The 288358-nt window shown below is 48.1% G+C and overlaps 3 protein-coding genes and 2 long non-coding RNA genes across 13 annotated transcripts; 4 read left to right on the plus strand and 1 right to left on the minus strand.

The window, feature by feature from the left end:
- Positions 1 to 44069: 44069 nt before the first annotated feature.
- On the plus strand, positions 44070 to 44771 carry LOC126539697 (uncharacterized). The gene has a single exon (XM_050186550.2). The coding sequence runs from the start codon at positions 44070 to 44072 to the stop codon at positions 44769 to 44771; it is 702 nt and encodes a 233-aa protein (XP_050042507.1).
- A 37195-nt stretch (positions 44772 to 81966) lies between these two features.
- LOC126539846 (uncharacterized) lies at positions 81967 to 142145 on the minus strand. 9 transcript variants are annotated; one of them, XM_072286647.1, is made up of 6 exons: positions 119300 to 120126; positions 117669 to 117824; positions 115218 to 115337; positions 110805 to 110855; positions 82588 to 82610; positions 81967 to 82215 (listed from the first exon to the last, which is right to left on the minus strand). In XM_072286647.1, the coding sequence occupies exons 1-6, from the start codon at positions 119506 to 119508 to the stop codon at positions 82172 to 82174; spliced, it is 603 nt and encodes a 200-aa protein (XP_072142748.1). In that variant the 5' UTR covers positions 119509 to 120126; the 3' UTR covers positions 81967 to 82171. The 9 variants fall into 9 exon arrangements, 2 of the variants coding, with proteins under 2 accessions (XP_072142748.1, XP_054931623.2); XR_011892948.1 differs by lacking the exons at positions 81967 to 82215; positions 82588 to 82610; positions 117669 to 117824 and adding exons at positions 86212 to 88251; positions 100774 to 100930; positions 104230 to 105190 and having other exon boundaries at positions 115218 to 115354; positions 119300 to 119337; XR_011892945.1 differs by lacking the exons at positions 81967 to 82215; positions 82588 to 82610; positions 117669 to 117824 and adding exons at positions 99430 to 100930; positions 104230 to 105190 and having other exon boundaries at positions 115218 to 115354; positions 119300 to 119337.
- Positions 101680 to 111036, plus strand: LOC126520237 (uncharacterized). Its single transcript, XR_011892949.1, has 3 exons — positions 101680 to 102809; positions 109425 to 109536; positions 110919 to 111036. It is a non-coding gene; the product is annotated as an uncharacterized lncRNA (long non-coding RNA).
- Positions 135836 to 139432, plus strand: LOC129387019 (uncharacterized). The gene is made up of 3 exons (XR_008614346.2): positions 135836 to 136299; positions 136940 to 137002; positions 139034 to 139432. It is a non-coding gene; the product is annotated as an uncharacterized lncRNA (long non-coding RNA).
- Positions 142146 to 142703: 558 nt separating the features above from the next.
- Positions 142704 to 210603, plus strand: Lamp1 (lysosome-associated membrane glycoprotein 1). The gene is made up of 5 exons (XM_050186666.3): positions 142704 to 142941; positions 177313 to 177560; positions 194960 to 195173; positions 199752 to 199934; positions 209915 to 210603. Exons 1-5 carry the CDS (start codon positions 142896 to 142898, stop codon positions 210055 to 210057), a joined length of 834 nt encoding a protein of 277 aa, XP_050042623.2. The 5' UTR covers positions 142704 to 142895; the 3' UTR covers positions 210058 to 210603.
- Positions 210604 to 288358: the final 77755 nt, after the last annotated feature.

The following is a 288358-nucleotide window of genomic DNA, read 5'->3' on the forward strand; positions in this document are numbered from 1 at the left end:
ACCAGTGGTATTGCAGGTAATGAGCGTTAGCTAGTCAACATTTAGTTTTTTTTAAGGCGAAAGCCTTTAGATCTCTGTTTCAAGGTCGTGTTGTAAACTGGACGTATCACATGACCCAAGGAAGGCCAGAGATGACCCAAAGCATGTCCACCCATGTATAAGAGAATGATTACCCAAGTTAATTAATGAATCATTAGTGATTGACATAAGGTGGATTAGGGAGGATTGAGGTTGATTAGAGGGTATTAAAGAAGATTAGGGTGGATTAGAATGGATTAAGAGGGATTAAGATGCACGAATAAAGATTTAGGTGGGGGAGGAGGATTAAGGCAGATTATGGTGGATTAAGTGAATTTTGATAATGGTATTAAGACCGATTGGGGTGGTCAGGGTGCATGAACGAGGATTAGGGGGGATTAAGGAATATTAATGTGGATTAAGGTGAATTGGAATTGATACCGAAGGATTAAGACCGATTATGGTGAATTAGGGACTGTGGAGCTGGATTAGGTCTGATAGAGGTGGATTAGGGTGTATTAGGGTAGATTGAGACTATTAAGATGGATTAAGGTGCATGAGTAGGGATTAAGGTGGATGAATGAGGATTAAGGCAGATTATGATGGATTAGGGTTGATAAAGGAGGATTAAGACCGTATAGGGTAGGCTAAGGTGCATTAGGGGCGGTGTAGGTTGATTAGGTTGTATTAAGGTGGATGAAGGGGTATTAAGCTTGATTAGGGTTGACTAAGGTGAATTAGGGTTCATTGAGTATTAAGACCGGTTAGTCTACTATAATCTTCTTAATGCACATTAATCCACCGAATCCACATTCATCGACCTTAACACTCCTTTCACTTTAATCCACCATAATCCACGAAAGTCCTCCTTAATGCACCCTAATCCACCTTCATCGACCTTAATCTACTCTAACTTTCCTTAATGCACTTTAATCCTCATTATTCAACCCCAATGCTTCCTCATTCACTTTAATCCACTCTAATCCACTATAATCGTCCTTAATCCAACTTAGTCAACCCTAATCCTCCTTTATTCACTTTAATTCACCTTACCCGACCATAATCCCCCTTAATGACCCTTAATCCTTCTTAATCCACCTGTATCCTTCTTCGTGCGCTTTAATCCACCCTAATCCACTACAATCGTCCTTAATGCACCTCAACGCTTCTTCATCCACCCTAATCCACCTTCATCGACCTTAATCCAACCTAGTCCTCCTTTATGCACCTTAATCCACTTTCCATCACCCTAATGCACCTCCGTCGACTTTAATCCACCTCAATTCTTCTTAATACACCCGAATTCATCTTAATCCAATCACTAATCAATAATTACTTTGCTAATCATTAATCATCTCTTATACGCGGCTGCACATGCTTTGGCTCACTTCCCGCCTTCCTTCGGTCACGTGATATTTTCTATAGCTCACAACGGGACCCTGAAACAGAGGTCTAAGGCTTTCGCTTAATAAGCCACGCACGAAGGGATGTGTCACAAGCAATGCTAGATCAGATGCACGAAGTAAAGCAACTTATCATGTGGCAGAAAAATTGTCTGGAGTATAGAACTCGCCTCAAAGCTTCCTTTACATCGGTATACCCCGTTCATACGGCTTTTAGAAAAAACTAACCTCCTCATAAACGTTGCCTCCAGCATTATCGATGCTGTTATTGGCATTTTTCAAAATTTTCAACCCCACTGGGGCGCGCGACTGGCCCAAAATAACACGCCTCCATAGAATCCTGCGGCCAGTCCGCGGGAGCCCAGGAGGAAAAGCGAGCCGTGCTCAGTCGGTGGGTGAGGAGAATCGAGGAGGAAAGCGCCGTGAGGAGGAGAGTGTCGCTACTTTCAAATTATCAAGGGGTTTTACGTCGGCCGCGCTGCCATGCGGTGATGTGCGCATGCGCGCATGTGTTGCAAGCGACCACCGCAAAGATCGCAAGCTACCACCTCAAGTGGAAAGGAGGAAAAGGGGAAAGGTAAGGGCAGCAGGTTTTCGGCGCACGCGGCAGGCATCTTTTTAAAGCAGGCGTTGCTCTAGTGAATGCGGTGTTGCCTTAGAAACGTGCCGTAGAAAGTTATAATGCGGTGTATATCGGTAATTACGAGTATGTAAATTACAGAAGTCGCAGTTAAACGCGTAGCGAAGTACGTTTCCGCTACATTTCTTCTGCGCTTGGCGCGCACGCAGAGCCCTCTTGCGGCAAACACAGAAGACCCCATCCTCGCAATGTACGGCGCTGCCGCGACAGGTGGCGCGCCACTCGCCCGCGCGACTCGGCTCCTCTTTCTGCTCACAGCGCGATTCCTAGATGAAGCGTCTGATGCGGGACACCTCTGACGTGTCGCTGCGCTGTACAGCGTCTGGTGGGAAAACGTCCCCTACGATGTGTGCCGTGCTGCTGGCGAGGAGTCATGCGACTGCGTGGTGCTCCCAAAAGAGATAGAGGGCGGTCCCATGGAGGGGTCAGCCCCATGATCGCGTCCGCCTTCATGGCGCGTTGCGGCCCGGCTGTCCGTGCCGATCACGACGTTTGGCTCGCGTAAATCGTTTCTCCCTCCGAGACACCGAGTTATTTGGTTCGTTCCGCTTGCTCAGGCGCACGTTTCGTCTTTGTGTGACTCAAGAGCACGCGGAGCGAATGAGTGGGCGGTGCGAACGGGGTGCAATAACGCTATCGCGTTCCACACTTGAAGGCGAAGCTTAAGAGTACTCCAATTTTTCAAACTCCTGCGACTGCGTGGACCCACCACCGATCCTGGCATCTCGCGACGCTGCTGTCGCACTTTGCTCGGTCAGCACGGTGCGGACGGGGCGGCGAAGCGCTGTCCGGTGTTTATTACACGCGTGTTTTGTCGCAGTCTCGGTGCTTCTTGCGACACTCTTGTGCGTTTTCAATGCCGTGTGCAATTTGACGAGTTTACGGCCCATGTCAACCAATTTTATTTGGTGACGTGGATGCATATTCATGCTCCGTTCCTGCAGCGAGAACCTGCCTTGAATGCGCAAGTATGCTCGCAAGCGAGCAAAGCTCACGTAGGTTTTAACATTGCACCTGTGAATGTGGTGCTCTGATGAAAGGCGCTAGCTTCACTCTCTTTCAACCCGAAATGAAGTTCTGATGGTTTGTATGTACAGGGTGTCTCAGCTAACTTTAGCCAGAGTTTTAAAATATGCGAATGCCAAGTAGCGGAACAAACCCAATGTAATATTCTTTGCCGTATCTTGGAGATGCTCAAATATTTTTTTCATTCCGTCTAGTTAGGTAATTAGTCTTAATTATTTAATAAATTTCTGAAATCTATAATTGTATGAAAAGTGTCAATGGTAAAATTGTAGCGCGACATGAAAAACTCCCGACACATCTTTCTGTTCCTCAATACGTGCTACATAAAAGTGTTTTTCCGAGCGTGAAAGAATCCCGCCGCTCGAGGCACTTTGCGTGTATTCCCGGGCTGCTTTCACGCTCGCAAAACACTTTTATGTAGCACGTACTGAGGAACAGAAAGCTGTGTCGGGAGTTTTTCATGTCGCTCTACAACTTTCTCATTGACACTTTTAATCTAATTATATTTGCGAAGTTCAATAAATAATTAGGACTAATTATATAATTCGGCGTAGTATCTCCAAGCGACGGCAAATAACATTACCTTGGTTCTACCCGGCTACGTGGCATTCACATATTTTTAATCTCTGGCTAAAGTTAGCTGGGACACCTTGTGTATCGAGAGAAGGTGCCTTCGATTTATTCCTACTATTTTAAAGGTGCACGGATCGGCCTGTTGACCACTACAACAACGATGAGTAGCACCCATTAGTACTAATTAATTATCCGATTGACCCGCGGACAGTTACAACGGCTGATTATACAACTTTAGTACTAATAAGCTAATTGTTTTTTACATTATCAAATAATGAAAATTCGAGGGGCACTGCGTTGACGAAATATCTGATTTGTATATCTTATGTTCCAATAAAGAAAGAGTTATACCTACGTGGATGAATGTGAACGCATTGCCACCAACAAAGGTTGAGGGTTCGACTCTCACCAACAATCGTGGGTTCGAGTACCTTAAGTTACTCAATATTAATTAACTTCATCTTAATTAGCACAAAGCTAAGTGGGTTCGACTCCTACCAATGGTCGTGGGTTCGAGTGTCATAATAAACTCTATCGTAATTAAATATGCGCCTTAATTCGCTCTCACTAAATAACTTCACCTTAATGAACACCAAAGGCACTGTGTTGGACTCCCACTAAAGGTCGCGGGCTCGAGTGCCTTAACTATATCTTAGAAATTGGTACTAATTAACATGGCCCTAATTAACACCTGCGGTCACGGGTTCGACTTCCACCAATGGTCGTGGATTCGAGTGCCTTAACTCTATTTTAGTTAACTTTCGCTTAATTCGCATAATTCACTCTGCCTTAATCCACTCTACCTTAACTGGCGGACTGCCTCGATTGGCTCACTCGGACACCCTTGACTTTTTGGACCATTGTGTCGTCGCGCTAACGCCGCTCTGTTGAGTCATACAATGCATTCGCATTAATAATTAATTAGTACTAATCAGCAACAGCTGATTACAACTACTAATCAGCTACTTACATTCACCTATCAGCAAGAGCTGATTAGTACAGCGCAGTGGACGGCCGGGCTGCTGCGGCCTTGGACTAATGACTCCACAGCGCATTCCGGGGGAACGCAGCAGCATTTTCACAGCTACGTAAAGTTCTATCAATCTGCTAAACGCATGACTATAAATACATTAAATAACGCATTGGTTAAAACACTTGCTGCGTTCGTAAGTTGCGCAGTCGGAGGACCCACGCACCTTCGCCAACGCAGAGCTGCACCCGAGTGCAGCTCTGCATTACCTTGCATTGCCTACCTTGCACTACCTTGCGCCGCAGCTACCTGCGGCGCTCCCGCCCTCTGGTGGCAAACCAAGGCTCAGGGGCGCCCGCGATATAAGGCTATGGTGGCTAGAAGGGGGAGCTGACACCAGCGCCGGCATATCCGCCGAGAAAGTGCGATCCACTCGTTCATATGCTCTGCCGCAAAGGCCGCGGTGGCGCTGCGGTCAGCTTGGCGATGCAGTCACGCGGTTGCGCGCGTGTGCCATAGAGTTTCCTACAAAATTCTTGTAGGAAACTCTATGGCCTGTGCAGCGTCCCGCGGTGTCTGGCCGGCGCGACAGCGTTCCTGTTTCTTCGCGGCTTACAAAGTGTTCTCTCGTTTATGGCAATATGTGTTTCGCTGCTGACATGGTAATGTGAGTGCCGGACTTCGCAGAACAGATGAATTCCAACGCAAAAAACGCGACACAGCGTCACTGCTTCGCCCTTGGCTGCACGTCCGGCTATGTGTCGTCGAGGCAGCAGGGTCAGCGTGTGTCTCCCTTTTCTGTGCCGAAGGACCCTGCACGCTTCGAAGCTTGGCGACAAGCCGTCCGCCGTGCCGACAAATCTTTGGACGCGAAGTCGGCGCTATGTGAGCGTCATTTTGACGAGCAGTTTATTGAGCGTTGTTTCATGCACGTGATAAACGGTGAAATTGTGCAGATTCCGCGAGAGCGGCCGGTGCTGAAAACCGACGCGGTTCCAACCGTATTCCCCAATGTTCCCGCATATATCTCGAAGAAAGTGCCGAAGAAAAGGACATCAAGAACTTCAACCTGCGGTTTGCCTTCGAAGATCCGGCGCCAGGAATCAAGCGTGTCTGTTTGTGCAGAACCAACGTACTCGTGTAGTGCAGACAACGATTTTAACCAAGTGCCAGAAATTACTGATGTTCGCAAGTGGGATCTTCCCAGCGCTTACTGGGCTAGACACCTGATTGCTGGAGCCGGCAACGTCACGGTGTTTAGCGTGTGCGCTCTAGGAGGTGAAAACATATATTTTGAAAATATGTGCTGATGACATCAAATGAGAAGACAGTTCAGGGGCGCTATAACGTAAAACTATTCCAAAGTTTTCTATTCCAATTCTGCTATCAGCCCTCCACGATTGGTGAGAAACTTTTTTTCGACCACGCCCACTTCACCTCTCTGTCACGCGACGTCCCGAAAACCGCGATACCTCCCCATCTGATATGATGTGTATACACTGATTATGCATGACTTGAGAGAAAAAAGAAAAACAGTTATTTCTGATTCGACCCCTTTTCGCCATCAGCCCTCGGCTATTGGTAAAAAGTTTTCGGGCTGCACCCACTTCACCTGCCTGTAACGCGACGTCACAAAACCGCCCAAACTCACCACGTCGAAGTAACGTGTACGCGATCAAGATGCATTAATATGCCGAACAAAACTGAATTTTCTTCGGAATAGCCGCAGGCTGCCCCGTTCCGAATGGAATAAAAGATAGCTGCCGCCGATCGCTGAGACGCTGGCTACTCGCACCTGCCGGAGAGCATGGGTGTATTTGCGTATTATAAAACTTCTTGCGTGGCCGTGTAACGTTTCCGAGCCCTTTCGGCACGTTTACCACCTCATTTTGCCAACTCTTCTTTGCTGAGGGTCAGTTTTTGCGTCATACTTAAGCTTCCGTTGCATGCCGCCGTGATTTTCGACCAGCCACCACAAGCTAAGTAAGGGAAAGCCGACCAATCGCAGACGCCGGCACCACCCTCTTCATCCGGTTATCGATTTTCAGTGCACTGGCTCTGCCCCAGTGAATCCCTCTCCACTTGAGCGTTCTCCTCGACTCTTGTCAGCCAATTAGATACGACAAGCCGCTCAGTGTAGGCAATGTTATTCGTTTTTCAAGCAAACAAAAGGGACCTCCTATGAACGAGGAAAGCGTTTGATTGGCCTGTTCAGATAACCCTGCGGGTGACCGCGCGGTGCTTGCGTCGATGGTTACGCAAATTTGACGTCAGAAGATTGGAATAGAAACATATTGGAATAGTTTTACGTTATAGGGCCCCAGGTGACGGTTTTCGTGCAAGCCACAAAAGTCAACACTGTTTATATTAGTGACATGGAAATGGCAGAAGAGTTACTTCGCAACGTGGACTCCTTGATCCCATGCAGAGGATTTGGTAAACCTGGCGAATTTGAAGCAAACGTCAAGCGCAAAGACAAGACCTGTGGTAGCAGAACTTTCAGGTCATCCTACCGCGGAGTTGCTCAGACGCCAGAAAAAGCCTGTACACAGTGCAAGGACCTCAGGAGACTGCTGCTTAATCAGGCATCCTACAGAAGAAGAAAAGTAAAAACCGGGGTCCAGTCTCTTTCGTATAGGTTGAAGCTGTGAACAGCACAAGCGAAAAGGCGCAGGCTAAGTGTCCTTCGAGTCAAATTACGCATTGAGCAGTTGAAGCAAAAGAATACGCAACTTGATTCTGCGGTCTTTGAGTGAGCGCTCCATGACATGCGACCATGGCCTTGTCGTTTTGTTTTGCCTTTTACCGAAATGTGGCACCAGATTATTACTCTGGTGCCACCAGAATGTGGCGCCAGAGTAAGCTGACGCTTGATATTACTGAAACTTAAGGAGTGGAAGACACCGGCCAAAGAACAGCCAACCTTTTTTCTCTCATTTAATACCCCTTTTAATTTCCTTTTTACATATTCCTTTATGCCCTGAGGCAATAAACAACGTTATTAAAAAAATGCAATCGCACGGACCCGAAACATATTTCCATCCTAATTCTTTTGGTCTGTGTCTCCTACTGTCGTCATGCACTATCTTGACCACACGGGACTCATTCGGACCCTTCAATTCCTGAAACTGAAAGGATTCGCGAATAACGCTTAAGATACGCCGATGTGTTACGCAGCAGATGTATTGCAGAGGCAACCACTCGATTTTAATGGTATTGTTTGTGGGGTTTCACGTGCCAAAATGACTCAGGCTATGAGAGATGCCGTAGTGGAGGCATGAAGGACTCTGGAAATTTCGACCACCTGGGGTCCTTTGACGTGTACTAACATCGCAGAGCAAACGAGCGCCTTGTTTTTCGCCTCCATCGAAAAGCGGCCGCCGCGGCCGGGATGCCATCCCTCAGCCTTGGGCACAACAATGGGACGCCCTAACCACTGCCCCACCACGGCTTAAAATTGCATTCTGTCAGCCGTAGTCACGTTCAACTAGCGTTTAATGAGCTAAACCATTGCTTGCAACAACATCGCTGAAAGGCCGACGCGTTGCGTGCACGGCAGGCATGCGTCTTTGCGTACGCTCAAAGCCAGCGGCGCGTACCATGCATCGCATTACGGCCGAGAGCGCCGCCCACGCCCGCTTGGAATGGAGGAGCGGCTTCCATCCGCCGTTGGCGTCACTTCTCCCGAACCCACAACCTTCACGAAATGCGAAGGTTGTGGGTTCGGTTCCCACCTGCGGCAAGTTGTTTTTTCATTCACTTTAATTTCCATTAATTTATCGTTTCCTTATTTCATTTATTAACCACAAGTAATTTCCCCTATGTTGTCCTTGGTGTCAGTGTTTGTTGGCTTCTTATGATATTGCCGCAGAGAGCTCTCCACATGCCAGTTACGAGCACTCTCGCGAGGTGCCTTTCCAAGCGCCTCATCGCTAAAACCCATTATTCGTCGCATCGCCGTTAGAAGAACGCCAGCAGCGCCTCGCGCATGGCGATACAGCGCGTGTCTCCCGTGCACGCGCTCACGGCAGCGCCCGAGTCTGCCGTGCAATGAGAAGCCACGGCGTGGCTCTTGGCCTTCGGGGCGCGTGAAAAGTGTGGTCGGCGGAGAGACGTGGTTTACTGTGGAATAGGCTTCTGTTAACTCTTCTTTTAAAGTGTGTGAACGCTTAATATTGACTTTCCGGGCACAAGTTCGCCCACAATAAACCAGTGTGTTTAGTGTGCTTCATTGAAGAGTGCTAGATTTCTGGTGGAGGTGCGGGGTATGATTGGAAGTCCCCAGTTCATAAGAGAACGGAGCCACGACACTCAGCGATTGGAACCCAGGGAACTGACTGCAGTACACCAGCGCACAAGCCGCCGCATCCGAGGAGACCTACCCGAGTTCGGACCGCTTCTTGTTGCTGCTGCAGTGCAGGCAACAGTTACCAGCGACGGTGCAACCATGACCAGCCCAGTGGCATCGCCCCAGATCATCGTGTACCCACCACGCACGTCCGAGTCCTTCCACGGCGATACGTTCGAAGATGTGGAAGACTGGTTAGAGCACTTCGAGCGAGTGGTAGATTTCAACGGCTGGGACGAGACACGGAAGCTTCGCAACGTGTTCTTCGGGTTAGAAGAGTCAGCGAGGACGTGGTACGTCAATCATGAAGCGACGCTATCTTCGTGGGAAGAATTTCGGCAACAGCTGCTTGCCACGTATGCCAGCACCAATCGGCGAGAGAAGGCAGAGCACGCTCTACAAGCCAGAAACCAGCGCACTAACGAGAGTGTCGGCATGTATATCGAGGCCATGTCCCGTCTCTTCACGCGCGCGGATCCAAACATGACCGAAGAGAAGAAATTACGCCATCTGATGCGTGGCGTTAAGCAGGAGCTGTTTGCAGGACTCGTCCGCAACCCACCACACAGTGTTGCTGAGTTTCGCACCAAAGCGACGACCATAGAAAAGGTGCTGCAGCAGCGTGCCCATCACTACAATCGTGATGTCACCAGCGCACCGCCCGATATCCTGTCAGCAGGCCCAGGCAGTAACACCGAAGCACTAAGGGAACAGGTGCGATCAATCGTAAAGGAGGAGCTTCGAAAGCTTCAGTTACCGGAAGCCGTGCCGACAGTTTCAACTCTCGCCGCCATCATTCGAGATGAAGTTCGCCACTCCATTCTGCAGCCAGGACGTGAGGAACCGCCTGTTCATCATGACCAACCACCACCCGTACGTCGCGTGCCAACGTACGCTGATGTGTGATGTCAACCGACCGGGCATAGTTCTCCATTCGTGACCCCCAGCAGCCGCCAGCCGACTCTGCGCAGTGGACCCCTTCTAGCAGAGCTGAGGCCACGAAAAAGTGACGTGTGGCGTGCACCCGACCGGACGCCACTGTGTTTCCACTGCGGGGAAGCTAGACACCTTTACAGAATGTGCCTATATCGCAGAGCAGGTCTTCGCGGCTTTACGATAAATGCGCCTTGTCCCCGTAATGGCGAAAGACCCATCGAAATTCAGGACTACTTGACCAGACAACAGGATCCGGCTGCTAGATACCAACACCAGTCGCGATCATCAACGTGTGCACGCTACGGATCGCCAAGTCCACGGCCATCCTCGATTTCACCAAGGCGTCGTTCACTGAGCCCACGTCCGGAAAACTGAAGCGAGCGACCTGTGGAGGCGAGGCAGCTGACGTTCGAAAAAGCCAAGATCCTCCGTCAAGTTTACCGAGCAGCCGCGACGAACAGAAGCGGATGAATAAGATAAGTGAACAGAGAATTTCTTCAGACTTTCGCATTACAATAGACGGTCATGAATTGAGTACATTAGTTCACACAGGTGCCGATTATTCCGTCGTAAGATATGCACTCACCAAGGAATTGAAAAAAAGTTTGGTGCCGTGGAGTAGACCCCAGATACGTACGGCTAGTGGGCACCTCATTACGCCCCTGGGTAGATGTACAGAGAGAGTCGGAATTCGGGGTTTTTCTTACGTCGCTGATTTTGTCGTGCTACCAGAATGTTCGAAGGATGTAATACTCGGAATGGACTTTCTCCTAACAAATGGTGCCATAATCAACCTGCAGAATTCTAGCGTGTCATTTTCTACGAAGCAGGCTATAGACATACAAGAGTCGGAGGAGCTAGAACACGTTGCCTTGCGAGTTACCGACGATGACATAACCATGCCACCACGATGCAGCATGCTGGTTCGCGTAAGAAACGAAGCATTCGACGACTCGGAAGGTATAGCGGAGGCCAACGTCGAACTACTGTTGAAAAAAGGTATTTGTGTAGCACGAGGAATTGTTCAACTACGCGATGGGTGTGCTGATGTATTGCTGACGAACTTCGGAAGTGAATTTCAGCACGTCGCAAAGAACACGGCCATCGCTTTCCTGCACAGCGCTACTGCGGTCACAGTAGCTTAGCGCCAAGGCCGCCTGCTGTCCACACTATGCATGACGCCGTAACATCAGTTGCGATCAACCAAAGTCTGACGCCAGCCCAAAAAGAAATGATGGAGGACCTTATAAATGAATTCGCAGAATGTTTCTCCACCTCGTCAAAGGTACGGCGCACACCAATTGTTAAACACCGTATAATAACATACGAAGCGACCAGGCCAGTATACCAACATCCGTACCGAGTGTCGCCGGTTGAACGAGAGATCATAAAGAGTCAGGTGCAAGAGATGCTTGAGGACGATGTCATTCAGCCATCAAACAGCCCGGGGGCGTCGCCCGTAGTCCTTGTGAGAAAGAAGGACAATACATTGATATTCTGTGTTGATTACCGGAAATTGAACAGTGTGACCAGGCGGGATGTATACTCCCTTCCCCGCATCGATGACTCGTTGGATCGCCTACGACATGCAAAATTTTTCTCTTCATTAGATCTCAAGAGCGGATATTGGCAAATTGAAGTAGACGAAAGAGACCATGAAAAAACTGCTTTCGTAACCCCAGACGGCCTGTATGAATTCAAAGCGCTTCCATTCGGCCTCTGCTGTGCGCCGGCGACATTCCAGCGCATGATGGACAGTGTGCTCTCGGGTCTTAAATGGCAGTCATGCTTAGTTTACCTAGACGACGTAGTGGTATTTTCCGCAACATTCGACCAGCATTTCCAGAGGCTGCGTTTAGTGCTTCAAGCCATCCGCTCGGCGGGCCTAACCATTAAACCGGAAAAGTGCCAGTTTTGATTCCAAGAACTTCATTTCCTGGATCACATAATTAGCGCGCAAGGTATTGGTCCAGATCCTGATAAGACTGCTGCCGTTGCACGATTTCCAAAGCCTACAAACAAGAAGACGGTACGGCAATTTTTGGGACTATGCGCTTATTACAGGCGATTTGTAGAAAACTTCTCGAAAATTGCCGAACCTCTGACGAAACTTACTAAAGAAGACGTGCCCTTCATGTGGCATACTGAACAAGAGGTTGCGTTCAATGAATTAAAGGAACGATTGCAAGCCCCACCGATCCTCGCCCACTTCGACGAGACAGCGGACACAGAAGTCCACACAGATGCAAGCAATCTCGGTCTCGGCGCGGTTTTAGTTCAGTGGCAAAATGGAGAAGAGAAAGTCATAGCGTATGCTAGCCGCACTCTCTCGAAAGCTGAAACAAATTACTCTGCGACAGAAAAGGAGTGTTTGGCTATCATATGGGCCATCATCAAGTTCCAACCATACCTTTACGGCAGGCGGTTACGTGCAGTCAGCGATCACCATTCTCTTTGCTGGCTGGCAAACCTAAAGGACCCATCTGGACGACTTGCGAGGTGGAGCCTCAGGCTCCAAGAATACGACATTGCTGTCGTGTACAGGTCTGGAAGAAAACATAACAATGCTGACTGCTTATCCCGCTCACCAGTGGAGTCTACTCCTTCAGAAGAAGATTTCCCGTTTTTTACAGCGATGACAGCTTCGGAAATCGCCGAGTGTCAACGGGCTGACACAGAATTGCTCCCACTCATCAAACACCTCGAAGGATATGACGTCCAAGTCCCACGTATGTTTATGAGAGGTTTATCGTCATTTTGCCTCCGAGATAATGCGCTCTGCAAGAGAAACTTTGAACGCAACCAGGAAAAATTCTTACTCGTCGTACCGTCAGCCATGCGACCAGAAATTTTGGAAGCTTGCCATGATGAACCATCGTCGGGTCACTTAGGTGTAAGCCGGACGTTTGCCAGAATTCGTCTCGGATACTTCTGGCCTAAATTGTTAGCGTCGGTGCAGCATTACGTGAAGACATGTCGCGAATGTCAAAGGCGCAAAACACCACCCGTGAAACCGGCCGGCCTTCTTCAACCCATAGACCCACCAAAGACTCCATTTCAACAAGTTGGAATGGATCTTCTTGGCCCGTTCCCAAAATCATCGTCAGGGAAGAGATGGATCGTAGTAGCGACAGACTATTTAACACGATATGCTGAAACTGAGCGAAACTTGAGCGAGGAACGGCAGTTGAAGTTTCAAATTTCTTCGTTTGTAACATAGTACTGCGACATGGTGCACCAATGGTCGTGATTACCGATCGAGGAGCGGCCTTCACAGCTGATTTGATGCAATGTTTGATGAAGATGACTCACACTAGTCACAGAAAAAGCACTGCATACAATCCCCAAACAAATGGCCTGACGGAACGTCTAAACCGAAGCCTGGCCGATATGCTGTCCATGTATGTCGACCTCGAACATAAGACATGGGACGCAATCTTGCCTAACGCCACTTTTGCCTACAATACGGCAGTACAGGAGACAACCCAGGTCACTCCATTTCAACTGGTCTATGGCCGCTCAGTAACAACCACACTGGATGCTATGTTGCCGGTAGATGATGACAACAACAACCAGTACGACGTCGACGACTTCCTACAATGCGCTGAAGAAGCCCGGCAGTTGGCACGGTTCTGTATCCGCCAGCAACAAAGTAGGGACGCAAGCTACTACAACCTGCGCCGCAGAGACGTTCAGTACCACCCGGGCGACAAAGTGTGGGTATGGACACCAGTGCGTCGTCGCGGACTATGTGAAAAACTCCTTCGCCGATACTTTGGACCTTACGAAGTTATTAGCCGAGCAGGTGACCTGAAAAACGAAGTCATCCCTCATGAGCAAGAGCGATCAAAGCGGTACATCCATGCGGAGGTCGTACACGTAGTCCGCATGAAGCCTAACTACGACAGGCAATGAAAACACATCTATAGATAAATTTGTTTCATACGCATCGGGACGATGCGTTTTCGGAGGGGGTCTAATGCCGCAGAGAGCTCTCTACATGCCAGTTACGAGCACTCTCGCGAGGTACCTTTCCAAGCGCCTCATCGCTAAAACCCATTATTCGTCGCATCGCCATTAGAAGAGCGCAAGCAACGCCACGCGTATGGCGATACAGCGCGTCTCCCGTGCACGCGCTGAGAAGCCACGTCCAATGAGAAGCCACGGCGTGGCTCTTGGCCTTCGGGGCGCGTGAAAAGTGCGTTCGGCGGAGAGACGCGGTTTAGTGTGGAATAGGCTTCTGTTAACTCTTCTTTTAAAGTGTGTGAACGCTTAATATTGACTTTCCGGGCACAAGTTCGCCAACAATAAACCAGTGTGTTTAGTGTGCTTCATTGAAGAGTGCTACAATATGACTAATAAGAATCGGGCCCCTCGGTTAACCTCCTTTCTTCTCGTTTATTACATAACAAGGTTCTCGAATCCGGCTACATTGATGCCTTCAGGTAGCAAATGTGGGTTTATTGACCAGTTGCCTTCACCCAAAAAGATCTCGTTTCTCGTTCTCGTGACGCCTGCGGCAAAAAGGACGTTCCACGTCCGCCACCAAGGTCTGTGAGTGGTGACGCTGGCTAACACTCCCAGGGTTCTACTAGGACACATAAATACCCAAGAAAGTGGATGGGGAAACAGCGCCGCGGTAGCTCAATTGGTAGAGCATCGCACGCGAAATGCGAATGTTGAGGGTTCGGTTCCCACCTGCGGCAAGTTGTGCTTTCATCCACTTTAATTTCCATTAATTTATCGTTTCATTATTTCATTTATTAAGTACAAGTAATTTCCCCTATGTTGTCCTTGGTGTCAGTGTTTATTGGCTTCTTATGATATGACTAATAAAAATCGGGCCCCTCGATTAACCCCCTTTCTTCTCGTTTACTACAGCTGAATCAGTACTTGTAAAAAAAAAACGATCTATCGTCGCGACGCGGAAAGCACCCACAACGAAAAAAAGCGCCCAGCGGCTTTTGCAACATAACGCGCCCGTGCGAAGAGAATTACGGAATGCCAACGAGTAATCTGACCACAAACTCCTAACCTCATCAAGTGACACTCCTGCAACAGGTGTGACCGCTGAAAACCGCATACCACCTGAAACAAGATACCACAAGATCATCCTTCAGTTCCATAACTGTCACCTGCACGGCCAACATGGACCACATCCACACCATCCCGCAACTTATAATAAAGAACCAACTTATAAAGTCCAAACACACGACTGCACGCACACAACACCACACTACAAGGGAGACGCCATGCTGCTACGGTTGCCAGATTAAAACTGACTACTGTCACCAAGTCTAGCAAGCCTCTCAATAGCTGGCAACCTGAGAGCGTATCAACATGGCGGCGCTCTTGCGGTTTCCTATTTCAATGCATGGGCCTTATGGGTAGCTTGTCCTCTAGAGTCAGTATTGGGGGCGAGCTCCACCACTGGAAAAGCTGGCGCCACCGTCGGCGTGTCGTGGCATGAGGGATCACGTGGACAGAGCGGCCGTGTCGGCCGCATCGGAAGCGCCGAAGCGAGCTGAAAACGAAAGTTTAAGGTCCCACCTGCGCTGCGGTTCTGATTAAGTGGTGAGGCTTTCCCGCCTTGGGTGTCTGCTTGACAACAATTGAAATCACTATAATAGGTAGTGGCTGCCTTTGGAGGCGTACAGCATGGTAGGCTACTGCTCGGTGCCACAGTGCCGGACGCACGCAGCGGAGCCCGGTGTCAGCCTATTCGCACGTAGCCGCAGAACAAGAAGCTGCGTGAAGCTTGCTTTAGAAGCTTAATTAGAACCGGCAAACAGCCATCGGCTACAGCTCAGGTATGCAGTAAGCACAGACGCGAGGAATATTTCTGCTACGGCGCTGGGACTGTGATGTTCGATGAGTAGCAGAAAACGCGCACTGGTGGCGTTCGCCCGCGCTCCCTGCTCGGCTAATGTCACGATGGTTTGATCTATGAACTTGTTCATGCTAGACACTGGCAAGTTCACTGGAATGGAAGGGCAGTGGTAAGAAGCACACTAAATAAAAGCATGGCATCTGGTCATGTTTGTGTTATGAATTAACGCACTGGATTACGAAAAAGAAGCAGCGCGAGATCGTCCGCTGATTGCATGCAGTGCGGCGCAACTTTTGAAACGTCCAAGAATGTAGAATAAAAAATATTGAATCGTCGCGACGGCACATCGCAGTCGCCGTAGAAGTCCCTTTGTTAAAACGAAATTGTGTTTGAACAGCTCTGATAACTGAAACACTGAAACTCAGCTCTGAAACAGCTCTGAACAGCTCTGTGTTTGAACAGCTCACATAAAGGTGCGAAAACGCTCTCAGTGAAAGCAAAACATCGTGCGCGGACAAGCATACAGACGCGCAGTCAGTCGCCGCAAACCCGTGTGATCGCTGCATGCATTGAGGCTTCGTTCTGTTACGCGTCATTTGGTTATACAGACCGCCCACTATAAGAACATATTTCACGTAGTTTGCGCTCAGCGATTGCCGACCTTTCAGGCAAGAAGCCGGTTCAGGAGACCGCATCACGGGGACGGCCCGCAGTGGCTTTCACTGTACGTATTCGCTAAAGAGATAGCGTCTGTAAACGATTCTGTGCTTTCAGTCTGCCCAAGATTATTATTTCGACAGTAATAAAGTTCCCTCGTTTTGAGAGTACCTACAGAAATGTAAAGGAGGGCTGCCGTGTGGTGTTTTTATTAAGCGCCGTAAGCCGAACCTATGAGGAGCGCGCCGCGTGATCCCTCATATTACGCAATCTATCTGGAGAGACCGCTTCCGACAGATGGCGACTCCGTAAGTTCTCGCCCCCTATGTCAGTACCTCCACGAGACGTTCATTTGAGGGATCGCCAGTCGTTTGTGCGCAGGCGCATGTAAGAGCGGGCGCGAGAGAGAAAATATGGGGGCTTTTGCGCCTTGAATGTATGACCCTGCCTAGGTACTACGGAGGAGGTTTCTTAGCGCGTGTCCCTAGGCGTGCCGTCATTGCGGAGTGGAGTCGAGTTCGTCTGCTGTGCCCAGGTCGCACCAGTCCAGAACCACCTAGACTAGTCTGGGTGGTTCTGACCAGTCACGGCCTACGCTGTGACGCTGGCTGCCGGCGCGGTAAAGTAGGTGAAGCAACGGGCTAAGTCGTGGCGGATCGTAGTTTTCTCGCGCGTTAGGGCTCATTCACACCGGCGACTGACAGTAGTCGCGCGACCAAGTTGGTCGCAAATAGTCGCAAACGGTCGCTTTTCTCGAAAAGCGACCATTTTGGGCCATGCCCTCTCTGCGCGATTTTTCAGTCGTGCGACCGTGGTTGCATTGGCGCACCGGAAGTAATCTTTCATGTGTCTACATCCGGCCTCGCGGCAAATTCCGCGTAGATTCCGAGATTTTTTTAATTTGATATATTGATACTGCAATCGCCACCGGGATTTTAGCAGGGTGGGATACAATACGTGAGAGAAAATACAACATAATGGCAAACAAGATATATGTACCTGCCTAGGTCGCAGTCAAGAAAGAACACAAAAAAACTTAAGCAAAACATTTATCAAATGTGCAAATGAAACAGAGGAACACTCAACGCATATATCATATAGACAGTCAATATAATATAACCAATTATGTTTCAGCCATCAAGAAGGGATGGGAAAGCTGACAAAGAGTCTGCTTGGACGATACAGCTGCTGAGGTTATTCCAGTCTCTGACTGTTCGTGGAAAAAATGAATACTTGAAAGAGTCATTATGAGAACGAAAATGTGTTATTGTTAGTTCATGTCCTTGGCGTGTTGAATAACCGGAAGAAAACGTAATCCATTCGCTAACGTCGACTTTATAGTGCCCCTTAACTAATTCATATAAAAATTTTAGTCGTGATGAGCGGTTTCTATCGGATAACGGGGTAAGGTTAGCGCGAGCTTGTAGTTTAGTGACTGAGCTGCGTCGAAAATTGTTATAAATGAACTGTACGGCTTTTTTTTGGACATTCTCTAGTTTCAGAATATTACCTTTTGTATAGGGGTCTCATATTATAGCAGCATAGTCTACGACTCGGAGGACAATGGATGTGTATGCTAATCTTCTTACAGCAGGGGTTGCCAAAGTGAACGTTCTTCTTCAAAAGAATAACTTTCGATAAGCATTCGCTGTAACGTAGTGAATATGTTTATTCCACCTAAGATTGTTTGAAATCCATAGCCCAAGATATTTGTATTCAGACACTTCAGACAAAAGCACATTGTTAAAATTATACGGAAACGATAAGGGCCTCTTCTTTCGAGTGATCCGCATGAAAACGGTCCTGTCGAAGTTTATACACATCTGCCACCGCTCACACCAAGAAGCAACACGCTAAAAATTATTGTTTAACAATGCCTGATCAGATTGATCATTAACCTCCGTATATAGAACACAGTCGTCCACGTACAATTTTATTTTGACAGCGATGTCTTCTGTCATGTCGTTTATATACATAAGAAAAAGGAGTGGCCCTAGGACCGAACCCTGCGGGACACCTGATTTCACTGGTAACTGGTTAGATTGATGGCCTTTGAATGCAACAAACTGGTGGCGATTGTTCAAATACGCTGAAATCCAATTGACAAGTTCAGAGTTTCTAAGCAGACTATTTAATTTAAATAACAATTTGCTGTGTGATACTTTGTCAAAAGCTTTCGAGAAGTCCGTAAAAATTGCATCAATTTGTTTTACGTTATTAACAGATACGGCAAAATCATGGATGGTAGCAACTACCTGTGTACAAGTTAAGTACCCTTTCTGAAATCCATGCTGGCATTTTCTTAAGATGTTATGTGTATCTAAGAAATCCACGATATGTTTATGTATTATTTGCTCTAATAATTTACAAGTGTTAGACGTTAAAGAGACCGGACGGTAATTCTTTATAGTCCGTTTGGCGCCGTGTTTATGAAGTGGTATTACTCGGGCTGTTCTCCAGTCTTTCAGGAGTTGACCTTCTTCTAAGCAACGTAAAAACACAATGTACAAGTATTTCGAAACCTATTCGGCATACCTTTTTAGGAAAGGCTTGGGTAGATCGTCTGGGCCTGAACTTTTCTTTTCATCAAGTTTTAAGAGCACGTGAAATATACCCTGTTCGCTTATTGATACATCGGAAATAGGGGTCAAAAGTTCTCAAGCATAGGTAAGACACGATCATCAGAAGCAAAAACGGAGTGGAAATGCAAATTAAATAAGTTAGCAATTTTTTCTTCATCATTCATGTGAATACCATCAACTTCAAATACATCGCATTGGTAATGTTTCGGTGGCACCTCCCGCCAAAATCTATCTGGAGATGCTGTCATGAATTTAGGCAATGATTCTTCATAGTAACGCTGTTTCTCAGTAGATAGTTGGATGCAAAGTTTAGATGAAATGGAGAGAAATTTCTGCCGTTGATCTGGTGAAGCACCGTTTGATTTCTTCATTTTATTTTTTAACCTCTTGAGCTGCCTTTTCAATCTCAGCGTCTCCCCAGGAATCCAGGGATTCTTTTTTTCTTTTCTTAACAATACTTGGTACATATATTTCAATGCATTCTTTAACAATAGTCTTAAAGCGTTCCCATAGTTCCTGCACGTCTACAATATTCACTGAATATGAATCTAAGTAAAACGAAAGCGTATCTATAATCGAGACATCATCAGCTCGGGAGAAATTGCGGAATCGGACAGCGCAAGAGCTGTCTTTCCAATTCATATTATTTATTGTTAGTAATACAGCCTCGTGATCCAATATACCGGGAAATACATCGCACTTAGTGTGACTACTTATGGCCCCACTTACAAAAAAGAGGTCCAGGATTGTTTCACAATTACCCTGTATTCTTGTACAGGTATCCACTAACTGTAATAAATTAAAAGAAAAGGCAATGTCCAGCATGGCCTCCCCTACGCTGTCGTTGCACTTTTGACCGACATCTTTTCCCAATCAATGCTTGGCAAATTAAAATCTCCCGAGAGAATAATGCGGTCAGCGGGTTTCACATGCTCGCTCATGTATAGCTTCAAAGAATCCAAAACTTCAACACCAGAATTAGGAGGTCTGTACAGAGCAGCTATAACATCTCGAATATTTTCATGGTAGGCCTTGACAAAAATGCATTCAACATCTAATAAATCAGGCATTTTTAAGAGCCTAATGTTATCCTTGAAACGGATGGCTACACCTCCGCCCCTGCTACCTCTGTCTTTTCTGAATGCGCTATACCCAAGTGGAATGAACTCGCTATCATATATTTCTTCATTTAACCGTGTTTCCGTCAAGACAACGATATCTGGGTTATATGACAAAAGAATTCCCTCTAACTCTGTACGCTCCTACAATGTACGTTAAGTATTCCTAAAGAGCCACGCTTGCGCTTAGTTTGTCAATTTTGAGGACCTGATTTCTTCAGCTTATAAGGGCATCTTTTTTCAACATCCCAACCAAACAAAGTCCCGTTGATGCTCAACTTATCGTAATGCAGCTTTACTTTCATGTTTTTCTGCCTTTCTTCCTTAGAACTCTCCCATAAAAGCCTCCGTGTGTCACGTACTCGCTTAGAAAAGTCTTCAGATAATGACAGTTCCCTACCCTTTAGTTTATGCGATGCACTAAACAGGGCATTCTTTTCTCGGTAGTCAAGAAATTCTAGAATCACTGGACGGGTTTTATTTTCGCTTTTTCTTCCGAGCCTGTGGCACCTTTCGATGCCTGTTACGTTAATGCCTAGTTTTTTTTATTAAAGACTTCATCTTTTACATTTCGTTTTAAGTCTTCTGAAGTTTCAACTCTAGGTTCATGTGCGCCATAAAATTGTTAAGTTATTTCTCCGCTTCTGTTTTCTAGATCATCAACATGTTCACTAATGTTGGCGAGTTGTTCCTCGAGGTTCGTTATTGTTGTTTCGATGCTTTCTACTTTAGATCTAAGTTCAGTGCACTTAAACCACCCAATCGCTGCTCGATGTCATCAGTTCTTTCTGTTAATTTTGATGGGTTCCTTTGCATTTCATTCTCTGTTGCTTGCACGTCCTGTATAGTAGAAAGAATTTTACTATGCCTATGTAACAGTTCTAGCAAGAGATCTTTTTCTGTTGGACCTGGATTTTCTTCTACGTATCCGCAAACCAGAAGATCTCTAATAATGGACTAATTATACTGGACAAAAATAATTAACACGCAGTGGGCAGACCAGCAGCAGCAAAAACCGGTTATCCGATCGATAACCACGACTTGGCATATATCTACTAACCTGTAGCATGAAGCAAAAGGGATTGTTCAGCATGTTGCCGGGATTGCTGCCGCCTCACCCACTGGTGAAGCACAGCTCGTCAGGCGCTTTTATAGCTGTCCGATGGGGCATGTGACTTGATGTCACTGTTGTGGAGGCGATACCCAGACTTGTGACGCATGGAAAACTGTGTCGATTCATGATGCCGCATTCACCGCCTGTCGATGAATGCAGGTCTTGGTCCACGCCCACCAACGTTGTCGAAGCAGCACAGGCGCTAGTCGAAGCTTGGTTTCCGAGAGTGAGCACCGTAACTTGTAGCATAAAACAAAATGGATTGTTCAGCATGTTGCCGGAATTGCTGCCGCCTCGCCCACTCTCGCTGAGAACTCGCTGAGAACGATAATCTCCGGGATTGCGACTTGCGGGTCGCAGAAGAGATTTTGAGATTTTCACATCATAACTATTCCTTTTAACACATTTACCTACAAAATTAAGCACGCTGTTATTATTAAACACCTTGTACATAGATATTCGTATTACTAATATTCTTCCAATGCAAATGCATATAAACTTTTTGACTAATGCTAATAACTGAACACATGGCTTTTTGTGCTGCATGTTCTTTTGGACTCCTGCTTCCCTTAAACTTATACTGTATAATATGTTTGCAAGATCAAAACTGCAGTACATCAATCCGGGATATACCTACAAAAAAAGCAACTCTTATCTTTAGTTGAAGCCATACAAAACCAACCTGTACATTTTATTGTAGCCCCTTATTGCCGTACCGCAAGCATATCAACAATTAAAGCTTGTCTTGATTGGCCAGGCTTGCCAACAAAAAAAAGTTACTCGTTTATTTCACAAACTCTCAATTGAAACGTCTGTTTTTTATTACCTCCACGTTTCTCATTGAGAATGAACCACAACCTCAAGGTACAGGTGCAACTTGCCAAACCAAACTTGACTATTCCTGTCAAAGGCAGCCTCAGAACACACACACACACACACACACACACACACACACACACACACACATATATATATATATATATATATATATATATATATATATCAATGAGCTACAAGGAGGTAATAAAAACATGTTTCAATTCCGAATTTGGGAAATAAACGATTCAGTTTTCTTGTTGCCTAGCCACTCAAGGCAAGCTTTAATTGTTGATATGGTTGCGGTACGGGAATAAGCAGCTACAATAAAATGTACAGGTTGGTTTTGTATGGCTTCAACTAAATATGAGAGTTGTGTTTTTTCTAGGTATATCCCGGATTGATGAAGCGTACTCCAGTTTTGATCTTCCAAACATATTATACAGTATAAGTTTAAGGGAAGCATGAGTCCAAAAGAACTTGCAACACAAAAAGCCATGTGTTCAGTTATTAGCATTAGTCAAAAAGTTTATATGCATTTGCATTGGAAGATTATTAGTAATACGAATATCTATGTACAAGGTGTTTAATAATAACAGCGTGCTTAATTTTGTAGGTAAATGTGTTAAAAGGACTAGTTATGATGTGAAAATCTCTTCATGTTACTTTTACCACCTTACCACCATTTTACCTTTTTATATATATATACCATGGCGCCCATTCCGTAACTGTAATGCTCCATTGGTTATCTGCCCTAAGCTCAATAAGATGGAAAATTGGGCAAGTTGGTGAAGCTTCATGGTAGCTACTACATGACAGATGCCGACAAAAGTAACAGAACGGCACAGGATACAGCACTATCGAATGAAGTTTATCGGAAGAAAACAACCAATATATAACACACATCACGTGACTAACACCCAGCCCCCCAGCATATGCAGATACATATCAAAACAACCTTCACATCACAGAATGCGCATGTTTTGACGGCAACACACGTCACGGCTGATTAATCAACGTAAAAAAAACAATTACTAGGGCACAATGCAACTCAGTAGCTTTACTTAAGATCTAACACGGCAACCTCGCTATCTTGCGGCGAGATGGATGGCTGGCTAACACATAGTGAGCCTTTCTTTCCAATGTGATAAGCCTCCATTAATTCATGTGAGAGCTCTTCACAGTGTGTGAACAGCAGAATAGTACTTTCAAAAACTGGATGACACCCACCGTTGCAACAATGCACAGAAAGGTGTGAATGTGCAAAAACCCTTCAAAGAACTATGGTACTTCCTTAGTCGAATGTTTAAGCACCTTCCAGTCTGACTGATATATATTTTGTAGGCTGCAAGAAAAAGGAATCAAATAAACATTTCGTGTGCAAGAGACAAACTGTATGCTATGTTTCACTTTGCAGTCCTCCCTGTTCTGACACCCCTTGTGAAGAATGTGCTTGTTTATTGCTTCACATATTCCCTTCAGCTTATTTTTGCATGAAAACCCAATCTTGACCTGGAACTTAGAAGCCACCTTTTTCAGCCTGTGTGACAATGAATAGAGGGGATAATGACAACTTTTTTCCGCTCTTGCTCCTTAAGCTTCTTCCACTCTGGTTGCGCTTTAAGTTCTTTAATTAACGTGTTGCAAGATAAAGAAACCACTGAAAATGCATAACCTGCCTCATCAAGCCTTGTCACCAGATTCCTTACACTTTTAAGGACAAGGTGAGGATAGCTCTTGGTTGGGGCATCTCTAATTGCGTGAGTGGTAATACTGTACTTAATTTCTGAATGGTTAGACCTATAATCAAGAAGAGACTTGTTCTCGACTGATATGCCCAGCATACGTGATTCCACATAAAAGTAAGCCTGATATAAGATGTTGCAGCAAAGATTTTTCTGGAACTTCTGAAGTGAAGTTGAAACCTTGCTCTTGTTCTCTAAATATCTTCGGTACTTCGATGACAGCTCTACGAAAGTTATCATTTGCTCATGAAAAACAAATAATCATCCACGTATCTGAAAATTTTAAGAGCAAGCCCATTCAGGTTTTGATTATTTGCTGGTCAACGTAACTTAAAATATTACTGAGGCACTGGTGCAACACCAGAGCCTATGCAGATGCCAGCATTCTGGACACATTTTACCTTCCCACCAGACCAAAATTGACTTTAAATGAAAATCAAGAAGCTCCAGAAAGCTTGCAACCAGAATTTTACACCTTTCAGCAAATTCCGGCTAATCTGTTTGATTGTGTATGCAGTCCTTAACAAACTGCAGGAGATGCACCTGCGACAAAGACTTGTATAGATATTCTGCATCTATACTAAAGCCTGCCCATTTCCCCAGATTATGCTCCTGCAGGAAGTGTACAACACTGAGAGCTGGGAGCAAGGAATTGGTCGTTGATTCTCCGCCTGTCAAGGTGTGTCTGCAGAAATTCTGAGACAACATGAGGCCATGATTTATATTCCGACACAATGCTTCTGAGATGGATTCCCTAAGTTTGCGTGTTTTGCGCTGAAGAAGGCACATAAAAGAAGACCTTTTTCGACCTTAACATCATTTGAGACCGTTGTCAAACCAAACTGATTCAACTTCATGACAGCTCAACATTTTATGTTAGCTAGATTGGCATAAATTTCATTAAAATTTCTGTCAGTGGCTGACACACCCTCCTCCAGAAAAGTGCCTTCCAACATGACAACACAATGCCCTTCTTTGTCTAAGAAACCTCCAAGTTTCTGCCCCATACATTAGGACAGGTAGAATGCAATGATTGTATGTTTGATTGTATACAATATATTGTCACAAGCTGTCAAGAACCACGCCTGCCGCGGAGACAACCAGAAGAAAGAAGAGAACGACGTTGGCCAAGCTGCCGCGAGACCGCTCTTCAACAACCGCGCCTATCAACCAGATTCATCTGGTTCTGTGTTAAACACCTCGTGTGTAACATTTGGTGGAGCTGTGCGGGGTAACTCCCACAACCTACAACGGAACCACCAGCACTAGAGCTACGCCGAAGCCGTCGCCTCGCCGGACTTTCGCCGTCGCGCTCAATCATAGCTACAGAGCAAAATACCTTCACCAGCAGTGCCTCGGCAAGCCCAGTCCCTATCCAGCACTACCGAGAGCCACGCACGTTCTCGGCGAAGGCAGAGGATGATGTGGATGAGTGGCTAACCCATTACGAAAGGGTAAGCCAATACAATAACTGGAATGCTGCCAGTCAGCTTAGGAACGTCGTTTTCTTCTTGGCCGGCACGGCGCTGGTATGGTATGACAACCACGCGGACTTGCTAACTACATGGACACGCTTCGTTGAGGAGATCAAAAAGTGTTTCGGTGACCCGGACGCAAAGAGGAAACGTGCGGAACTCACATTAGCCCAGAGAGCTCAGGTACCCGGCGAGACTTGCACTACCTATATCGAAGAAATTTTGCAGCTGTGCCGAACCGTGAACCCTCACATGACAGAGGAAGATAAAGTGGGACACGTGGTAAAAGGAATAGCGGAAGACGTGTACAACTTCCTCATTGGTAAAGAGAACTTGCACACTGTATCAGAACTGATACGGCACTGCCGTACGTTCGAGGCGCTGAAGACTCGCCGAATTACACCAAAGTTTGAAAGGCTGGCCAATGTAACAACTGTAGCAAGTGTTGACACGAGTCCTCCGCTCCCAGACCTTTCGTCCGCCATCCGCCAGATAGTCCGCGAGGAGCTACAGCGACATGACGAACAGGCACGTTATGCGGCGCCACGTTGCAGCTCCTCCGTTTTCCGAGACACTCTTTGGGAACCCCCTTCGGCTACTTGGAACCACTCGGTGAACGTCGCGGATCTTAACGGCTCCAGAGACGAACCGCATTACATTACGACCGAACCACCACGCAATGATTCGCCCCCTCAACGTTTTGATCCACGCCCACGCAACTTTCGTCTACGAAGACTCGCCGCTACCTACGACTTTCAAGGGGAAGAGCCTCGTTACCCTCAACCGATGTCTTCGGCAGAATACTTCAATCCGCATTCTGAAGTTCGCCCTTCGCCAGTGTGTTACTGCTGCGGCATGCCTGGCCATATAGCTAGGTACTGTAGCCGACGCCGAGCATCGAACTACGGATCGTCAGCGCCGACTATGCGGTCTAGCGGTCGTACACTGCGCACTCAGTGGCCAGGAGACTCCACTTCAGGAAGCCACTTTCGAGAGGACCGATGCAGCGCCCAGGAGACCTACCTTGGAGAAGAAAGAACCCGGAACCGCTACCGCTCCCCTGCCTCCGACCGTACTCTGACGCCACCACCAGCCTTCCGAGCCTCCCGATCACCATACCCTCGGCCGCGATTCACGTCACCATCGCCTCGGCGCCGTTTCGTGTCGCCCCCGCCGGGAAACTAGCCAGCGCGGCCGATGGAGGTGAGGTCGCTGGAAAATGTGTGCTGCCGACTCAACTGCCTCCAACTATTTTCATGCTAAAGAATAAGGTTCATGTACTGATTGATGGGGTCTCTACAATGGCTTTAGTCGACACGGGAGCAACTGTCTCGGTTATGAGTGTGGGGTTTAAAGGCCTTCTGGGACGCAAGGTTATGTTTCGTTGGGACCAGTGCACAAGTTTCCGTGGAGTCAGTGGTGAATCATTATACCCGGTTGGTGTGTGTAACGTGGATGTGTCATTGGGTGGGAAAGTTTTTAATGCAGAGTTTACTGTTCTTCCTCGCTCCTCGCATGACGTGATTCTGGGGATTGACTTTTTGCAATTGTGTGGTGCGAATGTTGACTGCCGGACGGGAGAACTCAGTGTCGACACCAGTGTTTCACCTGTGCTCTTTGAAGGTGAAGCTTGCCCGGAGAGTGTGCTGTGCGTGTCTGAGGATACAGTTGTGCCCGCCTTATCCGCGATGCGTGTTGCCGTCGCCTGTTCATCTCCGGCTCCTATCTCGTTCGACGCTGCAGTGGAACCTGTACATCGGAACTGCCTCAAGAAAAACGTGTTAGTTCCGCACTGCGTAGTCTCAGTGACCAATGGATGCGCGGGGCTGTGGGCGCTAAACTGTTCCACTGAAGCGGCAGTGCTACCTCAAGGCCTAAAGATTGCCACGTTTCAGGAAGACTCGCCCGTATCGGTGGCAGTACTTACAGAGCTCCCCGATGGAGGAGCAACCAGTGTCTCGAGCCCCGGGAGCTCGAAGATACTTTCTGTGATTGACAAGTCACTCAGCGATCACGAGCGTCGAGTTTTGATGGCCCTGCTTACGAAACATACCTCGGTATTCGACTTTGCGCAGCACGATGGCCCGCCATCAATTCCTGCGTCCAGAACTCGTCACCGCATCAACACAGGAGCCGCCCAGCCAATCCCACAAAAACCCTATCGTGTATCTCCGTCAGAACGCAAGATAATCAGTGATCAGGTCCAAGAAATGCTATGCAAAGGCGTCATTCGAGAATCATCTAGTCCTTGGGCAGCACCGGTGATATTGGTGAAGAAGAAAGACGGTACGTGGCGGTTCTGTGTTGATTACCGTCGCCTAAACGCCGTCACTAAGAAAGATGTATATCCGCTCCCACGAATTAACGACGCCATCGACTGTCTCTTTGCGGCATCTTACTTTTCCTCAATCGATTTACGGTCAGGTTACTGGCAAATTCCTATACACAAGGACGACAGAGAAAAGACAGCATTTGTAACACCCGACGGACTATTCGAGTTTAACGTGATGCCTTTCGGGTTGTGTAACGCACCTGCAACGTTCGAAAGGTTCATGGACACGATATTACGCGGCTTAAAATGGGAAGTTTGCATGTGCTACTTAGACGACGTTGTGATCTTCGGGCGAACGTTTAGTGAGCACAACAAACATTTGGATTTGGTCTTGAACTGCTTGGAGAAAGCGGGCCTTGTGCTCAATTAAAAAAAATGCTGTTTTGGGGAACGACAAACTCTTGTGCTAGGCCATCTCGTCGCTAAAGAAGGCATCCGACCAGATCCACAAAAGACTGCGGCCGTAGAAGCATTTAGACTACCCAACTCTGTCAAGCAGTTCAGAAGTTTCTTAGGCTTGTGCCCTATTTTCGCCGATTCATTCCCCGGTTTGCTGACATGGCTCATCCCCTTACACGCCTTCTCCAAAAAGGCGTTCCCTTTGAGTGGACTGCAGATTGCGACTCATCGTTTCGCCAGCTCAAGTTCCTGTTGACATCCCAACCAATTCTTCGGCACTTTGATCCTTCATCACCAACTGAGATTCACACCGATGCCAGCGGCGTAGGCATCGGTGCTGTGCTAGTTCAGCGTGTTGACGACAGTGAGCACGTGATCTCTTACGCTAGCCGGTCCTTGAGCCGCTCCGAGCGCAACTACACAGTTACCGAACAAGAGTGTCTGGCGGTCATCTTCGCCGTGCAACGGTTTCGTTCGTATCTCTATGGGCACCCCTTCACTGTGATAACAGATCATCATTCGCTATGCTGGCTTGTGAATCTGCGGGATCCCTCAGGACGACTAGCGCGCTGGGCCCTCCGTCTACAGGAATACGATTTCGTTATTTGCTACAAAAGTGGCCGGCGACATGCTGACGCTGATTGTCTCTCTCGGATGCCACTTCAAACAACTGAATGTGATGCGGACAATTTTGATGAATACATCGCTTTTGTGTTCCCGGAATTTCCGGATATGGGTACCGTCATATCCGAGCAGCACAAGGACGAGAGCTTACAACCGCTCTTCGCGGCAGCACAGGAGTCACCTGCAGGCAGTCGCTTTCGCCTACGTGATGGTGGCGCGCTGTATAAGAAGAGCTACTCGACCACCGGTGCACGCTACCTTTTAGTTGTCCCCAAGAACCTTCGCTACCAAGTATTACACGCCATGCACGATGACCCAACTTCCGGTCATCTTGGTTCCACGCGTACACTCTACCGGGCTCAAGAACGTTTTTACTGGCCTAAGATGCGGAAAGATATCGAACGGTACGTCGCCAGCTGCTCTCAATGCCAGCGCTACAAGCGTCCGCCAGAAGCGCCACATGGCCTGCTTCAACCAGTTCCCCTTCTAGCGTCCCCTTTGAGCAAGTTGGTATAGATCTTCTGGGCCCTTTCCCGCGATCCTCCAAGGGTAATCGTTGGGTTTTCGTTTGCGTAGATCACCTTACCCGCTATTGTGAGACCACCGCATTGCCATCGGCCACAGCTACAGAAGTTTCTATCTTCTTGCTGGCTAACGTTATACTCCGACATGGACCTCCTCGCATAGTAATCAGCGATCGTGGGCGACAGTTTACCGCGGACGTGGTTGAAGAAACCCTTCGTCTGTGTTCATGTAGATTCCGCCATTCTACGCCCTACCATCCACAAACTAATGGTCTGGTCGAGCGCACAAACAGAACGCTTGCCAACATGCTGTCCCTGTACGTCGATTCAGCGCACAAGAATTGGGACAGTATCTTGCCTTTCATTACCTATGCCTTCAATACCGCGAGACAGGAGACCTCTGGTTACGCACCATTTTTCCTTCTGTATGCTCGTCCGCCACGCTACACCCTCGACACCATATTTCCCTACTTCGCTCATGACAACGAATCAATTGATGAGATCCTATGTCGAGCAGAAGAAGCGCGACGCCTCGCTAGGCTACGCACCCTAGCATCGCAGGACCGGTCCAAGATCCGCTATGACGGGCGTCACCGCCACGTTTCCTTTGATCCTGGTGACCTTGTGTGGCTCTGGACGCCGTTGCAGAAGCGTGGCTTGTGCCAGAAGTTTCTCGCCCAATACGCCGGCCCTTACGTTACTCTGGAGCGCCTCAGCGAAGTAAACTACCGCATTGCGCGTCTCACGAGCAGTGGACGACGCTCGGCCAAGACTAAAGTGACGCACGTCGCGCGTCTGAGGCGTTACAACCCACGAGATGAGTGACTCGCCCGGCGGGCTTCGTCTGCCAGCGGGGAAATGTCACAAGCTGTCATGAACCACGCCTGCCGCGGAGACAACCAGAAGAAAGAAGAGAACGACGTTGGCCAAGCTGCCGCGAGACCGCTCTTCAACAACCGCGCCTATCAACCAGATTCATCTGGTTCTGTGTTAAACACCTCGTGTGTAACATTATATATATATATATATATATATATATATATATATATATATATATATATATATTGGCACAGGTATAAACTATTTACACGATGTATTTACACGATGCGTATATATACAGCAGCACAGAACCCCGAGAGGCTGTTGCCACTTCGTCTTTTCCGTCGACGGCTTTGTCCTCTTTTCCACCGTAACACGACCCCCGGCAGAAAAAGCACCGTCCCGATGCTTCAGATGGGGCCATCGGTAAGGGCATAGTACGAGAGACATGTACGACTTCAGGTGATGTGGAACCGGGTGGCATGACGGCGGTCTCGGGGATGATCTCGTAAGTGAGATTGGTCACTAGACGTAGAACATGGTAAGGGCCTTTGTAGCACGGGAGGAGTTTCTCGGAGAGCCCCACTCGGCGGCAAGGGGACCAAAGTAGCACGAGAGAGCCTGGTGAAAAATATGTATCATGATGGCGGCGATTGTAAGCGTGTCGTTGAGATTCCTGCGATGCCAACAGACGAGTACGGGCAATCTGGCGCGCATGGTCGGCGTGGGCGATGGCGTCGCGGGCATACTCGGTCCTCGGATCCTGTATCAAGGGGAGGGAAGCGTCCAAAATACTGGGTCACGACTGAAGAGTAAGTAAAAGGGGGAATAGCCAGCAGTATCGTGGCGTAATGAATTATATGCGAACGTGACGTAGGGCAGCGCCACATCCCAGTCCTTGCGGTCGGGTGAAACGTATTTTGATAGCATGTCAGTAATAGTCAGATTAAGTCGCTCAGTAAAGCCGTTGGTCCGGGGATGATAGGAGGTGGTCAGTTTGTGCTTGGTAGAACATGATCATAAGATATCAGCGATGATTTGGGAGAGGAAAGTGCGGCCGCAGTCAGTAAGGAGCTGTCGCGGGGCGCCATGTACTAAAATGATATCGCGGAGTAGGAAATCTGCGACATCGGTTGCGCAGCTCGTGGGGAGTGCCCGAGTGATGGCATAGCGCGTCGCGAAATCAGTAGCCACAGCGATCCACCTGTTGCCGGAGCTGGACTCGGGGAAAGGGCCAAATAGATCCAAACCCACGCGAAAGAACGGCTCAGGTGGAATGTCAATCGGCTGTGGTACCCGGCAGGAAGTTTTGCTGGCTTTTTGCGATGTTGACAGGGCTTGCAAGCAGCTAATAGCGCCGTCCGGAGCGTGTGAGACCGGGCCAGTAGAAGCGGCGGCGCACGCGGTCGTAAGTGCGAGCAAAGCCAAGGGGTCCGGCAGTTGGGGCGTCATGAAGCTCCTGAAGCACGGTTGAGCGGAGGTGTTGACGAACGATAAGGAGAAGGGGAGAACCGCCAGGATGAAAACTGCGTCGGGACAATATCCCGTCGTTGAGAACGAACCACCGTAACGATGGATCAATAGGAGCAGATTCCATTCGGTCAATGAGGGTCCTCATAGTATGGTCATGGCGTTGCTCGTTGGCCATGTCCAAAAGCTGGGAAATGGAAAGAACACTTGCGGAAGCGTCCATGTCGGCGTTGGCGGACGTGTGTACAGGGTAACGGGACAAACAGTCGGCGTCATTGTGTAGGCGTCCAGACCTATACACCACCGAATAGGAATACGCTTGTAGCCGCAAAGCCCGTCGTCCAAGCTTCCTGTAGGATCTTTTAAAGACGAAAGCCAACAGAGGGCGTGGTGGTCCGTTACAACAGAAAAGAGCCTGCCGTATAAATAGGGGCGAATTTTCGCCACTGCCCACACAATGGCCAAACATTCGCGCTCGGTAATAGAGTAGTTCCGCTCCGCAGGTGACAAAACACGGCTAGCGTACGCGATGACACGTTCATGGCCGTGTTGAACTTGTGCCAAGACGGCACCGATTCCGTGGCCACTGGCATCGGTGCGCACCTCTGTAGAGGCTGAAGCAGCGAAATGTCCTAGAATCGGCGGGGTGGTGAGCATGGTGGTAAGGCGAGAAAAGGCGGTGGCCTGAGAGGATCCCCATGAAAACGGCATACTTTTCTTCAGGAGATCTGTGAGAGATCGTGCTATCGTGGCAAAATCTTTAACAAAGCGGCGGAAGTAAGCGCAAAGGCCCACGAAACTTCGGACATCTTTTGCGGACCGTGGGACAGGGAACCCTCTCACGGCGCGAATTTTCTCTGGGTCCGGTCGGATGCCAGTCGCATTGACGACATGTCCGAGAACAGTAATCTCACGGTGGCCGAAGTTACATTTCTTGGCGTTGAGCTGTAGACCGGCCTTGCGAAAAACGGCAAGTACAGCTGAAAGGCGCTCAATGTGTGTGCTGAATGAGGGCGAGAACACAATAACATCATCTAGGTAGCAGAGACAAGTCGACCACTTGAATCCTTGCAGTAATGAGTCCATCATACGCTCAAAGGTAGCCGGAGCGTTGCATAGCCCAAAAGGCATAACTTTGAATTTGTAAAGACCATCAGGCGTTATAAAGGCAGTCTTTTCACGATCTAGATCATCGACAGCGATTTGCCAATATCCGGACCGCAGGGCGATGGACGAAAAAATGGGAGGACGCTTAAGCTTCGCCTTCAGAGTGGAACGCTACAGCGTTCCCCTCGACTCACCAAGGGGTGTAAGACATTGCGCTACGGCGCAGCGATCACTTATGAGGTGCCCTGCATCGGACTTTGCATCCACAAATCAGGCGGTGAGCGCCCAGCAACGCAGCGTTCGGCGCGGCAACGAAACGTGCGCCTGAGCAAGCGGAACGAACCAAAGAACTCGGTGTCTAGGAGGGAGAAATTATCTACGCGAGCCAAACGTCGTGATCAGCACGGAAAGCCGGGCCGCGACGCGCCATGAAGGCCAACGCGATCATGGGGCTGACGCCTCGATGGGATCGTCCTCTTGGGAGCACCACACAGACGCATGACTCCTCGGAAGCAGCTCGGCACACATCGCAGGGGACGCTTTCCCACCAGACGCGCTACGGCGCAGCGATCAGGTCAGAGGCGTCCGGCATCGGACGCTGCACCTAGGAATCGCGCTGTGAGCGGAAAGAGGAGCCACGTCGCCAAAACGCGAAGGTGCGAGTGACAAGTGAAGTTGGAAGGGGAGAGAGCGAGAAAACTTATTAAACGCAAGGGTAGTGGGGCATCCTCGCACCCGTCCCCGCACGGCCCGAAGGGGAGAAGCGGTAAAACCCCTTGATAATTTGAAAGTAGCGACACTCTCCTCCTCACGGCGCTTTCCTCCTCGACTCTCCTCGCCCGCCGGTGCGCACGGTGCGCTTTTCCTCCTGGGGTCCCGCGGACGGGCCGCAGGATTCTATGGAGGCGTGTTACTTTGGGCCAGTCGCGCGCCCCAGTGGGGTTGAAAATTTTGAGAAATTCTAATAACAGCATCGATAATGCTGGAGGCAAATGTTTATGAGGAAGTTGGTTTTTCCTTAAAGCCGTAGGAACGGGGTATACTAATATAAAGGGAGCTTTGAGGCGAGTTCTATACTCTAGACAATTTTTCTGCCACATGATAAGTTGCTTAACTTCGTGCGTCTGATCTAGCATTGCTTGTGACACATCCCTTTGTGCGTGGCTTATTAAGCGAAAGCCTTAGACCTCTGTTTCAGGGTCCCGTTGGGCGCTACAGAAAATATCACGTGACTGAAGGAAGGCGGGAAGCGAACCAAAGCATGTGCAGCCGCGTATAATAGATGATTAATCATTAGCAAAGTAATGATTGATTAGGGATTGGATTAAGATGAATTCGGGTGTATTAAGGTGGATTAAATTCGATGAAGGTGCATTAGGGTGAATGAAGGACCATGTTTGATTAAGGTCGATGAATGTGGATAAAGGCGCGTTGAGGTGCATTAAGGACGATTATAGTGGATTAGGGTGGATTAAAGTGCACGAAGAAGGATAGGGGTGGATTAAGAAGGATTAAGGTGCATTTAGGAGGATTATGGTGGGCTAGGGTGAATTAAAGTGACTGAAAGAGGATTAGGGTTGATTAAGGAGGATTAGGGTGGACTAAGGTAGATGAATGTGGATTCGGGTGGAATAAGGTGAATTAAGGACGATTACAGTGGATTAGGGTGGATGAAAGTGAATAAGAAAGCATTAGGGTTGATTAAGGAGGAATAAAGTGCATTAAGGAGGGTTAGAGTAGATTAAGGTCGATGAAGGTAGATTAGGGTGCATTAAGGAGGACTTTCGTGGATTATGGTGGATGAAAGTGAATGAAGGAGGATTAAGGTCGCCGAATGTGGATTCGGTGGATTAATGTGCATTAGGAGGATTACGGTACACTAATCGGTCTTTTTTTATTTTATTTTATTAATACTGTAAGCCTTTACAGGCTCTTACAGGAGTGGGAACAAGGAAAAACAACAACGAAAAGTACAGATTGCCAGCAAAAAAAAGATCCGAAAATGAAAGTAACGAAAGTCCTAAAACAGTACAGACTGTTCCTGTACTAAACAGTACAGGAAAGGGTGCGCTTTATACACTGATTTTGGAATAACTGCAAGCGGCATACACAGTAAAAGCATACACTACAAGAACTGCGGTCAGCATCCACATGAAACATACACTCCGTGCGCAGCCCCCCCCCCCTTTTTTTTCCTTTCTACAACGGCGCAACCTGCTGATCAAAAAAATTTCAATCTTGACAGAAAATGTGATAACAGATTCCGAGGACACAATGTCTTGTGGCAGTTTATTCCATAATTCTATGACTGACGGAAAGAAGGAATACTTGAATGTATTACAGCGGGAGGTATATGGCCTGATACTCTTGTCATGGTTTGTTCTGGCTGAGCGCTGGTATGGTGGTTTTAGGTACTCGTGTTTGCTTATATTAATGCTGTCATGATAAAGAAGGTAGAGAAACTTTAAGGCAGCAACGCGTCGGCGAAGTGTCAATGTTTGAATGTTTGCCCGGTTGCGTAGTGCGGTTATGCTGACGTCCCGTGAATACTGCGAATACACAAACCGGAGAGCTTTATTTTGAATTCCCTCCAGTTGATTAAGAAGGTAGATTTGGTGCGGATTCCAGATAATACTGCCGTATTCAAGGATTGGCCTTACAAGGTGCATTGAGTCTTAATACTCAATGAACCCTAACTCTCCTTAGTCCACCCTAATCCAGCTTAATACTCCCAATCCATCTTAATACAACCTAATCAACCTACATCGCCCCTAATGCACCTTAGCCTACCCTATACGGTCTTAATCCTCCTTTATCAACCCTAATCCATCATAATCCGCCTTATTCCCTATTCATGCACCTTAATCCAACTTAATCCTGCTTAACAGTCCCAATCTACCTGAATACCCCCTAATCCACCTCTATCAAACCTAATGCAGCTCCATGGTCCCTAATCCACCTTAATCTACCCTAATCTGTCTTATTCCTCCTTTACAAACCCTAGTTCATCTTAATCCATTTTAATCGACCTTAGGCTCCTTTTATCCGCCTAAATCCTCCTCCCACACCTAAATCTTTATTCATGCATCTTAATTCTTCTTAATTCATTCTAATACAGCTTAATGCTCTTTAATACCCTCTAATCAACCTCAATCCTCCCTAATCCACCTTATGTCAATCACTAATGATTGAAGCATAACTGCGAGTCGGCCTAGTTGGAACATATTCATATTTATAGTTTTTGTGCGCAAACAAACAGGGACGAAGAATAGGGGCAACACAAGGACGAGCGCTTTCTAACAACTGGTTTTATTTTTGAAGAACTACTTACTTAAATACCCACAGAACTGCGCGATCTAGAGAACAGAGCACGCCTACAGCGCATATGATACCCGCTGATCTGCGCGATCAAGTCAAAAGAGCAACGTCAATATTACATATAACACTTGTGATAAAAAAAGACGTGGACAAAAGCCACCCGGTCATATTAAAAACAGCAAAGTGCATAAAAACAACCACTTACAATAACATGCGTTAAAGATGTGACGATAGAAGCGAATTTTTTTTATCTAACAATGAAACAGAAGGATGACTGATGCATTTTTCTTTTTGTTTTTCAATCCAGTATGCTTCCACGATTTCCCTAGCGGTTTGATTCCTATGCCTGTACAAAATGTCTGTGCTAGTAACACAAGGGGAGCAACCATGTTCTTGGCAATGCATTGCCAAATGAGTACTAGGGCGACCTTTCAGGCTAGACAAGTGCTCCGTTAACCTAGTGTTAATGCATCTCCCAGTCTGCCCTACGTACACATGACCACACGTCATAGGAATCTGGTAAACAACGTGTTCTTCGCGCAAGCAACAAATTGGTTCTTGCGCGGATGTTTAACAGTGCCTTCTTTCCGTACATCATCCTGACTTTCGAAAAGGCGTGCTCTGTTCTCTAGATCGCGCAGTTCTGTGGGTATTTAAGTAAGTAGTTCTTCAAAAATAAAACCAGTTGTTAGAAAGCGCTCGTCCTTGTGTTGCCCCTATTCTTCGTCCCTGTTTGTTTGCGCACAAAAAGTATAAATATTACTAATGATTCATTAATTAACTTGGGTAATCATTCTCTTATACATGGGTGGACATGCTTTGGGTCATCTCTGGCCTTCCTTGGGTCACGTGATACGTCCAGTTTACAACGCGACCTTGAAACAAAGATATAAAGGCTTTCGCCTGAAAAAAAACTAAATGTTGACTAGCTAACGCTCATCACCTGCAATACCACTAATTTTTTCAGGGCGCAAAGCAGAATCTATAATGCTGCACTTCCGACTGAATAACAACAGTTAGCGACGTGCGAGGTGATCGAGCCGCCCCAGAATATTAAGCATACGAGGAGAACCGCAACAAGAACGCTGGTGAGCAAGCCGCAAGAATGAAAAAAAAATGCAGCATTACGGGATGCTTTGCTACGAGCTATAAGAAAGACGCCTCAGCTCGCAAACAATGCTGTTCTTTGTCGGAACAAAGTTCTTTCGGCCAATGTCATGTAGCCACTGCTTCCTGCGCAAGCCGTCATGCTTTCCTTGTGGTATCATAAAAGCGGCATAACCATATTCAGACTTCTTGCGGCAGTTATATGCGCAACAGCCCGGCATAGCGCTAGCACAGAGAGCAGGAAACGCAGCGTACAACGTTCGCTACGCCGAGCTAAAGCGCCGAGCCAGCCGTGCTCAGGAGGAAAATGGTGCGAACGAAAAAGAAAAAACACAAGCAAAACTCAAGATCTGCGCGTTTCCAAGGGCAACGGCAGGGAGACCAATCGTCGTGCAGAATAACGGGGGCAAAACTGGTTGCCGCGGGGGAACGCGCAAGGGGCGAGAAGGAGGCGAGGAGGTCGTGCGGCGGCGGCAGAGTTCAAAGAGTGTCGCTACTTTCAAATTATCAAAGGACTTTAAGAAGCGGTAAAGCCCCTCAATCTCCCAAAGTAGCGCCATTCGCTTCCCTCCTCCTCCGCTCGGCGCGGCCTCGACGGTGGCACCGCCGGTGGTGGGCCTGCCGTAGCAGACGACGGCTAACACGCTACGGGAGGAAATCCACAGAAAAGTTCGGTCGAGCCCTGCGGAGCAGTTTTTTCAATCGAGATCTTTCTTCGTCAGTCGGTAACTGGCCTTTAGAATTTAGTGTTAGAATTGCGGAGGAAATACAGAAAATGACCATTATTCAAGGCGTAATTAAGGCGTAAAGCGCGCGACGTTGAGAGTTCGTGTTGCTGAAACATGACGCAAGCACGCGGTGTACTCAAACACGCGCGAAATTACCAAAGTTTCAGGTGTTGACAGCGTGAAAGTATGTGTACGTGGTTTCGTAGGTTCATTCACGTACCTGCAGGACACTTTTGTTCGGTCGGCGCGTGAGAGATTCCGGCTGTGTGCGGTCAGCAATGCCTGGCAACAGGGCCGTTTTTTCATTGCGGGGTGCTTTGGTAATCGTGACGATATATATATATTTTTTTACAAATACTGCTCCAGGAGGGCACATGTAATGGCTAACGGAGGCCTCTGAAGAGCACGTAACATTACACTAATGCAGGCGTCGCAGGGAGTGTTCGCATACAAAATTGGCTGTCCGCGATCTTATACCCCCTTGGCATGCACAGGCTTCGGCGAGCCCCATCCAGCGCTGGTTCTAGCTTTGGTGTTCCCGTTGCCGCTTTGGTGCCCTGGAAGCGCCGTCAATAATACGAAATAATGACAAGTTGTTACGCTAGTAAATAAAATTTATTGAAGAAATACAATCGCGCCGAGGCACCAACTTCTAAAGCAGCGCTAGCGCGCGAGTATTATGAAACGCCGACGAGGAATTTACCGGCCCACGTACAACTCTACGATCAAAGTGCACGTTAAACATCCCCAGGCGAGCTAGATAAAGTTATCCGGAGCCATCCACTACGACCTCCATCCTAGCTTTAGTCGCTTCGGAACGCTAAAAACATTAATCACCACAAACCAAATCAATACATGCGGGCGTACATTCAAAGCCAAAAGACTGCATCGTAAGTCATAGTGAGCCTTGCAATAGCGTCGAGAATGTGCTAACTTCTGGTGGAGCTCAAACACACCCTGAATAAAGTCGCTTTTATGTCACAGGCCAGCTGCAGATGCGTGCATTTCACCGCAAGACGATACTATATGAAACAAAGAGAGCACATTCGAAAAAAGGAAGTCAAACAACGCGCTAAAAACCACGCAGAGCATGAACACCCACTTTTTCGAAGCGGAAGGCGTGAACTAGGCTCAAAATAAGAGGTTGTGAGTAGCCGTGGCCCTTACTTCACTAAGCCGTGCGTTCTTTGCCATTTCCTCGAAGTCAGCCCGCCCGATCCTGCGAATCCACACTTCTTTTTGCGTTGCGCCCGCCGGACGGCAAAGCAAAAAGCTTTTTGCCCTTGCTGTGTCTGTTGCGGCAACCGAAGGCGCAGCAGCATGGCATCGCAATTAAGTTCTCGGCCCTGCACATCCTATTAAAGGGACCCTGAAACGATTTTGACGATTTTCTACAAACGTACTGAGTCGTTAGAGTAGGTCCTTCTGATCATTAATTGACACATCTAAGTGCTCCGCGTAAAGCGTGTAATTTATTATAAGGTTTTAAAAATGCACATCGCTGCCGATCGGAGCACGCTGCTCGGCGGAATTTTAAGCCACCCCTACCCATATGACGAAAATCACCCATATGACGTCAGTGGGGCGAGCTATCCGATTGGCTGACCAGGGCGCGTGATCAATAATTTTTCCAACATTATGGTAAACATGTGATCTTCGTAATAGTTGGAATGTTAGTTCATTTGTTTTTATAAACAGAAAGTAACATAAAGAGAATGCACAAGAACAATTTTTCAATACAATTAAGCACTTCCGGCACACAGCAAGTGTCGTCTGCTTGTGTTACAACGTACTCCATTTTGACGAGAGCTCCGCCGTCAGAGTCGGTCTCAGTCTTTTCACGAGCACTATGATTCGACTTTGTGGCGTTGTGGACTGCAAACGTAGCGACTGGCAATATGTCAAGCTGCGACATCGTGTCCCTCTGCAAGGCAGCATACGAGCGAACTGGCTGCTGCGCATCGGACTGCCGCTATCCGATCGGCGCCAGGGTTTGCGCGTTTGTGGTCGTCACTTTACACCGGAAAATTACTAACGTAATAGCGTTTCGCGAGTCCGGTATTAGGGCAAATGCAAGCGCAAGGGGACAGGGTCTCGCCGCTTGACTGCGCCGTAACGGGATGAGCCATGGGATGAGCAGAATCGCAAATACGAATGGTCTGCACGGTGCAGCCACCTGGTGGCACAGAGCTCAACCATACACAGTAGCAGTAACGAAGTGTATTCTTCTGTGCTGCTGGTGTGCATTTTTCGCAGGAGTGTAATCATCAACACTTTGTTTTTATAAATGTTTAAAATGTTTTACACTTGGTTAGAGCAATATTAGCGCTTTGTTTGGCTGGTTAAGCGCTGCGCCAACAAGTGGCTGGACCGTGCAGACCGATCAGGCCGCACGTACGTCTACGCTAAAGTTCCTTCATCAGCTTGAGTTTATGCCTCCATTCATTTGCCGAAATGACCAGCTTGCCTGTGGTTACCGGAATACCAGACACGTTCGGCGCTACGACAGAATGCTCGCAACGCACGCTGCTTCGATAGCTCTCGCTTGGGGTCGACGGCCAAGCGGCTAGCGGAGAGGTTTCACGCGGGCGGGGTGGGCTCCAAAACAACCGGAAGCGACGATGTGACGTCGCATCGTGACGCGAAACCAGTGAAGGCGGAGCTTAACCCCGATGGCTCGGCAAACGAGTTGAGGAGGAAAAGCATGACTAGGGAGGAGGGTAACTTCTAATCGCTTGTAGCTCCATTAATACGTAACGCTTCACCTAAATTGTGGTGCGAATCTTCTACTTAAGTTGTACCCTACGCGTCTACACAATTTGTCCGAACCGTTTCAGGGGCCCTTTAAGCCAACGCACTCTGTCAGTGCACCTGCCGTACTTTCGTCGCGCAGGCCCAACAATGGAGGTCGGCGCGCGCTGGAAAGAAAAAATATACAAAAGCGCGGCGCCTGCTCCGCGCTGGAAAGAAAAAAATATACAAAAGCGTGGCGCCCGCTTCCACGTGACACAGATTGGCCAATGGAGGAGCGGAGGAGGCTGGGGCGACAGGAAGCGTGGAGGAGCTCGCGCCAGGGTGAGCGGGGTGTCGCAAAGATCTAAGAATGGCGCTACTTTTGAAAAATTGAGGGGTTTTAAGAAGCGGGCGAGTGGCGCGCCACGTGTCGGGGCAGCGCCGCACATTGCGAGGAGGGAGTCTTCTGTGTTTGCCGCAAGAGGGCTCTGCGTGTGCACAGAGCGCAGAAGAAATGTAGCGGAAATGTACTTCACTACTCGTGTAACTGCAACTTCTGTAAGTTACATGCTCATAAATACACGACCGCACGCCAAGTTTCATCCTAGACGCCAGCGCTCGTTTCTCCGCTGGCGGAACGACTTCATCTCCAAAGGGTGTAGGTTTCCGCCGCCGCTTCCCTTGGCGGTCTCGCTCGCGTTCAGTTCGCGCTGCGCGCGAAACGTCTCTTGTTTGCGACGGCGCCTTTTCGGATGACCAGAAATTATTATTCTGTTGTTAACTGTCACGACAGCAATGTAAACACGAAAGGGTTGATGCCACCAGTTAATTTCTGCCGATTCACAAGAAAATGGTACGAAAAAAGCAAACGACAGACATGGATTACTGCGGTGCGCCGAGCGAGGTAAACAACTGGCAAACGAAGCGAGCTCGTTCATTGATCACTCCTGAGTGTAGGGCGGTTTCTATATGTAACCCACATGAATTTAATTACTCGGTACATAATCCTTTATTCATATAAAACCTAAGTTGTTCGACGAGCGCTTGTCCTGTCTTCTTTCTCGTGTTTCGTTTGTGTGTGCTCTGCCCAAGAATGGAAACCACTTCTGTTGTATGCGCTAGCAGTGGCCGAAGTTCACGCGTGCCGAGAAATTTAATGTGTGCACGATGCATTGAACATGACCGGAGTTCATTCCCGCTTCACCACTGCACCGATCGATCGAGTTACTGGACGATACACGCCCGTGTCTCGGTCGCGCCGGCATTGCTGAAGCAGGAATGATTACTATTGCTTTCAACTTCCGTCTCTTGAGCACTGTTAAAAAATGGCCAAGCTGTCTACATTGGTGCCTCTATTCCATATTGTAGGGGCCGTACTAGTTAAAGTTGTGTGCGCATGTCGTACTTGTGCTATGCAGCGATATATTTTGTTTATTTCCGCACAGTGTCGATGGAAGTCCGTTGTTGCCATCAGAGACAACATGGATTTGTAGCAAACATATTGTGAAAAACTGCAAAAATGACTTTAGCTCGTTTGTGCCGTATGTATGTGCCGCATCCTATGTGCTGACGATTTCTCCGGCGGCACATACGATGTCGTTTCCAATTACCTGCTCAGCGTCACTTACATAATTAAGCAGACGCAGCCCTTTCGCCGCATTGCAGCCATAAAAGTAATTGTCAAGCGTACGGATCTTCTTAAAGGCAAATAGAAGCGTGTGCAGTCTGTTTCACACTTAGGGGAAAACTCGGAACATATCGCATCGCGATGCAGCAAGCAATGGAGTCGTGCGGCGGCAGCACCTCGAGCAGGCGCAGACGCTCGAGGGGCGGAGTTGTGATCTGCGTCGTCTGCTACGGCGGTGCGCGCTGGCCGCATTGCCGGTTAGCGTGCTACTGTCAGGGGCAGTGCACCGACTTTATCGGTACTGCGGGAACTGAGCTGATATTCTTTACTAAACGTTGTGCGTCGCCAAATTCTCAGCCTTCATTGGCGGTAATGGAGTTCCACAAACTTCTTTTGACAGCATGCTTCGTTTGTTCTTTCGAAAGGCCGGGGTAATGAGCGTGTGCACGGATATTTCTTCACTGTGTGTGCTACCGTAATAAGCAGCGACAAGGCGCACCAAGATGTGCGCGCAACGTGCTCAGTCTTTGTTTGACTCGAAAGGAAAACGAAGCACTCAACAATAACTATGGGGGTCGAACACGATGAAACAAACGGATACGATTAAAGGAATGTTTTAGGTTTAGACAATGAGCTGGAAGTGATTTTTCTCGACAATCATTCACTACACCAGACAGACCCTGCCCGCCGGCGGGGAATTGGACACGTCACGCTCGGAACTTCAGTTTGTATCTCGTCATGTCCCCAGTGGCAGCGATGACAGTGCTCATCCTGGAAGGCAGTGAAGTGTAGAATGACTTGATCAGGGACGTGTTCGTTCGCAGCACGTCTCAGTCGCTGACGATGGTGGATCGAAGCCTATCCTCGGGCGACTGATAGAGGGGATGGTGCGCCAGCGATACTTTCAACGAGCCCCAGATATATTAAATGATGTTGGCGCCCGGGGATTGAGGCGGCCACTCCAAGAGAGTGACTGCGCACTCTTCCAGCAGTTCTTGCACAACACAAGCAGTGCGGATCGGTGACCTATCGCGTTAGAATATCGCCTTCTAGAAACGGGCCGTCAATAATGTATGGAATCAGTACGTCGTCTATGACTGCCCTGCAGCGATGAGCTTACTTTCGAGGCGCATCAGTGGGCGTCGCACAACGCTTGGTAAAGAATACTGACCCATTTCACGCAATAACGATGAGATCGGCGCCCTGCAACTGGCAGTAGAACGTTTCCCGACAATGCGGCCAGCGCGACTCCGTAGCAGACGACGCCGTTCAAGGTCCCGCCCCTCGAGCACCTGGGCGAGAAACTGCCGCCGCCTCACTCTAGCGCTCGCCGCATCGCGATGCAATGCGCTCCGAGTTTTCCCCTAAATGTGAAACAGACTGTACATCGCCCTTCGAATGAAATGTCCACGCGTACACACGTAGGCACACACCGCGCGCGGCACGAAACGTCCCCAAGCACGCGCAGTGCAGGAGGCAATCAAGGCGGCGCGAACGAGAGATGGGAGAGGGGTACCACCCGCTAATAGAATTTTGCTTCGCATGCGGCGCTCTCAACGCCGGCGCAGCAGCGCCGCTCTCGGTGCCGTTCTTGTCCATACCGATATACACCGCAGTATAACTTTCTACGGCACGTTTCTAAGGCAACACCGCAATCACTAGAGGCGCTTTTGTACCGCTTTGTAACATCGAATTCGTGGCTGTTACAAAGCGGTACAAAAGCGCCTCTAGTGATTGCGGTGTGATTGCTGTGAGGGGAAGAAGAGGCTTGTTCGAACGGCCACGTTTGCGATGAGCTCCGCTGAAAACAGCGCACCGGCCCTTGGCCGAGGATCACACCCACCGTACATCTACCGATTCCGGTAATTATAAAGTCGTTCTTCCTCGTCTACCGATTGGAAACACGGTTCTCAATTCATATTTTCCTGCATGCTGACCTGGCAGGGCGGCCGTATCGAGCCCCGGACTTTCGCGATGCTCTCCTTTCAGTACTAAATGCAATTGACATACTCAGCGCTGGACAATACCAGATGAACCATTTGTGGTTGGTGACATGTGTTAATAGCATCGCCAAGCAGAAACTTGTCGACAAAGGCGAGTTGTTGGTGAAGGGCCTCAAGTGCCTTGTCATTGACCCGGAATGCAAGAATATCAAGATGAAGCTTCTTTGGCTTCCCCCACACCTCGAACAGAGACGGATTGTTGAAGCGCTAGAGCCATATGGCACAGTGCAGTTCATCACAAGAGAAATGTGGCAGTGTGACGGCATGGAGGCCTGGCAAATGACTAATCGAGACGTAGCGTTCCCATTGAAAGATGGCGTTTCTGCCAGTAATCTGCCACATCTGTTGAGCATATACGGCCACCAGTGCCTTATCTTGGTACCTGGCCGACCACCACTTTGCCTCCGGTGCAACAGAGTTGGGCATATCCGGCGACAATGTCGAACACCACGCTGCAGTAACTGTCACCGCTACGGTTACCCTGCAGATGCATGCGTCGGAACCTACGCTGACAAGCTTCGCGGAAATAGACCAGCTGAGGATGATACCATCACCTATCTCATGGACGTGAGCGAAGTTGTGGATGCAACTGGAGAAACACTCCCTGAGACTCATCGACAAGAACAGAGTAAGCCGTCATCGGCTGACATTAGCCTCAGCCAGAAGCCTGCGCGCGAGGATGAGACTAAGGCGCCTGACGACGAACCAACTGTGTCATGGGCAGAATAGCCACCAGTCCAAGATCGCCCCCCGTCAGTGGAATCTGGATCGATGTGCGCGGCCGCTAAGAAGCGTCCAGCGCCATCAGACAATCCATCGCCCTCGGGAAAAGAGGCTCGCGTTCCCAAGGTGTCAAAGTTGACAAAACCGCTCCGGGGAACGCCTACTCCTGCAGATGTGCCTTGTGTTAACGTACACCAGAAGGTCCATAGTGCATCACCTCATCAAGAAGGGAGTGGTGCACCTCTGGAGCAGTGTTTAGACGCTGCACCTACATAGGTAATCATGGCGGGCGCTCTTCCCTTCTATTTTGGCACTTTAAATATCCGTGGCTTACGAAGTAAGCGACGGCAAGTACAGCTTCTTCATTTGTTACGCAATATAAAATTAGATATTGCTGCTATTCAAGAAACAAAGATTGAATCCGACGAAAACACAGAAGTAGCTCTATCTCCATTCCTATCTGACTATAATGTTTGTGTCAGCCATGCAGTCGGCGTTTCCGCAGGCTGTATGTTATTTGTTAGAAAACATTTACCATGTGATTTGCTACATTTGTTTAGAGATAGGGAAGGGCGCCTAACCTGTTGCGATATGGATATCAGTGGTATGAGCTTTAGATTTGTGTGTGTTTATGCCCCGAACAAGTTACGTGAACGCGAGTGTTTCTTCTTATCTCTAGAACACCATTTCTGTACTGATCGTGCATTGGTCCTCTTTGGAGACTTTAATTGTGTATGTAACGCGCAAGATCGTCCGTCACTGAAGCTGAGACATGATCCAAGTAGTGATGCGTTGCAACGCCTGATATGTGATTATCAGCTTGTGGACATTGGGGAAAATGAAAAGGCAGGATGGCGATACACGCACTTCCAGGGCATCTCGCATGCTAGGCTTGATCGAATTTACGTTTCACTTAGCGCACTACCTCTTATTTATGGTTACACTGTGCACTCTATATTCTTTAGTGACCATTGCCTAGTCTCAGCATCGTTTGGCAGCCGTCGGTATCAAAGTCGGCGTATGCGCTGGGAGCTGTGGAAGTTTAATAACCAATTACTTTCGCGTGAGTGTTTCTTAAATCATGTTACTGAGCTTATAGCTCATGTGTCATGCCGCAAGGACTTGCCACTCTTTGCTGTGTGGGAATTATTCAAACAGGAAGTTAAAATGATAGCTATCGAGGAATCATCAATATTGGCCTTTGAAAAAAAAGAATAATTACAAAGCATTGTATAAACTTCTGAGTGAATTGCATGAGCTTGAATGCCTACATCCGGGTCAATATATTGATGATATTTATGAGGTCAAGGCACAGTTACAAACTTTGAACGCAGAAAAATACAGAGGTGCACTAGTGCGTGCGCGAGAGCAGCGTTTCATGGAAGAACAGCCTTGCAGTAGGGCCCTTGGTGATGAACGCCGACACGCGCTGTCGAAACCAATACTAGATATAGAGTACGGTGGAATCATTGTTAATGAGCCTACTCTAATAACTAAAGCGTTTTTCGAGAATTATCAAAACCTATTTCGAGACCATAAGCCATTGGATACAGATGCTGCCAAAAAATTGTATCGTTGCTGCCCCAGTTAAATCAGGATGATTACAATTATACAAATGAAAACATTGATATTATTGAGGTAACTGCATGCATCGATTCGTTAGGGAAGGGCTAGACGCCCGGCCCCGATGGCCTTACTGCCGAATTTTATCAGTGTTTTCGTTCCCTCTTATCACCATTATTACTTCAGGTGTACCGTGAGGCCTTGGAAGTAAGGTACCTAACCGCCACAATGTACGAAGGACACACCGTCCTCATAGCCAAAAGCGATGATGAGACTAAATTGCAAAAGGTTGACGGATATCGGCCTATCTCCTTATGAAATGTTGAGGAGGAGGAGGAATAAACTTTATTTGTGCACAGCAGATTTGAGACCTAGGCCTCTACCTAAATGACGGCCTCAGCCCTTGGGCCCTGGCGGCATCTTCGGCCTGCTGGATTGCCTTGAGTTGGTCTTCCGGTGCACAGCTGAGCAACGCGGTCTCCCACTGCTCTCTGGTCTTAATTATTTTATTCTGCATGGGTGTACGAGGACAAGCCCAAACCATACGTTGTAGGTCCGCCCTTTCTTCACAGAATCTACATCTATCTGTGTAAAAGTCCGGGTAGTAGCGGTGGTAGGCTACCGGCTTCGGATATGTATCTGTTTGTAAGAGGCGCCATGCCACCGCTTGCCGTGTATTTAACGAGGAGTGTGCCGGGGGAAATGGGCCCTTCCCAATTTATAGTGTTTGGTGATCTCGTTAAAGCTGGTCATCCGGTCTCTCTCCGTTCCCAGTATTTGTTGCGTGTCACCTGCTCGGCCTGTCAGTTCTCGAGCCAGGTTGCGCGCTATTTCGTTCCCGGGAAGGGAGGAGTGTGCAAGTGCCCATATAATGTGAATGTTGCGATCTTCACGAAAGTTGTTTAATATTCTCAGTGCTTCCGGCGAGATTCTTCCTTTTGCATAGTTCTTGACGGCTGTCTTGCAGTCGCTTACTACGATGTTAGCTTCCGTGGAGCCTATTGCCAGTGCTAAGGCAGCTTCCTCCACCACCTCTGCCTTCCATGTTTTTACCGTCCCACTAACTCTGCAGTCACCCTCTAGACTCGTAGCAACTATCGACATACTCTGTCCATTTGCGTACTCCGCCGCGTCCACATAGACCACGTCCCTGGCACACGGAATCTTTTGTGGAGAGCTCTCGCTCGTGCGTTTCTTCGATCTTGGTGAAACTCCGGGTGCATGTTTCTGGGGATTGGGGGTATTGATAGATGTCGCCTTATTTTTCTTGGGATGTCTCTCCGCACTCCGTGCTGTGCTTCGTAGGGTTATTCCGATGTCATCTAAGATGTGTCTCCCCGTCAAACTCTGTGTAAGCCTTTCATACTGCGCTACTCTCTGGGCCTCAATAAGTTCGTCTAATGTGTTGTGCACGCCGAGCGCCAAGAATTTCTCGTTTGACGTGTTTGCCGGAAGTCCCAAGGCTTGCTTATACGCCCTTCTAATAATGCAGTCTATCTTGGCTTTCTCCGCAGCGTAGAGCTTGAGGTAAGGAACCACATATACAATACGACTGATTATGAATGTTTCTATTAATCGGATGAGATTGTGCTCTTTCATGCCATAGTGCCTGTTGGATATCCGCTTTATTAGTCCGATTGTTTGTTGAACACTATTGTCAAGTAGTCTAATGGTTTCTCCGTTATGGCCGTTTTCGGATATGCGGAGTCCCACTATTCTCAGGCTCTCCACTATCGGTATCGTGGTGCCTTCTACTGTGACCACAATGCCCGGCCTTTCCCTATAATGCTTTTTCGACCCCGGCATGTGGGCCTATAGAGCAGAAGTTCTGATTTTTGCGAGGAGCATCTCAGTCCCTTGTCTTTGATTTAGTCTTGTCTGATGTAGTCTGATGATGTAGTCTGATGTAGTCTGATGTAGTCTGATGATGTAGATGTCTGATGATGTAGTCTTTGATGTAGTCTTGTAGCCTTGTCTGTGATGTAGAATGTCATTAAACAGTTGGTAGTTTGGCGCTTCACTGTCTCCCTTTCTTCTGTCCTTTTTCCAGAAATGTATTTTGCGCCACAAAGTATACCTAGGAAATCTTCCACCGTGTTTACTGCTGTTTGGAAGATCTCTTCCACATGCCCATCGCTTCCACCCGCCACCCAAAGGGTGATGTCGTCCGCGTAGAGGCTGTGTCCGGGTCGTTCTATCTTTTCGAGTCTCGCAGGAAGACGGATCATTGCCACGTTGAATAGAAAGGGAGATAGGACTGAACCCTGCGGGGTACCCCTATTACCTAGCTTGAGCGCGTCCGATTTGGATTCTCCAATTGAAATCTTTGCGGTACGATCTGTCAAGAAGTCTTTGATGTACGCGTATGTTTTGCGTCCTACATCCAGCTTTTGGAGATTTTGTAGTATGGCCTTGTGCGTGACGGTGTCAAAGGCCTTAGTTAGATCGAGACCTAGTATTGCCTTAGTGTCTAGACTTTTCTCACCCGCATCTATGATCTGATGTTTTAGTTTGAGCATAATATCCTGCGTCGATAACTTTGGTCGAAATCCAACCATGGTATGTGGGTAAAGTCCTCCATCATCCATGTATCTCGTGAGACGTGTGAGAACCACATGTTCCATGAGTTTACCGACGCAGGATGTCAGTGATATGGGCCTTAAGTTCGTCAGTTGTGGTTTCTTTCCAGGCTTTGGTATAAAAATGATTTGGGCTGATTTCCATTGACTTGGAATGCTGCCTTGCTCCCAGCAGTTATTCATGTAGTCCGTGAGAGCTCGGATGGATACATCGTCGAGGTTCCTGAGTGTTTTGTTGCTTATCCCATCAGGTCCTGGTGCAGATTTCGAATTGAGCCTGGTAAGTTCATATCTGACTTCTGCCTCCGTAATAGGGGTATCAAGATCAGGATTCTCGTTACCTAGGTAATCCGGAAGTAGTTCTCTATCCGCATCTCCAACGTACATCTTTTGGAGCTCTCGAAAGAGCTCTTCTTCTGTACCATTGTAGCTGTGTATAACCTTCTGTAGATTGTGTCTTTGTATGGTTTTTGTACTTCCGGGGTCCAAGAGGCATCGGAGAATGTTCCAGGTCTTGGACATTCCTATCTGCCTTTCCGTCAAGTCGCACGTGGCTTCCCACTTCTGTTGGGTTAACCTATTTGCATATATCTCGATTTCCTTGTTTAATTCTACAATTCTATTCCTTAATTTCCGATTATGTTTTTGCTTTTTCCATCTTTTCAGCATGCTACCTTTCGCTTCCCACATGTGCAATAATCTGCTATCCATCTCCTCTATACCTGCCTCCTCTGGAACAGTTTTGGTAGCTCGTTTAATGTTTTCTTGCAGTTTCTCTGCCCATTTCTCAATGTCCGTTATAGTGTCTTCCGCATCATCTTGTCGGATTTTGCGGAAAGAGTCCCATTCTACTAGTTTCAGTTCTCTCCCCCTCTTTTTCGTTGGGCCTGCTTGTACCGTTGTGACGACGATGTAGTGGTCACTACCTAAGCTTTCCTGCATGTTTGTCCATTGAGAAACTGCTACATTCTTCGTAAATGTGAGATCTGGTGTCGTGTCGTTGGTTACGCTGTTTCCTATTCTGGTTGGTGCCTGAGGGTCAGTTATGAGCGTTAGTCCTTCGTGCTGAGCGTCTGCTCATAGGCTTCGGCCCTTAATTTTCTCTATGCTGTATCCCCAAGCCGCGTGTGGCGCGGTAAAATCGCCGACCACGACGAGTGCCTGCTTGTGCGCTACGCTCAACACTTTGCGGAAGAGTGGGCCGAATTTGGGCTTGTGCCGGGGTGGACTCTATATGTTCAGAATAAATACACTTCCCTCTTCTTTAAGGGAGGGGATAATTTCAATCAGGACGTGGTCTATGCCGCGCACACCGGTATCGTGCTCGACAGCCGAGAAGTTTCTGTGTATCAGCGTCGTGACGGTTGCCTTCTCGCCGGAAGCACCGTACGATTTATACCCCGATAATTTTGCGATCCCCCCGGTTTCCTGCAGGGCGATGACATCTGGCGTCTCTTTACTTGTTGCGAACTGCTGCAGGTTTCCTCGCTTGCGACGATACCCGCGGCAGTTCCATTGCCAAATCGCGTATTGGTTACGCGGCGCCATGTTGATTTATCTGTTCTTCCCCGGTGGCCTTGCTATTTTCTACCGCATTCGGCCTGCTATACGGTTTGCTTTTAACCGGTCCTGCGCCTGCCAGCCTAATATCTTTTGGTGTGCTTTCTAGTGCCGCTACTCTATTCTCTAATCCATCAAATCGTTGTTTAATCTTTACATACACGTTTGTGATTTGTTGCTGTAACCCATCGAACATTCCTTTAAACGTTCCCATAACCTCGCTGATTGCAAAGACACTCTTTTCTTCAGCCGTTTCTTGCGCCCTCCTTTTGTGTGGTGGTGCTTCTCCGTTCGCTTGCGTGGGAACGGGCGTTGGAGCCCGACTACGCGTCGACGTCGTACTGGCGGAGGGCGCGTTGCCTTCTTTTGTTGCTGAAGCTTCGCTTTTCCTGCCCTAAGCTGCTTGATCTCATCTTTAAGCGTTGCGTTCTCTCAGGTAATCTGTTCTAACATGTTTCTAATCTGTGTTATTTCCTGTTCTAGGGCGGACCCTTTAACTTTAGGCGATTGAGTAGCAGTGCCGGAGACCGCGCTTGCCCAGCTTACATGTGCTTTGCTCCCGTCTCCCCCTCGATTAGTTCTCGAACCGGACCTCGACCTTGATCTCGTCCACGATCTGGTCCTGGACCTGGAGCGTTCGCGACCGGCTTCCCCTGGCAGTCTCGGGAAGGAACCGGAGCGATGTCTTCCATAGTTTTCCCTGCTTGTTTCTTCTCTGTCGGTTGAGGGCTGCTTGCTCGCTACAGTCTTATGATTATTGTTGTTGCTCCCTCTGTTTTCTTTGTAGTTGTGGTAGTAGTACTCTTCCTCTTCGGCCTCTTCTTCTTCCCTCCTCCGTCGCTCCCAGCGGCGTCTTCTGACCACGTACGGTATCTTGTATCTTGCTTGGCACTTCTTGTCTCCCGTGAGGTGGTCTTTGCCGCACAGTTGGCACTCCGCGTCGCAGTTGTGATCCTGCTGTGGATTCTTGCACCCACACCCCCGGCAAATCTTGTCTGCAGGGTTAGGGCACACATCAGCCCTGTTCTTCCGCATCCATAGCATATGTCGATGTGTTTTTTATACAAGGAGCATTGGATAAGCATCGCTCCATACCTCACATATCTTGGGACGTGAAAACCTTCAAATAAGATGATCACGTTCTCTGTGTTACCCATTCTCTTGGCGTGCAGGACTCCAGGATTGCGTGGCGTGACCAGACTGGTCACTATGTCCTCCGCACTCTCCTCCTGGGATATTCCTCTGATGAGACTCTTGGATATATTATCAGGAGCTGCTCTGTAAGCACTTGCTTCAAATTCTTGTTCTCCAAGACGTAGCTTATTGATAGCCCCATATTTCCTGGCCCGGTCCTCGGAAGGCGTGCTGAGCACCACTATATTTTGTTTGCTGTTTATGCATATGCTGTCTTCCTCCGCTGTCTCTCGGCCCACCCCGGCAGCGTTGCGCAGACAGTAGTAAATGCGATCCAGCTTGTAGTCTGATACCCTAAGTCCGCCACGTGGACGCACGATAACCCTGTAGTCTTCTTTTGGCAGGTTAGGCAGCCTACTTGCTTTGATTATTTGTCGCACCCTGCGTTCGTTCTTCCATTTGTTTCTATTTTTTGCTTCCCCGACGAAGGTTTTTCCCTGCTGCTCGTGTCCCGCCAATGCGGCCCCACCGCTGCATCGCTTCTTTGTGCCTCTTCTAACTTCGCACCAACCTGATTCTTTACCGAACTCCTCCGCTTGAATTTATTCGCCTTCCACGCTCACGACTTCCATTATGGAGCAGGGCCGGGGTATCTCCGTCGGTAGGCCGAGCTCTCTCAGCCACCACTGCGGCGGAGCCGTTCGAGGTGTCGAGGCGTTCTAGTTAGGTGTAGATCTCCCGCCACGCGTAGCGAGAGGAAGGAACGAGTGACGGCCGAAAAACGGGCCCACCTGGTAGAGAATAGTGTCCTTGGACTCCTTGGCACCTGTTCTTTTGAAGATCAATGGATTTCTCCACAAAATGCGATTTTCCGCCGAGAATCATAAGAAAATGCGGAGCTGACGCGATGTGCATCCGCACTCCACGGCTTCTTCTTCTTCTCTCGTAATGTTGATTATAAATTTTTTGCTAAGGTATTAGCTAACCGTTTGCAAGTTGTAATAAGATCTGTGGTCGCTGATCATCAAACATGTGGCATCAGTGGCGGGTCCATTCAGACGAACATTCATGTTGCGAGATCGGTGCTAGAGTGTGTAGCTGAGGGGTTTGGACAGGTGGCAATGGTACAGCTAGATCTGGCTAAGGCGTTCGACAGGGTAAATCACTCATTCCTGTTTACTGTACTAGAGCATATAAATATCGGGTCCCTGCTCCTTAGAGGTGTAAGGATATGTTATGCTAATGGTTCAAGAGGCTGATAGTGAATGGCTCTCTCTCCGATTCAATTAGGCTTGCATCATCAGTACGACAAGGATGTCCTTTGTCACCGCTTCTGTTCTGCTTGTATTTAGAACCACTTTGTATGAGCATTGTTAAAGAACAAAATTTCCGAGGGTTTAAATTACTGACTAGTGAGGTTCGGGTTCTTGCGTATGCAGACGACGTGGCCTTTTTTGTACAGATAAAGAGAGTGTGAAGACTGCTCTTGCAATTACAGAAGAATTTTGTGCGGCTTCTGGTGCAAGCGTTAACTTTGAAAAAAGTTCAGGTTTTTGGTTTGGATTATGGGCCACAATGCCATCACATTACGCAGGCATTCAATGGAAAGAAGATCTGCGTTATTTAGGTGTGCCTCTCTCACAGTATAGAAATAGCAACGCTCATTGGTCTAGAGAAGTTGGCGAAATTCAACGTAAAGTGAATTCATGGCGAGGGCGGAATTTGTCAATGTTCTTTCGTGCTGAAGTGTGTAACGTTTTCTTAGCTTCCCGTCTGTATGTGCTGCAAGTACTGCACTGCTCACGACTTCGCCTTCAGGCACTGCATCGCATATATGCAGCATTAGACAGTTTTAGTTACACGTACGTAGAGGCTTCACGTACGCAAACGTGAAAAGCCTACGTACCTTACGTGCACGCCATCTGAAACGCTTTTAGCTACACGTACGCGACGCACGCCAAGAGGGACCCGGTAGCTCCATCTATCGGGAAATGTGAACACGGCGGTAGCCAATTCAATCCTGTCGCCGTGTTTCGATGCGAGCCGTCTGCGCGCGCGCGGCCCGCTATCGCTTTTTCGTGATCTCGCGGAACTCCCGCGCGAAGCTGTCTACGTGCGCGAGAAACGCACGCAAAGAATTGAATCTCACGTACGTCCGTGAGACACGCGCGCGCCCGCTACGTTGTACGCATGCGCACTGCTGACACGTAGAAGCTCTACGTACGCAAAGCCTCTACGTACGTGTAACTAAAACTGTCTATTTATTTGGAGTTCCAGTTGTGAATCGATGCGGCGCGAAAATCTGTTCCTCCCTCTTGAACGTGGTGGTCTAGGAATAGTCCACCTCTTCATCAGGCAAATTATTTCACGCCTGTTTTTCTTTCGAGACAATGACCCTCCATTCTTGCGTGAAATGTTGCAACTCCGTTTAGTTCATTATATTCCTAATATAGTAGTGTCATCAAATGCCAAAGATGTCCCACAGGCTCCTTGGGGCTTTCTTAAGGAGGTTGTTGACGCATTTCTTTTCTGGAAAGTTAGGTTCAGCCTGGAGTATGTGTTCACTGCGAGTCGAAGTGCAATTTCTGCGGCACTGGTGAACTCTATTTTCCCAGATCCTTTGTATCGTGCACCTTATTTAAGCCGACCTTACCAGGATATACTTAAGCGCGTCCGAAAAATGTGTGTACCTCCTGGAGTAAAAACATTTTTCTTTAATTTACATTCGGAAACACTCCCTGTTAAAACTTGGTTGAATTCGAGGGGTTGCTTTGTCCCGTGGTCAACAAACTGTCGGCTCTGTCCACGTGCCGAAACCATAGATCACTGCTTCATAGACTGTAGGGACGCTGTATTCTTTTGGGACATTCTCCAAAGGACGCTTAAAAAGGACATTGACATGACTCCATATACAATTAGGTTTCTACCGTTTAAGGTTACGGGTGGTCCTCCCTATGACATGTTCATAGTACTTGGTTTACATAGCCTATGGAGAAGTAGGCTGGGTGACCGCCATGCCGAAAGCCCGCGATCTACAAAGACCTTCTTTCGCGAAAATGCTGCTTATGTAAGAAGTGTCTACGCTGCGCAGGAACCTCCGCCAGACTTGATGCACTTGTTGGATGCATGTGTGTGTTTGCCTGAGTTTTAAGTGTGTAGTTGTGTCCACTTTGTAATACACCTTCAGTTTTCTTTTCCATGTAATAAAGAAAAAAATTTGTGGCTGAGTGGTAGCGTCTCCATCTCACACTCCGGAGACCCTGATTCGATTCCCACCCAGCCCGTCCTGCAAGTTGTTTTTTGTTCATGAAGTGCCTCCCGTGATTTATCGCTTTGGCCAACGCCGCCGACAACACCGGCTCTTCTGCGACACGAGCTCCTTAACGCTGTCGCGTTAGACCGTTTTTTTCTTGGTTTTTTTCCTTCCTTGGACCTCATTTCCAAAAACCTCCTTGGTTTTTTCGTAGGCGCCGCCATATTGTGAGCGCAGTGGCGCCGCCTATGAGCAGCGCCGTACTGGCTTGGGTGAAAGCGGTCTTTTGCATGGCAGGTATACGCTCGGCGGGAGGTTCTGGCGTTTGTTTTCGCGGTCGTGCGGTCTGTTTGGTATGACGTGCGTCTTCTACGTGGTAGACGGTTCTGTGAGAATCGCTGAAGTGGTTAAAGGCGTCATGGCCGGAATTTCTGCTGGCGTTGAGGTGGACGGAACACGCAGCCCGATGTGTGCGCGCATATTTTTGCGTATACAATCAGCTTCCGAGATCAGTTATGTATTTCTGAATGTTCCATTCACTAATGTGACCTTATTGCAGTATTATCCTCTATTTCTAAGCTGCGGTTTAGGACCCATGAAACATACGCGACGATCGTAACAGCGTGGGTACCGTTCTGCTACAGTATAGGAGCTGTGATGTTATACTTTGACAAGCGTTCATACTGTTCGCTGCAGGTTACATTGCGTGACTACTTGGTTCGATGGGTAAGGTTTCCGCCCCTGAATAAAATAGTTTTGGCAAGTAACAGCAGCATACCTTACAGTCTGAATTAAGCTTTTCCGGCAAATGGATTGTTTACGAACTGCGCGAGCGTCCTAAGCAGTGGTAGGTGCTGGATTACATATAATATATGCAACAATATTCCTTTGAGGTGCGTTACAAAAAGGGGAGTCTCAACGGTAACGCCGATGGCTTAAGTCGAAGCCCCTAACGTGGGAATCAGCCTCAAAATTGCTTGTTACTGATGTTTTTCTTCCTGAGGCAGGATTTTTAACCTATTGCTTTTGTGTAGTGTTTCAAAGTGATGATGTGCTTTCTAGTGCAATTTTCCGATTTGTGGACGCGTTCTGAGTGCTGCTAAACTACTGTAAGGAACTAGGCAGCAGTATAAAAGGGGAAAGAGCCTGGCAGGGCTTAGTGAGGGTTGTGCCGTGCTTACTGACTGAGCGGTTGACTTTCGGCGTAGTTCTAACGCTTGCCGGAAACGAGAACAAAAATGTCAACTCTCCCGAAGTCACTTTGCAGTGTCCTGTGTGCACCTGAACGTGAGAACGAGGCCTTCTCTGTGCGCTGCGCTCAAGAAACGCCAAAGGACGCCCGACTTCGGTTATGAGCATCATCGAGCGACATCCCTCCGGACAGCGGATGCAGTCCCCTGACCATCGGGATCTCCTTCCCCCGGCGGGGCGGTCTGTTACGTTTCGCCTACAACGCGCGGTAATGCCGGCGCGGATGCAACGGACGCCGGGGCTTCGTTCAAAGCGGCGGACATTTTGGCCCGTTCGACGCCGCCGCAACGCCTCCCCGCCAAGCGTGTCCAGGCGTGTTTCAGTGCCACGTGTCTTCGTGTGTGCGTGTGTGTGTGTGTGCCCACGCTTGTCAAAGCGCGGCAGCCGGGGAGCGGAGCTCCCCAAGTGAGGTGCCAGGAGGTCTGTCCGTCGGCGGGTTGGCGATGCGTCACTACACTCGGTTCAGCATGTCTCTCGGCTCGACCGTGCGCGCCGTCGTGGGCTCATGCTCCGCCGTCGCGTGGGCTCATCCCGTGACCTTCCTTCTGGCCCGCGACGCCGAGAGTATAAGAGCAGCTGCCCCCGGACGCCAGGAGAGAGGCTCCGATTTGTACTGTTGAGTTACGTGCTCTCCCGTCTCTCCACTTCGGTCGACCTGACCGGCCGCTCTTTTGCTATGTTAGAATAAACAAGTTGTTCTGTTACCAGTCTACTCTTGCTTTGCCGGGACCTTCGGATGCTTCCAGTGCCCCAGGCCGCCAGGCCAACGCTACCCTTGGGGCTTGCGACCCATTCGCAATAACGGGCGCCAGCACCGAGACCCCAACACTACCTATCTCCAGCGCGCCGAAGAAGCCCGACAGCTCGCCCGCCTACGGATCAAGACCCAGCAGCGTACCGACAGCCGACACTACAACCTCCGACGACGCTTCGTCGAGTACCAGCCCGGCGACCGTGTTTGGGTATGGACCCCGATACGCCGGCGAGGACTCAGTGAGAAGCTGCTGCGACGCTATTTCGGACCCTACAAGGTCATCCGACGTATTGGCGCACTAGACTATGAGGTCGTGCCAGACGGCATTTCGCACTCACAGCGGCGCCGCGCACGATCTGAAGTGGTCCACGTGGTGCGCCTTAAACCATTTTACGGACGCTGATGAACTTCCTTAGTTTGTTGTTTTCTTTGCTACGAGTGCTTTTCTTTGTTACTTTCGTTTGTTAGCAGCATCGGGGCGATGCTTTTTAAGAGGGGGGTAATGACACGTGTACTTATCTTTATCGGGCGACCACGTTTCGCCGCTTAACAACTGTAATCGCACAGCGACGGACGCGCCTGCATGTATCCGACGTTTCTGGAAAGTTATCGATGATTCTACCCGGCTGTCTGTTGTCGCCGAACCTTATGTTATCTGATTTCATCGCCTGACGCGAATGGCGTAGAACTTTGTGGAATACGCGCGGGTCCCAGCGATTAGTCTGGAACATTCGACGACTGCTGTATAAAAGCCGACGCGCTTGACCCGCTGGGCAGATTTTCGACGATCGCCGAGCGTGTTCGCCGCTATCGTTGCGCTATAAGTGTAGCCTGTTTTGTGGGCACAGGTTCGCCCAATAAAAGTTAGTTTTCTTGTTCACAGTATTGCTACTGTGTTCTTTCTTCAACGTCACCACCACGTGACATCTGGTGGAGGTGCTTGTGCGTTCATGTACCGAACGCCCCCGCAAAGCCGCGATCCAAGCCCGAAGCCCGAGGACAAAACCGACACCGCCCAAGACCAGCGTGCTAGCCGCAGACTGCAAGGCCTGCCCCCAGAGCACGGACTTCTACCTGAGGCGACAAAGAAGATCGTGGTCAAGACAACCTCAATGGCTGCCCCAGCGTCCCCCGTTATCCTACAACAACCCCGGGACCCACCGACCTTCCATGGAGCAGCGACTGAAGACCCGGAATCTTGGCTGGAGACCTACGAGCGAATCGCGACATTCAACAACTGGGACTCCGACGACAAGCTGCGGCATGTCTACTTCGCCTTAGAAGACGCCGCCAGAACGTGGTTTGAGAACAGGGAGTCGACCTTGACTACGTGGGACCTGTTCCGTAGCGGCTTCCTGTGCACCTTTACAAGTGTCGTGCGCAAGGAAAGGGCCGAAGCTATGCTGGACGCCCGAGTGCAGCTACCAAACGAGAACGTTGCCATCTTTACGGAAGAAATGACCCGTCTGTTCCGCCACGCCGACCCGGATATGGCCGAGGAAAAGAAAGTTCGCCTACTCATGCGTGGTGTGAAGGAGGAACTTTTCGCCGGGATGGTAAGAAGCCCACCGAAGACCGTCGAAGAGTTTCTTCGTGAGGCGACGAACATCGAGAAGACACTCGAAATGCGGAACCGGCAATTCAACCGCCGTACAAGCTCTACCCCCTACGCAGGAATTCAATCACTGGCCACGGACGATCTGCGCGAGACCATCAGGGCCATTGTGCGCGAAGAACTGCGCAAGGTCTTGCCTTCGTCGCAGCCTCAAGTGGCTTCGATCGCCGACATCGTAAAAGAAGAGGTGCACCGATCGCTTGGAGTTCCTGAGGTGCAACCAGAACCACCGCAGCCTCAGCCGCAAGCGATGAGCTACGCCGCCGTCGCCCGCCGTCAAGGTCCCTTTCCACTACCGCGCCAGGGCCCCGTAACGCCGCAATTCCGTCGACCACCACCGCCGCCGCCAGCACGCCCACCCGTCGCCCAGCGCAGCTACCCGAGGAAGACTGACGTTTGGCGCGCTCCTGACCACCGCCCGCTCTGCTACCACTGCGGAGAGGCAGGTCACGTCTACCGAGGATGCCCATATCGAGAGATGGGACTGCGAGGTTTCGCCGTTAACGCGCCGCGTCCACAGCTTGGAGAGCGCCCACGTGACATCGCCGACTACCTCACCGCTACTCAATGGAGCTCTCGACGACCGTCGCGTTCGCCATCACCAGGCCGCTACCTGTCGCCGCAGCGCCGACCATACAGTGGCCCAGCCCGGGGCCGGTCAGCGAGCCCATATCCGGAAAACTAAAAGCAGCAACCGATGGAGGTGCGGTTGCTGTTCGTCGAACTGACGAAGATCCTCCGCCGCCGACGAAAGCGCCGAAGAAACCATCTCGACGACATAATGACGACGCGCCGCCGTCCCGAGGAAGTCAGGAAGCCAAGACTGCACCGACGAAAGACGACTTCACGACGCGACGTACTAGCTTCAATTCAACACGACGCAGCCGTGATCCGACGCCAAGACCCAACTGCAACGCAAGACAAAGAACCACCGACCTCGACGTGCTTCTAGACGGCCACGCAGTCACCGCCTTAATCGACACAGGCGCCGATTACTCAGTCATGAGTGGACACATCGCCGTCCAGATGAAGAAGGTTAAGACTGCATGGGAAGGCCCTCAAATTCGGACCGCTGGAGGACACCTGATTACGCCGACAGGAATGTGCACGGCAAGAATTACCATTCACGACCGGACTTACCCTGTCACCTTCGTTATCCTCCAACAGTGTTCACGAGACGTCATTCTCGGTATGGACTTCCTGGACCAACACGGCGCAATCATCAACCTGAAGTCGAAGTCAATAACGCTGTCGGAAGATAAAGCGATACCGCCGGAGAGCCCTCGTAGTCACCACGCCTTGAATGTGCTCGAAGACCAAGTGAGCATCCCGCCCCGCTCCAGCATTGTTATTTCGGTCGGCACCGAAATACCCGCTGACGTAGAAGGCGTCATCGAAGGCGACCAACGTCTGCTGCTAGACCGTGAAATTTGCGTCGCAAGAGGGATCGCTCGACTGCATGGAGGGAAAACTGAAGTGTTGCTGACAAACTTCAGCCAGGAGTTCAAGCACCTCAACAAGGGCACGACGATCGCGTACATCGAGGAAATTCTGGAAACAAGTTATGCGTTTGTCCTCTCGGATTCCGCCGCATCTACCCCGACGACCATGGTTCCCGAACCAGACTACGACATTAATCCAAGTCTCCCAGTGATTAAGCAACAGCAGCTCAGAAGTCTGCTCCGACGATACAAAAGCTGCTTTTCGACGACATCGAGGATTCGACAAACACCAGTCGCCAAGCATCGCATAATCACCGAGGAGTACGCTCGACCACTCCGCCAAAGCCCTTACCGAGTTTCGCCGCGAGAACGCGAAGCTATAAGAGAACAAGTCGACGAAATGCTGCGCGACGACATCATCCAGCCGTCGAAAAGCCCATGGGCATCCCCTGTTGTCCTGGTGAAGAAAAAGGACGGAACCCTACGTTTCTGCGTCGATTATCGTCGTCTGAACAAGATCACGAAGAAGGACGTATACCCCCTTCCACGGATAGACGACGCATTGGATCGGCTCTGCAACGCTAAGTACTTCTCCTCGATGGACCTCAAGTCTGGCTATTGGCAAATAGAAGTCGACGAAAGAGATCGCGAAAAGACCGCCTTCATCACCCCAGACGGCCTCTACGAGTTCAAGGTTATGCCATTTGGACTGTGCTCGGCGCCTGCAACGTTCCAGCGCGTGATGGACACGGTTTTAGCGGGATTGAAATGGCAGACCTGTCTCGTTTACTTGGATGACGTCGTTGTATTCGCCGGAAATTTCGACGATCACCTTAGGCGGCTTGCCACAGTACTAGAGGCCATCAAGTCATCAGGGCTCACTCTGAAGCCAGAAAAATGCCGCTTCGCTTACGACGAGCTTCTGTTCCTAGGCCACGTCATCAGTAAATCCGGAGTACGCCCCGACCCCCAGAAAACAGCTGCCATCGCAAAGTTCCCGCAGCCCACCGACAAGAAGGCAGTGCGTAGATTCCTTGGCATGTGTGCCTACTACAGGCGCTTTGTCAAGGACTTTTCACGCATCGCCGAGCCGTTGACACGTCTAACTAAATGTGATGTTGAGTTCAAGTGGGAAACGCCGCAGGCCGACGCATTTGAAGAACTCAAACGACGCATGCAGTCGCCGCCGGTACTTGCGCACTTCGACGAGTACGCCGATACAGAAATCCATACTGACGCCAGTAGCCTAGGCCTCGGTGCCGTTCTAGTCCAGAGGAGAAACGGAGTCGAACAGGTGATAGCTTACGCTAGCCGGTCGCTGTCAAAAGCGGAAGGCAACTATTCTACAACCGAAAAGGAATGCCTCGCCATCGTTTGGGCTACAGCTAAATTTCGCCCTTATCTTTATGGCAGGCCATTCAAAGTCGTCAGTGACCATCACGCGTTGTGTTGGCTAGCGAGTATAAAGGATCCTTCAGGACGACTGGCACGGTGGAGCCTCAGACTACAAGAATACGACATCACTGTAACCTACAAGTCAGGACGAAAACACTCCGATGCCGATTGCCTATCACGCGCCCCCATTGACCCGCCGCCGCAAGATGACTAAGATGACGCCTTCCTTGGCATGATAAGCGCGGAAGACTTCGCTGAACAGCAACGGGCAGACCCGGAGCTAAAAGGCCTGGTGGAATATTTGGAAGGGCACACCGACGTTGTCCCCAGGGCATTTAAGCGCGGATTATCTTCCTTCACGCTTCAAAACAATCTCCTCGTGAAGAAGAACTTTTCACCAGTCCGCGCCAACTACCTTCTGGTTGTCCCGTCAGGACTTCGTCCAGAAGTATTGCACGCCCTACATGACGATCCGACCGCTGGACACCTCGGTTTTTCCCGGACACTATCGAGGATACAAGAAAAGTATTATTGGCCGCGCCTGACCGCCGACGTCGCCCGTTATGTCAGAACATGCCGAGACTGTCAGCGACGCAAGACACCGCCGACAAGGCCAGCCGGATTACTACAGCCAATCGAGCCTCCTTGCCGACCATTCCAGCAGATCGGGATGGACTTGCTGGGACCCTTTCCGACGTCAACAACCGGAAATAAGTGGATCGTCGTGGTGACAGACTACCTCACCCGCTTCGCTGAAACTAAAGCACTGCCGAAAGGTAGCGCAGCCGAAGTGGCGAAATTCTTTGTCGAGAACATCCTGTTGCGACATGGTGCTCCAGAAGTCCTCATCACCGACAGAGGAACGGCCTTTACAGCGGAGCTCACTCAAGCCATTCTGAACTACAGTCAGACAAGGCACAGGAGGACAACGGCCTACCATCCGCAGACGAATGGTCTTACGGAGCGGCTGAATAAGACCCTCGCCGACATGCTAGCGATGTACGTCGACGTCGAGCACAAGACGTGGGACGCGGTCCTGCCGTATGTCACCTTCGCCTACAACACGGCGGTGCAAGAAACAACAGAGATCACGCCATTCAAGTTGGTTTACGGCAGGAACCCGAAGACGACGCTCGACGCCATGCTGCCGCACGTCACTGACGAGGAGAATCTTGACGTCGCTACTGTTACGTTTCGCCTACAACGCGCGGTAATGCCGGCGCGGATGCAACGGACGCCGGGGCTTCGTTCAAAGCGGCGGACATTTTGGCCCGTTCGACGCCGCCGCAACGCCTCCCCGCCAAGCGTGTCCAGGCGTGTTTCAGTGCCACGTGTCTTCGTGTGTGCGTGTGTGTGTGTGTGCCCACGCTTGTCAAAGCGCGGCAGCCGGGGAGCGGAGCTCCCCAAGTGAGGTGCCAGGAGGTCTGTCCGTCGGCGGGTTGGCGATGCGTCACTACACTCGGTTCAGCATGTCTCTCGGCTCGACCGTGCGCGCCGTCGTGGGCTCATGCTCCGCCGTCGCGTGGGCTCATCCCGTGACCTTCCTTCTGGCCCGCGACGCCGAGAGTATAAGAGAAGCTGCCCCCGGACGCCAGGAGAGAGGCTCCGATTTGTACTGTTGAGTTACGTGCTCTCCCGTCTCTCCACTTCGGTCGACCTGACCGGCCGCTCTTTTGCTATGTTAGAATAAACAAGTTGTTCTGTTACCAGTCTACTCTTGCTTTGCCGGGACCTTCGGATGCTTCCAGTGCCCCAGGCCGCCAGGCCAACGCTACCCTTGGGGCTTGCGACCCATTCGCAATAACGGGCGCCAGCACCGAGACCCCAACAACTGGTTGCCAGCGGTGAGATCGCGACAACGGAGGCCAGCAGCGAAGAGATGCGGTTGACTGTATGCTGAGCAGCACAACGACCATCCGGGAGCAGTGCAACGAGCCCTGTGTGATGACTGGTTGCCTGCAGCGGAACGACTGCGCGGAATTCTTGGCTGCGAGGTTTGGTGAGTGCGGGACTTTCTTCTTCTGAGTTTTGCCAGGCTTTTGTTAGTGTCAGAAACAGAGCTGGTAATTGTGGTTGTCGTTGCTGCCGGGTTAGTTTGCGGCAAGACAATAGTAGGCAGTAGAGAAAGCAGCATTCAGAGCAGCCATGGATTTGAAGTCGTTGCGCAAACCGAAATTGCTGGAGCTTGCAAGAGAGTTGGGTCTGGATGTCTCAGACAAACTCAGAAAACCAGAACTGCTAAGGGCTATTCTTGAGTTAGAAGCTGAGGATGACGAGCTGTCGGAATGCCTTGAGACCATTGAGGAGAGGGAGACGGCAAAAAGAGATGAGCGTGAACGAAAAGAACAGATAGAACGAGAGCAACAAGAGAAAGAAAGAGAGCGCGACCGTCAACACGCTTTGGAAATGAAGCGTCTCGAGTTAGAGATGGAACGCGCTCGTAATGGAAGTCAGGCACACGGTGCAGGAGAACGAGTATATTTCAAAATGACTGACCTGATGCGGCCGTTTAAGCTTGGAGAGGACATTGGTTTGTTCCTGGTTAACTTTGAGCGAACGTGCGAGAAGCAGGGGTTCTCTCGGGAAACGTGGCCACAGCGCTTGCTCACTTTGCTACCCGGCGAGGCGGCCGACGTAGTCGCTCGCTTGGAGAGAGAGGAGGCAGAGGATTTCGACAAAGTGAAATCGAGTCTGCTAAAAAAGTACCGGCTGTCAGCGGAGGCGTTCCGTCGGAAGTTTCGGGAAAATGAGAAAGGCAAAAGTGAGTCATATACAGAGTTTGCGTACAGGCTTATGTCAAACATGCAGGAGTGGCTCAAAGAAGAGAAAGCGTTTGGTGACCACGAGAAAGTTCTGCAGTGTTTCGGGCTAGAACAGTTTTATAGTCGGTTACCTGAGAACGTGCGGTACTGGGTCTTGGATAGGCCAGACGTTAGTACGGTGGCTAGAGCCGCTGAGCTAGCCGAGGAGTTTGTGACGCGTCGGGCTCGCGGAGCTAAGGACGGTCAAAAGGGTGAATTTGGCTCCAAGTTTGAGAGGCCGAAGTTCACGCCCATGAGAAAGCGGTTCGAGACGAGGCGAGCGCGCGTGTGTTATACGTGCCAGAAGCCGGGTCACTTTTCGGCGCAGTGTCCGACCGAACGTGAGGAGACGGCGGCAGCCGAAGCCGAACGCAGAAAGCGGTTCGAGATGAGGCAAGTGCGCGTGTGTTATACGTGTCAGAAGCCGGGTCACTTTTCGGCGCAGTGTCCAGAAACAAAACCAAAAGTCGTGTTTTTGTCATTATGCAGCACTGACGAGAACATCAAGCTTCTCGAGCCTTACATGCGAGACCTCCTCGTGAACGGGAAAGAGTGCCGAGTGCTTCGCGATACCGCAGCTACGATGGATGTCGTTCACCCCTCTTACGTAGAACCCGATATGTTCACGGGCGAGTGCGCATGGATCAAGCAAGCAGTGGAAGCTCATAGCGTGTGTCTGCCGGTAGCAAAAGTGCTTATTGAAGGACCTTTCGGAGCACTTGAGACGGAGGCCGCAGTGTCATCTATGCTGCCCCCCCAGTACCCGTACTTATTTTCGAACAGGTCCGATCACCTCCTGCGCGAGAAGGGGCTTTTGTTTGGTGAGGCTAGCGTTCAGGCCTTAACCAGATCGAAGGTTCGGGAGCTCGCTGCAAAGGCGGTAGTTGCGGGGTCGACGTTGTTGAACGATGAAAAAGGGTCAGAGGCGCAGCAAGCTGGTATTCAGAGCACGCCCGAACTGAATAAAATTGAGCCTGTAGCGTTAAAGGCACCAGATACTGGAGAGGAAAATCCCGACACGGGAAGGTTAGAAGAGCTGTCTCCAGATTTGCTCATCGCGCCTACGTCAGACGGACTAAACAGGTTGCTAAAAGTCAGCCGGTCGGCTTTGATAGCCGAGCAAAAGAAGGATGGCAGCCTAGAAAACATACGCTGCATTGTCAAGGAAGGTATCGCCAAGAAAAATGCTCGCTTTGTGGAAAGAGGTGGGGTCCTGTACCGGAAGTATCTAGACCGCAGGGGAGTGGAGTTCGATCAGCTGATCGTGCCTCAATGCTATCGTCAGGATCTGTTGCGCTTGTCGCATGGGGGTTCGTGGTCCGGACACCTAGGAGTTAAGAAAACTAAGGACCGTCTCTTGCAAGAGTACTATTGGCCAGGGTGTTTTCAGGACGCAGACCACTTTGTGAAGACATGCGACACCTGTCAGCGGGTGGGCAAGCCAGGGGACAAAACGAGGGCGCCGTTGAAGTTGGTACCTATCATTACGGAGCCTTTTAGACGGCTCGTTATTGATACAGTGGGACCTCTGCCGGTAACAGCCACGGGGTACCGACACATTTTGACTGTGATCTGCCCAGCGACAAAGTTCCCTGAAGCAGTGCCGCTTAAAGAACTCAGCTCAGTTGAGATAGTCAATGCACTACTGTCCATATTTGCGCGAGTTGGTTTTCCTGCAGAAATCCAGTCAGATCAGGGTACAGTGTTTACTAGCGCTTTGACGACAGCCTTTCTCGAAAGGTGCGGGGTAAGGCTGTTACACAGCTCAGTGCACCACCCCCAGTCGAATTCCGTTGAGAAGCTCCACTCCGTCATGAAGCGCGTGTTGAGAGCATTGTGTTTTGAACATCAAACTGACTGGGAGCTGTGTCTGCCTGGAGTGATGTTTGCATTAAGGACCGCGCCGCATGCGGCTACGGGGTTTTCGCCAGCTGAGCTGGTGTACGGTCGCTCGCTGCGATCTCCGCTTCGCATGCTTCGAGAATCATGGGAAGGCAGGGGCGACGACCCAGTCGTGGTAGAGTACGTGCTTAAGCTCCTCGAACGCTTAAGAAGGGCACAGGAGTTGTCAGGTGAAGCAATGGCAAAGGCCCAGCAGAGGGCCAAGGTTTATTATGATCGGACAGCCAGGGCCCGTCGTTTTGAGGTGGGCGATGAGGTCATGATATTGCGCACATCGCTAAAGAACAAACTCGACGTGCAGTGGGAGGGCCCAGCACGGATTGTTCAAAAACTGTCGGACGTTAACTACGTGGTGAGTCTGCCAGGAAAGCGGAAAGCACAGCAAGTTTACCACTGTAATCTGCTCAAACCCTATAAGCAACGGGAAGCAGTGGTGTGCATGATGGTAAACGTGCCCGAAGAGCTTCCGGTCGAGCTTCCGGGACTAGGCTCAGTGACGAACAGGAAAGACACCGATCAAGTCATTAGTGACTTAATAAGTAAAGCATCGCTGTCGCCTGAGCAGAAAACCGAACTACACCAGCTCTTACAAGAGTTTCAAGGTCTGTTCTCTGAGAGGCCTGGTAGGACTTCTGTCCTTACTCATGACATAGAACTTACCTCCCCAGAGCCAGTACGATCCAAGGCGTACCGGGTGTCACCCCGCCAGAGCGATATTATGGAGGCTGAGGTAACGAAAATGCTACAGCTCGGTGTTATTGAAGCGGGTGAGAGTGATTATACCTCCCCTTTGATTTTAGTTGAGGTACCGGGCAAGGAACCTCGTCCTTGCGTCGACTACCGCAGGCTTAATTCCATCACTAAGGATCAAATTTATCCGATCCCTAACATCGAGGAGCGCCTTGAGAGTTTATTTCCACCCTAGATCTTGTCAGGGGTTATTGGCAGGTTCCACTTACAGAAGAGGCTAGTAGGTATGCGGCGTTCATTTCACCAATGGGGACAGTCCGTCCTAAAGTTTTGAGTTTTGGTTTGAAGAACGCGCCATACTGCTTTTCAAGCCTCATGGATAAAGTGTTGCGGGGACAGCAAGAATTCGCTTTACCGTATCTAGACGACGTAGCGATATTCTCCGCATCCTGGCCTGAGCATATGGCGCACTTGCGGGCAGTGCTAACCCGCCTGCGCGATGCGGGCTTGACAGTCAAGGCTCCCAAGTGCCAGTTAGCACAGGCCGAGGTTGTCTACCTCGGACACGTGATTGGTCGGGGTCGTCGCCGCCCCTCTGAACTAAAGGTGGCCGCTGTGCGAGACTTCCCGCAACCGCGCACGAAGACCGATATTCGGTCGTTCTTAGGTGTCGCCGGCTACTATCAGAGGTACATCCCCAGGTACTCTGATATCGCGGCTCCCCTAACGGATGCTCTAAGAAAGACAGAGCCGCAAACAGTCGTCTGGGATGAGACAAAGGAAAGAGCTTTTAGCGCCCTAAAGAGCGCCCTAACAAGCCAGCCTGTGCTACGATCGCCCGACTACACAAAAGGGTTCGTTGTTCAATGTGATGCTAGTGAGCGAGGCATGGGCGTTGTACTGTGCCAACGGGAAAATGGAGAAGTAGAACACCCCGTCCTGTATGCTAGTCGTAAGCTGACGAGTCGTGAGCAGGCGTATAGCGCCACCGAGAAAGAGTGTGCGTGTATCGTGTGGGCCGTTCAGAAATTGTCATGTTACCTAGCTGGCTCGAGGTTTATCATTGAGACGGATCACTGCCCTCTCCAATGGCTGCAGACCATCTCTCCCAAAAATGGCCGCCTCCTGCGCTGGAGCCTCGCTTTGCAACAATATTCCTTTGAGGTGCGTTACAAAAAGGGGAGTCTCAACGGTAACGCCGATGGCTTAAGTCGAAGCCCCTAACGTGGGAATCAGCCTCAAAATTGCTTGTTACTGATGTTTTTCTTCCTGAGGCAGGATTTTTAACCTATTGCTTTTGTGTAGTGTTTCAAAGTGATGATGTGCTTTCTAGTGCAATTTTCCGATTTGTGGACGCGTTCTGAGTGCTGCTAAACTACTGTAAGGAACTAGGCAGCAGTATAAAAGGGGAAAGAGCCTGGCAGGGCTTAGTGAGGGTTGTGCCGTGCTTACTGACTGAGCGGTTGACTTTCGGCGTAGTTCTAACGCTTGCCGGAAACGAGAACAAAAATGTCAACTCTCCCGAAGTCACTTTGCAGTGTCCTGTGTGCACCTGAACGTGAGAACGAGGCCTTCTCTGTGCGCTGCGCTCAAGAAACGCCAAAGGACGCCCGACTTCGGTTATGAGCATCATCGAGCGACATCCCTCCGGACAGCGGATGCAGTCCCCTGACCATCGGGATCTCCTTCCCCCGGCGGGGCGGTCTGTTACGTTTCGCCTACAACGCGCGGTAATGCCGGCGCGGATGCAACGGACGCCGGGGCTTCGTTCAAAGCGGCGGACATTTTGGCCCGTTCGACGCCGCCGCAACGCCTCCCCGCCAAGCGTGTCCAGGCGTGTTTCAGTGCCACGTGTCTTCGTGTGTGCGTGTGTGTGTGTGTGCCCACGCTTGTCAAAGCGCGGCAGCCGGGGAGCGGAGCTCCCCAAGTGAGGTGCCAGGAGGTCTGTCCGTCGGCGGGTTGGCGATGCGTCACTACACTCGGTTCAGCATGTCTCTCGGCTCGACCGTGCGCGCCGTCGTGGGCTCATGCTCCGCCGTCGCGTGGGCTCATCCCGTGACCTTCCTTCTGGCCCGCGACGCCGAGAGTATAAGAGCAGCTGCCCCCGGACGCCAGGAGAGAGGCTCCGATTTGTACTGTTGAGTTACGTGCTCTCCCGTCTCTCCACTTCGGTCGACCTGACCGGCCGCTCTTTTGCTATGTTAGAATAAACAAGTTGTTCTGTTACCAGTCTACTCTTGCTTTGCCGGGACCTTCGGATGCTTCCAGTGCCCCAGGCCGCCAGGCCAACGCTACCCTTGGGGCTTGCGACCCATTCGCAATAACGGGCGCCAGCACCGAGACCCCAACACTACCTATCTCCAGCGCGCCGAAGAAGCCCGACAGCTCGCCCGCCTACGGATCAAGACCCAGCAGCGTACCGACAGCCGACACTACAACCTCCGACGACGCTTCGTCGAGTACCAGCCCGGCGACCGTGTTTGGGTATGGACCCCGATACGCCGGCGAGGACTCAGTGAGAAGCTGCTGCGACGCTATTTCGGACCCTACAAGGTCATCCGACGTATTGGCGCACTAGACTATGAGGTCGTGCCAGACGGCATTTCGCACTCACAGCGGCGCCGCGCACGATCTGAAGTGGTCCACGTGGTGCGCCTTAAACCATTTTACGGACGCTGATGAACTTCCTTAGTTTGTTGTTTTCTTTGCTACGAGTGCTTTTCTTTGTTACTTTCGTTTGTTAGCAGCATCGGGGCGATGCTTTTTAAGAGGGGGGTAATGACACGTGTACTTATCTTTATCGGGCGACCACGTTTCGCCGCTTAACAACTGTAATCGCACAGCGACGGACGCGCCTGCATGTATCCGACGTTTCTGGAAAGTTATCGATGATTCTACCCGGCTGTCTGTTGTCGCCGAACCTTATGTTATCTGATTTCATCGCCTGACGCGAATGGCGTAGAACTTTGTGGAATACGCGCGGGTCCCAGCGATTAGTCTGGAACATTCGACGACTGCTGTATAAAAGCCGACGCGCTTGACCCGCTGGGCAGATTTTCGACGATCGCCGAGCGCGTTCGCCGCTATCGTTGCGCTATAAGTGTAGCCTGTTTTGTGGGCACAGGTTCGCCCAATAAAAGTTAGTTTTCTTGTTCACAGTATTGCTACTGTGTTCTTTCTTCAACGTCACCACCACGTGACAATATCTTTGTTCTATATACCGCATGGTCCAAGCATACTGCATCAGCGGTTATATACTTATAAACGTTGTGCGGCGTGACTATGCGAGGTCCTATTGCGGTGTTAACCCGTTTTCTCTTGCTTTTTCGAGAAAGAGGATGACAACCGAATTTTTTTTTCGGTTGTGTTCATTCCGTTCTCTACGACGCACTCACACGCATTACGGAAATTTTGTCCTCAAAAATAGGCATTGCATTCTTTTTATGTGATCCATGCCATATATTATGGCTGTATGCAGGCCAAAAAGGCAATGCCGAAGCGCACAGCTTAAATATGTATCGTGCTGGTTCACCAAACGCAGTTGAGCAGCACCATCAGCCTCATGCAGGCAGGCTAGCGTAGACATATGGTAATTTTGAGCCTACTAGACTTGAAATGCGCGAGAACGATGCCTGTGCATCACAAATATTTGATAGCGCCTGCCGCTTGGATGTTTCGTGGTTGCCTTAGGTTGTCCGTGCACGAGCATGCGCTCTTATGCTTTATGTTTTACTCCCTACGCCAAGCGATCAGATAGTGAGCAGATTTACCATTTGTGGGATTCTCCTCCATGTTCTTGGCACAAAGGAACGACAACACAGTAGTGCAAACAATCACAAGGGCATTGATTGCACCTTTCATAGATCAATGCCTGCTAGCCCAGTTGCTATCCACAAAACATGCCGATGGGCGCGCGACAAATGTAGAAGTCCGACTCACCGCGACCGGATAGCGAGCGAATATGTTCGCCCCGTGCTGGATCCCAACGCCTGCTCGTTCGCGCGTACTGTCACGCGAACGGTGGCGCATTCCAAGGCGGCCACGCGAGGCGGTTTCGCAGAAGCATGGGTTGGCGCACGTGCGGCACGGCACGTCTGTCCCGCTCGCTGTCCCGAATCCAACCGAGAGCGCTTTGTCTTGCCCGCACCCAAGTAACCCCGCAGCGGCGCGACACTCGCGCTATCTCTCGCACCGCGCTTGTACCACTCCGACCGCCGCGGGCGCCAAGCCACGCGAGCCGTGCGGGAAAACAACATATCAGGGGATGCGTGAGAGTCGCGCATCCCCACACATTTCATGCTGCTAATACAGAGACACCGGTTTTCTTTGTTGAATTAAAACCGATATAAGCAAAATATTTCACAACACATACACACACCGCGACTGATAATGTGCGTACAACGCGGCTGATTATGCACGTCACATTTTTGCGCCCCCAAGAAATATTTCTGCCTACAGTAGTTACTGATGCACCGAAAGGTTTCCCTGACGACCTTATATGAACGAACATGGCGTAAATTTCACAAAGTAAGATCTAAAACATCTCGAAATCGTTCTGCAGCACGCGACAGCAATACTTTCAAGCAGCGCCGCGCCGGATCACCCAAGCCAGAGAGGAGGAAAAGCTCTCCGCGCGCCCTATCCTCCTCGCCCGATGAAACGGTCTATAGACCAGAACACGCTAGCCTCGCACCCAGGCTAATCGAACGCATACTCTCGCACCCGGATTGCCCGGTCGACCAGTGCCATTTTGTTCTGGGCTGCCAAAGCGTGTTCGCCGGCGACCAGCAGACATGGCTAGCGCTAGCTCTAGGACTCCAAAGTGCGGAAATGTGCCCGTTCACGCGAATCCAAAGTACAAGAAGTCATCTGGGCATCGTTGCGTCGTGTTTGGATGCCAAAATAACCAGCGGAAAAGGAGCAGGTTGCTTAGCGCTGTTTGCGAAGAGCACAATACACGTAGGGAATCGTGCCGGTGCGGTGTTTTCAGCCTGCACCGATTTCCATCCGCAACGAAGAATGACAAGCTGCGCCACCGGTGGATAGCTGCAGTGAATAGGAAGAACTACCAACCCAGTGAAAATGCACGAGTGAGTATTCGATCTGTGTATATTTTGGTGCCACGTTCAACTTTGCGCCCTACGAACGTAATATGTGTAACACGCAGGTTTGCTCCGAGCACTTTCTGGACAAGCCCACAGGGCAGAATCCCGCGCCGGTGCTTCGCCTTGGCTATAACAAGAAGGCAAGCCTTTTCGTGTTTTCATTCAGGCAGAGCTCCCGACGGTTAAGCGGAACAGTTGAGTTTGCGGTTAGCGATACTTGTAGCTGCTGCACGGCATGACCATTAAGCGTGAACGACAAGTTGTAAACGATAGTATATTGCCCTGCTGGTGAGCGTTATTGCTAATGAAAGTAAAACGAAGTCTGCTCGTCACGTAGCATGCGTCGACAAAAACGTAAACAACGACTGCTCGTCGCCGAAGGCGTTCTTGCAGCGCGCCTGTCTTTACGAGGTGGTGTTGCAGGTGTCATTCGTAACGAATTCATTTGAGCATCCTGAGCTCTAAACTGCGTGCGGGCTGTTATGCAGGGCAAAGCGCAAAACTTTTCCGTTCATAAGGCGAGGAAAATAAGGTGCTTAATTATTGTTGTATTTTGTAACAAAATTTTGCTCGTTCTCACCAGTTTCTTTTACTGTTTTCTAAGGGAGCGCTAACAATCCGATATGGCCTCGCACAAGCGAAACAGGTCTGATACCAGGTAGCTGCAGTTGGTGGGGCTAATTCTTTGGAATGCAGGTGCGGTTGTTGTCTTGTACCAAAGGCTTCCCTGATGATGCAGCTTTAAGTAGGGATGGTAATATTATGTGCCCTGTCATGGTTTGTGCAACTGTACAAAACCTGCATCCGTCATGCTCGCCCTGTTATATGGGCTTTGACTGCACGTGTAGTTGAACATTATAACTACTGTAGTTCCTCATTTTCCAATGAGTGCAGGTTTAGCATCACATGCTGCTTGTTCGAGTACTGTAGGCTTGTGTTCTTAATGTTGTACTCTTAAGGGGTTGCACGATACAATTGGCCTGGTGCATTTTCTATTTCATTTTGAGAGGACTTTATGTCTTCGCAACAGTGATGACATGGGAAAGAACTACAGCCCTTCTTACTATAACATATATATTGTTTTCAATGTGCAGGTGGTGAAGGGCAGGCGTCTGCTAATCAGGCAGTCAAACGACCTCGCCAGTTGGTTGCCAAACGCGGCCAACCCAGTAGTGACCATGACAAACAAGACCAAACTGAAAGTGCAGAGGACAATGTTCTGCGTGCTTTAATAAAATGTGGCACCAACACAGTGCTGTAAAATCCTTCACAGGTTACGTGCTTACGTGGTTACCCGATCTATTCGCTTCTGCAGTCTGCACATCACTCAGTGTGGCCATTGCGGACTTGCATGAGGTCTTGAAGTTTGATTGAATCGAGACAGCGAAAATGACAGGCTAGAAAAAACCCGAAACACGCCTTCCGCCCAGCTAAAAAGCCCAAGTTTCGCTTTCGCGCCGGGTCGCATCTCCCGGCGTGGCAGCCCAGGCCTGCTACTTCGCGGCGCTTGGGATAGATGGCGCGACCGGCGCTCATCAATATGGCGGCGCGCTTTGAATTCACGGTGTTTTGGTGTATAGGCAATCGAGGGCGTCATCTCATCGATACGAGGTAGCGGGTAGACGTCCTTCTTCGTTATGCGGTTTAGGTGGCGGTAATCGACGCAGAATCTCCATGAACCATCCTTCTTTTTGACCAGCACGACAGGGTATCCCGAGGGACTTGACGATAGCTCAATGATGTCTTTCGTTAGCATCTTGTCAACTTCCGTTTTGACGACGGGACGCTCCGAAGCTGACACTCGGTAGGGTCGCCGATGGATGGGTGGATTATCGCTTGTATGTATGCGATGTTTGACAAGTGACGTTTGGCCTAAGGGTCGGTTGTTCAGGTCGAATATATCCTTGTAGGAAAGCAATAGACTGCAGAGCTGTTCAGTCTCTGCAGGAGTGAGATCCGGGGCGATCATTTTCCTACTGTCGTTGTCAGTACATTTAGCAGACCGGAAAGGCTCACAGGCAGCATCGACGGCGAAGCTCTCAACGCAACTAACTTCGAAAGGAGTGATTGTAGCCAGGGTGATATCTTTCGGCAGAATTTGCTTAGCGAGGCCGAAATTCACCACAGGGAGATACGTGTGATTGTCTGTGACCCTCACTATTGTATGCAGAACGGTAACGTTGTGGGTGACAACGATGGCAGTTATGGGAGCGGAGATGTAATCACCATCGGGAACTGGCGTAGAAGGCGACATTTTGATGTATGTGAAGACCTGTGGTGGAACGTGAACAAAATCAGTCGGTCTTAGGCGAATTTCGTGTGGAGTCGCAGGAACGTCCAGCACATGCAGGTAAAGACGCACAGTACTTGAGGAACACTCGATGAGCGCTGAATGGGTGGAGAGGAAGTCTAGGCGTAGTATGAGGTCATGGGGGCATTGGTCAAGCCAATGCCTCCTTTACTAGATGCCCGCTGCGTTGCTCGCTTTCCCATTGTTGCGGCAGTTCCCTTAGTTCAGCATAAATTCCGCAGGGCGGCGCTCGTTGCCTTTTTTAACTTCCGGCGGAAGCGGCAGCGGTGGCCGAATGTTTCCGCCGGCGCGTTATATGAGCAGGCGTCTGTTAGCGAGCGTTATCGCGGACCTCCGAGACTAAGACAGATGCCATGGTAACCTCAGAGGCTACAGCACGTGATCTAAGTTGCAGGGGTTTGCCATGAGAGGCGCTCGTTGCCTTTTCGCGGCTCAATTTTTCAAAAGTAGCGCCATTCTTAGATCTTTCCGCCACCCCGCTCACCCTGGCGCGGCCTCCTCCACGCCTCCTGTCGCCCCAGCCTCCTCCGCTCCCCCATTGGCCAATCTGTGTCACGTGGAAGCAGGCGCCGCGCTTTTGTACATTTTTTTTCTTTCCAGCTCGCGCCGACCTCCTTTGTTGGGCCTGGGCGACGAAAGTACGGCAGGCGAACTGACGGAGTGCGTTAGGGTAATATAATGTGCAAGGCCGAGAACTTAATTGCGATGCCATGCTACTGCGCCTTCGGTTGCCGCAACAGACACATACAACTTTAGAAAAAAGGGGGCGTTTACTCCTCCGAGGCGGATGCACAGAAACATCCACCAATGGGCGCGCACTCTGGACTGACGTCATGCGCCAGACGGCCGGTGACCCCGCCGTCGAAGAAGATGGCCGCCCGGGCTTCGAACTGGGCGAAGTCGCGTCAGCTGTGCGCGTCAACGCCTGTGTCTATCATGCCGGAAATATTACTGCAAGCTTACGATGCGGCATTTGTGCCGCGTGCGTTTATTCCAAGCCATGATCCGGCGAAGAAACATTGAAGCGAGCATCGCTGACGCTGCACTACGCTTTGCCTGAAAACAGGATCCCATGGCCACCGCTGCAAACACACATCCTGCTTGTTTGTTCCATGTCTGTTTTATTTCGCTCCCGAGTGAAGTTACGGCGAGAAAAGCTTGCCAAAGTCTGGTGCTTACTGTCAGCGGTGGGTGTGTTCGTGTACTGTGTCGCTGCGTTTCTCGTCGGACGGGGTGAAGTGATGGAGCAAAACCATTCTCAGGAGAAATGAGAAAAGCGTGCGCGCATGAAACAAACCTACGAGCGTCCCAACAGAAAATATTTGCAAAAGAAGCGTCCAACGCAAAGATTTGTCGCCGTCAACTTAGCGTGAACGATCGTTTTCAGTAGTGAGATGGCCGAGCATCTAACGGCGGTGTTCGTGGGTTGTGTGGCACTGTCGATTGATTGCTTTCCACCAGTGCTCACCGCGCGCGCAAGCTGTAGAATGCGTGGTGTGGCACAGTCAAGCATAAGTTGTGTTGCCAGCGCTTGATATAGTTTCCCACAACATAGCTTCGCGCTGCTTTTCAATTCTTGTGACATGTTGCAATTAAAAATTCCCAGGACAGTGTTAAGAGAACGGTTAAAGAATAAGAACATACGAGAAGGTCGGCACATACAGCAGCTTGTGAACCCGCTCTTATAATACCCAGGTCTGTTTGTAAATGTATGTTTTCTTGCGTTTGTCATTTTTTTTATTTCCCACATTTCTTTATATTTGAGTTTTTCTTAGTTTTCGCGTTTGTGTACCTGATTATAGATGCCTGCCGCGTTGTCCAGTAAACTCGGTTCCATGCCCTCTCCCTTTTCTCGTCTCCGCGAAATAAAGCCCCTCAAACTCCCAAAGTAGCGCCATTCGCTTCCCTCCTCCTCCGCTCGGCGCGGCCTCGACGGTGGCGCCGCCGGTGGTGGGCCTGCCGTAGCAGACGACGGCTAACACGCTACGGGAGGAAATCCGCAGAAAAGTTCGTTCGGGCCCTGCGGAGCAGTTTTTTCAATCGAGATCTTTCTTCGTCAGTCGGTAACTGGCCTTTAGAATTTCGTGTTGGAATTGCGGAAGAAATAGAGAAAAGGACCATTATTCAAGGCGTAATTAAGGCGTAAAGCGCGCGACGTTGAGAGTTCGTGTTGCTGAAACATGACGCAAGCACGCGGTGTACTCAAACACGCGCGTAATTACCAAAGTTTCAGGTGTTGACAGCGTGAAAGTAAGTGTACGTGGTTTCGTAGGTTCATTCACGTACCTGCAGGGCACTTTTGTTCGGTCGGCGCGTGAGAGATTCCGGCTGTGTGCGGTCAGCAATGCCTGGCAACAGGGCCGTTTTTTCATTGCAGGGTGCTTTGGTAATCGTGACGATATATTCTTTTTTTTTGCAAGTACTGCTCCAGGAGGGCACGTGTAATGGCTAACGGAGGCCTCTGAAGAGCACGTAACATTACACTAATGCAGGCGTCGCAGGAAGTGTTCTCATACAAAATTGGCTGTGCGCGATCGTATACCCCCTTGGCATGCACAGGCTTCGGCAAGCCCCATCCAGCCCTTGTTCTAGCTTTGGTGTTCCCGTTGCCGCTTTGGTGCCCTGGAGGCGCCGTCAGTAATACGAAATAATGACAAGTTGTTACAACTAGTAAATAAAATTTATTGAAGAAATACAATCGCGCCGAGGCGCCAACTTCTAAAGCAGCGCTAGCGCGTGAGTATTATGAAACGCCAACGAGGAATTTACCGGCCCACGTACGACTCTACGATCAAAGTGCACGTTAAACATCCCCAGGCGAGCTAGATAAAGTTATCCGGAGCCATCCACTACGACCTCCATCCTAGCTTTAGTCGCTTCGGACCGGTAAACACGTTAATCACCACAAGCCAAACCAATACATGCGGGCGTATATTCGAAGCTAAAAGACTGCATTGTAAGTCATAGTGAGCCTTGCAAAAGCGTCGAGAATGTGCTAACTTCTGGTGGAGCTCAAAACACACCCTGAATAAAGTAGCTTTTATGTCACAGGCCAGCTGCAGATGCGTGCATTTCACCGCAAGACTAAACTACATAAAACAATGAGAGCACATTCGAAAAAAAGAAAGTCAAATAACGCGCTAAAAACCACGCAGAGCGTGAACACACACTTTTTCGAAGCGGAAGGCGTGAACTAGGCTCAATATAAGAGGTTGTGAGTAGCCGTGGCCCTTACTTCACTAAGCCGTGCGTTCTTTGTCACTTCCTCGAAGTTAGCCCGCCCGATCCTGCGAATCCACACTTCTTTTTGCGTTGCGCCCGCCGGACGGCAAAACAAAAAGGCCCTCGCTGTGTCTGTTGCGGCAACCGAAGGCGCAGAGCATGGCATCGCAATTAAGTTCTCGGCCCTGCACATTATATTACGCTAACGCACTCCGTCAGTCCGCCTGCCGTACTTTCGTCGCGCAGGCCCACCAATGGAGGTCGGCGCGAGCTGGAAAGAAAAAAATATACAAAAGCGGGGCACCTCCTCCGCGCTGGAAAGAAAAAAATATAAACAAAAGCGCCGCGCCTGCTTCCACGTGACACAGATTGGCCAATGGGGGAGCGGAGGAGGCTGGGGCGACAGGAGGCGTGGAGGAGGCCGCGCCAGGGCGAGCGGGGTGGCGGAAAGATCTAAGAATGGCGCTACTTTTGAAAAATTGAGCCCCGAAAAGGCAACGAGCGCCTCTCATGGCAAACCCCTGCAACTTAGCTCACGTGCTGTAGCCTCTGAGATCACCATGGCATCTGTCTTAGTCTCGGAGGTCCGCGATAACGCTCGCTAACAGACGCCTGCTCATATAACGCGCCGGCGGAAACATTCGGCCACCACTGCCGCTTCCGCCGGAAGTTGGATGGATGGATGGATGGATGGATGGATGGATGGATGGATGGATGGATGGATGGATGGATGTTATGAGCGTCCCCTTTGGAACGGGGCGGTGGTTTGCGCCACCAAGCCCTTGCTACTATGCTGCCTAATATCCTACCTAGGTTAACCAATGAAAAAAAAAGACACTATGAACTACCACATCCAAACTTTCTGATCCCCTATTGCGAATTGTGCTTTTGTACGTCTCCGTCTTTTGTCGTTAAAAAGTTAAAAGGCAACGAGTTAAAAAAGGCAACGAGCGCCGCCCCGCGGAATTTATGCTGAACTAAGGGAACTGCCCCAACAATGGGAAAGCGAGCAACACAGCGGGCATCTAGTAAAGGAGGCATTGGCTTGACCAATGCCCCCATGACCTCATACTACGCCTAGACTTCCTCTCCGCCCATTAAGCGCTGATCGAGTGTTCCTCAAGTACTGTGCGTCTTTACCTGCCTCTGCTGGACGTTCCTGCGACTCCACACGAAATTCGCCTAAGACCGACTGATTTTGTTCACGTTCCACCACAGGTCTTCACATACATCAAGATGTCGCCTTCTACGCCAGTTCCCGATGGTGATTACATCTCCGCTCCCATAACTGCCATCGTTGTCACCCACAGCGTTACCGTTCTGCATACAATAGTGAGGGTCACAGACAATCACACGTATCTCCCTGTGGTGAATTTCGGCCTCGCTAAAGGGACACTAAAGGTTACTATTAAGTCAACGTGGACTGTTTAAATACCATCACAGAAACCTCGAAACGCTTGTTTCGTGCCAAGGAGGGACTTATTTTAAGAGAAAATGCGTTCTGAAGCGTCCGCGTACCTCTAGCGCAGTTCAAATCGCCCGCCCTCCGATCGAGGAGTACTGACATCATGGTCTCATAGTGACGTTGCGCCATCGGTGAGTAGAACGGCGTCCGCAGACGGCGCTACGGCTTTTCTGCGCAAAACGCAAACGCGCGGCCAGAAACAGAGCCAAGACAGAGCCGACAGCAGAGCGAAAGCGCGAGTATGGTGGCTAGCGGAAGGAGAAACGAATTACGTCCCACATTACGTCCCACGGCACACGGAGAGTGCGTTTTCGTTAAACTATAGGCTGTGGCGAGCTCGCAGCGTGGTCGGCGTGGTCTGTGAGAAGTGACGAGCCTTTTCGCATTCGCAACAGGGCATAACAAAGTGCGAATCGACGCAAAACTCGGCCTAGAAACGTGCTTCGCCACAACCAGGGCTCAATACAAGCCAAGCTGGCATGACCCAACGAGCACATCGAAATTGGATTTCACCGCTCTTTCTGCGCACGCGCGAGGAGCAGTGGTTGCGAGAGAGAAATGTGGGGACTTTAGGTGCTCAAAATTTCTCGTCGTTTAGGTACTATGGGGAAGAAAACCGTTTGCTCCGTTTGTCCCTAGCCGAGCTTGCAGCACAGAATCGACAGGATGCGTGGCCGGCAAGGCGAAAAAGCCGCGTCCGAGGTGAGTTTGTTGCTATTTTGTTGCGACGGTAGGATATTGAATTTTATAGTCGCAAGGGGATACGTTTGGAAGTGAGGTGTCTTCTCGGATGACTTTAGTGGCAAAGCATTACGTCGTGCCGATGCATTGTTCATTAGTATCGTTGATCAAGGTCAGCATACCACACACTTCAGGGGAATCGCGGGAACGGAAACAGTTTATGAATTAACTGCCGTGCCGATGCATTAGTTCTTAATGTAACTGAGAATACAGCACACTTGGAGGTTCGTGGGAATGGAAATCTTGTACTCTGTATGTGTAAGTACTAAAACTTGCGTCGCCATGCAATCTGAGCCGTATTTCGTTGTGAGAGCTGTACAGCCACACTGGCAAAACACTACCCCTGCGGATGAATACGAAAGAAATGTATGCTAAAGAAAAATGGTCGTCATGAAAGTTCATAGCAGTAGACCTCGGTGAAAGCTGTACAGTAACACTGATGTTGGCTAGTTAATAATCCCGGCTGTTACAATGTCTAGCTCATATAAGGGGCGCTCTATGTGGGCGAAACAAGGGCTCAGGTCGCTACAACCGCATGCGAAATAGCTCTGAATGCCTGCCAGTACACTTGTTCGGCGTCTCCGTGCTTGTACTGCGACAGGAGACGTGACGGCAAGTGGGCACGTATATCACAGTGGCCGCTTTCCACTATTGATATACTTTGCCGCAATACAATCGCATGCTTCTTTGCGCGACTCTGGTGCCCTGCAGCGAAGCTGGCTTTAGGCAAACGGCATTATGCAACGCTCGAGCCATGTTGTCTGTCACTGCGGATAGAAAACGCATACACGTTCAAGCTATTTGAGCTGCATCATTTTGTCGATGTTTAACCCTCTGTACTAAATGAAGAGGATAACGTACGCCTGTGTGGGTGATTTAAAACATTGATAAAAAGCCTGGTAACATGTGCAGTCAGTCAAAAAAAAATGCAATTCAGTGATGACCCTCTGGAGGTGGATCCGCACCTATATAAGCGCAGCCGGCTCATCAGTCACAAAGTAGGAGCTGAAGAGAAATTTTTAATGCTCATTACACGACATTGACAGCGATTCATTTGTGGTCAGCCAGTGACAAACGCATCGCACGATACAGTGAGACTTCGTTTAATCTGCAATTCTTATGTGGCGAACAGGAGAGCAAAAGGTGAAAACAATGTTTTCATACAAGGCAAGTCATCCATGTAGTGGAATTGCATTTATCGTTGGTGTAGTGTTGATGCACTTTCTGAAGTCCAACCTTTAATGCAGCTTAGTTTCCGTTGGTGCAAGTGCTTCTACTGGAAACATCCAAAATATGATTTATCAAATCAGGTTGCCGTCTTGTAATTTTTGAAATTTTCCTCTGGTCTTAAGTCTTTTCTGAATCTGGAAGAGCTGGCTGATTGTACATTTAATCTCGAGATAGTTCACACACTTCCAGCAGCACAGGTTACCACACTTTGTTGAGTGCAGATGAGCACTGCAAATTCAATCATTTTGATGAGGCACCGATCTAATGCCGCTCACGCTTGCCACAACACTTTTTCAACTTGTACTGTACTTGTTTCTTCCACCTTCCATTTACAGCACCAGGGCTAAGGCACAACAGCAAAAACATTTCTAGTGGAAAATGCTTGCTCCTTGGCATCTGATCTCCCCATTCATTTGCTACTTTCTTCAAATTTTTCTTTTTATGTGATGCTCTTGCCTTCACACACTGTCAGACTTCTCCTTCATGCGTTTTCTTAATACTCCTTCTTTCTGCTTCTTGCTCGACATACCGTGCATGCCTTCAGTCATGTCCAATTGATCGATGCAGTCTTGTCCTTTTGTGTCTCTCCTCCAGACCTGCAGCTTTCGACCACTCCCCAGCATTATTTTGCTTCTTTTTGTGATAGTGCCTGGCTATCTGTTGCTGATGCCACACATTCACTTTGCAATGGTTTATTAGACCACATACATAAATTAGTAGCTGTATAAAACCTCGACCCTCCAGCACTTCCACAAAATTCATGCAGAAGTGGAAACACAGATTACACTTCATTCCTCACCACAGCTTACTATGTCTGCATCAAATCTTGATATTACCTACACGTCTGCACTGTCTTTGTGTCTTCCTTTGTAGCTGTAGGTCACTGCATGAGCAGAAAAAGATTTTGTTACTGAAATGTTTATGTGCTTAAGTAGGCAATGTAGTGTACTTGATTTTCACAATGCTTAACTCAATTGGAGGTGTGCCTGCACTATAACATGCACCAACTGAACAGCATATCCAAGCAAGAAAATTGCTAGCCTATCACAGTTAGGTTGAGTCATTTGAATGAAAGTTGGGACAGTTTTTGTATGGGATGGCTGATGGCATTCAGGCTCATCATGTCAACCTCAAAATGGAAGCAAAAACGCAGTACATGAATAAAAGATGAGCAGTTTTATTGGATTGTGGTGCCTTACATTCACCTCACTTCAAGCACAATGATGTCGTTGCGTGTCACCTGTGTCGATATGAAGCCACTGCAGCTGGTGAGCAATGTGCTTGCAGATGGCACTGGCTACATTCCTTTGGAAAGGCATCCTCATGTTACACAATGTAGTGAAGATGAAGGCTTTTAAATTAATGTGTACTTTATTTTTTATTTACCTCGCACCTACTGTTGCCAACACAAATGATGTCTCCTGGTAAGCAGAATGCCTGTGAACATTGCAAGGCACAGTGTCAGACAACCGTTCATAATCTTCAGCATAATACTGTAGAAGGCGGCCTTCTGGTTTGTATACATGAAAGCACCAGGAAAGCAAGCTAGATAGACTAAAGACTAGCTGACTTGACAGCTCTGTACAGCCTGTACTGCTTACAGAAAGCAAGTCACACTGGTCATGGGACCTATAGCAGCGGCATGCAAATAGAGGTTTGTATTGCCTGTAGTACGTATACATAGCCTTTCTTTGAAAAATATGTTTGGTCACTTTTCACTAACTTTACCTAGTCAGGACATGCATTATCACTTAAACTGCTTGGTCTTCAAATAAAACGAGCATTTTCTGCATAGTAACTTTTACTTACATGAAATATGTGGTGGTGTTGACCTGTAGAACTGTACAGAATAAAATACATAAAATCTTGAAGCACTTAAGCAGAATTTATAAACAATGCTAAATTTAGGTGGACTGACAAACTGGACTGTACAACACAGATAATATAGGGCACTTGCAAGACAGTTTCTTGATGGCCTAGTTCCTAGAAGGTATTTAGAACGAAAACAGCGTCAACTGATTGGAAAAGGAAAGGGGACAGACACAGTGTTCATTTATGACTCAAGGTTTTCGTGTGTGTGTGCAGTAATATATACGAGGTGGGTTCAAAAAGAAACCGAACTTTTGAAATAGCATGCCAATCAGCAGAGGGAGCGCGCTGCGGCTACTGAGCGCACGTAGCGGCAGGTTTAGACAACAAACTGCCATTTGCCGCATTTTGCTCTGACCGTTAGTTGGCGAGCTACAGCCGCTGAAGTGAGCACATGAACAAGCTGCTCTTCGGATTGGTGCCAAAGTGACAATGAAGGAATTGGAAGAACAGTGTGTGTGTGTGAAGTTCTGCTACAAACTTGGGAAAACTTTCACAGAGACATTTCAGTTGCTTAGCCAAGCATACGGGGAGGACTATATGAGTCGCACGCAGTGCTATGATTGGTTCAAGCGTTTTGAAGAGGGAAGAATGTTGGTCGGTGACGATCCCAAGCCTGGACAACCTTCCACATCCACAGATGATGACCACATCGAGAGAGTTCGAACTGTGATTCATGGAAATGGTTGTTTGACTGTTCGAGAAGTCGCTGATGAAGTGGGTATCAGCATAGGATCATGTCATGAAATTTTGAGTGACAAACTTGGGATGCGTAGTGTCAGTGCAAAATTTATGCCACGTTTGTTGTCTGGTGCACAGAAGCAGACCCATGTTGAAATCAGCCAGGAAATGCTTGCCGCTGCCAAAGACGATGAAAACTTTCTTAAGAACATCATAAGAGGCGATGAGACATGGGCTTATGCCTACAATGTTGAAACGAAAGTGCAGTCGTCGCAGTGGGTGGCCAAAGGTTCTCCTCATCCAAAAAAAGCACGCATGAGTCGGTCAAAAATGAAGGTGATGTTGGTTGTGTTTTTTGACTGCAAAGACATTGCCCATCAGGAATTTGTGCCACATGGTTAGATGGTAAACAAAGAAGTTTGCCAGGGAACCCTAGCATGTTTGAGAGATTCTGTGTGCAGTAAGAGGCCTGAATTGTGGGAAAATCAGGCTTGAATGTTGCATCATGACAATGCCCTGGCTCACATGTCGCTCCTTGTTCGCAGCTACTTAGCGAAACACCACACTCCTTTTGTGCCCCACCCACCATATTCTCCGGACCTAGACCCTTTCCAAATCGTAGAGGAGATCCAGGACAATGCGAGAACAGACTTGCATGCCATTCCAGAAATTGCATTCCAGGAGGCTTTCCAAAAATGGAAGAAAAGATGGGAAGAGTGCATTGCCAGTAGAGGGGACTACTTTGAAGGGGACAGTACTTAAGATGTTGTACCATATGCAGCAAAGCTGTTATAGCAAAAGTTCGGTTTCTTTTTCAACACGCCTCGTATGCACGGAAAGGATGAGGTTCAAGGCAGGTACAAGAACACACAATGTGAGGTCGAATGTAGAGTTTAATGTCCAAACCACAGCAGTAAGCTGGTAACCTTTAAATGGTAAGCAGAACAGTAATGCTACGGGAACTGTCATGCCCTTCATAATTGTAACAACTGTCGCAATGTTGAAGTGTCTTTTCAATTTCCCATTAATTTCCACTATTCTCATTCTAAATGGGCAAATGCACCTCCATTCGTTTACCATAAGACATATCAAGAGATCAACCCCACTAATGCTAGTTCTTTCTAGGTAGCTGAAGCAAAATAGCATTTCGTTCAGTCAGTATTGATGCAAGTTTTCAAACACACCTATCATGAAATAGCTCAGTTGTCCATCTTGAGCAAGACAGTTATTAGCTGGTATAATGTCAGAATTTGTTTATCATTACTGGTAGACCTGCTGATGATAATGTAAGCAGAATGCTGCTGAGACCAGAAAGTGTGAAAAAGAAAATAATTATTACATTGTTCCAGCCATCATTCCCTAAGGTGTCCACCCTGCCCCATCGTAAGCAATCACTTCACATCCCAGCATGCATATCTTGTGCATTTCTTTATTTCACTCTTTCTCTATTGTGTAGGACTGGCCTTATTAGCTTAAAACACTAGAAATCAATAACAATGACATCAGCATTGCCGCTGAGGAAAGACTGCAGTTAAAGAAAACAGAACAAAATCATACAAGGAAAGTAAGGAACACACACGAGCACCTATTCACAACTGGAAGTTTATTGGTGAAAAAACAGGTACAACCCAAATTGATAAGGGAAAAAAATGTTCACGGAAAAACTGTACATGTGTAACAGAACCTTGTCGGTGCATAAAGAAAAAAAGACTTATTGTTAACCTCATCACCCAAAGGGTCCCTGAAACTATTTTAGTTGTGCGTTACCTACACGTACACAGTATCTCTTCTCGAATGGTTACTCAAAAAAGCTTCATGTCACCATGCTACATAAAGAGCTGCAAGTGGTTAAAAATTACCCTCTTCTAAAGCCTTTCCTCTCCAATGTCACTTTTATTCTATGTGGCCTTGGCTATGTCCTGCCTCATTGGACACGACATTGTACAGTGACAATAGTGTTGGCTACTTGCAGTTTACTTGAACCTAGTGTGTCCCTGTGTCACTTAGAGATGCAGCTTTTTTTTTTGTTATTGTGGTGATGATGGCCTCAAAACGAAGTTTACATAGAGCGCTTATGTTTTGTACAGTGTGCAGTCGCGGTAACTTACTCTCTGCACTCACCTGCAGTACAAGAATATAAGTGCAATAGGTACAGTGCAAGTTTCTGCCACCACATGTACCCCTCTGCTGCTTTGCTTTGGTTGCTGTCGTCACTGTGCTATTGTTAAACATTATTGCATTCTTTTTCGATCTTTGCCTGCACATCTACAGCCTGGCACATCTATAGCAAAGCCCTGCTTTTTTGGAGAAACTCTCTAATTCATACCTTCCCTACCACACACATACAAATGTACTATCGACCCAAAAAGTTAACGAATGAAGGGATCTCACAAAAAGCTGAATATCTCCGCAGCCTCAAAACGAAGCCTGGTATTCCCATTTCCAGCCTCTACTAGTATATGCGAACATTGTGATGTACGGTTTTACTGGCTACTTTTAAAGGCTGCTCGGATATTTAGCGTTTTCTGAGATCCCGTGGTCCGTAAACTTTTTTAGTCGATAGTATGTGTGTAGACAACAGTGGCAGACAATCTGCTATCTCAGGCAAGTCTACCACTGGACTCAAGAAACATCTACATGTCTTACATTAGTGTGTTTACTTTTACAGGTACATCAATTACTATGCCTTCATATCCTACTAAAAATAAGCTTAATGAGGAGGCTTGCTTTGTGTATTCTTAATGATGTCATGTGGGAAGCCAATCCGCTTCATGAAAAAAGATCACTTGTTCATTCTACTAGAGGTGGCTCAAAACCTCGGGAGTGGTGCCTCTGTGACATCTAGCAATGGTGATGTTTAATACCTAATAATTACACAATTGATGCAGAATACCTAAATTTTATTTCATCATTCATCATTAGTACAGAAGGAGGTCCCGAAGTTACAAAAACTGTCAGTGGGACCTATTAGTAGTTTAACAATATAGTAAATAATACATTATGGCAACATAGCAGTGATACACATCAGAATACACGAAGTTAATGAAGCAAGTAATCAAATACAAGGAAGGTGCTTACAAATACAAGCAAATGAAATAGATGCTGCGTATAAATAAATAAAAATGTAGTAATTAGCACGTTATGGAAACATAGGGATGACACATATCAAAGAACACAAGGTTAACGTACGAGATAATTAGAAACAAAAATATGCCTACAATATGCAAAGTACAAGTGAAATATATACTGTGCGACAAAAAACTTCAAGTTTCTAAAAATAAGGAAGGAAAAAATAAAGACAATGGGATATGGAGAATAAAAGCGATACATCAGGCAAATACAGAAGCACTGGAAGTGGTAAAATAAATTTGTATATAATATATGTTCATAGTAATGAGTCTGTAGCCAGTAGTGTCGATAGTAAATATTTCTTCATATCTCTCTTGAATGTTAATGTTGTGCGGCAGGCTTTAATATGGGGTGGTTTAATTTAGTGTTTAATTGCCATAAAAGAGCAGTAAACATTGAAAATTAGTGTTTATTTGAGGAAGGAAAGAATTGTTAGAGGAATATCTCGTATTGTTAGTGTTGGTAAGAGCAGATATATTAAATGCTGAACCCTTGATCATCACCAGTAGGTGCGCTACTGACGCTGCACTTGCACAAAACTCAAAATAATTTCAGAGCCCTGGAAACGAAGCTTTTTTTTCCCTACTCGTCAGGTGTTTCACAATCTGCACTGATGGCGTTCTTCTCGAGTATGGCTGGAGTACATATTTGTGCTGTGCAAATGTTCAAAATGTCAAATGTCAATCAAATAGTTGTTGACCATTTGACTTGTATTCAATTGGAGAACACGCAATCAGAAGTGATCAAATCTTCCTTTCTGTCAATAATTACACATACTGGAATCTTTAGGGAGAAAGTCAGGTGCATGTGGTGACCATTCTCAAAGGGAACTGCAGTTCCTGAGCGGACATATACAGCAGGTACTTTTTTGCTTTGCTTAGTAATTTCTAGTCGCGCAGTAAGGATGCCTCACCTTTAGGCAGCCAACGGATTTGTTTTCTCAATTGAGGCTGTAAAAATTATCATTTGGACAATGTGAACATGTTCCTGATGTCATCTTGGTGCGGCAGATACTATCACCTTTCAGTCACTCTCATTTACAAACTTATCAGTTGGCCAGAAGCCTGGTTTGACTGGCATTACATGTGTCAAACAATCTAAAAAACATCTCTTCTAAAGCTTTCCGCGGTTTCTTTTCCACCTCTCGAGTTTCAAAACCCGCCATAATGCCTTTCGCATTGTGTGCTGCTAATCCCAAGGGCGCGGAATCAAATTCCGACTGCAGCAGCTGCATTTCCACGGGGAAGAAATGCAAGAACACCTGTTTACCATGCATTGAGTGCACATTGAAGAATTCCAGGTGGTCAAAATTAATCCGGAGTCCCCCACTATGGTGTGTCTCATAATCATGTCGTGGTTTTGCACATAAGACCCCAGACTCGCCTCTTGTGTTCCCTGTAAGTAGCATTGGTTACACGCATTTAAGGCCATACTGCTCCACTCAAGGCCCATATGTAGTAGGGGTTTTCATATTCTAATATTTCTGGATAGAATTAAATATGGATATTTCACGAAACTGACCTATTGATTATTGAATAACAAATATGTTCACATTTCAGAGAAGTGTGGAGTATTTTTGAAAAAAAGAAAGAAACTTTACATTGCAAGGGTGGACTTTTAACATTGTTGGTACAACATTTTTTTAGTGCTTAGCGCAGACAAGACAAGACAGACGAGAGAAGAGACACACACAATTGGTACTTTCAACGATTTATTGGAAGTTGGATCACGGGTTTATACATGCAAGCATTTGCTAGCATTCTTGATAAACCTGGCCAGATTGATGTTATATTCCTGTATTGCAGACAGAAAAGCATTTGAGCTTGTCTGACACTCTAAACTAATTGAGAAGCTCGAAATCACAAATCTTCTGCCATACTTAATTGGCTGAATCTCTGCATACTTAACTAAGCACAAACAATTCGTCAGCATAAGCGATTGCCCTTCCCATGAAGTGCCAGTTACTTCCAGTGTTCCTCAAAGCAGCATGCTTGGCCTCTTGTCATTTTTAATATATATTAATGATATAGAAGTAGTCAGTCACCCCTTTTAAATAAAGTTCTTTGCTAATGATTGTTTTTTATTTAATGAAATAAATTTCTGTGAGCTCAAACTTCTGTTATTTCAATCTCAAAATTGGCCTTCGTCGGATAATTCGAACCTCACTGGTCAGATTCGCCCAAATACAGCTGTGTTATGCGCTGAAGCATATGCAACTTACTGTGGTGAAGCATACCAAGAATGGAAAAGGGCCACTCTCACAGGACATAGCACGTGTTCCTTGATTATACAGGCATGCAGTCTCCTGTAACAGTAGGAGCACCTAGCCACCTAATAAGCATACTGGCAGCCATTCAGAGCTGCTTCTTACGTTTCAGTGGTGATTTGAGTCCTTTTTTCACCTTCCATGCATGTCTCGTATATGAGACCATTAATGAAGCCTAGTACATGTTCTTTAAGTAAATGTGCCATGCACAGAGAAGTGGAAAACAATCGTGTTTTGGGAAAGCTAGCAAAAAGGAAGGCAGTAAGTTGAAAAAACTGCGATAAGCCGAGGAGATGTTAAAAGCCAACAAAAGAGGGTGAATATATCAAACTCTGAAGGCCTGCCCATACACCTATTAGGCGTCTTGGTGCTCATACTGTGACTGGAGACTGCACATGTGCATGTACGTAAATTAGGGAACACGTGCTGTCTTGCAACAATGGCACCTTTCCCTGCTTGGTATGGTTCTATGCATAATATGGCTGTATTGCAGTGAAGCTAACATTACGAAAAATAGTAAACTGGGCGAGTTGGTAGCTGTTGATCGTTGCAGGTGTAGCGCTAAACTGAAATGCGACCAAAGTTAATTTTAAAGGCAAATACTGCAAAGTGAAGCAATGGCATGTTTCAATGTTTCTTATGCCTTTTGTTTAATTCGACCAGTCTCAATGGTCCCGTCAGGATCGAATTAACGGGCATGCCTCATAATCAGAACTGGTTTTGGCAAGTAAAACCCCAGAAAGATGATCAAATTAATGGAAGTCGACTGTATATATGGCTCATGAGTAGACCCACACTGTCTAAAACAGGTACAACAAGAAAACACCAAGAAACCTAAATGATCCATTGCAAATGCAGTCAACTTTCATGGCATGCGCAAATAATCTAACTTTCTCACAGACAATGACCCAATGGGCATGTGAACTCCTCTGGACATCCACTGGACTACCGATTCTGGATATCTTGGTCATCAATAGGACGTCCGCAGATCGCCTAAGGGCGTACGGCGGACATCCACAGGACTACCAGGCGCATACAAATTGGCAGTCCGAGGGGTGTCCCGCGGATGTCTAGAACGGATATACGGATGTTCCACGGACGCAAGAATTTGTTTATGTTTTCATTGCTAAACGTCCATCAGACATCCGTACGACGAACCGTGGACCATTAAGGGATGTCTGCAGGATGTTCATTTTTCTTTAAATGGGCTGAATAGCACAGTTAGCGTAAACATTGGCCTTCTGTAGAATCTGTGCTGCAAAGATGATGCAGTACTGACATGTACTAATGAAAATACAACTTGCACCCATGGAACGCAGATTCCAAAGCAAGCTAAGTTTACATAAAATGGAGAGACAATCACTTTCACAGATGTTTTTATTCATTTCTATTACAAAAGCTCGATTTAATATAGAGAGCCGGTAGTAATGCAAATGTTACAATTATTCAAACACAGAACTGGTCACGAGACAAGATACTGCAAACCTATAAGATTCAGAGACAGAATGCATGTGACAGTCCTGCATTATAATAAATGTCAACAACTTATTACCACAAACTAAGACAAAGGCTGCAGGTGACAGCTTTTATAGCAGTACATTAAAATTTCCAGCCCCCAAGTGCTACAAGAGTGAAATGAGATCACATAATATAAGAACGTCTACTAAGCACCACTATCGGTAATACATATTTAGAAACATCAAGGTAGGCAGGACCAGGTGTAGCCCTCAGTGTACTTCAAAAGCATGATACACTTCTTTCATTGCAATACACTTATTCTTCACCTTAACATCAGGGAACATGAAAAAAAAAAGCGCAGAATGCCACATGGAATACGAGACATGAAGAGAGCACAGGCATTGACTGTTTCATTAGCGTGAATGAATCGTGAGGTGAGGCTCGTCGAATCCCCGAAAAAAAGTTGGCAATCAGTACGCTATCACATTTCACTACATTCAGTAATGACTAAGGAACATAAAGGTACTGGCAATCCTCACACCTAAAATATCACACAGCTGAGACCTAAATTATTTGGACCGTGCCTTTTTTTCAAATTCTAGCATTACCTTGGAAACAGCAAATGAACTCAGGCTCATAGAACCTGAATGGCACTGTTGTCCCCACAGAGCTCTCTTGCACAGATGGACAAAACATGGGACACATTCACAGATGTTAGACAGAGCAAGCAATCATAAACTACGAGAAAGCTTTAAAGGGGCACCATCGTACGAATAAAGTAATCATTATATTTTATTCACAGCAGCTACATTTTTTGCGTTACAAAGCTGTAGTGACCACATTTACCTCACTCTGCGGAAAGTCTTCGGGAACCTCTGGGATTCGCAGCTGCTTCACAGAGCTTGGAGAAGAATGCGAGTCACTTTAATCCGAGTCTGTGTATACAAATGATGCTCGGCAGCGTCTTTTTTGAACCATGTCAGGGTCACTGCTCAGGTCCGATGTGAACTGACTTTTATTCAGCTTTTTACGCGCATGATCGTATGTGGCTGAACAAGAAATGACGATGCAATGGTCAAGTTTTGACTCTCATTTTGTTCTAAAAAATCACCATACCAAAACATGGCTCCCACCAATAACCCTTTTACAGAAATGTCAAACTGTTTCCACGTTGATTCCACCGGGTGTGATTTTTTTCACCATTGACGTAAGCTTTTCGGGCTTTGCGTGAGCTGGCCACCAACACTTGTCGTCGGAGATCCAACTTGTAGCAACAACTTCCACTTCTTCAGCTTTGGTGAATTCAACAGTGGCATAACGCATCTGAAGAAAGAACACATGCTTGAACAAGTTCGAAAACTGTGACCAGTAATAAAATCTCAATGTTGTTACCACCATAATATGGCAAAACACCTCCTATTTTGTACTAGGAAAGATACATAATAAATTAACAAACCTGACTGTGAGCTCAAAAATTACCTGCCTGCAACAGCCACGCCAAAACAAAAATAAAAATATTTCTCCCATGGAACGAGTTACCAATTTACGAAGCAAAAGACTGCAAACACTATTCTATGAGAATAGTTTGTTTAATGTGAATAGTGTAAACTTACAGTCACCTGACATTGCAATACAGTGCGCATATCTTAAAATTTTGCTCCAAGTTAGCCTAGGTCTCAAAGCTGCTAATTTTAGGATTTCTTTAGTAATTAGATACCTTGACGGTGGGTAATTAAAGGCTCAATTATACAGCTGTGCTGTATGTTTAGGCATTTACAAGCCAGTAGTCTTGTTTAAGAGATCCCAAAGTATTACTTGTATTAAATGCCACATTTACAATCTCACCAGCTAATATAAAAGTTTTCAATTTTATCATGTGTTACTATAGAAATTAAATATGCATACATTGCTGCCTGACTCACGAAGTGGAAAGCCACCCGCACCGAATGTCCATCGCCCGGAGTAATCGCGGTCACAGAACGTGGAGTCTTCTGAAAGTGTGTCATATTCTGACGACTCGGGTCTCTGAACGATTTCGTTCACGTTAACACAAGGTACGGTTTCCAACCGTTTGCACAAGGACTGCGAAACAACAGATGGACTGGCCGGAGAACACTCCTGCCCGGTGCACAGTGTTGTGCCATTACCACCAGCCCGGATTCCGAATCTGCAAGATGCAAAAGTATCCTTCGAGCGCCCAAATTCTCCCTTGAAAAGTCAAGATGCTGAGCCGTCAGGCAGCGGTGTCCTGCGGGAGAAGCATCGGCGAGCAACTTGTTCGGACGTGTCGCCAAGTGCCAGACAGCCCGGCGCCGTAGACATCCACTAGGTGACCTCCGGCCCTTGCCTGGAGGTCACCGCGCCCGCCACAATTGAACCAGGTGGCCAGCGCGGTCGCTGGTTGGACCTCTCGGACGACCGTCGAGTGCTCGCTTTGTATTGGGCCGTTTGGGTGACAATGGTTTTGGGGGCTTATAAGCGGAGGCGCGCCGCCTGAAAAACCGGATCCGCCGACCCACCGGGAGCCAGTGCCGCTCTCGACTGGAGCGAGATGTGTCACGCGTTTTCGCCGGACGTCGCCGTGCGGGAACAGTCGCGTTTGCTGTGAGCTCTCGGCCCCAGTGCCGATCCCTTCATGTCCTGTATAATGACCTGTATATAGTGTATAAAGTCCCTTTTGTTATTCTCATCGACGCCTGGCTCGGAGTCTTCGCTACCAACGCTCTGTCACGAAACGGGTGACGAGCGCTACGGGACCACAAAGTCGTAATAGTGGTGCAGCGGTGCAAAGTCGTAACAGTGGATGGCAGCTACGGGATTGACCGGCATCAGCTACCTCGGCGCGGTGAGTGCCTGAAGTTTACCTCAAACACCAGACTTTCTCTGACACAGGTTATAGTAGCTTAGGGAAGGATTTGGTGTTGCATTGTGTTAACCTTGTGTGTTTCAAGCCTAGTGAGAGTGTTTTGAAAACCAGGGGTTGCTGAGGGGGTAAACGGGGCAGTGTGTGAAATACTTGCATATGTCTTACTAGTAGTGTTATAGTAGCGTACGGCAGGTATATTCAAAAAGGGTAAACAGCAGGAGGACAGTGTGAACGATGGAGAAGTACAAGGTCAAGGAACTTCTCCAAATTTGTGAGGAGTTGGGCATTGAGTTGGGCTCAACTAAAAGAAAGAATGCGATCCTTGAGGTCATGAGGACTGGGGACGTAACGGCTGAGGAAGCCGCAGAGGCCTGGGCGGATATCAATGAACGTCGGGAAAGGGAGGAAAGGAAAGAAAAGGAACGTCGCGAGGAGGAAAAGAGGGAGAAGGAACGTTGCGAGGGGGAAAGGAGAGAAAAGGAACGTCGCGAGGAGGAAAAGGAGGAAAGGAGAGAGAGGGAACGTCGCGAGCACGAGCTTAAAATGAAAGAGTTGGAGACCCGAAATAGCTCGCCGGCGCCTAGTCTAACTTCTAACGTTCCAAGAATACGCGATCAACTTCCACCCTTTGTCGTCGGAGAGGATATGGCCAAATACCTCGTGAAATTTGAGCACGTGTGCGAACGGAATAGCATTGAGCGATCCCTCTGGGCACAGAATCTGTTAGCCTTGCTTCCTGGGGAGGCATCAGACGTAATAACTTGCTTATCGAAAGAGGCGTTTGAAAGCTACAGTGATGTGAAGGAAGCGCTACTGCGGAAGTACAAATTGTCGCCCGAAGCTTTCCGGCAGAGGTTCCGGTATGCAAAAAAGGGCAAGGAGTCGAATGTTGACTTCGCGTTTCGTTTAAAAGCCGACCTGGTGGAATGGCTGAAGGGCGAAGAGGTTTACGACGACCGCGACAAAATCGTCGAATGCATCGCGTTGGAGCAGTTCTACCGTTGCATTGATGAGGATGTCCGGCTCTGGCTGCAAGATAGGCTAAAGGAGGTTAAGCTAAACAAGGCAGCAGAGTTAGCGGAAGAGTATTACACCCGCCGCAGCTTGCACAGCAAGGCAGTGCGCGTAGAAAAAGCAGATAGGAGAGATGGGTTTTCCGGGAAGCCCGAAAAACGGAAGCCGTTAACCTGTTACAATTGCAAAAAGCAAGGGCACATCGCTGCAAACTGCCCAGAGAAAATTGCTTTTGCAACAAAACAGCGAAACGATACGGCGCGTTATTTTGAAAAACAGAAACCGTTAACCTGCTACAACTGCAGAAAGCAAGGGCACATCGCTGCGAACTGCCCAGAGAAAATTGCTTTTGCAAGCAAACAGCGAAACGATACGACGCGTTCGTTTGAAAAACGGGAACCGTTAACCTGCTACAATTGCAAAAAGCAAGGGCACATCGCTGCGGACTGCCAAGAGAAAATTGCTTTTGCAACAATACAGGAAACTCACAAAACCATACGACTATTGGAGCCGTATATGCAGGAAATTAAGGTAAACGGTAAGAAGTGCCGTGCACTTCGGGACTCTGCAGCAACTATGGACGTTGTCCACCCGTCTTTCGTCTCCTCGAGTGATTTTACGGGAGAGTGTGTTAGGATACGGCAAGTGGCCGAGGAGGAGAGTGTCTGTTTACCGATCGCAACGGTTATCATTGAAGGAGAGTTTGGGAAACTTAACACCGAAGCCGCTGTGTCAGCCGCCCTCCCGGAGCACTTTTCCTACCTCTTCTCAAATAACTCGGAGCAGCTGCTGAAGGATCAGGGCAAATCATTCTTTGCCGACGTGGCGTACATGGCGCCCACGCGATCCAAAGCGCTTCCGCTGTCGAGGGAACTTGACTTTGCGTCGGTGAGCGAAAGGCGGTGCGGCACACGGACTGATCAAGGTAACTTGAGTGGCGAGCAGTCACGGGAGAGGCAGAGCTCGGAGGCTGGCCTAGGCGGGCGGGTCCTGGAAGTGAGTGGGAGTGACGCGTGCAGTGCTAGTCGCGATATAGACGCGACGCCGCAATTAGGCGACGCGGGCTCCACACTCGCTCCGGTTTCCGCCAGCTGGCAGGAGCAGGCGGCAGTTGAAAGAGAAACTCTGATTCGCGAGCAACAGGAAGACTGTTCACTAGCCGATCTGAGGAAGAGCGTCAAACGGGGAGTGAAAAAAAAGAGGGTTTCATTTGGCAAGGAATCTGGCTTATTGTACCGCCGCTACACGGATAAGCAGGGTCGCAAATATAAGCAGCTTCGGATTCCGCGAAAATATCGCCGGGAAAAATGAATGACCTCATTTGCTTCCTCAGTAGTATGTTTTCGGTCAAAGTGATTTCAAGGGGACCATTCTATTTGTCATTATTATTGTTGATTATTAATTATTTCTGATATTTTGGTGTGTTGTTAAGTTGAAAACTGGTTGTTTGAGCCTTGTGTACTAGATCGTACACCTGCCTCTTGTTGCAGCGGGAGCAAAAAGGGGGATAGCAATTCAGTTAGGTTGATTTGGATTATAGCCTTGTCTGGTGTTTGACGGGAGACAGAGGGCACTTGTTCGTGTTGGGTGTTGCCTTTTGCCGGTCGGTTTTGCAAGCTGCAGAACGACCAACCGGGACCAGTGGCGAGAAGCAAGGGCTTAGGAACGACCCGAGCGGAGCTGGTCGAGGTGCCTTGGCGACAACGCGGTGAGCAGAGCTCCTGTCCTGGCAAGCCGGACCTGGGCACGTGAAGTTACCTGGCGTCCCGACACTGGACGTGAACTTGGACGAGCCTGACGAACGTGCGCGCCTGGCATCCGAGCCACGTGGAGGCAGCTCGTCTTCCCGGCGCCTTATCTGAGGGCGGGGATGCTGTTGTGCCATTACCACCAGCCCGGATTCCGAATCTGCAAGATGCAAAAGTATCCTTCGAGCGCCCAAATTCTCCCTTGAAAAGTCAAGATGCTGAGCCGTCAGGCAGCGGTGTCCTGCGGGAGAAGCATCGGCGAGCAACTTGTTCGGACGTGTCGCCAAGTGCCAGACAGCCCGGCGCCGTAGACATCCACTAGGTGACCTCCGGCCCTTGCCTGGAGGTCACCGCGCCCGCCACAATTGAACCAGGTGGCCAGCGCGGTCGCTGGTTGGACCTCTCGGACGACCGTCGAGTGCTCGCTTTGTATTGGGCCGTTTGGGTGACAATGGTTTTGGGGGCTTATAAGCGGAGGCGCGCCGCCTGAAAAACCGGATCCGCCGACCCACCGGGAGCCAGTGCCGCTCTCGACTGGAGCGAGATGTGTCACGCGTTTTCGCCGGACGTCGCCGTGCGGGAACAGTCGCGTTTGCTGTGAGCTCTCGGCCCCAGTGCCGATCCCTTCATGTCCTGTATAATGACCTGTATATAGTGTATAAAGTCCCTTTTGTTATTCTCATCGACGCCTGGCTCGGAGTCTTCGCTACCAACGCTCTGTCACGAAACGGGTGACGAGCGCTACGGGACCACAAAGTCGTAATAGTGGTGCAGCGGTGCAAAGTCGTAACAACGGAGAATGGAGAAGTTGAAAGGATTTCTTCGTCTCCCGTGCCGCTGTCTCTTCAGCAAATCTCTTGCGAGCTCTCTGCATACTTTGCGTGCGCTACAGAGTATTAATAGTGAGTAGCAGCTCCCAGCGACGTATGCGACCGCAAGCAATCGCGTACAGCAGCACCTCCTTGCATATATGCGACTAAAACAAAGCCGCTCACGCGAACTACTGCGCATATGTGGCCTGTAGAACATACCGACAACACATAGTATAGTATAACGTCCAGGCACGCTTCAGCTTACCTGTTCTGTGGGGCCAACCCGGCCAGGAGCCCAGGAGAAAGAAACAACAGCCTTGAGCACCTTGCGCAGCCGTAGAGACAACTGAAAATGGCGCCTATGCACTCACAATAAACGCGCGAAACGCTCGCCTTCGCGCCTTTATCGCACGCCAAGTTTCATCCTAGACGCCAGCGCTCGCATGGCGCTCGTTTCTCTCCTGGCGGAACGATTGCACCTCCCACAGGTGTACATACGTTTTCGCCGCTTCCATTCAAGGTCGCGCCCACGCTTAGCTCGCGCTGCGCGCGAAACGTCTCTTGTTTCCGACGGCGCCTCCTCGGATGACTGGAAATTATTATTGTGTTGTTAACTGTCACAACAGCAGTGTAAACAAAAACAGGGTTAATGCCACCAGTGAAATTCTGCCGATCCACACTTTCAAAAATACTGCCAGAAGGATGCCCCCAAACGATAAATAGAAATAGTCTCCCGCGAAAAAAAATGCAGGGTATGCTAAGCTTCAGAAAAGATTGCGCTGGTAGCATAACGGGTATGCTTGCGACGCGTTTTCTGCGTTTTTAGGGATGATAGAAATATTTCTGAAGTTTCCAAATGAGATCGGCTGCTGTTAAATATTATTTGAAAAGCGTCGTAAATGAACGTCAACTATACGATGGGACAGTCGGTCTGGTCACATCGATATCTGGCGAGCGTATCACGATGGTCCAAAAAGGATATGTTGTGGGAGATACGGGGTTCTCCTCCGTACTCTTGGGACAAAGGAACGACAACACAGTAGTGCAAACAATCACAAGGGCATTTATTGCACCTTTCATAGATCAATGCCTGCTAGCCGAGTTGCTATCCCCAAAACATGCCGATGGGCGCGCGACAAATCTAGAAGTCCGACTTACCGCGACCGCATTGCGAGCGAATATGTTCGCCCCATGCTGGATCCCAACGCCTGGTCGTTCGCGTGTTCGGTCACGCCAACAGTCGTGCGTTCGAAGGCGGCCACGCGAGGCGGTCTCGCAGAAGCATGGTCGCAGCGCGCGCGGAATGTCCACGCTGTTCGCCGGCCCGCCGGGAAAGAGCTGCGCCTTGTCCCTCGGCGCCCGAGTAACCCCGCCGCGGCGCGACGGTCGCGCCATCTCTCGCACCGCGCTTGTACCACTCCGAGCGCCGCGGGCGCCAGACCACGCGAGCCGTGCGGGAAAACAGCATATCAGGGGATGCGTGAGAGTCGCGCATCCCCACAATGTTTGATAACGCGTAAGCACTCTAAGCACAGAAATGTTTCTGTGGCTCTGCAAGTAATAATAATGAGACGGTCACACAAGCTTGGTAGCTTTTACGATGACGCTGTGCTTTAGAACCAGTCCACTAACCTGCCTCCGTGGTTGCCTGTATGCTCTCCACCAGAAGACAAAAATCCCATGGGCAGGTAGAATTCGATCGAATTTGGTTTATTTTATGCTGCATGTTTGAGGACTCATTGATATTTCGCCGACAAACGTTGATGCCTCTACTGAACAAAGTTAGCTGTAGTTAGCTTGAATGAACTCAAGGCCGGTTCTACGTTGATATTTGCAAGTGCAGAAATGCTCAGCAACAGAGCAGTTCGTCACTCAAGTCCGAACGAAGTCCTGCTCGGGACATTGGCGAAATGTCCAGCACGAATGACCTAAGGATGTCCGCAGGAGGATAAGAACTGGATGTTGAAATTAGTCCGATAATGATATCCACTGGATGTCCCCAGGACGACTGCTCTAGGATTTGGACGTCAGGATCTTATCCGGACGTCCGAGGGAGTTTCAATGCCCATTGGGTGATAGTGATAGTTTGCTGATACATTGGTCAGCGGCCGAGAGGATTTGCCCAGTTTATACTATTAATGTTACACACTTATGCTTATCCCTGTATATAACAGCGGTGTCATTTAGAAGAGGGCGACATGGACATGTATTGCAATGCAAAGCAAGAAAATCGTCACCTGATACACTATATTTCTGTGCTCTCTTAAGTGCTCATTAATGCATCTTCCGGTTTGGGCTATGTAGCATCTACCGCATGACAGTGGAATATGATAGACCACTCCTACAGCGCATCCGACGAACTCATCTTTGCGATTCTACCACAAACCGACTTTTTTGTCCTTATTAGGTTAGTGGTTTTACACAAGGTGCTTAGCTTATTTGGAGCTGAAAAAACACCCGCACGTTACCTTGGCTTCCTATCTTTTTCAGGCTATGTGATATCTGGCGCATATACGGAATCACAGCGGTTTTCACCTGGTCACAGCTGCTAGCTCTTGCATTTGCACGGAGGCATCGTCTCGAACGTTCCTGTTTCAGCAGCCTTTCTGCCACCGACACCAACACGTGGTTAGGATAACCAGCCTCCTTAAGACTTGCAGCCTGTTGCTGGAAACTGGTTTTCATTAGGACGTTTTTGAAACACGTTAGTTACGAAGGGTGTAAGATTGGGTTTGTTGAAAAATTATGCTTCAAAGTCAGGTTAACAGCGCAAAGCCACCAGAAGGGATAGAAGAGAGAACGGAGCGCTGAACTTCCAACTGTTTATTTTCTTTTCAGAAAGCATCGCTATTTATACAGTCACACAATAGCCCACCAACCATACTTAGAACGCCACGACAAAGCCACACAAAATTCAACGTGGTGATAGCCCGAGGTGTCTGATCTCCTGTCAGTGAGAGCGATAGAGGGGTGCTGATGCAACCATCCTTTAAACATAGAATTTCTCCCACTTTGATTATCTCACGTGTAACACGGTCTCCGTGTTTTGCAACGATAAAACATTTTTTGAATTTCGGCCTACATCCACATGCGCAGTAGTGGGCAGAAAGCCATCCCTATTAGTTAGTTATGCCCCTCTTCACCAAATTCAAATGGGCTGAATGAAATTGGAGAAGGGGTTTCTTAGCTCATGGAGTGTAAGCCCAGCAAGTCCTACTATCAGTAAAGATGAACTGAAAGTCAAGAAACTGAAACGTATTGCACTTCAAAAGTCACTTCAAGAGGTCTCAAACACTTGCAAGAAATCTTAGACATCAGGACATTTTTCTAGAAAACTATTACTAGGGAAATCCAGAAACACTAAAAAATTGTTGACAAATCTAAAAGCTCGCTGAAGAACTGTTAGTCCCGTGAGGTGGTCATATATGTGCCTATCTAATTGTGCTAAATATAGGTTGCTAAAGACGGGAGCCAGACACAACCCTATGCAAATGCCGTTCTTCTGCAGATTCAGCCTATTGTTCCACTGTGCAAAGGTTGACGACATGTAAAAACACCATAATTCTAAATACCCTTCTACTGAAACAACCTGCTTCCTGTGAAAACCTTACAGCGCCATATTTGTCAATACAATCCTCGACACAATGGATAAGGTCATTGAGCAGGATAGAATAATATAATTCTTTGACCTTAGCTGAGAAGGCCTTGAAGCCCTTTTTGCCATGAAACCTAACAAAATCAAGGATTCGTCAGAACCTTTTACAAGAAACTGGTCATCAATCTCTTTAACATTCAGCTTTGAAACCAGGTACAGGGCAGCTTGCTTCTGCCAGGTACCCCTTTCGGAAATTATGACCCGAAAAGGAACATCCACCTTGTGCACTTACTAAAAATTACATCTCTGAGCTTTTCCTTAGTTTATCGAGATTCAACTTTCTGTAAATTTCACTTGGTTTTGCTGCTACTTTCATAAGTGATACATCTTTGCGCTCATTGAACACTGCAGAAATTGCTTGACTGGCTTTTTCCAAGAAACATTTAAAGGAAAAAACTGCAAAACCACCCTCTTTGTCAGCTGGTATGACACACAATGAATTGCTCTTCAGGTAAGACTACACATTTTACAGGTAACTTAGAAGGTTGGGGGCTTACATCATAACAGGGCATCTAAACCTTCCGAGTTCATCCTCACACCATCTTCTTGCGGGGCTCTTCTGGACACTTTACTTATGACGGACAGGGAAGTTCCGGTTTAGTCCAGCTGGTAGCTTGGGCAAATTTTGGACCGAGGCCAAGAACTTTGCACACACTGTTGGGAAGGATGAAACCTTCAGAAACGTAGACATCACTTGTTGCTTTCTGTCAATCCTTGTTCACGTGAGCCCGTAGTAGTCTTATTTGAGGTTGTCAAAGGAACTTGGTGACCTGATCAGCTAAGTGCAGGTGCCTCCACAGAAGATTCCTTGCAACGCACAGCTCATACTGATCAAACATCTGCACGCTGAGATAATCTCTGTGGAGACACGCCTGCTGAAGTCGTTTAGCACATACAATCTTCAAAATTCTTTTTCCGTGACCGACATCCGAATGGTGCGAAACCAGTAAACAACGATTTTATATCTTGTGGAAGCTGCTTGTTATGAATACAGAACCTTAGGACACACATGCTGCTGGCAGCCGTGGCAATGAGGGCAACAGTATGCCCAGAATCCCGAGGAACATATTGAAAAAAGCCTGTTGTACTAGAAATGAAATCGACAAGGGTGGCAATATGGGCTTGTTGGTCGGTCATCATGGAATGGTATCTGGGTAGTGCAGCAAAACACGGACACAATAAAGGAAAGCTAGAACTACCTGTGAGCACATATGTATGCACAAGTGCATGGTTGAATAAACTCACAGGTGTTTAATTTGTTTTCTTCTGCTGCTACTTTTTCTTGCATTTTTATTGCTACATATATTGTAATTCCCGCAAGAAGCATCAGCTGGTAGTCACCACTGTATTTTGCTATGCAATTTTTATTTTGTTATGCAATCTTAGCATCTCAGCGCGCGCCTGAAGGAGAAATTGTTGCCTAGGCAAACTATCGCCGAAGTGGAACGTTTCAGAATACGTCCCCAAGTATGTGCACAAATACTTCACTGAAAAACATTTCAGGCGTATCTTTGCTTTGTTTTTACTAAAATTTCGCAGCAACACAGCATTTCTTTACTCCAAGTTATTTATGAATCACTAGATGTCATTATCTACGTCGTTCATACGTACTTTAGGCAGTGAAAACGGCACACCCACCTGCGAGCTTCTCCGATACCGACGTGTCTGTTATAAGGCGATGATAAATATATTATTCTGGAGAAATCGGGCGAAGCCAACATGCTAAGCATATAATGAACGATGAGTACCAACAAATGGGATCTTGTTTTGAAATCGAACTAGAACTGAAGCAAACGAAAACGCAGGTTAAGATTACGGTAGATTACGGTAGAGATTACGGTTACGGTAGTACTCATGTAGTGATTTCAATACCACTTTTCATCAGGCCTATAAGAAAGTGGCGGTCAGATGCAGCTGTATACCGATAAAGCATGTAGTTAAATTACAAATATTGCCCTTGCAACGAAGGTCGGCGCAAGCTGGCTGAGAGGGTTTGCTTACCTCCAGAGATGGCGCGTATACAAAGACACACACGCATCGATGCAGGACTTTCTAGAGGCTCCACAAATACTCATAGCATCTATTCAATGACATCGCGTTATGCATAACGGCACACGAAAGCTTCGAGACTCAGCTGCGTTAGTTACGCCAACTTCGAAAAGTAAACAGGAAGCTGCCATGGCACTTTTTGCAGGAAGCAGGTGGCGCTTCGTGCATCAGAAACCGAAACAGAAACTAGCAAAGCCAATCTTTTTTTTTTTTTTTTGTAAGCGTTAATCTCGTTCTCAGCGCTCGGAAGTTATTCTATTAGTTTGTTGCAGGGCGTCCGTGTCATTGAAAGATTCAGTCCCAGTTTAAATGGTTTAAATTCTTCAAACAGTTTGTGTTTTTTGCACCGCCAGTACACAGAAGCGTTTTATAACGATCTTTATTGATAAATCGATATGTGGCCATTGTTTATTGCGTTTTGAAGAGCACTCGCTTCGTCTTTCCAACAAGACGCGTAGGTTCGGCGCTCCGATTTGCATTTAAGGTGACCTTTTTATAGCCTTGCTTTATACATTTACGCGCTGTAGATGCCTTGTGACGCCTTTCAGTAGTTTGCGACGACGCAGAGTATAACAGTGGAGTCCGGCTGTTTACCTTTAACATGATAAATGAAGCAAAACCTCGGTAGTGCATCGTAAATTTTTTCTAAACGCAATGCAGGCACCACTCGTACCGTTAAAGCATGATTGTTAAGAAGCATTTGTAGCAGCTCATTTGTCACTACGTTGGAGCGACAATATTGCTCATCTGCCGCTTTACCTTTCTTTACTGCTCCGTATTTTTGTGCATCCGGATATTTTAATTTTATGCAAACCACCCCTTCCGTGTGAAAAAGAAAGGAATTTAAGGAAAGGAAGATGCAACAGTTGCAAGTAAGGTGCAACAGTTGTGTGAAATAAATAGTGCTTTACCAACATCTGTAGTGACCTGGTGATCGTGCGCCTTGGGAGAATTCATTTTGTGCAAAAATGTGTTCCGGCTACTTAAAAAGTAAGCGTGACGTTGTGGCATCAACTGCTATCTCTCTTGTTGAATTAATTTTTGACAATACGTCATTGTCATGGTGCCGAGGCAAAACACAACTGAAAGTCACCTTGCAACCAAAACGTTGCCTTTCAACATACGACAGGAACACATAAACAAAACATTAGTGTATGCTTCAGTATACCTTATTTTTACAGCTATTTTGAGCTATAAAGCATAGGTAGTTGTGAAAATGAGAGGCAGCTGTGATGGATATAGAAGAGCATAGTATGCTTGCAATACCTAGAAATTTTTTAAGGATGAAATTTCAGTACTTGAAAACAGTGCATAAAAGTAGAGCACTGCATGGACACTTTTCCCTGGCCTGACCCGAGCCAGTACCATGCACTGGTCCACCCTTGTCTAGCTCGGCTAGGTTTGTCCAGTTAGCCCTTGAGCCTCAGTGTAGCATGATCCATCTCTCTGTTATGAAGATGCCAACTGCACACATATTTGCTAGATACAAATCTTGCTAAGCAGTTTTCCACTTGCGTTGCTGCCGACAAGTGGAAAAAAAATGATTTTTGGCACCAGTGAATAATTTGCCGCCTTGTATTACTTTAGCTGTGGTCATAGTAATACAAGCACAAAAAAAATTAGAAAGTTCCTCAGAGCAATGAAATTAACTGACATGGAAGGAAATAAATTATGGATATACATTCACCAATTATGTTGCACGTTAAGGTGTAGTCCAACCGACTAATGGTTTCCATTTAATTTCTTTATTCATTGTTCAAGCAAGTTGAATGAAGTTCTGTAATTCATTGCATAATTACATCAGCATGAATGAATTCTTGATTGAAAGCTTTCTTCATTAAATACTGCGAAATTACTCATTGGTAAAGGGGATTTGAAAAACATAAAAAAATGTAATGTCTCACCACAATGTCGATGGGATCGGTGGATGAACAGGCGACCAGAGTGCGGTGGCTCCGGTTTGAAGAGGGAAGGCAGGCGGCGGAAGACGGTGGTGGCGTTCTGGCCAGGCAGCTGGGCGTAGAACTCGGGCCCATAGCCCGACTGCTCTCGTTCTGCCCGCGGGCGCAGAAACTCGCCGGTTTCGAGCAGCAGTTCACGATCGGGTAGAGTGGCAAAGCCCAGGAACGGGTTGGCAGGAGGTCCCGGTTGGGTAAGTCCTGGTGCCTCGGGTCCGCAACCTGCCAACTGTCTTGAACTCCCGGTCCGGTGGCCGACCTTCTCTTGGCGTCGCTTCTTGAAACTCTCCCTTCTTCTGCCAGCACACCTCGCTTTTCTGCCGCTCTGGTCGATTTGTCCTTTCCTGATTGGCCCCTGGAAGCTCCGTGTTTTCTTCTGATTACATGCCTTTTCCTTTGATTTTTTTCTTCTTGTGCTGCGTGCTCACGTGCTGAATGCTCTTCAACGTTGTCTTCCATTCAGTACAGAATTCGCCTCTGCGCGCACATTCTTTCTCGTCTGCTTCTTGTCTCTCTCCATCTGCCGCACCTTGTCACGCACTACACACCACACTATATAGTACAGACATTCATGTTATTACAATCTCATCGAGAGATGCTCAAAAGGCAAGCCGCCGCGAGGAAGAGATGAAGTGTGTCTGGGCTTATGGCGTGAGCGAGTGTCGGGCTGGCTTTCTGGCTTCAGTGTAAATAGCCTCTTTCATCTGTGTATTTCGTCTGTGTCTGTGCAACATTCTAGTGGAGGTTAGCGATCCCCGTCCTCGTCATGGCACTCCGAAGTGGTCGGTACATCGAGCTTGTCACCATACCTCCCGGTGACGAGACCGCATCTGCAACGGCTTCAGCTTGTCCGACTGCTCTTATCGTCATGGTTGCCCAACATCGTGACCCTGGTCTCTTCTGTGGCCTGGAGGGACAGGACGTTGATGAATGGCTCAAGCTCTAGGAATGCGTCAGTGCTAATAACAGGTGGAATCCAACAATTATGCTTGCTAATGTAATCTTTTATCTCGGCGGCACCCCACGCGTGTGACTCCAAACGCATGACGAGATAACGAGCTGGGACAGTTTCAAAGTAAAGCTACGAGAGCTGTTCAGCGACCCCTTTGGGCGCAAGGTTGCCGCGAGAAAGGCTTTTGCGCCTCGTGTCCAGACATCTACAGAGCCATACGTTTGATACATCCTAGACGTCTTGGCTCCTTGCCACAAAGCCCACGATACTATGTCTGAAACAGATAAGGTGGTTAAAAGGCATCGCCGACGACGCTTTCAATTTTCTTGTTTTTGGCAACGTCTTTCCTATCGGCGCCATGATAAATAAATGCCGTCGCCTTGAACAAGCTAAGAGCCGCCGTATCACACACCACATCACGCAGCTACCCAACACTGCTGCTACGTCGACATGTGAGGGTCGAGCAAATCAGACGACCACCTGTGATGACCTAACCCGTATTGTTTGCCGCCAGCTCGAGGCCACCTGTTGGCCAGCCTTCTCCGCGACACCTTCCAACCCGCCAGCAACCACAATTGCCAGGATTCAGGCCGTCGTCAGACAGGAATTTGAGAACATGGGTCTGTACTCTGTGTTCAACGACTCAACCCAGCGTTCCTCCGTTCTCTAGCGGCCCTCCTCGTCCCCGGCACTCCTTTTCTGCCACATATCGCAACCCGTCCAAATGGCTTACCCCTGATGACAAGCCGATCTGCTTCCACTGCTGTCGCATCGACCACATCGCTCGTCACTGCCGCAACCAATGGCCACCACCTCCTCGGCCATACACCTCCGCTTATTCCTGCACCTTTGGACCTACTGTTCCCTATGCCACCCGCCTAGAACCCACTGCCGCTGTTGCCCCACCTCCGAACCTTCGCTACAGCCACTCGCCCTCACCTCAACGCCATCAGTCTTGTTCGCGCCAGGCCCTTCGCTTCTCCTCACCGCCTATCGCCTCCTGGATGCAGCCAAAAAACTAGGCACTACAGCTTCTGGAGGTGAAGCTGTGTTGTCGACCCTGCCCTCAAATTCTCTGCTCATGTTACCTATGAACCAAAACTTTCTTGACGTTGACGGGTATCCTGTGTTAGGTTCGACCAGCGGGGGCTGGCGATCTTCGAGGAAGGGACCGACGGAAAGGCGCCACCAGGTCTGCTGTGACGACTCGCTTTGAAAGGGCGACCAGACATCAGTCCCCAGCCCATCGGCGCCACCACGGCTGTGGCGGCGACTGGTTTTGTTAGGAGGACAATGCGCCGCGTCCCCAATGGAAGGGCGCCGAGATGGCTAGACACAGTGGGCGGAGCAAGTATTGTTAGCGTGTACACCGTCAAGGTCTGCTTGGAGCAGGGGAGCTCCTGGAAGATATTTTGCGGTGCCGTCTCATGCAGCTTAAAACCCGTCTCACGCGTCAGTCAATAGACAGATGCGGCGGCCACTGACTGCAGGGTCAACTCTGGGATAAAGAGGCGCCTGCTCGGGTCAAGCACAGTGTCTGCGAAAACCCTCTCACCTTGGTGTGGTCAGTGCAACCTGTGCAGAAGTGAGTGCGTAAACCCTCCCCCTCAAAGGCGGGTTGGTTACGATGACTTTGGACGCTCCGAATTGGTCGGCGAACTGCCGTTTTCCCTCACCTAGGGATTTCGGGAGGACAGTGTATTTAAGGAGCCGTTGGCGGCTCCTCAGGGTGCATTCCTTTTTCAGTCATGTTAGACTGATGAACTGTAACATTCTCATGCAGATACTGTAAATAAATCCCAGATTCCTCGTTCTTGATGAGAACAAGTCTCTCCCTTCAACAACGTCCTCAGTGTGGATAAGTTCGATGACCGCATGGGCCAGCTACCATCTATTTCATGCCCGACTCCAACCATTACACCTGTCACTGCACTCATCGATGCAGGAGCACATCTTTCTATTATGAGTGCTGCCTTCCGACGACGACTGAAAAAGCACTTCACCCCAGCGTCGGCATGCGTTGGTCGCGTTGCGGATGGCGGTACTGTGCCTATCATCAGCATATGTACGGCATGTGTGAGCATCGCCGGCTGCCACACTCCTGCCCTCTTCACCGTGATTGCTCATTGCCCCATGACCTAATTCTCGGACTCGATTTTCTATCTGCGCATTCTGCTCTTATTGACTGCTCTGCCAGTACCCTTTGCCTTGAGTTGCCTATTCTCGTAGAACCTTCTAACGCACCCCAGTGCCGCTTACGCCCCACCTGCTTTATTTGCCTGCCACCGAAGTCAATAGCCTATATTGAACTGTTGTGTTGCCCACCTGATCCTGATGGAGAGTACCTCATCACTCCGCTGCCCAACATTCCACTACAGTATGACATCACCGTGCCTCACAGCATTCTGACTGTTACTGCTCACCGTACTCGCATGCCTATCTTTAACTTTGGATTGGGAAAGCAAATCCTACTGCAAGGTATTTGCCTTGTCAACGTTGATTGTCTCGGCGACCATCACGTAGCAGCTTTATCAACCGATGGTTCTTCTGAGCTTAGCAGGCCCCTCGCACCAGCCTCGGGCACCGATGCCAACATAAAGAAAATGGTTGCGGTGGACCTATTCTCTGCGCAGGCTGACAACCTTTGCCAAGTATTATCGTCCTACTGAGATATTTTTTACTTCAAACGATCGCCCTTTAGGCCAGACGCTCGCGGTCCAGCATCGGATTTCTACTGGCGATGCTACGCCTATTCATCGATGACCGTATCAAGTTTCTGCATCGGAACACCGAGTAATTCTAAGTGAAGTGAACAAAATGCTAGATAAGAACATCATTAAGCTTTCTTCGAGTCCCTGGCCGTCGCCTGTGGTTTTGGTTAAGAAGGACGGCACGTGGAGCTTCTGTGTGGACTACCGTCATCTGAACAAAATTACTAAGAAGGACGCCTACCCGCTCCCAAATATAGACGATGCCCTTCACTGCCTCCACGGTTCCAGCTATTTCTCTTCTGTTGATCTTCGTTCTGGATACTGGCAGATTGCTGTTGGCGATATGGACAGAAAAAATATGCTCATTCAGCTTAGTAAGTTTAAAAAAGTAGGGTACGCTGTTCACTCCATAGAGAAATGTTTTGCGTTCCTGGTTCATTGGCCTTGAGACGAAATTGCCCTCGCTGTACAGAACTATGACATGGTTGAACTTCAAAAGTTCCTCCCATGAGAATGCAAAGAAGCTCTCCAGTAGGACGGGTGCACTTGTCCAATGTGGCTATCACTAATATTACCCACAGTCAAGATTGTATGGCACATATGTTTCTTTGATTAACAAGGCCAACGTAAAAGCAAGAGGTGCGTTTTTACACCATAGATCAGCAGCACATAAGCTCCACCTTAAATGTGATTGTTCACCTAAATCTGCCTGCATTTGGAAAGTTAGTGCAAACCTTAAAATTAAATTAGATTGTGGGGTTTTACGTGCCAAAACCACTTTCTGATTATGAGGCATGCCGTAGTGGAGGACTTTCGAAATTTCGACCACCTGGGGTTCTTTAACGTGCACCTAAATCTGAGTACACGGGTGTCTTCGCATTTCGCCCCCATCGAAATGCGGCCGCCGTGGCCGGGATTCGATCCCACTACCTCGTGCTCAGCAGCTTAACACTATAGCCACTGAGCAACCACGGCGGGTAGTGCGAACCTTCTGTGCTGTTGGCACCCAATTTCAAAGTGTTTGCCCAGCCCTGTGCACTGTAACTTGATGGTTCCAAATTGCTGGTTTTTAGGCCCCCGCCCAACTGGTTTGTTGAAATAGATGTTAAAACGAATGACAGCTACAATTGCCTGGACACTTATGAGATTCCACTGTAATTTCAGTGGTGTTCACGGCAACGACAGATTTGGTGAAGTGAGGGACAGGCAGAGTGTTAAAGAGGACTGTGAAATCCATCAAACAGTTATGTTGAGCTAACAATGTGGACTGATTGTATAAGGCGAGCAAGCTGCCAAGAATTGCTAAGCTTGATGTGCAGACCTCATTTCTTAGGCAAATAAACTGTGCAATGTCTTGTTTTATTATTGATGACTGCTCTGCCAGTCTGCCTGAGTTGTCATTTTTTTTGTATTTATCATAAAGCAGGTACTTTCATGTTTTTGTAGTTGTGTGACACAGAGTCATTTGTTTCTTACAGCTGTCATCTTCTAGGAAGCAGGCGCTCATGCTTGGAGACCTGCAGAGCACGAACTGCAGCATGTATGCCGAAATAAACAGCTATTGCCTATTTAAAATAGAACCAATGTAAGGCAAGGCCCCTTTTTTGCTGTACTGTGCTTGCGAATTGCAAAGCAATGATAAGACACAATGTAGAAAGAAACATTTTCTTTTATTTGGCGGACATTAGAGTGGCATCAAAAAAAAAAAAAAGACTATTGAGCAGCCCCAAGTCAGTCACTACACTAAGTAGCTCCACTGCAATTCACATGACCTAGGAATCCCAGCCATACAACCAAATGATTATTCGTATAAGTGACGATCAAGATCATTCTTCACTTGAATGCCACGGAGCGCTGTTCAGTAACAGCAGTCAGTTTGTGTCCCTGCAAGCAGGAATATTAATTCGTGTTTTGGTTATTGGTGACATAACAAAATTTATAGTTTTCTGGCCCATCAGATGTTTGAATCAGAAATAACTTCTCCAAAGATGTACACCTTGCCACCGGTACATGCAGGATGATTTGCGGTGGCCAGAGACTTTTGAGTGGGACTTCGGTACCAATGGAGGTATAATGTGTGTGCATGCTTCAGTACAAGGGAGATTGGAGGCAGCATCAAGGCAACCTATAGGCACTGTATGAAAAATCTTGAAAGCTATGCTATTTGTTAATGCTCTTCTGCCCTCTGCACTTGATAGAATACTTTCCAGGTTTAATTTCAATCAGAAAAGAAATTTAGTATTTTCTCATGCTACCTTGACATGCAAACAAGTTTTTGTCATGTAGGAGGAGGAGGGGAGGGTTAGGTTAAACTACAACACAATTTATAAGTTTTTCAGCGTCCTATTTCATGTGTGGTACACTTTCTTTAATTTGGCTTGCTGACCTGGCAGTCGCATAGTCTTAGGCCAGGGATGACTGGATGGGAGAAGACAATGAGGGATACTGTTCATTGTTTAATATGCGCTTGTGTACTATAATATGTAAAAATAAAGAAACAAGTGATATTTTTATGCTTCAAGCATTTTGCAGAGTGAAGTAAAGTTATAAATTTTTTTTTCTCTCTAAGAGATGAGAGAAGATGGTGTTGCTTGCTCATGATGTTGCTGGGATACCCTAGTACCTAGCTCATAACTCTTTAGTGCAGTGAAGATCACCAGGTAGAAACCACATCAATTTGTAAGAGTTATGAATCTTCAGCATGAAAGTAAATTAGTGCTTTATTTTATTGGATACGTTCCCCTTTTGGAAAGTTCTGTGAACAAAATGAAAATTTGCAAAAGGAACAAATAATAATTTGGAACAAGCATGCTATCAACACAACTAATGCAGAAGCAGAATTTAGTGACACTACATACCAATAAGGACAGTGTAGGTGTGAGAACGTTGCTGATACTTTCCTTTTCCACCTACGACAAAGGAAAAAGTATACTTCAGTAATTCAGATGAGAACACAATTCTTGTTACACCAGGTGTGGCGAGCCCGGGAGACAGCAAGAGCCACAGGAGTCCTGGACTAAGGGCGCCTCCCACACAAGCAGAAAGACACCCGCTTTTCCTTTATTTTTTTAATAAATGTTTTTTCTTCTCCTTCTTATAATGTTCTTTAATACAATGGTTTACCTGACTTGGAGGCAGTTTTATCTCTGGAGCTCCTATCTGAATACATGGGAAAAGAGAAATAGTTTTTCTCTGAAGCCAGCAACGGAATTCGATGAGGTTGGTTACATGTAAAAAAAAAAGCTGAAATGTAGCGACTGTTCTAGGGGGCAATTTATTGTGGCAGGAAATTTTGAAAATTGTAAAATTAAAAAGACTTCCGTATGAAGTTTACAACTTGATACAAAAGCTATGAAATTGTAAACTTCGTGCTTATATTTTTTAAGCTTACTGACTCTCAGCAATTTTTCCTAAATATTCAAGGTCCTAAATCAAAATTATGCAGCCTAGAATGACTAAATTTTATCTTTTTCTCTCAAACGCAACAAATTTCATTGCAATTATTCCAGTAGTTGTCTCAAAAGCATTTCTGCATTCTACATGTATTTGAATAAAGAGATTAGAGTTGGCACTGAACTAAAGCATCCTCCTCAAGGTATGCACATCATTTCTGGCCGTAAGGCCAGTTGTCAGTCGACACTCTACACTATAAAAGAGAATTGCCTTTTTTTACACTTTTCCAGCAATTCCAACTTAGTAGCATGCTTAACTGAATGCAGCTAGGAAGAAGGAAATTTGACAATTTTTAGTTTATGTGCAGAATTAATGCATTTGTATGTCACTGAATTTTGGCCTTCATGAGCATTCATATCCTTGAATTTTCTTTCAATGTTGAATCGAACATTTTGTACAATACCTGAAGCAGCCATCAGGCCACTAAGCAACGTAAGGGCAAATAAGAACTTCATGTGGAAGCACTTAAAAGGGCTGTTCAATTCACCTGCACAACTGTCAACCAGTTAACGGAGGTTCACGAGAAGTTCAGAAATTGTGCAGCTTGTTTCTGCGGTGCAGGCACAGCGCAACACTCGAAACGAATGCCAAGGTGCAGATGCGGTGCAGGCGTTATGTTATGCCTGATTAATGTGCAGAGTGCGTACATTTGAAAGATCGTGAACTACAAGTATTATCAGCTTGTGGGCCTAACTACAAACCACACCTGTACACACATCAGACGTGCCTAAGCGGGCTTTTAATGGCGCTTGCGCCCATGTGCTGGACTGTCTGCTGCACTGCTGCGTCGCACCTGTACGCCTGCACCAAGTCGGCACCGACAGCGGAGTAGGTGCAGCAAAATGAACCAGCCCTGCACCTTTTGAAATGAACGGAGTGGTTCAGCAGGCGCCATTGCTGCACCACTGGAACGAATGGCAGGGTGCAACACCTCGTGAACTGGTTCAGGCGGTGCAGGCGAATCGAACGCACCAAAAGTAAAGCACATTCAGGGGCGCTATAACATAAAATGATTTCAAACTGTTTTGATTCCAATCTCCTGACATCAAATTAACGTAACCACCGGCGCAAGCATCGGGCAGTGACCTAGCAGCGTGGTCTGAACAACCCAATCAAACACTCTCCTCGTTTATAGGAGGTCACCTTTGTTCGCTTTCAAAACCAATAACATTGCCTACACTCAGTGGTTTTTCTTATCTAATTGGCTGACAAGAGGCGAGGAGTACGGTCTAGTGGAGGGGGTTTCGATGGGGCCGAGCCAGCACAGTGAAAACAGATAACCGCATGAAGAGGGTGGTGCTGGCTTCTCCGGTTGTTCTGCTTCACCTTACTTAGCTTGCGGTGGCTGGTTGAAAATCGCGGCGGCTTGCAACAGAAGGATAAGAATGCCGCTAAAATGGATCCTCAGCAAGAAAGAGTTGGCAGAGTGATGCTGTATACATGCCGCAAGGGCTCGATAACGTTTTACTGCCATGCAAAAAGGTTTATCATGTGCAAATAAATACATGCTGACCGGCAGGTGCGAGTAGCGAGGGCCTGAGCGATCGGCGGGCAGCCATCTTCTATTCCTTTCAAAACGGGGCAGTCTCTGGCTATGCAGAAAAATTTTCAGTTTTGTTCGGCATGTTAATGCTTTTTTTTTTCGCGTACACGTCACTTTGACGCAGTGAGTTTTTGCGGTTTTGTGAAGTCGCGTGACAGCCAGGCGAGGTGGGTGTTGCCCAAAAACATTGAACCAATAGCAGAGGGCTAATGGTGAAAAGGCGTTGAATCAGGAATAATTATTTTTCTTTTGTGCGGTTTAGTCATTCATAATCATTGTGTACATGTATATCAGATGGAGAGCCATCACGGTTTTCGTGACGTCGCGTGACAGATGGGTGAAGTTTGGAGTGGCCTGAAAGAGTTTAGACCAATCGTGGTGGGCTGATTGCAGAATTGGAATAGAAAAGTTTGGAATCATTTTATGTCATAGCACCCCAGGATTCTACAGGGGGCCATAGAATGTAGACTTCCATGCAAAGATGGCCAACCTCACGAGGTTCACAGGGATGACGTAATGAAGTCAACCTAAGCTGATGTCAACCTCCCAAAGTGATGCGACATTGGTTGGCTGTTAAAATTTTTTAGCTATGGCAATGGCAACCTCATGGACAAATTTGAGGTTGAGTGAGGTCGAATGCTCGGTGAGGTTGTATTTCACAGCAGCGGATGTGCACATTTCCACCTCATGAATAAATATGTGGAAAGGTTTATGATTTTACTGATATGAAGGGGTAATTATTTAATACAATAGCCCCAGGCAGGAATCTGGAAGTAGGCTTCACCCCAAGCCACCTGAGGCTTTGTTTTCAGTTTGCATAGACAGCTCTCATCACATATGAACCCTAGGTGTACATTTCTTTTGCTGTACTTCAGATGTGTGACACCACCACAGTTGGATATCTTGCATCGGCCTGTATCCTCTGACCTTACTTTTAAAAGACAGTGAGTCACATGCCAAACTTCTTCCTCGTCAAGTATTCCTGCTCTAAACTAACAAATGACAGTTGCTGCCTCTCATTCAGTGTTGGCCAAAGACACCTAGCCAGAATCTTGGTACTGAATAATGAAACTACGCAAGACAAACATTCTTTTTCTGGTATGGTGCCTGTAGGCAACAATCGTCAATAAAGGGTTAATGAGAAACAAATTAACAACTGAAATACAGTAGAACCTCGTTCATAAGATCTTCACAGGAACTGGAAAATAAAGTGTACCATAGGAAAATCGTATTATCCAACATATTATCCAACCAAATCGGATTTTCGGGAAAAGAAAAAAAAACTTAACATTTCGAAAAACGTATTAAGCAGAATCGTATCGAGGTTCCACTGTATAAAATGAAACGACACTGAAGCTTGTCACAATTTTTTTCTAGAGTTTAGAAGTCTAGGGCCTTGATTTAACGCAAGAAATGAATAGTAAAAAATATCATGTAAGTACCGCTTTAAAGTTCAACATCTTGATACGTATTTCTGCACATTCAGACGTAATATTTACCGAAGCCATAAGACTCTTAACAAAGCATGTTTCACAGTCTTGCAGGCAAACCAAACATTTACAGTGGTGCACCTTCAAATGGTGTAGTCAATTCTATGGACCTAATGCTTGCATCTTGCACACCTGCTCAAGCCAGAGGCAGGAAACTAGGACAACCTCCAAAACACTTCAATTATCTCTTTCTGAAAGAGAGAAGTGTGTTTTATCCAGCAATTCTTGACATAGCCAGACTGGTCTAAAGGTAAATTGACAACTATGTTCCTCACGAAGGCCTGATTCACACAGGTGTTATCGGCCCCATCACGGTACACGCGTCTGTCAGGACAGAGCATTTCCTTGCCGATTTCTCCGCAGAAACAAGACGCTATCGACATTTGCTGATGCTCTAAACATCATCAGTATTCTATGTTAGAGGAGAAAATGGTGTGAAAACCCTCTATTTTCACAGATACAGGTTCCGTAACATTTGGTGCCGAGACATGACAGGATGGTTCAAATGTGTGAACCAGAATTAACTTACAATGGCACTTGAACATAAGATAAGTTAGAGAAACATTGCTGTAAACAGATGGCAACACAGGTGAAAAGTTTTAGATAATGATGCCAAAAGACTGACACCATTGCTTGTAATGCTTCAGTAGAAGCACAAGATGAGATTTTCAAGACCATAAGCTGGAATCTAAACCACGCAAGGCAAGCAAAGCCCACCTGCCAACTGTGTTCACAGCAGCCTACACATATTGTCAACCCACGTGACGTTTCTGTGGCCAATATACCATGGCAGTTGTGCCAGGATGACTGTGGACGCAGATGGCAACGTGCCCAAAGCATTCTCGCCTTGAGCTAGCATTGCAGATGCAGCCAAGGAGCGCCTGCTGCATAAATCAGTCTTGTGTCTGGAAGCGTCCACAACCTCCATGAAAGTGTTACAGAGGAAAAGAGATGCACCAAATATGTTTACTGAATATTTACAAAAGCTGTAGCAGCTGACAAGATAGTAGTTAGCACGCAAAATCCAAAAGTGTTCCCTTTTTCATCAGCCTTTTAAAATATGCTCTCTAGATCACTAGACTATCTAAAGCAGGAACAATCGATCGATCCTCTTCAAAAAAAGACAATACAGCACTGACATGGATACTCCCATGAATGAGCCCACTTCATGTGTCGACCACTCGAATCTGTTTTAAACACAGGCCTATTTCCAAAGCTCCAACTGCAGTGCACTTGCTTTTATGAGATATGTAAATTAATTTGGGCTAGTTGATGGGTCTTAAACGAATGCACAGTGCAAAACAAAATATATATGGAAGTGACAATGTGGACAGAACAGTCTTCCAACTGTTTCTATTAGATCATAACCTCCCTATATCGAAGCAACATATAGGGAACTGACAGGTAAAGTGAAAAAAGTGCCAGTCCTGATTACACTCCCTTAGGCATTCACATATTTTTCAATGATATCCCATTCATGCACTGCGTGCATAAGAGACAATTTAAATATGACAAGCCTTTGGTGTAACTTAGAATGATCAGGGGTTCCCTGCAGTGCGATTAGATGACAAGTTTGGTTCAGTACATATTGATTGGTTTCATTACATGGTATTTATATAATTGGTATTTTTACAAAATATTTCGCCTACTGCCTAATGTGAAATTTGAGTGCAGCTCTATACATGTTTCCATTTCGCAATATATTGGCTAGCATGGACAATCTGTCTCGTGTGGCACTTTCGCAAACAAAGCGAAGTGTGGCACGACTGCGTTGCTAATTGGAAGACCACGAGAGCAGCACATGGGTGATGCGTGGGCGCAATTCACAGCAGCTGCCGCCGACAGACCTCTGGTCATGCAGCGCTTTGTTTCCATACAGATGATGCGCACTAGTGTGGTACAAAGGCATCCAAGATTTTCCTTCCTAGGAAACATCTAATGAAGCAATAGCTCCTAAGAAGGCCACTATCCAAAATAATCAAGAAAAGAATAGAGAAAAATGTCACAGAAAATCACATCAAACTAGGTCGGAGCATCAAAAATTGACCAACATTCTAGGCCTTGCCATTGGAAAAAGTCTTGCAGCAAGCTTAATTGAGCACAAATGATATGCAGGTATTCTATGGAGTGATGTCAAGCCTCGAACACTGAGCTCTGCTCTTCTGCAGGACCTTGATGATGCACATTTTCAATGCCATTCTTCTGGCTACTATGGTTTCCAGGAAAATTGGTCATCCTTAAGAGGACAGGACACCACCATAGTACATTTTCAGGCATATTACTTGCACTAGCATACAAAACAATTAAGGCCTACTGACAATGAACAATTGCGGCAGGACACAATAGCAATGACAGTATTTGGCAGGATGTTTAGACAACAGACTAAAAAGAGTGGACTGGAGGTGAAACCAGTTCTTTTGGTGAAGTATTTAGCTCGGCTTTAAACAGTGCATTGCTTGCATATAGGGTAACATACTTGTCATGTGCAATTTTGTAACAGTGTACTTATGATGGAAAATTCTGATCAAAACCACACAGTGGCATGGTGAGGCAAGTGGACAACACAGTGGTTTTAAAGCATTGTTTCGTGCTGAGTACTAAGTAGCAAGTTCGGTATTCCCGCACAGCAGCCAGGTTAATGAGATCAAAAATGGGAATAAAATGTCAAACCAAGTCACAAAGCATGAAGCAAGACCTATAAAGTTTCAAAGTTCTTTGAGTCGTGTGTGCACCTTGTTGGCAAATGTGTGAACTTTCGACGCAGAAAAAATGTCATTGGAAACAACTTGTCAAAGATAATCACTTGTTTATCAACAAAGCGAGATTTTATCACACAAAAGTTCAAAAAAGCCTGCTTAAAAAATGAAAAACACCAGTAATATTGACCTTCTCTTACATTGTACACCCTGTGATTAAACTGTCTATGGCATCTGTAGCATGTCATGCGGACCAACACCTAGACAAGAGACAATGCCAGCAACTGCTGCAGAATAGGCGAAAGCAGAGAAAACAGTGATGGCACGAAACAGGCTGTAGCATTACAAAAAGAAAATGCACAAGTTTGATGACAAATGATAAAAAAAAATACAATTCAGAGCCCTTCCACTATGTGAAGATGGAAGACCAGCTGAAGCTGTACTTGTTGACAAGTATATTGAGTTATATATGGTTAATTGCTATATTGATTAAATAAAGAAACATACACACAACTTCGTTACCTTTGATATTCTATTTACTTTGTCACCATGGTAACCATTGCTTTGTGGTCACTGTGATATACTGCAATTGGTCGCCGATGCTTTTGTGCCCACTCCTGCTTCTGTTTGCAAAGGTGATCCTCACGGGCACGCTGTTCTTCATCGGTCACAGAGCAGCTATCCGACATTACGGATCTGCAGACAAGATGGGTCTGGCTATAGCAGCTGCCCGTTGCCTTCACGCTGATGCTCACACCGGTGCTCTTAACATGCACATCTTTCTTCTTCAGTACAGACTAGACGCGTCCTGGCCATAGCAGGACCAAAGTAAAACTGCTGATAACGTCGCTAAGCAATGTCGACTTCACAAGAAAACGAGGCACAGACATTGGTGGGTACACAATGACGTTTTATTATTCTGCCATCCACTCCAGAGCCACTGAGCACTGCTGGCGCACAGCAGGCTACTGTGGATTCAATTTTGTCGACGAAACTTTTTTCTACACACCCTGTCGATGTATGCACTATTGGTCGTGGTCAGAACCTAGCTATATGCAGCTTCGCTGTAAAAATAGCAGGGGAAACGGAAGCAGACACATTGAATGCATCACTAAGGAATGCAGCAAGCAAAAAGATGCAGTTTCTGCAGCACAAGCCATGACCTTCTACAGCTTGTGGCAACAAAATGCAGCACAAGCAGATTGCTCAATCACTTCGCAGTTGTTCTAGCCTTGTGAACTGGAGCAACTGGCTTTCCTGTCCAGGAAGCACGGGCAACGACACTGCACACATGTTGGTAATATCAAGCTTTGATGCAGACATAGTAATGTGTGGTGAGGAATGAAGTGTAATCTTTGTTTCCACTTCTGCATGAATTTTGTGGAAGTGCTGGAGGGTCAAGGTTTTATACAGCTATTAATTTATGTATGTGGTCTAATAAACAATTGCAAAGTGAATGTGTGGCATCAGCAACAGATAGCCAGGCACTATCACGAAAAGAAGCAAAATAATGCTAGTGTACTGGCAGGCATTCAGAGCTATTTCGCATGTGGTTGTAGCGGTCTGAGCCCTTGTTTCGCCCACATAGAGCGCCCCGTATATGAGCTAGACATCGTAACAGCCGGGATTATTAATTACCCTTGCGCACAAGCACCTCAGAAACGCTACGAATCTGCACCACGTAACCAATATCAGTGTTCCTGTACAGCTTTCACAAAGGTCTACTGCTATGAAATTGCATGACGGCCATCTTTCTTTAGCGTACATTTCTTCCGTATTCATCCGCAGGGCGTGGTGTTTTGCCAGTGTGGCTGTACAGTTCTCACAACGATCTACGGCTCAGATTGCATGGCGACGCAAGTTTTAGTACTTACACATACAGAGTACAAGATTTCCATTCCCACGAACCTCCAAGTGTGCTGTATTCTCAGTTACATTAAGAACTAATGCATCGGCACGGCACTTAATTCATAAACTGTTTCCGTTCCCGCGATTCCCCTGAAGTGTGTGGTATGCTGACCTTGATCAACGATACTAATGAACAATGCATCGGCACGACGTAATGCTTTGCCACTAAAGTCATCCGAGAAGACACCTCACTTCCAAACGTATCCCCTTGCGACTATAAAATTCAATATGCTACCGTCGCAACAAAATAGCAACAAACTCACCTCGGACGCGGCTTTTTCGTCTTGCCGCCCACGCATCCGGTCGATTCTGTGCTGCAAGCTCGGCTAGGGACAAACAGAGTTAATGGCACGTTCACACTGAGGAATCCGGCGTCTACAGCGAATGGAATTCTCCTGCCGCCGAAAATCGCGTCGTTCACACCGCTTGCGCACCGCGCCGCCGGAACCACATACAGCTCCATCTGCCCCATAAAATGTTAACCTAGAAGCAAGCGCGGGATATCCCGGATGTTCGCGCCGCTCGAAATTGCGCAGTTGTCTCCGCCCACGTCCAGTTCGTGTGTTCATTTTGCGCGTCTCCCCCATTGCTTGGAAAGGCAATGATGAACCCTGAGCAAGAAGAGGCAGTACTGCTAGCCCTGTTTGGCGAGCACCTTTCTGGCGAAGCGTGACGCGCAGAAGCATTCGCCGACGAGACGATGCCACCGGCGTTGGTGGGTTCGTCCTGCTTTGCAAGAGCGCGCGTAACTTGGTCAGGCCACCTTGTCAGGTCGCTTAGACCTTGTGCTTCGCGCGGTATTTGTGTCGAAAAGGACGGGGCGGTTACGCACCAATTCGATGAGCATTTGATGAGCACTTGATGGGACTGCGATATGACGAGCGCGTCGAGCTTGGCCGCCATCTTTCGAATTGCTGAGACGCGCTCCGATTGGACCGCGGCGAGGTAATCCGGCGTCAGCTGCCGCAAAAATCGGTCCGGGAGCGATCGGCGCGGAAGGGACTATTCCGGCGGATCTCGCCGCCGCCGAACTTGGTTCCGCCGAACTGGGCGCCGCTCCAGACGCCGAATGTCTCAGTGTGAACGCGCCATAACAGCTTTCTTCCCCGTAGTACCTAGGCGAAGAGAAATCTTGAGCACCAAAAGTCCCCATATTTCTCCCTCGCAACTACTGCTCCTCGCGCGTGCGCAGAAAGAGCGGTGAAATCCATTTTCGATGTGCTCGTGCATGACCCAGATGTCGTTTCCCGCACCGCCACCAGGCGCCGCTACTATACCTCAAACTCCAGTGCAAGACGCCCATAAGCTGGTACTTCATTCTATGACGCAAACTTCGACGCTCGTCGCAATGGACCCTGACACCGACAGATTGGCTCGCGATGGTGGGCTCAACTTAAGCGATTTGAGCACCGACGAGCGCGACCTGCTGCTGAGGGCTCGCACTGCCGGCGTCGTTGCGTACTACGACGACGGCCTCGACACCGGTTCTCCGGAGCGGGAACACAACGAGGGCTTCCCACGACATCAGATACGTGGCATTCTCGCTGCTTGTTCCAAATGAAAGTTTCGCGAGCCAGCAGAACCCTCACAGCACGACGCGATAACGAAACTACTGAAACTCCAAAGCGTGCGCGGCGCAGAGTCGAGCGCGCAGACTCGAGCGAAAACGAAACCTTTCGAACACCCATATTACTGAAGGGTAACGTCAAAATGTTTTTTCTTAGAATGGAATAGACGTACACAAATAGCATTTTTTTCCGTCTTATAATCGAATGAAATGATATTTTTAATACGAGTAGTTGAGTATTAGTAACAGAAATTATGAGGAGTGCTTTCGTCATCGGGCTAGTACCGGAATGTCGCTGGGGGGTCCCAAATCGTGTCATGCATTTACCTCAATTTCTCGGTTACTAAAGCTCTGTTCGCGATTATATTGACGCCTTAGACGTTCTAGAACATTGCTCTACCACTTTAACTTGAGTTTCTGGTAACCTATAGTGTCCCTTTAAATGAAAAAAAAAAAGACACTATGAACTACCACATCCAAACTTTCTGATCCGCTATTGCGAATTGTGCTTTTGTACGTCTCCGTCTTTTGTCGTTAAAAAGTTAAAAGGCAACGAGTTAAAAAAGGCAACGAGCGCCGCCCCGCCGAATTTATGCTGAACTAAGGGAACTGCTCCAACAATGGGAAAGCGAGCAACACAGCGGGCATCTAGTAAAGGAGGCATTGCCTTGACCAATGCCCCCATGACCTCATACTACGCCTAGACTTCCTCTCCGCCCATTCAGCGCTGATCGAGTGTTCCTCAAGTACTGTGCGTCTTTACCTGCCTCTGCTGGACGTTCCTGCGACTCCACATGAAATTCGCCTAAGACCGACTGATCTTGTTCACGTTCCACCACAGGTCTTCACATACATCAAGATGTCGCCTTCTACGCCAGTTCCCGATGGTGATTACATCTCCGCTCCCATAACTGCCATCGTTGTCACCCACAACGTTACCGTTCCGCATACAATAGTGAGGGTCACAGACAATCACACGTATCTCCCTGTGGTGAATTTCGGCCTCGCTAAGCAAATTCTGCCGAAAGATATCACCCTCGCTACAATCACTCCTTTCGAAGTTAGTTGCGTTGAGGCCTTTGCCGTCGATGCTGCCTGTGAGCCTTTCCGGTCTGCTAAATGTACTGACAACGACAGTAGGAAAATGATCGCCCCGGATCTCACTCCTGCAGAGACTGAACAGCTCTGCAGTCTATTGCTTTCCTACAAGGATATATTCGACCTGAACAACCGACCCTTAGGCCAAACGTCACTTGTCAAACATCGCATACATACAAGCGATAATCCACCCATCCATCGGCGACCCTACCGAGTGTCAGCTTCGGAGCGTCCCGTCGTCAAAACGGAAGTTGACAAGATGCTAACGAAAGACATCATTGAGCTATCGTCAAGTCCCTCGGGATACACTGTCGTGCTGGTCAAAAAGAAGGACGGTTCATGGAGATTCTGCGTCGATTACCGCCACCTAAACCACATAACGAAGAAGGACGTCTACCCGCTACCTCGCATCGATGAGATGACGCCCTCGATTGGTCAAGCACAGTGAAAAGGACGACAGTATGGCGGCCGGATATGCTCACACGTGCAGTACACATTCCTACCACGGTCACCGTGCTACCGTCGGCGATTCGTACGAACCGAGTAACGGCAGGCGTAACAATTTTCTTTAAATGGCGGCGTAGGTGGCTGGTCATAATCGATATGTGTGCTCCGCTATCTCTGAGTGCTGTGACGGGTGTGGCATCAACTTGGACGTCAAGAAGGTTATTTGTCGTAAACAGCGTCAAAGGAGGATTTTGCGGCGAATGCGACATTGCAGCACCACCTCGAGGTGCCGCATTGCCTAGTTTTCCTGCTGGGGCGGTCCTGGGTAGATCGGCGACGGCGAGCGGTGAAGCTGGGGCGGACGTGGCTGACGACGTTGAGTCGAGGGCGAGCGAGCATAGCGGCGAGTCGACGTAGTGGCGTCGGACGCGTCATAGAAGCGACGCGGTTAAGAACTTCGGGGCGAACTTGCATTCCGGAAGGTGTTTCGAGGAGGAGACGGCCAACGGCTCCGGCAGTGATGGGAAACGTGACCGATTCGCCCGCAGCCGAAACATATCGGTCTGTCGTCAGGTGTATGCCAATCCGATGGATTTCTGGTAGTGTAGGGATAACGGACACTCTGAGGTGGACTGCGATATGACCGAGGCATAGGAGCAGGGCGGGTGTCAGGGCGACTCAAGGAGCAGGCGCTGGGAAGTCCCTTATTAGCGATTTCCTGGCGAACCACCGACTGGATCAGCGATATCGTCTCAGCAGTGTTGTTCCAAGACGTCTGTTGAGGCGAGGCAGGAAACGCTGCTTCGAGTTCGCGGCGTACAATTCGGGTCACGTTTTCGCTTGGTGGTGGCGAGCTAGATTGGTCGGTGGGGTCGGTACAGGAAGAGGTCGCTGCAGTATTCGGAAGCCGTGTAAAGTTATTGTATATAAGACGACTCTTCGCCTGCTCGAAACGGCGACATTGCTTCACGATGGCGTCGACAGTCGATAAGTTTCTAAAGACGAGAAGGTTCAATGCGTCGTCCGCGATGCCTTTGATAATGTGTCCAACCTTGTCCGCCTCTGGCATGGACGTGTCGATTTTATGACAGAGGGCTAGGATGTCCTGAATGTAGGAGACATACGACTCGGTAGCAGTTTGGGCACGCGTGGCGAGTTGTTGCTTGGCGGCTAGTTGTCGACCGGTCGGATTGCCAAAAACGTCCGACAGCTTCTCTTTAAACAAGTCCCAGCTGGTTAGCTCTTCTTCGTGTGTGTAAAATCACGTACGCGGTGTTCCGTCGAGGTAGAACACGACATTGACCAGCATTATGGTCCGATCCCACCTGCTCACTTTGCTGACGCGCTCATACATCTTCAACCATTCTTCTACGTCAACGCCTTCGAGGCCGGTGAACTTGCCGGGGTCTTGTGGCTGAGGTAGAGCAAGTACTGGGTATGCGTAGTCGGCATTGTAGCTGCAGACGTGGTGCCTTCCACTGGAAGCATTCATTGCCCCAGGCTGGGTGAGACTAGTGGAAACGTGTATGGAGGGGCTTTAGGTGAGACGTCCGCTGCGAAGCTCCGTGGCGAAGACGCGTACCCCGAACGTCCACCAAAATGTCACGGGTATAAACTATTTACACGATGTATTTACACGATGCGTATATATACAGCAGCACAGAACCCCGAGAAGCTGTTGCCACTTCGTCGTTCTTTTACGTCGACGACTTTGTCCTCTTTTCCACCGTAACTATATATATATATATATATATATATATATATATATATATATATATATATATATATATATATATACATACATACATATATATATATATATATATATATATATATATATATATATATATATATATATATATATGTATGTATGTATGTATATATATATACTTCGTATTCACCATCCAGAGCCAGGGAACAAGAACGCCAGACACCACTGACCAATTTCTGACTAAAAGAATTAATTTTTCATATTATACATCTTGTTTTTACTGTAAATGTCCCTCACCTCCATCCAGGTTCCCAACATTTATATCTAAAAAGCTTGTCTATCACCACATACAGGGTCTGTCCTGAAAGTAATGTCAGTATGTCAGTAAATTTATTGTTACGTGACTGTATGTCAGAGAGCAGTCTAATCGGTTGAAACTGGTAGCGGCGGAATCCAGCTAAACAGTGCTCTGTCGCTCAGTGGGCTCCGAACATCGGAGAGTGTTGGACGGGCCTGTCCGTGAGAGTTGTTTTTTATTCTTGCGAAAGTGAAAATGTAGCACTCATTAGAACAACGATTTACGATCCAGTTTAGCGTGAAACTTGGCAAGACTGCTGCGGAAACTGTTACTATGCTCAAGACTGCTTATAAGAACATGCCCTGTTAGATCGGCAAGTGTTTCGGTGGCACAACGCCTTTGTGGAAGGCCGGGAAGAGGTCGACGATGAGAACTGCGCTAGACGGCCATCCACGACCACTACGGCTGACAATGTGACACGAGTGAAGGAACTGTTGAACTCAGACCGACGATTAAGTGTTCGTTTAATGGCCGTCATGTTAAACATTCTGAAAACTCAAGTTCATGAAATTGTTACAAACGATATCAGCATGCGTAAGGTATGGGCAGAAATTGTTCCAAAAGTGATCACTGACAACCAAAAGTCACGCGGCGTTGAAACATGCTAAGCAAATCTCATCATGTGCAAACGTGATTGAAAATTTTTGGACGTCATTACAGGTGACCAGACTTGGCTATTTGAATATGACCCGGAGACCAAAAGGCAATCATCGAAGTGGCACACGCACTTATCCCTTCATCAGAAGAAAGCCAGGATGAGCAAATCAAAGATCAAGATCGATCATGCTCATAGTTTTTTTTTTACATCCACGGACTGGTTCATCATGAGGTTAAAGAACCTGGAAGCAATGTGAACTCGAAACTTTATGTGGATGTCCTCGAAAGACTGAAACGCAGGGTTCAACGCATCCGGCCGGACATCGCAGACAACTGGAAGTTACACCACGATAATGTGCCGCCCACAGTGCCTTCATCGTCACCGACTACCTGGTTAAAGCAGGGGTGCCAACGATCTCTCAGCCCCCGTACAGCCCGTACTTGGCTCCCCCCGACTTTTTTCTGTTTCCGCGCCTGAAAACACCCCTGAAAGGCAATCATTTTGGGACAGTGGACGTGATCAAAGCAGCTAGCACCACAGCATTAAAGCTAGGCCATTCCGGAGGAGGACTACCGCAACGCATTCGAGAGCTGGAAGTCTCGCTGGAGCCGATGTATTTACGCAAAAGGAGAGTATTTTGAAAATTTTTAAACACTTTTTGTAAGAATAAATTCAATAAATGATTCTTAATGGCCTTACTGACATTACTTTCAGGGCAGACCCTGTACATGTACCTTGAAGGTATGTATGTGGAAACCATTTCAACCTCTGCTTGCTTTTCTGGCATGGAATAAAACGGCCTTTTGGCTCTAAACCACTTACTTTTAATTTATTCCATTTGGTTCATTTTTATAACTTCTCCAGAGTTGCATTCACATCCCCCATAGTTAACCGGCTCCGTTTTCATTCTTGCTTCCTAAAATATGCCCTCCTGTCATGCTAATTTGGAAGGCCTTCTGTTAGCAATGGGTTGCATTCACATCTTCCATATTTAACCGGCTCCGTTTTCATTCTTGCTTCCTAAAATATGCCCTCCTGTCATGCTAATTTGGAAGGCCTTCTGTTACCAACGGGCATTGTATTTCAAGACTATCAGTGCAATGTTGCACGAAGAAAACTATTCTTGGAGTAAATTATTGTTCAGCTTGATATCATGATACTGCCTCATGGTTGTTATACTCTGCAACAGACTGGTCCTGCTAACCTACCAAGAGTGCATTTCATAGGTATTATTCTCTTTCTTGTGACATTAGCTTTATGAGGCTCACATATATGTATCTGTGTCAACAATAACACCTGACATGGTCTCCTCATTTTGTGCAACATACACTACATTTCATCAGATAAACGTTGCATGTTTTGTCTCTCGGACCAGTCTGCTCAGTGGTAGGAGGTCAAAACCACAGTTGGGAATGGCTGGCCAAGATCTGTGGTGTCTGTCCCGTGTTATGCATCTGACAAGATTTCGTGGTGGCAAGAAGACATGTCAGACATCACGTGATCTTTGTCATTATTGTGCACAGAGTTATCAGCATGATAATATCCTTAATGCTAAAAAGAGTACCTCCAGCAAGCAGTCTATATGCTTATGCCTTTTTGTTGCTTATTTCAACAAAATCCGACATCCTTTAAAGCATGCTCACTTGCTGTCTGATGCACAAAATGAAGAACGCTGCCTTCTCTAAGTTTATTAGCAACAAGAAAGCCACTCTGGAAGCAATTATATACATACACAGCAACACACACCAAAACCTACAAATGGGGGAAAAACACAAACTAAGCTAACAATAAAAGAAACCAGACACCCAACAAGTGTTACATGTGTGAAGAAGAAGACGCGCCTCGCGGCACAGACACATCGCCAACGCGCGGCTCGGCTCCGCTCGCGCTGTTGATTACTGTCGCCTTTTTTTGGACAGTGCTTCGGGCTGTCTCGCCGTTCCCGGTCGCTGCGCTTTTGCCTTAGGAGCCGCCAATAAACCTCTTCTCAATTGGTGGAGGTGCGGGGACTCAAACCCCGTCGCTTGTAACCCTGGAGCTGCGATCAAGAACGCTATCGCCCGCCATGACCGATAGCTCATCCCAAACGGCGCCGACGCCACAGTCCGTCACTTGCACCGGCGTTGCACGACAACGCGACCCCAAGATCTTCAGCGGTGCAGACGACGAAGACGTAGAAGACTGGTTGGCGTCATATGAACGGGTGAGCGCGCACAAGTGGGATAATCCAGCGAAGTTAACCCACGTCATCTTTTATCTCGCTGGTGTTGCCCAACTCTGGTTTCACAACCACGAAACTGACTTACCCACAAGGTCAATCTTCAAGACAACCTTTACAGAAGTGTTCGGCCGACCCGCTGTTCGCAAACTGCGCGCTGAACAACGCTTGCGCGCCCGAGCACAGCAGACGGCAGAAACATTCACGAGCTACATTGAAGACGTCGTGGACCTGTGTAAACGAGTCAACGCGGCAATGCCCGAAGCTGAGCGAATTCACCATATACTGAAGGGCATCGATGACGGCGCTTTCCAGATGCTTCTAGCCAGGAATCCGCGCACTGTGTCCGAAGTCGTCAGCCTATGCCAAAGTTATGATGAGTTACGGAAGCAACGCGCTTCGACTCGGCGTGCTCTGGGCAGCGACGACTTGGTGGCAAGCCTTGACAGCATGTACGACCCATGCTCATTACTTCAACGGGTCAAGGACTTCGTGCGTGAGGAAGTTGCCCGCCAACTTTCTTTAGTCCCCTTCACTCAGGAGCCCACCTCCCGTCTTCCAAACACGCTCCGCACTCTCATCTCCGAAGAGGTCGCTCAAGTTGTCCCTTCCGCACACCATCAGCCGCCTGCAGCCACGAATCTCAACTCTGCTCTGGCAGTGCAGCCTGTCGCGGCTCCTCCCACCTATGCGCAGCCAGTCCTGCCTGTGGCCGCGCCTCTTACGTACGCGCAGGCAGTACGCAGGCCTCCGCCTGCGTCTTTCGCGACCCATTCCCAACCGGTGCCACCGGAAGCCCATGCTGCATCTTCGACCGCACCGAGAGCTAATCCTTGGAGGACGCCTGATAATCGTCCCATCTGCTATTCTTGCTGCACTCCTGGACACGTCGCCCGATATTGCCGACGTCGGCCTCAAGCGTTCGGCGACCCCTCTCGGCCCTTCCAGTACGGCAGCCAGCCCTTTCGCCAATACGCCACTCCTTCCCCCCAACCGTATGCTCGTGCTGACCTTCCAGAATTTCCTTCGCGTCGCTCGCCATCCCCTCGCCGACGCTCGCTCTCCCCAATGCGTCGGCGACCCGCACCACCTGACCAGGAAAACTGAACGTCGCAGTTCACGAGGCAAGAGCTGCGCCCCATTCGAACTGTGTAAGTCCTCGCGCCTGTCCTGCTAACGTGGTCGAAATTAGTGTAGAAGGTGTTCCTGCATTCGCTCTTGTGGATACCGGCGCAGCCGTTTCTGTGATAGCCGCCAAACTGTGTCGTTCGCTGCGCAAGGTGACCACGCCGCTTTCTGGACTGTCGCTTCGTACGGCAAGCGCTCAGCACGTCACTCCGCACGCAGCCTGTACTGTACGTGTGCTTATTCACGGCATTGTTTACATAGTCGAGTGCATTGTTCTTCCCACCTGCTCGCATGACGTCATCCTCGGATGGGACTTCTTATCCCGTCATAAAGCTGTGATCGACTGCGCACGCGCCGAAGTTGAATTTTCCCCTTGTGACGCACCCTTGCACGAACATTGTGACCGCCATTCTAAACTTACCGTGCGCGAGGACACAGATATTCCACCTGGCTCCTTCGCTCTCGTACCCGTCTCTTGCGATGCCATCACTGATGCAACGGTCCTCTTCACACCTTCCGACGTCTTCATGAGCCGTAAATCTCTCCGACTACCCTTCGCAACACTTGACATGGCTGGCGGCTGTAGCAATATATACTTTTGCAATCCCCTCTGTGCGCCTATTACATTGCTCGTTGGTGAATGCCTTGGCATCGTGGAACTCCTCGACTCTTCGTCTTTGATTGACGTCCCCGGCGACTCTTTTGATGTCGACTCCGGCCAGTCGTCTTCGATTTCCGCGCTTGAAGAGACGTCCAAGGATGCATTCTCGAGTGCCATCGCCGATACCCTCGCACCTGCCGAACGCGCCTACCTTCTTAATCTCCTGCACCACTTTAGAAGTTCATTCGACGTTTCACAACCTCACTTGGGCCGCACGTCGGAAGTGCAGCACTACATTGACACCGGTTCACATCAGCCGTTACGTCAACGACCCTACCGCGTCTCGGCCGAAGAGCGTCGTGTCATCACCACCCAAGTCGAAGATATGCTGCGCCGTGACGTTATTCAACCTTCGCACAGTCCCTGGGCATCGCCTGTCGTTCTCGTTCGCAAGAAGGACGGGTCTATTCGCTTTTGCGTCGACTACCGTCGGCTAAATAAGGTAACGCGCAAAGACGTCTATCCTTTGCCGCGCATCGACGACGCCCTCGACCGTCTTCAGGGAGCAGAATTCTTCTCGTCCCTTGACTTGCGTTCGGGGTACTGGCAGGCACCGATGGCTACAGCCGATAGCCAGAAAACCGAATTCATTACGCCTGACGGCTTATATGAATTTAACGTAATGCCGTTCGGGCTTTCTAACGCCCCTGCCACCTTTGAACGACTCATGGACAACACGCTGCGTGGCCTCAAGTGGTCCATATGTCTGTGTTACCTCGACGATGTCGTGGTTTTCTCGCCTGATTTTCCGACTCACCTGCTCCGCCTCAGACTTGTTTTGACCTGTCTAACGAACGCTGGCCTCCAACTCAACCTCAAGAAGTGCCGCTTCGCCGCGCGAGAGCTCACCATTTTAGGCCACGTTGTGTCCAAGCACGGCGTTCTACCCGATCCTGCAAGACTTCGAGCAGTCGCTGAGTTTCCGAATCCTCAGACCATCAAAGAACTTCGGAGCTTTGTGGGCCTATGCTCATATTTCCGGCGCTTTGTTCGGAATTTCGCATCGATCATGGCGCCATTGACTCAGCTTCTGCGCGGTGACACCACCCTCTCCTCCTGGTCCCCTGCATGTGACTCCGCCTTCGCTACGCTGCGTCGTCTTCTCACCTCCCCACCTATTCTTCGCCATTTCGACCCGTCGGCTGCAACTGAGGTACACGCAGAAGCCAGCGGGGTCGGTCTCCGCGCCGTCCTCGCCCAACGAAAGCCGGGCTACCCCGAATACGTAGTCGCCTATGCGAGTCGCACGCTGACGAAGCCTGAGGCCAATTACAGCGTGACCGAAAAAGAGTGCTTGGCCTTAGTATGGGCACTTGGCAAGTTCCGACCATACCTGTACGGGCGCCCATTCGACTTAGTCACAGATCACCACGCGCTTTGTTGGCTGGCCAACTTGAAAGATCCCACTGGCCGCCTAGCCCGTTGGGCATTACGCATCCAGGAGTACGATATTCGAGTCGTATACCGCAGTGGGCGAACACACTCCGACGCCGACGCCCTGTCTCGTTCACCTTTACCTTCAGACTCGGCCTGCGGAACAACTTCCGCACACTCCATCTCATCTCTCGACATGGACTCCTTTGCCACCGCACAACGTCGTGACCCGTGGATCGCTTCTCTTTTCGACTATCTTTCTGATCATCGACCATCCCTGTATCCCGAACCTTCCGACGCCAAGCAGTTCATTTTGCCATTCGTGACCAGCTGCTCCACCGACGCAATTACTCTCCTGAAGACCGTCGGTGGCTTCTGGTGATTCCCCGCAGCTTAAAGTCACAAATATGTGCCGCTTTCCACAACGATCCACAGTGTGGCCACGCCGGAGTCTTCAAGACGTACGAACGAATTCGCCACCGCTACTACTGGCGCGGCATGTACAATTTTGCACAAAAGTTTGTTCGGTGCTGTCTTGACTGTCAACGCCGCAAATCGCCGCCTTTACGCCCGTCTGGTGCCTTGCAGCCGCTCCCGTGCCCTGCCACACCCTTCGATCGCGTCGGCATCGAGCTATACGACCCGCTTCCTATGACGCCAGACGGCAATCGGTGGATCGTAGTTGCTGTTGACCACTTGACACGCTACGCCGAAACTGCTGCTTTACCAAGTGCTACGGCACGGGATGTAGCCTTTTTCGTTCTACATCGCTTCGTGCTTCGACACGGCGCACCTCGAGAACTCCTCAGCGATCGAGGTCGCGCCTTCCTCTCCGAAGTCGTCAAAAGTTTGCTCTCGGAATGCCGTATTATTCATCGGACAAGCACGGCATACCATCCCCTGACTAACGGACTCAGAGCGATTTAACCGCACACTTGGTGACATGCTGTCGATGTACGTGGCATCTGATCATGGTAACTGGGACCGCATCCTTCCATTCATCACGTTCGCGTACAACACCGCGATCCAGGCCACTACGGGATTTTCACCTTTCTTCCTCCTGTATGGCCGCCAGCCTACGCATACAATCGACACGCTCCTTCCATACCGTTCTGACGCCTCCGAGTGTCTACCTGTGTCCGACGTCGCCCGACAGGCCGCAGAATGCCGCCAGCTAGCGCGCTCCTTTACGGCCGAGCAACAGCAGCGCCAGAAAGAAAACCGCACCGACATGCTTCCGAACACCACCTACGCTCCAGGCGTTCTTGTGTGGTTGTCTGTGCCTTTCCAGACTCCGGGGTTTTCCTCGAAACTCGTCCCAAAATTCGAAGGGCCTTACCGAGTCTTGGAACAAACATCTCCGGTGAATTTTCTAATTGAGCCACTGTCACCAGCTGAAGACTTGCGCCAGCGTGGACGTGACATTGTCCACGTCTCGCGTCTCAAGCCCTACCACGACCCTCTGCCTCCCGATTCTTAAGGCGCCAGGATGGCTCTTTTTGTCCGGGGGGAGATTGTGAGGAAGAAGACGCGCCTCGCGGCACAGACACATCGCCAACGCGCGGCTCGGCTCCGCTCGCGCTGTTGATTACTGTCGCCTTTTTTGGACAGTGCTTCCGGCTGTCTCGCCGTTCCCGGTCGCTGCGCTTTTGCCTTAGGAGCCGCCAATAAACCTCTTCTCACATGTTACTCAAGTATGCACATTCAACCTGAGTTAGAGAGATAGATGGTCGACTCACGCACTCCTGTGCATGCATCTGGATATGTTAAGCCTCAGCTACTCTTTGTGTATCATAACTATCCCCATGTTTGGGAAATCTGGTGTACAACTGCAAAAACAATGATGGCTTGACAGGTGGTTTATTTTTCAATGAGTTCTATAAGGAGGATGCATCAACTCTTCCAGCCAATGTACACATTAACACATGAAAGCAGCAGCTTATAAACAGCTAGCACAACACCATACAACACAAATTATATATTTGCCACGTGTTATTAAACTTACATCATTAAAGTACATTAGAATTGGTGCTAAGGCTGGTGCACAATATATGCATATACTTTAAACAATCATAAATAAGGCACGAGTTTGGAATATGATTGAATATCCTTGGAACTGCTTTGATGATACAAAAGCCAAGGCTTTGTCTTTGGCATCACCCACTCCAATTCGTTTCCTTTTTTTTTCAATTGAAGCATTGGCAAGGTTTGTGCCATGCGCTTCGACTGTGATTCTTCCTCGTGCGAGCCTTTTAAAAGTGCACGGTCATGACCACAAAACAAGAAAATCGCCACAGTAACGCAGTGGTCCCTGCCCACTTATTTATATACTTTACCGCAATACATTACGTATGCTTCATCCCAGAACATGACTGTATTGAGGGAAAGTTGATTTTATGGAACTGACATTATGTAACGGATCTTTTGTCATTCTGCTGCTCGCACGAGCATAAGCTCGCAAAACCACAAAACACAAGCTTGGCTTGCTGCTGGTTAATTTTCTAGCTAACATTTCGAGGCGTCCACCTTGTTTATGCAAAAATCGGTGATGGTTCTCGCGCTCGTACTCGCTTCAAAAGGCAGCGTGACCACCTATAATTAAGGCAGTCATAAGCGGCGACGAAATCCACACAAGGTATCTACATCAACCTCCACAAAGCTAATGGGCAACGCCATCAATAACTGGCACAGGCGCCACCCAGGAGCTGGCAAACGCTGCGATGACATCCACACAAACCACGTCACTTTCCACAAAGCTATTGGGCAACACGAGTCACAGGCACAGGTGAAGACCACAAAACACCACATGGGCGGAACTACTACGGCCACACTCAATCACTTCGCCACAAGCTCTCACATTTAGCGACATCAAACAGCCACAATCACTTCATAGTCAAGGGCACAGGCGAAGTCCGCACGGGTAGAACGGAAGCACCGATTCAGAGCTCTCGTCGCGTTCATCCATAGAGTTTCATATCAGTATACCTAGAGGGAAATCTGGCGCTGCGATCATTCAACGGTATGCGTTCATCGCTTTAGCGTCACCCATAGAGTTTCTCACTATAACACCTAGAGGGAAATCTGGCGCCACCGTCTATGGGAGTTTCTTAAGGGGGCACCGTGCCGTCTTGGGAATGTGTCTGCGAGGCTCGTGTTGGCTGGTGTTGTAAGAGTCTTCGTCTAAAACGTGGATTTGGCGACAAAAATAACGCGTTCTCAAAGTAAAATCTTCATAAAATATTTCCATTCACGCATATTACATCTTTACTCACCTACAATGAATAACCAAGCGAAGAAAAGCAAGAACAGACGACAAACTGTTTCAAAGCGAGCGCGAACCTTGTCGTCTGTCCTCCAACTTTTGCGGACCGCTGATACTTTTTACGTACCATATAACCGTACACGCAATAACAAGTTCTCATAGTTGAACAAAACATGTTTTTGAGTAATGATAAAACTAAAACCGTTTTTCACGTGCTCTTTTAGTAAAAAATTAATCATTGTGACAGACGGAACGGTGCTTGCCAAGCGCGTCTTCAAGGTGTCCTGTCTCTCCGAGAATGATGCCAATCCGCACAGTAAAGTTCGCAATAGGGGATCAGAAAATTTGGGCGTGGTAGTTCATAGTATTTTTTTTTTCTTTTTTCATTGTTTAACCTAGGTAAGACATTAAACAGTATAATAGTAAGGTCTTGGTGGCGCAACCCACCGCCCCGCTCCAAAGGGGTTGCTCATAACATCCATCCATCCATCCGTCTGCTACTATCATAGAGTTTCTCACTATAACACCTAGAGGGTAATCTGGCGCCACCATCTAAGGGAGTTTCTTAAGGGGGCACCGTGCCGTCATGGGAATGACGGTATATGTGTCTGCGAGGCTGGTGTTGGCTGGTGTTGTATCCACGCCATATCCATATCCACGTCTAAAACCATATCCAGCCATATCCACGTCTAAAACGTGGATATGGCTACGCAAATAACGCGTTCTCAAAGTAAAATCTTCATAAAATTTTTCCAGTCACGCATATTACATCTTTACTCACCCACGATGCATGACCAAGCGAAGAAAAGCAAGAACAGACGACCAACTGTTTCAAAGCGAACGCGAACCTTGTCGTCCGTCCTCCAACTTTAGCGGCCCGCTGATACTTTTTACGTAACATGTAGTCGTACACACAATAACAAGTTGTGACAGACGGAACGGTTCTTGTCAAGCGCGTCTTCAAGGTGTCCTGTCTCTACGAGAACGATGCCAATCCGAATCCACAATATACCGGCATTCCCATCCATACCACAGCGCAGCAGCGCCAGATTTCCCTCTAGGTAATGTAGTGAGAAACTCTATGGCTACTATCTACGGTTGACTGGTGCGGCGTTGTAATTAGTACGGCGGCTGTTGTGTTGTGGACGACGCAACGAGCTATGGAAAGAAAAATGATAGGTGTAACGTTAAGGGATAAGAAAAGAGCAGATTGGGTGAGGGAACAAACGCGCGTTAATGACATCTTAGTTGAAATCAAGAAAAAGAAATGGGCATGGGCAGGACATGTAATGAGGAGGGAAGATAACCGATGGTCATTAAGGGTTACGGACTGGATTCCGAGGGAAGGAAAGCGTAGCAGGGGGCGACAGAAAGTTAGGTGGGCAGATGAGATTAGGAAGTTTGGAGGGTCAACATGGCCACAATTAGTACATGACCGGGGTAGTTGGAGAAGTATGGGAGAGGCCTTTGCCCTGCAGTGGGCGTAATCAGGCTGATGATGATGATGTTGTGTTGTGACCATGTTGTGACGAACTGCATGTCTAGTTGATGATTTCTGCTAACACAGTCCCAGTGATGTCACAAGGCTTTGGTCGGTCACTTGGCTCCGAAATTTGACTGCCCGAACCTAAAACATCTCGCAGCGTGTAGTCCGCTGCTCTCTATATAGAATAGCGTTAAATAGCCACTCATATTGCCTTTTTCAAGCAGATTATTATAAATCACGTTGTTTATAGCGTTCGCAACGTACACAACAGTTTCATTGTATACGTTGTAAAATTCGCTTCTACGCTCTTTAGAAACTTGAAACCACCGTAATGTTCGACGACAGAACGATTACCACTCATTTTAACTCTTAAAAGTTGTCCGTTAATGCGTCGTGAGTTCAAAAAGGTAATTACGCACACAGCTTCACTGCATACGTATCGTAAGCACCACCCTTATGCTGGCGCCGTACCCACGAAACACAGAACCTCTTAAAAACTTCTTGAAACGGCTACAAACGGCTATAGACGTCTTGGTCTATGATAAGACTGAAAATAGAATTTCTTCTAAACATAACCTCAGCACTTGGAATATGCTAGTATATATTCTATGTGAAGCAAAACCCACTACTGGTGTCACTAGAGTCTGTTTTGGTAAACGCATTCAGAATGTCTAACTCAAGAACTTTTCTAGATCTTTTTGTTTAAAAGTGCATAAAATGCCAAACGACGTGTTGAAAGTGCGGCTACCGTCGGCCGTCGGCGTTAGCGAATAAAAGACGCCACAGATAAATCGAACTCGTTGGAAGCAACATAAGTTAATTGGCTTTAATATTAAATAATTTCACACCAGAATTTCAACAATCAAGGGCGTGTTATTGTTTCCCATACGGGGCGCGCACACGACGCCTGGAAACCATTCTATGCTCGCGCAGCAGGTATTGACAGCAGCAGGAGCGAAACGCCGGTGTTGCACAGCGGTGTCACAGAGCCACCGCGCTGCGATTACTTCGGCGGCATAGTCCAAATTTGTCGGACATCTCATTCTGTGCTGGAAACACTGGGAGGCAGGAAGTTTGAAAAAACGGCCACTGCCGCCCGCTATGTCTCGGTCGTGGGTTCGTTATCCAGTTGTGCGTCATTCTAAGCCGTTCTGTACATGTATACTGGATATTAACTGGAGTCATTTAGCTGTGCTGATGCTGTTTGCCGTGTGTTTTGCATCAGTGCTTCGTGACGTCGGCTGTATTGCGTGTTTTCGCCGACGGCTTACTACCACAATGGCGGGATCTGCGTACGCCGCCTTCGTGTGTCGGTGCGTCTTCGTACGTCGCACGTTCGGATAACACTTTTTCCAGTAAGTAAAATACATTGCACTTCGTTTTTCGTCAGCAATGTGAATATTTTTAGGTGTTACCCGCGACAATTCTTGATATATGGGCACTTCTGCCCTGCGAGTTTTCGTCATTACTTTTATACAAGGGTTCTGCTTGCGTTCAGCCGTTCAGCACTACCGCGCTCCACAACTTCCGCAACACCAGTCATAACTTTGCCCTGCTTGTTAGTCTTTGTGGTTAACGTAGCACGAACCAACCGAAAGGAGTGCATTCGAAGACGACGCGCTGGCTGTAATGCTGAACCAGACTGAACTCGCCCTATTTTGTGTCCTTTTGTTCTTGCGTGTGTGCGCGTGTGTGTCAGTGACCATGCAGTTTGTAGCGTTCCCACTTTATAGCAAAACAAAAAATATAACTGCAATGTTTACTTCATCTACACAATTCCAAATTAAATCGTCTGCTGATGTACAAATTTCACTTATGTTTTGTTCTAAATAAGCAGCAAGACCTTTAACCTAGTAGGTGCTTCATCTGGGAGTGAAATCACGACAGCTTGGCATTTATTAATGAATGACTGTGACTGGGTCACCCTATTTGTAATTGCAAATCTGCCTTTCAACTGACTTGGTGCTATCTTATTTTGTTCCTTTCACTCAATAGACGGCTGGACATCCTTCTTGTACCTTGGCGCTAGCTGGATGACGGGACCTCATCATGATCAGTGTAAGCCAATGTACTGTACCCTCTCTGGTCCTCCCAGTGCTTTTTATATGGGTTAAGGCCAGGGAGCGCTTCGTGGTAGAATGGCTAGTTGGTGTCTCACAAACGGGCATTTTTTTGCACTGGTCCATTATAAGCTGCCACTATTATAACCAATTTCTCAGTGCCAGTGTACATACACGGTTCTGCTAATAATTAGTTTCCCTAAGCCTTACAAAATTTACCTGTAGGTAGTCATTGCTATGTAAGAACTCACAAATTAACTCTGCTGTGTCATACAAGTATTCCATACATGAGTCAAAATTTTCTACAACAGTGTACATTACACCTTGCTTCCCTAATGCACAAATGTATTCAAGCCAGTATTTGATTAGTTTGGTATTCTAAATGTTTTCTGTGTGATTTAGTTTCTTTACAGGAACTTACTGTCCAGCATCAACAAGCAGTCTAATTTAAGATTTATGTGTGCTGTAAAAGGTGTGCTTTGCCGCTATAATTGATAAAACATGGGCCGAGGCTTCCATACACAAACTTCAATTTCACTCTACCGCCCTCAGCACTTGGCTGGCGCTTGCAAAATGAATCACATCAAGTAGCTTGTGCCAGACTGTTTTTTAACCTTGTTGTGAGGAGATCACAAAAGGATCTGTGGAGGCGCCAGCGTCTGAGATATAGATTGCGCTGCAACATATGTGCGTGTAGAACAGGCATGATGCTGAAGGTTCCAGCAGTTTGCAGAGGTGCTTTTAAAATTTTGTCATAACTGCAATTTTACCTGTCCTGTATTTTATCACCTATTTCAATAATCTCATTGGAGGTGTTATCAGAATTTAGCAATCTATTTGCCCTGGCCCATTAGCCTGCCACATTTGCCTTTTCACTAGGTGGGGAATTATTCAGCATGTACCATTACTTGAATACACCTTTTTGTGTGCAGTGGCTTCTCAGTTGCAAGTCAACATAGATGCTCAGAATTACCTGAGGCTATAGATGCACTGATGAATTTGCCGCCTATACGAATCGCTTTGCACTTTCTCACGCAAACAGCATGGTAACACTTCCAAGTCAGTGGGCAATGTTATCGTTTGATTACATCATGAGATACTTTCAATTTTGTATGACGCATCATCCAAGGTGTTGCGTCATTTGTGTGAGGTATTGCCCTAAGCCAATTAGGGTCACATGAAAATATATCAACAAAAGTGATTGATCCAGCTAGGAGTGTTGCTTTGGAACACTACTTTATCACCAGTCCTCCTTTGCATGCTACCTGCTTACTCTTTACTGTGTCATGTTTAAGTTTGAAAGAAAGGCAACAGCTAGGCAGCGCAAAATGCCCCAACCTTGCTTTTAGTTGAACAATATGAAACGCTATATAACTTTTTAATTAAGTTAGTACATCATTTACCTGCACAGTGAATTACTGTTTTAAACTGATTATATTTTGCAGGAAGCATCTCAGACTTGTTTGACAGGTTAAGTGGCTTTTTAGCCACAAAACACCATACAATAATTTAAAGGCTGACTTTGATTCTGCTATGCAACTTAATGACTATATGCCAGGAACAAGGTCTCTGAGTTGTGGCGCTGGCTAACGCTCCCAGGGTTCTGCTAGGACGCATAAATACCCAAGAAAGTGCATGGGAAAACGACGACGCTGTAGCTCAATTGGTAGAGCATAGCACGCGAAATGCGAAGGTTGTGGGTTCGGTTCCCATCTGCGGCAAGGTGTTTTTTCATCCACTTTAATTTCCATTAATTTATCGTTTCTTTAATTAATTTATTAAGCACAAGTAATTTCCCCATTGTTGTCCTTGGTGTCAGTGTTTGTTGGTTTCTTATGATAGGAAATATACTAGTCATTTTAAACATCATCGCATACATACCTTAAGATACCTATAGTTTAAGAGAAAAGAGTGCTTAAATTTATTTTTAATGTGAGCCAAACTTCTTACTTAGCACATATTGCTAATTGAAGTTCCAATTTCAACATTCCCATTTCCTCCCTTGCCCTTTTTTTCCTATTCTGTGCAGGTATTGATTGCCTATGTCTACAAGAACCGTCACATGTGGCCTGTGACAGCAAGCTTTTGTGGGCAGCCAGTGCTCTCCTACGAAGGCTGGCCTACTCTGGCAGCAGCGGCAATCATCTTCGAGATTTATCCCTGATCACCTTTGCTGCTATTTGTCACTCTTGTTTATTACACTTTCTGCATCTTTTCTAATTTATTAGGTAATAAAGTATGAGTATGTGACATGGTGTGAAGTTGATGTCTTGCTGCATTTTCGCTTGCAATCACCTTTTATGCATGAAAAGCTCATCGTACAGTTTATGAAAAAAAAAAATAACAGCATATTATGATTTATCTTTCAGTTCTGGTAACATGCAACGTACAAGGAATTCACTAATGGATGGTATGCCGAGGAACTGGCCCTTATTTCTGCGTGATGCTGTGCGAGCATGTGGAGTTACCTTACAAGAGGCACCCAGAAAGTAAGTTACAATTTACTTTTAAATGAAGCATGGACATCAGAAAAAATATATTTATATCGCTAGTTAGAGTGGTTTGCAGAGTGTTTTTCCAGATGTGTACTATCCTTTATATCTTAACTCATTGCAGCACAGTGGCTATTGTGCCCCCTGTAGCTGAAACCAAGATGTAATTTTTGCCTGAACTGCAGCATCACTGACAAAATTTTTCTTTGCTAGAAACTATTTCAATTTGGTGGAGACCCAGCAGCGCGAAGTTTTGTCAATAATGACGTGTTTCACGCAGAGATGTTCTTGTTTAGGTCAATGAGTGAACATTGGAATTATATCAGCATACAATACAGATCTTGTTTTATTTGCGATATAATTCTGACAGGCGGCATTCATTCGATTGGTCTAATTAAAAAGCACAAATTGACCAATGAGGCTGTACTACACTATTCCCATGGTTCACATCTGGAAAAACTACCTCTGCATCACCCTATCCGACAATATAAACTTTTTTTCTGATGTCCATGCCTCGTTTAAAATAAATTGTAACTGTGGGCAAACGTCGTGTTACTTTAACAGCTGCCGCAAAAATTTGAGGGAATGTCTAATAAAAGTCTTCAGTTGTTCTTGTCAAGCTGTCCATTAGCCAACTTTTAGCGTAACGTTAGCAGGGCTTACTGAAGTACTTCTAGACGTGCACGGCTACAAAATGCCTTGATCAAGACAGCTACTAGGCTTTTGAATTAGCCGTTCAAGACATCTTTTAGACATCAAATAGCTGCTTGCGTGTTTCGTGGGTACCACGCAGAAAAGCTAGCTTTACAGTTTGGAAAGAGTTCCGTGACACGATTGAAGGCCTGCAGTGCAGCACGTACGTTTTAGAGCACTGGGATCGCTTTTGAAAGCTTTCTACTGAGCTAGACATCCAACGACATTAAAAACAAGGTATGCTCACCTTTCCTTGAAACAGAATCGATTAATCTACTGCACATATCAGGCGGAGGATTTACTCGTGAATACTTTCACTATACTTTTACCAGATCATCTGCCTTTCACTACGGCGCACAACACTGAATCATAATGTCATCTACGACATTAAGCTATCTGTAATCAACTCAAGAAAGCTAGATTATCTTATTAATCTTCTAAAACAAGTTTTTTCAGTCTCTTACGGAGGCTAGGAAAGGGAAATTTATGCCGTCGATCTAGCGTTGTAGTGTTCCTGCATATGCTCCCTGCGGGAGCATATACAGGAACATTATAGCATTGTAGCTGCAGCTGCCACCTATCTCGGTGTTTACATTTCTTGCACCGCTCCTCGTCTTCTAGTTTCACTATTAAAACGCAAAGCATTGGCAAATATGTCTTCTTTTGTATATTTGTGAATTTATTCATTTACCGCCAATACAAGCGTTTTATGCCTGCCGAAATGCCAAGACAAGCGCTGAACAGAACGCAGAAGCAGACGACAGCGAACAGGTCATAACTAGCGCCACTTTGCTCGTACGTTCTTTCCCTAGCGGCAAAAGGGCGAACTAGATGAGGCGTGCTGAAGCAACACCACCTATTTCTAGGTGGTATTGGCTGAAGGAGGGAGATCTGTGCAGGTCTGGAGTTCAGTAGGTCGTCGCCATAGAGTTTCGAAACTCTATGGTCTTGGCTTAGAACCACGACCTACTGGAACTCCAGACCTGCACAGATATCCGGCTTCTATGGGAGCAGCTTGCGCCCACTTTCGTTGCACCGACGGCCGTAAGTGGCGCTTTTATAACCTGATCGTCTGCTACGCGGTGGGCGGCTGTGCGGCGTTGTTATTAGTACGGCAGCTGTTGTGTTGTAACGAACTGCTTGTCTAGTTGATAATTTTTGCTAACACAGCGACAGTGATGTCACAAGGCTTTGATCGGTCACTTGGCTCCTAAAGTTGACTGCCCGAACCTAAAAAAATGTTGGAGCGTGTAGTTCGCTGCTCTCTAATCCGCTCCTATTGCCTTTTTCAAGCAGATTATTATAAATCACATCGTGTATAGAGTTCGCAACGTACACAACAGTTTCATTGTACACGTTGTAAAATTCGCTTCTGCGCTCTTTAGAAACTTGAAACCACCGCAATGTTCGACGACAGAACGATTACCACTCATTTTAACTCTTAAAAGCTGTCCGTAAATGCGTCCTGAGTTCGAAAAGTGAATTACGCACACAGCTTCACTGCGTACGTATCTTAAGCACCACCGTTATGCTGCCGCCGTACCACGCAGAAAAGCTAGCTTTACAGTTTGAAAAGAGTTCCGTGACACGATTTAAGGCCTGCAGTGCAGCACGTTTTAAAGCTCTGGGATCGCTTTTGCAAGCTTTCTACTGTGCTAGACACCCAACGACATTAAAAACAAGATATGCTCACGTACCTTTCCTTGAAACAGAGTCGATCAACCTATTGCACATATCGGGCGGAGGAAGCTTATTCGTGAATACTTTTACTATACTTTTACCAGACCATCTGTATTTCACTACGGCACACAGCAGTACATCCTAATGTCATCTACAACATTAGGCTATCTGTAATCAACTGAAAAAAGCTAGATTATCCTGTGAGTCTTTCAAAACAATTTTCCAGTCTCTTACGGAGGCTAGGAAAGGGAAATTTATGCCGTCGATCTAGCATTGTAGCTGCCACCTATGCTCGTTGTTTACATTTCTTGCACCGCTCCTCCTCTTCTAGTTTCACTGTTCAAACGCAAAGCATTCGCAAATATGTTTTCATTTGTATATTTCTGAATTTATTCGTTTACCGCCAATACAAGTGCTTTTTGCCTGCCGAAATGGCAGCACGAGCGCTGAACACATCGCAGAAGCAGAAGACAGCAAACAGGTCATAACTAGCGCCACTGTGCTCGTACGTTCTTTCCCTAGCGGCAAAACGAGCGAACCATACCAGGCGTGTTGGAGGAGGGAGATCTGTGCAGGTCTGGAGTTCAGTAGTTCGTGGCTAGAACAACCAGGGCAAACAAACGCTTACCCCCTCCCCCCCCCCCCTTTTCCCTCCGTCGACCGGCCAGCAACGCCGGCCAATTAAAAAAAAAATGTATCTAAAATTTTATACAAGTAAACCTGCGTTTTTTTGTTTTACAGAAATATGTCGGGATATCTAACGCAATTTTTGGGTGACCAAGTTGAGTTGTCGCAAACATTTGCTATCACCTACCACTGAAGGCGCTGGCCTAAGGTAAGGGGGGTATGATGGAACAGCCAAGGGAAGAGCAGCGATCATATGTTCGCTAGCAGTAGCAGCGGGAAGGGTCGCAGTGCGCGCTTGTAACACCAGTTGCAAAAAGTCTGCAGTCCGCTGTAGTAGCGTTGTCGATAGCATAGTCCCGAGCTGCTGACACATTCGAGCGGTGTGTTTGAAGAATTACCATGAAGTGGACGGTCGCCTTTGCTGCCTGCCTCGCAATTGTTTCAGGTGAGCTCGGCTCATTTTGCTCAGCAGAGCGAGTTTTCACAACACGTCCGTTTACAAGTCGCAATGTCGGGCGACGTCTATTTGCCCCTGCCCATAATGCGCCGTTGTAGAAATGGCGAGTATTTGGCGCGGTGTGAAGGCCGCCGTCGTATCCCTAATCAGACGGATGCGTCATGCGACAAGGGCAAGTCATAGCCAGCGGCTGACGTCCCCGTGCAGACCGCAGGCGCCAACTTGCGCGTGACAAACAATGCGCACTTTGGCCGACGCGTGAAAGCGGCGCGCGTGCGTTTTATTCCGCCTACTTGCAGAACTCCTGCTCGAGGGGCGTTCATTGATGGCCGTCTCTCGAGAGTCGGTCGCGACGAATCGGCAGCGCGTGCGTAGTGCTTTAATTCTTTCTACCGCATCGTGATGCCTACGCTCGCGTCGGTGCCGCCACCAAGCTTGCTTTTACTGCTCGCATTTCTCTATTCCAAGCTATCGCCATCTGGGCGGGCGGTATCCGAGTGTCGCTCACGTGGCGGCGGCTATCGGCGTGTGCCGCCCCCATTCCTGTGCAGGCAGCGTGCGTTAGATGCCTTCACACAACCTGCTAGGTTACTTCGCGTTGTCATCGCGTCGTTTTGGAAGCTCGAATAGTCCCAGGACGGTCGTTCAGCTCGTTTCCACAGAGTGGTTAACTATCGCTTAAGGCAACTCCTCTAGGAACTTCATTAGCATTTCGTTCGTGCAGTGTCAATCACAAATAACTGGCAAATCTGCGTTTCCAAAACTTAACCGTTGCAACATAGCTTGTTTCATTTTAGTGTTACTTTGGCAGCTTCCTTGAGAGCACATTGTAATGCACCAAGCGTGTACGATTGAGTGTGGTCTCACCTAGCTTTTAAGTTTTCGCAGATTATTACGGGGCCAGCGGGTATATTTGGAGCACGAGTATGCTAGGTATACAATGACCAACTGGCTGGACCAAATGCTGTCAAAATTAATGCGGTCTTTGCCGCAAGTTCCTTCATGCTGGCAGCTTTACTGTTGCCGAAGCATATTCCTTATTTTGAAGTGCCAACCTTGTCATCCCATGAAAATGCAGCCAGGAAGCCCAACTTGACATCTATAAAATGATCGACAAAGAAGCCGGTGACTCATCAGTGCGGGCCAGTTAAATGAAAGCTTGCACAGAAGTTACTTACAGTCGAGGAGCTATATTACCTCCCTTGTCAGGACCATCGCACGTGTAATGCAAAGGTATGGGATACTTCCCCACCTGTGGCAAGTTGCTTTTCAGCCACTTTCATTGCCATTAATTTATCATTTCTTTAATTCACTTAATAAGTACAAGTAATTTCCCCTATATTGTCCTTGGTTTGTTTGTTGGCTTCTCATGATGATTAATAAAAATCGGGCCCGTCGGTCAACCCCGTTTATTCCCTTTCACACCCTTGTCAAATATGCCTTCATTTTTTCCAATTCAAAACGCTTTTTCTGCGTTGGTCTGTGCTTGAGAATAGTGGGCATTGACTGCTCTACATCGGCAGGCACGGCTGGACCAATGGGATGTACCTCTGCGCTCGGCACTAGTCTTTTTTCTTTATTTGTCCTCGTTTTGCCGTTCGCTGCCATCACAAGTTCCCACTCGCCCAATTCGCCATCATTGTGCAACCCCAACAAGTCTTCAATTGCCCTTTGACATGTCTTTGTTACACTATAGCACGGCAAGAATGACTGCAATCGCACGTGTAATGCGAAGGTGTGGGATCGTTGCTCACCTGTGGCAAATAGTTTTTTCTTCTGCTTTCATCCCCATTCATTTGATTTCTTTAATTCAATTAGGAAGTACAAGCGATTTCTCCTATGTTTTCCTTGGTGTCTTTATTTGTTGGCTTCTCATGATATGAGCAACACGGTTGGTTCTTCCCCAAACTAATTCAGTTGCATGCAAGGATGAGGATTTAAGCGTGCAGTTTGCACCATTATAGTATTGAAGCACACTGGTCAGGCAGTGCTAACCATAAATGGAAAGCTTATCGTGATGAGTGTAAAACAAGATAGTGGAAAGAAAACAGAATGCGTGGTTTCTTGTAACCACGAATCCTATTGTTACATACTATTGCAAGCAAGATTTTGCTTCAAGGCAGAGTTGGGAATGTATCCTTGGGGTACATACTGCTAGTCGGTTTCGGTTTGGTTAGAAGCTAGCTCCTGTCATTTTCAGTTTGGCACTTGTTGGCCGAGTTGGTGCATCTTGGCAAACATTTTTTTAACTGCGTGAACTAATGACCACAGAGCATGGAACAAGTACAGATGTGGATTTGCAACTATTTCTTATTCCACAAAGGCTGCATGAAAGTACTGTCGCAAGCAATAGTTTGGAGACCATGGCATCAGCAAAAAATTAAAATATAATGAAGCACAGCTCTGCGACCTGGGCCGGTATTACGTAAAACTATTCCAATCTATTTTTATTCCAAATCTACAAGTAGCCCTCTGTGATAGGGCCAAATTGCTGTCTTCACCCATATAGGTGTGGGGCCTGCCTATATAGGCTGAACCCCACCAATTTTGACTTGCCACAGAGGGCTAATGTTGGATTAGAAGAGACTAATTGGAATAGCATTACCTAATACTGGCCCTGTAATTAGTTTAATACATTCGATTGGTCAAACATGCATATGTTGGCATGTGCTCTTGATTTCAGCCGGAATGCCTTGGCTGCAAAAAAAAGTGCGGCACCTTTGGTCCCGACCACTGCAGGTATGCACAGCAAAAAACAATCTCAAAAACTAACTTGCTGTTCATGCAACATGTAAGCTAACTATGCTCATCAATAAACCTCATCTCACTGTTGTGCAGCTAAAGAAGGGATGTAATTGTCATCAGTACCTCAATTTATCTGCACAGCAGTGAGATGAGGTTTATGGAAGAGCGTGGTTAGGGTTGCATGAACAGAAAGATGTTTTTGGTGATGTTTTTGCTGCCCACGTGGAGTGGTGTATTTCTGGGATGTAATTATGTGGTCTACGTGGAATAGTTTGTTGCAAGTCTGTGCCTGACCTTGTTTCATGCTTTCTCCATGGTCGTTAGTTCATGCACTTAAAAGATGTTTGCCTGTGAGTTTCATTTGTTTGCTCACCTTAAACCATGCTTGGTGCCTCAAGGCTGTTGAGGCACTGGGTCTTCTCCATTTAAGGGCAGATTGAGTTTAAGGGCATGTTGAGTTTGTTCAGAGGCCAGCACCTCTGGGAAAAGATGACACCTCAGCCGAAATTTGAGGCCCTTCGTTAGCAGTAGTTGTGTTCTGCACATTTCTCCACAAGAATGTGTTAATATAGGCATTTTCTACTTCAACATTTTGTTGTAAAACATGCTTAACTATTAATCTCTACAGTGTTCATTTCGGCTGGCTGGTACATGTTCTGAACAAAGTTTAGGAGACGGGAGACACAGCAGGAGAACCATGGGACAGAGTGCTGGCTATAACCAAGTGTTTTATTTCTACGAGTGGTAGATGAAGGCAGAAGGGATATATATTAAAAGGAAAAAAAAAAATAACCCTCCCCTACCGGGAGCAGGGGTGCAATTAGAGCTCGAGATCTGCGGCTCTTCGTTGTCGTAACACCTCGGCTTCGTGTTCCCTCGCGGCGAGGTCGGCACGTGGACAACCAGCCCTTTCTCGACCAAGTTCATGAAACACCACCTGTTCTGTGGTTGAACACGTGGCCCAAAGCGTGGCCACGCTGCCGTTCTTTCAAAGCAGCCTTCTCTTCGGCAGAACAAACCAAACGAGGCCTCCCCATCTGCCGGACCTGAACTGGCGCGAAATGGGCATGAGGCGAGCGAACACGCGATCGCACCCTTTTCCTCCTCTAGAGAGAGGGGATGTCTCTGATTGGCTAGCGCCTTGCGATGAGTCTACTTCGTGCATATAAAATCCTGCATGATAAACTGACAGTGGCTGAATTGGTTAGTGTGGTGGTCTCGCAACCCGGAGGTTGGCGATTTGAATCTGCAGCCTAACAAGGAATTTTTATTTTTGTGCGGCTTGAGTTTTTTTCGTACGGCAATACCGACGCCGATGTGAGTGAGGCAATACAAGCTTCGCTTGAAAAGCAGTTGGCACGACAGATATTCTATTTAGTTTGTTTACATGGACAGCTGACAGAACTGTCCCCATGTGTAAAGGTGCTGAAGGCTTCAAAATTCTCATGTATGCTCTGTTCGCTCATGGTAGTTAGCTATTTTGCTTTCTTCATAGATTATGGTGCAACCACACATCTGACAATGCGTAGCAGGATGCGAAGCTCCATCTTCAATTAAGCAGTCATTAAAAAACCTTCTTGCTTGACCGATGTCACAGTGAATGTGTGTGTGTGAGCAGAATTTCGTAGACAATCTGGGCGTAACAGTCCACAAGATCATAAACGTGCTTGTAAGAGCAGGGCTCTGTTATGCTTTGTTCTTGATTTACTCTCCTGCATAGTCCACCAAGCTTGTTAAGGGTACAAGAACAGACTCCAATACGAAGCAAAGTCTGCGAAGGAGTCTAGTTAGGAGCGGCCATTAGCGAGCGCACACGGGCAAGCGCATGTGTGGTTTGGTCTTAAGTTTCACTTGGTTCGAGGCTAGTTCAGTGTTTAAAACTACTTGAAATCAGTGAGACCCGATGGCTATGACACCGATAAGCAGTGGGGCCGTGGCTGAGTGTGAGCACATGATAGTCATCTTTTTCCGGAAAGATGCATTATTGAAATACGAAAGCAGATTTTTGATTGACCTTTTTGATCTTTCTCGGGTGACCGCTTTTCACTGGCTAACAAATGTTATCACTTGGCATAGCACGTGTCTACATGCATCAGCAGTTTCTCAAATGTTGCTCATGGTTCTATACATTGTCTGTTGTCACCGAACCTTGTGTAATCTGATGGAATGCGTGGCGCGAATTGTGTAGTACTTTCTGGAAGACAAGTGGGCACTAGCAATTACTCTGGAACCTTCAATGACTTGCTTATAAAAGCTGATGCTCCTGACCTCAATAATTCAATACATCAACACGAATGCCCCCCACATATCCCCCCGGTGGAAACTAGCCTCCGCTGAATGGAATTTTAAGGAATCAACTTGCTTATCACGACATGTTATCACCGATTTTAGCATAGATGCAGTAGCGTATTTTACTTGTTTTATACTCGACGCAGCAGAAAATTCATTCCACAAACACAAGGTCTCTCATGTAAAAGACTGGTTCCCTGGTGGAATGCACAGTGCAGACTGGCATGAAAGAAACAAAGCATTGGGTCTGCTGCGTCGCTCCCCGACTGCAGGAAACCTCATAGAATTTAAACTGGCAAAATCGCAAAGAAGGCGCACGCGGAGACAGGCAAGGAGGGCTAGCTGGGAGAAGTTTCCCTCGGGCATCACTTCCTACACCCAAGAATTCAAAGCATGGAATGGTGTAAGAAAGATAAAGGGGCAACAAATCCACCCTTTGCCCTTAATGGACGACCAAGGGACTACCTTGGAAGACCAGGCCAACGCTCTGGGTGAACACTTCGAACATGTATCAAGCTCCACACATTACACAAAATCTTTCCTCAAATATAAACAATGAGCTTAACTTAAGACACTGGATCGTAAATGCCGTCCGGATGAACCATATAACCGTCCTTTTAATATTGCCGAGCTTAAAGCTGCATTGAGCACATGCAGGAGCTCGGCACCGGGAGCTGATAGAATCAAGTATGACGTGATTAAGAACTTACACAGACACACAAATGACACTTCTGGCACTTTTCAACTCTATCTGGGCTGCCAAATACCTCCCATCCTCATGGAAGCTATTGTTCCGTCTTGAAGCTGGGTAAAGACCCTTCCTTGGCGGCAAGTTATCGCCCGATAGCTCTTACAAGTTGTCTATGTAAGCTATTTGAAAAAATGATTAATCGTAGACTAATACATTTCCTTGAGCTGAACAATATGCTTGATCCCTATCAGTGTGGCTTCAGAAAAGGGCGGTCCACGACTGATCATCTTGTTCACATTGAAGGAAATATCCGCGGTGCACTCGTACATAAAAATATTTTAAGTAAATACAAAGTCTTTCGTCACGACCGAGAGCAAGCAAATAGGCTCTCTGGAGGTACTGCCATAGTTGTTCAAAGTAGTGTGGCTACTCGTGAAGTCAAGCTTCAGACTACATTTGAAGCCGTTGCAGTGTCTGTAGTACACTTTAAAACAATTACAGTATGCTCCGTATATATCCAACCACACCTGACAGTAACGCTCCATGACTTAGAAGACCTTTTAAAACAATTAGCAGAGCCATATCTGTTAGTCGGCGATTTTAATGCTCACTCCAATTTGTGGGGAAGCGAACAAACGGACACTAGAGGCCGTATTTTAGATTTTATTCTCTGTAATAATATATGCCTGCTCAACAGGGGCAAACACACATACTGCTCTCCAAGCTCAGGAAAATGGAGCTCCATAGATTTGTCTCTTACGTCTCCTTCTGTTTTTAATGCTTTTAAATGGGATGTCTTGGACAACCCGTATGGTAGCGATCATTTACCTGTTCTTATCAACCTAACATCATCTCCGCAAATCATCCCTACAAAACCACAACGTTGGAAGCTCCATTTGGCCGACTGGGCGCTGTTTCAAGAAAATGCCAGCTTAGAAAAAATAGATCTACACAATTTAGGTATAGATGAACTTAATGAAATTGTCACAAACTACATTATTTTTGCCGTGCTCCTGGCCATACCTCAATCTCCTGGAGTGGTGAAACAAAACCACAAAACCTGGTATACACAGGAATGTAGATTAGCAAAAAAGAAACAGAACAAAGCATGGGGAAACTTTCGAAGTTACCCCACGCAGAAAAATCTCAGACTTTAAAAAGGCAAGAGCACAAGCCCGATATATCCGTCGTAGAACCGAAACGACTTCGTGGCAAAATTACGTAACTTCCATAAATAGCTCAACCACATCAAAAGAAATGTAGGAGAAGGTACGAAAGCTAGATGGTAAATACTCCCCTTTCACACTTCCCCTTCTAACAGCCCCTGGTAAACAGACCAACATCGAAGAACAGGCAGACATTTTAGGTGAATATTTTTCAGCAGTTACCAGCTCATCAAACTACACAGAATCATTTCTTACGTACAAAAACACAGCCGAGAAACAAAGACTCCCTACAAGTGGATATACAAATGAACCGTATAATAAATTATTCAGTTCATGAAATCAACAGTCTTGTCCGCTGGTAAACAGACTGCACCCGGCCCTGACAGAATACACTATCAAATGCTGTGCCACCTCTCTGAACCTGCCGTAGAGGCACTCTTAAGTTTTTTTAATAAGGTGTGGGTATCGGGCAAACTACCCGAAGCCTGGAAGAAGGCCATCACCGTTCCATTTTTAAAGCCCGATAAACCACCAACCTCTCCCAGTAGTTACAGGCCCATAGCGCTCACCAGCTGCCTCGCAAAATCCTTTGAGAGTATCGTGAATATAAGATTAACCTTCGTGCTAGAAGTTCGTGAGCTTCTCGATGCCCATCAGTGCGGTTTCAAAAAGGCATGCTCCACAACAGACCACCTGGTTCGTCTTGAAAATACTGTCCGTGAAGCCTTTATACACAAACAACAATGTCTCGCTGTCTTTTTCGATTTAGAGAAAGCTTACGACACAACCTGGAGGTACGGAATTCTTCACGATTTGGCTGAACTTGGCATTCGTGGCAGGATGCTGAACTGCCTAAAAAACTTCCTGTCAAACCGTTCATTCCATGTACGCCTCGGTTCAACCCTGTCGAGAATTTTCATTCAAGAAAATGGAGTGCCCCAAGGGAGTGTTTTAAGCACAACCCTGTTTGTTGTTAAAATGAATTCAATCAGTAAAATAATCCCAAGGTCAATTATGTATTCAATCTATGTCGACGATCTTCAGATAGCTTGCACATCCTCAAACATAACAACATGCGAAAGACAAGTGCAGTTAACAATAAATAAACTTTCAACGTGGGCTGACCGAAATGGTTTCTGGTTCTCCCCACAGAAAACAGTGGCCATCCTTTTTTCACTTAAACGTGGCCTACAGACAGATCTTAGACTATACCTGAACGAAGCGGAATTGCTGGTAAAAAGTGAACACAAATTTCTGGGCATAACTTTTTACAGAAAACTGACCTTCTTGCCGCACATAAAGAAGCTGAAGAAGAAAACGTCCCAATCATTAAACATATTAAAGGTGCTTTCATATAAACGCTGGGGGGCTGATAGGACCTGCCTCTTACACATCTACCGTAGTATAGTTCGCTCTTGCCTCGATTACGGGTGCATAGTATACAACTCAGCTTGACCGTCCTACCTGAAGCAATTAGATCCAGTTCATAACTCAGGTCTGCGCCTTGCAAGTGGGGCATACAGGACATCACTCATAAACAGCCTACATGTCGAATGTAACGAACCAGCCCTCGCAGATAGAAGAGCCATGCTCACATGTGCATATGTCCTAAAAACCCGTTCACTACCAAAACATCTATGCTACTCCATAGTTACGAAGTGCCCGTCTAAGCAGCTTTTTAACAACAAACCGAATGCGACGAGACCCCTTATTTTCAGATTTGAAGAAATTTGCCAGGAATTAGGTATTCTAGACACACTGCCCGATGTTGCCCAGAGAAGCGAGCCACTACCACCTTGGCACACCTTTCCCAGTGTAGGTGACTAAACACTGACACACTTTCATAAAAAGCAAACTCCACGTGAACATCTAATACAAGAATTTTTGGCGCTAGACAAAAAGTACAAAGAACACACAGCATTTTATACTGACGGTTCTAAAACATCACTTTACGTCGGAAGTGCTGTAGTGCAAGATAAATGGGAAAAGGTAGTCAGGTTGCCTCTGTGCGCGTCAATTTTCACAGCCGAATGTCATGCCATTTCGGTGGCTGTATCAAAAATAGTCGAGATGAACATTCAAAACAGCATTATCTACACGGACTCGCTAAGTGCAATCACAGCACTGAAAGCCAGAAACGTAAGGGAACCTTTAATAGGAAACATAATCCATAACTTAATAACCGCTCAAACACAAGGACATGAAATTAAGCTTTGTTGGATACCAAGCCATCAAGGAATTAGAGGCAACGAGAGAGGTGACGCGTGCGCTGCTCAAGCCTGCCATAAGGCTGTGAGTACTGTAAGTATACCCTATGCAGATTGCATGAAGTTAGTAAAAAACAAGCTTCAAGAAAAATGGCAGCGTACATGGAATAACGAAGAAAATAACAAACTACATTTAGTAAAACCTATTCTAGGAGAATGGTGATCATGCAGGCATCAGGAACGTTTTATAGCAGTAATTTTATGCCGCCTGCGCATCGGACACACACACCTAACGCATAACTTTCTACTGACAAAACAAGACAAACCCTTATGTGAGAAATGTGGAGATGAACTCACTGTAAATCACATTTTATTCTCGTGCACACAACTCGAACGGCTAAGGAAAAAACATTTTACTGTATTTTACAATGAACGCATTCCCTTCCATCCCAGTCTGCTTTTAGGAGATAACCCACTAGTAGAAACTTCTTCTGTTTTTAGTTTTTTGAAAGACGCAGCGATCCTAAACGAAATATAATGTATCACAGAACTACTAATTCTAAAAATTATTACCCGGTTTTTTCACGCATCTTATGATGCACCTCACCCATTTTCTCAGTTCTGAGAAGAAGGCTGAGGTCCTCATTTGGTTTGTTGGGCTCCTCAGAGGCCTTGTCAGGACAAGGACCTCGCTGAGGATACCCAATTTTTGAAATAAGTTATACCATGTGTTTGGCGCATGATAGCCTAAGTTGCTTATGCGCCATAAAACCCAATACAATACAATACATTCGTACATAAACAGTTCTTATCGATATTCCTCGATATGGAGAAGGCGTATGACACAACGTGGCGATACAGGATCTTGCGAGACTTGTCGGGAATGGACATTCATGGAAATATGCTAAACATACTAAAAAGCAATTTATCCAAACATGCTTTCGCGTGAAAATCTGCAATGTGTTTTCGCGACCTTTTATACAAGAAACTGGTGTACCGCAAGGAAGTGTGCTTAGCTGCACGCTCTTTATCGTAAAGATGAGTACACTTCGGGCTTCATTACCGCCAGCCCTTTTTTATTCTGTTTACGTAGGTGATGTACAAATAGGTTTCAAATCCTGCAACCTTGCAGTGTGTGAGAGGCAAGTACAACAGGGCTTGAACAAAGTGTCCAAATGGGCAGACGAAAACGGATTTAAAGTGAACCCCAACAAAAGTTTTTGTGTGCTTTTCACAAAAAAACAAAGGGCTCATTGCAGATCCCCATATCAAGATGTCTGGTCAGCAAATCCCTGCGAACAAAGAGCACAAGTTCTTAGGCATTATACTTGACTCTAAACTAACATTTATTCCACATATAAAGTATCTCAAAGTTAAATGCTTAAACACAATGAACTTACTGAAAATTTTATCCCATACAACATTGGGCAGCGACAGAAAATGTTTGAATCTGTACAAGAACCTCATTCGACCACGATTGGACTATGGTGCCGTGATTTATCATTCTGCCGCCCCCGAGCGCACTAAAGATGCTAGATCCGGTCCACCATCTAGGAATCCGACTGGCCACTGGCGCCTACAGAACAAGTCCCATTGAAAGTTTATATGTAGAATCAAATGAGTGGTCACTCCATCTGCAGAGAACATACATCAGCCAAACATATTTTCTGAAAGTTCACTCTAATCCTCAACATTTGTGTTAATACCGTTAACGATATGACATATGCTACTGTTTCGTAATTGTCCCTCTGTAAGACAGCCTTTTTCACTGCGTGTGAGGGAGCTTAGCGCTGAAATGGATGTCCCACTCCTCAAACATCGCTTAATGCCTCCAGCTAAGCTGCTACCTCCTTAGGAGTGTCAGCTGATAAAATGCAATATATCTTTCATGCACGTTACAAAGCACGCTCCAGAGATTGAAATCCAAATGCATTTCCGGGAACTCCAGTACAAGCACTCCTGCACGGAGCATCGAAGTCACACAACGGGGTGTCCTATGCAGCCGTAGGCCCATCCTTCTCGGAATCCGGTGTACTGCATTCGGAAACTAGTCTTTACGGCTGAGGCCTACGCACTATTGTCGGCTGTGAAGCGTATAAGGAAATCAAAACTAAAAAAATCAGTTATATATATGGACTCCCCAAGTGTTGTGAACTCTTTGATATCATTCTGTAAGCACAAAAATCCCGTAAAAATTGAGCTCTATTCCGTCTTGTGTAAAGTGTATGTATCTAACCAGCATGTTATTATATGCTGGGTGCCTGGCCATAGGGGCATCCAGGGTAACGTTCTAGCAGACCAGATGGCCACATCAATTGCATCGCCCGCTGTTAATTCTAACACTGCAGTCCCTGTCACAGATTTGAAGCCCATCTTACGAAGGAAACTGTGAAACTACTGGCAACACTTGTGGGAAATGGAAATCTTGTGGGTCTGGAATCGGCGACCTGGCACACTCCTGCGGTGTCCAAGCATGCTCGTCTTGGATGCCTTCGCGGGCACTTGACCGCAGGTGTGAAGCAGGCACTCCGCGACGGGAGGACGGAACTCGCCGTCGTTCCAGGAGGCATGACGTCAACACTTCAGCCACTGGACGTCAAGCTCAACAAGCCCTTTAAAGACTGTCCGTGAACAATATAATCAGTAGATGGCCGGCCACAACCCGACGGCCCCAACCGGCCGGCTGCGCAGGCCGCCTCACCGCTGTGGCTACATGGGTGTGCTACAAGTGTTGCATTAGCTACTCCTTGGACGGCACCGAGGATGACATGTTGTGGGACGTAGCCAGTGAAAAGCAGTCGTCTTTGGACGAGAGTTCAGACAGCTCAAACGAATGAGCAGGTGACGAGTCTGGCGGCACCACTAAATAAAACGAAGTTTTGTGCTTTATAATTTTTATTTTGACTTCTTTGCTTCAATGTAAGGGGGTCGACCTATATTCCGCCTTGACCTATATTCCGCATTATACGGTATGTTATCAGCCCCATACGTTCATAGCGCCTCCTCTGTTCAGAAGATGCCGCTGTGATATATTGTTTCATATAGCACATGCTTCTAGGCCCTTGTGTTTCAAGGGCTCTGGCAAGGCAGTAGTGCTCTGGGCAATTCTAGCATTTCGCAAATTTTATGTATTGCATCATTCTTAATGTGTTTTAGTGATCATAGTACACGTCATTAATCATTGCCATAATTTTATTATGTTTAGATTTTATGCAATTTCCACCAGCTCTTTTAGGCCCCTTTATATTCATGTTATTAAATTCACAGAACCCATCAGACCACTACGAAAACATTAATACTAGCATGGCGCTCTTTGGCCGTACCTGGCCTTTGCGCTATTAAACCTCAAACATCAATCAATCAATCTGTTACTTTACTTCGTAGGGAATCTTTAGGCCACATACAAGATATTGACCTCCTGCACTCTCTGGAGTTTACTGAAGACCAACCCAATCTTCAACTGAATGCCATGACTACACCTGTTCCGAAACCTTCAGCTCCAGGCAGCTTCCACCCTTCTATTGTCACCGATCTATTGTCAACACATCGTAGCGAACTCCTGGCCCTTCTTCGATCCTTCCGCTCCTCCTCCAATTGTGCTCAACCATCTTTGGGTCGTACGAACGTTGCGGACCACATTGGGCTACATAGGTGATTTGTAGTGATTGGGCTAAATATGTGATATAGGTGAAGGTTGTCATTCGCCCTTATGCCAACAAACGTATAGTTTCAGCGGCAGAACAGCACATTGATGGTCTCGATTGTTTGCAAGGAGAAAGGAGCAGAATATTTCTCGTCTTTGGATGTACGCTCCGGTTATTTGCAAGTTCCAATGGCCGACCTTGACCGACCGAATACTGCTTTCGTCACTCCTGACGGACTGTGCGAATTTAATGTCATGCCGTTCGGATTGTGCAATGCCCCAGCTACTTTCGAATGGCTGACGGATAACGTCCTTCATGGCTGCAAGTGGAATACCTGTCTTTGCTACCGTGAGGACATCGTTTCTTTCTAGAGGTTTTCCAACTCTCCTTGTTCGTCTTCGTGCCATTCTCCTGTGCCTCGCCTCTGCTGGCCTTCAACTGAACATAAAGGAGTGCCGTTTTGCTGCACGCCAGCTTGCGATACTAGGTCACGTCGTCTGAAAGCAGGGCATTCTTTTGGACCCCGCGAAGCTCTGTGCCGTAGCCGAATATCCCAAGTCCAGTTCCATGAAAATGCTTCTAAGTTTCATTGTGCTCTGCTCGTATTTTCATTGATTTGTGCGCAACTTTGCTTCTATCATCTTGCTTCTTACCAACCTTCTGACAACCTGTAGCGGCCTGTCTGTTTGGTCACGAGCTTGCGAAGAGTCCTTCCTGATGCTACGGCGCTTACCAACATCGCGGCGACTTCATCACTTTGACCCCAATGCACCCACAGAGGTCCATACTGACACCAGTGGTGTCGGCCTTGGTGCAGTATTGCCTAAAAAAAAATAGGATACCAAGACGGTCATTGCTTACAGCAGTTGAACCTTCAAGAAAGCAGTGCAATTATTCCGTCGCTGAGAAAGAGTGCCTCGCCATCATTTGTGCTTTGGCTTTGGTCCGTACCTTTATGGCCGCTCTTTCAATGTAGTAGTGGAGTATCATGCTCTGTGCTGGCTCTCATCGCTGAAAGATCCCTTGGGACGTCTTGGTCATTTGGTTCTTCACCTGCAAGAATACGACGTTCAGGTCGTGCACTGTTACAGCCGCAACAACTCGGACGCCAATGCGCTGTCCCGCTCACTGCTAGCATCTGACATGGCTTCTCCGTTGGCTTCTTTAGCTCCCTTGTTGCCTATGAGCTTTGCAGACATGTCGTCGGAGCAACGCAAGGATGCACGAATTTGTCAACTCCTTAACTTTCTAACTGATCAATCAGCTTAACCAGCTTCAAGAACTGTCGTCAAGCTGTCCATTTCAGTATTCGAGACGATCTCCTCTATAGGCGACATTACGCATCTGATGGCCGGAGGTGGCTGCTGGTGGTGGTGCCCTGCCACATGCGAACGGAAATCTGCGCTGCTTTCCATACCGACCCTCAAAGCACTCATGCCGGCGTTCTCAAGACCTATTGGCGGCGAGGAGTTACGGAGTCGCCATCTATCGGAAGCGCCTCGCTGGCGTATTATGAGGGATCACGTGGCGCGCTCCTCATAGGTTTTGCTGTCAGCGCTCACTGAAAACACCATGCGCAAGCTCTTCCGGACATTTCTGTAAGTACTTTCGAAACGAGAGAAGTTTATTACTGTCTAAATAATAATCTTGGACAAACTGAAAGCACACAATCGTTTACAGACGCTATCTCTTTACCGAATACGTACAGTGAACGCCACTGCGCGCGGTCGCCGCGATGGAGTCTCCCGAACCGGTTTCTTGCGTGAAAAGTAGGTAAACGCTGAGAGCAAACTATGTGAAATATGTTCTTATAGTGTTTGTATATCTAAATGGAGTGTAATAGAACGAAGCCTCAATGCAGCGATCGCGCAGATTCGCAGAGACCGACTGCGCGTCTGCATGCTTGTCCGCGCACTGTTTCGTTTTCACCGAGCGCGCGTTTTCGCACCGTGCCATGAGATTTAGGCAGCAGAATATGAGCATTTGACAGTATACAAGCAACCATTGTTGCGTGGGCGCTATCACAGCTGTTCAAAAATAATTTCATTGTAGAGACTTCGACGCCTACTGGGACTGTGATGTGCCGTCGCGACGATTCAATCTTTTTTTTTCTTCTAAATTCTTTGACCTTTCAATAGTATTTCTCGAGTTGCGTCGCACTGTATGTTTATCGGTGTTCTCAGCGTGCAATTTCCCGCTGCTCCTTTTTTGTAATTTAGCGCATTAATTCATAACACAAACATGACCGTATGCCATGCTTTCTTTAAATGTGCTTCTTACCGTTGCCTTTCCACTCCACTGAACTTGCCAGTATCTATAGCATCGACAAGTTCATAGATCAAACCGTCATGACATTAGTCGGGCAGCGGACTCGGGCGAGCGTCTCAGTGCGCGTTTTCCGAACATCGCAGACCGGGCGCCGTAGCAGAAATCTTCCACGCGTCTGTGCTTGCTGCATACCGGAGTTGTAGCCGATGACTGTTTGCGTTTATGTTTCGCGAGCCAAGCTTCACGCAGCTTCTTGTCCTGCGGCTACGTGTGAATAAGGCTGACACCGGCCTCCGTTACGTGCGTCCGGCCCTGCGGCACCCAGCAGTAGCCTACCATGTTGCGCGCCTTCAAAGGCAGCCACTACCTATTGTAGTGCTTTCAAGCGTTGTAAAGGAGACACTCGAAGCGGGAAAATTTCGCCACTAAATGAGGACCGCAGCGTACGAGGGAATTTAAACTCGTTTTCAGCTCGCTTCGGCGCGCCCGAAGCAGCCGACGCGGCCGCTTTGTCCACGTGATCCCTCCTAGCACGTCACGCCGACAGTGGCGCCAGCTTTTCCACCGCCGGCATCAGCAATACTACTGGTGTGGAATGTGAATGTATACATTTCTGTGCAAGTACATACGTGCTTGCACTGCCTTTCAGCGGCGCTTTTCAGCCTCTCCCTTGCTCGGCCCAATGATTTGACCGCATTGGTATCTACTTATACGACCCGCTTCCCTGTACCATTTCTGGGAATAAGTGGATAATTGTCGGTGTGGACCACCTCGCGCATTATGGAGAGACTGCAGCTTTGCCCACAGCTACAGCGAGAGATGTTGCGTTTATCATGTTATGCATCCCCGTGAACTCTTGAGCGACAGAAGACATGCTTTCCTGGCTGCTGCCATTCAAGCCTTGCGCGTTCAGTGCAACATCGTTCGTCGCATGACATCCACATACCAATCTCAAAACGAATGGGCTAACTGAACAATTTAACTGCACTCTCAGTGATATGCTGCAAATGTACACCGCATTGGACCAAACCATTTGGGACACTGGCCTTCCATTAGTCACATATGCTTACAGCACTGCTACACACGTAGCCACAGGATTCTCGCCGTTCTTTCTCTTGTGTGGACGCGAGCCATCATGCACGCTGGACACTTATGCTTCCCTACACACCCGACTCCTCCAAATACACTCCCATTTCTGATGTTGCCAGGTATGCCGAAGATTGTCGACAATTGGCCTGTTCAAGACAACCGGGACCAATGTCACCAGCAGCTAAGGCACAGCACCGACTGACTTCTCCCTGCTTTTGTGACCGGTGTCCTCGTTTGGCTTTGGATTCAACAGAGTGCTCCTGGTCTCTCCTCTAAATCACTGGCCCAATACCATGGGCCCTACTGCATCCTTGCTCGTACATCTCCAGTCAATTATGAGGTTGAACTTTTAACACTGTCCGAAGACTTACGTCGTTGTGGTCGAGAAATCAGCCATGTGAGTTGCCTCAAGCCCTCTTATGACCCTGCTATACTGTCAACACCTTAAGTTGCCAGGATGGCTATGCTATTCCCTGGGGGCCAATGTAATGAAGATGGCAAGAGGATGACGAAGCAGCCAAGCAAGCAAGCCATTGTTGGTGGTAGCCACGCGACACGAGCTTGCACTTGCCTAGATTTTTGGCTGCTTAACGCCTGCCATTTCTGGACGCTTGCCTTTGATGCTTCTAGTCATTCCTCAATGTCTAGACGTCAATAAATCATTTGACAATATATATGCCCTCCCTGCAACATCTCTTGTGAGATCGGCAGTATTCCTAAAAAAGAAGCTACGTGAATTCTATTCACCTGCTTGAGCGCTTTTAATCCGCACTTTTTTCGCTACAGGAAAGGAAATATTTTTCCACCTTTGGTCGCCTAACAAGGATTCTGAAGAACCCTGTCGAAGAAGAGTGCATTGGGGTGACCAGGCTAAAGGCGCGAATATAGTCTGGCTTAACGTGGATGCAATCCATGCAGGGTATAGTTACACTTAGACACTGTAGTCTACTAGGCTGGTGAGGAATAGAACATGTGCTATCACACACAGCTGAAGTGAGAGTGTTGCGTTTGCACCTTCAACAAAGAGGCGCTTGACAACCGCCCACTTGTGCACTTGCACCATAGGTGTTCCGTGTTAGCGCTACAGCAACAAGTGGTCACGGCGCTGCTGCAGGTCACCTTTAAAGCGCAGGGTAAAATTTTAGTGATCTTAGTGTCTCCAGCATGACTTGCAAGATTTCGCCGGAAATGCCGGACTCGTCAACCGATCAGACTAGTCATCTGTTAAGGATTAATAACTGAGGCTCGGCATGTCCTCCGAGATTTGCACGCGCTGGCTGGTTATTTTCCAGCCGTCCCTGTTGCACGGAATATTTTCAGAGGTGGGCGTGGCTCTCTTCTGTGCTGCGGCACTCGCATCCAAGGCATCGGGCAGGCTTTCAAGCGCCCTGGTATTGTTGCCACAGCTTGGATGAGGCAAGAACAGTGTTTTCACGCTGCTTTACGATTTTTTGATTTTGAAATATGGCTCAAGGTGTACGAGGGTCAAGGTGCATGCTGGAGCCTATTTTCCCAAATGCTTAAATTTTTTTCTCTGCAGGCAGACTTGCTGCATTCGAGTGCGTAGAAGTGCCGGTTATATAGATATGCTTATCATTTTTAAAGTCGGTTTTAAAGCAGTTTTGCCAGCTGGTATCAGTGCTTGCTCTCTGAATTTTGCTGTTAGGATATGGCTTGAAGCAAGACATAGCATGACCCATCCACAGAAACCTGCTGCAATTGCCGGTATACTTAGACTGATGTCAACGTAAGTGTTCAAAATCATTTCGGAGCCCCGCACTGCGGCATGCTTCATAATCGTTTTTTTTTTTTTTTATCGTACACCCAGAATTTTCTATTGCGATAGCGATTATATGGACACTCCAGGTGGCGACATCAACATTTCCTCTCATTTATGCTAAACCCATTCGAACACGGCAACAGTGCAAACCCTCAGTTTAACGAACATGCGTGCATTGCAAAGAATGTTGAGCGCACGCTGACGCTAACTGAATCGACCAAACTTGGCATTCGGCATCGAACATGCTCGCTTCTCGAGATGTTGCCAGTGCCGACAGGTGTGGCGATACCTGACCCTCCTTGCCTCACTTTCGTGAGGAGGGTCAGTAATCTCCAGATTCTACGGTGCCGGCGGTGAAAGCGAAAGCTATGCTCCCATTGCGCACAATGCTTGGTACTCGCCTGCGAGGCTTCCCACGTTTTTTTTCCGAACTCCCTCTGTCATGCTGTGAATGTGCAAAATGTGGGTACTTTTAGGAGAAAGCCGAGAAGCACTAGGCAGCAGGGGGGGCGTAGGCAGGAGGGGGGGTGCGTATGGGTCCCAGCCCACCTCCCCCCACCCCCGAAATTTTTTCATGCTATCAAGCACCGCTGATCAAAACAACCTCGGCGCCAGAAATCATTCAGGATTTTGTCTAGAATGTCTTTTTTATGCTTGAAAAGACATTTCGGCATGAACATTGCGAACTCGGACTGTCTCGCCAGTGTAGGATACTGAGCAGTATGCATATGGTTCTCTGTGGACCAGGTGTCTCATGTTTTCTTCAATATTACTTTGGTAACCACATTAGGTTTTCAAAGTAGGCATTAGATTGTGGCAAACATGCTTTTCTCTGGGTTCTTTGTTTTGTTTTTTTTTCACTTCGGTGCCCCTGCCCCACAAAAGAGACATTGTTGTGGCGCAGCAAATTGTTGCATGGCAAAAGTTCGATTTTGTTACTTCTTTTGCAGAAAGTGATGGGCCACGGGATTCTGATACTCTTATTATATTGTCACGTGGTGGTGACGTAGAAGAACACAGTAGCAATACTGTGAACGAGAAAACTAACTTTTATTGGGCGAACTTGTGCCCACAAAACAGGCTACACTTATAGCACAACGAAAACGGCGAACACAGTCGGCGATCGTCGGAAATCTGATCAGCGGGTCAAGCGCGTCGGCTTTTATACAGGATCGTCGAATGTTCCAGACTAATCGTTTGGACCCGCGTGCCTTCCACAAAGTTCTACACCATTCGAGTCAGGCGAATAAATCAGATAACAGAAGGTTCGTCGACAACAGACTGTGGATAGAAGCATCGATAACTTTCCAGAAACTTCGGATACATGCAAGCGCGTCCCGCGGTGTGCGATAAGATTTGTTAGGCGGCGAAACGTGGCCGCCCGATAAATATAAGTACACGTGTCAATACCCCCCTCTTAAATAGCATCGTCCCGATGCTACAAATATAAGAGAGCGACACACAAAAGGACACTTATTAAACATAAGTAACAAAACAACGAAAAGAAATCAAGTCAGTTACGCGAAGTCCCAAAGTTCGTCAACGCTGGTGGTACGGCTTGAGTCGCACAACGTGGACAATTTCAGGTCGTGAGCGACGCCGCTGTGACAGCGAAATGCCGTCTGGCACGACCTCATAGTCCAGTACGCCAATACGTCGGATGATCTTGTACGGTCCGAAATAGCGACGCAAGAGCTTCTCGCTCAGTCCTCGTCGGCGTATAGGGGTCCAAACCCAAACACGGTCACCGGGCTGGTACTCGATAAAGCGTCGTCGGAGGTTGTAGCGTCGGCTGTCGGTCCTCTGCTGGCTCTTGATCCGGAGGCGGGCGAGCTGTCGGGCTTCTTCGGCGCGCTGGAGATAGCTAGCGACGTCAACATTCTCTTCGTCAATGACGTGGGGCAGCATGGCGTCGAGCGTGGTCGTCGGGTTCCTGCCGTAAACCAGCTTAAACGGCGTGATCTGTGTTGTTTCTTGCACCGCCGTGTTGTAAGCGAAGGTTACATACGGCAGGACCGCGTCCCACGTCTTGTGCTCAACGTCGACGTACATCGCTAGCATGTCGGCGAGGGTCTTATTCAGGCGCTCCGTGAGACCATTCGTCTGCGGATGGTAGGCAGTTGTCCTCCTGTGGCTTGTCTGGCTGTACTGCAGAATGGCTTGGGTGAGCTCTGCTGTAAAAGCCGTTCCTCTGTCGGTGATGAGGACTTCTGGGGCGCCATGTCGCAGCAGGATGTTCTCGACGAAAAATTTCGCCACCTCGGCTGCGCTGCCTTTCGGTAGAGCTTTTGTTTCAGCGAATCGGGTGAGATAGTCCGTCGCCACGACGATCCACTTATTCCCGGATGTTGACGTCGGAAACGGCCCCAACAAATCCATCCCAATCTGCTCGAATGGTCGACGAGGAGGTTCAATCGGCTGTAGTAACCCTGCTGGCCTTGTCGGAGGTGTCTTGCGTCGTTGACAGTCTCGGCATGTCTTGACGTAACGGGCGACGTCGGCGGTAAGACGCGGCCAGTAATACCTTTCATGTATCCTCGACAGCGTCCGGGAGAATCCGAGGTGCCCAGCAGTGGGATCGTCGTGTAAGGCGTGCAGTACTTCTGGACGCAGCGCCGACGGAACAACAAGGAGGTAGTTGGCGCGGACTGGTGAAAAGTTTTTCTTCACGAGTAGGTTGTTTTGAAGCGTGAACGAAGATAATCCACGCTTAAATGCCCTAGGGACAACGTCGGTGTGCCCTTCCAAATACTCGACAAGGGCTTTTAGCTCCGGGTCCCCTCGTTGTTGATCAGCGAAGTCTTCCGCGCTTATTATTCCAAGGAAGGCGTCGTCGTCCTCGTTATCTTGCGGCGGTGGGTCAATGGGGGCGCGTGATAGGCAATCGGCATCTGAGTGTTTTCGACCGGACTTGTATGTTACAGTGATGTCGTATTCTTGTAGTCTGAGGCTCCACCGTGCCAGCCGTCCTGAAGGGTCCTTTAAGTTAGCTAGCCAACACAACGCGTGATGGTCGCTGACCACTCTGAATGGCCTGCCATATAGGTAGGGGCGAAATTTCGCTGTAGCCCAAACGATGGCTAGGCATTCCTTTTCCGTTGTGGAATAATTGCCTTCCGCTTTTGACAACGACCGGCTAGCGTAAGCTATCACGTGTTCATGTCCATCTTTTCTCTGGACTAGGACGGCACCGAGGCCTAGGCTACTGGCGTCTGTGTGGATTTCGGTATCGGCGAGCTCGTCGAAGTGCGCAAGTACGGGCGGCGACTGCATGCGTCGTTTGAGTTCTTCAAATGCATCGGCCTGCGGCGTTTCCCACTTGAACTCGATGTCACATTTAGTTAGCTGTGTCAGCGGCTCAGCGATGCGTGAAAAGTCCTTGACAAATCGCCTGTAGTAGGCACACATGCCAAGAAATCTACGCACTGCCTTTTTGTCGGTGGGCTGCGGGAACTTTGCGATGGCAGCTGTCTTCTGCGGGTCGGGGCGGACTCCAGACTTGCTGATGACGTGGCCTAGGAACAGAAGCTCATCGTAGGCGAAGCGGCACTTTTCTGGCTTCAGAGTGAGCCCTGATGACTTGATGGCCTCGAGTACCGTTGCGAGCCGCCTAAGGTGTTCGTCGAAATTTTCGGCGAAGACAACGACGTCATCCAAGTAAACGAGACAGGTCTGCCACTTCAATCCTGCTAAAACCGTGTCCATCACGCGCTGGAACGTTGCAGGCGCCGAGCACAGTCCAAATGGCATAACCTTGAACTCGTAGAGGCCGTCTGGGGTGATGAAGGCGGTCTTTTCGCGATCTCTTTCGTCGACTTCAATTTGCCAATAGCCAGACTTGAGGTCCATCGACGAGAAGTATTTAGCGTTGCAGAGCCGATCTAATGCGTCGTCTATCCGTGGGAGGGGGTATACATCCTTCTTCGTGATCTTGTTCAGTCGACGATAATCGACACAGAAACGTAGGGTTCCGTCCTTTTTCTTTACCAGGACAACAGGGGATGCCCACGGGCTTTTCGACGGCTGGATGATGTCGTCGCGCAGCATTTCGTCGACTTGTTCTCTTATAGCTTCACGTTCCCGCGTCGAAACTCGGTAAGGGCTCTGGCGTAGTGGTCGAGCGCATTCTTCGGTTATTATGCGATGCTTTGCGACTGGTGTTTGTCGAATCCTCGATGACGTCGAAAAGCAGCCTTTGTATCGTCGAAGCAGACTTCTGAGCTGTTGCTGCTTAATCACGGGGAGACTTGGACTTATGTCGAAGTCTGGCTCGGGAACTACGGTTGTCGGGGTAGATGCGATAGAATCCGAGAGGACGAAGGCATCGCTGGTTTCCACAATTTCCTCGATGTATGCGATCGTCGTGCCCTTGTTGATGTGCTTGAACTCCTTGCTGAAGTTTGTCAGCAACACTTTCGTGTTTCCTCCGTGCAGTCGAGCGATCCCTCTTGCGACGCAAATTTCACGGTCGAGGAGTAGACGTTGGTCGCCTTCGATGACACCTTCTACGTCAGCGGGTGTTTCGGTGCCGACCAAAATAACAATGCTGGAGCGAGGCGGGATGCTCACTTGATCTTCAAGCACACTCAAGGCGTGGTGACTACGAGGGCTCTCCGGCGGTATTGCATGATCTTCCGACAGCGTTATTGACTTCGACTTCAGGTCGATGACTGCGCCGTGTTGGTTGAGGAAGTCCATGCCGAGAATGACGTCTCGTGAACACTGTTGGAGGATAACGAAGGTGACAGGGTAAGTCCGGTCGTGAATGGTAATTCTTGCCGTGCACATTCCTGTCGGCGTAATCAGGTGTCCTCCAGTGGTCCGAATTTGAGGGCCTTCCCATGCAGTCTTAACCTTCTTCAACTGGACGGCGATGTGTCCACTCATTACGGAGTAATCGGCCCCTGTGTCGACTAAGGCAGTGACTGCGTGGCCGTCGAGAAGCACGTCGAGGTCGGTGGTTCTTTGTCTGGCGTTGCAGTTGGGTCTTGGCGTCGGATCACGGCTGCGTCGTGTTGATCTGAAGCTGGAACGTCGCGTCGTCAAGTCGTCTTTCGCCGGTGTAGTCTTGGCTTCCCGACTTCTTCGGGACGGCGGCGTGTCGTCATTAGGTCGTCGAGATGGTTTCTTCGTCGTCTTCGTCGGCGGCGGAGGATCTTCGTCAGTTCGACGAACAGCAACCGCACCTCCATCGGTTGCTGCTTTTAGTTTTCCGGATATGGGCTGACGGACCGGCCCCGGGCTGGGCCAGTGTATGGTCGGCGCTGCGGCGACAGGTAGCGGCCTGGTGACGGCGAACGGGAAGCTCGTCGAGGGCTCCACTGAGTGGCGGCGAGGTAGTCGGCGATATCGCGAGGTCGTTCGCCAATCTGTGGCCGCGGCGCGTTAACGGCGAAACCTCGCAGTCCCATCTCCCGGTATGGGCATCGGCGGTAGATGTGCCCCGCTTCTCCGCAGTGGTAGCAGAGCGGGCGGTGGTCAGGAGCGCGCCAAATGTCCGTCTTCCTCGCGTAGGTCCGCTGGGCGACGGGTGGTCGTGCTGGCGCTGGCGGCGGCGGACGACGGAACTGCGGCGTGACAGGGCCCTGGCGCGGTCGCGGAGGGGGACCTTGACGGCGTGCGACGGCGGCGTAGGTCATCGCTTGCGGCTCAGGCTGGGGCGATACAGGGGCTACTCCAAGTTGTTGTTGGAGCTCTTCACGCACGGCGTCGGCAATCGAAGCCACTTGAGGCTGTGATGGTGGGAACAGCTTTTGTAGCTCCTCCCGCACGACCGCTCGGATAGCCTCGCGCAGGTCGTCGGTGGCCAGTGATTGAACTCCGGCGTAGTTCGTCGAGTTTGTGCGGCGGTCGAATTGCCGGTTTCGGATCTCGAGTGTCTTCTCGATGCTGGTGGCCTCGCGAAGAAACTCGTCCACGGTCTTCGGTGGGCTTCGTACCATTCCGGCAAAAAGTTCCTCCTTCACACCACGCATCAGCAGGCGGACTTTCTTCTCCTCGGGCATTTCAGGGTCGGCGTGGCGGAAGAGACGGCTCATTTCTTCCGTGTAGATCGCGGTCGTCTCATTAGGTAGCTGCACCCGGGTTTCTAATAGCGCTTGGGCTCGTTCTCGGCGTACGACGCTTGCGAACGTCTGCAGGAAGCCGCTTCGGAAAAGTTCCCAGGTCGTTAAGGTGGCTTCTCGGTTCTCGAACCACGTCCTGGCCGCGTCTTCCAAAGCGAAGAAGACATATCGCAGTTTGTCGTCGCTGTTCCAGTTGTTAAAGGTAGCGACTCTCTCGTACGTCTCGAGCCAGCTTTCCGGGTCCTCGAAAGTTGAACCGCGGAACGTCGGAGGCTCCCTGGGCTGCTGCAGCACGACGGGTGACGCTGGGGCTGCCATTGGGGTTGACGTGGTGGCCATCTTCCTAGTCGTCTCAGGCAAAAGTCCGTGCTCCGGGGGCAGTCCTTGCAGCCTGCGGCTACCTCGCTGGTTCTTGGCGACGTTGGTGTCTTCCGAGTGAGGGCTTGGGTCACGGCTTTGTGGGGGCGTCCGGTACATGAACGCAAAGCACCTCCACCAGATGTCACGTGGTGGTGACGTAGAAGAACACAGTAGCAATACTGTGAACGAGAAAACTAACTTTTATTGGGCGAACTTGTGCCCACAAAACAGGCTACACTTATAGCACAACGAAAACGGCGAACACAGTCGGCGATCGTCGGAAATCTGATCAGCGGGTCAAGCGCGTCGGCTTTTATACAGGATCGTCGAATGTTCCAGACTAATCGTTTGGACCCGCGTGCCTTCCACAAAGTTCTACACCATTCGAGTCAGGCGAATAAATCAGATAACAGAAGGTTCGTCGACAACAGACTGTGGATAGAAGCATCGATAACTTTCCAGAAACTTCGGATACATGCAAGCGCGTCCCGCGGTGTGCGATAAGATTTGTTAGGCGGCGAAACGTGGCCGCCCGATAAATATAAGTACACGTGTCAATATAAGTGCGATAGCAAATATATGGACTCTTAAGGCGCATTCCTGCTGTCGCCGTCATGTTCCATGTAAACTCCAAGAGCTGAAATCGAAAGTTTGATGGTAGCCCGTCTGTCCGGGAAAATACATGTTGAATAAACGTGAAAAGACTGCGGAATTTTAAAGGCTTAACGACTACTACTACAAGCAAGAATATCGGAGTGCATTTTAACTCCGTACATCCTCTTTCATATAAAAGGTCTGTTCCAGTGAGCAAAAACCGTTTGCGCAAGACAGGAGGACTGCACGCGTGATATTGGAAGCATCTGTGAAGATTTAAGAACCTGTGGCTACCCTCCGTTGTTGTCCTCAGTAAGGAAAGAAGGGTCACTGCCAGAAAAACAGCGTTCTACATTGTCTCCAAAATCTGCTGCCATTCCTTATGTCCCTGGCACAAGTGAGACCATCGCTCATATCATGCGCAGGTACGATGTCAAGATTGCGCCTGTGCCAACCCGCAAACTGAAAAACGTTTTAGTAAATGTGAAAGACAAATTGCCACAGGGGAATTTTCTTGGTGTAGTCTACACCATAACGTGCTAGAACTGCAATCACAAGTATATCGGCGATACAGGTGACTCTAAGAAATGTGTGAAACAGCATGAATATGACGTCAAGAAACTGCACGTGGCCTCGAGTGCTCTTGATTAGCTTTTGTGGAATCTATAGGCCACAATATTGACTGGGAACGGGCACGTTTCCTGGCCAAGGAAAAGAAGCTTGCGTTACGCCTGCATCTAGAATCCTTGCACATACAGGCCACGGCGGACACACTGAATAGGCATGATGGGAAAACTTCGAACGGTGTAGACTCGCTGCTTGCATCACGTACTGAAACGTACTTAAATACGTTGCATCTCTGTTATTGGTTTCACTGTGAACAAGGCTCCCGTATGGGGAACCGAAACGTCATTAAATTTTCAGTTATCTTGCCTGGTGCATCTTCTCGTGCTTTGACAAAACTTCAAGGGCGATAACATCGTCACTGCGCACTCGCAAGCTGTACGTGCGAGTGAAAGCGTAGGGTGGAGGGGAGATAGGTGAGCCGACGATTGTTGTGCGTGATGCATCGGGGAAAATGAATGAATGAATGGGCGGGGGCGTTAGGATTCTGTGATCTGTGATTGCGCAACATGCTTATTTGCTTTGTTTGATGCGTTATATACAGTGACTTTTGCTTAGGTGACTTATACATGTATTTCAGACCTTGTTACGAGCTTTTGTGTATGCATGCAATGAACTTCGTCTCCAGTGACACTTTTTTGCCCTTTATGAAGCTGTGGCTTTGCATTTTTATATTTCATTGTATCTTCGCGTTTCTAATGTTACTTTGCCAAACTCCTGGTTTTTGTATGCTCTCTGTTGAGACTATACTTTTGGTGCAATTACTCGCAATACACGACCGGTGAAAGCTGCTCCTGCACAATATATTGGAACTATTTGTCCTCAACCTGTTCATTTCATGGCCTTCACGTTTTTCATATGTGCAGCACTCACTCCTTTGCTAGTTTCGAACTAATATAGTTCTAAAGGTGGTGTGATATTTTCTTTTACATAGACAAAAAAGGTGGACGCATTGATACCAGTTATATTTGGCAAAATATTTTGGGACATACAAATATATTTTATGAAAAAATACATATTTTACATGGCTTTACAGTGCATAGCGCTCAAAAATTCGTTTGCAGCATCTTTGGGAATGGCAATGCAGTTATCATTGGTGTATTTTATCCCTCGAAAACTTCTATAAGGAGCAGGCTGAGCGAATGGGATGGCCGGAGCAAAACCAGCTCTTGCGCGTAAATCTAAGCAGGTGCACTTAAATTTTGGAGGCCATGGGCTCTGCACGGCTGGGCTAGAGGGGCTCTGTCTTAAGTGCACATAAATTCACTTCCACAGAAGTCCAACTGCGGTCGTGTAAAGCTTTGCCCATTTCGTTCTGGTGCCATTGCATTCCTGCATAGCTTGCCGCTGCGTCATATTCTCCTTCGTGAAAAATGCAGCATGTGGTTCTTGCTCATTTCTGGCACTGTCAGAAAGGCTATTCATCTACTTCGACGTGTCCAATGCAGGGACTTGCAAATATCTTGGAGATTACGTGCTACCGGAAACAACTGCTCGAAAATATCAACCCTGAATGCAACTTGCCTTTGGTTTTCCAATGCCATCTTGGCTTATAATATTTAGTCATTCCGAGAAATCGTTTTCCAGACAGATCTTCATGGGTAAGCTACTGTGCTGTCGAAGTGTGGCTTGTGGAGCTTTGTCAGCTGCAGTTTACATGCTTTGTGTGCATTGGCTGGTTCGTGTTGCACTTGCCTGCTGCATCACAGTGCACGCTTGCACTTTGAAAGCTGGGACAGGAAAGATGTGTTTGGCCTTCCTCTACTCAGCGTTGTGTACTGCACAGCCATCGCGCATTTCAAGCATGTGTTTGAGCTCCCGGTGGCCACAAAACACATTGGCGTTCTTGTAACAGCTCAAATCACAAGCACAACATGCCAAGAGAGATGCCTGTTAACTTGGAAATCGTCAGTGAGGAATGCACCTGGCTGCCTAGGTGCAACTGAGACATCAACAATTGAGTGCAGTTCAATATTCGCCATATCTGCATTGCTACTGCTTTGTCGCCAGACGCATGTTTTGTCTACGTAAGTGCTATTTAATAGCTGTTGATAACAAAATTGGGCAATTACCAGCCAAGCAGCTTTCATGGGACAGCTTGCAGCAGACCTGTTAAAATCCCACACCTGTCTTCGTTACATTGACGACATGTTTATAATATGGGAACACGGCACAAGCACGATAAGTGACTTTTGGCCATTTCAATCACTTTCACCAGAGTAGTAAATGAAGTTGAAGTTTATTTTTCACCACCAACAGTTCAGTGTATTTTACACAGAACTTTTGTGGCGTGGAAAGTGGGAAAAAAGCTGCACTGATGCAGCTTGGCTAGCCCCACCTCCCATCCGTACAAGGCAGCAGAATGACAGCACAGCAAACCTCATAGTCTTAACGTATGATAGAAAAATAAACAAAGTAAATAAATAAAACTTGTACGTTAATTGTCAAGTAGACATAATTATACGCGCCCTTGGGTGACTATAAGTACATCAATCATTCACGCATAAAAAACCAGTGACAAGAAAATTACTGCAAGGTAACATAACAGTAAGACACACTGTAAACAGAAAGGAGTGCTTTATTTTGACAGAATTTTTCTAGGCTTGTAGCGGACTATGTGAACATGTTGAATAGCTCCCTTCCTGAAAGGACATGTAAGTGATCTTCTGTGAGCTTGGAACGTATTGAGTACGTGTTCAATGGTGAATTTTAACATTTGGAGACCGTAATTCGTTCGTGTTCGGGGAATGTGCCAGTGTTCAGAATTTCTGGTAGGACGCAATGAATGCATCATAAGTTTAGGCTATTTCTGCGAATTTCAGACCTCAATGACAACAATTGATGTTCATATGCAACACTGAATTTTAAAACCTTAAACTTCACAAATAAATGAGATGTATGATCTCTATAGCCTAAATCTGCAACAGCCTGCAAAGCACACTTCTAAAGTGTATATAACTTTTTCTTTGATGTTTGAGTTCCAGATGCCCATACCAACTGGCAGTAGCGCAGGTGAGAACTAAAAAGCGCATTAAAAATGTGAAGTTTCTGGGGAATCGGCAGGAACAACTGACACCGCCTTGGCATACCTAGGGCTTTTCGTAGCTTAATAGATAATTCTTCAATGTGAGAATCCCACAGCATATGTTGATGAAAGACAATACATACCTAATGTTTTGATAGTCTCCGAAAGTTCAATTTCAAAATTATTTAGGAGCAGTTTATGCAAGTACTTGCAAGCCGTTCCTCTTGTTTGGAAAAGAACGGCCTTGGTTTTAGAGCTGTTGATTTGTAATGAATTATGACAAGACCATTCGGATAAAGTGTGTTAAGTTTCATTAGCTGCTTGAATCAACTCATCTACGTTTGTTCCTGTAAAAAATAAGGTCGTGTCATCTGCATAGATAATGTTTGTTATTGATTGATCTGTTTACAATATGATGAATATAAAGGTTAAATAAGAGGGCCTAATATACTTCCCTGCGGTACACATTTAATTTTTTTTGGCGTAGATGTTTTCGTATTTATTGACACACTGGTACCGATCGCTAAGATAGCTCCTTATTAAGTCAAGTGTACTGTCTCTGAGGCCATAATAGGGCAATTTTTCTAACAATGTTTAGTGATCAACCCTATCAAATTTACTGCTCACCACTCTCCTAGTCGGATCAACTTGCTTGACATGACGGTTTGCATATAAAACAGAAAACTGAGAACAACACAGATACCAAGTTTACCAAGGAATTTCCTCAGCGATGCGTAATTCAATTTCTTGACATTTCATTGGTCTTCGAACAAAATCACGTTGGTTGGCAGTACTCCCCAAGATCTTCGAAGCAGTTGCTAAACTTTCAATCCAAGCATTCCAAAGTCGTAAAAAACGGAATTGTCATGTTGTGCCTTAAGTCTTCCCTCACCAGATCCTGCATGCACAAAATGAGCGCAAGTTTTAATGCGCAGGTGCGCCGCCTATTAGAAGCAGGTTATCCTAGTGTAGCAGTAGCCACTGTGGCTGAGCGCCTAAAGAAGTCGGTTTCGAGGGGGACGGACGCGATTACAGAAAGCAGTAATAGCAAAAAGAGTAGTGGCTATTCTGTACATTCATTCAGTGTCGCACAGGCTTAAAAAAGTTGCAAGTAGATATGATGTTAATGTTGCTTTCACTGCTTCTAATAAGCTAGGTAAGATATGCGCTGCCGTACAGAGGAAAAAGGAGCAGGTAAAAGGCAAAAAAAGAGATACTTGTCCAGTGAAGCAATATAAGAACAACAGGTTTACTGACTGTTGTATGGGTGTGGTTTATAAAATTCCCCTTAGCTGTGGCAAGTTCTACATAGGGCAAATGGGACGCTAATACGCTAATGGAACATAAAAGGTCGTTAACCGGTGGATCACCTTCTTTCCCTACATTACCAAGATTGTAACTGCACGTCAGAGTTAGATGAATGTGCGATATTGTACAGGCATAAAAATGAAGATACGCCTCTTATGGTAGAGGCATGGCATATCTATAATGGTTGAAGTGCCTGCGTGAGTCAGCCTTCGATTACTTTACATAACATATTAAGTGCCTTAAGAGTTATCTCGCGTAGACCGGTACATGTACCCGACTGACACGTGGTGATGCCATTCCTGAGCTTGCGCAGTCTTCTTCCTTTTTTCGCCTCGGTGCTCGCTTCAGTTGTTAGTTAGCGTTCATGTTGTCCACTTCTCTACTCTTGTGTCCAGTCTGCACGCCTTGCCTCTTTTTTGCATAATTTATCCTTCAAGCACAAGCGAAGTTTGAAAATGCGAATGAGCGAGACATGTAGGTGCTCTACCAGTGCGAATATTGCAGAAAGAGAAATGTAGCTTTAAAAACATACACAATGATGAAATCAAGTAAAAGAAAGTTGGGACCACGTTGCGAATACAGTAGATGCCTGCAACGACGACAACAGGAGCAGAGCTCGTAAGCGTGAGCAGCACTATCTGTATCGGCACTCGTGCTCATATCCATGATTACGGGCGTGCTGTTCTGGACCCTTGTTGAGATCAGCCATATTGTCCAACTCCAGGTCTCCTTATCCAATAGGCCAAGAGCGGGCTCTTGGCCTGCTCTTGGCCAATCAGATTTGCGACCTTGAGATTTCAGAAAGTGTCCAGAATAGTACCACAATCGTCCGTGATTACCGCCAGCTTCCTGGCCTGTTTCTGGCTCTTGAGCAGGTGTGGCTGCTTCCCGCCAGCATCCATGCTTGCCTGTAACGGTGTGCTCGTGGAAGCCAGCCCTTTGCGCTCATAGCTTCCGCTGCATAGGCATACAGTTGTCCAGAGTACGGCAAACATGAAGTCCGAGAGGTGTGCGGGGGCATAGTTTCCTACAAAAATTACTAGAGGGAACTCTGGCGCTGCAGTCGTTGTCCTACCATGGGAATGATGCGAAGCACATGGATTTGTCTCATCTTCGTGCTTGTGGATTCAGACGTTTTTGTGGCTTTGTATATGACTCTATATAAATCTTATTTTCATATATTTCAGCGCAATCTATATTCTTCGAAGTGCAGAAGACGCCGGGAACGTGTACAATTGCCATTAATTGCAACGATTGAGCTTGTCCAGGTGGCCAAGTCGAAATGCGCCAAGCGTCTCTAGGCACTGGCATGCCCGTGATAAATTCATAAGGGCGTTTCATTCGCTTGTCGATACATGCCTCCGTGGCTTAATGGTTTCAATATCAGGCTTCTGTGCTAGAATCCCTGTGTTCGAATTCTGCCGTCGGACAATTTTAATGATGTTTATTTAATTATTTATTACGCAATACACTGTTGAAAATGACGAGTTTACAAAGTCACAAAGCCGTTTGAAGCCAAAAAGACGAAGTTAGGCAAATCCATGTTCCCATGCTGGGACAAGCGCTCCCATTGCAGCTCCCGTAGACACTAGCACCAGAGTTCCCTCTAGTAATTTTTGTAGGAAACTCTATGGGCGGGGGTTGTAGAGGTGGGCGGTTGACCAGGTTGGTGCCTGGCAAAGCCACTGCTGCCCACTGCGGGGAGAACCCTGTACACTTTTCACGACATGAAATCGGCCAATGGCTGTTGACGGATCTGGCTGTTTGCGATGTTGCATGACATTGTGAAGGAGAGAACAAGCAATTGTCGCGGCTTTTGACATGAGATAGTAAATTCCCTGTCGCTTGCAGTGCAATATTTGGTTCATGTTCACAGCCTTGTTAATAGGTTGTCAATGTTTTCTTACTACATTAAAAGTGCGTTTCAGGGCCCCTTTAATTAACTTGTACAGTGTACAATTTAGATTATGGCGCTGTGGTATATCGCTCTGCTGCACTGAGTACGTTAAAAATACTTTTAGGTATCTGCCACGCCTTGGGCGTCAGAATTAGGCCTATACAAAGTCCATACATAGAATCGAATGAGGGTCGCTCTATCTGTTGACATATGCACTTGTATTTATCGGGCGACCACGTTTCGCCGCCTAACAGGTGTTGTTACACAGCGCGGGACGCGCCTGCATGTATCCGAAGTTTCTGGAAAGTTATCGATGCTTCTATCCGTTGTTTGTTGTCGCCGAACCTTGTGTTATCCGATTTCATCGCGTGACGCAATTGGTGTAGAACTTTGTGGAAGGCACGCGGGTCCCAACTATTAATCTGGAACATTCAATGACTACTGTATAAAAGCCAACGCGCTGGACCCGCTGATCAGATTTTGGACGATCGCTGACAGTGTTCGCCACTATCGTTGTGCTATAAGTGTAGCCTGCTTTTGTGGGCACAGGTTCGCCCAATAAAAGTTAATTTTGTCGTTCACAGTATTGCTACTGTGTTCTTCAACGTCACCACCACGTGACACTGTAAAGAACATACATCAACTTCCCATATTTCCTCAAAGTGCACTCACTCTCAACATACTTGCACCATGAACGATTTGATGTGTGCTATGTTGGTCCATAAAAGACTCTCAGTGACAGCCTTCCCCACTGCGTGTGAGGACACTTGGCGAAGGAGTGGGTGCCCTGCCACTTGAAAACCACCTAATGCCTCCACTGAAGCTACTTCCACCATGGCAGTGGCAGCTGGTAGAATGTGACACATTGTTTATCGAGGTGATAAAACTCTCTTCAGAGGCACAGATTCAAATGCACTTTTTAGAACTTCGTTCAAAGTATTCTTGCACTGAATTATACTGATGCATCAGTCACGTGCTGGCGTACCCGTGCTGCTGTCTGTTCCTCTTCCTTTGAATAAGCCATTACAGACGAGGCATGTGTAGCGCTGTTGGTGATGAAACACATTGAGGAAGTCAATAATGTTAGGCTCTGTAAGCATTGTGAAACATTAAGGCCACTGCAAAAGCATAAAGATGTCCTGTAAATGTTCGTTCCCTCTTGTGCACTATTTATGCACCTCACCAACATGGCTTAATTTGCTAGGTTCCTGATCATTAAGGGTAAAGTACTTGCCAACGAAATTGACACATCCATTGCAAACAATGCTAATAATGCTTCCACAGCTTTTCCTGCTACAGGAATCAAGCCAATCCTGTGCAAGAAACTGAGAAGCTGTTGACAATGCTTGTGGGATGCTGAAACCATTGTGAAGCTCTATGCAGTTGAGCCACAGTCCTCTACAACGCAAACACTACAAACTCGTGTCATGTTCTATCTTTTCGGGATGTGGCACACATTTTATGCTGCCTGGTGGGGAACTTATAACCTGTGGTCTATCGATGTGACGAGAGGCCAACTGACCTCAATGTTTTGCTAGAATATCACATTCAACGTATTTCCTTTTAGCCTACAGACGCATTCAGTTTCATCTGGCAACGTACCGTGGTACAGATACATTTTTTAAAATTCAATCGGTTTGTAACTTTTTACATGTTACTACATTGCGCATTATCAGCCCAGGAGATTCATAGCACATCCACTTGCCTGTATTCAAGTGTGCTGGTGAGGCTACTGGCACTGAAATATTTTAGTGTATCGCCCTTCGTAGCATACCTTTTATGTCCATAGCACACCTTGCATGTCATCATAGCTTGAATACATATACAGCATATTTTATGCAATTTACAATGAATACTTTTAACCACTATACAGCCATTTTACATCTATCTGTTGTCATTGACTGCACCATCAACTAAACCATCCCATTTCTTGGCACCGTTTATCCATAACTGGCCCTTGTCAAAACCCCATAAATTATCATTTTCACTTCAGCCTTTTAGTTAACTGCATCAAATGATATATGCAGCAACAGTGAACAAGTGCGCTGATCCAAACATCTTGCTTGTTCAATGTCAACCCTCGGCGGCTCTCTATGGGGATTGGCCTTCAAATGGGTGAGAAGCAGGCCTCGATTTGAAACTGGGGTTTGGAGAGAGGTACTAAACTTTGGACTCTGTTTGTGAACTGCGCTCACCGCACATGACTACAAAATTTAGCCGAGAAGCTCACAGCTGTAATACTATTTGCAGAATGTGTTCTCTCGCCAAGCCACCACAAACCAACAAACCCATAAAAACATATGGTAGAAAAATGTATCTGATTTGCTGTAGCAAATTTGTCTCATTGTGTCTAATTATCAGCAACATCTTAGTACTCTGTCCATATTTGAATATTGAAGTTTATGTGAATTTGTGACAATTGTAATTCCAAGCTCCTTTTTAAGATGTCCTTGCCCTCTGAAAGTTTCTACTAAATTTTGCTTTTAGCTGTGAATGTACCCACTTTCCTTCAGTAGGATAGTCGGGCAGTGGAGATTTATTAAAAGTCCAGGACCTCAGTACCTGGCATGGAATGTGATGTGGGTATTTCTGCCTACCTCCTTGCAGCGCAAAATTCAACACTACCAGACTCTCATCAAAGCATGACTTCCCACTCTGAGACTACAGCAGCCGGCAATACCACGCCAACGGCTTCACCAAAGACTACCACTACACCAGCGCCACCAGCACCTCCAGCACCTAAGGAGGCCACTTTCAATAGCTACAATGTGACTGTGCCAGGCACCAACAACACCTGCATCCTGGTCAAGGCAGCCATCCAGCTCAGGGTTGCCTACGTCGCAACTGACGAGCAGGTGAGTGTCTAGCAACCTGGAGAACATTCATATTTTTTCGAGAAATATTTTGTTAGAATATGAGCAATGTCAAGGGGGAAATACCCAAGTAAACAGCCCAATTTTTATATTCCTGTAGGTCAAGTGTGCCACAACCTTTCTCAACTGCCAATTTTGGAGGGATTTATTCATACATTGTGTGCAGTACTGGTGCAACACAAGCGTACTAAGCTGCTGCTCACCGGCAATCTACGGCACTGCTTGCAAGCGTGTTAGACAGTATGGCATATTGTGGGGAAGTGCGCTGACAGGGGTGAATTTGGAGGCTGGCTTTAATCTTCTGCGAAGCCGTTTTGCCAACAGGGTCGGGGCCACGTTGTGGTTGTATATAAAGGTGCACTGTTGCTAGCAGCTCCATTGTATTTTGCTACTGCACCGGTAGAGAGTCGAGGAGCACTATTAATGCACTTTGCTGGTGCACTATCAGTTGCTAATTGTCTTCATTTGCTACTTGCCAGGTGGCACGAAGGGCTCTGTTAGTTTCCCAAGAGGTTCGCTCCCTCACGGAAGCCCACTTAGGTAAAACCATACCTGCCAACTCTTCCGAATTTTCCGTAAGATGCACGAAATGTCGAGGACGGCAGAAGACTAGGTGGAGCGATGAAATTGTTGGAATGGGTTGGTGCAAAACGGCTAATTGAAGATCGCAGTGGACATAAATTAGGCTGATGATGATGTACGAATTTCGAGCAGTCTTAATTTTACGAATCTTGTTTGAAATTTTACTAAAACATTTTATTTGCAAAAAAGAACCCCATGAAAATGTAGTAAAACTACACCCTGGTACTTTGCACCGCCACGAGATGGCAATACGTATGCATGGTATCATCAGCAGCTGCAATGTTGTAGTGACTTGTCATCTACTAGGGGGGGGGGGAGGGGGTCACGAATTCATATCCAAAGCTCGATAGTGCCTCTAGCACCTCCACAAACCTGTTGCCATGCTGTTGCCTTTCTTTGCGCGGGTTTGGACTTCAGTTGGCTTCAGTCACTGCAGTGTTGGCCTCGCCTTTTGTGTCACTAGCTGCCGCGTCGGACGCAGTGCTTCTCTGGCCTGTAGTGGCTTCGCAGTGCAATGGCGGACTCAAAGCCCCAACAGTATTGAAATTGTACACGGCAGGATTTCCATGTTTCGTGCCGTCGAAGAAAGTTTGGATTCTGCATGTGTGCCTGTGATGTGAGCATCTCGCATGGCGGCAAGTCGGACATCAAGGTCCACATCGCTTGGAAAAAGCATCGCGGATACATGCGAGCCGCGGACAGCCAGCCAAGCCCAGCAAGTTTAGTTCTCGGTGACAACGGTCTGTGATTCGGGCGGAATGCCTCTTCACGGTGTTCCTAGTTGAACACAACATCCCGCTGAGTGTCAGTGATCATGCTGGACCACTTTTCTGGAAGATGTTCCCCAAGTGCAAAGAAGCGAAACGCTACGCTTGTGGACGCACAAGGACGTCAATTGTTCGGGAACTGGCCGCCAACGTGGAGACTCCTTTGCTGGATGCCCTAAAATGGCAAGTATTGTCTATCGCTGTGGATGGCAGTAACAATAGGGATACGCAGCTTTGCCCTATTGTTGCCACATATTTCGGTAAAGAAATGAGTCGAAAGCTGCCTCAGGACAATCCAAGGGGAAGTGACGGGTCACAAGATTGCAAATGTGGTTCTGGACGAGATGAAGTCTCGGAATTTGCCTGTTGGAATCCTATTGGCTATGTGTTCGGACAGTGCCAATGTCATGATGGGCAAGAAAGTTTTTGTACTGTGTTGAGAGGCTCAACTAGGTTTGATAGGGGTTGGTTGCCCGTGTCAACTTGGCCGCTCAAAAAGGAGCTTCATCTTTTCCTGTTAAGGTTGATGAGGCTTCGGTTGACATTTCTTTTTGCCTATAGAAAAGCTCGAAATGGAAAGATCGACTTAGAGTTCCAAAAAATGCATGACTCCGATGTCGGGAAGATGTTGAAGCATTCGCTGAAACGTTGGGTGTCGTTGGGAAAGTGTTTCAAGAGGCTGCTTGACCAGTGGAAACCACTACTCAGTTTTTTTTCATCTGAAACAAAGCAGTGCAACAAGCAGAGCTTGTTTTTGGAGTCGTACCAAATTCCGAAGACTTCCTCACAAACCTCCAAGAACCCTGCAGTGACCCCAAAGTCTGCTACACATCTTCACAAGACTGCTGCAGGCCTCGGGCAAAAATATCAGACAGTGATGAACTCTCGCTAAAGAGGAAAGGAGCTCATTCTGGACCTCAAGCAAAAAAGCTGAAACTTCATAGCAAGGATTCTGGGGAAGCTAGCCAAGTGACCCGTGAGGAGTGCCTGTTTTATTTTTGTCATCGGAGCTAAACAGGACATGCTGTCTTTTTCTCCAAAATGTTCTACCACTTTTTGAGAAGGTGAACTGCCTTCAGGCACAGGCTCCTCAGATTCATGTACTGAGGGACCTCTTGAACCGCCTTTTCAAGGATCTCCAGACTAGATTTGTGCGCCCAGGTGTTGTCAAGGCATGTCGCTCATTGCTCGAAGTTGACTGTGGAGCTGCAAAGAACCAGAAAGGGGTGAAGACAATCATTGGCAGCCCAACCTACTCTGTGGTTGAGACACTGAGCTGCATTGAGAGTTCTTCTTTGCTGTACATCTGTACTTAACAGTAGCATGGGATTACATTTGCCAAATTTCCGCTAGAAGACTTCAATCTCAAGATGGCTGAAGTTGCTCAAGTAGTAGCTCTGGAAAGTGCTTCATTCAACAGCGAAAGTCTCTTTATAATGGCATTCCCTGCTATCCTACCCCAGCAGAGTGCCGAATCAAAAGAAGCAATCAACGCACTTGAAGTTTAGTTTCCCAACTTGCAAGCATATCGGGTTCCAGCCGACATATTGAATGAGCCAAGGTGCAACGTGTAGTGGTGGCAATTAGGAAGCGTTCGAAGTGTCGACGGATCACTCGGGTTCCACAGAAATTCAGTGGTTATGCTGGGTATTCTCCATTGCCCACAGCAATGCTGACTGTGAGAGTATATTCAGCACTGTGAACAATACTTGGAGTTTCGCTCATCTGTTTGTGAGAAAACACTCGAAAGTCTGGTGATGGTCAGGGGGCACCAGAGTCTCAATGGCTTTGAGCGAAGCTACACGGGAAAGTTTCTGAAGCAGGCAAAGTTGGCAACAGCGAAATCATTGCAAAGATAAATTGTTCCCCAGTGGAGTTCTTGCTCTTTATTCTCCAAACATGAATTTCAACTTGTGGTTGTAAAAATGTAAGCTTGTCAAAAAAGGTAAATCCCTTAAAAAGAAAGTGCTATAGTTTTACGAATTTCCAAATATCCAGGTTGGCAAGTATGTTAAAACAGACTGAAGTGGAAATTTGAGGTAGTTGGTCTTGCAAAAGTATAGGTAAATGACAACGCACTGTAGACAAAAGACCACCGAAACGACACACAGGGTGCTGAAAGGGTGAGAAGTACAAAACACGGCATTCATAACCCTTGCACAAAGTTTCCCGAAGAAGCTCCTCTGGGAGTTGCATAACTATCCGTAAGCATTGTGCTACTTCATCTCCATGCAGCTAGGTGTCATTATCAATGTTATGAAACTTGATCACTCTAACTACAGCTGAGGCAACATGAACGGGTACGAATGGCGGCACAAGGAGCATTGATGATGCAAGCAACAGTACTGCAGCTGGAGGCGCTAAGTGCACTGATCACGTTCTGATCATTATAAGCCATTATCGCTCTTTAGCGCTTTATCCATCTGTCAAACCATTATGAACCATGACCAAATGTACTCGGGTGGCGGCTTCGTATGATGCCGCTGTACGGGGAACACCTTGAGAGCGATCTGCGACGCCGACAAGGAGTGCAGACTGTTGATAGCTTTAAGCGCTATGTTCTCGCCGCTTGCTTAATCTTAAGGAGAGATGCGCGTGCTTGTCTTTAACCCTTTCGCTGTCGGACCTTTCTGGCCGTAACGCACCCCCAGTGTCGGCTTGGTTTCAGGGAATGAGCATAACAGGGAATGAACATAGCAATTTATTTTTGATTATGATTGGTATACAAATAACATAGTCAATGCAATATGCACATTTCAATGTTCTGCAGCTGTTATTAGTAAACATCATCATCATCATCAGCCTGACTATAACATCCGTTCAACATCCGAATCTGACGATGCGGAACTCATCTCTTCGTCGCATTAGATGCTGTCAGAGTCCAAATCCGAGCTCTGCTCGTATTTTGGATCGTAAGAGCCACCGCTCCGATGAGCAGACGAAGGTCTCGCGCCGCTCAGCTATCCGAAAGTAACTGCGCGCAGGGAGGATGCGCTTTCAGTCGCCCGCACAACGGAGATAAATGGGACGTTGTGTGATCAAGAGGGAGATGGAAAAAGGCTAAAACAAAGTTCGATGGGCTTTACGTTTACTGCTGCAAGTCGGAAGCGAGGGTGCGGCGAGAGAGCGAAAGCAGCAATCGAGTCACCCTTTTCGGAGAGGCAACGGCGGCGCGTGCGCCTGAACTTGACACGCCGTAGCAGACACAACAGAAGAAAAATAAAAACCTTCAAACCGGCGGAGATGGCAGAACAACCCTTGAACTCATAACCACACGCGCGCGACGCATGATCGAGCTAACGCGGAGCCACCGCGCCACTCGGCAAAAAGAGAGGGGGGTGTGGCAGTCGCACCGTACTCTTCAATACGTGTACTAACACAGGTCGGGGCGAAAATACGAACTTGTAGGAAAAGTCAACAGATGGCGTGGCGAAGTCCGGGAGCGCCAGCTTTGCGCTCAGGCGCGAAATTTTGAACGCGCGATAGAGAACGTACCGGTACGTCAGTGACACTGTGGGGGGGAAGCGCGATGACGTACCGGTATGTCCGTGACAGCGAAAGGGTTAAAGCAATCTGCAAAAGTGGCAAAGTGAGGCGGGTGTTGGGAGCTCCGTCAGCACTGTGTTCTTGCCGCTTCATTGGTGTTGAAGTGAGAGGCAGCGCAAAGGTGAATTTGGCTGCTGCTGCAGGTGCTGCCTCAAAAGCGGGCGTCTCATGGGGTGGATGTAAGGACGCTTTTCGTGTTGTGTAAGCATAGCAATGATTATGCATTTATAGCTATGTTTTAGTGTGTTTGTTCATGCTCTTGTTTTTCTGCTTTTTTTTTTAGAAATGCAAAATACTATTTGTTCTTGCTCCTGTGTTAGCTTTTTGTGTGCTCGCTTTGTTGCATTGCGTTGTACAGCGATGTATGTTTGTACCACTCCTGCCTTGGCTACCAAATGGCGTCTGGCAGTATTGAATAAATAAAGATAAGTAAGAAAATGGAAGGGTTGCTGACACATCGCTTGCTACTCGGTCTATTATATCAGATTCAATTATTTTTTAGTGAAGGAACAACTCACTAGAGAGATAATAAAAGCAGGTAGGATGGACTGAGTAGCAGAGCAATCAATGTGTCGGCATCCCATTCAGGAAAGTTGTCATGTCAGCCAGCTATGAATCGGAACTGGCTGCACATTTCAAACAACCCTGCTCATGGAGACCAGCGTAGAACTGTTTCTGCGTGGTTGGCTAGCCTGCAGCATGGGGTTCGCAAGATAAATCGTAAAAGGCTATGTACAGTCGCCGACCGATTTTCCGGACTCCAAAAATTCGGACATGCCCGATTATTCGGTCAGCTTCGCGGCACCGCCATTCACCCCATAGACCCTAATGTATAACAACTGCCGAAAGTTCGGACACGTTGCAACCTCTCGTCTGATTTTTCGGACACTCCTTGAGCCAACTCGATCGAGAGCATCATGCACCGACTCTGACCGGCGCATAGTCCGACTTGTTGAACGCCATTTTTGTTTTGAACAGAGCTTCCTTGCTGTCCCACGAAGTGGCGCTACTGGAAATCCCCGCTCATCATCGTTTCTGCCTGGTTCGATAGAGTGGCTCTACAGCAGTTCCGGTTTCAGCTTAGTAAGCCATGTCAAGACAATCCGGCAGCTGATTTGTTTCTTTCGTGCGCGATGCTGCGAGCAGGCCACGTTTTTCGTTAGTGCGACTGGTGTCGGCACGGTGGTGTTTGCTATGTGTGCTGTGTCGAGGTTTCGGTGATCCAACGCGGCGCACGGAAACATCGCGTCAAGTGTCTAATGGCGCCGACAGTGCCCGCGCAGACTTCGCTGGGGAATGCCGGCAAGCGGGTGCCGGGAGGCCTAAGATTTGTCGCCTTCCGATGTGCTCCCTACTGACGCGGAAAATGTTCTGCCGAGACCTGCGCAGTGATTGCATTGCGATTCCGGACACCGTCTCATTTGAGTTTCACAGGCGCTGACACTGCTGTACTGACACGCGCAGAACTCGACGACGGCGAGATCATTCGTCAGGTTTCTGCTGCACCGCCGGACGATGACTCCGAGTTGGAAAGATGACGCACCATGTGCTACGCTGCCGTCGCATGCGGAGCGTGCACAAGCAGTGACTGTGCTTTCAGCCGCCTATGGTGACCGTACGACCCTCTCCGAGATTCAGCCTTATCTGATTGCGCGTAAACGGAACAGCGTGCAACGGCGCATTTACGATTTCTTCAAGCCTACTGCCGAGCCCGAATAAGTGCGTGGAAATAAAGAATTTCATTTTTTTTTTTTCTTAATCTGCTTTTTCGGACACCTGTTTATTCGGACATTTCCGCAGTCCCCGTGAGGTCCGAATAAACGGTCGGCGACTGTATACTGTTTCTGCATATGCAGCCAGACTGGAGTGTCCTCTTTCGAAGGTCTTTGTGCTATCGCAGTGCTCAAAACTGTTCAGACTGGCTGCTTTTATTACGAAGGAGATGTAGTGAAGGCGTATTTGTGCACTTTACAGAAAAGATTAAAATTCTTTCAAAAATTTATTTGATTAGTTACTAATTAGTTAATTACAGTCACTGCCCCATGGAAGTAATTTGAATTGTTATTGAAAGGTAATCGCTTACTTTAACATTACTTAGCATTGCATGGAAACCGTAAATAAAGGGAGGTGGCTTGGCTTTATCAATGCATCCTCTCCAGCCCATCACATTGTTCTTCACTAATAAAGAATTGCTTTCCAAATTTTTAAGCATGCTCGATGTGCATGCTCGACAAGAGGGCTGTGTAATAACGTACAAACATTTGCCCAAAAGATTCTGGCTACAGGCATAGCTGCAGGACTCATTGTGGGAAGGATGTCACCCATGTACTTATTGTCATCCCTTTGGACAATAGTTCCTGCCACATTTGTGCTCAAAGCTATGTCGCCTGTTGGCACTTGTTTCGTTGAAAATACCTGTTTGAAACGGAACAGCATGGTTTTCACGGGGACAAGCAGGGAGATAGAGCACGGACGAGCACTGATTTGCAACTGAAGTTTATTACTTGGAACGAAGAATATACAACAGCTCCTGTCAAGTCTTACCTACTTAGCCCAAACGTCTGTTTTAAAAATAACTGGTTACTGAATAAGTAAAAGAACTACGTACAATGAGCATTGCAGAGTAAATAAAGTAATTGTTAAATTACAAAATTACCAAACAATTTAAAGCCTATCTCACAAGTTGGTTGCAGCATGGTGTAAGCTGGCTGGATTTCAACCAATCGGGAAGGTGAGCTCCTTTGTGTTGCTAGTTAGCGCTCACTTTCATATGTGGCCTAATTGGTCGACGCCCGTACCATGATATCATGCAAGTCTCAGTGGGTGCAAGTTCGAATCTGGATAGGTAGAGCTTGAAATTTTTTTTACAGTAATATTTCGTCGCTGCCCAATGTCAAATACACTACACCACACTGTTTCAGTAGTACTTTCATTTGTTTACATTCTGTAGGATGCTTACCAGGTATCTGCAACCAACGATTTAAAGACACCTATAGGTAGCTTATTTCTTGTAAGGTTGGTTGTGTTTTTATGAGTATTTCGTTTTACAGCCAAACTGTATATGGCTCACACTTTAGGATTTCTTTGTGGCATGGTCAGTCAGAATACGCTATGCAGCAAAGCCAAATTTTTCACGAATATGAGAACTAGCTTATCTGTATATCTAAATATCTATCTTAGAAAAAATAATTCTGCAAGAGCCCGCTAAGATCACTAACATTGACGAGTTTCATTTACTTGTCATAATTTAATTTACCGTGGAGTTGTAATCTTTCCGAAATTCCAGTCAGTACATGGGCTTTTACGGGAGGAGCGACGTTACAAAGAACGGATGTGACTTGTGCTTCACTGAAATTATCCAGAAAAAATTTTGTTTCGCTGCTCTGATGTCTATATTACCATGGGGATATTTACCTTGGGTGGTGTCGGGGATAATTATCAGTCGCAGCTTTAATACAGATAACATGATGCTGCCGCTATGTAATTCCAGCAGCATCACAAAGCCAATATGCAACAGGCAGCCCCACGTTTTCGTGATGCCTCTTTATTGTGTAAGCAGGTTTATTCTGCAAGCATCACCATGTCACAGCACGAAAGAAGACAAAAGAAAATATAACAGTTGTCTAACATATGCAAAGATGTAGAATGCCTGAAAGGGCAGGTTTTCATTTGTGCACTTCAGAAAGATAGACATAAAATCATGAACAGGAGGTCATGAACATAACCAATTTTTACGTAAATGTCAGACGCCTAAAGTTGTGCACGTACAACCTCCTGTCATCGCTCCCGATTGAGAAGCAAGCTTGTTCAACTACCAAGCCACTGCAGGAAAAATAATTCCACTCTGTGAAGGTGGATGACCAAGAAAGCTGTGTCGCATGCAACACAGGTGACAGAATTTTGAACATGGATAGACTCATTTACCGTTCTTTTTATACACAATTCGCGTGGACGACGGGGCTGCTACCCCAAGGAGCCGGAGGAAACTAGACACGCGTGACGTCTTGACAGGACCGCCACCACTCTCCAGTGGTGGCGGTCCACTCTCCAGTGGATCGCCACGAAAGAAACAGAAAGAGAATACAATGCACAATCTCACTACATTTAAGCACTTCCGGCACACAGCAAGTTTCGTCTGCTTGGGTTACAATAGTTAAAATGTGCCCCATTCTGATGAGAGCTCCGCACTCAGTCGGTTCGTGAGCACCATGATTCGACTTAGTTGGGTTCTGGGCTGCAAACGTAGGGACTGGCAATATGTCAAGGTGCGACATCGTGTCCCTCTGCAATGCAGCAGATGAGCAGACTGGCTGCAGCACATTGGACTGCCTGATCAGCGCTAGGGTTTGCATGTTTGCGGCCGTCGCTTTACACCGGAGGATTACTGCCGCGATAACGTTTCGAGAGTCCGGTATTATGGTAAAAACAATCGCAAGTAGACAAAGCCTGGCCGTTTGACCCCATCGTTTCACGGGATGAGCAGAAGCGCAAATGTGTATGGCCTGCATGGGGCAGCCACCTGGTGGCACAAAGCTCAACCACACAGAGTAGCAGTAACGAATTGTATTCTTCTTTACTGCTGGTGTAAATTTGTGGCAGGAGGGTAATCGCTAACATGTTGTTTTTGCAGATGTTTAAAACGTTTTAAACTTGGTTAGAGGAATAATAGCGCTTCGTTTGGCTGGCTAAGCTCTGTGCCAACAGGTGGCTGGACCATGCAGACTGATCAGGCTGCTCACGTACGTCTACGCTAAGGTTTCTTAATCAGCATGAGCTTATGCCTCCAGCCATCCGGCGAAATGCCCAGCTCGCCTGTGGTTTACTGGAATACCAGACATGTTCAGTGCTGCAACAGAATGCTCGCAACACATGCTGCTTTGATAGCTCTCGCTTGGGGTCAACTGCCAAGCAGCTGGCAGTGAGTTTGGAGCGGCTTCGCGCGTTCGCTCCTCTAGAACCGGAAGTAGACGACACGACGTGCCGTCATGACAGAGCCAGTGAAGGCGGAGCTTAGCCCCGATCATTCCACGAACGAGTTGAGGAGAAAATGCATGACTATGGAGGAGGGTAACTTGTAATCATCTGTAGCTCTCTTTTTATGAGACGCTTCACACAAATTGTAGTGTAAATCATTAACTTTAGCTGTACCCTATGTGTCTACAAAATTTGTCTTAGCCATTTCAGGGGCCCTTGAAAATAGGTTGATGTGACTCTCCTTAATAAATAGACCCTTACTGCATAGGGAATACAGATTGGCTATTTTTCAGACTCGTAAGTTAGCTTATCACTTCACTCCTCACAAAGCCAAGAAATTGAGTTTCCTTAATTTCAATAACCACTCCATTTACTTATGCATTTATACAAAACACCCCTAAAGGCCCTCCGGGCTGAGGGTATTACATAGGGGGGAGGGGTACAGGCAATTAATAAAGAAATAGAATACTCCAAACATCATGTGACATTAGAATATAAGTACCAAATACTGTTAATTCCGACAAGCACAAAGAATATCGAAAGAAGCAATAACATGAACAGGGCAGTAGTAAAAAATTCTGCCAATTGTACATCTTCCAAACAGCATAAAATGAATCAAGATCTAAATCCTTTGAAATACAAAGTAAAAAGAAACAGTGCAGACGTAATATACACATCATGTCAAGCAGCAGTTACGGCAGACACCAGATTGCAAAACTTATCGGGATCAGTGGCAGTGGCAACGCATGGAGGCAGAGCATTCCAATCGGTTACAGTGCGTGGCATGAAAGAATGTGCGTAGTTGAATGTACGACATGGCAAGCGCTAAACTTTAAACGGATGGTTGCGTTTGTCAAAGTTTGAAGAGGGCGAACAAAAAGTGTTGAGTGATGGCACAGCTTATGAAAGTGATAAACGTGCAGTTTTTCGGTAGTTGCACAGTTCTTGCAAGCATGCGCATTTGTTTAATGCTGTGATGCTGGCATGACTTGAGTAATCGGAGTAAATAAAACAAACTGCATGGTTCTGCAGTGATTCAATGTTATTTACTAAATATGCTTGAGGAAGATTCCAAACAGCCGAAGCATATTCAATTTTAGGTCTGATTAGTGTGCAGAAAGCCTATAATTGGAGGGGAGAAGGAGCATGCTTCAAGTTATGTTTTTGGAGACCTAATGACCTATTAGCAGATGCAAGAATAAGGTTAATATGGCGGTTCCATGTTAGGTCTGAATGAATGCGAGTACGAATATTGGAGAGTTCTAAAATTGGGGGCGCAAGGCTCTGGGCCCCCAAGCTGCGTTGCGTCGGTTGCTCTTGGGTTTAGATGAGCAGCACAGTTTGAGCATTGGGTTGAACGCAGACAGCGTTAGGTTGAGCACTCGGGGCGCCGCAGTGTGGAAAATAGGAAAGTGCTTGAAAGCAAAAAAAAAGTGAACCTCGTTTTTTACAAGTGAAAACGAACAGAATGCATTCTTGAGCAAAAAGAGCGAACAATAAAATGTAAGAAATATAATCACTGTGTTAGTACCGGTTAGTATTACGAATTTAGTGTGCAATTCTAAGCCAAGCAAAGCGAATCGAAGCCATTTGCTCTTAGTTGGTGTTTTCTTGCGACGCGCTGCGAAAAAAAACTGAGTTCACCCGTGTGAAATGGCGAAAATCAGTCGATGTCAATAAAGTTTGCTCTGCGACCATCTGCTGTACGCCATCGCTGTCACCCGCGAGGGTGGCCCAAGATGGCTTGGGGGCCCACGCTAGTTTTCGATTTTTGGGTCTTGGGTTAACGCAAACGCAGAACCCAAGACTAGCTTGGGTTCTGCGCATGCGCACCTGTGGCGCGCAATTTTCTTGGGTCCCCAAGCGGCTTGGGCCCCCAATTCTAAAACTCTCTATTACCAATTCGACTGTAGCGCTAGTAAAAAACATACTGTTTTTGAAAGGTGAACTTGCACGAGCCAGGCAGAGATCGTAGGGCTAAGCGATCATCATTAGAATGACTTTTGCGGTAAAAAACATTTGTGAGCGAAAAGTCTGATTTGGGAAGAAATGGATTTAGGTAAATCGTTAATAACTATCAGAAAAAGCAAAGGGCCAAGCACGCTCTTATGGGATGCTGGAATGTACTTGGCTGAAAAATGAATTCTGGTTATTAACAGTGGTGAACTGGTACCTGGAAGAGAGATCTTTCATCATCATAATCATCATCAGCCTGGTTACGCCCACTGCAGTGCAACGGCCTCTCCCATACTTCTCAAACAACCCCGGTCATGTAATAATTGTGGCCATGTCTTCCCTGCAAACTCTTTAATCTCATCCGCCCACCTAACTATCTGCCGCCCCCTGCTACGCTTCCCTTGGAATCCAGTCCGTAACCCTTAATGACCATCAGCTATCTTCCCTCCTCATTACATGTCCTGCCTATGCCCATTTCTTCTTGATTTCAACTAAGATGTCATTAACTCGCGTTTGTTCCCTCACCCAATCTGCTCTTTTCTTATCCGTTAACATTTCACCCATCATTCTTTCCATAGCTCGTTGCGTCGTCCTCAATTTAAGTAGAACCCTTTTCGTAAGCCTCCAGGTTTCTGCCCCATAGGTGAGTACTGGTAAGACACAGCTATCATACACTTTTCTCTTGAGGGATAATGGCAACCTGCTGTTCATGATCTGAGAATGCCGGCCAAACGCACCCCAGCCCATTCTTATTATTCTCCTTATTTCCGTCTCATGATCCAGATCCGCCGTCACTACCTGCCCTGAGTAGATGTATTCCCTTACCACTTCCAGTGCCTCGTTACCTATTGTAAATTGCTGTTCTGTTCCGAGACTGTTAAACATTAGTTTTCTTCAAATTAATTTTTAGACCCGCCCTTCTGCATTGCCTCTCCAGGTCAGTGAGCATGCATTGCAATTGGTTCCCTGAGTTGCTAGGCAAGGCAATATCATCAGCGAATCGCAAGTTACTAAGGTATTCTCCATTAATTTTTATCCCCAATTCTTCCCAATCCAGGTCTCTGAATACCTCGTGTAAACACGCTGTCAATAGCATTGGAGAGATCGTATCTCCCTGCCTGACACCTTTCTTTATTGGGATTTTGTTGCTTTCTTTATGGAGGACTATGGTGGCTGTGGAGCCGCTATATATATCTTTCAGTATATTTACATACGGCTCGTCTACATCCTGATTCCGTAATGCCTCCATGACTGCTGAGGTTTCGACAGAATTAAACGCTTTCTCGTAATAAATGAAAGCTATATACAAGGGTTAGTTATATTCCGCACATTTCTCTGTCACCTGATTGATAGTGTGAATATGGTCTATTGTTGAATAGCGTTTACGGAATCCTGCAGGTCTTTGGCATCCCGTTTCTTATGGATTAAGATTATGTTAGCGTTCTTCCAAGATTCCGGTACGCTCGAGGTCATGAGGCATTGCGTATACAGGGTGGCCAGTTTCTCTAGAACAATCTGCCCACCATCCTTCAACAAATCTGATGTTACCTGATCCTCCCCAGCTGCCTTCCCCCTTTGCATAGCTCCCAAGGCTTTCTTTACTTCTGGCGTTACCTGTGGAATTTTGAATTCCTCTAGACTATTCTCTATTCCATTGTCGTCGTGGGTGTCACTGGTACTGTATAAATCTCTATAGAACTCCTCAGACACTTAAACTATCTCATCCATATTAGTAATGATATTGCTGGCTTTGTCTCTTCACGCATCTGATTCTTGCCAATTCCTAGTTTCTTCTTCACTGCTTTTAGGCTTCCTCCGTTCCTGAGAGCATGTTCAATTCTATCAATATTATACTTCCTTATGTCAGCTGTCTTACGCTTGTTCATTAACTTCGAAGGTTCTGCCAGTTCTAGTCTAGCTGTAGGGTTAGAGGTTTTCATACATCGGCGTTTCTTGATCAGAACTTTCGTCTGCTGCGATAGTTTACTGGTAGCCGTTCTAACGGAGTTACCACCGACTTCTATTGCACACTCCTTAATGATGCCCATAGGATTGTATTTCATTGCTTCAACACTAAGGTCCTTTTCTTGAGTTAAAGCCGAATACCTGTTCTGTAGCTTGATCCGGAATTCCTCTAGTTGCCGTCTTACCGCTGACTCATTGATCGGCTTCTTATGTACCACTTCCGTTTTCTCCTCAGGTCTAGGCTAATTCGAGTTCTTACCATCCTATGGTCACTGCAGCGTACCTTGCTGAGCACATCCACATCTTGTATGATGCCAGGGTTAGCACAGAGTATGAAGTCTATTTCATTTCTAGTCTCTCCATTCGGGCTCCTCCACGTCCACTTTCGGCTATCCCGCTTGCGGAAGAAGGCATTCATTATCCGCATATTATTCTGTTCCGCAAACTCTACTAATAACTCTCCCCTGCTATTCCTAGAGCCTATGCCATATTCCCCCACTGCCTTGTCTACAGCCTGCTTCTTGCCTACCTTGGCATTGAAGTCGCCCATCAGTATAGTGTATTTTATTTTGACTTTACCCATCGCTGATTCCACGTCTTCATAGAAGCTTTCGACTTCCTGGTCATCATGACTGGATGTAGGGGCGTTGACCTGTACAGCCTTCATTTTGTACCTCTTATTAAGTTTCACAACAAGACATGCCACCCTCTCGTTAATGCTATAGAATTCCTGTATGTTACCAGCTATATTCTTATTAATCAGGAAACTGGCTCCTAGTTCTCGTCTCTCCGTTAAGCCCCGGTAGCACAGGACGTGCCAGCTTTTTAGCACTGTATATGCTTCATTTGTCCTCCTAACTTCACTGAGCCCTATTATATCCCCATTTACTGTTCTCTAATTCCTCCAATAGCACTGCTAGAGCCGCCTCACTAGGTAACGTTCTAGCGTTAAACGTTGCCAGGTTCACATTCCAATTGGAGCCAGGGATTCTTAGCACCCTCTGCTGCGTCGCAGGTCTGACTACCGCCGTGGTCAGTTGCTTCGCAGCTGCTGGGGACTGAGGGCCGGTGTTTGATTGTTGTGTTCATATAGGAGGTTGTGGCCAAGTACTGCACCAGGGTGGCCAATCCTGCTCTGGTGAGGGAGTGCGTTACCGGTTCTAGTCACCAGGATCAGGCCACACTCCAGGCCTGTTTGTGCAATTTTATCAACAAGCAGATTTTTTTTAATCCGGTGGAAAATGGCGCGGCACCGGGATTCGAACCACGGACCTCTTGCATGCGAGGCGGGTGTTCTACCTCTACGCCACCACTGCACTCTGAAAATCTTTAACCCATGGAACAAGAAGGTGAATATTTAGCAGTTTTAATTTGCCTTATAAGTTTGTGAGGTACCCTATAGAAAGCTTTGGAAAGATCTAGAAATAAAGTTGACTTGAATACCAGCATCAAGAGATGAATGCAGATCGTGAATGAATCCAGCAAGTTGCATTTCACACGAGTAGCCTTTATGGAAGCCATGTTGGTATTTAGAGATGTGTTCTTCTAAATAGTTAATTACTTGTGAATGAACCATGTATTCAAGGAGTTCACAAACCGGGCTAGTTGAACCCTTCGAGGATCAATTTTTTTTGCCAGGTGCAAGCCCCCAGGGTGGAATTTCTTTATTGCAGATTTAAAATCTTTCAACACCTATTTAGAAAAGAAATTACCATACTTTTTTTAGAATGACCATAAAGTGACAAAATATTTTTGTTCATTGATGAGTTTAGGTGGACTTTTATAAGTACTTATAGTAAGAATAAAAAGTAAACGCACTGATGTGGATATATTCTGCTCGGCTCGCAGCAGAGCAACCACCCATTGACTGAGTGATGTGAGAGTCGGGAACTTGCACTAGTCCTTCATTTCATTGCCAACGAAGAGCAATCTGTTTTCGTGAGCAGTCTCCAAAAAAGAAATGCAGGCATGGCAGCATCATCCACCATGTACCATCGTCTGCCTATGAACAGATGTAATCATACCGCTGTTGCGTGAGCATCTTAGGGTTACCCTTTGAGAGATTAGAAACCAGATAGACATCGGTTTTTACGAGTGCAACAAACAGAAACTGCCTGTGAGACTGCAATTAAAACTAACCATCGCATGCCCTCGCACGCACTATTGGTTGCTGAAACCCTATCTTAAGGAAGTTGTGCAATGAAAACCAAGAGATTACGGAGCGAAAAAAGATCCCTTGTATCCACACAGGCCAATGGCAGTTGCTGGGCAACAGTTGAAAAATATGGGCATTTTTCACACATACAGATGATGCCGTCAATATGACATTCACCAGACTTGCTCACGGCGCAGTATATTTGTGGCATTGACCGTCAAAAGGCTATGATTGTAGCATTATTTTGCTGGGTTTTAAGCGGGAAATTAATTTTTGTGAGGTGAAATGAAAAATTTGAAAATGGCCCTCCGTGACGTTGCCGCGAGGTTCCTCTAATGCTTCACATTAGACGGAGCTCGTTAAGTAAACCCGCGCAGTCCTTTGGCTCTGGCATACGAGGAGGGGAAGCAACTTACGGAACTTAAGGCAGAACATTTGCAGTTGCGCTCGCCTCCTGGCAATATAGTAACAGGGCATTCAATTTCTTCCACCTCCTCGAATAACAAGCTGGTTTAAAAGATGTATTTCGGCAAAACTATCCATAGATAGCATTTCAGAACTTCCAGTGAATAAGTAAAATTTGAAATAGGGCTCTTTAATCTGATTTGAGCAGAATTGAGGCTACCATTTTGCATTAACTTTACACAGGTGAGTCGTATAAAACTAAATTCTGGGGTGTTAGGTGTCAAAAGCACCATGCGATTATGATCCACGGCCCAGTAGGGGACTCTGGATTAAGGTTAGTGACCACCTAACTAATGTCCACGTAAATCTAAGTGCAGAAGCGTTTTCGCACTTCACCCCCATCACACTTAACCTTCGGCAGCAGTGCATTGCCATAGCCAGCAAGGGTGGCGAGTCATGTCATAGCAGTGGGCAACAATGGCAGCGACCGTGGGCGCATTCATAACTACACCATGCAGAGGAGCCCACTGGCAATGCAGAACAGCACTCGCCTGCATTTAAATTTGTGGGATCATAGGTGCAGTGATGTTGAATTTCCTTTTGAGCAATGGAATGCACCATGGTCCTAAATGGGCCTATCCACCTTTGAGCCTTGCAGAATATCCCTCTGGTGTGGATAAGCAAAACTTTCAGCGGTGTTCCAATAATGGTACCTGCATGCTCAATGCTTTGTTTACTGCATGTAGGCAAGTGGGAATGACTTTGCATCCATTGAAATTGACAGGGCAAAGTGGGAGAGAACGGTTGTAGCTTAGCTGAACAATACAAGACATGGAAATTGTTCATCAACTTATGTGGTAGTTATGTCCCCTACTGGTGCATGTCATAAGTGGCGAAAGGTTTCTCGGCAATTTTATTAAATTTCCTAATGCAAACGAGTTTTGTCGGTCGGCATTTGTTCCACGAGATTGCATGCAATTTGGAACGTTTCTGTGGCGCGCCACGAGCTGCTTTCTTTTTGCTTCCCCCAGGTGATGGAAGCTGTGCTGGCCCTGGATAACGAGACGGTGGTCGACCGCGAGCGCAGCAGCTGCAGCTCTCCTCTTGGCGAGCAGTCCCTTGTGCTGCGCTTTGGCAACAACAGCCTCTCCTTGGTGTTTGCCAAGAATGGCACGGTCTACCTGCACGAAGTTGCCGTCGACTACTACACCAGCCCGGCCCTCTTCCCACATGCTGCAAAGCCTGGTAGGTGGGCAGCAGTGTTTGCAGTGTGCGGCACTACACGCGAGACAGCCATGACATGTTTTGTGTGAGGGCATAAACAGCTGCAATAACGGGGGCAGGCCACAATGTTTAGTATGTAGCAAACCAATACTACAGGCAAGTCCAATTTGCAGGCGGGTGCAAGCAGACGCCTATGCACCTCGCAACAAGTGGCAGTTTGCGTCTAGAAGAGACACGCTCCTTGGCAGACAGTTTCATACAAAGTTACTGACAATGCTTCAGATTGCTTAAATATTTATAAGCATAACTGTTTTATTTTTAGTAATGTAGATCAGCACGAAAAGGAAAGAAAAAGCACTTTCTCGCGTGACATAAATCGGCCTCATCGAGAGTTTAACTGCACCATAGCTGTGTAGCTGGGCGACTCGAGACAGCTCAAATGCTGATATTTGTTTCCAACAGATCTTCACATTTTAGTGTGCACAACCTGTCCTGCATCATCTGCGCATATGCAGGGGCACAGATGTGAGCATGCACATGCTGCCAAGTGTACACGTGCTCTGGCCTTTAGACCGGTGCTTCTTTTCCATGCTTCAAAGCCATCGGCAAGGATGGCAGTGGCAGAGCCTGTGCCACTGCTCAGGGCGGCAAATTCTTTGAATGAAGAACACTGCTCTGAAGAACAGGAAGCTTGGTAGCAAATGTTGAACTATGTGTAGCATAGAAGAGCGCACGACAGCACAAAAAGCCACACACCAAACACAAATGGCTATGATGGCTGCAGTGGCTACGGCTTCCATCTGATCAGTGCTTGAATGCTGGTTCGAGGATGCAAGATAATGAAAATGGCAGCAGTGGTGGCTTAGATTAATGCTGCTTTGGACCTGCGGTCGCAGCAAGAAGTTAAAAAAATTGCATCGCGAAAGGTTTCAGCGTCTGTGAAATTTCGTATATCCTTATATATTGACTCTGTAAGGTACTGTACTTCCCAGAGTCTTAATGTGCCCCCGATTCTAACACGCACCTGATGTCCACGACTGAAAAAAACTAAATCTTCGAACCCAGATTCTAACGCGCATGCAACTTCCGTGATTGAAAGAAATGAACTCTTCAAAATTTAATTTTGAAGAATGAACCTCTTCATAGTCATATTGCAGTCGCCATCGCTCTCGGAAAGCTCTTTTTCACTGTCAGTCTTCAGTGCTGTCCACAGTTTGAAATGCTGCATTTTTTTAAGGACTTCACAACCCTGTCCGATAGAGCCCCAATCCAAGCTTCCACCGCCCACCTTGCCACTTCCCACACTTCAGCCTGTTCTTGACTGTGAATGTGTGGCTTCCATTCATCAATCACTCAGTGCCCGAATGTGGTCCTTGACAGGCTTGTTAATGCACATGTCTAGTGGCTCGAGCTGGAAAGTCATCCTGTCCGCTATTACCACCAGGTCTGAGTGGCAAGCTGCAGGCTTGTTGATATCCTGGTCCAGGTGGCACTTGGCCTCTTGCTACCACCGGGCCTCTTGCGCCACACAGTCTATCCAATCAAGGACGAGGTCAGTGTCCATCGAACCTTTCTCATTGGCGCGCACTCATAATCATCATCATCAGCCTGGTTACGCCCACTGCAGGGCAAAGGCCTCTCGCATACTTCAACAACCCCGGTCATGTACTAATTGCGGCCATGCAGTCCCTGCAAACTTCTTAATCTCATCCGCCCACCGAACTTTCTGCCGCCCCCTGCTACGCTTCCCTTCCCTTGGAATCCAGTCCGTAACCCTTAATGACCATCGGTTATCTTCCCTCCTCATTACATGTCCTGCCCATTCCTTTTTCTTGATTTCAACTAAGATGTCATTAACTTGCGTTTGTTCCCTCACCCAATCTGGTGGCTATGGTGTTGGGCTGCTGAGCACAAGGTTGCGGGATCGAATCCCGGCCACGGCGGCCTCATTTCGATGGGGGCGAAAATGCGAAAACACCCGTGTACTTAGATTTAGGTGCACGTTAAAGAACCCCAGGTGGTCGAAATTTCCGGAATCCTCCACTACGCCTCATAATCGGAAAGTGGTTTTGGCACGTTAAACCCCACAATTTAATTTTTTTCTTCACCCAATCTGCTCTTCACTTATCCCTTAGTGTTACACCCATCATTCTTCTTTCCATAGCTCGTTGCGTCGTCCTCAATTTAAGTAGAATGCTTTTCGTAAGCCTCCAAGTTTTTGCCCCGTCGGTGAGTACTGGTAAGACACAGCTATTATACACTTTTCTCTTGAGGGATAATGGCAACCTGCTGTTCATGATCTGAGAATGCCTGCCAAACGCACCCCAGCCCATTCTTATTCTTCCGATTATTTCCATCTCTTGATCCGGATCCGCCGTCACTACTTGCCCTAAGTAGATGTATTCCCTTACCACTTCCAGTGCCTCGCTACCTATTGTAAATTGCTGTACTCTTCAGAGACTGTTAACCATTACTTTAGTTTTCTGCAGATTAATTTTTAGACCCACTAATCTGCTTTGCCTCTCCAGGTCAGTGAGCATGCATTGCAGTTGGTCCCCTGAGTTACTAAGCAAGGCAATATCATCAGCGAAGCGCAAGTTACTAAGGTATTCTCCATTTACTCTTATCCCCAAGTCTTCCCAATCCAGGTCTCTGAATACCTCCTGTAAACATGCTGTGAATAGCATTGGAGAGATCGTATCTCCCTGCCTGACGCCTTTCTTTATAGGGATTTTGTTGCTTTCTTTATGGAGGACTAGAGTGGCTGTGGAGCCGCTATAGATATCCTTCAGTATTTTTACATACGGCTCGTCTACACCCTGATTACGCAATGCCTCCATGACTGCTGAGGTTTCGACTGAATCAAACGCTTTCTCGTAATCAATGAAAGCTATATATAAAGGTTGGTTATATTCCGCACATTTTTCTATCACCTGATTGATAGTGTGAATATGGTCTATTGTTGAGTAGCCTTTCCGGAAGTTGAGTAGCTTTCCGATAGCCCCATTTTACTGCTCCAAAACATTTCTGCCTGCTCCGAAAGCCCATTTTACTGCTCTGAAAAGCATTTCTGCCTGCTCTGAAAGCTGCTCCGAAATGGCGAAGGCCAGTATCATCTGTTCTTGGGCTGCGCCCACTTAGCCTGTCGGTCACGCGACGTGAAAACCGCCGAGAAAACCGCGAAAACTCGCTGCGTCATAGTGACGCGTATGTGTTAAAGGCCAACTGCAAAGAAATTTCACTTTGACTAAATAGGCCTAGCGTGCACTCTCAGTGCTCTTGGCAAAGCTGTAGGGCTAGTAATTGCCTAATTTTGTTATTAGCAGCTATTGAATAGCACCTATGCAGATGACTCGTGCACCTGGCGGCAAAGCGGTAGTGATGCAGATGTGGCGCATATTGTAGTACCGTGCGCAACTGATCTCTCACTTGCGCCAGGTTGCGCCTAGGCAGCCAGGTGCATTGCTCACTCGTCATTTGCAACTTGACTGGTCTCTCTGTGTGCTTTGTCCCTGTTCGCACGTGATTTTAGCTGTTGCAAGAATGTCGATGCGTTGCGTGGCCATCGCAAGCTCAAATACGTACTCGAGCATGAGCAATGGCTGTGCAGTACACAATGCTGGGTAGAGGAAGGCCGAACACATCTTTCGTGTTTCAGCTTTCCGTGCGCAAGCATGCACTGTGGCACACCAGGCAAGTGTGACGCTGTAGAGACTCAACGTTGTTTTTGAAATCTATTTTTCAACGTCGTCCGCAGCTTTGTTGAGTGCAGCAGTGGTGACTTCCTTTATATGCTACATGTTACGAGCCAGCTGGAGAACGTGGCACTGGGACGGACTACCGTGCAAAGCTATCGTGCATCAGTGATTACTCCAAGTAATCGTTCTTGGACATGAAAAATAAAGGCGGTTTCTTTTTGCAGCAAGTTCTTGCTTTTCTTTTTTTCTTCATCATTTCGGCTAAATTGAAAACCCACTTAATTTGAAGATTGTTCGTGGTTCAACAGCCTTCAAATTATGGTTTTACTTTATTTAACCATTGCAGCTCTATTTTTCGAACTGATTATTCGTACATTTTCACAGCATTGTCCCTGTCATAAAAATCTGTTGGCAATTGTTAATATGTTCACAGCCTGCGATTTTGCATAGCGGTCTGGGTGCAGTACAAGGATTCGGTGAGGATCTACAAGCCCACCTTGTGCAAGGCCAACACACAGTAAAACATCAAAACTGTGAGCCTTGTATATGTGAATATGGTCTATAACAATTTTCATTCTTAGGGTGCCTGTAGAAAGGCCCGGGTGTTTATACTAAGCGCTGGCTGCCAAATTATGAGGAGAATGCAGTGGTATCCCTGCAGTGGTATTCCTCATTCTGAAAGAAAGTGCCTATGCTTGTCCTAGTGTCCAATATATGGCATGAACAGGTTGTGTTGTGATGCACCACTCTTTCTGCGGCTAAGAAGCTTCTGGCGTGTAGGCATGTGTCACTGTCACCATCACATGTCATTGTTTGTCATGAGCTTTGGTGATGCACCATGTCCTCTCCCCCTAAAGTGCAGAATGATACCCTCTAGCTGGATATTGTTGCGTCCATGCAGCGGAGCATGTCACCGTGAAGAACAACACGCTGGTGCTGTACAGTGTTCCCGAGGATCGTTCCTACCACTGCAATGTGAAACAGCCTGTCTACATGGGCGCAAATGTCACCCTGGATGTGCTCAGCGTTCAGCTGCAGGCTTTCATGAACACTACTGCGGAGACAACAGGACAGTTTGGTGACGGTGAGTGTCTTGTCTAGCACATGCATTACGAAGCGTCCTCTAGAATGGTTGTACATGTTGTGCTATGCCACCTGTGTCCTAGCTCACCTGGGGAGGTGGGGGTCGGTTTTTAGCCAGTCTTTCATTCATGCTGGATTGAATGAGTTTTGTTTATTCTCGTGACACAACATGGAAAAGGAATAGAACAAAGTCGCAAAACGTGGCTTGAAAGTGTCCGAGGCTCGCCATCAGGCACAGCAAATCAGTGTATCGGCACTAAAAAAATAAATCCAAGCAAGAAAATCGTATCTGTACCCATCATGCAGATGAGGTCACAATCTGCATCTTGTTTGCAGACAAAACAAATTACAGTTGAACCTACTTTCTTATAATCGGGTTGCAGGAAAAAAATGACAGCTATCAGAACATCTTAATTAAAACTACAATTGTACATACTTCTAGTTAGGGATGTGCGAGTACTCAATAGATTTTGGATCGAATATTGAATCGAGAAAGCCGAATATCATATAGAATATGAGAAAATTCAACAAACCTCTATGCATCCAAATTTTGTGCAAAGAACACCGCATTGCACATGCTCCAGAGGCTAATCACATTACGTAACGAAAATTTTGCAAGCTATCTAACTTAGGTACCTATGAATCGAGATGTATAGTATGCTCTACTCTTATTAAGGGGGGATGAGGGGATCGGAACTAACTTTTTCATTTTTTATCTTAGAGTGATGACATTTGGCATACAGGTTCGAAATAGCATCAAACAGACAGCTGCAAAGTTTCACAATCATATCTTCAGTAGTTTTTATTTTATCATTATTTATATATTGCTCACATGTTGCTTGCTCGTGGAAAGCCTAGCGTGACAGCAAAATGGGTTATGGGTCTGTAAAAGTTTTTAATAGTTACTAAGAAGTATAGTCTAAGTCAAGATTCTCTTAATTTCTTTTTAAATTTCTCTGCTCTTCTTCTAAACGATATAGTATGCACCTTCTCTTTATGTTTAGAATGTATCATGCTCCAATTATTGTGTAATAAAAAAATGGTGAGCCTAAATGGTAAATCTGAGACTGTCTTGACATAAGGCACACTTCACCAATTGCAGCAAAACAAACAGGATTAAAATCCGTGCTCCCATTGCCGTGCTATGCTTTCCACGAGCGAGGTGATAAGCTCAAAACAAACTTTTGAGAAAACAAGCCTCAAAGTTCCATACTGGCACACACTGTCTAGAATGCTCCTGCATTGTAGAATTTGGTGTCCTTGGCAGCAGGTGACTTCTTAGCCCTCTGTCCTTTCAGGAGATGGACTTTGTGTGCCTTCTTCATTCGCTGGGAGTCTTTCTCGACAGCCCGCTGAAGAGAGAGGGCACCAGGGCGCAGGCCCAATGTTGTGCACAGGTCTGAATAAGCTTTCAGACTGCCCGAGTTGTACTTTGAAATTGCCTCGTGCACTGCTGTTTCCACAGCAAACAGTGAGGCATGCTGGTCTTTTGATACTAGTGACCATATCACTGAATGGAGACTCTCAGCCGCGTTTTGAGTTTTGCCTCCTCTGCACCGGGCCAGCAACTGAGGGTCTGAGAGGCGCTGGTACACAGGCAGGAGTGCTTCAGCAACTTTAGCTGAAAGCTTGTACTTGTGAGCTGGTGCTGGCTGCCCTTCTGCCTCAGCTGACCGGTGGTTGCACCAGCTAAGGGGGCCAGGGGGACACAGCTCATGATGGGGCTCATCATCTGTTGATGTGATGTGGTAGTACGTTGCCATTACTGCCCTTTGCATTTCCTCGACTTCCGAGTGGTTCCGCAGAGCAAGGCCATAGTAGTTTGTCAGTTTTTTGATGAGCTGCTGTGTCAGGCCCCCCTTTCCACCTAGTGGCTCTCCTTTCTTTGCCTTGGCCACCAAAGAGCGAAGTGCAGCCCCCATTCGTTTTTTAACATGATTTATGCAGTCCTCTTTAGATAGCTGCACAAAACCATAAACTTCTTCATCACATAGAGTGCGAAACATGCGGCTGTCCCCGTCACAAACTATGTTTGTGTAACGTAGATCATTTCTGCTCAAGGAGCGCCTGAAGAGCTGTAGTGCAGCCTCAACCTCCATTCTTCCAGAATTCACATCAGTGTTTTTCTGGCACTGGTGTTGCTGCTTCCATTCAGCATAGTTGGGGTCACTTTCTGCTGGCTGTCGGCTGCACCCAAGGCAGAAGTTGGACAGAACTATGCAGTCCAACACAAGCCCTGTATGGAAATCAATTATACAGCCTACGCCGGTATGGGAGCTGTGGCCGCGTGTCAACCATGTGCCATCATACACTACTGTAATGTTCTTTGAAAATGTTGTCTCCATTTCAGTGTACACCTTTTTCACTGCCTCTACAGCATCTGTGAAGATGTTGTGTGCAGCTGCCGCTGCGGCAGGCTTGAAAGTCTTTTTGAGGTGCCCATCATATGTTTTGTGGTGTAACCCACGATGCGAGACATTCATGGTGGCCCAGAAGTCATTAAGAGCAGTTGGTCCTTTCCCAATGCTCTTTATTGCTTGCATAGCTCTGATGTTGACCTCGAAAGCTCTAGAGCCGCTCTTCCTTTGTGAGGACCACTCAGACTGTAGGGTACTACCACAGGAAATGCATGAAAGTACCATCTTCACAGCTAGTCCCAGTTCAGTCTCGCGGTGCACTGCTAGGCCGGGCTGCTGACAAGTTGGGCAAAGCGGGGAACCAATCAGCGAGTTCAAAGCAGCAACTTGAACAAGCATAAACTCCTCTTCTGGAGGTGCGGGAATGGCATTTTCCTGTGAGCCAGTCAGCCCGAACTTGCGCTCCGTTGCTGAAACCGCGCAAAGCGATTCGCGAACTCTCGACGCTTGCAGTTCTGCAGTTTCCGCGGACACAAATCGTGTTTCCAGGTGAGCTTGAATAGTGCGACGTTCACTGGGCGAACAGTCAACACTGCGATGAGCGGCAAGGTCGGCCGCCGGCGCATCCGCGGCAGCGAGCGTGCGCCCGCGTTGCAGCTCCGTCGAAGCGCCGGAACTCGTCGATGGCATGGGACTGCCTTCACTGGCGGTTGTTGGCTGCGGAGACATCTCGGCGTTGAACGACACACCGCGGAAGCGCGTCTCCGATGCTCTGCAGTCGGGCGGCGATGACCGCTGCAAGCTCACTCCGTAATCTGTGCTGGACGAACTTGCGACGGGACGCTCGCGTACGGCGAGACTCACTGGCATGTCGATCGTCACCGGTGAAGTAACACTGCGCCCGCGCTTCGACGGCAAAAGATCATGGTTCGTCTCACTATCGCTGGCTGGTGCTCGACTCGGCGCAAGATCCCGCAGCACGTTGGGCGAGAGATCGCACAGCACGTTGGGCGCGTACTCCGCCGATTCTGAACGGACGCTCGGCTCGGCCGAACCACCTGCTGACAATCGCCGCTTTTTCCTTGCTGTGCCGGGCTTGCGTTTCCGCTTCCCGTAGGCATGCTTCGTCCGGTACTTCTTTTCGAACGTGCGCGGATCCATTGCACGTGGCCGACGTCCTCGAAACACAAGAGAAGGAAAGTCCAGAAAGGCTTCCCAGCAGCGGACAAAAGCAGACGCTCCTTGCGCTCCTTGCCTCGGCCGCCATTATGGCGCGGCGTCGACCAATGAGGAGGCGCCTTACAACGAGCCGCGGCGCAGAGCCAATCGGGGCGCGGCAGCCATTGGCTGCTCCGTGCTGCCACTCTCCTGTTTTTCTTTTTTTGTGCGCTTGCTGGCTGGCAGGGAAGGAAGGGAAGGGCTGGGACAAAGAGTCAAAGAGTCGGGCTTTCCAACGATACCAAAATGGCGGCGCTCCGTGGCGGGAAAGCCGAGCAGTCGCGCGTTGAACTTCGCGGCTTTTTCGCGATTTCGGGCGGATTTGTGGACGCCGGCACCGACAAATATATTTATTTTAAGTGCTTAGAGTTTGTTTTTCGGTGAAATATTTCAGTACAAGATAGAAATGATGCTGTAGATTCTGAAAAGCGTACTTTTCAAAAATCGATTTTTTTCGCGAAAATCGCGATCTGATCCCCGCTTCCCCCCTTAAAGGGAACACAAATTAGTATGCCAGCGCTGATAACTACTCGGTTCTGGAAAATATTTATCGATAGAATCTGTTGAATAGAACAAACTGCTTTATTCCATCTGAAAATTAAGAAATGGGAAGCTGTCCTAAATACCAGTGAAGTTTTCAGTTCAAGTGTCCCTGAAACAGTTTCGATGAACAGGTACGAATGGCACAAGTGGCACAAATGTTTTAGTGTAGCTGTACCCCATCTGCCTACAAAATTTGAAGTGTCTCGTAGTAAGAGCACTACGGAAGATTGTTACGCTCAATCATAGGCATGCTTTTTCGCCTTCAATGATGCAGAGCCATCAACGGCTCTGCGTCATCATGAGATGTCGTCTTGTAGCCAGTGTGCAAAGCCTCTTCAACCTCCCCGCTAGCTGCCTGGCTGTCGATCCCCTGCGAGAGCTATGCAAGCAATGTGCGTTGTGAGCATTCTGTCTGTGCGTAGTGAGTGCTGGTAGGTGTCCGGTATTCCTGTAACTGCAGATGGGCTGGGTGTTTCAACAGATGGGCGGAGCTGTAAACTAAAGCCCTTCCATACCACTGTGATGAAGGGGCTTTAGCATAAACGTGAGTGGCCTGAGCGGCGTACACAGTGCAGCCACCTCTTGGCACAGAGCTTATACTGCTGTTGCAAAGTGTAAAACATATTGAACACATGACATGTTCATGATTAAGCTGCTGCCAGAAATTTGCACCAACAGCAAAGTAGAATACACTTAGTTATTGCTTTACTAGCTCTGTTTGTCTAGTTAAACTGTGCAACCAGGTGGCTGCACCCTGCAGGCCATTCACATTCGTGCTTCTGCTCGTCTTGCAAAACGCCCAGTCGGCCTGCATTGGCTGGAATGCCCAACGCACAAAACGCTATTGTGGTACGGTCGAACCTGGATACGTCAAACCCACACATAATTAATTATTGTGTATACCGAACAGCTGTAAAATCTACTTGAAAATGCTCAATAAAATGTTTATTTTATACGTCAAATTACCTATATATCGAACTTTTCTGTGATCCCCTTCAGATTCGATATATTTAAACCATGATATAACAAACTTCAATATAAGGAAATTCTCGATATAATGAAGTGTATAATTTTTCATAACCTCTAGTTCATATAGCACCATGTGTTTCAAACATCAATATAATGGAGTCGTATGCGAGTTCAGTATAACAATTTCACTGCCGCCGCGAAGGAATGATTACACAATAAATGGAAACTTCCATGGATGGAGATGGTCAAATGATTGAATTACAAGCAGCTGCTTGCAAATGGACCTCTTAAATCGTGTGACAAGAGCGACTGCTTAAGTAAAGCATCATGGCCTATATGAAGTACAAGTGCAATAAGATCCTGTTTGCGCCCTGCGCGATATGCATTTTATGTGCGAGGGAAGTTTTGTTACAGTTTACAGTATCTGTTTTTGTTACAGGTATGTCGGCAGCTGATATAGAACGCAAAGCCTACTGTACACTTGCAAATATAAGAAAGTGGGCAGATGCTAATTGCCTAAAAATAATTTAAAGCAAAAGTGGTCTTATGTGCTAGTAGAAAAACAAGACATGATTATTAGGTATAAGCATTGGAAATGACAAAATAGAAGTTGTTGGCGCTGAAAATTCTGGGAGTTTTCTTTTCTGTAGACTCAATTCATAACAAACACGCAGAGTACCTCTGTTTCAATGTTTCTTCGGCTGTTGTCATAATTACCAGATTGAGACGTTTACTCCCCGTAAATGTAATGTTGAATTCCAATGGCGGAGTTGGAGCAAGTTTTTCTGCTCGTTTCGGAGCAAGTTTGTTCCAATGGCAGAGTGAGTGCGGGAGTAAGGTGTTCCAATGAGAGAAGTCGGAGGGGATTCAGAGCGGGAGTCGGTCCGTGGAGCAGAAAAAGATGCTCCGCCAAAATCGACGGAGTGGACCGGAACTCTGCGTGAGGTACTTCATTTACCACGTTTGTCTGCTGGGAGGGGCCACCAGTCACGACTCGTGAGGAAGCAAAAGCTGCTGCACGCTTGGCGAGATATCTATTCCGCACTTTTAAAAAAAACAGGTGAACGGCGCTGAAGAGACAAGTGCCCGGTGCGGCGGTGCTGGGAGCAAACAGTGGAAGGAAATGACAACACGCAAGGTATCCTGGGTAACTCGGTGATAGAACTTCCGCTTCCGCCTTGCTCCGGCGGCGCAGGTTGTGTTCCACTCGCGGATCTGGAGGCGTTGCTCTGCGCCAGAGTCGAGTGCTTGCTCGCGGAGTCCATCGACTGCTCCGACTCCGCCATTGGAATTCAACATTAGTTATGCTCTATCATTCCTTGCTACTTTCACTGCTTCGGTATAATTGTCTTGCTTGAGGTACGACTGGTATTACTAATGCAGTAAGCTCTCATTTCAGTGAACTGCAAGGGAACCAAGGAAATAGTTCGCTTAACTGAAAGTTCACTAAACTGAATATTCACTAGAGTATGGAACAGCATAGGTTGTCGAGTCAAAAGTGTGAAATGCAATTTATGGAGCTATGTACATCACTGTGTATGAAGTGCATAACAGTTGCAGCCTATCTCATTTTGAAGAAAAATCTGCAATTTTCATTTGCACTGAACTAATAACAAAGCTGTCCAGAGATTGTTTTTGTGCACTTTCTCTGGCACAGCTTTTTGCTGAGACATGAAGTCTCTCAATTTTCCAAGGCATTCTACCATCTCTGCTGGAGTAAAGGATCTGAATCTGCCTCTGCCATTGCGTCTTCCTCATTGCACTCTTCTTAAGGATGCACACTGAAAACAGTTTCCAGGTTTGATAGTTCAGCACCAGTAACGCGCTCACTGTCTCACTGCACATGGTCTCCAAACGAAGTGTTGCCAGGCTCCACTGTTAAGTGCGTTCAGCTGAAATATTATCTATTCAGAAATTTGTTAGATTAAAGTTGTTTGCACAAAATGCATAGAAAACCTGGCGGGGATTTTCTAAAAGTTTGTTCTGAAATATTCGTTCAACTGATGTTCATACAACTGAGAGTTTACTGTTTGTTTAAGTTACGTCTGCTTCAAATAAAGGTGGCGCCTTGTGTAGCTAATTTATCTTATAGTGAGCCCTCTAAAGAGTTTATACACATTTCTCTGGTAACATAACATTAATACTGTGCTACAGATCATCTTACAAGCAGAATGAGTCATCACACAACTCTCAGAACTGCATATAAATGAAAGTATTCCACTTACCAAAAATAAAGAACTATGGGAAATACCTACTGAGTGAGCTATTACCGTATTTACTCCCATAATGATAGAATTTTTGGTCAGAAAAATTGGCACAAAATCAGGGGTGCGATTATTACGCTGGTGAAATTTCCCGCGAAAAGAATTTTTTTCGACCCGCATTTGCTGCAGGACACCAAAACAAAAATAACGGTTGGCGGAGCAAGCCAAACGCGCCGAATGCGTTTTTTTTTTCTTCTCGCGAGTACATTACATGCATTGAAACAGTTTCTCCCGTATCAGTAATGAATAATATAGTTAATGTCTGCAAGTTTGCGGCAATAACGTAGCCATGTCCACTTTGAGGGGACAAACAGATGGGCGCGCTTAGCTGCCACTGACATGAAACACATGGCCGGCATGCTGCGGAAACTGCGGCATCTGTCTTCACTACTGTCCTAATACTGCACGTTTCTGGTAAGGGTGGGTGAATATCTTAGCTGTGTTACAAGCGTCGGCGTATGAATAGGGTACACTTTTAACGTATCGGTGTAAACGTGGCTACTATCGATTTGTTGCGGGCCCACGAGTGCAGATGACAAGAATCAAAAGGCACCTTTTTTGTTGTTGTTGACCACAATCATTATAAAGCCTACACATAATAAAGGCAAGTTTGGTTGCGGCTTTTTCTTTAGTCATGGAAGTGCGGAAAGTGATGAAAGTAATGAAATGAGGCATCTACTTAATGTTTGGTGCGTCCAGGCCGTTTGGTTTGTTTTGGAGAGTCGTTCGCGTAGCATTCGACAGATCATAAGCGTGATCAATAATAGCTAGACGTGGCACACGACATCGCTGCAGCAAGTTCGGTGTGCGATCATTACACGGGAAATAAAAAAAATCGAAGTTTGGTGACAAAATTCAGGGGTGCGATCATTATGCGAGTAAATGCTGTACTTCAGTCTTTATTCTGTACCCTTCTGCAGTTAGAATCCTTTGACCTGTTTTGTTATTTTAGCAGCGAAGTCCGATTGTTTTGATTGCAACTGTTTAAGGGACTTGTATGTTTCCCCATGTATTTGTGCTATCTCACAAGCAGTAGTTACCGAATTTGTGTTTGCAGTATATCTAGGAAATGCAGGCTTGCATGCAGCGGTGGAACAGCTGCGCCAAATTGTGCCAACAGCAGTGCTGTCTGCCTTCTTGCTCCAAAATGGCATTTTAACTGAATATCGTGTCTTGCCTGCACCAATGAAAACATAACGAAGGCTTCATTTTTGTTGATGCTGCCTCTCTGATAGAACTTAAACCACAACCTAAAGCAAGCTATCATCATTGTCCTGATAGTAGCCATAGCTGACAGATGACTGTTTTCTCCAGTTTTCACTGTTGTTGCATTTCACTGCAGCGTAGTTGGTTGCATTGTACTGTTATTTGTGCTCTAGTTGGCTACTCTTCGTACTAGCGATCCACGGAGCTTGCTCAACCACTGCACATAATTTTCCTATATAGGGGGACCTTTCTTACAACCCTGCATGACCGGAAAAGCAGATTCCATGGTTCTAATTTAAACTCACGGGATCATTGGCAAAGTTATGCAGAAGAGATTTTGCATGTTACCTCTAAAGAAAACCATTTTAACTAGTAACTTCAGTTTAGTTGCGCACCACCAAGGACACAATCCTCATGTGACCTTATTCCAGTTTTTTCCTTGCACACTTGAAGCACCGCTGATGCGCAAATGCCTGTGGCAAGTGAAAATGGTAGAAGCAGCTTTATACTGTGAAATGCGCACAGGGAAAGGAATTCAATTGCATAATATAGAAAATAATACATTAATAATTATTTCAAATGTCTCATTCATGCGCAAAAAGCTGGCTCTGTTATATTTACTCACTAGTTCAATTAAAATTGAGGCTATCTGGTGTAGTATAGGTGTACGTTCACCACTGCACTAGAAATGCTTTTTGCTGCACCAACTCAGCATTTTGCGGTAAAATTGCTGTTCCACCATTGTATGTCATCTGTATTGCATGTATTTTGTGTTAAACATACAGAACACAGATGATGTGTGCTAAACCCTCTGTGTATGCGAAACAAAGGGGGCAGGGAGCTTTTGTCAAGCTCTCCTGGCGCCTTTTTTTAGCCCCGCCTCTTCCTGTTAAAAAAGGAAAAAAATTGAGCTGACGCTAAAGAGGCAGAAGCCTGCATGCTCACAAGACAGTCATTAAATTACTTGACATTCTCATTCAAACGTTGTTGCTTCCTATTGCTTCTCCTGCTCTACTGCGAATGCATTATATGGCTCATGCGGCGGTAAAATGGAAAAATTTAAAGTTTGAGGCTCGGACTCCCACCAAAGGTTGAGGGTTCCAGTGCCTTCACTAACTCTATCTTAATTAAGTGTGCTTTGCCTAATTAACACCCAAAGGTCGTGGGTTCGACTCCCACCAAAGGTTGAGGGTTCCACCCCCAATTTTGGTGCCATAATGCCAATTGGCGAGTTTTTCGACCCATGGGCCATCTGAGGCCTTAATAAAAGTATTGTGTAGCCCATGCTTTATATTTGTGTTGTTAATCTGCTTACTCTTAGCATAGTTGCTAACATCGCCTTTGAGGTTATTCCAAGCTCTTTCAAGTGCGCCCCGTGCTGTTTAATCATTAGAGGTGGACAAAACAAGCCTTCTCTGTTGCAGCTGTGGAATGCTTGGCAGGCGACATCAGCAACATCGTGCCCATTGCGGTTGGCTCTGCACTGGCAGCCCTGGTGATAATTGTGCTCATCGCCTACCTCATTGGCCGCAGCAAGAGCCGGCAGAAGGGATACCAGTCCGTTTAGGAGTTTCCTCTCAAATGCCCTTCCTGGCACTTTCTTTTCGTTTTCACTTCTGTTGCTCTGGACACTCGCTGAAAATGGAGATGCTCTTCCTTGTTTCACAGAGGCCCCTTTCTGCTTTCCCGCTCCTTCCCTGTTATTTGTAATGAGGCATGCAATAGTGTGTATTTTGTGACAGTGGAACATTGGTGCCCAGCTGAATTGCACCCACAGTTGGCACCTGCGGCATGAGACACTTATCGGCATTGAAGAGAGGCCGCATGTGTGCAGTTGATCTGTGCGGCTAGATATTTTTTTCAGTTGATGTACACGTGTTTCTCTCTGGATTTGCAGAGTGTACATATAGGGAAGGAGCCGCAAGCGTTGGTTCCTATGTGTAGTTGATTAATTTCCTAGGTTTTTAACTGAGGGGAGGGAAAAACATTGCTCCCGACTGGCGGCTGCTGTAGTATGCCACAATTGATGTGATGAAGTGATATCCTCTCCGGCAGAAGTACTTCTTGGGTGTTTGAGTGTTTTTACTGAGAGTTAATAAACAACTACTTTCTAGACAGTGTGCTTTGTCAGAATGCCCAACTGCAAATTATTTTGGTGCACAACCACATGAAAACAGATAGTGAAGCCAGGAAAAGTGTAGAACAAATGAACTGTTTGTGCAGTTAGAACACCCAGAAATGTTTTTTAATCATTCAGAGTTTATATGTTGAACAAATAGGCACATTAAGAGACTTTGTGCCTGCCAATTTTCAAGTCTGTGCATTATTCGCGGGCTAGATAAAAATAGCTACTCTTGTTTTTCGCTTGTTTATAGGCGTTAGTCAGCACCTGATTTCTTGGACTCCCTAGGGGCTGCCCAAATGTCTGAAAAAATGAATACATGCTTTCTACTGCCCCAATAAGTCTGCCAGTACACTTATTGGGTGTATCGGTGCTCATACTGTGATAGAAGACGGTGGGTGCACGCATGCATGATTAAAGGGACACTAAAGGCTAATACTAATTCGACATGGACTGTTTAAATACCATTCCAGAAACCTCGCAACACTTGTTTTGTGCCAAGAAAAAACTTAGTTTACGAGAAAATTATTGCCTTTTTGAAATTTACATCTCCCGCCACCCAACCGGGGGAGTGATGACGTTGCATATGCCATCACTGTCCTTTGCTGCCGTCGGTGAGTAAAACTGCACCTGACAGACGGCGCTACCGAGCCAAGACAAATTCAGAGCGGCGGATTCGCCGCTGCAGCTGGTTTTGGCCAAGTGGCATAGACCGTTCGGGCATCTCGCAACATCACATGGAAGTTGACTTCTCTGCTACTTGCAGTTTGAGAGTTTCGCGAGCCAGCAAAACCAGCGCCGCACTACGCGATTACTGAAATGTGAAAGCGTGGGCGGTGCGGAGTCGAGAGAAAACGAAACTTTTTGACCATCCGCTCCATTGTCAAGGGTAATTTCAATGAGTTTTTTGTCTAAACAGGAAATATAACTGGACAAGTAGCATTTTATTGTCTTGCAATACAAGGATGTTTCGTGCAACAAGTGGTTGATTACTAGACAGAATTTAACTGAGTGCTTTCGTCATCGAGCAAGTACTTGAATTTCCTGGGGAGTCTCTAATCATGTCTTGCATTTACCTGAATTTTATCAATTATCAAGGCTCTGTTCGCGATAACATTGATGCCTTGGAGATTTTTGAGCACTCATCTATCACTTTAGCTTGTCTTAATATTTGCCTGTAGTGTCCCTTTAATACGTATTGTGTCCCATGGCAATTGCCCCTTCCCACTCTAGGTATGCTTCACCGCGTAACATTGCTGTATTGAGGCGAAGCTGGCTTTCAGAAACTGGCATTATGCAATGCGCCTTTCTTTCTGAGCTTCGAAGCCATTGGCAAAGATTACGAAGGCGGAGTCAGCGCCATTGCTATCGGGAGCGAATTGTTCAATTCGCTCCTGTTCAAAACACAGCACCGAGCAGCACGAAGCTTGGTAGAGAACATAGTAGCTAGGATTAACATTGCTGCAGTGGTGGCACTACAGCTGCTAGCAGTTCTTCGTTCGAGGCAGCGAGGTAATCAAAATGGCAGGGGTGGTGGCTTTAATGCCGTTTCGCACCTGCGGTCATGGCAAGAAGTCCGGAAAATCGGACAGCAAAGGGTTCTTCTGTCTGAAATTTCATAGGTTCTTATACATTAACTCTATGGCGTACGTGGTGGTGCCACGAAGCTGTCCGAATTGTTGAGGGATGTCACAAAAATCGGGCATCTGGAAAATCTGTTGTTGACTGTACAGTCGCAACTCCTCCAGCCAACGGTACGGCGTCAAAAACGATTTGTTACGATACCTCTGTTACTTGGGCCAGCATGAGCGAGACTTTCATTACCTTTCAATAAAATTACACAGCTAATTTTCTCTGATAGAAGCACAAATTCCCTGAGTTTTCCCCAAGTATTTCCAGACTATTCAAAATTGCTGAGAATTCTCGGTTTTCCTGGTTGGTAGACACCCTGATACCATTAAAAAAAAGCTTGGCCTGGTTTTGTGTTAGCCTGTGTGGCAGTGATGAAAAGGAACTGCATGGCTCTTGAAGATCCATTCCAGCTATCCAATAAGGTGACCAAACATTTTGTCACGCAAAAGCTGAAGTACCAGCAGACAGGCCAGAAATACTGCCCACCACAACTCAAAGCATGCTAAAGAAGGCTGCAGTGCAGCTAAGCATTGTGCACATAATTCCCTGCTACGGGAAGCAAATACATTACATACAACTTGATAAAACTGCAATAAATAAAAACATAGACGTGCGAGCTCTACTTTATTTAGGCTAGCAGGAACGAAGCTACGAAACTGCGTTCTGCAGGATGCTGAATCATTGCACAATCTCATTAAAAATACGGCATTTATTCCAATAAAATAGTTGCAGGAAACATCATTAGTTCAGTTCTGAAATGCACAAGCTCGGCCATTAGTAGGAGTTACTTATACTGCACCATGGTTAGTAAAAGTGCACATGAAGCACTGCTTACAAATACTCTTTGGGTAGCTAGAAAATTTAAGAATTCGCAGTGGGGCCACTACAGAAATTATCACGAGGCTTGCTGAGGGCTCGCTTCAGTGGTTGCAGGTACATCAGTGCAAAAGTTGCTAAAATGTTCAGGCATGTTGGCCACTTTTAAGTTGCCAGAGCCTTTCCCTAGGCCATATTTCAGCAGTTTTATACACCAACACGAGTTAGGCTAAAGATGTCGCAACTACTACACAATTTACTAGTCCTGCAGCATCTGTTCCAGTCGTTCCAAACACGTAAACACATTTACGGTCGTAGGTACTAAGAAAGCAGATTTCTGTGGGCTTGTTTCTGTGCTGATCATCAACGAAGAATGATGTCGACCCAAAGTGACACCAAGCTGATGGCAGGAACACAGCATGGCTGTAAAGTGGGGAAGGTAAGTGTATAAAAAATACGTACGAAAATGACTATCCACCATGTGCATGTTAACAACCTTCACTTTTAACAGCATCTGCTGGTTCTGACATGAACTTTGCTTCCTTGTGGCTTTATACACGCTTACTGAGCTACAGTCATCGGAAAAGAAGTAATAATTTCAACTCTGTGCAAAGATAAAAGAAATTCTCGTTGTCTCTGTCGACATATCTGTGTCAAACGAGCTCATAACAGTAAAAAAATATTGCAATTTCGCCCGAAAATCGAAGCAGTGATTTCCAAACAGCTATAATTAAGCTGCTGTACGTGTCATTGCCAGTGTACATTACAGTAAACCTTTGCTTCCTTGTTAAAACGTGGTGTTGTGTGCAAAGCCAAACATGAACACCTCACCGACACTAAACTCTCCGTAGGAGCGCTGGTATGATGAGGCAAAGCAGCAGCGACAAGCGATCGCTTCTTGCTGCTTCCAGCCACAGTGAGCTTGCAGAGCGAAGTTTACACGACCTTCGACACTACAGCTGTTCACAAAGCCACAACCCACCGCCGCGCATGTTCGCATCGGCGGAATTTCATTGGGAGTGTCCCTACAATTTCTATCGCAATAATAAAAATAATCGGGCAAATGTCAATATAAAGTTTCACTAAGAATTCAATGACAATATGGGGATGCAACAGTCTCGTAACCTTCTCCAGCGCGTTGCGCACACATGTCAGCAGATACGCTGGCCTATATGGTAGAAAATGCAAGAGGAAAGAAAACTGAAGCAGCACGGTTGGTCAGCCGCCCTGTGTGAGAGGTGCTGCCAATGAAATACAAATGCCTACAATAGTTCTGTTATTCACTCTTCTGCAGTTTTACGTTTGCTCTTGCAATCATGTTTACGCACAGAAAACTCGAACAGTAGACAAAGCTTAAGCAACACGGTAAATCACCTGACAGAAATTTAAATAACAGTCAACAGAGACAAACACTCTCCATTACTAAAATGTTATTGGGTTTTACGTGCCAAAAACAGTCTGGTTATGAGGTGCACCATAGTGGACTTGGAATGATTTGGACCACCTAGGGTTCTTAACGTGCACCTAAATCTAAGTACACGGGTGTTATCGCATTTCCTCCCCATCGAAATGTGGGCCCTGTGGCTGGTGGCACCATTACTTAAGATACCGCAACTCGACCAGCCGACCACAACTCGACCAGCCGATCACAATTCGACCAGTCACGCCGCAACCACCAGTCGTTGTGGTGTGAATTTCTCTTCTTGACTTTTGTGACTGTTTTTTTCCCCCTTCAAATACAACTGCAAAGGAGCAATAGTCTAATGAGCGTAACAGTTTCGATCGTTACAGACAGCTGAGACGTAAGCTTGACCCTCACCATCGCACTATATCATGCACCAGAGAACGTGTAAATAAGCAGCATTTTCACAATTGGCCAAAAGTTTCATTATCTCCAGCAACGCAAGTGTACAACACTCTGGCACGAGCAATATACCGGCCTAGATGTAACGTGAGAATTCAGCAGCTTGGCCGCCCAACCATCGCGTGCAGAAAGCGCTCGGATCGTGATAAAAGTAAGTTTAGTTAAATTGCGTTGTTTCATGATTGCTGTTGCAATTGCGCGGTTATGCAAAGGAAACTCAAACAGCAGGCGAAGCTTAAGTGACACACTGAACTAAAGAAGTCGCATGACGGAAATTTAACAGTCAACACAGATAACCGTTCCTTATTAATAAATATGACAGTGTGCCAACGAGCAAGTCTAATAACGTACACATTTCAATCGTAACAGACAGCCGGGACGTAAAAGCTCGACCTCGCAATCGTACTATCATGCACCCGACAATAAGTAAATAAGCAGCCGTTCACAGGTAGCCCAACAGTCTCATTATTCCCAGAAATGAACGTGTACGACATTGTTTGACAGAAACGCATGGAAAATTGAGTAGCGCCGCTGGCCAACCATCACATGCAACAAGTGCTGTGATCGCGATACAAATGCCCACAAATGTTGAGTTATTTCAACCGTACGCCGTTTACAATCGCTCTTGCAATCGCGGTTACGCAAAGAAAATTCAAACGGCAGACGAAGCTCAAGAGACATGGCTAATCAGTGAGGGTGGGCACGTGGCACAAATTCAGCAGTCAACAAAGATCCACAAATGTTCCCCATGTAATGAAGAAAGGAAGATAACGACATCCCGATCATCATCAAGAGCGGAGGGCACGAGATCAGCGCTCGAACACCAGCATCTTGTTCTCCCGACGTGCTTTTCCGAGCTACCGCCTGTTTGTTGCGCTCGTCCAATAAACCTCCTTACATTTGGTGGATCGTGCTGGGTACGCACATCGGCGGCACCCTGGAACTCCGATCCCGCACGTTGCACTCGACCATGTGACGCTGCCCAACCGCCGCCATTTCTCCCGGCCGCCGTTTGCCCCGGCGCCGGTTGCGCGGCCCGGTTCGCCAGCGAGACCTCCCGGTATTTTCGGGTACGGAAGACCAGGACGTCGAGGACTGGCTGTCGGCCTACGAAAAAGTTTGTGGACCCAACAAGTGGGATGACGCTGCTAAGTTGAGTACCGCGAACTTTTACCTGGCTGGCGTGGCAGAGCTGTGGTATACGAACCACGAATTGGAATTTGAGAACTGGTCCGCTCTTAAGGAGGCAATATCTGCCGTTTTCGGTCGCCCTGCGTGCGGAAGTTACGCGCCGAGCAACGGCTGCGCACACGGGCACAGGAACCAAACGAAACTTTTACCGCCTATATTGAGGACATAATCGATCTCTGCAGGTGCGCCGATGCCTCAATGAGCGAAAGTGCCAAAATACAGCATATTATGAAGTTCATCTTAAAACTTTTTGTGCGCAAACAAACAGAGACGAAGAATAGAAGAAACACAAGGACGAGCGCGTTTCTTCTATTCTTCGTCCCTGTTTGTTTGCGCACAAAAAGTTTTAAGATGAATCTGTTCCAACTAGGCCGACTCGAAGTTATATTATGAAGGGTGTCGACGACGATGTCTTTCAAGTGCTTCTTGCGAAGTCTCCTGGCACAGTGTCTGAAGTGGTAACTCTGTGCCACAGCTATGACGAATTGAGAAGGCAGCGGGCTCTCACGCGACGTTCATCTCACACGCACAGTCAACCACTCGCTGCACTGGACATAGTGCCTGACCAGTCATACCTTCTCACACAAATGAAAGAATTTGTGCGTGAGGAGGTGGCCCGTCAGTTGGCTCTCCTGCCGTTTGCTCAGCGTCAGGAGCTCCCACAGCAGCAGCAACTGCAGCGACCAATCCCGTTGGCTCCCATGCTTCGACGCGTCATCCAAGAACAGATTTCCGAGGCCATGTCGGTGTCCATTCAGCAACAACCTGTCGCCGCGCCTCTTAGTTACGCTGAGGTAGTAAAGCGGCAGCAGCTTCAACAGCCCTCACCGTCCCATGGTGTGTCGTATGCTGCAGCCCCGATTCAGCTGTCAGAGGCATAGGCTGCTCCCATCACTCCAAATCCCTGGCGAACGCGCGACAACCGGCCAATCTGTTGTGCATGCGGTGGCCCTGGTCATATCGCCTGATTCTGCCGCCGTCGCGCGCCAGGATACTCGGACGCCCGTTCACAGAACTACATCGATCGTCTTCGCTCTCATTATGAAAGTCCGGGTCCCCAAACAAGCATGTCTTCACGTGACTATCCGCAACCCACGTCTCGTCGCTCACCTTCACCTCGTCGCCGTTCCCTGTCGCCCATGCGCCGTCGACCAGCCCCTGAAAATGAGGGAAACTAGCCCCCGCAGTTCGTGAGGCAAGAACTTGGCTGTCGAAATGCTCAAGTCCTCGAACTTTGCCGTCGAATATCGTCGAAGTTTTTGTAGAAGGCACCCGTGCATATGCTCTTGTCGATCCCGGTGCTGCCGTTTCTGTTATAGACGCCACACTTTGCCGCCAGCTTCGGAAGGTGACCACGCCTCTTGAGGTGATGCCCTTACGTACAGCTGTTCGGCCTATAGCTGCCTGCACTGCTCGACTTATTATCGCTAAAGAGCACTACATTGTTGAGTTTATCGTCCTTTCATCCTGCTCGCACGACATCATACTTGGCTGGGACTTTCTATCGTGTAATCACGCCGTTATTGATTGTGCCAAATCTGAACTTGAGCTCTTCCCGTTGTGTGACCAGTCCTACAGCCCCGCTCATCATGCCGCGCACAAACTAGTCGTAACAGAAGACACAGCAATTCCGCCGACAGCAGCTGTTTTGCTCCCCGTGTTCTGCAACAGCATATGTGATGAAGCTGCGTTCTTTGAACGCCTCCTTCTCAGTCGGAAGCCACTTCTGCCTTATTCGACCCTCTCTATTTCGAATGGAACAAGCACTCTCTGCCTCACAAATCCTCTTCCATATCCCGTCAAACTGCTTAAAGGTGAATCCCTTGGATGCGTGCAACCCACTGATATCGGCCAAACTTTTTCCGTGCAGCAAGATTCAGCTCGACGCCACCTCGACATCATCAGTGCTCTTAATCCTTCTGATGTACCAGCTGCCGACCTATTCGATTCGTCGATCGCAGACGGACTCTCACCATTTGAACGCTCTGCTCTGCTCTTCTCTTCTCCAGCTGCTCTACCAGTTTCGCGACTCTTTCGATGTTGCCCAACGTGCCCTTGGCCGAACTTCTACCATTGTTCACTACATCGACACCAGCTCCAACTCGGCAGTGCGACAACGCCCTTACCATGTCTCCACCGCGGAACATCAAGTTATTACCGACCAGGTTGACGATATGCTTAATCGCGACGTTATTCGCCCTTCACAAAATCCGTGGGCATCACCTATGGTTCTCGTTAAAAAGCAGGATGGATCGATTTCCTTGTGCGTGGATTACCGGCGCCTAAACAAGGTCACTCGAAAAGATATGTACCCGCTACCCAGAATTTATGACGCCATTGATTGCCTACAAGGTGCCGAGTTTTTTTCGTCGTTAGATTTGCGTTCCGGGTATTGGCAGGTGCCTTTAGCAGAGGCCGACCGTTCAAAGACAGCCTTCGTCACGCCTGATGGTCTATATGAATTCAATGTCATGCCCTTCGGCCTCTGCAATGCGCCTGCCACCTTCGAGCACATGATGGACTCGGTTCTACAGGGTTTGAAGTGGCACATGTGTGTCTGCTACCTCGACGACATTGTTGTCTTTGCGCCATATTTTGCAACCCATCTCGAACGCCTCAACCATGTCCTGACGTGTCTGAAGACCGTTCAGCTACAACTAAATCTCAAGAAGTGCCGCTTTGCTGCGCAAGAACTTGCAATTCTCGGTCACGTCGTATCAAAGGACGGTGTGCTTCCGGACCCGGCTAAACTACGTGCCGTGACTGACTTCCCCAAACCGACCACTCTAAAGCAGTTACGAAGCTTCACAGGGTTATGCTCCTACTTTCGTCGGTTTGTGCGCAACTTCGCCTCTATAATTGCGCCTTTGACCCAACCTTTAAGCAGCACCTCCAATCTTTCGTCATGGTCTTCTGAGTGTGACCAAGCCTTCTCCACCCTTCGCCGTCTCCTGACGTCACCACCTATACTGCGCCACTACGATCCTACGGCCGCAACTGAGGTGCACACAGACGCCAGCGGTGTCGGCCTCGATGCAGTTCTCGCACAACGAAGCCTGGGTTCGCAGAGTATGTTGTCGCATACGCCAGCAGAACGCTCACCAAGGCTGAGTTAAACTATAGCGTCACCGAGAAAGAAGGCTTGGCAATAGTCTGGGCGCTTGCCAAGTTCCGCCCTTACTTATATGGCCGCACGTTTGATGTAGTTACGGATCATCATGCATTATGTTGGTTGTCTTCGTTGAGGGATCCGTCAGGTCGCCTTGCCCGCTGGGCTCTTCGACTTCAAGAGTTTGACATCCGCATTATATATCGTTCCGGACGCAAGCATGCCGATGCTGATGCACTGTCGCGGTCACCACTATCCACCAAAACTGCGTCTATATCCACTATAGACCACCCTTTGTCAGCTCTTGACGTCGCCACCGTCTCCTCTGCACAGCGCCACGATCCCTGAATTGCTTCCTTGACGTTTTATCCCAGGCACCTACCCTTTCGACCACTCGAACACTGCGACGCCAAGCTTCACACTTCAGCATCCGTGATGGCCTCTTGTACCGGCGCAACTACTCGCCAGATGGTAGGAAGCGGCTCCCAGTTATCCCCAGAACACTGCGCTCTACAATCTGCGCGTCCTTTCACTCCGACCCGCAGTGTGCTCACGGCGGTGTCTTCAATACCTATGAACGCTTACGCAAAAGGTAATACTGGCGCGGAATGTTTCGCTTTGTCCGCAAGTTCATCCGCGGCTGCCACGAGTGTCAGCGACGAAAACACCGCATCCTGCCGCAGGTTCATTACAGCCCCTTCCATGCCCTGACCGCCCATTCGACCGCGTTGGAATTGACCTTTATGGACCTTTACTTTTGACCACGACGGGAAACCGATGGGCTGTCATTGCTGTCGACCACATTACACGATACGCCGAAGCCGCTGCTCTTCCCACGGCGACAGCACAGGACGTCGCCTCTTTCATCCTCAAGCGTTTTGTGCTTCGACACGGTCCTCCTCGCGAACTCCTCAGTGACCGTGGCCGCGTATTTCTCTCCCATGTAATTCGAGCACTTCTCCACCAGTGCAACATTGCACATCGGACGTGTACTGCCTACCACCCTCAGACGAACGGTCTCACTGAGTGGTTTAATCGGACACTGGGCGACATGCTTGCGACACATGTTGCACCTGATCAGTCAAACTGGGACCTGGTTCTTCCATTTGCGACATATGCGTATAACACCGCTACGCAAGTCACAACCGGGTTTCCACCCTTCTTCCTTCTCTACGGTCGCCAGCCGACGCACACTATCGACACGTTGCTGCCATACGCACCAGATGCCTCAGAGTGCACGCCCGTGTCGGAAGCCGCCCGCTACGCTGAAGATTGCCGACAACTAGCCAAGCGCTTTACTACAGCCGACCAAGAACGCCAGAAAAACGCCCGCGATGATGACCACTCTCCTGCTGCAACATTCGCTCCTGGAGCACTTGTGTGGCTGCTTGTACCACCTTGCGCCCCTGGCTTGTCGTCCAAACTACTACCAAATTATCATGGTCCCTACCGCGTCGTCGAGCGTACTTCGCCCGTAAACTACGTCATTGAACCTCTTACGCTGCACGGCGACCGTCGTCGACGTGGACGTGATGTCGTTCACGTAGACCGCCTCAAGTCGTACTTCGACCCTCTTGTCCCCACCTGTTAGATCGCCAGGATGGCTCCACCTTTCTCGACGGGGGCAATTGTAATGAAGAGAGGAGGATAATGACATCCTGATCATCAAGAGCGGAGGGCACGAGATCGGCGCTCGAACACCACCATCTTTTTCTACCGACGTGCTGTTCCGAGCTACCGCCTGTTTGTTGCACTCGTCCAATAAACCTCCTTACGCCCATTACAAATACTAAGCAATATGACCACGTGCGAACGAGCTATAGTTTAAATAGCATAGTGGCCCAACCACACGCGGCAAATTGTGCACGCCTGTCCTACGCATCTAGAGAGGGTAGAAGCACAGGCAGCGCGCGCGTCAGCTCTTGATTTTGGGCTTCATTTTGAGCGCACGCGACGAAAGTGGCAGCTTGTGCACAGGCGTCACGTGGCCCGTAGGTACACTTATGGTGGTTCGGAAACGTTGTTGAAGCTTCAAAATTGACGAAGACGCCGGGAGTTGCTGCTGGTTTTGTATCGCTAGAGCACAGAGGCTATCTAGGCAATCAGCAACGAAGTGCTGATCGCCTGCGTTGAGGCTCGAGCTGCGCTTTGGTGGCAGGCGAAACACAAGCGCCACAAGAACAAGCAGGTGCTTGTGGATCATCATGCCCAACGCTGCAGTAACAGGTGAGTGCTCGGAATTTTATGCGGGCATCATACCGGAACAGATTCAGTTGCAATTGAGCCCGATCGGGATCGGATTTTGTGATCACGATTGCCTGTACTGCGCAATCTGCGTAAAACCGACCGCGATCGAGAAATTTTGTCACGCTCAAAAACCTGTGTGGAACTGGTATAAGCTGCCTGTCTTATCGGCTGTCAAACCTCTCTTATCAGCTGTCAAAAACTTGTTTCAACTGTGGAGGTGACATTATCACAGCGCTGCAGAAGTGATGGAAGTCCTTGGGGGATAACTAAACTTTCGGTGCCTTTTGAAGACTTCAAGAAGAAAAGAGCTGCGCCGTGGCAGACGACATTCAGGATGACGTGATCTGGCTGTTTCTTGACCAGATGTTCCTGCACTACACAATGGAGTGTAGACCGTAGGTGATTTTGAAGTTTCGACCTTAGCCGGCGTGTTAAAAATAAAACACGGAATCCTAGTGCTTTCCCTTTAGCGCGTAGACAGGCAATGCCGTATGTTTGTATTATAGCTGGCAATGCGCCGCATTTAGGGGATCGACTCGACGCTGTGCTTGCCTGAGTAAATTGACGCACTGTATGCATTATATTCAGCTTTGTCTAATTGGAGATAAAAGCTTTGTGCGGCATCGCTGCTCCGTTTATTGCATATTTTGTTAAATGTGATGCGGTAAGGCGACTTGTATGTGTACAAGGATAGCTTTGTATATTTAGGTACCCAAAAAGCCAGTTTGACTTTGTAGTGGGGAGCAGAGAAAGCTGAAATACAGGTACAAAATAAGGAAAATAGCACATAAACAATTGCATAATAAAGCACAAGACAGAAGTGCAGAAAATATCGCGCACAAACTAACAGTGTGAATAAGAAAAGGACTTCCATAATGTACACGGTCGTCCACTCTTAGTCAGAATGCCGCTCCGTGCTGCCGGCGCTCCGCGGAACGCCTCTGTCGGGCGCCGGAGAAACTATTTCGCAGGTGCAGTGAGAGCCGCAGGCGGGGCTTCGCGCGTCGTCTGCTACAGTGCGCCCTGTACTGCGTTGAAGTGGACTTTAAATTTGCACTGCCTCCGCAGAACGCCGATCGGAGAAACGTTTCTGAATAAACAAAAGACTGCTGAGGAGCCTATCAGCTGCTTTTATCCCGTTGCAGCAACCGTAGCAAAGTTTCCTGCGTGCCTGGTGAAGTTGAAACCCACAAATAAGCATACCGGGGAGAAAATGCGCGCCGCGTAATATTCGAAGCTTTATACTACTGCTGCAGCACTACGATCCGCCAATATTTTTAATTTTCGGCGTCTTGCTGAGTAGCTGGTAATAAGTGTTAGCAGACGACTGCTGTTGTCTGCTGAAATCTCGGTGCAACGAAAATTAATCGGAGCGGAATAGTAATAGTGGAGGTGGAGCTACATTCTCAGTCTCCTATTGTACCTTCCCACAGATAGCGGTAGACGGCCAGGTAGACTCATCAGCGTATGAAAACAATCCCTAAGGTTTACCAGGACCTCAGTCTTCAGCTTTGCATGGCTTTAAGTAGTTGCTGATTTATTAAGGCGATAGCGTTTAATTGTTCCTACTAGCGTCCGTCCGTTACATTTTAGGTCACGTGACCTTAATATCACGTGACATCACGGTGCAGCGCGTCGTGGTGTCACATGATCCCTCTGCCACGCTTGCGCCAGCTGCTCTTCTTATCTGTCACGAAATGAATTCAAGCGCGGCAAATTCAACTCAGTGGAATGAGTCGCAAACGGCTTTCGCCTTCGCGCAGTTAATAAACATCTATGTGCCTCCAACGAATTTTACAGTTCACAGGTGGCCGCAGGAAAATATGCCGTACTGTGTTCCCACTAAGTTCAAGGTATGTGGCTGGCGTACTGAAGCAGGACATCTTGAATTGGGTATGTGGAGAATGTGGACAATACTGAGGGCCTAGTAAACCTTAGGGATTGTTTTCAAACGCTGATGAGTCTACCTGGCCGTCTACCTCTATCTGTGGGAAGGTAAAAGGAGGCTGAAAATGTAGCTCCGCCTCCACTATTACTATTCCGCTCCGATTAATTTTCGTTGCGCCGAGATTTCAGCAGACAACAGCAGTCGTCTGCTAACACTTATTACCAGCTACTCAGCAAGACGCCAAAAATTAAAAAAAAATACTGGCGGATCGTAGTGCTGCAGCAGTAGTATAAAGCTTCGAATATTACGCGGCGCGCATTTTCTCCCCGGTATGCTTATTTGTGTGTTTCAACTTCACCAGGCACGTACGAAACTTTGCTACGGTTGCTGCAACGGGATAAAAGCAGCTGATAGGCTTCTGAGCAGTCTTTTGTTTATTCAGAAACGTTTCTCCGATCGGCGTTCTGCGGAGGCAGTGCAAATTTAAAGTCCACTTCAACGCAGTACAGGGCGCACTGTAGCAGACGACGCGCGAAGCCCCGCCTGCGGCTCTCACTGCACCTGCGAAATAGTTTCTCCGGTGCCCGACAGAGGCGCCCCGCGGAGCGCCGGCAGCACGGAGCGGCATTCTGACTAAGAGTGGACGACCGTGTACACACAAAGTGAATACACAGGAGATGCAAGTAATTTCCTTTGATTTTATGCACCGAACCTAGAATGCAGTGTGCAAGTGAATGGGCAGTATTTAGCCGAGTATTGAATGTTGCTACATTCATTCGTTTCTTGGGCACTGCAATGAACAGCTTCAATTTTACATTTTGTTGCTTGCCAGCACTGTGAAAATATGTGCTCCATCACAAACCTTCAAGTTTTACCTAGCTTGCTCAAGGGTTCATTCATTGCCGTCGTGCTGTAGGAATAAATGCACCATAGTACTGACGACATTGTCAGCTGTGTAATTGATAATGCTTGTTTTTATGTCTGCTCAGCAGTGTCCTTACCTAATTATCAGCGTGCGGTTATTCTGTGGATCCCAAGGGCTGTGGTTTCTGGTTTAAGCAAAGCTTTCGCGATGTTTATGGAGAACGCTGTTTCTGCTTAGCAAAATTTCCAAGGAATGACTAGACGATCCAGTTGTACACATTTTCACTGTGCAAAAACTGATTACTGGAATTTTACTTGCCGAAACCACAATCTAGTTACATTATTATATCTGGTATTTTCACTGTCCGGTACTGGTCACTCGTGCAAGACCGTAGCCAGCAGTCCGCTGGGATGATAACGGTTCAACGACTCCATTAATATCAGTATGAGGCATTCAGCAACAGCTGTTTGGCAAGACAGCAGCAGCAGTGGGAAAGTCGAACGAGGCAAAAAAAGCTTAGCTTGAAGAAACTTCTGGAAGGGTTTGCTCGGTAAAATCAGCTATACTGGGCAAAAACTCTTTACAAGGCAGATGGCAAGAAGAAAAACATGATTATACATAACTTCCTAAATACAAAACAACAAATGCACTGACTGCTGTGCACACAGCTTCACACTGTGTTTAGGCATACATTCAATTAAGAAAACCAGTTTAGAATGAGCTGAAGTTGAAAAAATAATGAGAGGAAAACAAAATTAAATGCCAAGAACATTTCAAGTACAGAAACTGTAACAGGAAAGAGCCTTATTATGTTAAAGCAAGACATAACAATACTTCTACTCTATGTTTACAAAGTATAAGCACAGGTCTTTCAACATGAAATTTATTAAGTGGTTGTACTGATTAAATGTAATGGAATGCTTGCTGCTAATTATGTCGAAACTGAAACAGTCCAGATATCATGCACTGTTTCGAGTACAAGGTATCACTAGGCTTTAGGCATGCAGATCTCATCAGAACTGCTTAAACTCGTCAGAAGCAAAAAAAGAAAAAAAGAATACAAAAGCTACACTTCAGCAAATGCAGAAAATGTTCATTCTGGTGGTGTATGCAAGCCACTTTTGTCCCTACAAAACTGACTCGAGCTTGAGCCTTGTTCTCTAATAAAATGACACCTTAAAGCAAATGTGGATGGACTTGAGCCATTACATATTTTTGCACTCAGACCGGCACATTACTTGTACATTGACAGTATGTGCAAACCTTATTACGCTCACACGCAGGACGTCTGCCAGCCTTTCACCAGTGTCCCTACGAGTGAGGAGGGAAGCGCTGCCGCTATATTAACGGAGATGTGCCAGTTTTGTGATCTGGCAACGCTTGAAGTGCAGTCACCGTCAGGGGAAGAGTCACGAGTGCCAGCATCGACTCTGTTTTTGGTGTCGCATTAGTCTGTGGAGTCTTCAGACATTTTGCAATATCTTGAATCACTGGTGCTTCAAGAAAAGTGCTGGTTCCTGAGGCTTCCGAGGCACACCACTGCAGGCTGCAGTCACAAGCATCGCTGGCTTCAGCAGGCAGTCGCGAGCTGAACACGATGGGAAGCATTGCTTCTGAAGCGACAACGTTAGGATGGAGGAAAAGAAAAAAAAGAGATGAGTCAGTTAATATTAGAGAAATTCGGCAACGTTTCAAGTGAAATCAAAAGATGCCAACTACAGGACGAACTCGAACTTTTGCTGTCTCTCTGCTCATGCACATGAGAGGCCAGTGACGATAAGCATCTTGATATTAAAATTATATTGATGCAAGTAGTAAGGTAATTCAAAGATTGTTCTTTAATGTATACCTTTTGTAATAAAGCCAAGAGACACTGAAACAAAGGAAATCATTGAATAATTTATTACTTTATCTTGAAATGGGGAAATAAGGAGGAAAATGAAAGTGGATGAAAATGTAACTTGCCATTGATGGGAGATGAACCCACAACCTTTGAATTATGCCCGCGTTGCTATATCAATGGAGCTACAGCAATGGCTATCCCTCTGCAAACTTTCTTGAGCATATATGTGCATGTACAGTCGAACCCCGCTATATTGAACTCGAAGAAAAACTCCTATCAGTTCGATATAGAGCGTAATTCGATATAAGCCTGCTAAATAATTTGATGCCATAAAAGCACATACCATTTATAAAATCACTTTATTGATGAAACTAGCTCAGTTTCGCATGAGATAGTCCTGCATTTTCTTCTGCTTGGGCAACTTCGCTGCCTGCGACGCACGCACTTCTCCACATTGTCTAAGTAGTCGGGCCAGCTGAGGCCGCAACCTTCCGCATTCGCGCAGAAGCACCGGACTAGTGCGAGCACACGAATCACTATGGAGGATGTGGGCAAAGGACTGTCGTTGCTTTCCTCATTGTGCCCACTTGTGCTCGGTATGCTGTTGGCAATGTAGTCTTCATTTTTGGGCTCTCCCGTTGTCGTGACACCATCATTTGCACTCACCAACTTGTCTACCGTCGATTCGTCAACAACTTCTGGAAATTCTGACAGCTCGCTCCAAACTTCGGCAACACCGCCAACGGCTTCGTCGCATTCATCAGAATTTACAGTCATCACCGAGCACGTGGAAGCCGGCACGGCTGAAGCAATTTTGGATAACCACTTGTACACGGCCGTGCGTACGTGTCGGGCGCCGCAGGCACCGAGTCGCGGGTTTGGCCGCTTTAGCCTTAATCACCCCCTTATTCTTCAAGATCATGGTGAGAGTGCTTCTCGGGATCTCGCATGCTGCGGGGACATCCGACTTTTCATCGCTTTCGACCCGATTTATGATTTCGAGCTTCACGACAATAGGCAAATTCTGTCGCTTCATCACGGCAACACTGCAGGAGAAGGCCCACAAGGCGCACACACAATGAACCAGAAAAGCAGCGAGGCAACTCGCACTTTCGCCATCTTGCACGACGAGGGCACAAGAGCCTCTGATTGGCTGTCTGCGCAAGTGCTGCGGGTGGGCCAGGATCATTTCTTGCAGGGGGGTGTCGATGGCTCGCTCACGTAGCATAGTCACGGTAGGGCGAGTTGTTGGATGGAGCTGCGCCACCGGGTTTCCCCGCCACTGCAAGGGAAAGCCAACTTCTGGGGGCACTGTTCCGACACTTGACGTTCGATATATCGGGAATTGCTGCTATTTTTCTTCGATGTAAGCGTAATTATTGCTATATATACTCATTGTAACTATACCTTGTCCAGAAATTGTTCGATATATAGAATAATTCGAGGTAAACGGGTTCGATATAGTCGGGTTCGACTGTACTAGATCTGGCCCTGTGAGTGTTAGCCAGTGCTACTCATGCAACAACACTCCCAGAGCCTAAGTAATACATGTAAGCATTCTAGGAAACTTATGGTGGAATGGCCTCTGCTGTAGCTTAATTGGTTTTGAGTTTAGCTCCCACCATTGGCAAGTTATATTTTGTCCATTTTCATTTCCCTTCTCCTTGTGACGTCAAAATTTCAAATAAAACTACAGTTATTTTCCTTTATGCTTTACATTTCCTTATCTGTTGGTGTCATATCAAAGCACCTCAGTTCTTTTTTGTTCATTTTACATGGTGTTGTATTTGTATTTTCGTGCATAATTATTTAAGCATTTCATAAAGTTGATATCTTTGTGCCTGGTCGGTTGGCCATTGGTGCTGCAGAGATGTGTGAACATGTTTTAGCAACACGCCGATGAGAGATAAACAAGCACTGACTTGCAACTAAAGGTTTGTTCTTGCAAGACAGGTGTTCATCGCTTTCATCTGTCTTTACTCAATGAACCTGTCTTGCAGCAGTGAACCATTTTGAGTTCACCACCTGTGCATTTAGAGTTTACGCATGCATCTATGGGTGCCTGTACATGCCTGTAAAGAAAAATGTAACGGATCTTCAACCAGTCCCCATTGGAAATTTCGGTTATATACTGCAAGTTATGAAGCATTGTCGCGGGGCGTTCTAGCATTGCAAGCGTTTTTCAAGTTGTTTTATTATTATTAAACCTTACTAAATGTAAAGCAATGTTGTTCTCTTGCCGTTCTAACCCCTTCGTATTTCATTACGAAACCGCTAACAAACAAATTCAGTGTGCAAATAATTGTAAGTACTTGGGTGGTGCCGTCTCAAATGATCTGGACTGGTGTGTGCATATGACTAACGTTATCTCATCAGCTAACAGATCACTTGGGTTCCTACGACGGCACTTAAAAAACGCACCGCAGCATGTGAAACTATTAGCTTATAAGACACTGTGATGACCCACTTATGGGGACAAAGGTTCGTGTACTCAATGGTTCGGTTGGTTCTCTTAGGCGGAGCCTCCGAGAACCCAATTGAGGACAAAGTCGTTGGTTTGAACACACACACAAATACTTTTAATCAAACTAAAAAAGGCTTAAGATAAATAGAAGAAAACAGAAAACATGCCTAAAAGAAACACTCAAGCAGACATTGCGGCAAGGAACACACATAGGGCTTGCATGAGGTTAACGAGTGCGCGAGTCCGGGTTTGCCACGAGGGCGGGGACGCGTCACAGTCTCGACGCGGCGACGCGGCGACAAGCTGGCGAAAGGAGTGGTGCCGGTCTCACCATAGGTCGCGGTGTAAGCTGACCGACCGGGCGACCGGAGTGCGCCAGCTCTGGCTAGGCGAGGAAAAGTGGGCGGCTTGGTGGCAGGAGTGGACGGCGGCGGCGTTCTGGCCGGGCAGCTGGATGTAGAGCTCGGGCCCGTAGCCCGCCTGCTCCTGTCTCGCCCACGGCGCAGAAGCTCGATTGCCAGCCTCGAGCAGCAGGCGGCACGGCAGACGGGGTGGCGTTTTGGCCGGGCAGCTGGCGTAGAACTCGGGCCCGTAGCCCGACTGTTCTCGTTCTGCCCACTGGCGCAAGCTCACCGGCCTTGAGGAGCTGACGGCCCGCTCAGGTAGACGGGCGACGCACAGGAACAGGTTGGCAGGAGGCCCCGGTCGGGTGAGGTCCTGGTGGGCTCGGGTCCGGAACCCGACGGCCCGTCTTCAGCGCCCGCTGCGGTGGTTGACCTCCTGCCGTCGCTTCATGGGACTCTCCTGGCGTCTCCTCCCCTTCTCCTTGCGCACCACGCTTTTATGCGAAGCATATTACTAGAGCTCAACCCAGCTCCTCAGGCGCGGCGGTGTCGCCTTCAATACCACGTGACACCGTGACGTCACGACAGAAGAGAAACGGGGCTCCAACTCGCGCCGTCGCTCGCGGCGTCGCGGCAGTATATAAGCAGCTGCGCTTTTTCTAGGTGGCTTTGGCTCAACTCTTGCAAGATGGGCTGGGTGGGAATCGAACCAGGGTCTCCGGAGTGTGAGGCGGAGACGCTACCACTGAGCCACGAGTACTTTTTTTTTTTTTCTTTATTTCTGAGCCACGAGTACGATGCTTCGAAACGGTACAAAAGCGCCTCTAGTGAAGGCGGTGTTGCCTTAAAAACGAGCTGTTTCTGGCTCAGGCGTGCGTCGCTTGCTCAGGCGCACATTTCGTTGCCGCGCCGAACGCTGCGTTGCTCGACGCTCACCGCGTCCAATGCGGGGCGCGTAGTCGCTGCGCCGTAGCCCATTGTCTTACACCCCTTGGCGGGTCGAGGGGAACGCTGTCGCGTTCCACTCTTGAAGGCGAAGCAGAGTAACGCATGAGTTGAGTAACGCACGTGACCCCGCTTCTCTGGCAGGCAGCAGGCTTACCTGACAGGAGCCGTAAACAGCATGCGAGCTTTAAAAAATTATTAAGCTTAAAAAAATGTAAGAAATTTCTGCTACTGTTGTGCTGTGCAGCAGTTTAATACTTTGCAGACTCGACTGTCACAATACGACTTACTTTATTTATTTATTTATTTATATATTAGTTACCTGCATCGCCCTGTAGGGCATTACAGCAGGGAGGTTAGACTTGAATAAATACAAGAACAAATTATTTCAATGCGCGGAAAAAAACAACATCATTTTCTGTCATGTATACAATGCTCAATGGCAAACTGTTCCAATCTCAAACAGTTGTAACAAAAAAGAAATAACGGAAGACGTCGCTCCTAGAAGAAAATTCCCTGATTTTCAAACAGTGGTCAAGTCGCTTATATATGTAGTGTGGTGCCTGGTTTGCGGTTTATACCTGTTTTAGAATAATAAATATAGTGGAAAAATTTTAATTTGATGTGCCTTCTACGATCCTTCAGCTCTTCCCATTTAAGTTTGTTTGCTCTCTGTCATGCTAGGCTGCCGGCTATAGTTGCCAAGAACAAGTCTAAGTGGCCTATTCTGCATTTTTTCTAATTTATTTATAAGCTCAGATGTATGGTGGTCCCAACAAACGCATCCATATTCAAGTATTGAACGTACAGTCGCGGTCAAAAATACGCGGCCCACGGCTCCAGTCGGCGGAGCGGCCGCGAGCCGCACCGCGGCGCTCGCGTCGGCGCTGCGAGAGTTTGCGCTCTGACGACAGGTATCTCCCTCGCTCTCGGGCGGATACGTAACGGACGATACGTAACGGGCGGATACGTAACGGATACGGACGATACGTAGGGAGATACCTGTCGTCAGAGCGCAAACTCTCGCAGCGCCGACGCGAGCGCCGCGGTGCGGCTCGCGGCCGCTCCGCCGACTGGAGCCGTGGGCCGCGTATTTTTGACCGCGACTGTACATGACTGAAATACAACTGCGTTTTTAAGTTACTCGGTAAATGACTAAAATTGCGCCGCAAGAATCCCATAACTGATGCTGCCTTATTTTCAATATAGTTAACATGCTTGTTCCATCGTAAATTGGAAGTAAAAAACACCTAGATATTTTAATTCCTTGGTTATGTTTTGAGTTAAATCATTGATTCTATACCTATATGGATGATTAGCTCATTTTCATGTGAAGGTGGCGTGAACAGTCTTATTTGTATTTAATGACATATCCCAATGCACACACCAGTCTGCTATAGTATTTAAGTCAACTTGCAGGATTTGTGAATCGGAAATGGCATCTACGACTCTATAAACAACACAGTCATCTGCAAACATCCTGAATGAAGACTGTATACCAGTTGAAATATTAATATACACTAAAAACAACAGTGGACCCAACACTGAAGCTTGGGAACTCCCGACGTAACTGATGCATATTGCAAGGATGTACCATTCAGAACAACAGCCTGTTTCCACAATGACAAATATTTGGCGATCCACGCTATTATTTTACCATCCAAGTTATATGCTTCAATTTGGAGAGTAGGTGACTGTGCGACTACATCAAATGCTTTACTGAAATCTAAAAAAACGCAGTCCACAACTTGTTGCTTGTCAACTGCCGAGGCTAAATTGTGAATAAACTCTACCAACTGTGTATTGCAAGATAAACCACACCTGAAACCATGTTGGCTGGGGCTTAGGAGATTATATTTAGTTAACCTTGCACTTAGTGCAAATTACACTTGCACACCATTGCAGAGTCTAGCCGCCTCAATCCCCACATGGTAAACAAAGGCAACGTCATTTATGTCTTGCCTGGATGCCAAGTAGCCGGAATGCAAGTAGGAAAAGAATTAGTACCCATGTCTCAATTGTTTGCACATTAATTATGATGACGTGACTTTTCTTGTGCCAGTGTTTGTTGGCTCCTTGGGAAGATTTAGTGTCATTCGAATCGAATGGCATTTGCATATAATCCCACTAATCGGGATTTACACAAGAAAATTTAATGTCATTCGAATGGAATGACATTTGCTATCGAATGAGTTAAGGGAACTCGTTCGCGTTCGATTTCGAACCGAATGTATACTCTTGACCCCAGATAGACAACAGCGACACGCAACGCGAGAAAGTAACGCGTGCATCAGTAAAGTCGGAAGATATTTCTTTACACTTATAAAAAATTGGCTGAAGGCTTAGCTTGGTTAAGCCTGGAAGACGGCGAAAGCAATACCCTTGGCTGCGCCTTGGTTCGGCTGATGGTGTGGACATGGTTGCCCTTTGTTCAACATATGGCTGTACATCATCCGACATAGCGCAAGGCAGCGCGCCGACCACTGCGAGGAGCCGAGCCCCATTTATCCTCCTAGCGTGATGGATGGATGGATGGAAGGTAGGAGCGTCCTCTTTGAAACGGGGCGATGGCAGTTGCCGCCATGCTCAGATTTTAATTTTGCCTTTAATTTTTATTTTTATCTGTGTTGCGTGTTATTGAATTTCTCGATTTTCTTTAAATAAGTCTTCCTACCCTTTTAACCTTATGTCGCCTCTGCTTTTGAGCCACCAATCCTCCAATCGCATTTTGATAATTTCCACCGCATATTTATTTACATGACTATTATCATCTCTGAACCCTAGGGCCTCAGGAAGGGTGACTGTGGCCGCATCGACATCGGGCTTGATACCATCACATTTTAGTATGAGGTGTTCCATTGTTTCTACATATTTACCACACACAGTACATGTGTCTTCTCCGTTAAATTTCTTTTTATAGCTCCGCCTTCTAAGACATCCTGATCCAGCTTCAAAGAGTAGGGCACTGCCTCTTGAGTTATCATAAAACGCTTCCTTCCTGATCTTCTGTTTCCAGTATCGATATAGTTCTACACTATGCTTCTTTTCCATTGAATTTATCCAATTTCTACCCTCCGCATTTTTAACCGGTCGTTTAATGCTCTGTCTTTCTTCGTCCTCGTGTCTGGCATACTTACTGGTTAGCTTCCTAGTTCTTTTCCGCCATTGTGAGTCAACGCTCTTTCTGTATAGGTATTTAAACATCTTAGCTGCCCACCTCTTATCGTCCAATTTCCTCAGACGTTTTTCGTATAGGATTTTACTCTGAGCTTCCCGTGCGTCGAACGATGCCCAGCCCATGCCTCCCTGTACTGCTTCGTTTGTGGTTTTCCCGTAGGCACCTAGTGCTAACCTTCCCTCAGCTCTCTGATTTACTTCTAGTCTCGACTGAACCTCTGCCCTTAAACACAAGACCGCATTCCCGAAAGTAAGCCCGGGCACCATTACTCCCTTCCAAATGCCTCTCAGTACCTCATACCTGTTGTACCCCCACAATGCCTTATGTTTCATTATCCCGGCATCTCTTCGCCCTTTTGATATGAGAGACTGTTCGTGCTTTTCCGTGTACATCTGCCCTTTGTTTATCCATACCCCGAGATATTTGTATTCGGCCACTCGGGGTATTTCATGGCCTTGTATTGTAAGCTCCTGATCAGTTGTATCGTTGAAAAACATCCCACCGGACTTAGCTGCACTAAAACTGAAACCTAAACTGTCTCCTTCGTCCCCACAGTAATTAACCAGAGTTTGCAAATCTTCCTGGCTATCTGCTAACAGTACAATATCGTCCGCATACATTAAACCCGGTAGTCGTTGCTCAACAACCGTTTCGCCTAATCTGTACGACAGATTATACCCTAGATTGCTTCGTTGTAACCTTCTTTCCATGCTTATCATATAAAGCATGAACAGCAGCGGCGATAGAGGACAACCTTGCCTTAATCCTTTGTGAACCTCGACAGTTGTACTCTTAATTCCTTCCCATGTTATTTCAACATTATTTTCTCGATATAGCTCCTGTAGAAAATCAATTACCTCATGACCGATACCTTCAGCTTTTAATATGTTCCACAGGAGTTCCCTGTTCACGTTGTCGTATGCACCGCTTATGTCCAGGAAGGCTAAATACAGAGGTCTATTTTCCGCCTTAGCTATTTCTATGCACTGGGTAAGCACGAACAGGCTATCATGTAAGCGCCTACCACTTCTGAACCCGTTCTGAAGTTCTCCGAGTATTCTGTTACTTTCTACCCATGACTGCATTTTTAATTTCACCGCCTGCATTACTAGCCTATATATAACAGATGTTATCGTAATTGGTCGAAAGGATTTTATGTTCTTCTTATCGCCTTTGCCTTTATAAATCAAATTCATTTTACTCTCTTTCCAGCTGTGCGAAATTTTGCTTATTTGTTATGACTGCCTCCAATGCTTTTATCAGCGCTTCCTTGCTTCTTGGGCCAAGTTCATTAATTAACTTGATTGGAATTTTGTCTATCCCCGCGGACGTGCATTTTGGAACATTTGCTTCCGCCTTTTTCCAGTTAAGATTGGTCAGTTCTAAGCTGTTTTCTATTATGCTATTCTGTGTTGTTCCCTCACTTGGGGCGATTATCCTATCGTCTTTCCTAAATGACTCTGCTATAACTGAACCAATGTAGTTCACAGCGTCATCTCCCTCTAAACGATTTCCTTCGGCATCGTGAATCTGTTCTTGTTTTCTGTGATTAGCTTTACCCAGCCAGCTTATATGGTTCCAGAATTTTCTTGACCCCCCTTTAGTTGCATCGCGCACTTCAGCCAGCCAGCGATCAGAGGACTGCTTTATTTGAGCCTGGACGAGGACCTGCACTTGTTGTTTCTTTTGTCGATAATATTCCCATTTTTGGCCTATTTCCTCTTCAGGTAACTGCGCCCTCTTTGCTTCTCTGTGTTCCCGAGATGCCCACCGTCGTTGTTCGATGGCCTCTCTAATTTCCTTATTCCACCAACTTCGTGGCTTCCTCTTTCCTCTGCAGCGGTTTACTCCTTTTACTTGTTTTATTTTTCTACTAGTGAGTAGTTCTAACTGATTATAATCCCACCTTTCCATGATATGTTTCTCTATTGCTTCCTCTATGTCAGCCGCTATTTGCGCTATTTTCGCGTCATTTAATTTTGCGAACTCTTTTTGACTTCCCTGCATTTCTCTTTTGAGTAGGGCTCCCAACTGTAGACTAATACGCTTATGATCACTTCCGAGGCTGTACTTCCCCTCTTCGGCTATTTCCATTATTGCGAGCTTGCTATACAACCTTTGCGACATTAAGCAGTAGTCAATGGTCGTTTGTCTGTTACGGGACTCCCACGTTATTTGTCCCTCACACTTAGTTTCTCTGTTTACTATAACTAGGTTGTGTCGCTCCCAGATGTCTAGCATCAACTTCCCATTACAATCTGTGTATCCATCCAGATCATCGATGTGGCCATTCATGTCACCCAGCAGACAAATATGGGCACCTTCTCCAAACTGCTTTATATCGTCATCGAGACACTTCACTAGGTCTTTGTTCTCTTGCCTGCATTTGTCCCCTGTCCCTAAATAAACTACTCCTAGCCATGCCTTTTTACCGGCAATTGTACCTGATACACAGACATGTTCTTTGCAAGTTAACTTTATTCTTTGCCAATTTGTTCCTTGGTGTATGAGCATACCTACTCCTCCTCCCTTCCTCTCCGTTGTTGTTCTATTGCTCCCTTCCCAGACATAGCCTTCAATAAACGGTGGGTCTTCTATATCCCTGAGACGTGTTTCGCATAGCGCGTATACACCTACTTTCCTTTAACTGCTGTTCTATTTCTAACCACCTCGCTCTCTTTCTACCGCCTTGCATGTTTATGTACCTGATCCTGGTGTTAAATTTCTTTGTAGTTTTTTTTCCTGGAACTCCTAGAGGCCATTTTATTGGCGTCAGCCTCTATTGTTGCACTTTCTACACTGTTTCTACCTACCTCTACGCACTGAGGCGCAGTGGACCCCCTAAGAAAGCTACTGCCCGACCTGCCAGCCGCCAGCCGATCTCGGCTCCTAGCCTTCCATTAAAGTGGATACCATCTCGTGTAAAGCTTCCGCCAAAGCCTGCTCTATGCACTTCTCTGTTTATGTCTGCCACTTCAAATCCTTTCTCCTGGCTTAGCTTTCTTATCTCACGATTAACAGCCACAACGTCCTTGGCAATTGCTCCGTTCCTTCCTTGCACCTCCGGCACTGTGCATACCACGATCTGGACTTGCTGCGCTATCGCCTTTAAATCGTCAACTCCCTCCGCTAATGTTTCCACTACTTTTGCAGCTTCACCATTCAAGACATCATTTAGCCCCGCCGCTACCACTACCAAATTGCGCACTGCAACGTTCTCAGAAAGCTCGCTTTTTGTTTCTCTCAGTACTGCGTCCATTGTCCTGCCTGGGAACGTCCCGACTGCTACCCGCTTATCACCCTTTGCACGCTCCATTATAGCTCTTTTGCACCTCCTCATATTCGAATCACCACCTATAAGTACTAGGGCATTCTTTCCCTTCTTCCTAACTTCCAGGTTATGCTTATCATTGGTTATGAGCTCATTCCTTGAGGTTAGCTTGTTCCCCTCCTCTCCTCGCGCTCGCTGGCGCCCCTGTGGCTGCAGCGCCGCCTCACTGGAGGTGTGTTGCGCTGCTTCACTGTAACTATGCCGATTCACCGGCGGCGAGGAGACTCCCGCTTGCTCTGGCTCCCTGCCTCCAACTTCGCCTGTAGGGTCTACTCTACTTTCTGTGCTTTTGCCACCGGCTTGGTGTCCCGACCCATCATTTTCCGCTGCCCGCGTCTCAAGCGCATCGAGCCGCCTATGCAGTTCTGCTCTCCTTTCCCTCTCTTCTCCAAGCTCGGCTACGGTTCTTACTAATTGCGCGGCCTGGACCGCTTCCACCTTGACCAACTCGGCGAGTTTCGCCTGCAAAGCTACCCGCTTCTCCCGCTCCTCCCTCAGGTCTGCTTTCAGCTCTTCGAACTTGGCTGTCCAATTTCCTTCCAGTTTTTGGAAGGAATTTCCTTCCAGTTTTTGCTTTCCTGACCCCCTCGCACAGCCTGCACGTACAGCCTGCACTGCCTGCACGTACAGCCTGCACAGCCTGCACGTACAGCCTGCACAGCCTGCACGCACAGCCTGCACGCACAGCCTGCACGGTCGGCCATATTGGATGTGTTAGTCGAAGTGCTTTTAGTTATGAATAATTGGCGTCAAAATGGTGACGTCACATCAGCGAGCGCCCTTTCTCGGTAGCGCCGCAGTAGCGGCGCGCAAGGCTTCGCCTCCACCATCGATGCCGCGAGCTGGGGCCCCGTCTCTCGGTCTGGCGTGACGTCACATGGTCACGTGACGCGCAGCTGTGTAAGGAGGCGCCACGACCACCGATGGACCGAAAGTGCGAGCAGTATTGCTTTTGCAATAAAGGGAATAATTTTTGCCGCGATGATATTTTCACCACGGGCGCTTCACCACGGGCGCTCAAGCGCTTTTACTCTGCATCAGGAGTCGGTTGCGGCGGTCGGCCATATTGGATGTGTTAGTCGGAGTGCTTTTAGTTGTGAATAACTCGCGTAAAAATGTTTTCAGCCGTTTTAAAAGTACTCGCAAAAGTTCTTAAACGTGTTTAATAGGCACGAAATTTATTGGAATTGCACATTTTGTTCCAGGTCGTCATTGCTATCATTTGCAAATGCCATTATATTTTACTGTGTAGCACCGCAAGAGACCGAATGAACGCCATTCGATTCGAATGACATTAAATCTTCCCGTGTGACAGGGGTATTAGATAGACGGCTGTTTAAACAGCTTGAAGTATCGTCACCGTGTATCCAATACGATCCTGTGTGCCTCCGGTGGCTAATCAGCGCGATCTTCGCCTATGCTTTCGCGCTTTCCGAAGCACACCCTGCTCTTGTCGTTCCCTCTGTTTGCGTATGTCACGTTATCGTTTCAATCGATGCTGTCAACCTGGACGGACCTTGTACCGACGGCATGGTTCTGTTCTGCGAATTGTGGCATTCGCGTCCTGCGAGTACAATCCCCGCATTACTATTTTAACCGTTTTACTTATGTCTCTATATGCGCGCAATTAAACACGCTGATAAGTAATTGCTGTCCTGACGAAGATAAGTCCCCATGTCCAAATCTTGGCTTCTAGTTCTGTAGATCATCGAAAGGAAAGAAGTTACTCACAGCCATAAAGTCCTTCTTTACGCCGTTGAAAGATGGGCCGGACCCACCAACATTGCTGCAGACGCTTCTGCGCTCCCGCCGCCTTTGCAAAAGCAGCAGCAGCGAAAGCTTCTTTCTCATGTGGTACATTGCGAGCAGAGAACGCTGAAGCCGGCGAAGCAAGCAGCTAAGCAAAAGCTCGACAGCATCGTGTGCGTGGTCAGGCACATATGTCAGACTGCAGTCGTGGGCAAGCAGACGCTATCGCGCGTGATGTTGGTCATTGATGTAGCTTTGCTTGCCATATGGTTGTGTAGATACAAACGGCATGCATTTTTCAACTTAAAGAGACACTAAAGTGAAAAATGATTTTTTCTGCATCAGTAAATTACCGTTCTACTACACCAAAAACACCACTCTTACAGCGATAACACGTTTGGTAAGCCAGAAAAAGCGCGAGAACGAAATACGGGTGGCGACCCCTACTTAAGTTCCCGCACCATACCTGGGGGCTGTGACGTCTTGGATTTTGGTGGCATCTTCTAGGGCCTACTAACTATATATATAGCGGTACAGATTGACTACATTGTGTTCTAAAGGAACCAAATATTAAACATGGCAAGTTTTGGGAACCTTTCTTCAGCGAACGCGGCCCAAATGCGAAAACATACTTTGGAATCCCTGGCGTCACGCTGACGTACCGGCGCTGGGGTTTCGGCGCGAAATTCAAATACGGATACTTGGACCTTCATTTTCTCATCTAATAAACTATTTTTTTGAAATGACTGCCTGCAGGGTTCTGAAACAATGCTTCATTAGTCTAAACTAATTTATTGCTTCGCTTTAGTGTCCCTTTAAAAACAATATGCTACCTCTGGCATTGATAAATAGAAAGGGCTAGCCATAATGAAATCAAGGATAAACTTTTCTCAAACACAAAGACGAACGTTTCCGCCATCGCTGGTCCGTCAGCCCTGTGCTACGCGCGCGCGGGGCTGTCGTGTGGCTGGCCGCTCTTCATCACCCGCGCACGCACTCGGAGGCGCGTACGCTTACGTGTATCCGTGCTACGTGTGGTTGGGCCTTAAAGGAGTACTGACACAAAAATTTCAAGTCGAGAAAATTTGTGAGATCGATTTAGGTGGTCACACACACATCGACTACAGAATATCAGCGGCGAATATAGCTTAGAACATATTTAACATCAATTTTAAAGTACGTGCGCGCAGCCAACCGCAAGACGGAGCACCTCGCGACATCGACATCATAAGGGGGTTGTAAATAACCAAGAAAACGCTACGTCATGTGGCTACGTCAAGAATTTTCGTTGGATGCCATGCGGCTTACATGTGCTCTTTTCCTCTGTTGTTGCTTGTTCTAGCTGTTGTACTTGTAGTGGGACGCTCTCCGTGTCGCTGCAACTGCAGTTTTTGTCGTGTCCATCGGGATATTTCCCACACTATCAGTTTGACTGCGCTGCACTGACCACGCACGAATATATACACGCTACTGGTTAAATACCGTGCAGGCCACAACGTTCAACGCCGATTTGTTGTGTCTTACCAATGATGATGTGTTGTGTTTAGTGGCGCAAGGGCCAGGTTTGTCTTACCATTGAACGTGGCCGATGCGAGGGTTTTGTTGAGGTTCGTCCTCGCCATCGCCGGCCGCAATATCCGAGTCGCTAAGTGATTGGCCACGTCTAAAGCGCGAGAGACGTGGTGCGATCTGTCGTACGGCGCGTCGTGTGCGACTTGCCGCATGCGGCGATTCGGGACACATGGTACATGGACAGCGAGCGGCGGGTAGCTCCGCCCAGAACCGGCGCCCTTGCGTGGAAGTTTGGAATGCTGCGTAACTTCGAACAGAAAGTGAAAGCAAACGTATTTGCACAGCTCTCTTGTTTGAAACAAACTACGACAATATAGAGACGTCTATGCTAACACTGTAGACGTGTTTCCGCAAAACCGCGTTCGCAGTATCGGATCCGTTAACAGCTGCCGATTGCCAGGAGCCGGCAAGCATAGCTCGCCGAGCCATCGAATCCGACATCGGTTGCGCTTGTGACACGATCGCTTGCAGCTCGTATAGCGAAGCGCCTATGTTAGTCGGCACAACGTGTACACAGTTATGTCACGCTTAAATTGCAGCACATTTGATTTCATTGGCGCCGACAGAAGCGAACGAGCATGCCAGGCGAGCTTGCGATTGCTGGGAGACCATGTAGGCCTAGCTCGCCGGCCGTCTATCCAAGGCCGAGGGTCCTTGCGATGCGTCCGCAGCTCGCAATAAAGCGCCTAAATTCGTCAGCACAATCAATGCCTGAACATTTATGTTCCTCTTAAGTGAAAATACGGTTAGTTTTCCCGGTGCCGTTAGTAGCGATCAGTAAACACGCCAGTCGGGCGAGCCTCTTCGTATACAGACGATTGCTGGCGCGTGTGCGCTGACCGCATCCGAGTAGAAATCACGCCAACGATTTACTATTTCACACAACGTTTTATAACTCACACTCTTTCGAGATCACTTTATTCGAGAAGTTATTTCGTGTCAAAAACAAATTGTAGCCGATTTATGTGCCGCCGTCAGCGGCGAAAGAGACCCGCGTTTCGACCAGGGAGGGCAAAAAAAAAAATAAATAAAATAAGAGACATGATCGCAGCGGCGAGGCGCCCGCTCGCCGGACCCGCCCCGCCGTGTCTACCACGTGGCCATGACGTTCACGCTACTGGCGCTGTCATTGGCTGCGGTCGTCCGACCGATGCGGCAGTCGCACGACAATTTTCAGCAAGTTGGTCGCGCACGCTGGCTGCGCGTCAGAGCATACGTCACGGCTTTTTGCGAACACGTGATCACTTTGTTTACATTCCCGCTTCTCCCGTCTCGTTGCTCCCTGAAACCCAAACTTCGACTGGTCGCTACAAAAAAGAATGCAAATAATTACCTGTCGCGCTCTGAAGTAAATGAGCTTTCGTGCCGTGATTACTGGGTCATTAACTACTTATTAAAGCAGAAAAAACCACGTGGATTTTTTTTGTGTCAGTACTCTTTTAAATATTTTGATCATTGCAGGAAGCTGAGACCAAGCTGACATTTCCAAATTCCCTGAGTTTTCCAGGTTTTCCCTGAATGCCTCTGGAAAATTCCCTGAGTGACACAGAACTTTCGCTGTCCCTATCTAGTAAGCATGTTAAAAAGTAAAAAAGCGGCTTAATTCAATTTGAATAGTAAGGAGTAGTGTTTATTTTATTCCAAAAGAAAGAAGGGAGTGGTTAGTAAAATGCACAACGAATAAGATATCTTCAATGAAGTGGCAAAACCCATTGGAAATCGAGTCGAACATTCTCAAATACGAATAAAAAGGAGATGCATATAAAGCAAATATTTTTTTTATATGAGCTATTTCTATCAACTGATAGCATGCTCATTGGTATGAGGCCCGAACTTTGTCACAAGTGAGATTCTCCCGCAACAGCCAGTAAATCAACCTCAACTGTCCTGATATACCTTCAGTCCGCGCGCGCCTCAGTGTTGTGTTTCACTGCTATAAAGAGTTCATTTTAGTTTGGATGAGTGACAGATGAACCTTGGCATAAGCCAACACTTTGTTTTTTTGTGCGCAAGCTCCTTCATAGAAGTGGCAGCATGCTTCCTGTCCTATTCATTCATCAATGTGTAGGTTGTGTTCTTGTCCTCCTTCCGCTATGAGCAGTGGCGTAGCCAGAAATTTCGTTCGGGGGGGGGGGGGGGGGGGGTTCACGTTGCAGCTCGGCCTCCTCCTTAAGAGGCAGATTTAGCTCGGGTGCTCGTATCTAAGTACATGTAGAAGGAGACTTCGTTTTTGTCAGTAACCACTGCACCAAATTTGACGAGGTTTGTTGCATTTAAAAGAAAAACTCAAATTCTAGTGACTGCTGGTTTTGAATTTTTCATTTGGGTTGTGAATTTTTCATTAAAATATGGCATAAATCGCAATTTTTCAGAAAATGAAACTTTCAAATTTTAATCTCTGTAACTCAACAATGAAAAATGATATCAAAATTCTGTGAATTGCATCTAATAGTATATCTACAGCGGACAAAATTGTTATGTTATACATGAATCTCAAACAATTTGTTACTATGGAAATATTGCTTTTGCAGAACCCTTGTACACAGCGTAACCAATTCACGTAAGATACCAATTAACGTACCAAATTTGTTCGCTTTGACTGTTATAATAGGTGCCGTTTACAGAACCGCAATATCTATTCTTGTTGCAGAGCTATTAATTTGTAAGCGTCGTGCTTCTATATCTATCGAACTATAGCGTCGTGCTTCTATATCTATCTATTTTGAAAAATTCAAAAGAATTTTTCAAAATATTTTAAACAAAATTCAGTTCCTAAATCGAAATTCCGTTTCCAACAGACACTACAATTCAACTTTCTCTCTCGAATGCAACAAATTTAATTAAAAGCGATCCAGGGGTTATCTCAGAAAAGTGGTTCTGCATTTTACATATATTTGAATAGGCCGTGTCGAAGTTGGGCCCAAGCTAAATCTTCCACTTAAACAATTTGACGAGGGATCAAATACATGAATGAATTCATGGATCAAATACATACTGCATTGCCATTGCTAAAGATGCTGCAAACGATTTCTTGAACGCTACGCACTGTCAATACAAGCAAAATATGTATTTTTTCATGAAAGAATATTCTCGTATGTGCCTAAAATTGCGCCCAAATTAACTGATATGTTCCGTACGTCGTGCGGCGACGGGAACGCTGTAACGCCGAAGACCAGTGAAAGCAAGCACTCGAATCCAGCTCCTTTCCACGCCTAGGACGCTCCCGCTCGCGCAGCGCTTCCCGTGGCGGATCCCGCAGCGCGTCGCGCCATGTCTCACGCCACGCATCACGTTATGCTTCCCGTTATGCCTCGCGCAGCGCTTCCCGCGGCCGTGACTCGTCGGACAGGAACAGCCGCGGCGCAAAGCGATCGCGCTCCCGTGACAAAGTCAGCTGGGCCGACATAGCCAAGGGCGAAGTTAAAGGCAACAACGCCACTAGTGGCCGAAGCACTCCGAGCAGCTGGCAGGCGTGGAGTAGCAGCCCCTACTACAAGGAACTCGAACAACTCCGCGCAACCAATGCGACGCTGGTAGAAACCACGCGCCGGCTTGCCGAAGAGCTAGCCGAGGTCAAGAAAGAACTTCAAGCACAGCAAGCCCATCCAAGGACAGACCCAGCTCAGTCACTCGAGACACCTACACCCGCCACCGACACGCCATCACAACAAGGCATGCAATCAATGGACACAACCCAAGATGAGCCCCAAGAGGAGAAGACTACTGATCCAACCCCCAAGAAACTAGCACACACCGAACCTACACCCACCGTTGTCCCCGAGCAGAACACCGACACGCTATCGCACCAAGGCACAGAATCAAAGGACAAAACCCAAGACGCGCCCCAGGAGGAGAAGACCACTGACCCAACCACCAAGAAACGAACACGCACTTCATCACGACACTACAAGGACCTGACCCAATTGAAAACTCAGCTCGAAGCCAAAATTGAAGCGCTCGCCAACACCTACTCCAGCCCGGCTGCCGTGACCGACCAACGACTGGCACGGCTGGAGGAACTGATCACCACGTCCTTCCGCACCATGCAAGAGCGTTTCGAATTCATTGAACACACCCTCAAGCCCATAGTGCGCAGCCCCATCTTTTCAGCGGAATTCGTCAACCACCCATACCTCCAACAGACGCAAGCCCCACCCTCGCAACAACTATGTCCCAACCTCAATCCACAATAGGATCGCTACCGGGCCTTACTGTCTGGCAGTGGAACTGCCACAGTTACAACAACAAGAAAGCATTGCTGCAACAGCATATAACCACAGTAAACAAGGAACCCGACATTATCCTGCTGCAAGAAACGGCGACGGTGACCCCCAACCTCCCTGGGTATCGCGCTCACGTTAGCCAAGCGGAGGGACGGGGCCTCTGCACGTTCGTCCGCCAAGGACTCACGTTCATCGAGCACCAACTCAAACACGGCCGCAGCAGGGTGGAATACGCCTTCACCGAAATCATCCCAAGCAAACAACGGAAAGGCACCCTGTTCATCGCTAACATCTACAGTAACCCCAAGCACCAAACACAGAAATTCAAGACCCCACTACACACAGCCAGCACCCAAGCCAGAGACAACACGTTGCTGATCGGAAGGGACTTCAACGCCGCCCATCGGGCGGGGGGTTATGTGAAGGACACGGCCAAGGGATGGGACTTATTGCAGGATACCCTGGACCACAACTGTGTCCTAATCACGGACCCCGCGCATCCTACCCGCATCGGCAACTCCGTAGCACGTGACACCACACCAGACCTTACATTCATCAAAAATGACCGCACGGGCAAAGTAACATGGCACAACACGGGCGTCGACCTGGGCAGTGACCACTACATCCTCGAAATTACGATACCCGACCAATTACGGAGCAATACCATTATACACAAGTGGACGGACTGGGACGAATTCCGTAAGGGGTGCCTCACCACAGCACAAGACATCACAGAGATCGAATCCTGGACGGCGGAGCCCCGCGATGCAGTGCGCTCAGCCACAAAGGCCATAGAAACAGACGAGGACGTCATCATCATGGACAGCCGCCTGGCCCATCTGATACAGGCTAAACGTTCGATACAGGCGCGTTGGAAGCAGTACCGGCTGAATCGCAAATTGAGGAAGAAAGTGGCTGACTTAAACAGGACCATTGAACAACATTGCATGCTCCTGTGCCGTCAACAGTTGAACGAAATCTGCAACCGAGCTGACAGGGAACTGCATTGCAGTTGTATATAGTGTCACGTGGTGGTGACGTTAAGAACACAGTAGCGATACTGTGAAAGGCAAAAACTAACTTTTATTGGGCGAACCTGTGCCCACAAGAACAGGCTACACTTATAGCACAACGATAGCGGCGAACAAGGTCGGCGATCGTCGGAAATCTGATCAGCGGGTCAAGCGCGTCGGCTTTTATACAGCAGTCATCGAATGTTGCAGACTAATCCTTCGGACCCACGTGCCTTCCACAAAGTTCTACACCATTCGCGTCACGCGATGAAATCAGATAACACAAGGTTCGGCGACAACAGACAGCCGGATGGAAGCATCGATAACTTTCCAGAAAATTCGGATACATGCAGGCGCATCCAGCGCTGTGCGATTACATTTGTTAGGCGGCGAAACGTGGTCGCCCGATAAAGATAAGTACACGCGTCAATACCCCCCTCTTAAAAAGCATTTGTCCCGATGCTACAAATATAAGAGAGCAAAACACAAAAGGACACTTATTAAACATAAGTAACAAAACAACGAAAAGAAAGTAAGTTCAAAGGTCAGTTACGCGAAGTCCCAAAGTTCATTATCGCTGGTAGAACGGCTTGAGTCGCACAACGTGGACTATTTGAGGTCGTGAGCGGCGACGCTGGGATAGCGAAATGCCGACTGGCACGACCTCATAGTCCAGTGCCCCAACACGTCGGATGATCTTGTACGGTCCGCAATAGCAACGCAAAAGCTTCTCGCTCAGTCCTCGTCGGCGTATAGGGGTCCAAACCCAAACACGGTCACCGGGCTGGTACTCGACGAAGCGTCGTCGGAGGTTGTAATGTCGGCTGTCGGTACGCTGCTGGTTCTTGATCCGTAGACGGGCGAGTTGTCGAGCTTCTTCGGCGCGCTGGAGAAAGGTCGCGACGTCAAGATTCTCTTCGTCCGTGACGTGCGGCAGCATGGCGTCGAGCGTCGTCGTCGGGTTCCTGCCGTAAACCAGCTTAAACGGCGTGATCTGTGTTGTTTCTTGCACCGCCGTGTTGTAAGCGAAGGTTACATACGGCAGGACCGCGTCCCACGTCTTGTGCTCGACGTCGACGTACATTGCTAGCATGTCGGCGAGGGTCTTGTTCAGGCGCTCCGTGAGACCATTCGTCTGCGGATGGTAGGCAGTTGTCCTCCTGTGGCTTGTCTGGCTGTACTGCAGAATGGCTTGGGTGAGCTCTGCTGTAAAAGCCGTTCCTCTGTCGGTGATGAGGACATCTGGGGCACCATGTCGCAGCAGGATGTTCTCGACGAAAAATTTCGCCACTTCGGCTGCGCTGCCTTTCGGTAGAGCTTTGGTTTCAGCAAAGCGGGTGAGATAGTCCGTCGCCACGACGATCCACTTATTCCCGGATGTTGACATCGGAAACGGCCCCAACAAATCCATCCCAATCTGCTGGAGTGGTCGACGAGGAGGTTCGATCGGCTGTAGTAATCCTGCTGGCCTTGTCGGTGGTGTCTTGCGTCGTTGACATTCTCGGCATGTCTTGACGTAACGGGCGACGTCGGCTGTCAGATGCGGCCAGTAATACCTTTCCTGTATTCTCGAAAGCGTCCGGGAGAATTCGAGGTGCCCAGCGGTTGGATCGTCGTGTAGGGCGTGCAGTATTTCTGGACGCAGCGCTGATGGCACTACAAGAAGGTAGCTGGCGCGGACTGGTGAGAAGTTCTTCTTCACGAGCAGGTTCTTTTGTAGTGTGAACGAAGACAACCCGCGCTTAAATGCCCTAGGGACAACGTCGGTGTTCCCTTGCAAATATTCGACGAGGCCTTTTAGCTCCGGGTCTGCTCGTTGCTGTTTAGTAAAGTCTTCCGCGCTTATTATCCCAAGGAAGGCGTCGTTTTCCTCGTAGTCTTGCGGCGGGGGATCGATTGGGGCGCGTGATAAGCAGTCGGCGTCTGAGTGTTTTCTTCCGGACTTGTATACTACCGTGACGTCATATTCTTGTAGTCTGAGGCTCCACCGCGCCAGCCGTCCGGAAGGGTCCTTTAAGTTAGCTAGCCAACACAACGCGTGGTAGTCGCTGACGACTTTGAATGGCCTGCCCTAGAGGTAAGGGCGGAATTTAGCTGTAGCCCAAATGATGGCGAGGCATTCCTTTTCAGTCGTAGAATAATTGCTTTCCGCTTTTGACAGCGACCGGCTAGCATAAGCTATCACCTGTTCGACTCCGTTTTCCCTCTGGACTAGTACCGCCCTGGGAGTGGCAGCTGATAGAGTGTGACACATCCTTTGTAGAGGTCACTAAACATGCCCCAGAGACACATATCCAAATGCATTTCTTGGAGCTCCAGTACAAGTACTCGTGCACAGAATTTTACACAGACGCTTCTAAGTCGCATGCCGGGGTCTCCTACGCAGCCATTGGTCCATCCTTCTCGGAATCAGGTGTACTGCACCCTGAAACAAGTATATTTACGGCTGAGGCCCATGCACTATTATCGGCTGTGAAACATATCAGAAAATCAAATATTCCAAAAACAATTTTATTTACAGACTCCCTAAGCGTCGTGAAAGCCTTGAAGTCACACTGTAAACACAGAAACCCCGTAATTACTGAGCTCTATTCTATTCTCTGTAGAGCGTATATGTCTAAACAGCATGTCATTATATGCTGGGTTCCTGGACATAGGGGCATCGAGGGTAACGTTCTAGCAGACCAGATGGCCACATCGATTTCATTGCATGCAATTAATCCTACCGCTTCGGTCCCTGTCACAGACCTCAAGCCTTTTTTAAGAAGGAAACTGCGAAACTATTGGCAACGTATGTGGGACGCAGAAGTAAACAACAAACTGCACGTGATAAAGCCACAATTAGGTTCTTGGCCCTCCGTAACAAAAACACGGCGAACAGATGTCCTATTCTGTCGCCTCAGAATAGGACACACATTTGGCACACATAACTTTTTACTCACTGACAATGATCCTCCAACCTGTGGTAGGTGCGGGGAGAGGCTGACCGTCCTCCACGTCCTCCTGGAGTGTCGGGCAGCCGAATCTGAGAGAAAGAAACATTTTCCCCTTGCATACCGGCAGCAGATCCCCCTTCATCCAGTAATGTTACTCGGCCCCGAACCGCTATTTGACACCAACGCAGTCCTAAGTTATCTGAAAGATGTTGTTTTACATGTAATTAGCCCCATACGTTCATAGCGTCTCCTCTCTCCAGAGGATGCCGCTGTGAAAGCTATTTCGTATAGCACATGCCTCCAGGCCCTTGTGTTTCAAGGGCTCTGGCGAGGCAGCAGTGCTCCAAGTAATTTTACCATCTTTTATATTTTATATTTTTCATCATTCTTCTACGATTGATTTTATTGTTTATAGTATTCGTCATTAGTCATCGCCACAATTTTATAGCACGTAGATTTTACGCACTTTACAGCGAATATTTTTAGGCCACTTTACAGCCAAGTCACATCTTCCATAGTACATCGTCAACATTACCACGTGTCATGGCGCTCTTTGGCCAAACCTGGCCCTTGCGCCACAAAACACAACACATCATCATGGACTAGGATGGCACCGAGGCCTAGGCTACTGGCGTCAGTGTGGATTTCGGTATCGGCGTCCTCGTCGAAGTGTGCAAGTACCGGCGGCGACTGCATGCGTCGTTTGAGCTCTTGAAATGCCTTGGCCTGCGGCGTTTCCCACTTGAACGCGACATCACATTTGGTTAGATGTGTTAGCGGCTGCGCGATGCGTGAAAAGTCCTTGACAAAGCGCCTATAGTAGGCACACATGCCAAGGAATCTGCGCACTGCCTTCTTGTCGGTTGGCTGAGGGAACTTTGCGATGGCAGCTGTCTTCTGTGGGTCGGGGCGTACTCCTGATTTGCTGATGACGTGGCCTAGGAACAAAAGCTCATCGTAAGCGAAGCGGCACTTTTCCGGCTTCAGAGTGAGCCCTGATGAATTGATGGCTTCTAATACTGTCGCAAGCCGCCTAAGGTGATCGTCGAAATTTGCGGCGAAGACAACGACGTCATCCAAGTAAACAAGACACGTCTGCCACTTCAATCCTGCTAAAACCGTGTCCATCACTCGCTGGAACGTTGCAGGCGCCGAGCACAGTCCAAATGGCATAACCTTGAACTCATAGAGGCCGTCTGGCGTGATGAAGGCGGTCTTTTCGCGATCCCTTTCGTCGACTTCTATTTGCCAATAGCCAGACTTGAGGTCCATCAATGAGAAGTATTTAGCATTGCAGAGCCGATCCAATGCGTCGTCTATCCGTGGGAGGGGTTATACGTCTTTCTTCGTGATTTTGTTCAGTCGACGATAATCGACGCAGAAACGTAGGGTTCCGTCCTTTTTCTTCACTAAAACAACTGGACACGCCCACGGGCTTTTCGATGGCTGGATGATGTCGTCGCGCAGCATTTCCTCGACTTGTTGTCTTATAGCTTCGCGTTCTCGCGTCGAAACTCGGTAAGGGCTCTGGCGGAGTGGTCGAGCGCACTCTTCGGTTATTTTGCGATGCTTTCCGACTGGTGTTTGTCGAATCCTCGATGACGTCGAAAAGCAGTCTTTGTATCGTCGAAGCAGACTTCTGAGCTGTTGCTGCTTAATCACGGGGAGACTTGGATTTATGTCGAAGTCTGGCTCGGGAACTACGGTCGTCGGGGTAGATACGACAGAATCTGAGAGGACAAACGCATCGCTGGTTTCCTGTATTTCCTCGATGAATGCGATCGTCGTGCCCTTGTTGATGTGCTTGAACTCCTGGCTGAAGTTTGTCAGCAGCACTTTCGTGTTTCCTCCGTGCAGTCGAGCGATCCCTCTTGCGACGCAAATTTCACGGTCGAGTAGTAGACGTTGGTCGCCTTCGATGACGCCTTCTACGTCAGCGGGTGTTTCGGTGCCGACCGAAATAACGATGCTGCAGCGAGGCGGGATGCTCACTTGATCTTCGAGCACACTCAAGGCGTAGTGACTACGAGGGCTCTCCGACGGTATCGCTTGATCTTCCGACAGCGTTACTGACTGCGACTTCAGGTCGATGATTGCGCCGTGTTGGTTCAGGAAGTCCATGCCGAGAATGACGTCTCGTGAACACTGTTGCAGGATAACGAAGGTGGCTATGAATGGTAATTCTTGCCGTGCAGATTCCAGTCGGCGTAATGAGGTGTCCTCCAGCGGTCCGAATTTGGGGGCCCTCCCATGCAGTCTTAACCTTCCTCAACTGGGCGGCGATGTGTCCACTCATTACGGAGTAATCCGCCTCTGTGTCGACTAAGGCAGTGACTGCGTGGCCGTCGAGAAGTACGTCGAGGTCGGTGGTTCTTCGTCTGGCGTTGCAGTTGGGTCTTGGCGTCGGATCACGGCTGCGTCGTGTTGAACTGAAGCTGGAACGTCGCGTCGTCAAGCCATCTTTCGTCGGTGTAGTCTTGGCTTCCTGACTTCGTCGGGACGGCGGCGGGTCGTCATTAGGTCGTCGAGATGGTTTCTTTGTCGTCTTCGTCGGCGGCGGAGGATCTTCGTCAGTTCGACGAACAGCAACCGCACCTCCATCGGTTGCTGCTTTTAGTTTTCCGGATATGGGCTCGCAGAGCGGCCCCGGGCTGGGCCGGTGTATGGTCGGCGCTGCGGCGACAGGTAGCGGCCTGGTGATGGCGAACGGGACGGTCGTCGAGGGCTCCACTGAGTAGCGGCGAGGTAGTTGGCGATGTCATGAGGGCGTTCACCATCCCTCGGGCGCTGTGCGTTGACGGCGAAGCCTCGCAATCCCAGGTCGCGGTATGGGCATCGGCGGTACACATGGCCGGCTTCGCCGCAGTGGTAGCAGAGCGGGCGGTGGCCAGGAGCGCGCCAAATATCCGTCTTCCTCGCGTAGGTGCGCTGGGCGACGGGTGGTCGTGCTGGCGGCGGCGGCGGCGGACGACGGAATTGCGGCGTGACAGGGCCCTGGCGCGGTCGCGGAGGGGGACCTTGACGGCGTGCGACGGCGGCGTAGGTCATCGCTTGCGGCTCAGGCTGCGGCGATTCAGGGGCTACTCCAAGTTGTTGTTGGAGTTCCTCACGCACGGCGTCGGCAATCGTAGCCAATTGAGGCTGTGATGATGGGAACAGCTTTTGTAGCTCCTCCCTCACGAGAGCTCGGATACTCTCGCGTAGGTCGTCGGTGGCCAGTGACTGAACTCCGGCGTAGTTTGTCGAGTTCGTGCGGCGGTCGAATTGCCGATTTCGCATCTCGAGTGTCTTCTCGATGCTGGTGGCCTCGCGAAGAAACTCGTCGAGAGTCTTCGGTGGGCTTCGTACCATCCCGGCAAAACGTTCCTCCTTTACACCACGCATGAGTAGGCGGACTTTCTTTTCCTCGGACATTTCCGGGTCGGCGTGGCGGAATAGGCGGCTCATTTCTTCTGTAAAAATCGCGGTGGTCTCATTTAGTAGTTGCACCCGGGTTTCTAATAGCGCTTGGGCTCGTTCTCGGCGTACAACGCTTGCGAATGTCTGCAGGAAGCCGCTTCGGAATAGCTCCCAGGTCGTCAAGGTGGCTTCTCGGTTCTCGAACCACGTCCTGGCAGCGTCTCCCGATGCGAAGAAGACATGTCGCAGTTTGTCGTCGCGGTTCCACTTGTTAAAAGCAGCGACCCTCTCGTATGTCTCAAGCCAGCTTTCCGGGTCCTCGAACGTTGAACCGCGGAACGTCGGAGGCTCCCTGGGCTGCTGCAGCACGATGGGAGATGCTGGGGCTGCCATTGGGGTGGACTTGGTGGTGATCTTCCTGGTTTCAGGCAAAAGGCCGTGCTCCGGGGGCAGTTGTTGAAGACGGCGGCTTGCTCGATGGTCCGGGACTACGTTGGTGCTGTCTTTGCGGTCCGGGCTTGGATCACGGTTTGTCGGGGGCGTCCGGTACATGAAAGAAAAGCACCTCCACCAGATGTCACGTGGTGGTGACGTTAAGAACACAGTAGCGATACTGTGAAAGGCAAAAACTAACTTTTATTGGGCGAACCTGTGCCCACAAGAACAGGCTACACTTATAGCACAACGATAGCGGCGAACAAGGTCGGCGATCGTCGGAAATCTGATCAGCGGGTCAAGCGCGTCGGCTTTTATACAGCAGTCATCGAATGTTGCAGACTAATCCTTCGGACCCACGTGCCTTCCACAAAGTTCTACACCATTCGCGTCACGCGATGAAATCAGATAACACAAGGTTCGGCGACAACAGACAGCCGGATGGAAGCATCGATAACTTTCCAGAAAACTCGGATACATGCAGGCGCATCCAGCGCTGTGCGATTACATTTGTTAGGCGGCGAAACGTGGTCGCCCGATAAAGATAAGTACACGCGTCAATAGAATCTATTTCGGCACCTCCTAGACGAAACAAAGACCAAGTCATACCAGCGCGACCGCCTGGCCCGCCTTATGCACACCATCACACAACAAGGAAAAGACGCTGTTATCAGGAGCCTGGAAGCCAAGTATCTACCAGACGCTGCCTACCATATCAGAGGTACGGGTAGCGCTGCACGAGCTCAACACCCGCTCAGCAGCCGGCCCAGATCTCGTTACAAACAAGATGCTGCGCAACCTGGACGACGCTTCGATAGAGGCCCTAACCCATTACTTCAATGAATGCTGGCATTCGGGCAAGCTCCCCCGACAGTGGAAAACGGCAAGAACAATCCTGATTCCGAAACCGGGCAAACCACTGGACATCGGCAACCTGCGTCCCATCTCGCTGACGTCCTGTGTGGGCAAGGTGCTGGAGCACGTGGTCGCCAACCGGTGGCAGGAATACCTAGAGAAGGAAGGCCTCTATCCTGACACGATGATCGGCTTCCGGCGCAGACTCAGTACACAAGATGCCATGTTACAACTCAAACAAGAAATTATCGACAACAAGACACAAGACAGCAAAGTAATTCTGGGCCTCGATTTACAAAGTGCATTCGACAAAGTCAAACACTCAGCCATATTAGCACAAGTATCAAGACTCAACATGGGGGTAACGAGCTACAATTATGTACAAGACTTCTTGGCCAACCGCACGGTAGAACTGCACGCCGGAGACCTCAAGCTCCCCGAACACAAGCTCGGCAGTACGGGTACTCCACAGGGTTCGGTCATCTCGCCGTTGCTCTTTAACCTCGTCATGATCGGGGTAGCGAGGGCAGTAGCGGGGACCGGCGTCCGGCATACGATCTACGCCGACGACATTACCCTGTGGGCGGCCAGCGGCACCGACGCCAGCATCGAGCAACAGCTGCAAGCGGCGGTTACCGCCATCGAGCAGCACCTTGACGGCACAGGCCTAATGTGCTCGCCCGCCAAATCCGAGCTGTTCGTCCTCACACCACTTTGACCGGGACGGAAGCGCGCTCCCCTTCGGGAGTGTGATCACATCAAGATTGTGGCTGCATCGGGGCAATTCATCCCCGAAGTTCCCAAGATCAGGGTCCTGGGCCTGCTGCTTAACAAGAGCGGCCGCAACGACGAGACCATCAACAAGCTTACCACTAAGGCAATGGACGCCGTCCGGCTCATACATAGAGTCTCTACACGACGGGCGGGCATGCGTGAAGACAGTCTCGTGCGCCTTGTCCAGTCGTTCGTGATCAGTCACATCGCCTACGTTGCGGCCTACCTCAACTGGCACGTCACTGACAGGACCAAGATCAACACGCTGATCAGGCGGGCTTACAAGATGGCGCTGGGTTTAATGGAGACCACGAGTACGGCTCGGCTCTTGCAGCTCGGCGTCCGTAACACCCTGGAAGAAATAGCCGAGGCGCAGCTCACAGCGCAATTCGAGCGCCTCTCTGCCACCAAGACGGGCCGCAGTATACTGACGTCCCTGGGTTACCACCCCCAAGCTCCCAGCCGGCAACCGTGCGAGATCACAGATGAGGCGCGGGCCCACATTTACGTGAACCTCATCCCGAAGAACATGCACCCAGAGTACAACCAAGAACGGCGGCAGGCGTGGGCCAAGGCCCTCACCGAACAACACGCCCAAGACCGGCACGCCCTGTACGTGGACGCCCCGGAATACAAGCGGGAAGGTTTCGCGGCAGGGGTCGTTGCGGCGGCTACCGGCACCACGACAACGGCAGCGAGCGTGCGGTGCACGAGCGCCACAGACGCTGAGGAGGTTGTCATCGCTCTGGCGATCACCGAGGCCGAGTGTCGCACCGTGCTTAGCGACTCGAGGAATGCCGTGCGCAACTTTGCCAAGGGGCGAATATGCGCGCCGGCGACCGCCATCATCGGCAAGCTCCAACTTCAAAACTGCGGCAGCACCGTCCGTATCAAGTGGTTCCCGGCGCACGCCGGCGAGTGTGCATCCTCACCGAACCACAACGAGACGGCCCATTCGGCGGCGCGAGCGCTTACTTTCCGCGCCCCCGAGAGTGACCGTTCCGTGTGGTGGTTCGAAACCAAGGGCAGATTGACTAGTTATGCCGAAGTAACCAAGTGTTATCGCTTAGCTCGACGGACAATGCCGCCTCCCCACCCGGCACCCATTCGGGAGGAGGCCGTAATACTAAGGCAAATACAGACCGCGTCACTCCTCGCCCCCGCAATGCTGCACGTGCTTCACCAAGAGCTCTATCCGAGTGGGCTGTGCGGTGTTTGTGCAGCGGGTCCGGCGGACCAATGGCACATCATGTGGGACTGTGCCAGGCTCCCGACGACAGCTACCTCCAGGACTTACCCGCCCGAACTTCAAGGTGCACTGCAGTCGGCAGACAAGGACTCACAACTATGGGCCGTCCAGCAGGCCCAGGGTGCGCTCGAAAAGCACAAGCCTCATGTCCCACTACAAACGGGCCTAACTGGGCTAGTGCAGAGTAGAGTATAACCCCGGGTCGACTCTTGGCCAGCGTCACGACGCGTTAAACCCTTTATTAAAGTTATCCCTATCCTACCCTAACTGATACCAATGCTTCCATATTTTGTGTCTATTTAATAAGTAAAGAAAATATAACTGTTCGAAACCAGCGAAGCAGTGCATGCCTTTGATATTAAAAATGTAAAGGCCATGAAAGGACAAATATGGCAATGAAACTATGTCATTCAAGAATCTTGTTTACACACTTCTACATATGCAACGGCCAGTGAAAAATCTCAATGACGCTGTCATTTCTTCCAATGTATTATGCAGGAGCAGCTGTCCCCGGTCGTGTATCGGGAGTAATTGCACCGAAATTGTAGTTGCAACAGAGAGCACGTATAAAAAGCAGGAGTTCTGCAACATATACGAGGGCCAGTCAAATGAAAGTGAGCCAATGCGACCCTATGACAAACGGGGTACTTTATTTAAAAGTAGTCTAGACATTTGTCCTATTGACTAACGAGTCGCGTGATTCCCGTCTCATAAAACTCCCTGGGTTGCTTCTTCAAAGCGTCTGCAACTGACTCTTTCACGTCATCGTCCATCACAAATCTGGTTCCCTTGAGCTGTTTTTTCATTTGCCCCAAAATGTTGAAGTGGCAAGGCGATAGGTCTGAGCTGTATGGCGGATGTTGCAGCGTTTCCCACTTGAACTTTGCCAGTTTTGTATTAATCATATCAGCGACGTGGGGATGGGCATTGTCGTGGAACAAGATGACCCCATTAGTCGATTTTCCAGGTAGTTTGTTCTTAATTGCGACACGCAGCCGATCAGGTGTTTCACAACATCAGAGACAATTGATACTCTGTCAATATTTGGCAAATTCTATCAGTAATGGCCCCTGATGATCTAAAAAGAAGTCAACAATACCTTTCCAGCGGAAATGATGGTCTGCATGCTTTCTTTGGGGGTGGTGAATTCGAATCTTTCCACTGTAAGCTTTGCCGTCGTGTTTCAGGCTTGTAATAGTGGCACCATGGTTCGGCCCTGATCACAATTGCAGACAAGATGTCGTCGCCCTCATTTTCATACCAGATCAGATGAATCAAGGCAGCGCCGAAATTCTCCGTCTTCTGGCGGTGCTTCAAAATCTTGGGCGTTGTTAAGAACGGCCCGATGACGTGCAAGTTTTGCCTGCCAGTTGTGACAGCAGCGGCAACCTTGTCTCGGAACGCCACCGTTACGCTCTAGCCTCGTCGCCATTGTGACTAAACGGGCTCGGCGGACCAACTATTGTTACTGAGACCGCGGGAACGTCTACTAAGGCCCCTTCCAAAGCGCCGACCAAGACGCAAGACAATGGGCAGCCGGCGGGTGCGTTGCGGGGTTCAGCTCGGGGAATAAAATGCCCCTACGGTGTCTGGTCGTCTCCCCTACGGTGCCTTGTCAACTCGCCTACGGTGCCTGGACGGCCGTTTCCGCCACATGGGTATCGGGGGAGGACCGAGTGTTTATAAACCGCTGTTGTGCGGCTGCTCAGGACACTCTCTCTCAAGCAGTCATGTTAGACTGATGTATTTTCTCAAGCAGTCATGCTAGACTGATGTAGATACTGTAAATAAACCCATATTCCTCGTTCTCGATGAGAAGCAGTCCTTCCCTTCATCAACGTCCTCAGCGTGGATAAGTTGGACGACGGCATGGGTCAGCTACTTTCTAATGCATGCCGGACTCCAATCTTGACAACGGGTTACCAGCGATTAGATTGAACCCCCAATCCTAACAACAGGCTTACAGCGGTCGAATGGACTTTGCGACGTGGTGCTGTGTCTGCGGTGAGTGCTTGGTTCTTGCTTTGACTTTCTAAGGTTCATTTGTGGTTGTTCGATTTAGAACTGTAGGGAAGCTAGATTGTTGATTGTTAGCTAAGTTGTGTTTTCCTAGCTAGATTTAGCGAGCAGGACCAAGGCAGTAAAGCAGCAATCATGGAGTTAAGGACACTGCTGAGCGACGAGTTGTTGATTGTTGGTGAGGAACTGGGCCTAGGTGTATGCAAGGAAATGCTAAAATCGGAATTACTCGAGCTAATTTCTGAACACTCCAGTGAGGAAGAAATTGAAATGGGGTTGTAACTTCTGAAAAAAAAAGAGAAGAACGGGAGAGAGAAAAACGGGACAGAGAGAGAGAGGAACGCGAGTTAAGAAAAATGCAACTTGAACTTGAAAGCAAATGTTTGGAGTTGTCTCAAGGAAGTGAAGGGGCTCTGGGACGATCAAGTGAGGCAGAATCATACCGCATGGACCGGCTATTAAAGCCATTTGAGGTCGGGACCGACATAGGCTTGTTGCTATGCAATGTTGAAAGGACTTGCGAGAAGATGAACTTCGGTCAGAGTACATGGCCACCGCCGTTGCTGTCTATGTAGGCGTGTGAAGCGGCGGAAGTAACCGCCAGACTCAGTGCACAGGATGCATAGGATTGTGCGAAAGTTAAGGCTAGTCTCCTGAAGAAATACCGCCTTTCAGCCGAAGCTTTTCGGCAAAGGTTTAGTAGCACAGGCAAGAAAGATAGCGAGGGGCATCCGGAGTTTGCACGGCTTAAAGGCCAACCTAGTCGAGTGGCTGAAAAGCGCGGAAGCGTACGACAGCAGAGATATGATCATTGAATGCATGTGTCTAGAGCAGTTTTACAAAAGCATCCCCCGAGCTGTGAAACTGTGGGTGCAAGACAGAGGGAATGTAAACACTGTGGAAAGGGTGGCTGAATTAGCCGAAGAGTACGCGACGCGTAGAAAGTTGAACGCCGAGGACGGAAATTGGGATGGTCGAAATGAACCGCGGAAACCATTTCCGTTCAAAAAGGGTTCGCAGACTAGACGACTGGAGCCTGTAGACGTGGAGGAAAAGCCCTCAGAAAAGAGCGAGGAGAAATTAAACGGGGAAACAGTACCAAAAGAGCAGAAAAGAAAATTCGAATCTTTCGGACCAATCCGCTGCTATAAATGCCACAAACTGGGACATACAGCTGTGAACTGCGGAAAGCCTAGCGTAGTTTTTTCCTGCGTAGAGGAAAAAGACGAGAATATGGAACTTTTAAGCCCATATCTTCACGACCTGCAAGTTAATGGCAAACCATGCCGAGTGCTGAGCGACAGTGCCGCCACGATGGACATTGTCTATCCGTCTTACGTGACGGTAGATGACTTCACCGGAGAAGTAGCGTGGATCAAACAGGTTGTAGAAGAACACAGCGTGTGTGTGCCCTTGGCCAAAGTCAAAATCAGTGGACTATTCGGGGAGCTAGGGACTGAGGCTGCAGTTTCCAAATTTTTGTCACTGCAGTACCCTTACATCTTTTCGAATCGTTCGAATCAGTTACTGCGTGACAAAGGGCTTAAATTGGGAGAGGGCGTAGTACAGGCATTGACGCGAGGCCAAGCTCGTAAGATAGCGTCGCTTTCAGCCGAAAATGCACAAGCTGCTCCAGCGGAAGCAGAAAAGGGGATAACTTTAATACCCGAATTCCAGCTAGGCCCGAGGGGCAAAAAAACAGTTGAGGAGAGCCTGCCAGCTGACCAGCTCAATGAGAGCATAGCACTAGAGTGTCAAAGTTCAAGCCTGCAGGAAGAGCAAGCTGACGCAATTGCAAGCGAGACAGGGTCGTTATTATCACCGGCCTCAAAGAACTTTGATAAGCTCTTACGTGTGGACAGAGAGTCACTGGTAGCGGAGCAAAAGAAGGATGACAGCTTAGCTAAATTACATCAAACAGCTAAAGAAGGCATTGCTAGGCGCAACGTGGCGGTACATGAGAGAGAAGGATTGTTGTATCGGCACTACAGAGATCGAAAGGGTAGAATTTTAGATCAGTTAGTCGTACCTACTAAGTACAGGGAGGACCTTTTGAGTCTCTGTCATGGAAATGGGTGGTCCGGCCACCTAGGCATAAACAAATCAAAAGAAAGATTGCTTATAGAATACTACTGGCCTGGCTGTTTCAAAGACGTAGAAAACTTTGTAAGATCATGCGACGCCTGTCAGCGCTCGGGTAAACCAGGAGAGACGTGGAAAGCTCCACCAAAGGTAGTGCCCTTAATAACAGAGCCTTTCAGACGACTTGTAATAGACACGGTAGGGCCTCTACCAAAAACAAAATTGGGTTACAGGTACTTGTTTACCATGCTGTGTGCGGCTACAAAGTTTCAGAAGCAATCCTTCTGAAAGAGCTCAGCTCCACCGAAGTAGTAGACGCGCTTTTGATAGTGTTTGCACGAGTTGGTTTCCGGCTGAAATTCAGGTGGATCAAGGGTCAGTATTCACCAGTGCACTGACTTCCATATCCTTGCAAAAGTGCGGGGTAAAGTTAATACACAGTTCCGTCTATCACCCTGAGTCAAAGAGTGTAGAGAGGTGGCATTCAGTGCTTAAGCGAGTTTTGCGTGCGCTCTGTTACGAGCACAAGGAGGACTAGAAGAACTGTCTGCCAGCAACTTTGTTTGCTTTGCGAACGGTTCCACATGAAGCGACAGGGTTCTCGCCAGGAGAACTAGTGTATGAGAGGACACTCCGGTTCTCCACTGAGAATGTTAAGAGAGATGTGGGAGGAAAAAGGGGAGAGTGCAACAGTGGTTGAATACGTGCTAAATCTGCTGGAACGGCTAAGCGCAACCCAAGAACTAGTCGAAAAGAACATGGGAGTAGCTCAAAAGAACGCCAAATTATATTACGACAAGAATGCGAGGCTTCGTACGTTTAACGCTGGAGACCAGGTAATGATCCTCAAACCTTCAAGAAAGAACAAGCTTGAAGTTCACTGGGACGGGCCCGTTAAAGTGTTGCACAAACTTTCAGATACTAACTATGCTCTGAAAATGCCCGGTCGCAGGAAGGAAGTGAGGATATATCACTGCAATTTGATGAAGCCGTATATAGAGCGGAGCGGAGTCGTTAACTATACCATCAAAGAGCAGGGACACTAGTACCAAGTTTAAGAATAGGGCGACCTCCAACTCTGAAAGCTGCCTAAAAGAAGTAGTAAAACATTCGGTAAGCTCGCACGCTCTAAGACCTGAGCAGCTAAATGAGCTAAAAGAGGTGGTAGGGGAATATCTCGGCAGATTCAGCGATCGGCCAGGTAGAACCGGACTAATAACGCATGAAATAGAGCTGACATCAACCGAACCCGTAAGATCAAAGCCTTACAAGGTGTCTCCAAGACAGAGAGAAATTATGGAGGCAGAGATACAGCGTATGCTAGAGTTGGGAGTTATTGAGTCCGCTGAGAGTGACTACACGTCACCGCTAATACTGGTAAAAACCCCTAACAAGGACCCTCGTACGTGTGTTGATTACAGGAAGTTAAATGCCATCACTAGGGATCAGCTGTACCCGATACCCAACATTGAGGAACGAATTGAAAGAGTTAGCGCTGCTAAATACACTTCAACTATAGATCTCGTGCGGGGGTACTGGCAAGTTACCCTTTCAGAAAGTGCCAGCCGCTATGCCGCATTCATCTCACCTGTAGGCAGTTTTCGCCCTCTCGCACTCAGCTTCGGGCTGAAGAACGCGCCGTTTAGCTTCTCTAAGTTAATGGCTATTGTCTTAAAAGACTTGCAGGAGTTCGCCTTGCCATATCTTGATGATGTAGCAACTTTTTTCGGACAGCTGGGAACAACATGTATCGCACCTCAAACAGGTGTTCTCACAGTTGAGGGAAGCCGGCTTGACGATGAAAGCGGAAAAGTGTAGATTTGGTTGTTCACAGGTAACTTATTCGGGCCATGTTGTCGGCCAGGGCACAAGACGGCCGGCCGAGGTGAAAATAGCTACGATTGGAGAATTTTCTCAGCCGCGCACGAAAACAGACCTTCGCTCATTTTTGGGACTTGTGGGGTACTATCAACGGTACACTCCGAATTGCTCGCAAATGGCAAGTCCATTAACGGACGCCCTCCGAAAGGTAGCACCGAGTAGCGTACACTGGGATAAAGACAAAGAGAACGCTTTCCAAAGTTTGAAAACGCTATTGGTTTCTCGTCCTGTGCTTCGCGCGCCAGACTACGGCTACACAAAGGAATTCATAGTTCAATGTGACGCAAGCGACAGAGGTATGGGCGTGGTACTTAGTCAGGTCGGCGACGATAACGAGGAGCATCCTATCCTCTATGCCAGCCGTAAACTAAATGTAACAGAGGAAGCCTACAGCGCTTCAGAGAAGGAATGCGCTTGTTTAGTTTGGGCCACCCAGAAGTCGTGTTACTTGTACGAAGCGAAGTTCATCTTCGAGACCGACCACTGTCCTCTGACGGGGCTCAATCAAATGTCACACAAAAATGGCCGCTTGCTCCGATGGAGTCTCATTCTCCAAGAGTACAACTTGTCCGTTAGATATAGAAAGGGAAAGTTGCATAGCAATGCGGATGGTTTGAGAAGGCTAATTTGAATTCTGCGTTTGAGGGTCCCGCCTAAATTTTAGGCTTATTATTGTTAATTTTGTTAAGCCAAGAAGATCCGCTCTCATTTAGCAGGATTCCCTCCATGATTGCTAACTTTGTCAGCACGAAATTGCTTCAAAAACTGGCATAGCGAAATACAGCATTTTTTGTTTCTGCACTTATGTTTTCTTTGAAGCCTAGCGGGTCTAAAGTGCGAACCAAGGTACGTCATCTCGGCGCAGAGCCGTGTTGTGGGGTTCGTTTTGCAGTTGCCTGTCCTTGTTGGCTGTTTTGGGGCGGTGACATCGTTACACAAGTGGTCGCTTCGAGCCAAGGCATCACCCCCTGGCCACCAGCCGTTCTCATCCTGCCCAGTGGTTCACAGCGCTGGACAGTCGAGATTTTCCTGGCCATGGAGGTGCTGTTAAGAACGCCCCGATGACTTGCAAGTTCTGCCTGCCAGTTGCGACAGCAGCGGCAACCGTGTCTCGGAACGCCACCGTTACGCTCTAGCCTCGTCGCCATTGTGACTAAACGGGCTCGGCGGACCAACTATTGTCACTGAGACCGCGGGAACGTCTACTGAGGCCCCTTCCCACGCGCCGACCAAGACGCAAGACAATGGGCAGACGGCGGGCGCGCTGCGGGGGTCAGCTCGGGGAATAAAATGCCCCTACGGTGCCTGGTCGTCTCCCCTACGGTGCCTCGTCAACTCGCCTACGGTGCCTGGACGGCCGTTTCCGTCACATGGATATCGGGGGAGGACCGAGTGTTTATAAACCGCGGTTGTGCGGCTGCTCAGGACACTCTCTCTCAAGCAGTCATGTTAGACTGACGTATTTTCTCAAGCAGTGATGCTAGACTGATGTAGATGCTGTAAATAAACCCATATTCCTCGTTTTAGATGAGAAGCAGTCCTTCCCTTCATCAACGTCCTCAGCGTGGATAAGTTGGACGACGGCATGGGCCAGCTACCTTCTAATTCATGCCGGACTCCAACCTTGACAACGGGTTACGAGCGATTGGATTGAGCCCCCAATCCTAACAGCATCTTGCGCACACAAGAGCCGATAACCGAGATGTTCACGAATAATGGTGTGAACAGAAGCGTGGCCGATGTTCACATGCTCTGTCAGTTCGTCGATGCTTATCCTCCGTTCTTGTCTAATCAGCTCTCGCGGACCCATGCTGTGGGCTACATGGGAGTTAACTTTTAAAGTTTTGAATTCACAAATTTCATTTTGGCGGACCCTGTGCTGTGCAGAAACAATATAGGTCAGAGTAATGTTGGAAGTTTGCAGAAAAGCAGCACGATGCGACCCAACGCAGCACAACGGATGGTCAATCACTGGGTAACACTGAACTTAGTGTCACAAGTTGGCGGTGGTGCACTCCTCCTCCTCCTCTGTTTTTCTGGATTGGATTGGTGTGACTCGATACTTGCTTGCACGTGCTTTTTCGAGCGCAGATTGGTGTGCGCCTGGTTTCTGCACTGGGCTTTTATAAGATCGCATGTCGCTCCTTCTCTTTCCTCTGGGTTGAATTGGCGCTGCTCACTACGTGCTTGCGCTCGCATTTCCGAGCACAGCTTTGTGTGTGCCGGCTTTTCGTACTGGGCTTTCAACAGATCGCTCGCTGCTCGCGCTTATATATAAAGATGATGTGAGCGTCGGTTGGCACGAAAGTGCTGTGCCGCGGGCGTACCGTGTATTAAGCACGCAGGAATGCCGGAAAAGGTAAAGCAGGTAATTACTGCATTGTTAAATTACTATTAGGAGGTCCCCCTGGCAGTTATTGTAACTCCGGGGCCTCCTTCTGTACTAGTGATGAATGATGAAATAAAACATTCATACAAGGAAAGAGTCAGAAAACTACACTTCATTTTCCTTTACTTTGTGATGTACCTTCACACTGGGTAGCACCGAGCCATATGGTTTCTAACAAACGCAGAAATGAGTCTTTGCAGGGCATGTGGCCATTAATTGACTGCCACCACAGCCCTGTGAGGTGTGAGGTGCACCACAGCCATGCTCCAACAGCGGTGCATTTACTCTGCAGCCAGTGGAGAGGCGGTGGCGCTTCACATTCTGCCAATAACTTTTTTATTTATTGCGTGTGAACGCCCGTAATCGAGTTCACAAAGTACACGCTGTGGTTTACTGTCTCCCATTGCAAATTGAGGCTCGCTCCGTTAGCATCCACAAAATTTGGGATACAGTTGTATGCGGCCCATTCATTACTGTGAATGATGGTCCCCGGTGAACACTGGCTGCAATAATGAGGCCTAGCGTCGCCGCGTCCTGTCGGTTGACCTTGCAGAAATTACAGCTCCCCTGTGGTCGCGCACACCAATGCCCGTGGTCCACGATCTACAATGCCGCTGTAATTATGGCGGCTCGGCGGAACGTTGTCGCCTGTCATGAGGTGGCCTAGATTCTACTTTCGCTTGCCGCGAAGGAGGCACCCGTCAATTTGCACAATTTTCCCGGGGCCACCGAGTGGGGGTTGCGCCAGCAGCTCGTCTCGCATGACCTCACGAGCGTAGTTCCTCGACGTGGTGATGACGGGGTGCGACAGATTAAACAAGTCACTGGTCATCTCCTTCAAAAGCCACGTGTCTATGTGTTTGCTCACGAAGTTCGTGAGCCAAATCACTTGCCGCCTGGAGACGTGGACCTTGGGACGGCCGAGGCGGAGGTGTTGGCGAAGTAACTTCCTTCACCTCTCTGCCCGTGCAGTGAAGCGGTACCGTGTAACTGCGACAGCTGCTTTCGGCATCTGTTGCACCGGAAGGCAGCCTGCCATCCATTGCGAGTCTTAAGACTCAGAATGAATAGCGAAGTCGTCACATTGTATAGGAATTAATTCCTGTACAATATGATGACTTCGCCCTCGCAGGTTGGTTGGATCAGGGTGGAACCGCAGGTCCTTGCAGGTGCCCCGGTGCTCCGATGACGCCCTCTGGGGCACGGTGGGCAGACAGCGCCTGAAGGCGGAGCGAGCCGAAGCAATAACAACTTCTTTGTTTCCGTCAGTGATGGAGGAGACTGCGGGTAAAAGTCGCTTTAGAGGCAAGCGACTTGACTAGAGCCCGCAGCCTCCTTTACAAGGCAAACAGCGATTGAACAGATAATATATGCATAGCAATTGACTACATGTGAAATATGCACAAGAAATAAACGCAAAAACACAAATTGCCTGAAAAACGCTCTTAAATTATTTAAGAAAGATTGAGTGACAAAATGTTCACGTAAAGCTCGTACATCAGTTATATAAATATCCAGACTTGATTTCAGAAACAAATGTAAAAGTGTTGGTAGTGTGTATGATATCTTTTGTGTAGAATAATTGGCACGCGGATTGACTACCTTCCACTGTTCCTTACACCTTGTGATGTAAGAACGGGTGTTCCTGGTGAGATTAGATAAATCACGAAGAAAATTTAAGTTCTCTTTTACCTCCCGTTTGAAAGCTTGACTTGTAATTATAAAGGTTAGACACGGGTATTATATTTGCTTTCGGAAATAAGTCTGATGTGTGGGCATTGTAAGGCAGGTTAACTAGTACTCGCAAAATTTTTTTCTGAGGTATATGTATCTTTTCTAGATTCGTACGTGATGTGGCACCCCACACGAGCAGACAGTAATAAAGTGTAGAAAAAAATGCGGTGTTATAAACAAGAACCTTGATTCTGTAAGGTAAAAGAGGTCTCAGCAGCACCATCATGCCAACTACACAAGATAATTTGCCCAATATCGATTCTATGTGCATGTCCCAAATCATGTTTTGTGTGAAAATAACTCCAAGTATTTTAAAACAATCTACAATTTCTATGTTTACATCGTCGTAAGCAAGGTAGATGGAACTGATTATTTGCTTAGATTTGGGCCTAAAGATTATTGCTTTTGTTTTATTTATATTGATTTGTAAACAGTTTTGTTTTGACCATGCATGAAGAATTTTCAGAGCAGTGTTAGCTTTATTCTGAAGGCTACTAGAGTCAGGTGATGAAAAAAATATACTGGCATCGTCTGCGTACATTACGTATTTCGCATCTTTATAGATACTTACTAAGTCATTTATATATACGATAAACAGGAATGGGCCAAGAATACTACCCTGAGGAACGCCTCTGGTGATATGTTTGAAATTTGAGTGGCTATTGTTTATTTCAACATATTGATAGCGACTATCACTTAAGATTTTATAAGGCTTCCACAGTGCCCTCGAATACCGTAGGTTTCAAGCTTATCAAGTGGAACCGAGTGAAGGATGCAATCAAATGCTTTAGTAAAATCAATATAAATACCAAGGACAATGTTCTTAATTTCAAATTGCGATAAAATTAATTCTTTGTGATGGAGTAGTGCTAATTCTGTAGACCGTCGTTTCCTAAATCCAAACTGGGCTGGCGAAATTAGGCTGTGCTTGTCAAAAAACTTCGAAACCTGCATTGGTATTAGTTTTTCTAGACCCTTCGAAAAAACAGGTAGTATAGTAATGGGTCTGTAATTTTTAGTATCATTACCGTCGTATGAACTCTTCCTCCTCAGCTGCATCGCTGATAATTTGGCAGATGGTGACTATGTTGGGTTCAGTTCGCGTCAGGCCTATGACAACGAGTGCAGCGAGAGACGTGGCTCGTCTTTTATAGACCTAGGATCTGCTGCTGCAGAACCGTCTGTTAAGGACAGTTCACCCAGGAACGTTGAGGTAGCGTGGACTTGGCGGTCCGGAGCTTCAGGAACGTAAAGGGGCCTAGGCACAGATGCGAGACGATCTACATTCAAGCTTCCTCACGCAGAGAGACACGCAGTCGAGCTTGCTTAAAAGCTGAAGCTTGTTGGCGGGGCATGCTTTATAGAGCCTGGAATGCCCTCGCTCAAGAGGAGAGAGAGCGAACGCTTTCCGCACTTGTGACCCCCGTTTGGGACAGAGGAGAAAGTTCAACAGATTTTTTAACCGCGCTTGGGCCAGCCAGGCAAAGGCACTGACATGCAGAGACGCACACCCACCCACCAGTGTTTACTCTGCCGAGGAGAAGGAAGGAAAGCGATTTATGTTATCGTCGCCGCAACCATGGGGATGTACAATGCCCGTCATTCGATTACATGCAGAGACGGCGGCACTTCAGTCGAAAAAGATTGCAGGGCTCCTAATAGAAAAACACTGACTTCATGAACTGTACTTACCTCTTGATAGGCGTAAGATGTACAGGCGCCGCGGGGATGGATTTCGCCCCCATCGGAAAGCGGCCGCCGTGGCCGGGATTTGATCCCGTGACCTCGTGCTTAGCAGCCCAACATCATAGCTACTAAGCAACCACGGCAGGTTCATTTCAACTTCTCCATTTACCGTCTGCATTGGAAATTGCATCCTAACTGCAGCAGCCTCATGTTGGATGACATTGTCTTTTCAGAAAAGGGTGTGCTAAAGGAAGAGACTTAAAGGGACACTGAAGCCAAATATTAAGTCAAGCTAAAGTGATAGATTAGTGTTCGAGAATCCCTAAGGCGTTAATATTATTGCAAACAGAGCCTTAATAATCAAGACATTGAGGGTAAATGCAGGACATGATTAGAGACTCCCCCGGGACATTCAAGTGGGCAGGGTCCAAGCAAAGGATGCAGACGCGGCTAACCTGGCTCGTCATTTCCGTGCAGGTTGTTGCTCCATGCAACGAACCAGTGCCCCTTCAGCAATGCGACATCGGCAAGACCACGACCATTCGCAGGCTCAACTCGCAAGTGGAAGTTGTACCGCTTGACAACCTTGATATCTTGCGGACTGAAAGAATTGCCTCGAATTTTGTACCTTTTCATATTCTGCAAAGAAACATTGGAGAAACATCGTCATCAACCGATGTGACCGGCACCGCCCCTCAAGTCTTCTTCAGTGGGCAAGGGACCAAGCGAAGGATGCAGACGCGGCTAACCTGGCTCGTCTTTTTCGCGCAGGTTTTTGCTGCATGCAACGAACCAGTGCCTCTTCAGCAATGCGACATCGGCAAGACCACGACCATTCGCAGGCTCAACTCGCAAGTGGAAGTTGTGCCGCTTGACAACCTTGATACCTTGCGGACTGAAAGAATTGCCTCGAATTTCGTACCTTTTCATATTCTGCAAAGAAACATTGGAAAAACATCGTCATCAACCGATGTGACCGGCACCGCCCCTCAAGTCTTCTTCAGTGGGCAAGAAACCAAGCGAAGGATGCAGACGCGGCTAACCTGGCTCGTCTTTTTCGCGCAGGTTTTTGCTGCATGCAACGAACCAGTGCCCCTTCAGCAATGCGACATCGGCAAGACCACGACCATTCGCAGGCTCAACTCGCAAGTGGAAGTTGTGCCGCTTGACAACCTTGATATCTTGCGGGCTGAAAGAATTGCCTCGAATTTTGTACCTTTTCATATTCTGCAAAGAAACATTGGAGAAACATCGTCATCAACCGATGTGACCGGCACCGCCCCTCAAGTCTTCTTCAGTGGGCAAGAAACCAAGCGAAGGATGCAGACGCGGCTAACCTGGCTCGTCTTTTTCGCGCAGGTTTTTGCTGCATGCAACGAACCAGTGCCCCTTCAGCAATGCGACATCGGCAAGACCACGACCATTCGCAGGCTCAACTCGCAAGTGGAAGTTGTGCCGCTTGACAACCTTGATATCTTGCGGGCTGAAAGAATTGCCTCGAATTTTGTACCTTTTCATATTCTGCAAAGAAACATTGGAGAAACATCGTCATCAACCGATGTGACCGGCACCGCCCCTCAAGTCTTCTTCAGTGGGCAAGGGACCAAGCGAAGGATGCAGACGCGGCTAACCTGGCTCGTCATTTTCGTGCAGGTTGTTGCTCCATGCAACGAACCAGTGCCCCTTCAGCAATGCGACATCGGCAAGACCACGACCATTCGCAGGCTCAACTCGCAAGTGGAAGTTGTGCCGCTTGACAACCTTGATATCTTGCGGACTGAAAGAATTGCCTCGAATTTTGTACCTTTTCATATTCTGGAAAAAAACATCGGAGAAACATCGTCATCAACCGATGTGACCGGCACCGCCCCTCAAGTCTTCTTCAGTGGGCAAGGGACCACGCGAAGGATGCAGACGCGGCTAACCTGGCTCGTCTTTTTCGCGCAGGTTTTTGCTGCATGCAACGAACCAGTGCCCCTTCAGCAATGCGACATCGGCAAGACCACGACCATTCGCAGGCTCAACTCGCAAGTGGAAGTTGTGCCGCTTGACAACCTTGATATCTTGCGGACTGAAAGAATTGCCTCGAATTTTGTACCTTTTCATATTCTGCAAAGAAACATTGGAGAAACATCGTCATCAACCGATGTGACCGGCACCGCCCCTCAAGTCTTCTTCAGTGGGCAAGGGACCAAGCGAAGGATGCAGACGCGGCTAACCTGGCTCGTCTTTTTCGCGCAGGTTTTTGCTGCATGCAACGAACCAGTGCCCCTTCAGCAATGCGACATCGGAGAGACCACGACCATTCGCAGGCTCAACTCGCAAGTGGAAGTTGCGCCGCTTGACAACCTTGATATCTTGCGGACTGAAAGAACTGCCTCGAATTTTGTACCTTTTCATATTCTGCAAAGAAACATCGGAGCAGCATCGTCATCAATGGATGTGACCGGCACCGCCCCTCAAGTCTTCTTCAGTGGGCAAGAAACCAAGCGAAGGATGCAGACGCGGCTAACCTGGCTCGTCTTTTTCGCGCAGGTTTTTGCTGCATGCAACGAACCAGTGCCCCTTCAGCAATGCGACATCGGCAAGACCACGACCATTCGCAGGCTCAACTCGCAAGTGGAAGTTGTGCGGCTTGACAACCTTGATATCTTGCAGGCTGAAAGAATTGCCTCGAATTTTGTACCTTTTCATATTCTGCAAAGAAACATTGGAGAAACATCGTCATCAACCGATGTGACCGGCACCGCCCCTCAAGTCTTCTTCAGTGGGCAAGGGACCAAGCGAAGGATGCAGACGCGGCTAACCTGGCTCGTCATTTTCGTGCAGGTTGTTGCTCCATGCAACGAACCAGTGCCCCTTCAGCAATGCGACATCGGCAAGACCACGACCATTCGCAGGCTCAACTCGCAAGTGGAAGTTGTGCCGCTTGACAACCTTGATGTCTTGCGGACTGAAAGAATTGCCTCGAATTTTGTACCTTTTCATATTCTGCAAAAAAACATCGGAGAAACATCGTCATCAACCGATGTGACCGGCACCGCCCCTGAAGTCTTCTTCAGTGGGCAAGGGACCAAGCGAAGGATGCAGACGCGGCTAACCTGGCTCGTCTTTTTCGCGCAGGTTTTTGCTGCATGCAACGAACCAGTGCCCCTTCAGCAATGCGACATCGGCAAGACCACGACCATTCGCAGGCTCAACTCGCAAGTGGAAGTTGTGCCGCTTGACAACCTTGATATCTTGCGGACTGAAAGAACTGCCTCGAATTTTGTACCTTTTCATATTCTGCAAAGAAACATCGGAGCAGCATCGTCATCAATGGATGTGACCGGCACCGCCCCTCAAGTCTTCTTCAGTGGGCAAGGGACCAAGCGAAGGATGCAGACGCGGCTAACCTGGCTCGTCTTTTTCGCGCAGGTTTTTGCTGCATGCAACGAACCAGTGCCCCTTCAGCAATGCGACATCGGCAAGACCACGACCATTCGCAGGATCAACTCGCAAGTGGAAGTTGTGCCGCTTGACAACCTTGATATCTTGCGGACTGAAAGAATTGCCTCGAATTTTGTACCTTTTCATATTCTGCAAAGAAACATTGGAGAAACATCGTCATCAACCGATGTGACCGGCACCGCCCCTCAAGTCTTCTTCAGTGGGCAAGGGACCAAGCGAAGGATGCAGACGCGGCTAACCTGGCTCGTCATTTTCGTGCAGGTTGTTGCTCCATGCAACGAACCAGTGCCCCTTCAGCAATGCGACATCGGCAAGACCATGACCATTCGCAGGCTCAACTCGCAATTAGAAGTTGTGCCGCTTGACAACCTTGATATCTTGCGGAATGAAAGAAGTGCCTCGAATTTTGTACCTTTTCATATTCTGCAAAGAAACATCGGAGAAACATCGTCATCAACCGATGTGACCGGCACCGCCCCTCAAGTCTTCTTCAGTGGGCAAGGGACCAAGCGAAGGATGCAGACGCGGCTAACCTGGCTCGTCTTTTTCGCACAGGTTTTTGCTGCATGCAACGATCCAGTGCCCCTTCAGCAATGCGACATCGGCAAGACCACGACCATTCGCAGGCTCAACTCGCAAGTGGAAGTTGTGCCGCTTGACAACCTTGATATCTTGCGGACTGAAAGAACTGCCTCGAATTTTGTACCTTTTCATATTCTGCAAAGAACCATCGGAGCAGCATCGTCATCAATGGATGTGACCGGCACCGCCCCTCAAGTCTTCTTCAGTGGGCAAGAAACCAAGCGAAGGATGCAGACGCGGCTAACCTGGCTCGTCTTTTTCGCGCAGGTTTTTGCTGCATGCAACGAACCAGTGCCCCTTCAGCAATGCGACATCGGCAAGACCACGACCATTCGCAGGCTCAACTCGCAAGTGGAAGTTGTGCCGCTTGACAACCTTGATATCTTGCGGGCCGAAAGAATTGCCTCGAATTTTGTACCTTTTCATATTCTGCAAAGAAACATTGGAGAAACATCGTCATCAACCGATGTGACCGGCACCGCCCCTCAAGTCTTCTTCAGTGGGCAAGGGACCAAGCGAAGGATGCAGACGCGGCTAACCTGGCTCGTCATTTTCGTGCAGGTTGTTGCTCCATGCAACGAACCAGTGCCCCTTCAGCAATGCGACATCGGCAAGACCACGACCATTCGCAGGCTCAACTCGCAAGTGGAAGTTGTGCCGCTTGACAACCTTGATATCTTGCGGACTGAAAGAATTGCCTCGAATTTTGTACCTTTTCATATTCTGCAAAGAAACATTGGAGAAACATCGTCATCAACCGATGTGACCGGCACCGCCCCTCAAGTCTTCTTCAGTGGGCAAGGGACCAAGCGAAGGATGCAGACGCGGCTAACCTGGCTCGTCATTTTCGTGCAGGTTGTTGCTCCATGCAACGAACCAGTGCCCCTTCAGCAATGCGACATCGGCAAGACCATGACCATTCGCAGGCTCAACTCGCAATTAGAAGTTGTGCCGCTTGACAACCTTGATATCTTGCGGACTGAAAGAACTGCCTCGAATTTTGTACCTTTTCATATTCTGCAAAGAAACATCGGAGCAGCATCGTCATCAATGGATGTGACCGGCACCGCCCCTCAAGTCTTCTTCAGTGGGCAAGAAACCAAGCGAAGGATGCAGATGCGGCTAACCTGGCTCGTCTTTTTCGCGCAGGTTTTTGCTGCATGCAACGAACCAGTGCCCCTTCAGCAATGCGACATCGGCAAGACCACGACCATTCGCAGGCTCAACTCGCAAGTGGAAGTTGTGCCGCTTGACAACCTTGATATCTTGCGGGCTGAAAGAATTGCCTCGAATTTTGTACCTTTTCATATTCTGCAAAGAAACATTGGAGAAACATCGTCATCAACCGATGTGACCGGCACCGCCCCTCAAGTCTTCTTCAGTGGGCAAGGGACCAAGCGAAGGATGCAGACGCGGCTAACCTGGCTCGTCATTTTCGTGCAGGTTGTTGCTCCATGCAACGAACCAGTGCCCCTTCAGCAATGCGACATCGGCAAGACCACGACCATTCGCAGGCTCAACTCGCAAGTGGAAGTTGTGCCGCTTGACAACCTTGATATCTTGCGGACTGAAAGAACTGCCTCGAATTTTGTACCTTTTGATATTCTGCAAAGAAACATCGGAGCAGCACCGTCATCAATGGATGTGACCGGCACCGCCCCTCAAGTCTTCTTCAGTGGGCAAGGGACCAAGCGAAGGATGCAGACGCGGCTAACCTGGCTCGTCATTTTCGTGCAGGTTGTTGCTCCATGCAACGAACCAGTGCCCCTTCAGCAATGCGACATCGGCAAGACCACGACCATTCGCAGGCTCAACTCGCAAGTGGAAGTTGTGCCGCTTGACAACCTTGATGTCTTGCGGACTGAAAGAATTGCCTCGAATTTTGTACCTTTTCATATTCTGCAAAAAAACATCGGAGAAACATCGTCATCAACCGATGTGACCGGCACCGCCCCTCAAGTCTTCTTCAGTGGGCAAGGGACCAAGCGAAGGATGCAGACGCGGCTAACCTGGCTCGTCATTTTCGTGCAGGTTGTTGCTCCATGCAACGAACCAGTGCCCCTTCAGCAATGCGACATCGGCAAGACCATGACCATTCGCAGGCTCAACTCGCAATTAGAAGTTGTGCCGCTTGACAACCTTGATATCTTGCGGACTGAAAGAACTGCCTCGAATTTTGTACCTTTTCATATTCTGCAAAGAAACATCGGAGCAGCATCGTCATCAATGGATGTGACCGGCACCGCCCCTCAAGTCTTCTTCAGTGGGCAAGAAACCAAGCGAAGGATGCAGATGCGGCTAACCTGGCTCGTCTTTTTCGCGCAGGTTTTTGCTGCATGCAACGAACCAGTGCCCCTTCAGCAATGCGACATCGGCAAGACCACGACCATTCGCAGGCTCAACTCGCAAGTGGAAGTTGTGCCGCTTGACAACCTTGATATCTTGCGGGCTGAAAGAATTGCCTCGAATTTTGTACCTTTTCATATTCTGCAAAGAAACATTGGAGAAACATCGTCATCAACCGATGTGACCGGCACCGCCCCTCAAGTCTTCTTCAGTGGGCAAGGGACCAAGCGAAGGATGCAGACGCGGCTAACCTGGCTCGTCATTTTCGTGCAGGTTGTTGCTCCATGCAACGAACCAGTGCCCCTTCAGCAATGCGACATCGGCAAGACCACGACCATTCGCAGGCTCAACTCGCAAGTGGAAGTTGTGCCGCTTGACAACCTTGATATCTTGCGGACTGAAAGAACTGCCTCGAATTTTGTACCTTTTGATATTCTGCAAAGAAACATCGGAGCAGCACCGTCATCAATGGATGTGACCGGCACCGCCCCTCAAGTCTTCTTCAGTGGGCAAGGGACCAAGCGAAGGATGCAGACGCGGCTAACCTGGCTCGTCATTTTCGTGCAGGTTGTTGCTCCATGCAACGAACCAGTGCCCCTTCAGCAATGCGACATCGGCAAGACCACGACCATTCGCAGGCTCAACTCGCAAGTGGAAGTTGTGCCGCTTGACAACCTTGATGTCTTGCGGACTGAAAGAATTGCCTCGAATTTTGTACCTTTTCATATTCTGCAAAAAAACATCGGAGAAACATCGTCATCAACCGATGTGACCGGCACCGCCCCTCAAGTCTTCTTCAGTGGGCAAGGGACCAAGCGAAGGATGCAGACGCGGCTAACCTGGCTCGTCTTTTTCGCGCAGGTTTTTGCTGCATGCAACGAACCAGTGCCCCTTCAGCAATGCGACATCGGCAAGACCACGACCATTCGCAGGCTCAACTCGCAAGTGGAAGTTGTGCCGCTTGAAAACCTTGATATCTTGCGGGCTGAAAGAATTGCCTCGAATTTTGTACCTTTTCATATTCTGCAAAGAAACATTGGAGAAACATCGTCATCAACCGATGTGACCGGCACCGCCCCTCAAGTCTTCTTCAGTGGGCAAGGGACCAAGCGAAGGATGCAGACGCGGCTAACCTGGCTCGTCATTTTCGTGCAGGTTGTTGCTCCATGCAACGAACCAGTGCCCCTTCAGCAATGCGACATCGGCAAGACCATGACCATTCGCAGGCTCAACTCGCAATTAGAAGTTGTGCCGCTTGACAACCTTGATATCTTGCGGACTGAAAGAACTGCCTCGAATTTTGTACCTTTTCATATTCTGCAAAGAAACATCGGAGCAGCATCGTCATCAATGGATGTGACCGGCACCGCCCCTCAAGTCTTCTTCAGTGGGCAAGAAACCAAGCGAAGGATGCAGACGCGGCTAACCTGGCTCGTCTTTTTCGCGCAGGTTTTTGCTGCATGCAACGAACCAGTGCCCTTTCAGCAATGCGACATCGGCAAGACCACGACCATTCGCAGGCTCAACTCGCAAGTGGAAGTTGTGCCGCTTGACAACCTTGATATCTTGCGGGCTGAAAGAATTGCCTCGAATTTTGTACCTTTTCATATTCTGCAAAGAAACATTGGAGAAACATCGTCATCAACCGATGTGACCGGCACCGCCCCTCAAGTCTTCTTCAGTGGGCAAGGGACCAAGCGAAGGATGCAGACGCGGCTAACCTGGCTCGTCATTTTCGTGCAGGTTGTTGCTCCATGCAACGAACCAGTGCCCCTTCAGCAATGCGACATCGGCAAGACCACGACCATTCGCAGGCTCAACTCGCAAGTGGAAGTTGTGCCGCTTGACAACCTTGATATCTTGCGGACTGAAAGAACTGCCTCGAATTTTGTACCTTTTGATATTCTGCAAAGAAACATCGGAGCAGCACCGTCATCAATGGATGTGACCGGCACCGCCCCTCAAGTCTTCTTCAGTGGGCAAGGGACCAAGCGAAGGATGCAGACGCGGCTAACCTGGCTCGTCTTTTTCGCGCAGGTTTTTGCTGCATGCAACGAACCAGTGCCCCTTCAGCAATGCGACATCGGCAAGACCACGACCATTCGCAGGCTCAACTCGCAAGTGGAAGTTGTGCCGCTTGACAACCTTGATATCTTGCGGACTGAAAGAATTGCCTCGAATTTTGTACCTTGTCATATTCTGCAAAGAAACATTGGAGAAACATCGTCATCAACCGATGTGACCGGCACCGCCCCTCAAGTCTTCTTCAGTGGGCAAGGGACCAAGCGAAGGATGCAGACGCGGCTAACCTGGCTCGTCATTTTCGTGCAGGTTGTTGCTCCATGCAACGAACCAGTGCCCCTTCAGCAATGCGACATCGGCAAGACCACGACCATTCGCAGGCTCAACTCGCAAGTGGAAGTTGTGCCGCTTGACAACCTTGATGTCTTGCGGACTGAAAGAATTGCCTCGAATTTTGTACCTTTTCATATTCTGCAAAAAAACATCGGAGAAACATCGTCATCAACCGATGTGACCGGCACCGCCCCTCAAGTCTTCTTCAGTGGGCAAGGGACCAAGCGAAGGATGCAGACGCGGCTAACCTGGCTCGTCTTTTTCGCGCAGGTTTTTGCTGCATGCAACGAACCAGTGCCCCTTCAGCAATGCGACATCGGCAAGACCACGACCATTCGCAGGCTCAACTCGCAAGTGGAAGTTGTGCCGCTTGACAACCTTGATATCTTGCGGACTGAAAGAATTGCCTCGAATTTTGTACCTTTTCATATTCTGCAAAGAAACATTGGAGAAACATCGTCATCAACCGATGTGACCGACACCGCCCCTAGAGTCTTCTTCAGTGGGCAAGGGACCAAGCGAAGGATGCAGACGCGGCTAACCTGGCTCGTCATTTTCGTGCAGGTTGTTGCTCCATGCAACGAACCAGTGCCCCTTCAGCAATGCGACATCGGCAAGACCATGACCATTCGCAGGCTCAACTCGCAATTAGAAGTTGTGCCGCTTGACAACCTTGATATCTTGCGGAATGAAAGAAGTGCCTCGAATTTTGTACCTTTTCATATTCTGCAAAGAAACATCGGAGAAACATCGTCATCAACCGATGTGACCGGCACCGCCCCTCAAGTCTTCTTCAGTGGGCAAGGGACCAAGCGAAGGATGCAGACGCGGCTAACCTGGCTCGTCTTTTTCGCACAGGTTTTTGCTGCATGCAACGAACCAGTGCCCCTTCAGCAATGCGACATCGGCAAGACCACGACCATTCGCAGGCTCAACTCGCAAGTGGAAGTTGTGCCGCTTGACAACCTTGATATCTTGCGGACTGAAAGAACTGCCTCGAATTTTGTACCTTTTCATATTCTGCAAAGAAACATCGGAGCAGCATCGTCATCAATGGATGTGACCGGCACCGCCCCTCAAGTCTTCTTCAGTGGGCAAGGGACCAAGCGAAGGATGCAGACGCGGCTAACCTGGCTCGTCTTTTTCGCGCAGGTTTTTGCTGCATGCAACGAACCAGTGCCCCTTCAGCAATGCGACATCGGCAAGACCATGACCATTCGCAGGCTCAACTCGCAAGTGGAAGTTGTGCCGCTTGACAACCTGGATATCTTGCGGACTGAAAGAATTGCCTCGAATTTTGTACCTTTTCATATTCTGCAAAGAAACATTGGAGAAACATCGTCATCAACCGATGTGACCGGCACCGCCCCTCAAGTCTTCTTCAGTGGGCAAGGGACCAAGCGAAGGATGCAGACGCGGCTAACCTGGCTCGTCATTTTCGTGCAGGTTGTTGCTCCATGCAACGAACCAGTGCCCCTTCAGCAATGCGACATCGGCAAGACCATGACCATTCGCAGGCTCAACTCGCAATTAGAAGTTGTGCCGCTTGACAACCTTGATATCTTGCGGACTGAAAGAACTGCCTCGAATTTTGTACCTTTTCATATTCTGCAAAGAAACATCGGAGGAGCATCGTCATCAATGGATGTGACCGGCACCACCCCTCAAGTCTTCTTCAGTGGGCAAGAAACCAAGCGAAGGATGCAGACGCGGCTAACCTGGCTCGTCTTTTTCGCGCAGGTTTTTGCTGCATGCAACGAACCAGTGCCCCTTCAGCAATGCGACATCGGCAAGACCACGACCATTCGCAGGCTCAACTCGCAAGTGGAAGTTGTGCCGCTTGACAACCTTGATATCTTGCGGGCTGAAAGAATTGCCTCGAATTTTGTACCTTTTCATATTCTGCAAAGAAACATTGGAGAAACATCGTCATCAACCGATGTGACCGGCACCGCCCCTCAAGTCTTCTTCAGTGCGCAAGGGACCAAGCGAAGGATTCAGACGCGGCTAACCTGGTCGTCATTTTCGTGCAGGTTGTTTCTCCATGCAACGAACCAGTGCCCCTTCAGCAATGCGACATCGGCAAGACCACGACCATTCGCAGGCTCAACTCGCAAGTGGAAGTTGTGCCGCTTGACAACCTTGATATCTTGCGGACTGAAAGAATTGCCTCGAATTTTGTACCTTTTCATATTCTGGAAAAAAACATCGGAGAAACATCGTCATCAACCGATGTGACCGGCACCGCCCCTCAAGTCTTCTTCAGTGGGCAAGGGACCAAGCGAAGGATGCAGACGCGGCTAACCTGGCTCGTCTTTTTCGCGCAGGTTTTTGCTGCATGCAACGAACCAGTGCCCCTTCAGCAATGCGACATCGGCAAGACCACGACCATTCGCAGGCTCAACTCGCAAGTGGAAGTTGTGCCGCTTGACAACCTTGATATCTTGCGGACTGAAAGAACTGCCTCGAATTTTGTACCTTTTGATATTCTGCAAAGAAACATCGGAGCAGCACCGTCATCAATGGATGTGACCGGCACCGCCCCTCAAGTCTTCTTCAGTGGGCAAGGGACCAAGCGAAGGATGCAGACGCGGCTAACCTGGCTCGTCTTTTTCGCGCAGGTTTTTGCTGCATGCAACGAACCAGTGCCCCTTCAGCAATGCGACATCGGCAAGACCACGACCATTCGCAGGCTCAACTCGCAAGTGGAAGTTGTGCCGCTTGACAACCTTGATATCTTGCGGACTGAAAGAACTGCCTCGAATTTTGTACCTTTTCATATTCTGCAAAGAAACATCGGAGCAGCATCGTCATCAATGGATGTGACCGGCACCGCCCCTCAAGTCTTCTTCAGTGGGCAAGGGACCAAGCGAAGGATGCAGACGCGGCTAACCTGGCTCGTCTTTTTCGCGCAGGTTTTTGCTGCATGCAACGAACCAGTGCCCCTTCAGCAATGCGACATCGGCAAGACCACGACCATTCGCAGGCTCAACTCGCAAGTGGAAGTTGTGCCGCTTGACAACCTTGATATCTTGCGGACTGAAAGAATTGCCTCGAATTTTGTACCTTTTCATATTCTGCAAAGAAACATTGGGGAAACATCGTCATCAACCGATGTGACCGGCACCGCCCCTCAAGTCTTCTTCAGTGGGCAAGGGACCAAGCGAAGGATGCAGACGCGGCTAACCTGGCTCGTCATTTTCGTGCAGGTTGTTGCTCCAAGCAACGAACCAGTGCCCCTTCAGCAATGCGACATCGGCAAGACCATGACCATTCGCAGGCTCAACTCGCAATTAGAAGTTGTGCCGCTTGACAACCTTGATATCTTGCGGAATGAAAGAAGTGCCTCGAATTTTGTACCTTTTCATATTCTGCAAAGAAACATCGGAGAAACATCGTCATCAACCGATGTGACCGGCACCGCCCCTCAAGTCTTCTTCAGTGGGCAAGGGACCAAGCGAAGGATGCAGACGCGGCTAACCTGGCTCGTCTTTTTCGCACAGGTTTTTGCTGCATGCAACGAACCAGTGCCCCTTCAGCAATGCGACATCGGCAAGACCACGACCATTCCCAGACTCAACTCGCAAGTGGAAGTTGTGCCGCTTGACAACCTTGATATCTTGCGGACTGAAAGAACTGCCTCGAATTTTGTACCTTTTCATATTCTGCAAAGAAACATCGGAGCAGCATCGTGATCAATGGATGTGACCGGCACCGCCCCTCAAGTCTTCTTCAGTGGGCAAGGGACCAAGCGAAGGATGCAGACGCGGCTAACCTGGCTCGTCTTTTTCGCGCAGGTTTTTGCTGCATGCAACGAACCAGTGCCCCTTCAGCAATGCGACATCGGCAAGACCACGACCATTCGCAGGCTCCACTCGCAAGTGGAAGTTGTGCCGCTTGACAACCTTGATATCTTGCGGACTGAAAGAATTGCCTCGAATTTTGTACCTTTTCATATTCTGCAAAGAAACATTGGAGAAACATCGTCATCAACCGATGTGACCGGCACCGCCCCTCAAGTCTTCTTCAGTGGGCAAGGGACCAAGCGAAGGATGCAGACGCGGCTAACCTGGCTCGTCATTTTCGTGCAGGTTGTTGCTCCATGCAACGAACCAGTGCCCCTTCAGCAATGCGACATCGGCAAGACCATGACCATTCGCAGGCTCAACTCGCAATTAGAAGTTGTGCCGCTTGACAACCTTGATATCTTGCGGACTGAAAGAACTGCCTCGAATTTTGTACCTTTTCATATTCTGCAAAGAAACATCGGAGCAGCATCGTCATCAATGGATGTGACCGGCACCGCCCCTCAAGTCTTCTTCAGTGGGCAAGAAACCAAGCGAAGGATGCAGACGCGGCTAACCTGGCTCGTCTTTTTCGCGCAGGTTTTTGCTGCATGCAACGAACCAGTGCCCCTTCAGCAATGCGACATCGGCAAGACCACGACCATTCGCAGGCTCAACTCGCAAGTGGAAGTTGTGCCGCTTGACAACCTTGATATCTTGCGGGCTGAAAGAATTGCCTCGAATTTTGTACCTTTTCATATTCTGCAAAGAAACATTGGAGAAACATCGTCATCAACCGATGTGACCGGCACCGCCCCTCAAGTCTTCTTCAGTGGGCAAGGGACCAAGCGAAGGATGCAGACGCGGCTAACCTGGCTCGTCATTTTCGTGCAGGTTGTTGCTCCATGCAACGAACCAGTGCCCCTTCAGCAATGCGACATCGGCAAGACCACGACCATTCGCAGGCTCAACTCGCAAGTGGAAGTTGTGCCGCTTGACAACCTTGATATCTTGCGGACTGAAAGAATTGCCTCGAATTTTGTACCTTTTCATATTCTGGAAAAAAACATCGGAGAAACATCGTCATCAACCGATGTGACCGGCACCGCCCCTCAAGTCTTCTTCAGTGGGCAAGGGACCAAGCGAAGGATGCAGACGCGGCTAACCTGGCTCGTCTTTTTCGCGCAGCTTTTTGCTGCATGCAACGAACCAGTGCCCCTTCAGCAATGCGACATCGGCAAGACCACGACCATTCGCAGGCTCAACTCGCAAGTGGAAGTTGTGCCGCTTGACAACCTTGATATCTTGCGGACTGAAAGAACTGCCTCGAATTTTGTACCTTTTGATATTCTGCAAAGAAACATCGGAGCAGCACCGTCATCAATGGATGTGACCGGCACCGCCCCTCAAGTCTTCTTCAGTGGGCAAGGGACCAAGCGAAGGATGCAGACGCGGCTAACCTGGCTCGTCTTTTTCGCGCAGGTTTTTGCTGCATGCAACGAACCAGTGCCCCTTCAGCAATGCGACATCGGCAAGACCACGACCATTCGCAGGCTCAACTCGCAAGTGGAAGTTGTGCCGCTTGACAACCTTGATATCTTGCGGACTGAAAGAATTGCCTCAAATTTTGTACCTTTTCATATTCTGCAAAGAAACATTGGAGAAACATCGTCATCAACCGATGTGACCGGCACCGCCCCTCAAGTCTTCTGCAGTGGGCAAGGGACCAAGCGAAGGATGCAGACGCGGCTAACCTGGCTCGTCTTTTTCGCGCAGGTTTTTGCTGCATGCAACGAACCAGTGCCCCTTCAGCAATGCGACATCGGCAAGACCACGACCATTCGCAGGCTCAACTCGCAAGTGGAAGTTGTGCCGCTTGACAACCTTGATATCTTGCGGACTGAAAGAACTGCCTCGAATTTTGTACCTTTTCATATTCTGCAAAGAAACATTGGAGAAACATCGTCATCAACCGATGTGACCGGCACCGCCCCTCAAGTCTTCTTCAGTGGGCAAGGGACCAAGCGAAGGATGCAGACGCGGCTAACCTGGCTCGTCATTTTCGTGCAGGTTGTTGCTCCATGCAACGAACCAGTGCCCCTTCAGCAATGCGACATCGGCAAGACCACGACCATTCGCAGGCTCAACTCGCAAGTGGAAGTTGTGCCGCTTGACAACCTTGATGTCTTGCGGACTGAAAGAATTGCCTCGAATTTTGTACCTTTTCATATTCTGCAAAAAAAACATCGGAGAAACATCGTCATCAACCGATGTGACCGGCACCGCCCCTCAAGTCTTCTTCAGTGGGCAAGGGACCAAGCGAAGGATGCAGACGCGGCTAACCTGGCTCGTCTTTTTCGCGCAGGTTTTTGCTGCATGCAACGAACCAGTGCCCCTTCAGCAATGCGACATCGGCAAGACCACGACCATTCGCAGGCTCAACTCGAAAGTGGAAGTTGTGCCGCTTGACAACCTTGATATCTTGCGGACTGAAAGAACTGCCTCGAATTTTGTACCTTTTCATATTCTGCAAAGAAACATCGGAGCAGCATCGTCATCAATGGATGTGACCGGCACCGCCCCTCAAGTCTTCTTCAGTGGGCAAGGGACCAAGCGAAGGATGCAGACGCGGCTAACTTGGCTCGTCTTTTTCGCGCAGGTTTTTGCTGCATGCAACGAACCAGTGCCCCTTCAGCAATGCGACATCGGCAAGACCACGACCATTCGCAGGCTCAACTCGCAAGTGGAAGTTGTGCCGCTTGACAACCTTGATATTGTCACGTGGTAGTGACGGTGAAGAAAGAAGCAGTACGGTGGAATACAAAACTAGCTTTTATTGGGCGAACCTGTGCCCACAAAACAGGCTACACTTATAGCACAACGAAAGCGGCGAACACAGTCGGCGATCGTCGAAAATCTGATCAGCGGGTCAAGCGCGTCGGCTTTTATACAGCAATCATCGAATGTTCCAGATTAAACGTTGGGACCCGCATGCCTTCTAAAATGTTCTACACCATTCGTGTCAAGCGATGAAATCAGATAACACAACGTTCGGCGACAACAGACAGCGGGTAGAAGCATCGATAACTTTCCAGAAACTTCGGATACATACAGGCGCGTCCCGCGCTGTGCGATAACATTTGTTCGGCGGCAAAACTTGTCGCCCGATAGAGACAAGTACACGTGTCAATACCCCCCTCTTAAAAAGCATCGACCCGATGCTGCAAACAAATCAAAGTAATAAGTAAGCACTCATAGCAAAGAATAAAGCAAAATAAGGAAAGTTCGTTAGCGTCCGTAAAATGGTTTCAGACGCACCACGTGGACCACTTCAGGTCGTGCGCGACGTCGCTGTGAATGCGAAATGCCGTCTGGCACGACCTCATAGTCCAGTGCGCCAATACGTCGGATGACCTTGTAGGGTCCGAAATAGCGTCGCAATAGTTTCTCACTCAGTCCCCGTCGGCGTATCGGGGTCCATACCCAAACACGGTCGCCGGGCTGGTACTCGACGAAGCGTCGTCGGAGATTGTAGTGTCGGCTGTCGGTCCTCTGCTGGTTCTTGATTCGCAGGCGGGCGAGCTGTCGGGCTTCTTCGGCGCGCTGGAGATAGGCAGCGACGTCAAGATTCTCTTCGTCCGTTACGTGCGGCAGCATGGCGTCGAGCGTCGTCGTCGGGTCCCTGCCGTAAACCAACTTGAACGGCGTGATCTGTGTTGTTTCTTGCACCGCCGTGTTATAAGCGAATGTTACGTACGGCAGGACGGCATCCCAGGTCTTGTGTTCGACGTCGACGTACATCGCTAGCATGTCGGCGAGGGTCTTATTCAGCCGCTCCGTAAGACCATTCGTCTGCGGGTGGTAAGCCGTTGTCCTCCTGTGCCTTGTCTGACTGTATTTCAGAATGGCTTGGGTGAGCTCCGCTGTAAAGGCCGTTCCTCGGTCGGTGATGAGGACTTCTGGGGCGCCATGTCGCAGCAGGATGTTCTCGACAAAGAATTTCGCCACTTCGGCTGCGCTACCTTTCGGCAGTGCTTTTGTTTCAGCGAAGCGGGTGAGGTAGTCCGTCGCCACGACGATCCACTTATTTCCGGTTATTGACGTCGGAAAGGGTCCCAGCAAGTCCATCCCGATCTGCTGGAATGGTCGGCAAGGAGGCTCGATTGGCTGTAGTAATCCGGCTGGCCTTGTCGGCGGTGTCTTGCGTCGCTGACAGTCTCGGCATGTTCTGACATAACGGGTGACGTCGGCGGTCAGGCGCGGCCAATAATACTTTTCTTGTATCCTCGATAGTGTCCGGGAAAATCCGAGGTGTCCAGCGGTCGGATCGTCATGTAGGGCATGCAATACTTCTGGACGAAGTCCTGACGGGACAACAAGAAGGTAATTGGCGCGGACTGGCGAGAAGTTCTTCTTCACGAGTAGACTGTCTTGAAGCGTGAAGGAAGATAATCCGCGCTTAAATGCCCTGGGGACAACGTCGGTGTGCCCTTCCAAATAATCGACGAGGCCTTTAAGTTCCGGGTCCGCTCGTTGTTGTTCAGCGAAGTCTTCCGCGCTTATTATTCCAAGGAAGGCGTCGTCATCCTCGTCATCTTGCGGCGGCGGGTCAATGGGGGCGCGTGATAGGCAATCGGCGTCTGAGTGTTTTCGTCCGGACTTGTATGTTACAGTGATGTCGTATTCTTGTAGTCTGAGGCTCCACCGGGCCAGCCGTCCTGAGGGATCCTTTAAATTCGCTAGCCAACACAAGGCGTGATGGTCGCTGACGACTTTGAATGGCCTGCCATATAGGTAAGGGCGAAATTTCGCTGTAGCCCAAACGATGGCGAGGCATTCCTTTTCGGTTGTAGAATAATTGCCTTCCGCTTTTGACAACGACCGGCTAGCGTAAGCTATCACGTGTTCATGTCCATCTTTTCTCTGGACCAGGACGGCGCCGAGGCCTAGGCTACTGGCGTCAGTGTGGATTTCGGTATCGGCGTGCTCGTCGAAGTGCGCAAGTACGGGCGGCGACTGCATGCGTCGTTTGAGTTCTTGAAATGCCTCGGCCTGCGGCGTTTCCCACTTGAACTCAACATCACATTTAGTTAGACGTGTCAACGGCTCGGCGATGCGTGAAAAGTCCTTGACAAAGCGCCTGTAGTAGGCACACATGCCAAGGAATCTACGCACTGCCTTCTTGTCGGTGGGCTGCGGGAACTTTGCGATGGCAGCTGTTTTCTGGGGGTCGGGGCGTACTCCGGATTTACTGATGACGTGGCCTAGGAACAAAAGCTCGTCGTAAGCGAAGCGGCATTTTTCTGGCTTCAGAGTGAGCCCTGATGACTTGATGGCCTCTAGTACTGTGGCAAGCCGCCTAAGGTGATCGTCGAAATTTCCGGCGAATACAACGACGTCATCCAAGTATACGAGACAGGTCTGCCACTTCAATCCTGCTAAAACCGTGTCCATCACGCGCTGGAACGTTGCAGGCGCCGAGCACAGTCCGAATGGCATAACCTTGAACTCGTAGAGGCCGTCTGGGGTGATGAAGGCGGTCTTTTCGCGATCTCTTTCGTCGACTTCTATTTGCCAATAGCCAGACTTTAGGTCCATGGACGAGAAGTATTTAGCGTTGCAGAGCCGATCCAATGCGTCGTCTATCCGTGGGAGGGGGTATACGTCCTTCTTCGTGATCTTGTTCAGGCGACGATAATCGACGCAGAAACGTAGGGTTCCGTCCTTTTTCTTTACCAGAACAACAGGGGATGCCCACGGGCTTTTCGACGGCTGGATGATGTCGTCGCGCAGCATTTCGTCGACTTGTTCTCTTATAGCTTCACGTTCTCGCGCCGAAACTCGGTAAGGGCTCTGACGGAGTGGGCGAGCGCATTCCTCGGTGATTATGCGATGCTTGGCGACTGGTGTTTGTCGAAGCCTCGATGACGTCGAAAAGCAGCTTTTGTATCGTCGGAGCAGACTTTTGAGCTGCTGTTGCTTAATCATAGGGAGATTTGGAATAATGTCGTAGTCTGGTTCGGGAACCATGGTCGTCGGGGTAGATGCGGCGGAATCCGAGAGGACAAACGCATTACTTGTTTCCAGAATTTCCTCGATGTACGCGATCGTCGTGCCCTTGTTGATGTGCTTGAACTCCTGGCTGAAGTTTGTCAGCAACACTTCAGTTTTCCCCCCATGCAGTCGAGCGATCCCTCTTGCGACGCAAATTTCATGGTCTAGCAGTAGACGTTGGTCGCCTTCGATGACGCCTTCTACGTCAGCGGGTGTTTCGGTGCTGACCGAAATAACGATGCTGCAGCGAGGCGGGACGCTCACTTGATCTTCGAGCACACTCAAGGCGTGGTGACTACGAGGGTTCTCCGGCGGCATTCCTTTATCTTCCGACAGCGTTACTGACTTCGACTTCAGGTTGATGATTGCGCCGTGTTGGTCCAGGAAGTCCATACCGAGAATGACGTCTCGTGAACACTGTTGGAGGATAACGAAGGTGGCAGGGTAAGTCCGGTCATGAATGGTTATTCTTGCCGTGCAGATCCCAGTCGGCGTGATGAGGTGTCCTCCAGCCGTGCGAATCTGAGGGCCTTCCCATGCGGTCTTAACTTTCTTCAACTGGGCGGCGATGTGTCCACTCATTACGGAGTAATCGGCCCCTGTGTCGACTAAGGCAGTGACTGCGTGGCCGTCGAGAAGCACGTCGAGGTCGGTGGTTCTTTGTCTGGCGTTGCAGTTGGGTCTTGGCGTCGGATCACGGTTGCGTCGTGTTGAACTGAAGCGGGAACGTCGCGTCGTCAAGTCGTCTTTCGTCGGTGTAGTCTTGGCTTCCCGACTTCTTCGGGACGGCGGCGTGTCGTCTTTAGGTCGTCGAGATGGTTTCTTCGTCGTCTTCGTCGGCGGCGGAGGATCTTCGTCAGTTCGACGAACAGCAACCGCACCTCCATCGGTTGCTGCTTTTAGTTTTCCGGGTATGGGCTCGCAGAGCGGCCCCGGGCTGGGCCAGTGTATGGGCGGCGCTGGGGCGACAGGTAGCGGCCTGGTGACGGCGAACGGGACGGTCGTCGAGAGTTCCACTGAGTGGCGGCTAGGTAATCGGCAATGTCACGTGGGCGCTCCCCAAGCTGTGGACGCGGCGCGTTGACGGCGAACCCTCTCAGTCCCATGTCGCGGTATGGGCATCGGCGGTACACATGGCCGGCTTCTCCGCAGTGATAGCAGAGCGGGCGGTGGTCGGGGGCTCGCCAAATGTCCGTCTTCCTCGCATAGGTGCGCTGGGCGACGGGTGGACGCGCTGGCGGCGGCGGCGGTGGACGACGGAATTGCGGTGTTGCAGGACCTTGGCGCGGTCGCGCAGGGGGGCCTTGACGGCGGGCGACGGCGGCGGCGTAGGTCATTGCTTCCGGCTGCGGTGGTTCTGGTTGCACCTCAGGAACTCCAAGGGATCGGTGCACCTCTTCCTTCACGATGTCGGCGATAGAGGCCACTTGAGGCTGCGACGAAGGCAAGACCTTGCGCAGTTCTTCGCGCACAATCGCCCTGATGGTCTCGCGCAGATCGTCCGTGGCCAGTGATTGAATTCCTGCGTAGTGGGTAGAGCTTGTGCGGCGGTTGAATTGCCGGTTCCGCATTTCGAGTGTCTTCTCAATGCCGGTGGCCTCGCGAAGGAACTCTGCTACGGTCGTCGGTGGGCTTCGTACCATTGCGCCGAAAAGTTCTTCCTTCACACCACGCATAAGTAGGCGTACTTTCTTTTCCTTGGCCATATCCGGGTCGGCGTGGCGGAACAGGCGGTTCATTTCTTCCGTGAATATGGCGACGTTCTCGTTAGGTAGCTGCACTCGGGCGTCCAGCATAGGTTCGGCCCTTTCCTTGCGCACGACGCTTGTAAAGGTGCGCAGGAAGCCGGTACGGAACAGGTCCCATGTTGTCAATGTCGACTCCCTGTTCTCGAACCACGTTCTCGCGGCGTCTTCTAGGGCGAAGTATACATGCCGCAATTTGTCGTCGGAGTCCCAGTTGTTGAAAGTCGCGATTCGCTCGTACGTCTCCAGCCAGGATTCCGGGTCTTCAGTTGCTGCTCCATGGAAGGTCGGTGGGTCCCGAGGTTGTTGCAGGACAACGGGGGTCGCTGGGGCAGCCATTGGGGTTGTCTTGGCCACGATCTTCTTGGTCTTCTCAGGTAGAAGTCCGTGTTCCGGGGGCAGCTGTTGTAGACGACGGCTTACTCGATGGTCCGTGACTACGTTGGTGCTCTCTTTACGGTCCGGGCTTGGATCACGGCTTGTCGGGGGCGTCCGGTACATGGACCAAAAGCACCTCCACCAGATGTCACGTGGTAGTGACGGTGAAGAAAGAAGCAGTACGGTGGAATACAAAACTAGCTTTTATTGGGCGAACCTGTGCCCACAAAACAGGCTACACTTATAGCACAACGAAAGCGGCGAACACAGTCGGCGATCGTCGAAAATCTGATCAGCGGGTCAAGCGCGTCGGCTTTTATACAGCAATCATCGAATGTTCCAGATTAAACGTTGGGACCCGCATGCCTTCTAAAATGTTCTACACCATTCGTGTCAAGCGATGAAATCAGATAACACAACGTTCGGCGACAACAGACAGCGCGTAGAAGCATCGATAACTTTCCAGAAACTTCGGATACATACAGGCGCGTCCCGCGCTGTGCGATAACATTTGTTCGGCGGCAAAACTTGTCGCCCGATAGAGACAAGTACACGTGTCAATATCTTGCGGACTGAAAGAATTGCCTCGAATTTTGTACCTTTTCATATTCTGCAAAGAAACATTGGAGAAACATCGTCATCAACCGATGTGACCGGCACCGCCCCTCAAGTCTTCTTCAGTGGGCAAGGGACCAAGCGAAGGATGCAGACGCGGCTAACCTGGCTCGTCATTTTCGTGCAGGTTGTTGCTCCATGCAACGAACCAGTGCCCCTTCAGCAATGCGACATCGGCAAGACCATGACCATTCGCAGGCTCAACTCGCAATTAGAAGTTGTGCCGCTTGACAACCTTGATATCTTGCGGAATGAAAGAAGTGCCTCGAATTTTGTACCTTTTCATATTCTGCAAAGAAACATCGGAGAAACATCGTCATCAACCAATGTGACCGGCACCGCCCCTCAAGTCTTCTTCAGTGGGCAAGGGACCAAGCGAAGGATGCAGACGCGGCTAACCTGGCTCGTCTTTTTCGCACAGGTTTTTGCTGCATGCAACGAACCAGTGCCCCTTCAGCAATGCGACATCGGCAAGACCACGACCATTCGCAGGCTCAACTCGCAAGTGGAAGTTGTGCCGCTTGACAACCTTGATATCTTGCGGACTGAAAGAACTGCCTCGAATTTTGTTCCTTTTCATATTCTGCAAAGAAACATCGGAGCAGCATCGTCATCAATGGATGTGACCGGCACCGCCCCTCAAGTCTTCTTCAGTGGGCAAGGGACCAAGCGAAGGATGCAGACGCGGCTAACCTGGCTCGTCTTTTTCGCGCAGGTTTTTGC

This window comes from Dermacentor andersoni, chromosome 2, assembly GCF_023375885.2.
Source record: "Dermacentor andersoni chromosome 2, qqDerAnde1_hic_scaffold, whole genome shotgun sequence".
NCBI lineage: Eukaryota > Metazoa > Arthropoda > Arachnida > Ixodida > Ixodidae > Dermacentor > Dermacentor andersoni.

What these genes read in the sequence shown, in the direction of transcription:
- LOC126539697 (XM_050186550.2), top strand. Translation starts at nt 44,070, where the DNA reads ATGAACCATTTGTGGTTGGTGACATGTGTTAATAGCATCGCCAAGCAG.
- LOC126539846 (XM_072286647.1), bottom strand. Translation starts at nt 119,508, where the DNA reads ATGGGGCAGATGGAGCTGTATGTGGTTCCGGCGGCGCGGTGCGCAAGC. An exon ending in ACGAAAAAGCCGCGTCCGAG is followed by an intron (nt 117,825 to 119,299) that starts GTGAGTTTGTTG and finishes TCTTGTCTGCAG; the next exon opens with ATCCGTAATGTCGGATAGCT. An exon ending in AACACCACCACATATTTCAT is followed by an intron (nt 82,216 to 82,587) that starts GTAAGTAAAAGT and finishes CAATGTTCACAG; the next exon opens with GCATTCTGCTTACCAGGAGA.
- Lamp1 (XM_050186666.3), top strand. Translation starts at nt 142,896, where the DNA reads ATGAAGTGGACGGTCGCCTTTGCTGCCTGCCTCGCAATTGTTTCAG. An exon ending in CTGCCTCGCAATTGTTTCAG is followed by an intron (nt 142,942 to 177,312) that starts GTGAGCTCGGCT and finishes ACCTCCTTGCAG; the next exon opens with CGCAAAATTCAACACTACCA. An exon ending in ACGTCGCAACTGACGAGCAG is followed by an intron (nt 177,561 to 194,959) that starts GTGAGTGTCTAG and finishes TGCTTCCCCCAG; the next exon opens with GTGATGGAAGCTGTGCTGGC.